Consider the following 288,358-nt stretch of genomic DNA (forward strand, 5'->3'; position numbering starts at 1 on the left):
CGTTTAGCGTGGTGGAAGATGTTGGCTTTAGGAGGCTAATGATGCACCTAGAGCCACGGTATGCTATGCCTAGCCGGCGCTATTTTTCTGACGTGGCCTTACCTGAACTCCAGAGTGTTGTCGCCAGTCAAATTAAAAAGCTCCTTGCCGGCGCGTGTCACATTAGCTTCACCACGGACATTTGGACATCAAGCGTGAGTCCTGTAAGCATGAGCCTCACTGCCCAGTGGATAGATGAAGATTTCACCCTTAAAAAGCTGTCCTACACTCACAGGAATGCTCCGGTTCTCACACAGCAGCTGCAATTGCGTCCGCATTTGAAAGTATGTTTGGGAAATGGAAAATAGAAAGAGAATGAGTGCATGTCGTGCTACGTGACAATGCCCGTAACATGGCTAAAGCTATGATGGAGTTTGGTGTGACAAGTCTACCGTGCATGGCTCACTCACTGCAACTGGTGGTGAATGACGGTGTCCTGTCTCAGCGCAGCGTGGCGGATGTTGTGGCCGTGGGAAGGAGAATAATTGGACATTTCAAACACTCCCAGCTGGCATACAGTCGACTGGCGGATGTACAGAAAGAGCTCGGAATGTCGGTAAAACTACTTCAACAAGATATCGCTACCGGATGGAATTCGACATTTTATATGATGCGAAGCTTGGTCGAGCAGAAAAGGGCACTAAGTGCTTATGCCGCTGATTTCGAGCTTCCTGCAACTTTGACGGCAAATCAGTGGGGAATTATAGAAAATATGATCACACTTCTCGCCCCCTTTGAGCAGCTGACCAGAGATATAAGTTCTGCAGAGGCTTCTGCTGCTGATGTGATCCCCGCGGTTGTGGCACTGACACGACTGCTTGGCCGGCCGAGTGACACGGACAGAGGAGTGCAGACTACCAAAACTACCCTGCTGGAAGCCGTCAATCATCGCTTCAACGGTGTGCATTGTGAGGCAGTTTATTCTGTTGCAACCATGCTTGATGCCCGCTACAAAGACCGGTACTTTGACGAGGAAAAAAAGAGGAGTGCTCGCGACCTGTTACTCAAAGTTTTGGATGACATGAGCGGCAGTGCAGATGCCAGCACAGAGGATCCCCCAGAGAAGAGGACCCGAACAGGATCACTGCTGGATATGCAGACGAAATTCTGGAGGAGAATGTCATGTTTGAGGAGCAAGACAAGACCGCGTCAGCGTCACAGGTAAGCATAAAACATGCACAAATGTAGGTTATTATTTAAAAAAAAAAATTTCACTTTTGGACCGAAAGCATCCTAATTAATGATGCGACTTTCGCTATTATTATTCTGCAATATCATAACATAGATAATCGCCTATTTATTATCATAATTCGCTATGTGTACGGTAGTAATAATAAACGTGCAACTAATAAATCATTTGATTTCTGGAAAAAAACGTTAGAGCTCTGTTAATGCCTAAAGCATAAAGTAAAAAAAAAAAAATATATCCGTAAGTAATATTTTGGTATTCTGTTACTTCATAGGTCATCTCATACCTGGCCGAACCCACAATTCCCAGGAACCACAGTCCATTGGAGTACTGGAAGTGCAACCAGGCCCGTTTCCCTGCCCTCGCTCTTGCTGCACGCAAGTACCTGTGTGCGCCTTGCACAAGCGTTGACAGTGAACGGCTTTTTAGCGTTGCCTCTGATGTGATGGATGAAAAGAGAAATCGAATGGACGGTGAAAAGGCAGAGATGCTAATTTTTCTTAAGAAAAACCTACCTCTGGTATTAAAAAAATAGCTGAACAGAAGCCTACCGGTCAGCCGAAGTTGTCACCCTAGTTAGTTGGACTGAAAAGGTTTGCACCACTCAAGTTCAAGTAAAGGATAAGATGTCCTTGTATTTTTATTTTATTTTTTGTGGCCCACAAGATAATATGTGGAGCTTGGTTTTAAGTTTGATTATAAGTGGGTCCTCAGGACTGAAGTGGAGGTCTGGACTACAGCTGCTTGTTTTGTGCACTTGAAGTGTTTTCTGTAAGTTTCAGTACAATGTCATGTTAACCACTATGTTGGGGGAGCATTTGGTAGACCTGTTCCAGTAGGAAAAGATGTATATTTGAACATTTATTTGTATTTATTTTACTCTTAGGGACTGAAGTTTCAAAGTCTAAACTTAAAAATAAAATGTTGCACTGGCATATCATTTATTCTCCAAGTGAAATAATTGACCTGTTTTTCAGGTGTGAATGTCTGTCTGCATTTGTAAAATAATACATTTATGGTAAAATCAGTACAGAAGAGATACATGGATTTCTCTTCAGTAAAATTAAAGTTTAAATATATCAGGCGAAACATTTGTATATATATATCGGTATCGGCATCGGCCAAAATTATTTTGAAAATATCTGCATATCGAATATCGGCCAAAATCCAATATCGTGCATCCCTAAACACTGTTTCACACACTAATATGTGCGTTGCACACACGTGTAAGCGCGTATGTGCATGCATGCGTTCATATTTGCTCATGTAACGTTAGCGTTATGTGTATGGGTGCGTGTGCATGCAAGTGCATGGACATATCTCTCTCTCTCTGTCTCTCTCTCTCTGTGTGTGTGTGTGTGTGTATATGTGTAAAGGTGTGTGTGTGTGTATGCGAATGCGAATGTTTGCGTGTATGTGTATGTATGTTTGTGTAAGTGCATGCATGTGTGCATATGTTTATGTGTGTTTGTGTGTGCTACTGCTAATGTGTGCATGTGTAACGTTATATCAGTGTGTGTGTGTGTATCTGTTTGTGTGTATCTGTGTGCATGTGTATCTGTTTGTGTATGTGTGCATGTGTGTATCTTATACAGTCTATGATGTGTATGCAAATGTGTGTGTGTACGCGCTTGCGTGACTTTGTGCATGCATGCATTTGTCTATATCTTTATATTTGCGTGTGTGTGTAGGTGCATGTATGTGTGTGTGATTGTGTGTATGCAAATGTAAGTAACTGCAGGCTTTATTTTTATTATTTTATTGTATTATTATTATAGTTATTTATTTATTACATTATTATATATTTATATATTATTTTTACAAATTTTCTCTTACTAATAAATTGCTTCATAATGAAAAGTATTTTTATGTACATATATAGTGAGTTTGTAACACATGTTGCTTTTTTTCAGTGTGGCTTACTCCAGTTATCTATGAAGAAAGCAAATGGGCCATCTACATCGAACACAACACCATCTCAGAGGGGCCGTGGTCGCAGCTGTAGCTGTACAATAAGTACATGGGGGGACTTGACACCTCCAACAAGATGCTCAGAACAAAGTCGGTGCCCCATAAAACAAGTCATATGTGACCATTTTCCAGCACTTCCTGGACATTGCAGTGACCAACAGCTTCATTTTACACAAAGAGCTGTGTGCCATCCACCATGATAAGCTCATGACACGGCAAAACTTTCAGGAGCTGCTAGCTGCTCCGCTCACAGATGTTCCCCTGGATGGCCGGCTGAGAGAGAGATGCAATCATCTGCCTGTTCCTGTGAGTGATACTCAAGACCTTTCACAGAGTTGCATACGATGCAAAAGGAGCACCCCATGGAAGTGCCAGGAATGTGATGTGGGACTATGCTTGCAATTAGACTGGAACTGCTTCAGAGAGCACCACATTTAAATGACTGGATTGAAGGATCCAAAAACGCCTGGAGAACTGGAGTACAACAAATGGCTCCTGAGTGAAAACTGTGCAATCCAGTGTCTCAAAAAGACTTGTATATATGTATTATAGTTTATCAAGATTGAGGCATTAGATTCTTTCGATCATGAGTTTTCAGATTTTTTCTAAATAAAAACCAGTAAAATTTCTTCCCGTTTTAAATTTTTTTGTCTATTTAAATTCTATTTACTAACTCATTACACAAAATAATGTACACTAACTGTAATTTCCTGAAATCCTATAATTTTCTGAAAAAAAATTACACCTTACACTTGAAGATACCACATTATGTTCTAATTTTATACTCAAAAAAACAAAATGAGTGAAAACGGACAATTTTAGCTTTGGATTCTAAAGGGTTAATGAGAGAAAAACTATTTTGCCCAAACTTAGTGTTAGTATTCTTGATAAAAAATGTAATAGTAAACTTATAAAGTTATTGTTACATTACACTGTTTACACATCCCCTCGATGTAAATTTTTCTGGAATAATTTTTTGACTGTATTCACTGGAAGAAAGCGTGGTTACTCCCTGAGAAATATTGTATGTCCAATAAAATAAGAGAGGTACACTTTAAGATTCTTCATAATGTTTACCCAACTAACTCACAAATTTCCTCTTTTGTTGATATCTCTGACCTTTGTGTGTTCTGTAAAGTTGAGAAAGAAACTTCGTTTCATTTATTCTACCACTGTAATCAGGTTAAGCCTCTTTGGCAGAGCTTGGGTCTTTATCTTTCTCATTTTGTCAAATGTGATTTAAACTTTTCATTGAAGGATATATTCCTCTATTTTTCTGGGAGTGTCTGTGCTATTGATAGTGTTGTTAATTTCTTTGTGTTGCATTGTAAATTTTTTATTCACAAAAACAAATTTCTCAAGACTTTGCCTAGACTTGAGGCCTTTATTGCTGAAATTTCCCTTGTTGTTAAATCTCTTAAACTCATTGATAATAGTAAGAACAAGAAGTTTCTTAAGTACTATGTACATTTTTTTCCTATTTGAGGAGGCTGTTGTCTTCTTTTTTTATTATTATTATTAATGTTTTCATTGCAGTGCTGTATGTTGTATTTCTTTGTTAAAGGAATATCAGTAAAAAAAAAAAAAAAATATTTTATTTAAATGATCATTACTTTTTTTTGGCTCATTGTTTATAAGTTGCAGACATAAATCAACGAACCTTACTTACAAAATAAAATATATTCAGCTGATCTTGTCTAAATATACATATGTTTTTAATAAACCTTTCCACTTTAACATTTATGATGATAATTTGTAAAAGATTATGATAATTTAGTAATTTTATTAGGATTGAGTAAGTGTTGAGATCTATAAGTTCTTGAAACAAAAAATCATGCTTGATTAGATTTACTTTTTATTAGGCCTACTTTATTTGTTTGATATTATGTATAAAAAATAATGCATGTTTTTAATCTATAGGACAGTTTTCCTGAATTGCTAAAATACATTTCTTGGAACCATCACCCACTTTCTCAAAAATTTAAATACAAAACCAAATCTTCAAACTACATTCAGAGACCATCTGACGCTTTTCAAAATAAAGAAATTTACTCAAAACCATTTTATCTGTGCTCAAAATCAAACAATGCTTTCAGATCATACACAGCTCAATATCATAAACACTGCAGAGCATTCATTAGATCATTCAGTCCAAATATATAAATCTAATATGAAAACCTTCTGGATCAAAAAGTAAAAAATAAAATAATAGACTACATTTATTTTGAGTGTTTTTTATGGACTGTGGGAACATTGTACATTGGGCAATAAAATTAACAATAAAAACTAGTTAAAATGATTATACTGGTCAAGACTATTGAATGTCTGTAGCCTATAGACTATAGGTAGTATTTCTGCTCTTTGAAAGTAAAACACATAGCCCCACAAGCACAGGATTCAGGAAAGTTGTTTTTGGGGTCATAGACGCCGATTAATGTTTTTCTCCGTGGGTGCTCAAGGGCACACGTCATTTAAAAAATAAAAAAAAATAGACTAGGCTATTCAAAAAATATTGCATTTCAGACCTTAGGCTAATGGACAGCGGCCGATACAAACAAACACAACAGCGTCACTTCTCAAAAATACAAACAGGATTGGAGATGAAAAGTTTAACTGACACGTAACCGCTAATGCGTTCAGCTTCTTGGGAAATTAATGTTTTGTAAATATTGATTAAAAAACTATTGCGAAAGGACAGCGTTTCCATTAACCGATTGTTGCGACTAAAATAATGAGTTTCTGGGAATGTCTACCTCATTTATGTTTCGAGGTTTCTTTTGATAGTGGCATGGCTTTTCTTTGAGGTTTCCAATCCATTATTCATATAGGCTAAAAAAATATTTTTTTATTTTATGTATTTAACAAAGAACTCGTATTCTGTCCAAAAGTAGGCTACTTTTGTGTCCATTAGTTTTTCCTCTTTTAAACCGTATATAGGCCTATACTTGAGCAGAAAAATGTTCCCATTTAAACCCTGTTATGAACTTTAAGGAGTCTAGGGAATGTACCGTAACATTTACATATTAACGTACTGCTGGGTATGAAATGAGGTGGAAGAACATGACAGACAAAACTTTGAAAGAGAAAAAATACTGGACGTTTATTCACAAAAAGCCAAAGCCACTAGATCCAGTAAAATAACAATAATAATGTGCGCTATGCACAAGGTGAAAATGTAAACAAACAAACAATAAAATGGGAAAAGAATGAAAGCGGCGCCAAAGGAAAGAACAAAATATAAGAAAACAATCCTTAATCTAAACCTAATCTAACCAAAGCAAAATGTAGAAAATAAACCGAAATCTTCAGTGCATCCGGCACCTTAACTAAACTGTCTAACAAAAACAGAAATACAATGTGTGGCGCTCACTTCTTACCTAGTGTGTCTATACAATATGTACAGTGTATATCGCGATATACTGACCTGCGTTCTCTTCCCTCTGTACTACCAGCTGTTACTCAAGGTCTCATAGCGAACGAATAACATAGACAACACATCAAGATCAAAGCACATAGCTTATTATCTGAGAGGGCACTTGTGGTGGATGTCGATATATCAATATTAATAGGTTTGGCTTTTTTATAACAAATCTGTCCATTTTAGTCTGATTAATGATTAGTGATTACGAAAAGCAGTAAATGATTACATACTCGCACGGCATTGTATAGTGGGGGATGGGACGTTTTCAGAAACGCTGTGATTGGTGGATAGGATATGGAACATGCATGCGACTGGTTATGTCACTGTCACTGACAACAACATAACCAACCACAGTGTGGCAGACGCTTCATAGCGCCAACTGCAATGTTTAATTTTAAATAAATGTAGCCTACTGGCAGTCTGGCACTGGTATCGGCGCCTATGTTTGGGGTACAATATTAAGGCTATATGTATTGCCTATCATGTCCATTTATAGCCTTTACACATCAGCTTGTATACTTGTATGGTTAAAAAGCTGCAAATTTCAAGACGCTGACGTCACGTCAGGTCGTCACGTGGATCAGCCGTTTGAAAGTTCAAGACGTTCGGATAGACGTTCAATCGGTCGGTCGGTCGTTCGGATGTTTGATTTTGGCACGGAGTACCCGCCATAAATGAGGCCTCAATCCTGACGTCATGTGCCTCTTACGTGAACGAGAGCCAGGCAGACCGTATTACACGCTCCCGTGTTAGTGCGGGCAGAATGGTAATGTCGCCGCTGTCTCCACTTTATTAAAACAACCGATTATTATTTACCGTTTCTACTAACTCGTATAAGACATGGACATGCTGTAGAATTATCAGAACAAAAGAGCCCCGGAGAAGGACCGTTTTAAAGGGTACTCCAAGCAAGGGAGTTCAGGAGGATTAACGTTACGCAAAGTACCGCTGCTGGAGACTTACATAAAACGAATGGGTCATCTTCACCTCGGTCATGAATCTGCTTCATTCGACAGAGATCAAGAAACTTATCATCAGCAATGAAGTAGATGTGTGAAAATCAGCTATCGACTTTTTTTTTCGACGGTCGCTCACTTACCAGCTTCGTGTTTCGAGACTCGTAACGTTATGTGATTTCAAAACAAACCCTAACGAACTGATTAGTTTCTATTTTGAAGACATTTAAACATTTCTCTCTCTCTATCCTTTTTCGAGAAAAAAAATGATAATATCGCTAGATGTGTTATGTGGGCCTCTTGTTTTGTCAGAGGTTAGACAGGTTTTTTTTCGCTTTACCGGGAAATGTACCGTCAAGTCATTTTGATGATTTGGTGGGCCTAGCCGTGGTGAATGAGAAATGAATAGTGTAGGTTATATAAACATTTAGCCTTTGGTCTCATTGTTACAGATTTCTGCCAATATTCCGATCGTGTTACGTTAAATGTGTTTTTATTTTGAAGTAACTAAAAATAGGACTATAATTGGTTATTTGTAACCTGTATTCTTCCAAAACTTTAAACTAGAGCCCTACACGTTGCACTTTTGAGCGCTTTCGTAAAAAACATTTGCATTTTATGCGGTGTAGCAGACAATGGACGCAGGGATTCAAAACCACGAAGAACATTATGTGCACGACCTCACCAGCCCGACCGCAACGGGATTGTGTGCGGAAATGCTCGGGGTTGCGGACGAAGCTTGTCTGGCTGGAGACTTTGAGCTGGCCGCGGATATCTATACTTCTCAGCTCGCCGAGCTCGAGCACACCGACCGTGGCCTCTGCCTGCGGAAAGCTGACGCGCTAGCCCGTGGGGGACGCATATCCGATGCGCTGGACTCGTATTGCATCGCTGCAAACCTCCAGGCACTGAGACCTGATGAACTGCAAATTTTAGTTGAAGTTATAGCGCATACGATCCGTACTAAAGAACAGAGTGACAGTAAGACAATAAGCGTGGGCTCTACCTCAAATAGCATTTTTTTTGACAGTGACGAGATGGACAAAGAGCAGAACTTTGACTTGTTTTCATGCCGCCTTTGCAAGAGCTTATTGATGGAACCGATGTCTTTGGTGTGTGGACACACTTTCTGTAAGCGCTGTCTGGAAGATGACCTGGCAAAAGAGTGCAGAAGCTGCAGTTTAAAAACCAACAATTCACCCAGGCAGTTTACTATGGACGGACTCAGAGTAAATGTCATTATCAGTGGCTTGATTGGAAAATGGTTCAATTCGGAAAGCAGAGCGAGACGATACTGGTCGGAAGGGGAATGTCTTTGGAAAAAAATGGACTTAACCAACGCAATACTGAAGTTCAACACGGCGATTGAACTAGGTAAGAGACTATTACATTCACGGCCTTTTTATAAAGAACTGACCTACTTTCCGAGACTGACAGAACAGCCACAGGGGGCGACGCTGTGCATCTCATTCTCAGTGATGACACTGTTTTGTAAACGTGACCAATATAATTCACATAAACCAGTTGAATTTGGTTTGAATTGACCATATGCACGGAGCGCTATTTTTAGAACTTGCGGATAAAGAGAAGCCAGCTCGTAATCTTCCGGTGAAGCTCATTTTGTGCTATATATAGGAAGTGACTCCTCTCCTTATTCTTATATCAGAAACAGAAACAAAATAATTGCAACCTCATAAATAATGATAGCGGAATTAACATAAAGTTTCATGTTATTAAAGAACATATAATTTTAAATGCAGAGTCTGGTAATCCTAAGAAGGTACCGAGACACATAACTGTACATTTAAATGCTGACAAATAAACACTATCGTAATTGTTCAGGCAATTAGGTTAATCTCTTAAACAACATCGTAATGGTATTCTCGATAATAATAAAAAATAGTAAAAACCTTCATAGCCATGAACACATTTTTAAAGTCGTAAAATTGTAAAGCCTTGATTATTTCTCAGTTTTTAAAGGTTAAATTTTCTTTCATGAAGACGTGCCAAAAACGTGCCTCTTACCTAAAAATAAAGACTTTTTTTGAGATCAAAATGAAATTACCGTTATAACCTCGAGATGGCAGTAGATGATCCAATGATTTATATATTCTCAGTGAGAGGATCACTCATTGGCTGCAGCTGCCATTTCAACTCTAATTTTTTCACGTCTTTTTTTATGAAATAAATATTATAACAAATTTAGTACTTTATTGCACTGAAGTATAGCAAGTGCAGGAAGTCACAAAGTCACTTGTCATTTAAAAAAAAAATAAGACAACAGCATATAATGCTGAATTATTTAAAAAACAGTATAGTTAAATACAAATTAAAAAAGCTGGTATAACAATTAAATAATGCATTCAATATTTTGAAATGTTTAGATTCAATTTAATAACAAATTTGTTTAAGTTTTATCCAACAAAGACTTGTTGCTTCTGTAGTTTTTGACATCAGCTCGTCAGATGATTCATTCCGTTGCCACTGTAAATCATAGCAATGACTCGTGTCATGATTTAACAGATTTCCTTGCGTAAATTTAAATTTAACATTCACATTTGTCATTCCTGCGAATGGGTGGATGTTTGGTCCTCTCAGACAAACAAAACATTGCTCCAAATTGTGAGTGTATTATGTAGAGGAACTGAGCAAAGGTTGCTCCCCTTACTGCATAGTACAGTTGACTGGAAATTACTGAGGTGGCTCATCTAAAACCAGGAAGAAATCGTGCGTATGGTCAAATGGGGTTCATTGAGCTGTCAGGTTGATGGATAATATGTACATCAATGTTTAGTCACAGCTGTTAACAAACAACATCCATTGTCTTTGGATTTGTTACATGTTATTAACCCAACCCAAAAGTCTTCTGAACATGCAGTGCTCTCTCTCTACACAGTTAGGCACAATAATGATTAATACTAAATTAATGCAGATCATTTGTATGAACTTTAATGAACTTTGTTTAATTTTGTTTAGGTGGCTGTTAGACTCTTGTTTTAGGTCTTATCTGGGCTTATCAAAAGTAGATCAATGCATTGGCCCTGCTTATAATTTGAAGTGTGAAAAATATATGCTGTCTCCAAATTCATAGGCTATTACATTTCAAAGAATAATAGTCAAATTTTGTAATGGTTATTTTTCTGAAATGAGACGTCCTTGATAATGTATGCGACTGATATATAGGCTATGACCTGCAAATGCACAGCCTTCAAGACATAAATGAGACAGTGCCTTAATGAACCTACTGAATAGCAGAGACACTTTTAAAGGATGCATGCTTTATCCAACAGCTTAGCCAGACATTGATAAGATTTTCTATATACATGAAAATATTTTTCCATATACATACAGAATTTTAAATGGAATTGTTGATGTCCTAGTTCAGAAGTACCCATTCCTGTTCTTGAAAATCTACCTTTCTGCGAAAATTGAAACTGCTAATAAAGATTTTGATATTCTTTATGTGTAAATTAAAGTATAGTACCAGTCAAAACTATTGACTGGTAGTGTATGTAGAACACTGTATATACATAAATGTTTGTGTGTGTGTGTATATATATATATATATATATATACACACACTGTAAAAAATTTACTTTGGTTGCCAGTAATACTGTAAAATTTCCATTAACTACAATTGTACTGTAAAAAACAGCACACTGCCTTATATACATGTATATATGCTGTACATTTTTTTACAGCTGTAACTAAAATTAAAGTCAAAATAATGTTTATGAATGCAAGTGAAATTACAAGAGCAACAATGAACTTACATGTACTGCTATACATTTTACAGTAAATTAGAGCATTTGATGTGGAATTCAATTCACTATTTGTTTGCTGTAAGTTAAAGCATTTTTGTCAAATAAAACTCACAATAACAGGTTCATTAACATAAAAAAATTATTGTAATGGCTATTTAACATAACCAGATTCCAAAATTTATTTAGTGAAACAATAAAAAAAAAAAAGGAGATTGCACATTAAATGCAAGGCTTTAGCCTTGGTTTATTTATATAACAAATTTATTGTGCAATAATGGCTATTTAAAGGGATAGTTCACCCAAATAGCAAAATTATGTAATTAATAACTCACCCTCATGTTGTTCCAAACCAGTAAGACCTCCATTTATCTTCGGAACACAGTTTAAGATATTTTAGATTTAGTCCGAGAGCTTTCTGTCCCTCCATTAAAACTGTGTGTTCAGTATACTGTCCATGTCCAGAAAGGTAAAAAAAACATCATCAAAGTAGTCCATGTGACATCAGAGGGTCAGTTAGAATTTGTTGAAGCATTGAAAATACATTTTGGTCCAAAAATAGCAAAAACTACGACTTTATTCATCATGGTCATCTCTTCCGTGTCTGTTGTGAGAGAGTTCAAAACAAAGCAGTCTGTCATATCCGGTTCGCGATTGAATAACTGTAGATCCATCACTGAGTACACTGACTGAACTGCTGTGAAGAGAGAACTGAAGATGAACACTGAGCCGAGCCAGATAACGAACAAAAGATTGATTCATTCTCGAGTCAAGAACCGGTTGCATCAGTTTTCGGATCACCAGTACTTCTTTCGGACAGCTCGATTCAATAAACCAGTTGAAGAACTCCCACCGGTTCTTTTGCGCTCGACTTCATTTGCGATGATTGCCCTTGATTCAAGCCTTCGGTTTACCTGGGCTCATAACATTAGCACAGAATCAGTTCAGAATCAATCACCAAAAGAATCAGTTCGGTTCAGATGCTCTGTGTGTCAGTCTGCTTCACACTGAATCGCACATGCACAGTATCATCAGCTCCTCGGTTCTCGAATCGGACGCGCCTGACAGAAATGGTTCTTGTCTCGAGAACGAGTCAATCTTTTGTTCGTTATCTGGCTCGACTCGGTGTTCATCTTCAGTTCTCTCTTCACAGCAGTTCAGTCAGTGTACTGTTTGAGTAAATGAATTACTCCGGGATATTGGTTTGTTTGAACTCAGAGGGAGTGTCAGCCACTTTAAAAAAGTTAACAGCTTAAGTCATTTGTGGATTAATGCGTATTGGAGACTCGAACCGTTTCAAACGATTCAGTTCGATTTGGTGAACTGGTTCAAAAAGATCTGGTTACATCGAATGATTCGTTTGCGAACCGGATATCACAAACTGCTTTGTTTTGAACTCTCTCACAACAGACACGGAAGAGAGGACAATGATGAATAAAGTCGTAGTTTTTGCTATTTTTGGACCAAAATTTATTTTTGACCCTCTGATGTCACATGAACTACTTTGATGATGTACAGTCGTGGCCAAAAGTTTTGAGAATTACATAAATATTGGAAATTGGAAAAGTTGCTGCTTAAGTTTTTATAATAGCAATTTGCATATACTCCAGAATGTTATGAAGAGTGATCAGATGAATTGCATAGTAGTGTTGGGCGATATGGTCATTTTTCAAATCGTCATATCGTCAGCCCGTGAGATCGACGATACACAATATTATCGAGCATGGGTGGAGCAAGAGAGAGACTCTTTGTTCTTGTCATAGCATAACTATTTGGTGTTTTAAACCGCGCAGGTGCGCGCGAGAGAGCCTATGGAGTCACCAATAATCAAAAAAAAAATTACTTTCAAACATACTGACTGATTTAACTAACGTTAAATATAAAAATACTGTATTTAAAACAGCTAGTTCATACATAGTCGAAAGCAACTGTCATATCGCACGTCCGCATCTGCGCAGGGAAGTTATCAGTCTAAATGTTCTGCAAAATCAGTCAACGGTGAAAATCAATAGCAGATTTCATTTAAAGTCGAACAGTTAAACACTAATATTGGGCATAAACGAACATTTAAATATAAAGTATTAAAAACAGGTAAGTTGATATATTTGTAGTAAAGTTGAATTGAACTGATGCATCAGTCATACAGCGCTCCGGACCGCGTGCCTCATGACGAGTCTGACGCACCGTCACAGAAACAAGAGATGCATTCTAACATAACTGTGGCATTAAACTCAGTTAGTGAGGGCTCGTTTAATATATTGCACATACAGTATATAGGCCGTTTAGATTACTTGTTAAAGTGCAATGAAATACCTTATATCTGCAGACGATGTATGTCTGTTTGTGGATGAGACTTTGTAATGGCCAAAACTATGTATTTTGCATGCATCACATTATAGTGCGGTGTGCATGGAAATAATAACAAGGCGGCAGATTGAACTTATTATCCATAGTGGTTCTCACGTAGTCCTTCTACGTCATCACCAACCACATAGTGTGTTTTATAAGTTAAGTGATCAGTCTTTAAGAAAAGGATTACGTGAGAACCATGCACTATGGATGATAAATTCGCTCTGCCGCCTTGTTAATTATTTTGTCTTTACTTTATTTGTGACACCAAGAAAGAGTTAATTTCTCATGTATGAGAAGAGCGCGTTGCCGTATACCAGCCATTATGTGTGGGACACCAACTCAACGTTTTCTATCTCTTTCATTTCATGGATTTAACGAATTATCCGAGTGTTACAACTTCACCTACTAGATGCTCTAATCCTCCTGCACGTACGAGGTGTGTGTGTGAAATGCGGGCAGTGAAATTAAGTGAAATAGCTGGGCAGTTTAAAAGCCGAATTATAATAAGCAGCCTAATAAAAATAAAAATAATAGTTATTATTATTATAATCTAATACATTAATAGGAAAATGAGCCTAATATCATCTTGATTATCGACAGAGAATTCTGCTTATGTCGATATTTCTGACGATCGTCGATACACGATACTATCGTCTATCGGCACAACCCTATTGCATAGTCCTTCTTTGCCATGAAAATTAACTTAATCCCAAAAAAAACCTTTCCACTGCATTTCATTGCTGTCATTAAAGGACCTTCTGAGATCATTTCAGTAATCGTCTTGTTAACTCAGGTGAGAATGTTGACGAGCACAAGGCTGGAGATCATTATGTCAGGCTGATTGTGTTAGAATGGCAGACTTGACATGTTAAAAGGAGGGTGATGCTTGAAATCATTGTTCTTCCATTGTTAACCATGGTGACCTGCAAAGAAACGCGTGCAGCCATCATTGTGTTGCATAAAAATGGCTTCACAGGCAAGGATATTGTGGCTACTAAGATTGCACCTAAATCAACAATTTATAGGATCATCAAGAACTTAAAGGAAAGAGGTTCAATTCTTGTAAAGAAGGCTTCAGGGCGTCCAAGAAAGTCTGGCAAGCGCCAGGATCATATCCTAAAGAGGATTCAGCTGCGGGATCGGAGTGCCACCAGTGCAGAGCTTGCTCAGGAATGGCAGCAGGCAGGTGTGAGCGCATCTGCACGCACAGTGAGGCGAAGACTTTTGGAAGATGACCTGGTGTCAAGAAGGGCAGCAAAGAAGCCACTTCTCTCCAAAAAAAACATCAGGGACAGATTGATCTTCTGCAGAAAGTATAGTGAATGGACTGCTGAGGACTGGGGCAAAGTCAAATTCTACGATGAAGCCCCTTTCCGATTGTTTGGGGCATCTGGAAAAAGGCTTGTCCGGAGAAGAAAAGGTGAGCGCTACCATCAGTCCTGTGTCATGCCAACAGTAAAGCATCCTGACACCATTCATGTGTGGTGTTGCTTCTTATCCAAGGGAGTGGGCTCACTCACAATTCTGCCCAAAAACACAGCCATGAATAAAGAATGGTACCAAAACACCCTCCAACAGCAACTTCTTCCAACAATCCAACAACAGTTTGATGAAGAACAATGCATTTTCCAGCACGATGGAGCACCGTGCCATAAGGCAAAAGTGATAACTAAGTGGCTCGGGGACCAGAATGTTGAAATTTTGGGTCCATGGCCTGGAAACTCCCCAGATCTTAATCCCATTGAGAACTTGTGATCAATCCTCAAGAGGCGGGTGGACAAACAAAAAACCCACTAATTCTGACAAACTGATTATGAAAGAATGGGTTGCCATCAGTCAGGATTTGGCCCAGAAGTTGATTGAGAGCATGCCCAGTCGAATTGCAGAGGTCCTGAAAAAGAAGGGCCAACATTGCAAATACTGACTCTTTGCATAAATGTCATGTAATTGTCGATAAAAGCCTTTGAAAGGTATGAAGTGCTTGTAATTATATTTCAGTACATCACAGAAACAACTGAAACTAAGATCTAAAAGCAGTTTAGCAGCAAACTTTTTGAAAACTAATATTTATGTAATTCTCAAAACTTTTGGCCACGACTGTACACAGTTTCAATGGAGGGACTGAGAGCTCTCGGACCAAATCTAAAATATCTTAAACTGTGTTCTGAAGATGAACGGAGGTCTTACGGGTTTGGAACGACATGAGGGTAAGTTATAAATGACGTAATTTTGGTATTTGGGTGAACTATCCCTTTAACATAACCATAAATGTATTTGAAGAAACAAGGATATTGCACATTAAATGTAAGCCTTGGAAAAAACCTCGGAGAATAGCAGCACTTAAATATTAAGTATGCATTGCACACATTGCTTAAGTGATTGTTCTAAAGTCATAAACTAAAGAAATGGTCTGAACTGTGCCTACCTTAAAGGCAAGAATATGAACTTGGAAATCGGGTCAGTCTCTGGTATCAATTTTATTGGAATACTTTAAATGACAAACCATTCAAAGTCCATTAGTTTACGCAACAGTGTGCATACATGTGGGTTCATTCCATGCATTTTCTTGTCTCGCTTTCCAGCAGTAACTTTTGATCCAGATTCCGGGTTGATGCCCACAAGTCCTCTGTGGGAAAAAAACACACACACCATCTAATTATCCAAAACATTATAAACTTAAATATAAAATACAAAATTACTCTGACAATTCAAATTACATTTAAATTCAATAAAGAGTTAGGGTCATTTAATTTTATCAGAAATTAATGTAAAAATATTTTGCGTTCCTTGTTTACAATAAACAAAATGTATAGATTATATTATAATTCAGATTTAAAATCGCATTTCTAAAAAATTTGGCTATAGAACATGTAAATGTAAAATGCAATAAAATCAAGAATCTGTTATGTCAATAATCTTTCTTAACTGAAAAAAAAAGTACAAAGAAAATATTTCCAATAATTTCACTGACCAACTTATTTGTATTTAATAAATAAACAAGTTTAGATATTGATGGCTGCAACATGCTCCAAAAAAAAGTTGGGACAACATGGGACATTATAGAATTATTATTCTTTTTAATTATCTTTCATTGTTATTTTAGTCATTATAATAATTTCTTTTATTTTCTATATGGTTTTTGCATTGTTTGTAGCATTTGAATTATTTGCATATTTATAATAGATCATTTGCTACAGTTGTGCTATACTTAACTGCTATACTCTTGGCATTCTACTCTTGCTAATTGAATCCAGGTGATTATTCTTAAATAGTCTACAACGAAAAAAGAGTGAATGTTTGTTGGAATGGAAGTACTGAAGAAAAGCAACTTGAAGCATCTGCTTGTGCTTGTCTAGTTTTTAATCCAGATGCACCTTGCACTTTTTAGTAACATGCAGTGAATAAAATAATTCTCTATTCAGTATGTGGTTAGCAATTTTTTGTTATCATTTGAAAACTTTTCCATAAAATATCTAATTTAGATAAACTATCCTAAATTGAAAACCTAAAAAAAAAAAAGTTCAAGTAACAAATACTGAGTAAGATTTTATGCTCTGAAATACCTCTGAATAAATTCCAGCGTGCATGCAGCGTCATCCTGATAAGCAAGATTTAAGTTGTAATAGGTTGCAAACAATCCTGCCAAGCCCTCAACAAATGCCTCTGAAAATGGGCCCAGGACAACTTCCCTCTCGACGGACAACATCCACTTGCTTGGGGTCATGGATTCACCTATAAAAAATAAAATAAGAATATGGCAGGGCAGGGCATAGATTAATAAGTGTTGTTTAGCTCATGTTAAAGGGATAGTCTGAAAAGAATTAAATGAAGTGAAAATTACCATGATTTACTCATGCTATCCTAGGAGTAAATTACTTTTTCCTTTCAGACAAATACAATCGGAGTTACATAAAAAAAAAAATGTCCTATCTCTTCTCTTGCCCAATGTCATGGATGTTTTGAAATTCTTCAACAATGCCTTGAATGGTAGACTCAGGCAATAGCAATTTAGCTTGCAGTTTCAGATAGAAGAGGGTTCAGTTTTTCAGAAAAAGCGATTCATCCACAACTTCAGAAAGATTTTGATCTGCAGCTTCTGATCTCTCACTCTCAGACACATCTGAAACTGGGGTTTCCATGGTCATAGCAGGATCTATCACAACATTTTATGTGTCCGTGATACATGTGATGCAAATGTAGATCTCACCTTTAATGTCCTGTTGCAACCAAATGGGCACCGGATCTCCAGACCTGACTGAATTTGGCTCTTTAAATGAGACAAAAGCTGTGTTAGGGTCCCACATTGAACTTCACAAATGTCTACATGGCATTTAAATGTTTTATCACACATCTGTACCTGATGCTCTTTAGCAGCAGACTGGTGATGTTCCCTGTGATTTCTGTATATGTGGGACTTCAATGAAGAAAACTTAGTGAAAATATGTGGGCAATCAGGTACAGCACATCTAAAACCTGATTTAGGCACATTTCTATGCAATTTCACATGCTGCACAAAACTCAGGATTGTACCGCTCTCATTATTACAAAAGTGACAGATAAATATTTTTTAACTTTAAAAAATATAAACTTCACAAGCTAACAAATGCACGGCAATAAAGCATGTGCACTGCAAGCTAACGTGAATGGCTTGGCAGTCAAGTTAAACACTATTTAACTGCATAAAACCAACACAATCAAGTTAAAAGCTTAAAACGTTTAAAAGCTTACGTCTACTACCAAAAACAATGTAAAAGAATTTTATACCAAGCAGTTATCAAAAATTTTATAGTAAAATAACAGCCAGGCCACACTTTAATGGTGAAGAAAATATTGACAGCTGAGCTAATCGTTAATCTGTGACGACTCATCAAGCAAATTCATCATAAAATTGGACAAATAATGTAGATTATCCATTTTGCAACATGGATGTAAAAGGATTCCATATTGTAGATGTAACACACCTCGACTCGCTTTCATTAGAGATCCTCCTCCTCCTCCGGTAACCGTAGAGCACGAGGTGAGCGCGAAAATTGAGTGCTGGTGCTGATGATGCAAGCGCGTGGAAAGTCCCAGCTTCTTTTTTTTTGGTGTACTGTTTATTGGCGGTTGGCAACCTAGCTTATTGGTGCATTATCGCCACCAACTGGAATGGAATATGGATCAAGTTGTTTGCTTTTATAATTGATACAAATTTAAATAAACCTAAAAACCAAACAATGGAAAGTCCCAACTCCCAAGATGTCCACTGAAGATGACGAAAACTTCTGCAGCTGTTTTTTCTTTTTTTAAAAAAAGCATTTACTGCAGAAGTCATAGGAGCATGCAATAACGGTGATCTACTTTAAAAAAACACACAGTATCTTATTGGACCTCTAAAATTCACAGCAATTATGTATGCTCCCACATGGCAAAATACAGTGTGATGTGACGCTAGTTTTACTCAAATCAAATGGTCAAATGCTCATGAGGTGACTGTCAGAGCATTTCTGGAGATGTTGTTCATGTGTTCACGTCCTTATTTAGTGAAACAGCAGGCGATGAAATCACCGCGAGCGTCACGCGTTTCAGTGTGTGTGATAAAAAGGAAGACTCACTTCTGCTCCATTCATTAACAGAGACACGCAGAACATGCAGGATTCATATTTAAACCGATATTAGTCCATATTGTGGTTTGATGTTAGTGCAATGACCTATTTTTGATTAATTCATTCATTTGACAATTTTAGTGATGATGACCTAAAAATGTCACCTCACTTTTTACAAACTGCAGTTTTGACAAACTGGTTTATGACCCTCAGCAGCCAAAAGTTCTAAAAGTTTGACAGTATCTTGTTCGCATATTTCTTTATCTTTTAACAGTGAAAATAGGTGTACGCACAGGAGAATTTTCACAGAGCACAATTACCCCAGCTGCTCTTAATGATTCAAAAACTGGTGTTCACAGAGTCTGTAATCAGACTTTGGAGTGACTTGAACTGGTTCGCAATTTTTAACCAGCCCCAAGTCAAATTTAGATAAAGCCCAAAGTGTTTTAGGGAATTCTTTGAGCACTGGGTGAGTCTCTAGTTCCTCTCCTGAGAGAAAGGTTGTTGTCATTGTGTCATCAATCACACAGACTGTGCATACAGCTTTAACAGCAGGCCCATGCAAACACATTTGGTATGCAGGCAGTGTTGGATTGTATTCAACATTTTCCTCTGCTGTCTCCACCCAATTCACATAAAAAAATACATATTTTTACAAATAAACCAATGTCTTCCCTATGGTCATTGTTCTTTTTGGACAATGAAACATGTGAAAGAGAATCAAACAACATTTGCTGTTCATTTCTCAAATCAACAGAAACAGCGCATCTATTTTATGTCTCAATCTACCATTTCAGGTCTGTTGTTTCTATACATGAAACCATTTTTGTTCTAAAATTTAATCTTTTCCCAATGATATATGTGCTGAGCAATGTAAATTAGAGAATGGCATAATTCAGAATTAGGTAAAACTGTCTTTTTCAGCCTTGACAAACTTTTCACATAATTCATCTTTCCGTTTACACTGGTAAATATACAACTGCGATTGTTGGATTCTGGCTAAAGTTTGAATTTGGCACTGGGCCACTTCCCAGTTTCACATGAAATCTCTTTCTTACAAATTTTGAAGGCAGTTTTCTGACAGTAGTAAACAATGCTTAAAGTTCATGCCATTCTAATCTTTACATCTCAATGGTACAGTGAAATTTTCTCTGACCGTATAACCAGATGCAGTAGTAGACCAAATTAAATTTCCACTTAATTTTGGAATTGGATCTATTTCATCCATTCTAATTACTGAGTTGCCAGCCCTTTCAACTCCATTAACCTATAATCTTTGTGGCATTTGTTTATAAGCTAATTTATGTGCTAATTTAAGTTCTTGTCTAGAGAAGATTTATGATTTTCTAATCTTCCAATGTGATCATGTATTAAAGCAAGCATTTTTCTTCATTGCTAAGAGCGGAAATATGAGCAAGCATATTTTCTTCGTTGCAGTGAGCAGAAACATGAGCAAGCATACTTTCTTCATTGCAGTGAGCTTTAGAGAAAATGTGTGTGTTTTCAGACTTATCTGTTTGTGCTGCGTGGCCTTGGTGGACTTTGCTCCCGACTCCCCCCTTGTTCTCCAGCTTCTGCTGTGAAAGTCTCTGTTGTCAGTCTGCCTCAGCTTTCTCTGGTCCAGCCGCCGTTTGGTGTATCAAATGTCCACAGTGAAATTTTTCAATGTCAGCAACATCAGCAAACATCAGTCTGAGACAGTCTTTGTCCTCTGCTCTTCTGTGTGATTTTGGTGGTGTTCACTCTGACTGGAAAGTGAGTCTTGATCCACTGCTTGATGATATGCTTCGTTGTGTCTCTTTAAAGTCTTTCTCGTTCCGTGGTTGAGAGTCCATCACAGTTCTATTCAGCCCAGCCACTTGAATCATGGGGAAAGCTCTGACATGCTCTCCTTTTCCCTCCAGTTTCTTCTTGTTCAGGCTGTCCGGCTGCAATGTCACTCTCTCATGAGCTTTAGATCTGGTGCTGACTCCGGTCATGGAGTATTTCATCATTCCGATGACATTGCTGGTTGCAGAGCAGACGGTTTGGAAGATGATGATGCTGTCGAAGTTGTCCTTGTCTTTCGTCGGGCGGTAAGGACTGTGGTGCAGATGCAGTTTCTCTGTAGGATGGAGGCAGCTGTGGTGGTTGAATCTGGTGCTGCTGTGGCATTTGTCGATAGGGGTGAAGCCAGGAGTCCACATAGTCCACTTTGGCACACCGCAGTTCTCTAAGGGGATAAAGAGAAGAATTCTGAACAGTATGATCTGTTCTTTTGTCAGCATTTTCTACAGAACTATAATTTTTCAGTTCTTTCCTAATTGGCATTGAAATTTATTTCTCAGTGTTCTGCTGCTACACGCCTGTGCTTTAAAGGGATACTCCACCGTGTTTTCATATTAAACTATGTTTTTCCCTTACCTAAGACGAGTTGATACATACCTCTCTCGTCTCAGTGCATGCACTCAATCGCTTTGGCGCGCGGTGACACTTTGAAAGCACTTAGCTGAGCCCATTCATTCAATATGGGCCAAGCAGAGAAGCTACCAAACACCTCCACGTTTTCCATATTTAAATACAGTTACTCGCGTAGTGTAACTCGACCTAGGACGGTAACACAAAACAAAACGTTGCGCTTTTCTAAGCGTGTAAAATGGATAACTATATTGTGTGGCGGAATACCATGGCAAGTGCTTGTAAGCACTTTGTCTTGGCGCAGTAATATCTTCACTAGAGGGAGCGGGGGCCGGTGAGAGGATTTTTCACGAGTGAAGATATTACATATATATTACTTTTTATATTCTCTTAATTTGTTTTCACATTTTTCCAAGCTCTCTTTTTTCTTAAGGGCTGTTATGCTAAAGGTACCTTTTCTCTTTTGGAAAACCATAATTCTCAACCCAGGGTATGACTTCCATAATTATTTCCCATATTTCTTTTTCATATCAATGTAAATTGGACTGTCCAAATCATCAAGATCGATCTTAGATTTGACATTTCCAGACCCCACCCTGCAATCCTCAAATTTACCTGGAACGCGTCCTCTTTACCTCACACTTGGTCGTCACCACTGTGTGGCTTCGCACTTACTCGCACAAAGTCTTATCACCCCAGTCCTGCTTACTTGCAGGCCCGTTTCCCGTACCCGCGAAAAATCAGCCTCGCGTACCTGCGAAACTATCCTGTTTCACGTACCTGTGAAAAAACTGTTTCACGTACAGGCAAACGTACGCGTACCTGTGAAAACTTGTTGCACGTGTATCTGTGAAACCATGCATTAGCTCCACATACCCGTGAAAAAAACCGTTCACGTACCTGCGACCTGTGGGGTGGCTTGGACTTGCAACATAAGGTCTAGGAATATCAAACCGCAGTTTACCAAATTAGAAACCCAATTTTGTAATTTTTAAGGTTATTGGAATTTCAAAATCAGTCTCACCGTTTGTAGCACGTGTTTTCTAATTCGTTGAGAAACCAGCAGTGAAGGTCCACAAGCACTCAGACGTCAGTCCCCCCTTCCCTGAAACCTTTTGGGATTTAGGGCTAAACCCTTTGTGGGTTTAGGATCATCAGCAAACTAACGTCTTCAGGTCCCGGACGATCAACAGTGGAATCCCATCCTCGTCGCCAAGTTTGTTGTGGAATTTCTAATTCAATAGCAATTTGTAGAGACTGAGAATGAAAAACCAAACAGAGTTTTGTCTTTGTATTGCTTTAATTCTCTGCAGAGAATGATCTGGTTTACACACAGCTTCCGAGTCTGTATGCAAAGAGATAACACACAGACTTACAGCCCACTTTTTATAGAATGTAAAAAGATACATTGAAGGACAGACTTGGACCTTTGAGCCAATCATGTTGCTCAGTGCACATCACATCATAACACATGCACATCTCATCGTAGATGCCTGGTTACTCTCAAAAACTGCCCATCCCTGGTACACAGTTTCCCCTTAAATGTTGTCATTCAACCTAAAGCAGTTGCGTGCACAAGTTACATAAAATAACTCAATGTCCCTATGGACTATATATACTACCTTATTCATTGTATGTTAACAAAGATACTTAAATGAGATTAATGCAATCAATGCCAAATTAACAAAACTAAAAATTTCCATAAAAGTACTACTGTAGGCTAGGCTATATGCGTGCCAACTCGTTTCATTTATTCCATAATATATATTATAAATATGCTTAACTGGCTGAAATCAGGGAAACTTTCAAGTGGGACATCTTATGATAAATTGTTAGTCAGGAGGAGAGGGGCCAAGAGAGAGTGAGGATTTGGAGGCAACAGAGACGAAGGGAATAGAGAAAGAAAATGAGCGAAGAAAAAATCTTGAGGAAATCTCTCTTTCGCTGCAGTATGAGCGACTTTTGTGCAGCACTTGAAAAGTTACAGATGCATCTTCTTTTATTTTATTTTATGTTTGAGCCTATGCTCTTTGCAACTTAATTATGTTGTGGATCGTGTGTAGGCTAATTTAATTTTCGCACTTAAAGTTTCAGATTGATCCTCGTTTTTATTTATTTTATCTATTTCGGAGCTTATTCTCTTTAATGATGTGGATCGTTTGTAACTTCATTGCAATTTGATTCAATGTACTGTCGTTCTAATTTGAACATAACCATTGTGTTATAGTGGTTCTCAACCTTTTTTTCCACCGGGCGCACTGTGGTCCAAGTGCAAGTCTCGCGGGCCGCATGCATATCATTTACATATTACGTCACCAATACAAACCAACCTGATTTATAATATTATAGCATAAATATTATGATATCTAATCGATTACATTCATTTACATAAATAAATAATTATACTCCCCATATAAATAAAACACCTGATGCTGTCGGGAGCTAGATTCAGCTCGAAAGGAGTAACAGCACAATGAAGTTGCAATTGTAAAGCCTGTGTTATACTTTCCGCATGAGCAATCCAGACGCGGACACGGCCAGCGCGGACGCGGACTTCTTCCATTTATTCTCCCGAAAGTGCACGCTGATGGTCCGCTCTGCAACAAACATGTGAACAAACAGTTGCCCAGAATTACTGCACATCTGATTGTCTTTACATTCTTTTATTGACTGATTGCACAGGTTCGAGTAGCAATGGGCTTCTTCACACTGCCTCCACATGTGCAATTGTGCTTTTGAAGCCTACTGACCACGCGCACCTGTCCGCGCGGTCATAAAAAAATGGGAGGCACGCGTTCGTCCTCTCAGAGCATCCGCACACACTCTCCCATGATGATGTTTACGTCACGCCTACCTAGTGGTCCATAACTGTCTCCCCGCGGACGCGGAAAGTTTAACATGGGCTTTAGATGCAGTCTGTAAGACGCGCACGGGAGCATGACTTGACGCGACATTGCAGAAAATGTGCGTTCACAAATGTAGCCTATGTTGATCCAAATATGGAAAGCACTTTCGAATTTAATAATATTAGAGATGTTTTGCCACATTTCTTCAATTAAGGATGATTGCTACGTAGTATATGGTGTTTCTATTTGCCTGTACTTCTTCAAGTAAGTTGCGGGGCAAACCAAAAATCCAACACTATCCTTCACTACTGATACTCTGACTTTTTCAATGTGTTCATTCGCTGGCATTTTCCACATTTTGTTTTTTTCTCCCTTAAAAACAAATTTGTCCATTCTGATGCTCAATTTTACCGAACTAATGGCTGTTGATGACTATTTGAATTGAAATCTGCCAAAGTAAGCGTGTTCATTAAATGCTGTGAGTAGGTCTGCTCATGTCTGAAAATAATATATGAAACACAAAATAATTTAACGTAAAAAACATTAATTGTTAAACTGAAAAAAAAAAAAAACATTGTGTTCAGAATGTTGGGCCGTATTTGAATTCGTGACGGGCCGCGGGTTGAGATGATTCTGCTGCTAGCTCCATGGTCATTTAATAGGCCTAGCCTATTAATGTTGTCTATTAAGCAATGTTTACGCGGCTGCAATGTTTCTTTTTTGTGCTTTCTGTTACTGAGCCTGTGTCTGTCACTCGTCCTCTTAAAAGTGGAAGCTTGTGCGTAGCTTTGTTGCATTATATTGAAACTTTGTTGATGTTTTTATTGTCATGCGTGTTCTGGTTATTTGCGCATGATTAAACATGACTCTTTATATGGCGATAAAAGAAAGCTTTGATGCGTTTTTTTTTAAGTGGGGATTGGGGGTGCGCCAACCCGGTTGGGACATAGAAGGGGGTGCGCAGGAAAAAAAGTTTGGGAAACGCTGTTGTAAATCATTCCTAGTGCCACATGTCAGAAGCAAGATAACCAACCAACCAAATCTTTCACAGAACAGCTTTCAACATTAACACCACTAGAACAATTATTGACAATTTCAATTCGGAGAAGAGATCAATCAAGTAAGAGAGTAATCAAGATGCAATGCCGGCCAGCACATGTAAACCCATGAGAGTAATAAACAAGATCCTTGGATTGACTCCCCCCCCACCTAGCAGAACCAGACTGAAATTCTTAAGGGGACCTCTTAACCTCTGGTCCCCACAGAACATCTTTTGTCCGAGAATGGCACAGGAACTTGTCTTTTCTAGATATAAATGCACCAAAATGAACTCAAAAGGACTTATAAATGAATATCAGTCCATCGCTTAACTCCATATTCATTTATATGTAACCTACACATTTGACTATCATGTTTATAATCACTTATTGTGTATGAAAGAATGTCATACGATGAGAAGAAACAACACCTAGTCTAGTCAAACTTTCTTCTGTTCTATTACTTTATATTCTTTTCTTTTCCGTTTGAGAGTTTCGTGTTCTGAGTTAAGTTTTGTAATGCTGTGTCTCCGAGTCTGACCTCGAGTGCCCATTCAACTTCAACTATGCATCGTCAGCCAATGCCCAACCACGGGCTTCCCAAGACGTCACTTCAGCGACTACTGAACTTCCAGCCAATCAGCAACGTCGGGAAACCCCCTTTCAATGACAACAAAGTAGTGTTGCACGGTGCACCGATACTTCAAAAGTATCGCGTTTCTCAGAAATTAAAAACGTCACGATTCCTAAATTTATTAGTATCGATACTTCAAAGAATGACTGCGTTCCAGATTTGTAAGAGACTTATTTCATGTTGGTGTGTGCAATACATGCTTCCAGTGCCTCCCTATGGACGGCTGTGTATTTTTCTCCTCACGAACGCAGCAAAAAAGCACTACAGCGAGATGGCTGCATTAGTGGCTTTACTAAACTGATTTGGCTTTACTAAAATGTGTGCATAATCGCTTTAAATAGTTTCAATAATTTGTTCAGATGAACAAAGCACGAGGTTTTCTTGCATAATTAACATTTTAATTAACATTTTATTGTTTACTCCATGTAGTTCTGAGAGCATGAGTTGCATATTTGGATTTTTTCAGATTCATCAAGGTAAGTGGACAAAGGTCTCTCTCACACCCTCTCTTTCTCTCTCTCTCTCACACACACACTATAATTTGCTGTTATACTCCATGTAACTCAATATACAAGCCAGAAACAGCCTTTTTTTGCACAGGCCTATCTAAAGGGTTAATGGTCCCACCTAGTGATCAACTGTAAAAATAACAAATTTTACCTCTTCCCAAAAGGGAAAACCACAAACAATCAAGAATGCATGATTATATGGTGTCATGGCTTTGCAATCAAAAAATGTCGTTATAATGGAAGTCAATGGGGCAAAAACAGCCACGAACAGTAAATGGAAAAAACTAAAGTTTTGCTGCACAAAAACTAAAAATGCATCAAAGCCAATGTTGCTACTAACCTTTGACATGCCCAAGACTGTGATAAAAAGTAAAAAAAAAAAAAAAATCCAGCCACAATTACTTTTATATTGAAAATAAGTCATTTTGTGCCCCCCCCCCCAAAATCAGTGACATCATTTATGAACTTGGCAATTAAAGAGTTAAAATCTTGGATTTTAAAAAAATATTTGGTAGTTTTGATCAGGACTGAAGTTGATTAACAGAATTATGCAAAAAGATAAATAAAATAAAAAATAAATCTGATATATTTTTACAGCAGTTTATGTTATATGATATATGTTTTCATCCCGAACATAACGAAAGGGTAGTGAATGTGAACAATGCACAAGGGTTAAGTGATTGATGGTTGTTCATGTCTATGCAATTTCACGTATTGCTGTAAACTTGGGATTTCACATTTTCATTCTCTAAAGGCGGGCGGATGTCCACGCACACGGCACGAGTGAGTTTATCTGAAAATCGTACGGACGAGATGATATACGACACGATTTTACAACCTGCGAATTCCAGAAGCAATCGCACGAAGTTGATAGACGCATTCGACTTGAAGCACCGCTGCATGCACAGAAGGATCACTGTATGACATTAACGTAACGCGAGAGCGATAAGAGAGCACACATATCCAATGCTTTCGAATCGCTCTCGCGGTACTTTGATGTCATACAGGTGATCATTCTGTGCAGCGCTGCTTCAAGTCGAACACGCCTAATATAACTGCTCTCACTCTCTCATAACTACATATAAAATATTGATACGAGCCGTGACTGTTTCCTACACGTACAGGTTATTTTTCAGCAATCAGAAACCGGGACGTTTGGTCACCCTGTGTGTGTGTGTTCTTGTATATGGTTTGTAAATATCTGAAATAGGTATTACAATGTAAACATGGTTTGTGAGGAAAATTCCTGTGCCCTCGTAAACCAAATGGCTTAAAAAATACTATACGGTGTTTAATAGAAATTTTAAACATGCATTTTCCGTGATGGATAGAGGAAGTGTATGGGGATATACAGTATAGAATACCGTTATGTCTATGGAGAGTCCCTGTAAACTACATATGCGTGTGTGAGTGAGAGAGAGAACTAAAAAGGCATTGGAACACGTTGCTAGAAACATCATACAGCGCTCGCTGTTCCTGTCAGACTTCAGCGAGTTTATCCTCCTGGTCAATAGTCCACATTCGCCGTGGCGCTGCAGTCTTCGTCTTTCTTCTTCTGTGGTTTTCCTAGTTCGTGATTGGTCAACTTCAGATAAATCAACAAATCGGCTCGTTCAACCGCGCACACATCACGAATTCAAACCGATAGCTCACAAACTTTTTAGACATGTTTAAAAATGATCGGGAGGTCGGGAAGTGCTCGTAAGCCACTCTGCTCGGCTCGTAATTCATCGCAAATGATACGAGCCGCCACCATACGAGCATACGCGATTTCCACACGATTGAAAAGAATCGCATGCGAACTTGTACGACAGCAAAAATCGCACCGTGTACGCCCGCCTTTAAACTCATTCTTCCCTTACGTTCTATCTTCCTGCAACTTGTGTGAATGTGTGAGTGCGTGTGCTTATGTGTTAGATTAGCTTATGTGTCTTAGATTTATCTAATAAAGCCTTATTCATATTGAAAAGAGAAGTATCTTGTGTTTTGTGCTTACAAGTTAATGTCTTAAACTGCCGATATTGCTAATTAATAGTGTTTTCACTATAGTTTGGATATTAATATCCAGTGCAGATTTGATGTTAAATGGCTCGTTCAGTGAATCGCAGGGCGTCTCAGTGATCAGCCGTGAAAAAGTGATTCCGTTCAAATTCCCTTTAAAATCTTAAATGATTCCCTTTGAGCTAAATTGACCTGTTTCCCTTACATTTATTTATTGCAATTTATGGTCCTATTGCTTGTAATTATTTTCTTATTCTTATTTCATCACTGATTGTTTATCTCCAGTGAGCTTGAGTTGTTTTTTTTTTATCATTATTTCCTTGAGTTTGACAATGGTGACAAGAATTATGAAAATTCTATGGTATCAAAGATTTTAATATCATAAAATCCTTATTAAAAAAAAAAAAACTATCGTAATATATCGTTATGGTGATATTTATAAAATTACTCATATTGTGATACAAGATTATGGTCATATCGCCCATCTCTAGTTGGGCAGAGGAGAAAAAGCAACTAATGCAGACATAGATCCAGTACCAGTGCACTCACAGAGACCGCATAAAAAAATCTGAAAACTGAGTTTGTTTCATAGTGAGCATCACTGCTATATTTGTGAATTAGAGTGTTGGCAGAAATATCTTCGGGTCTCTCACATGGTTGTATGTAGGCGTTTTGTGGGCTGCGTGTTTTCTTATCTCACAATATGTTGTTCAGGCAGTTTGACAGTAAACACATATGTTGCCTGCTTGTTCAATGCTGACACAGTCTCTGACTTCAGAAACATAGTTGAGTCATCTCAAATCCTGTTAATGCTGAGAAACATTTCTCTCAGTTATTTTCTCACTGCTCTTAATGGTTGGCTGATATGAGAATTTAACTGTTTGGACTCAGTCCTTACCAGACTAAATAAGCTCTTTTGCACTACAATAATTATATCTGCACTGTTATACTTCACTAGTTTGCACTCTCTGCCATGTGCTGCTTTACTTATCTTTCTTTTTTACATTAGCTATTTGTATAGTTGTACTTTATATTTGATTATTTTATTATCTTTATTTGATGTTCTACTGTTAGTGTTATCTGTACGCTCCAAGGGTCTGAGAGTTATTCAATTTAAATTCTCTATATGTATGTACTGTACATGTGAAAGAATTGACAATAAAGCAGACTTTAGTAGCCTATATAAAACAATCATAAAATTGCCATTAGGAAACAATTATCGATTACAAATGATTGATTATTGTCCAGCAGTGTATTTGATTTCTTAAAGCAAATTAAAAGTAATAAAAAAGAAGAGAATTAAAAAATATATATATAATATTAGGGGTCGAACGGTACGCAAAAATCAAGGTTCGGTACGTACCTCGGTTTTAAAGTCACGGTTCGGTTAATTTTCAGGACAGTAAGGGAAAGAAATGCAAACATTAAACTGCAGGTTGTTTATTACTATAAACTTTTTTTTTAACAATTTGTTTATACTTTTTAAAAAAATACTTTTTAATAAAATATATATAAAATAAAAAAGAATAAGAAATAAAATACTGCTGCAAAGTTCTCCACTAAATAAAATACTCTCAGTCTCAAACCAATATCATATAATAAAATATAATGAAAAATATAAATAAATAACTATGATTACAGTGTTTACCAATCCCAGCTTGTAGGCCTGCTCATATTTAAAAAAAAAAAAAAAAAAATTATATATATATATCTTTTCCAAAGTGTAAAATGCAGCATCAACAGTTTCAGTTTTTAGACCTGCTCAGATTTCGTTATTGCGTTGGACCGATCGGAATTAAGAGCAAAGGTCTGTTTAAATGCCGACGAGAGCTGCGTTTGAATTACAATCGTTTTTTACCTAGTTGTAGTGATGTTCACACTCGCGTAATGCATTTTGAAAAGATTAGGCCGGTGACACACTGGCATATTGCACCTGTCAAACATAGTCTATTTTGCCGTCAATACTGTTGACGGTGTCCTTTATCAGTAGGCTTTATATTTATGCTCAACATGAAGTATAGATATTGTTGTCGTGAAGACAAGATCCTGGTCTGTCGGCGGCCTCCCTCTATGTCACCTACAAAAGGAGCAGCAGCGCGCCAGCGGCGCGTCAGGCACGATTCTGGTGTGTAAAATCACAGAAAACGCGAAGCAGCCGTCACGCAACTGACACGCAGCAGAAACGCAGGCTCATGCCACGCAGCCAGTGTGTCACCGGCCTTAGAATCAGCTGCAGGGCGGGATATATATATATATATATATATATATATAATGTGATAATACATAGGCTACATACATAAAATGATTGTATTTGATATTTTTGTCACTTCTGAAATTATGGCTATGCCCCTGGTGTGACAAAATGTTAGCTTATACAGAATACTTTTAAAGCTCTTTTTTGAAATCTTGGCTTACATACATTTTTATGTATGCCATGTCATGTCATGCCATAGCACCATTAAGCTGGCATCTAACAATGGGAATAGGAGATGTGGCAAAAAACAATTATCATAGATAATTATCATGATAAATGTCAAATCTTTATTTCTTTCAAGTTTAAAGCCAGATTTTGCTCCAAAGTGAAAGTTGTAGAAACTAGACCATTAATTTTCCATAACAAAATAAATATCGAAGTAGAAAAAAATATTTTTTAGTATCTGCATGTTCTAATGATGTTGTTTCAAATCAAGAAACATGTTTGGGTTGCCTGATAATATTAATAATATATAATTTTTTTGTCTCTTAGAAATGGACATTTGATAGTAGCTTGAGTTAGGATGCAGAGGTACATTCTTATTATAAAAATCTGTAAAATGTATTAAAATTGTAGCAACCTCAGTTTTATATGGTTTTATTTATTTTTAAATTAAGCATCAGTCTCCCATAGTAACACACATACAGTACATACTATAATTATATACCATTACTCCTTTAAAAAATTAAGTGTGAATCTCAATCAAATTTCTTCCACAGTACCATGGTGCAGTGAGTGTTACTACAGTAAATCCATGGTAAACAATGGTGATGTGTAGACTGAAAAGCCTTCTGACTGTTTCTTCTGTTTGGATTTAAACTACTTTAAATCATGGAGTCATTGTGTTGTCACTGAATTCAAACACTTTACACTGGATCTCATGGTGAGCATGATTTCACCAAGTACAATGTGTTCCTGGATCAACATCCTTGTTGATCCTGGATAAACATTCCAATCAACCAATCAGAATTGAGATGTAACTTTTCAGGAAATATCTGTTTTAGGCTTAAAATCAGAGTCAGGTGATTCTACACCCTTGTTGAGCAGCTATCATTTCTCACTGATTTTAGGAATAGATTATGGGTAGGGTTAGGTTTAGGGGTAGGTATTGGGTTAAGTTTATATTTTTGGACCATAATGTTGATCCAGGATCATCAAAAGATGGGAACATGTCTTACTTGGAAAATCCTAGAAACCAGATCTCACAGCGATGCTTGGTAGGGGTGTAATTCACTCGTTTTCTCGATGCATCGATTACAAACCCTGACGATGTATATGCATCGATCTTGAAACATGATTTTTAAATCGCCAATCTTGGACCGTAATCGATTTAAAATGCTAAGAATCGAATGAATCGCGATTTTCTATAGCGATTCAGTGCTTTCAAAATATATACACATTAAATGACTACACGCACAAATTAATGAGACCTTGAACAGTGTTCGTGCCTCGCATCTATCCTTCACGTGTGCCATTATTAACGCCCGAGACTGTCACAGGATTGCGCTTGTGCTCCGTTCATTTCTGACGCAGCTGATGTGTGATCTCTTCTCAGGACTTGTGGCCAGTTATACGTGGCCAGTAATCGTTACCTTAGAAGTCGAAAGCTGCATATTTATTGCATGGGCAGACCAGAAATGTCTCTAAATCCTTCCACTTTAATGATAAACTGATGAACCGACTGTACGAAGGAAACTGTTAAAATAACCACAGCATTAACAACGACCTTGAAATAAGAGCGCAAGGTTTATCTGATAATCAGATGCATGAAAGCAGTGTTTGTTGCTTTAGCAAACAGATATCTGGCGTGTTTTCTCTCAGAAACATCATTCAATGATGGAGAGGAAAAGTTACTATAGCTACTATAGCATTTTATTTTGTGAAAATGAGATAAAAATGTTTTCACACTGAAAGAGAAGTGACCTCGCTCTCATAGACTTGGCAGGCTCTATCTGCACCTAAACTGAATAAAAGCAGAATGAACTGATGAAACGTAAAAAAAACACAATAAATGATTTTCACAGCCCTGGTGTGACAAAATGTTATCTTATACATAATACTTTTAAAGCTCTTTTTTTAAATCTTGGCTTACATACATTTTTACGTATGCCATGTCATGTCATGCCATAGCACCATTAACCCTAAATCAGGCAACGTGACCCACGAGTCACATAGTTTTTATTGTCTTTTTTGGGGCATAAGAATTTTTTTTTTATTAAATCCTTTTATCATTTATCAATGCCTGGTCTGTCTCAAGTATGCTGGTCACATGTTTTGCTTCAAGTTTTCAGTGGTATATTAGTCAGCCTGATCTAAATCCAACATGGCTGCCAGTGGTGGAGAACATTCAGATTTTGAGGTAGTTAATTATATATTAAACTTTTCTTTTGGAAAAAAAAAATATATTACTGCTAACATTAATTCTGAACATCGTCTTAGGGTGCTGAAGAAAAAAAATTAGTCATATGTTGTTATTTAGCACGTTTTGAAATGTATGTGACTCCTGAGTCACGTTGCCTGTTTAGGGTATAAAAAAAGAGAGTATTGAGTATATTGAGAATATACGTAACATTACACTAAATTTAAATGGTTGTAATTTAAGATTGTTTTGGAATATAGACATAAGTTTGGTCTTGTTTTTAAAAAAGAAAAAGAAAAAGTAACTTCAAAAAATGATTACATTTACTGTAAATCAAATGTACTCTTATATTTTATATAAAATATATATTTTACAAAATATTTTTTACTCTAAAATTACTATCAAATCAAAGTCATATGTCTAACCAATTTGTGTTCTAAATTTTAATTTGATATCACAAAATGTAACTTCCCATGAGATTTTTAGGCGTTGTACCAAAAATAGCCACTGGGTGTTTTTTATGCATTCTCCTGTATCAAATTTATACATTTCAGTCTCAAAATAAAAAAAAACAGTTGGCAGATAGGACCGTAAGACTTAGAACTTTCTGATGATATGTGTTTTGTCAAGATTAGAAAAGTTTTTTTTTTTATAAAGTAGTTCAAATAAATTGTGTAATACAAAACCTGACACCAACCACTAGGTGAGGAGCTTGGTAAAAGAAATTAACCCCATAACTGTCTCTGTCCCACCTGTGGGATGCTTGGCACTCTTTTTTGTTGTTGTTTTTTCTCTGTTGTCTTTTACTAAATCTTTTAGTAATCATCATAAATCTCATATCATTTGAAAGCTTAGAAGCCCAAGATTCATCCTGTGAAAACCATTTTGGAATCGGACATTGCTTTACCATGGAAATGGTACTTTAAAATCTAATGGCGGTCACCTCCCCCAAGGGTCAAGTGTCATAAAACAGTATGCATTACGGTCTTCTAGAACCAAAACTTTTTATAATCTTGGCAACAAACATATCATTGGAAAGGTCTGAGTCTCATTTCATATTTCATATTTGGTGGTTATTTTGAGATAGAAGTGAAATTCACAGAGAAATCTAGAGAAAAAATCACTAACCCTCTCAAGACAGGCCTTGCTGATTTGCATCAGTTAAAAACTAAAAACCTTACTACTCCAGATACATATTTTATGTATCTGGAGCACTAAAAACTTTACTAAAGGTTACTAAAGTTACTAAGTTACTAAAACTTAATTTGAGCCTGAGAGGGTTAAGCAAAATTCAAAATAGTTTTGATGACTCCCAGTGGATGTGTGTGGTATGACGCCTTAAATAAAATCTCACATGAACCTCAATTTTTTTCATATCAACTTCAAATTTGTAACATAACTTATTTAGACACAAGGCTTTAATTTTATACAAATTTTAGAGTAAAACCTGTTATGTAAAATATTTATAATAAATAAAATATAATAAAATTAATAAAGCGCATATTATTTACAGTACATTTAAACTTCTATAACTTGATGATACTTCAATTTCTTGAAGAAATTCCTCTTTTACCAAAATCTGCTAATTTTCTTCTTTAAAAAGAGAACAACCTTAGGTTTATAAAGTGTTCATAAATTACAGCAATTTAAGTTTGGATAGTGCACTTTAATGCCTATTAAAAAAATGGGGGGTAACAGAGTACCATTTTTATGGTAAAGCAAGGTCCGATTTCAAAATTGTTTTCACAGGCTGAATCTTGAGTTCGTAAGCTTTTGAATGATATATAATTTGTCAACATTACATCAGGTAAAGTATAGGATATAATTGTTTTAAGCATGCAGTGGCAAGTAGGCCAGCAAGAGACAGATTAATGACTTGGTCCTTTTATTAAATATTAAAAAGTTAAATATATCATATATATATATATATATATTTATATATATATATATATATATATATATATATATATATATATATATCATATATGTTTAGTGACAAGTACACATTTCAATTGCCAACACTTAGTGTCAGATACCTTAAAGGGATAGTTCACCCAAAAATTTTAATTCTATCATCGTTTACTCACCCTCAAGTTGTTCCAAACCTGTATGAGTTTCTTTGTTCTGTTGAACACAAAGGAAGATATTTGGAAGAATGACAGAATCAAACAGATCTCGGTCCCCATTGACTTCCATAGTAGGAAAAAATATGGTAGTCAATGGGGACTGAGATCTGTTTGGTTACAAACATTCTTCCAAATATCTTCCTTTGTGTTCAACAGAACAAAGAAACTCATACAGGTTTGGAACAACTTGAGGGTGAGTAAACAATGATATAATTTTCATTTTTGGGTGAACTAGCCCTTTAAAGACATTGCTATTGCTACATTGCTATGCCATTGCTACACTTTCTATGCTATGACTACTCCACAGACTTCTTGCAGCTCTACAATAAAATACAATTGTACCCATATTAAATAGTTTTAAAATCTGAATCAATCCGTGGCGGTCAGTGTTGATATTGTGGCGGGCCGCCACAAATTAATGAATGTATGGGAAACCCTGATCCTGTGAATGCACTTAAAGGGTTTAGAATCGAATCGTTATAATCGAATTGAATAGGATTTAATAAATTTAATTTGAGTAAAAGCATCTGTTCTGGTAAGCTCGCGCCACGTGGCAGTTTGAACTTTGATCCGAGCGGATAAATGGTGCGACAAACGAGATCAAACGAGTTGCGCTGTTTTGTTCTGCTTTTGGCGCACAAACATTATATCAAACATTTATCAAACTCTTTATAACGTTTTCATTATCAAATTATCGCCCAGTCTTAGATTTACAGGATTTAAAGCAAAAACAGAATGGTCTGTCTTTAGCTTTGTTAAAGGGTACATAACATACACTGTTTCACCTAATCTCATGTTAATTTTGAGTACCTATAGAGTAGTACTGCATCCTTCATATATCCAAAAAGTCTCTAGTTTTATCATATTTATAAATGAAAATACAGTTTTCCGATTCTTTCCAGAAAGAGCCAAGCTCCTGGAGGCGTGCCATGAGTGGAGCTATAATATAGATTTTTAGTTTCGTGCTGATTTCCAACAAAATACAGAAATCTGATGCAATTGTACTTACATGAATGGGGTCTTTTATCACAGGGACGGCTCCATGTTTTAATAGCAAACGATGTGCAAATCCAGCGTCGACTTGGGCCTTGTTTATAAAACATTCGTCACTCAAATGACCAGAACACACAAACGCACTTGATACACTCCGTTGCTGCCCCGGAAAAACAAACTGCATCCACTGTTCATGTAATGCTGGGTTCTTGGGGAAGCTGAACAATGTTTAGAACGAGAATCCATCTCTTTAACACTGTGAACAACTCTGAATACACGAAACACCATTGTGCCCCTCCCCCCCTTTTAAATTATGCTATATAAAAAGATATCTACCTGAAACAAAAACAGCAGAAAGTCTGAATGACTCGCAGTTTCACTCTGTGACAGCAGGTAGGTAGGGCTTATGGAACAGCAGCAATATAGCATTTCCTTGGTTACTGCTGTAAACAAAGCAGCACTGCATTTCTAAATACTACTTGTTAGATTATATCATGATCTTTGTCAGATATTACTGTGAGTTTGCCTCTTTGCAATCCCTCCTCCCTTCTTGCTCGCTCCTTTCCACAGATGTTTCCTATTATTGTTGGAGTGTGCAATCCCTCCTCCCATCTAGGTTCTCTCTCTACTCTTTAGTTTTATGTCTCTTTACATCAATGTATACGGGTATGATACATAGAGTTGAATAGGTGAAGAATGGTGGGGGACCTTTGTGGGCCCAGGTTACTGGGTTTAGTTTTTTCTTTACTGATAGTTGAAGTGTTCAGTGCCAATATTTTTCCTTATATATCCAGTATTTGCTGACTATATACTTACCTCAGCTAACTTGTTGTTTTGGCTCATACTCAACACATATGTAATCCATATCTCATTGGAAAAACTAAAGCACAACCCATTGCAATGCAACTTTATAATGTGTGAATTAGGGGTGTGCACGGATAGTCGAACATTCGAATATTCGTTCTGCTCTAATTATTCGATAAATAAAAATGATATTCGAATTTCGCAAAAAAAAAAAAGTTCACAATAAAACCTAATTTGGTCACTTTCTGTGATTCTCCACGTCATATTTGAAGATGTTTAATTAATACAAAAAAGAAGATATAAAAAAAAATAATTAATGAATGAATAAGGGGCCGTCCACATATTGTGCCTAAAAACGTGCCTTTCTCCTTCTTTCCAAAGCGCTCGGGCAGAAGCGCTCCTGAGGCGTTTGCCAATGACGCGCTCTCTCCATGAAGACGCAGAAATTTCAGCAAAGGATAAATGGATTTGCAGGCACAAAAAAATCGCTTTCAGTAGCTCTGCTATTAAATTTATTTCAAAATGGCAATCCATATACAGCTATGATCAGCTGTTCCTTCATCTTGGCTGAGCTTTCAACGTTGTTACGGGAAAGGATGAAGCTGAATGTTTAGTTCTTGTCACATGACCTGCGGTGCGCTTGCGGCTCTCTGAAAAGTTGATGTTTTTAACTCGATGCGGTGCGGACGCGCCTGGAAAAAACGGCCGCGTCGCACCGCATACCGCGCGCCTACATTGGAAATAACGAACTTAACATGCAAAAGATGCGATATGTGAATGGCCCCTGAGAACTGCGGTCTTCTACAGTACTTCAAATGTGCCTTTGAGAATCACAGAAAGTGACCGAATTCAAGAACATTGACTCAAGCAACGAATAAACACCGCTAACTTGTAGAATGCAGTGAAAACTCCTCTTCTCGCGTCTGCCCTAGACCCTCGGCACAAACATCTCAGGTTTCTCGTTGAAAACATGAGAGAAGTAAGAAAAAAAAAACTTTTTTGAACATTATCAGAACAATTTCTTTGATGCGAGTGGTGCGTCACCAACGATGAAGAGGATGCAATGCCCACTCATCAGAAAAGGTTGAGCCAGTTCTTCAGCGATGATTACAGAGAGTCCAGCCGAGACAAGTGGGAACAGTTCTTGCTTGAGCCATGTATTCCACCAGATGAGGATCCCATTCAGTGGTGAAACGAAAACACGAAGCGCTTCACAAAACTTATTCGCTTATTTGTGAGTCCCACCAACGTCTGTGCCGTCAGAGCGCGTTTTCTCCGCGGTCTGCCTTATTGTTAACAGACTAAGGAGCCGACTTTCCCCCGATCATGTTTACATGCCCGTATTTCTTAACAAGAATTGCTGCAGGCTGCTTTACGTTTTCTCTTGGTTCGCTTTTTTTTAAATTTTTTTTTTGCTTTTAATCTGTACTTTTGTTTGTTTGCACGCATTGTTAAAGGTTTTCAGCTACAAAACACGATGTGTAATGTTCAAGCTTATTGTGTGTAAGCTTGTTCAAAATGACGGAAACAATAAATGTTGCTGAAAAATAACGTCTGTCTCATTAAACTTAATTTAAATAAACGAATATTCGAATATTCGTTTTTTGTGAGCTCAAATATTCGAATGTGATATTTGCGGAAAACGCCCATCCCTAGTGGGAATGTAATAATAAACTTGGAAGAAGTTAGTGAGCAGACTAAAAGGCTTAATGTTCATTTACTTCTTTCCATGGGCCATGCTGAGAATGGTCAGATGGCATCGGAACATAAAGACAAAGAAATGTGTTAATTTAACACTGCTTTATATAAAGGTAAGAGGAGAAGAAAATGCCATTGCCATCGAAAGTTTTCTCAAGACAATGTCAGTTCTCATCAGTGATACATTCATATAACCCATCACCCCCAATTCAATGTTTTCTTCCTATATTTTGGGCATCGTGAACAGTGAGCTGCTCTGCCTGTGCAGTATTTTCTCCTCTTTTCGAGATTAACTGGAATAGTGATAAAGATCTACCAGTTGATCATGATTAACAGGTTGGCAACGACTGGTATAGCACAAATAATTTTTTTAAATTTTTTTTTTTTATTAATTTATTTATTATTTTACTTGTTTCTTGCCATGGTGCAAAATTATTAACAAACAAACATCTTGCTGTTAAAACATGAAATATAATAATTCTGTCTGACTCTGTTTACTACTAAAGTTGTGAAGTTTCACAACGATATATTATTAAATAAGTATATGAACATAAGCACTGACAATGTGGCTAATGTGGCCTATGAAGGGGAAGTAGATTAAGTTGTGAATAAGGCATATGTTGCTTTACAGGTACTGCTACCTAGGCCTAGTAATATAGCTGTTATATTTTATTCATCTGCCAGAAGTTTGTGATTCACAGATGCTACGAATTTTAAATTAAATTTTTTCTACATAAAACAAATCAGCCTAAATATTAGGGGGGCTCCAATCAGGATTTTTGATGCCGATCGCCGATCACATTAAGCAATATCTGCCGATAGCGATCTTTTCAAAAAGCCTTCTTTTAAAATTTATAACTATTTAAAGTGATAATCCAATCTTTTTTTTTTTCACATTTATTCAGGGCCTGAATTTCATAAAAAAAAAACCGGAGGGAATTCCCCTTCTGGTGCTTTTCCATTACCAGTACCAGCTCGACTCGTCTCGGCCCGGCTTGCTTTTCGCTCCATTTTCCATTGCAGATAGAGATACCTCCACAATAGTACCTGCCTGGTCATCATAGCGATGGCGCAGGAAACTGCCGTGAAGTAATCTTCTACGTGACACACACCTGCTACCCACACACACAGGACAATGGAGGAAAACGAGAGTATGCTGTTTTTGATCCTCGGGATGTGGCTGTTTCTCACAGCAAGAAGACAAACATTGTTTCAGGCTGAGGGCAGCAAAACGAAACACTGCTGAAAAGAACAGGAGAGTTTACTCCATCTGGCGCGTGCAATGATGATGCAGTGAATAGTGATGATTCTCTCTGACCAATCAGCAGTCTGCTTTTCACGCAGTTTTCACGTCACATTTTAGTATTGCCTCAGCTCGCTCAGAACCTCACTGGAGGTGGTACGAAAAAAAGTACCTTGAAGCAGGTACAGGTACAACTTTTACACAGTGGATAACCAAACAGTCGAATCGAGCTGGTACTGTGTAGTGGAAAACTATGGGGAAGTCGTGGCCTAATGGTTAGAGAGTCGGACTCCCAATCGAAAGGTGGTGAGTTCGAGTCCCGGGCTGGCAGGAATTGTGGGTGGGGGGAGTGCATGTACAGTTCTCTCTCCACCTTCAATACCATGACTTAGGTGCCCTTGAGCAAGGCATCGAACCCCCAACTGCTCCCCGGGCGCCGCAGCATAAATGGCTGCCCACTGCTCCGGGTGTGTGCTCACAGTGTGTGTGTGTGTGTGTTCACTTGCAATTGCAATTTATTATTATTATTTTTTTACACAGTACAGTAATGCAATCTTTCACAGACATGTTTAAACACAATTAATATAAGCAACACATTATTCAATGCCTTTTACTTTTGCATTTACTTCTAACCGAGTAATGTGAACCTGCCATTGTGTGTGCATGAGCGTACAAACTCCAGGAAAGCGCACGAGCACTGAATGGCTAAACACTGGCAAGAATTAAAAAGAAATGCAATTTATAAACTTCAGTGACGATGTGACACTGACTCGACTGTACAAGCTACCAATCCAGTTTCAACTCTGCAGCGTGCAGCTCGCTTATAGACAGATGCAAAATGTGGTGATTTGCAGCCATTCGCTTATTTTGACAGAGTGAGAGAGAGCGTGCGCACGCGGTGATTCACTCACACTGTTTGTACCTCAACATTGGCATTATAATTAATTCACCTGCACCGGACTGAGACAGTTCTGCTGCATGTCATGCCAAACCTCTCACGTCATTGTGATCAATAGCAGATCAATCGGAGCAGATAAATCGAACCCTACTAAATATATTTGGTTACTTTATATTTTATGGTGTTCTGGTTACAGTGTAATTGTAGTTAATTACTCAGTACTTAAACTGTAGGTAGGGTTTGGTTTAGGGTAATTGTATGTAATCATGCATAATAAGTAGGGCAGTAGCCAGGGCTGCAACAAACAATTATTTTGATAGTCAATTAATCTAACGATTATTACAATGATTAATTTACTAATCGTCGATTATCTCACTGATTAATCAATAGAATTTGATCGATTATTCAGCTCTTGCAATTAGTTAAAATACTGTTTTACATAACAAATAAATTAAAGAGAGTCTAATCACTTCAGCTTTTGGAAATAATATTATGTAATTACAATTATTATACAATTAATTTATACAAATAAATATATTTGACACAAAATGAGATGACAGAGAAACCTTCTTATTTACCATTTAATTACTATATGAAAATTAACTGAAGGACACAACATTCTACCTAAGAAACAAAATAAAGTTAAGTGATTAGATGTTTTATTTTTGGATAAACCATTTTATTCACAATATACACCACTCAAACATTTTTGAACAGTAACATTGTTTTTAAAGAAGTATCTTCTGCTCATCAAGCCTGCATGTATTTGATCCAAAGTACAGCAAAAACAGTAACATTTTGAAAGATTTTTTTTACTATTAAAAACAACTGTTTTTTTTTTTATTTGAATGTATTTTAAAATGTAATATTCAAGGCTGAATTTTTAGCATCATTACTCATGATCCTTCAGACATCATTCTATTATACTGATTTTCTGCTCCAAAAAACATAATTATTATCATTATTATTGATAGGGCTGTGACGGTGGCTGATGTTTACCACCGCGGTAGTCATGGACCAACAACCGCCGGTGGCGCGGTGTTTGAAAAAAAAAAAAAAAACATTATATATATATATATATATATATATATATATATATATATATATATATATATATATATATATATATATATATATATATAGCTGATATATATATATATATATAAATGTATAAATATATTGGTGTCAAAATTTGCTCGTTAACGAAGGCGATAATTTTTTTCCAGTTTAACGTATTCAAATCATTTTACGTAGGGGCGGGGATGGCCACCCACTCACAACTGCTGCTTCTGTCACTTTTTCTCAAGACAAGAAGTAAATTTATTCAGTCACAGAATGACTAAACAGGAGACGTTTCAGACACGCGCTCCACTTCACTTTATTATCAGGTGCAAGTTAAGCGAGCGTGGACGGTCCTGTGCTCAAAGGCGGCGCATAAACTATGTGCAAGCAGTGTCGTGGTCAGTTAATTCATGGAATTACCAAAAAAGGTGATTAAAGCTGACTTAAACTGGACATGCATGTAATATATTTTATATATATTATATACAGAATATATTTATATGTATGCACGTCTAGAAATCAGCCCATCTCACTCATCTAACACATCCTATTTAACTCGTCAGTTAGTGTTTATTTGAGCACTTCTGTCAGTGAACGCCGCCTGCAAAACACTAAAATAAATATCAAAAAAATAATTCAGTTAAGCAAGAAAGTAGCTTAAATAAGAAAAGTTAAATACCCCCTATCTAACGGACGCGAGCGACGCAGCGCGACAAAATACTCATTATAATCAGTGATGCTACACTGGATGCAGCACAACACAATATGATAAATCCCCGTCCGGTCTGTGATGTAGGCTACTGACACAGAGTTCATATGTCCTGTATAGACACTAGACAGACTAAACCTGTCGCAACGCGGTTGTGTTGTGTCCGGTTTACTTTTCCGCCACCAAGCAAGCTCAATAACTTAGGCCGGCGACACACTGGATGCGTGGCGCAAGCGTCTCAGCAGCGTGGCGTGTCCGTTTTTAATTCGGCTCCCATGTTAACAGGTTAGAGCTTGCAGACTGCCTGCGTGAGACGCGCGCGGAAAACGTGTGCATGCTAGAAATAGAACCGACGCCTATCTTTCACGGTACACGCGTGCGTGTTGGAAGCGTTTCCAGGCAAAATATAATAGGAAAATATGTTTATATGTCATTTTGTACACAAATACATATTAATTCATGACATTTTGATGTTTGAAAGTCTATAGGTTGACATAAATTCAGATATAAATGTAATTAAAAAAATAAATAAATAATTATCGATTTTCAAATATTGCACCTGTCAAACATAGTATATTTTGCCGTCAAAACTGTTGACGGTGTCCTTTATCAGTAGGCGTAGTTGTAGGTCTGTAAAAAAAAGTTTATATTGTTGTCATGAAGACAAGATCCTGGTCTGTCGGCGGCCTCCCTCTATGTCACCTACAGCAGCAGCAGCGCGCCGCGTCAGGCACGCTTCTGGTGTGTAAAGACACAGAAAACGCCACGCTCCTGGGACGCAGCAGACATGCCACGCTCACGCCACGCAGCCAGTGTGTCACCGGCCTAACTCTTCATCTGAACGCGCTCTCTTTGAAATAGGAATCGTTGCCATATTTCTTGTTATCATCGTTTATTCATCGCTGTCTCGTTTGTATTTGGCCAGTTTGGAGAAAGCCTCACCAAACCTGACCAGCCAGCGTTTGCGATCACGAGAACTTGTGCAAACGCCGATGGGTGACATGAATGCAGATGACTCCAGATCGGTGATGCGGTATTTGCTTTCCCAACAAGATCCATCGCCCAACACTAAATTAATTTGCTGAATGCATAAACTGTATTTTCCTGTGCTCAAATCTGCATATCTAAAGGAATGTTTGAGGTAATTTGTTAATTACCATAGACATAGAATTTGCAACTATTACAGTTATTACACTTATATACAAAACGTTGTATTATGCTTGCTATAGAGTTTGTGACGTCGCGTGCACTACCGCCGGTGGCAGTAGACAACCGCGGTAGCAACCGATCACCGCGGTGACGCGGTTGTTACGGCAACCGTCACAGCCCTAATTATTGAAACAGCTGAATATAATTTTTTTTCAGGTGTCTTTGATGAATAGTTCAGTTCAGAAGATCAGCATTTATCTGAAATATAAATCTTTTGTAACATTATAAATGTCTTTGTCAATTTAAAGCACCCTTGCTAAATATAAGTATTAATTTTTACAATAACCCCCCCCCCACCCCAATGAAAAAAAAATACAAATAAAAAACGATATTGACTCCAAGCTTTTGAATGGTATTGCATATAATGTTACAAAAGCTTTTTATTTCAGATAAATTCTGATCTTTGGATCTTTACATTCATCAAAGAACCCTGAAAAAAAAATGTACTCAACTATTTTGAATATTGATAATAATAATAATAATAATAATAATAATAATAATAATAAATGTTACTTGAGCAGCAAATCATCATATTAGATTTTCTGAAGATTATGTGACACTGGAGAAAATGCAGCTTTGATCACAATAATAAATTACATTTTAAAATTCAAATAGACAGCAGTTAGTTTAGATCATAAAAATATTGCACAATATTACCGCTTTTGCTGTATTTTGGATCAATAAATGCAGGCTTGGTGAGCAGAAGAGACTTCTTTAAGAAAAGAAAACATTAAAAATCTTAACGTCACCATTCAAAAACTTTTGACTGTAGAGTAATCTCTCTTAAAATACTTTACTGGGTTATGATATTCAAAGCAGTCCTGAGCTAGATAAAGCTTTGATCTCTGCAAACCAAACTATCACATTAATCAAATATTTAATAATAATGTTTAATACCGTAAAGCTGCTTCATTTAAGTTATTGCATAAAAATTACTATAGACGTGACGTGAATGCTTTACTGAGCTCGTGCAAACATCTACATCGGTGTAATATGATGCATTTTTAACTGATACTTTCACACTGCTGTGATTGTTTTTTTTTTTGTTGTTGTTTATTTCGTTATTGAGAGGAAAGCGCGCGTTAATATATTTTCATATCCAAACGCCATTCAGTTCGGCTCGTGTGCGTTTCTCTCACAGTAAAAGGTTTCTCTGAACAGTGCTAAGCGGAGCACTGTATCTCTTCTTCTCTTGAATTTTATAATGTCGACTAATCGTTTTAGCCATAGCTGAGGTTTGCGGAGCCCCAGGGCAGGTTTTACCAGTGGTCCCTGTTTGAAATGGTTTAATTTGTATGTTTCTTCTATTTATTTATTTGTGCCGTTTACACAATGTTTTAGTTTATTCAAGTTTGTGTCCAGGTACAGAAACTGAGTAATTAAATGTAAAATAGAACTGCATAATCTTCACTGTAAAAATGAAATATACTATCAAACCAAAATTTATTCAGACACCTTCAATATTTCCAACATTATCACAGTTTATTTGCTATAGTTTAGAAAATGGTAATAAAATATGACAAGAACTCAGTTAAACTGTATCAGAACAAATTCATCTTGATAATGTCAGATAACTTTTATAGAAATGTATGTAATGGATTACAATCAATCAAAACTTCAGACAGATGAAAGTATGGCAATATTTACACATCTATCAATACTTTGTTGACTAATTACCAAGCAATGCTTAATTTTGTCCAGTCTGTGGTGTGAAAAGGTAGCATTAGCAATTCGGGAAGAAAACACATAAGCAAAACATGGTCAGGTCAAAGTATCTGAATTTTTTTTTTTAAGTCAATTTTAGAGCCCGACCGATATGGATTTTTAGGGGCCGATGCCGATGCCGATGCCGATATTAACTCGAAAAGAGCCGATTTATAAGCCGATATTTTGATTTTAAAAATAATCTGGATATTAGACCCATTTCCTATAAACTGCACTTACACAACATTCAGTAGCAAATATATCTGCCTGTTCTATGTATGTGGGCTGTATAAACCATTTTCCAGAATGGACTATGTAAAAAAAAAAAAAGCCTTAGATTACAGTCTCAATAACTAAACAATTGCACATCAAACGTATATATTTTTTAATGATCAAAAAACAGTCTGGTTTTAAACATTTAACACTTTTACTTTCTTCCAGTTGAAGCTGGTTTTAACAGTCTGTGTGTGTACTGTAAATAAATTATAATACTAAAGTTAAAGTATTTGCAGAAGTAGTCCCACACTTTGCTGCTACAGCATTCACCTTTTTCAGCCATCTGTAGGCAGAAAGAGAGACAGAGAAAGAATAAGCATGTGTATTAATAATACCACCATGTATCATTACTCATGTCATCATTAGAATTATAATAATAATAAACTGGGATCTCCTACATAGGCAAAAATGAGAAATATATATATTTTTTTTATTTGTCAAGTAATCGGTATTACCTACTTATATTTAACAATATTATTTCAACATTTTCCTGTTATGTCTGTAAAGCTGCTTTGAAACAATATGTAAAAAAAAAAAAAAAGCGCTTGTTCAGCTCATTTATTTACATGTCCCCTCTGGTTTAATCATTTCTGACGCACCTACTGTAGTTACTGTAACTACACTATATTTGCTCTCACAGAACATCGCCTTGCCTACTATTACCGGAAGATTACGGAATCAATTCGAAGTTGTATGGTAAACGTTAGTGTCATGAACACACCGCTGTCAATTTTGAGAAGAACCACCTTCAAACAAGTTAATAGCAAGCATTTAAGGGGCCTGCTAAAAAGGAAGCTATTAGCGTTAGAGTAACGTAACCAGCCTGAATTCACCAAATTGTTCTCTGGACCTGAGGGTAGCCTCTTCTTCCTTGCTTCTCTCTTAATTCTCATCAGCAGGACTAGCGCTATCGCTCGCTTCTTACAACGGAACAGATACATGTTTGCTGCTGACCGAAAGGAGGAGGAACAGACTATGAAAGAGCTCCCGCTAAACGTTTTTAAAACCCCGCCTACGCCATCGCAGCGCAAATCGCGTTGTATCTGAAGGGCAACGCTGAACCCAGCGGCAAGCGCCGTGCATACCGCGTCCTGTGTGAAAGGCCCAATTACGCGGTCATTATGTGGGAAACACACCGCAATAGAATAAGAATAAGTTAAACGCTAACGTTATAGTTTGACCTCCTATTAACGTTCGCGCTCTTCCACTGATAAACATGGTATTAGCTTTGTGGCTAATCTAATATAGCAATGCATTAGCGGCTGTAAGTGATGTTACAGAATATTTAGAAGTGATAATGATAGGACCGTTAGCTAGAACTACCACACAGTTTTTATATACAGGGTATGAACTAAATCTACAATCATTTCACATGACGAACGACAGACTCACCGTCAAAACAGTAAGTTACATCTCCGTGGCTTGGCTAATCGCTTTCTTCTGTAGTGGACTTCTGGCGCTGTTGTTCACTCTGAAGCTGCAGAGCTCCCTCTGGTGGGCACACTATGCAACACTCATAACATGAGTGAAGCATGAGACTCTGTTTCTCATGTTTCATCGGCCGTTATAAATGCAGATGCCGATTTAAATGCAATTAGCTTATATCGGCCGATAATATCGGCCGGGCTCTAGTCAATTTCACTAGAAGTCCACTGTATGAAGAATTTTTGGGTATAATATGTCACAGTTTGCTTTATTTTGCTATACTCATTTTCATAAATTATAGTGTCCTGCACCTACTAGTAAAAAAATAATAAAAAATTATATCTGGTGTCTGAATAATTGTTGGTTTGACTGTGCATTAATTCTTGTTAAAACTACAAAGTAATTTAGTCAAGAGCAGTGAGTGATTTACTTTGATTTTCTTGGATTAACATAACAATAGCTAGTACCTAAATTAGGCATGGTCACTTTAAGAGTCAATGAATGGATCCAATATAATACACATTCCATTTTTTTCTCAACTGTTTACTTTCACTTAAGACATAACCAACAGTTTTTTCGTACATACTTTCTAAGATGAATATTTTGACATATGTTGTATGTATTTGTCAGTACAAGAGCAAAGCAAGTTCAAGCATTTTAAGACCCCTCTCTCTGCGTGAGCCCTGAACACCAGAACACTGCGGGTGCTGAATTGGGCTCTTTCACATCCTTTTCTGTTTGTTTAAACTGCGATTTGTATTTGTTCGTTCAGGTACAGGAGGAACTTCGAGGAGAGCTTTGCAAAGGAGAGCTCTGTTCAGTGTTGCTGTCTGTGAGAAATGCGGTTCTCTGTGTGTGCACCGAACACAGTGCGCGAGTAACCAGCTACTCTGTTGAGCTTTTCTGCATCTTGTGTTTGGATGGTTTTAAACTCTTTTGAATGTTTAAATTGGCAATGTTTGAAAACACATGAAAATGATAAGCTGTGGGCCCCTATAATCGTCACCACCTTTCACCCTACTAGCGATGGCCCTAATAATGACACTTTAAAATATTCTTATCAGTCTCACATAAACAAATAAGGGCTGTCACAGTTTCATAATTCAATTGAAGTAATCAATTACAAAAAAAAGAAAAAACCTCAGTTTAATTTTGCCTGTGTCAAGTAGCCAGCAAAATACTGGAAGTGGCACATTACATTGACAAGAAAACATGAAGCCCATTATTAGACCATTTTCAAAGGCTGCATGACATATTAAACTGGAGCATCATTTCTTGGGGAATATGATGATTTTCCGTGGGTCTACCATCAACGAAGTGGAAAGAGCAAACGTGCATACATTTCGGTGGTTTCTTTAAGTTTAAGGCTTTTAGATTTAACCAAAGCCAACGAGCTCTCCCTTCACAGCGTGGATTATGATCAAAACAAATGTCTTGCAGGTATTTTTTACGCTTGCACCAGCTATTATGACACCCCCTAACCAACCTGTAAAAGCTACAGAGTGACCACGAAACTACTGAATCACAATACAACTACCATTAGCGGAAATGCTTTACCGGTAATTTGACACCTAGTTCTAAAATTATTGAAAAATAAGGTGGATAAGGCCCGCGTATACTGGTGCATTCAAATCCTCCTGGGAAGTTTGTACTTACAAGTTGGCAAGTCGTAATTATGACGACAGGTGCGTTCAAGTCAGTTTAGTCGACACAAGATGGCGGTGTACCTTCTTTTAATAAATTACAAGAAAATACAACAGGGTTTGTAAATTCTGCTTATATAAAATGAAGAGCAAAGAATTTGCACCAGGTGTGTTTTGTGTTTTACATTTTTTTTTTATAATTTATGAAGCCACTATAATCAGTATCGCATAAACTAGGGATGGGCGTTTTCCGCAAATATCACATTCGAATATTTGAGCTCACAAAAAATGAATATTTGTTTATTTAAATTAAGTTTACTGAGACAGACGTTATTTTTCAGCAACATTTATTGTTTCATAAATTTGGACAAGCTTACACACAATAAGCTTGAACATTACACATCGTGTTTTGTAGCTGAAAACATTTAACAATGCGTGCAAACAAACCAAAGTACAGATTAAAAGCAAAAAAAAAAAAGTGAAAAAAGAAAAAACGTAAGCAGCCTGCAGCAATTAGGCTATTGTAGAACATAGCCTACACTTAACTTTGAAACTTTTAAACTGTTAGCAAATCTTTTTTGCTTTTTTATTCCTATTGTTTTACATGTTCTTGTTAAGAAATACGGGCATGTAAACATGATCAGGGGAAAGTCGGCTTCTTAGTCTGTTAACAATAAGGCCGGCTGCAGAGAAAAAGCGCTCTGACGGCACAGACATTGGCGGGACTCACAAATAATGGTGTGCAAAGCGAATAAGTTTTGTGAAGCGCTTCGTGTTTTCGTTTCACCACTGAATGGGATCCTCATCTGGTGAAATACATGGCTCCAGCAAGAACTGTTCCCACTCGTCTTGGCTGGACTCTCTGTAAATCATCGCTGAAGAGCTGGCTCAGCCTTTTCCGATGATTGGGCATTGCATCCTCTTCATCGTTGGTGGCGGCGGCTGCATCCGCACCACTCGCATCAAGGAAAATGTTCTGATAATGTTCAAAAAAAGTTTTTTTTTCTTACTTCTCTTGTGTTTTCATCGAGAAACCTGAGATGTTTGTGCCAAAGGTCTAGGGCAGGCGCGAGAAGAGGAGTTTTCACTGCATTCTCCAAGTTAGCTGTGTTTATTCGTTGCTTGAGAGATGCCGCAACAATGTTCTTGAAATCAGTCACTTTCTGTGACTCTCCACGGCATATTTGAAGTACCGTAGAAGACTGCAGTTCTTGGGGGCCATTCACATATCGCGTCTTTTGCGCGCTCAAGTTCGTTATTTCCAATGTAGACGCGCGGTATGCGCGCTCATAATGGAAGTGACGCGGTCGCGATGCGCACGTGGTGCGACGCGCCCGTTTTTTCCAGCCGCGTCCGCACCGCATTGAGATAGTTTGCTGAAATTTCCGCGTCTTCATGGAGAGAGCGCGTCATTGTTGCTTAGCAACGGCAGACACCTGAGGAGCGCTTCTGCCCGAGCGCTTTGGAAAGAAGGAGAAAGCGGCGCGCCTAGCGTTTTACACGCATATTTAGGCATATGTGAATGGCCCCTTATTCATTCATTAATTATTTTTTGCTTGCATACATCTTCAAATATGCCGTGGAGAATCACAGAAAGTGACCAAATTAGGTTTTATTGTGAACTTTTTTTTTTTTTTTTGTGAAATTCGAATATCATTTTTATTTATTGAATAATTAGAGCAGAACGAATATTCGAATGTTCGACTATCCATGCACACCCCTAGCATAAACGTATTAATTGTTATATTGCAATCCTGTCTGTCAATTTCAACAAAAAAATGACAGACAACAACAGACGTTCAATCCATTGACCCATCGATTCTATCATGTTTCTTATTGACACGCACGAGTTTTCAGAGGCAGCCAAGCTCAACACCTAGTACCACTTCTGTCTCCTCATTCACCTCGTGCATGCGCTGTTGCATGCGCACCGTCTGCGTAATCTCAAAAAAATGCCTGCATGGGGACGTGGTGTGTGGCTGCCCCAGAGCTCTTTTGATGACGAAAATAACATAATGTGGACGGTGCGTGGATATAAGTGTAATTAAAGCTGCAAGCAGCGATGAACGGGCCCTCGCACCTGGGCTCACCGCAAACAAATGGCTTTAGTAAAAGAAGTGAATGGCGAGAAATATGCATTTGAAGTTGTAAATATAAGGGAAATATGTCATTTATATCTGCCAATCTTCCTGCATGATGTTTCCGATTGCCAACAGGTGGCGCTATGATTATAACTGAATACTGGCCTTTAGATGTCTTCAGACTATGACTCTTTCCAAATATCTGAAGTTTGGAGAAGATTGGATATTTTATGCATAAGTTACAACAACCTCTATTCCCATGGCGGTACATCAAATTTTGTCATGGTGCCACGGACACGCCCTTTAACAAAAACTCAAGATCTCCACAATTTAACATTGCAAAGAACTTTAGATTAGGCTGACCAAAATAAAATGTTGTTGTCATTAAATTTCTAGCAGTAGTTTTGTACAATGTAAAACATGTCACTTCCTGTTGCCAGCAGGTGGCACTATATAGCAACTTCATTTTTCATGGCGAAACATCGAAATTTGTCAGGCCGCCATGGACACGCTCTTTAACAAAACCTCAAGATCTTCGCAATTTAACATCGCAAAGGTCTTTAGATTACACTGACTAACTTTGGTGTTTATCTGAATAAATCTCTAGGAGGAGTTTGTTAAAGTACAACCCCTGAAAATGGCAAAAACGACACCAATTTTGCAGAGAAAATTCAAAATAACCAACTTCCTGTTGGGATTCGGATTTCCTACCAAGAGACTTTTTTGTAGATATTGGTGTGTTACATGTGTGTACTGATTGTCGTACATGTACGTGAAACGGAGCTTGAGGCGCGCTATGTTGAAAGTGTATAGGGGGCGCTATCGAGCCATTTTGCCACACCCAATGGAATATTGGCCTTCAGCTGTGTTTAGGCCAGGACTCTTATCAAACATGTGAAGTTTGGGGAAGATCAGACATTTTATGCCTGAGTTACAAATTTTATTCCCATGGCGAGACATCAAACTTTGTCACGACGCCAAGGACACGCCCTTTATCGAAAACTCAAGATATTCACAATTCACTATCTCAAAGGCCTTTAGATTAGACTGACCAAAATAAAATGTTAATTTTATTAAATTTCTAGAAGTAGTTCATTGTAGCGTAAAGCATTCACTTCCTGTTGCCAGCAGGTGACGCTATGACTATAACTAAATTTGGGAATGTTGATCTGTTCAGGTCAGGAGTCTTATCAAACATGTGAAGTTTGGTGCAGATTGGACATTGTATGTCTGAGTTATAGCAATTTCCTTTATCATGGCGAATCATCGAAATTCGCCAGGCCGCCACGGACACGCCCTTAAACGAAAACTCAAGATCTTCGCAATTTAACATCGCAAAGGCCTTTAGATTACACTGACAAACCCTTCCTCGAATCTTGCCCCTGGAGGGTCTAATGCGCTGCAGAGTTTAGCTCCAACCCTGATTAAAGTCACCTTCCTGTGATTTTCAAATGATCCCAAAGACATTGTTGGGCATTAATTAGAATGCTCAGGTGTGTTTGATTAGGGTTAGAGCTAAACTGTGGATCTCAAGGGACATCTTCTATCACCGTTGCAATCGTGTCTCGCACAAGAGAGCCGCATGTTTAGAAAGCCATGTAAAATTAATTAATTTTAATTTTAAAAACATTTTTTTTCCCTTCCCACTGCATCTCATGTTTTTAAATGAAAAAAAAAAAAGTATTCTGTGTGATTGGCTTTCTGCCCTTTTTATTTAACTATGTATGCATACATGGTGCTGTTTTGTCTGTAGTTGTTTAAGCAACTTAATTAATTATAACTGGTTTATAAACATTATTTTAAATATTATGCACTTTTTTTTCCCAGTCATGTTTTCTTATGCTTTGTATAAACGTGCATTAGAAATATTTTGCTCGATGTGGCCTCAGGAGAGAAGCAAAAAGCTTTTCTTCACCCTAACTAAAATCATGCATTTTAAATTAGAATATAATTCATAATAATATTTAATTTTAAAATGCAAATTCAGTTTTTCAGCCATTTTGACAGCTCTACTCTGTACACTCTTAAGAAAAATGGTTCTAAACTGTACCGGAAATGCTATATAGGACCTTAATAATGTTATAAATAACCTTTTTAATGTGTGTGTATATATATATATATATATATATATATATATATATATATATATATATATATATATATATATATATAGTACAGACCAAAAGTTTGGACACACCTTCTCATTCAAAGAGTTTTCTTTATTTTCATGACTATGAAAATTGTAGATTCACACTGAAGGCATCAAAACTATGAATTAACACATGTGGAATTATATATGGAATTATATACATAACAAAAAAGTGTGAAACGACTGAAAATGTCATATTCTAGGTTCTTCAAAGTAGCCACCTTTTGCTTTGATTACTGCTTTGCACACTCTTGGCATTCTCTTGATGAGCTTCAAGAGGTAGTCACCTGAAATGGTCTTCCAACAGTCTTGAAGGAGTTCCCCGAGAGATGCTTAGCACTTGTTGGCCCTTTTGCCTTCTGTCTGCGGTCCAGCTCACCCCTAAACCATCTCGATTGGGTTCAGGTCCGGTGACTGTGGAGGCCAGGTCATCTGGCGCAGCACCCCATCACTCTCCTTCTTGGTCAAATAGCCCTTGATGCCTTCAGTGTGACTCTACAATTTTCATAGTCATGAAAATAAAGAAAACTCTTTGAATGAGAAGGTGTGTCCAAACTTTTGGTCTGTACTGTATATACAACCCGAATTCCGGAAAAGTTGGGACGTTTTTTAAATTTTAATAAAATGAAAACTAAAGGAATTTCAAATCACATGAGCCAATATTTTATTCACAATAGAACATAGATAACGTAGCAAATGTTTAAACTGAGAAATTTTACACTTTTATCCACTTAATTAGCTCATTTAAAATTTAATGCCTGCTACAGGTCTCAAAAAAGTTGGCACGGGGGCAACAAATGGCTAAAAAAGCAAGCAGTTTTGAAAAGATTCAGCTGGGAGAACATCTAGTGATTAATTAAGTTAATTGATATCAGGTCTGTAACATGATTAGCTATAAAAGCTTTGTCTTAGCGAAGCAGAGTCTCTCAGAAGTAAAGATGGGCAGAGGCTCTCCAATCTGTGAAAGACTGCGTAAAAAAATTGTGGAAAACTTTAAAAACAATGTTCCTCAACGTCAAATTGCAAAGGCTTTGCAAATCTCATCATCTACAGTGCATAACATCATCAAAAGATTCAGAGAAACTGGAGAAATCTCTGTGCGTAAGGGACAAGGCCGGAGACCTTTATTGGATGCCTGTGGTCTTCGGGCTCTCAGACGACACTGCATCACTCATCGGCATGATTGTGTCAATGACATTAATAAATGGGCCCAGGAATACTTTCAGAAACCACTGTCGGTAAACACAATCCGCCGTGCCATCAGCAGATGCCAACTAAAGCTCTATCATGCAAAAAGGAAGCCATATGTGAACATGGTCCAGAAGCGCCGTCGTGTCCTGTGGGCCAAGGCTCATTTAAAATGGACTATTTCAAAGTGGAATAGTGTTTTATGGTGAGACGAGTCCAAATTTGACATTCTTGTTGGAAATCACGGACGCCGTGTCCTCCGGGCTAAAGAGGAGGGAGACCTTCCAGCATGTTATCAGCGTTCAGTTCAAAAGCCAGCATCTCTGATAGTATGGGGGTGCATAAGTGCATACGGTATGGGCAGCTTGCATGTTTTGGAAGGCTCTGTGAATGCTGAAAGGTATATAAAGGTTTTAGAGCAACATATGCTTCCCTCCAAACAACGTCTATTTCAGGGAAGGCCTTGTTTATTTCAGAAGGACAATGCAAAACCACATACTGCAGCTATAACAACAGCATGGCTTTGTCGTAGAAGAGTCCGGGTGCTAACCTGGCCTGCCTGCAGTCCAGATCTTTCACCTATAGAGAACATTTGGCGCATCATTAAACGAAAAATACGTCAAAGATGACCACGAACTCTTTAGCAGCTGGAAATCTATATAAGGCAAGAATGGGACCAAATTCCAACAGCAAAACTCCAGCAACTCATAGCCTCAATGCCCAGACGTCTTCAAACTGTTTTGAAAAGAAAAGGAGATGCTACACCATGGTAAACATGCCCCGTCCCAACTATTTTGAGACCTGTAGCAGAAATCAAAATTGAAATGAGCTCATTTTGTGCATAAAATTGTAAACTTTCTCAGTTTAAACATTTGCTATGTTATCTATGTTCTATTGTGAATAAAATATTGGCTCATGTGATTTGAAAGTCTTTTAGTTTTCATTTTATTAATATTTTAAAAACGTCCCAACTTTTCCGGAATTCGGGTTGTATATTAGTCCTCTATCTGCCTGGTATTACAATATCCTGCAGTGTCTGTTAGGGTTTTACCTAAAAACAACAATGTGTCAGTTCTCCACTTTTATTTTTTTATGACGTGAATTTGTACCAAAAATGACAGTGCTTTAACAACAGTTATTTGCAAAATAAATTGATAAATGACTGTTCACATCAAATACCTATAGCTAGGTTAGACCACACTGGCCGATACCGATTAATTAACCGATAGTTTTTACAATGGATGCTGAATAAAAACTAAAATAGTGCTTTATTTACAAAAAAAGAACGAAAAAACAGTACTGCTTGAAGTGTACTAATGAAGTGCTTTGACAGTTACAGATTTGAAAACAAAAGGGCAAAATAAAGAACCCTAAACACTGACACAGAGAATCATTTCAGCATTAAAAGGGTTCTTCAGGATGCTATGGTTCTAAATAGAACTGGTTCTACATGTAAAGAACCTTTAAATAACCATTTTTTTTGATTATAGGCAATTAAAGGCTCATTATAATGATTTAAATGGTTTATTAATAAACATGTAATTAGTTGATTAATGCTTCAAAATAACCTTAGTCAAGGGCAGCCCTATTAATTACACACAATTTATCACTAGTAGATGATTGGAAGTTTGACTTCTAATTGTTAGTTTGATAGGTAAAGTCAAGAATAGCTGGCTAAGTCAAAATATTTCTTTACAGTCTGTAACCTTTAGATCAATTAAGAAAAACAAGTCATGCTCTTTATTAAATATAGTTGGAGTGAAAAAGTATTCCTACGGTTTCATCACCACTCTTGTGTAAAAAATTGGTACCCATCTAGATAAGTCACATCATATTTTTTTTAACTGTTTTGTAAGGAAAAAAAATTGTCTCAAGTCAATAGTTTCTTATTTTAGTATCATTTTATTTATTCAGACCCTATTGCTTTAGCTAGAATCAAGAAGTATGAACGTTCAGGACCTTGTAGCTCTCTAGTTATTGTTTATGCCATGGAGTAGGGCTGCATGATAAATCGCATACAATTGTCATGCACATCTCGTCAGTAAAGCCAGTTCTCTGATTAATGCTAAATCTCAATTTTTGTGTAATAAATGCCATTCCATCTGAAAGCACGTGATTGGTATTTACTACTAATCACAGAACTGGCTTTACTGATGAGATGCACATGACAATCAAACTCGATTTATTGTGCAGCCCTACCATGGAGTGTAATACAATATATAATATTAGTCTACTAACATGTTTAAGTAACATCTAGCTTACAACCTCCTTAAAATTATGTAGTTAAATTTCTGTTCTGTTTGTTTTTGGTAAAAGCCCTTCTCTTCCTCACAGAGTCCTGTGAATGTCGTCTACTGGCTAGGCGGGCAGAGCTGTTTATGGAAATGAAAAATTTTGGTCAAGCCATCAAGGATGGGGACGCCATGTGCCGACTCCGTCCCCTGTGGCCAAAGGTAGGAATCTGTGACGAAACCCACATAAACAAACCATGGTTCTCTTACGAGAGTTCTCTCGTACTGCGTCTTAGCTAAGACGCTATGGGAAAAGTCTCTTTTCACGAAATACTGAAGCAAACAATTATCCTTAATTTTGAATTTTTGTAAAGCGCATTTGCAGCAGTACACAGCCATAGGCGAGACGGCTCGCTCGCTCATTGGCTGCTCTGCGGCAAGTGCACAGCCTATCGAGCACAGGCTGATGCAATATCAGACCAATATTGCTTCGCGCCCTTCATGCCACTTCCCGCCGAAACGGGTGTGGCCCAACCCTATAAAAGGAGCTCGAAAAGGCTGACTCACCTGATTTTTCATCTCTTCAGCGAAGCTGAAGTGTGTTCTTTATGCGTGTGTGTGTGTTCGCCCTGCGACACACACTCGTAAAAGAGCTTGCGTCTTTTTTAAGATGCCTTCCTGCGGCTCGTCAGCGAGGGAGACCGGTACGTCATCTGTGTCTCCTGCCTGGGTGAAGATCATGCAGCGCTCGCGCTCGCTGACGGCGGATGCCCTCACTTCGAGCTGTTGCCATGGTGACTCTGAGGACTCGCTTGGCCTTTTCTCTGAGCCTGCATTCTCCGCTGCGCTGAGGCGCCACACTCTGCTAGCTTCGGGCAGTGAGGGCTGGGCGAGCTACGAGAAACGAGCTGACATCGAGAAGGAGCCAAGGCGAGTGCTCACGCTGGCCGCGACGAGTCTCGGCCTCGAGTGGTCTGCACTAGCGCCCCCCTCTCATTCCCAGCTGGATGGTAGTTTCCTTTCGGATGAGCGTACTTCTCAAAGCCCGCCTCATTTCTTCCTGAGCTCCACGAAGAGGTGGCAAAGGCTTGGAACGCTCCATATTCAGCGCGAACTCGTTTGTCTGTCTCACTAGCATTCTCCACACTGGATGATGCTAAAAACAGAAACTACCAGTCACTTCCGCCGGTGGAACAGGCAATAGCGACGCACCTTTGTCCGCCCTCTGCTGGACGGCGGACGAAAGCGGTGTTGCCATCTAAAGCCTGCTGCATGACGTCACCTCTGCTCGCGCGAATCTTCTGCTGCTGAGCGGGCTGCGTCTGCACTGCACGCGATGGCTGCTTCATCGAAGCGCCGGTGTACGAGTTCCGCTGTGGCCGAGCTCTCACCCAAGCGCGCCGCTGTTTCAGTTCCAGGAATTGTGACTGTCTCAGCGTTTTCTGCAACGCGCAAGCCTGCAAAGTTGCCCGCTTGCCTTCACCCCCGTTCTCGCTCTACCGGCCGTCGCCCCGCGGGGACCGCGGCAGAGGATTACGGTGAGGCCGGGAGCCCCGAAGCCATCCTAGGAAAGCGCCGGTGTACGAGTCGCCACGGCCGAACTCTCACCTAAGCGCGCCGCTGTTTCAGTTCCAGGGATTGTGACTGTTTCAGCGTCTTTTGCAATGCGCAAGCCTGTACGGTTGCCCGCTTGCCTGCACACAAAAACTGTTATCACGGCTACCCAGTTATTTCCCGAAAGAGGTGTAATTTCTGGTGTCCCGGCCACTGCCGATGGTGCTATAAATGTAGTGACGATGCCCACTGCTCAGTGCCCATCTCCACATATAAGCACAGCCCTTCACACAGGGCTCGCGCCCATGAAAGCGACTCAAGTGCCCATCTCCACATGTAAGCACAGCCCTGCACACAGGGCTCGCGCCTATAAGATGGACTCAGATCGGTCACGCGCTCCACATAGTAACCGTGCCTACTCCTCAGTGCCCACAAACACTATGTCACACACGGCGCGTGGTTTTCTGTAAAAACGAAACCCGTGCACGTACGCTCTGCCCAGGCAGACAGCGAGTCGAAAGCAGTAAATGTGCACACTTGCAGCCCACAGTTACTCGCAGACATCACGAGTCCCACGGGACCCGCTCAGCCCTCCCTCAATCGGTTAAGCGCCGGGACGGGGTCGAGGAGGAGCGATCTGCCCGCTGTGATCAGCGCGCTCCCCGCCTCAAATGCCACAGGCGTAACGCCCATGTTACAGCACACCGAAGCGCCGCCGTTGCTCAGTCAACAGAGCGCGCTTCGCATCTAGCCCTTAGCCATTCATGCAGATGCATGTTCAGCGCTTCCAGGGGTTTCGGATTGGGTGCTAGGCATTATAAGGAGAGGCTACTCGCTACAGTTTTTTCAACGCCCTCCGCGCTTTTTAGCGCGCGTTGAAACCACGGTCAAAACAGAAGTAGCACGCATACTTCGGGCTGAAATATCAAAACTGTTGAGCAGAGGGGCTGTAGAGCCTGTGTCTCAAGCTCAAAGCGAGGGACTGTACAGCAGATACTTTCTAGTGCCCAAGAGAGACGGGGGTCTCAGGCCCATACTGGATCTAAGACAGCTGAACAAGGCATTGGTGAAACGCAGTTTCAGAATGCTTGCGACCAGGAAGCTCCTCGCGCATATTCGCAGAGGAGACTGGTTCATGTCAATAGATTTGAAGGACGCGTATTTTCAAATACAGATGGCGTCAAGTCACAGGCGATATTTGAGATTCGCCTTCGAGGGCCAGGCATACCAGTTTGCAGTCTTGCCGTTCGGCTTGTCCGTAGCTCCTCGTATGTTTACGAGATGCATGGACGCAGCGCTCGCTCCTCTCAGACTCAGAGGCATGCGAGTGCTGAACTATTTGGACGACTGGCTGATTCTGGCTCAATCACGAGTGGAGCTCGTGGAGCACAGGGCCGTTTTACTCCATCACCTCGAGAAACTCGGTCTCAGTGTCAACTGGACGAAGAGTCGCTGAACCCCAGTCAGACGATTCTGTTTTGGGTTTGGCTCTGGACTCACGTTCCATGACGGCGCGGCTGTCACCACAGCGCGCGTTGGGCATTCAGCGCGCGGCGAGTTCTCTCCGCTGCGACGCGACCGTTTCGCTCAGAGAATGTCAGAGGATGCTGGGTCTCATGGCCTCAGCATCTCCGGTTCTGCAGTTGGGCCTGCTCCGCATGCGCCCCCTGCAGTTCTGGCTGAAAGCGCGGGTACCTGGTCGACTGCGTCGCAAGCTCAATCAGGGCTGTGTTACAGCCCTGAAACCCTGGACAGCGAACGACTGGTACCAATCAGGTGTAAGCCTGGGGACTTCCTCGAAAGTGAAGATGGTGTCGACGGACGCCTCCACTTCGGGATGGGGAGCGCTGCTCGAGGGCAGACCGTCCTTTGGCCTGTGGTCAGAACGGGAAAGGCTCCAACATATCAACTGTCTGGAAATGCTGGCAGTGGAGAACGCGCTGACGCGCTTTTGTCCCCGAATCAAGGCACCACGTCTTAGTCCGTTCGGACGACATGTCTGTGGTGTCCTACAGATATCGCCAGGGCGGTCTCGGGTCCCGAAACCTGTGCAGGTTGGCAGAACGCCTCCTGGTTCGGGCTCAGCGCAACTTGCGCTCGCTGAGGGCAGTTCATGTGCCTGGGAAGAATCTACAGAAGCCTACAGAATCTGGGTCCAGACAGGCTGTCCAGAAGCAACATTCACACGGGCAAATGGTCTCTACACCCGCAAACAGTCCGGCTGTTGTGGGAGAGATTTGGCAGGGCGGAAGTGGACCTCTTCGCGTCCCACAAAAACGCTCACTGCCCCGCGTTCTTTTCCAAGGACGAAAGCGCGCTGTCACAGAGATGGCCGTGCTGCTCGCTTTATGCTTTCCCTCCCGTCTCCCTCCTTCAGCAGGTGATAGAACGGGTGAGAGAAACGAGATGTTCAATACTGCTTGTAGCACCTTTTTGGAAGAACCAACCATGGTTCCCAGATTTGATGCAGTTAGCAGACATCGCCCTGTGGCCAGTGCCGTTGAGGAGGGACCTCCTCTCGCAGGCCAGGGGCTTGATTTGGCACCCTCAACCGGAGTTGTGGTCCCTCCATGTGTGGGCGCTCAACGGTTACCCGCTGATCTCTCAGTGGGAGTGCTAAATACCATCACTCAGGCTAGAGCTCCGTCGACACGACGGCTGTATGCCTTGAAGTGGTCGGTGTTCTCCAGCTGGTGCACGGCTCGGGGATGTTCACCCCTTAGTTGTGAGGTGACGGAGGTTCTCTCCTTCCTACAGGAGCTGTTGGATAAGGGCAGAGCCCCATCCATGCTCAAAGTTTGTGGCGGCCATCGCAGCGTTTTCTGAAACAGCGCTCGGTCAGTCAATAGGAAGGAACGATTTGGTCATCCGCTTCCTTAGAGGAGCTAGGAGGCTGAATCCTCCAGGACCTCCGTCAGTCCCTATATGGGACCTCTCGGCGGTTTTGAAGGCCATGAAGGGTCCCCCTTCTGAGCCTATCCAATCGATTAGCCTCCAGCATCTGTCGTTCAAGACAGTATTCTTGTTGGCTCTCGCTTCAGTGAAGCGTGTGGGTGACCTGCACGCGATCTTGGTGAGCCTGTCGTGCTTGGAGTTTGAGCCTAATGACTCAAGGGTCATACTCAAACCTAGGCACGGTTATGTGCCGAAGTGCCTCAACACGCCATTTCGGGCTCAGGTTATTGCCCTGTCTGCCCTGTCGGTGTCAGGAGAGGATGGAGACTCGAGTCTTCTTTGCCCTGTTAGGGTTTTAAGAGCTTATGTGTCTCGCTCCGCTGTCTTTCGACAGACTGAGCAGCTGTTTGTCTCGTTCAGTGGACGTTCCAAGGGAATGGCTGTTTCGAGACAGACTCTATCCAGATGGATAGTTGGCGCCATAGCGTTAGCTTACGCTTCCAGGGGCCTTCAGTGCCCACTGGGCGTCAGAGCACACTCCACAAGGGGCGTCGCCTCGTCGTGGGCGTGGTCTACTGGGATCTCCTTGCAGGATATATGTATGGCGGCAGGTTGGGCCTCGCCGTCTGCATTTATCAGGTTCTATAACCTGGAGGTTCCCGCCTTGCAAGGCTGCTGTCGGTATAGCCGAATCAGGGCCCTGATGGGAATTCTGAGTTCGTGAGCATTATGCGCTGCCGACTGTTATATGGGCAGTATTGCGTAAGACCCGCATTGCCACATTGGTCAGGCCTTGCCTCGACTGTGTGATGTTATATTGCCACATCTACGGGTGCTGCTAGATATGGGATGGAGGGCTCCCCCCCTTTCCTGTCCTGGACTCTCTGTGAGTCCCTCGGGTGACTGTGCACTGTAAATCCTGGGCGTTGCTTCAGGTTTATTGGTGTGTGATCCCTGCGCGCACGGCGTTTTACATGGGGTTCCCGTAGCATCTTAGCTAAGACGCAGTATGAGAGAACTCTCGTAAGAGAACGTACTCGGTTACTAATGTAACCTCGGTTCTCTCTAGAAGAGGGAACGAGTACTGCGTTCTCTGCCGTGCGTACGATTCACTCTGGTTCGCTTCGGCGATGAAATAAATCAGGTGAGTCAGCCTTTTCGAGCTCCTTTTATAGGGTTGGGCCACACCCGTTTCGGCGGGAAGTGGCATGAAGGGCGCGAAGCGTCCTTATTGGTCTGATATTGCATCAGCCTGCGCTCGATAGGCTGTGCACTTGCCGCAGAGCAGCCAATGAGCGAGCGAGCCGTCTCGCCTATGGCTGTGTACTGCTGCAAATGCGCTTTTAAAAATTCAAAATTAAGGATAATTTTTTGCTTCAGTATTTCGTGAAAAGAGACTTTTCCCGTAGCGTCTTAGCTAAGACGCAGTACTCGTTCCCTCTTCTAGAGAGAACCGAGGTTACGTTAGTAACCGAGTACGTTTTAAAGTCCCCATGAAATAAATTATTTTTTTTTGTATTAATATATTAGACTTAAGGTTATATATAAGCAAGTGTGCTCCAAAACAATGACACAGTTCACATTTAGAAGATATAAGCATTAAAAACTTCCAATTCAAAACCAACAATATGGGTCAACGATTTTGATGACATACCCTGCACTTCAGCATCTAGTCAAACATTCTGTCCAATCAAATGCTCTCTAGAATCTGAGGTGTTCCACCCCCTACATTACGAATAGACTGTAAATAAACTGCTGATAGGTCAATTGTTCACATAATAATTATCATAGTGCACAATGGACCAACGGACTGCACCAACGGGAGGCAGTCGCATTTCTTCCCTCTCCTCCCTGCCTTCCCTACTTCACCTGCTCTCTCGTCTAATCTAATACTTCAGAGAGACTCTCTCTGCACTGCTCTCCTAAACTGAAATTATGGATTTGATCAACTGGTCTCTCAACGCAATTGACACCATCTTCTCGACGAGAAGCTTGGGTTCGGGGGAATCTGACTGCCCTGCTGGAACTACACGATGGACACGTAGGGCTGTGATGGTATATATATATATATATATATATATATATATATATTAGTGTCAAAACTTGCTCGTTAACCAAGGCTATATTTTTTTTCCAGTTTAACGTATTCAAATTATTTTACGTAGGGGCGGGGATGGCCACCCACTCACAACTGCTGCTTCTGTCACTTTTTCTCATGACAAGAAGTGAATTTATTCAGTCGCAGACTCGCAGAATGACTGAACAGGAAACGTTTCAGACACGCGCTCCACTTCACATTATTATCAGGTGCAAGTTAAGTGAGCGCGGACGGTCCTGTGCTCAAAGGCGGTGCGCGCTTCTTGAGGGCTTGATCGTGCCTCACCGGGGCTGCCTCAGGGCCAATGGCCAGATTTTTTTGGCCCGACGAAAACCTTGGGCCAAAGCGGGCCAGCTGGGGCTAGAGGAGGGGTTATGAACAAAGGCGGAGTTTCTCCGCGTCTAGAGAGCTCGGCGCTGCAGATCATTTCAGAGAGATAACAGCTTTAACACCGGTATTAAAGACTTTTTAAAATAAGTTGACCTCAAAACTCACTCTTAGTTAGCAGCAAGTGTTTGAAATAACTTGATCCGATGTGGATTATAATCACTAAACAAGGCAGAAATATTTATAAGCGATGTAAAAGACTATGCACGCTAAAAATTAACATTACCATAGTAAACATGGTAAATATGACCGCTTGGATAAATTAGACGTCAGCTTCTTATTCTCTATCACAATTGTGTATTTATTAACTAACATTTTATCTGTTGTCTCATTTCGTGAGTTTAGCTCCACGTTGCATATCATCAAAATATAATAATGATTTTTGTTCGGGAGCTTTTATAAAAATAGAGAGCATCTGCGCTGCGGATCATTTCAGAAAGATAACATGCTTTAACACCAGCATTAAACACTTTTTTAAATAAGTCAAGCTCAAAACTCACTTTCAGTCAGCAGCGAGTGTTTGAAATAACTTGATCCAATGTGGATTATAATCACGTAAACAAGGCAGAAATATTTATAAGCGATACAAATAACTATGCACGCTAAACATGTTACCATAGTAAACATGGTAAATATGACCGCTTGGAGAAATCAGACGTCAGCTTCTTATTCTCTATCACAATCGTGTATTTATTTAGTAACTTATATTATCTGTCACAAGCCTCGTCTCGAGAGTTTAGCTCACGTTGCCTATCATAAAAAAATATAATAATGTTTTTTGTTCGGGAGCTTTTATAAAAATAGAGATATTATCATTCATTCTAAATGTGACGTATAGGCTACTGTGGCAACAAATAAACAGAAACAGACTTCGACTTAATAAGCAGGCTATTTTCATAAGCGTTAAAAATAAATAAAATAGAAATAAGTGTATTTATGTGTGATTAATTTTGAGTCCTGATAAATTAAATCAATATGATCAATGTATCACATATTCTATAGTTAAAACATCGATGCTTTTGAATTTGAATATATAACAAAGCATGCAAACAAACGGCCTCTTATATTATGGTCGTTTTTTGATCGCGCATGTTCCAGTGACGACTTAGTTTTCAGATAACTTCTCTTTGTTGGTGAAATGATGAGGTAGCATGACGTTGTTCCTGAGAGGCATGTAAAGGGCATGTTTTAGTGACGCGCAGCGGAGCTTCAGGCTCCACTGTGGAAACCCTGCACTATTCTGGCCTCGGTGCTACTGGTCCGAGGCTATTAGCCCCGCCCGGCCCGCTTTGAGCCCTGGCTCGCACTGGCCCGACAGTGGAAATGCGGCTATACATAATTACAAAAGGCCAAAACATTTTCTGAGGCTTAAGAAGGTAACACGATGCATTAAGAGCTGGAGGGTGTAAACTTTTTGAATTGGATGATCAGGGTAAATTTAACTTATTTTGTCTTCTGGGAAACATGTATGTATTTATGTAGCTTCTGAAGTGCAGCACTAAATGAAAAACATGATCTATAATCAAAATAACAAAAATGTACACATCACCCTGTTCAAAAGTTATAGGGCATTGAAATAATTAAAGGGTATTGGCCTAAATCGAGCACTAAAATATACAATGTTCATTATAACGGCACAAATCAAGCACGTACAAATGCCACAGTTTTGGAATGATTTAAACTACAGTACATGGGGTGGAGAGTGACGTAACTGTTCCTAAAAAAAAAAAAATACTCCTAATTTATAATATATTATATTTAATAGTCTTATTTTTCTAAGATGATTGGTGACAACCAAAGAAATCTGAGACTGCTGTTTAATTCTATTAACAAAGTGTTGAATTGTAATAGTTTTTCGCATGTTACTGCTTCAACTCAACTTTGTAATAATTTTTTTTTTAACTTTTTTGATACCAAGATTGTTAATATACACAAGGGTATATGTGCTTCTACTTAATTTTCGTCGTCTTCTGTTAATGTTTCTTATTCTGGTACTCTTCTGCACACTTGATTCTTACTCTCTTCAAAAGGAGGTTTCTCAAATGAAGCTAGCCACTTCATTAATTGATCCCATACCTACTAGTCTGTTTCAGTCACGTTTTGTTTCCTTCTGTCCAGTTGTTTTGAGTATTATAAATGACTCTGTGTACTGCGGTTGTTCCACCAGGTTTAAAAATTGCTGCAGTTACCCCAGTAATAAAGAAGACAAATCGTGATTATGAAAACCTTAATAATTTTCGTCTCATATCCAATCTTCCTTTTCTTGTTAAAATTTTGGAGCGAGTGGTTGCTTCTCAGTTAATTTCTCATTTAATTGAAAACAATATTTTTGAACCTTTGCAATCTGGCTTCCACTAATTCTATAGGACTGAAACAGCACTGGTCAAGGTTACTAATGATTTGTTAATTGCTTCAGATTCTGGTTATCTTTAAATTTTGATCTTTCTTGATCTCAGTGCTCTCAGATCTTTAGACACTGTAGATAATTTAGTTTTAATTACTCAGCTAGAAACTGTTTTTGGGGTCTTTGATACTGCACTTAATTGGTCATACCTCTCTGATCGTAAGCAATTTGTTTCTATGGGTGGATTTAGGTCAAAAACTGGTGTTGTGCAATCTGGAGGCCCTCAGGGATAAATTTTGGGCCCCTTGCTTTTTAACATCTATATTTTTCCACTTGATCAGCTTTTGAGATCTCTTTTCTTTTAGATTTCCACATGCATTTCTAGGATAAAAGAATGGATGTCACAAAATTTTCTTTGGTTATTTGGCTCATTGGTTCACCCCACCAATTACGTAAAGCTGGGTTGGTTACTTTGCACATTGATGGTTCAATTATGGAGTTTAAAACAAAACTAAACAATTAAGGGGTGATTTTCGATTCAAATAAATTTTTTGATCCATGTGTTCAAAAGACTGTTAAAACATTTTTAATCTTAGAAATATTGCCAGACTACATCCAATGCTCTCTTTTCCTGTTGCTGAGAGGTTGATAAACACTTTTGTGTTTACCAGGATTGATTATTGTAATGCCTTGTTGGTGGGGGCGTCAAAAGCTACCCTAAACAAATTGCAGGTAGTGCAAAATTAGGCTGCTAGAATCCTTACTAGAACTAGGATAAAAGAACATATTACTCCGATCTTAAAATGTCTTTACATTGACTCCCTGTTAGTTTTTGGGTTGATTGTAAAATTTTGATGCTTAAAAGGCTTTGCATGGGTTGGCACCTTCATTTTTTCTGAGCTTTTAATTTCTTATACCACAACACGTGACCTTCGCTCATCTGAAACTGGCCTTTTAAATGTTCCATTAACCCGTTTAAGATTGATGGGCGATAGGGCTTTTTCTTCATTAGCTCCATAAGGGGAAATCGTGGCCTAGTGGTAAGAGAGTTTGACTCCTAACACTAGAGTTGTGGGTTCGAGTCTCGGGCTGGCAGTACCACGACTGAGGTGCCCTTGAGCAAGGCACCGAACCCCCAACTGCTCCCCGGGCGCCGCAGCATAAATGGCTGCCCTCTGCTCTGTGTGTGTGCACTTTGAATGGGTTAAATGCAGAGCACGAATTCTGAATATTGGTCACCATACTTGGCTGTATGTCACTTCACTAAAAGTGTGGAATACTTTACCGATTGAGATAAGGCAAGCTAAAACTCTTAGCATTTTTAAATCTTGCCTTAACTCATTTTTTTTAGGGTAGCTTTTAATTAAACATTTGTATTATTTATAAAAATATGTTTTTTTTGTTGTTTTGATTTGTATTTCTTTTCATATTTTTGCTTGTATTATTTTATACAGTGTTTATTTTGTTTTTGTTCAGCACTTTGAGCAGGGTTTGAAAACGGAAAAAAAATTAAATCGGTTCACTCCGAGCAGAATCGATATTTTAACGTTTCTGTTCTGTGTTCCTCTGATATTATTACCATTCCGAAACCAGTTCGGGTGGAAGAAATACCGGTTAATAACGTTATTTTTAAAAAACAATATTATTTGCCTAATAATAATAATATAATAATAATAATAAAGTATAGCGTTTTCTTTACTCAAAAAGAAAAGGAAAAAATAGAGATCTAACGCTTAGTCACAGCCAATAGGCTACAGCATCATCATCTATAGATTTTGGACAAATGTAAGCTACTTAAAAAAATAATAATAATATTTTATCAACACTTTAAAGACAAAGTATTTTTAAGATATTTAAAAATGTTTGCTGCATTGTTAAAAGAAAAGAAAAAACATTATAAGATTGCGTTTTGAGAGTAAAAAAAAATAAAAAAGTCTCGGCTCACGTCGCATTTTATTAGCCCTATTACTTCCGAAATAATGAAGGCTAAAATGCCTGTAGTCTAAAGCAAAATGTTTAAAAACATTATAAAAACAGTTATTAGTTTAGGCTATAAAAACGTCAATCCAAAAACAAATTAATCTAAGGTGAAGCTGATGCCTACCGCGCTCTTTTGGCACGAATCCAAATGTTTCCATGTTCCCGACGTATCTGGATGCTAAAATTGTATTTAATATAAAGAATTTAGAATAATGGTAAATGTATAATAGGTAACGCTGTATATGCATCTGTATATGCATCTAAATTAACAGTATTTAGAAAAGAACAAGAATTAAAAATATAAGAAGCTATAGCAATATTAACGACAAACTAAAACTAATTAATTTAGGCTAAAACGAAACTGAAACCAGCGGGTCTCTCATTCAACACAAAATCAAAGTTTCCGTATTCGCAATGTATTTGAATGACGAATGATTATACAAAATAGCCTAGTGTTTATTATAGCCTAATGTTTGTAAACATTTTGTGTCTGCATTATGTCTATTTCTGAATGTAATAATTTTTCTCTCTCTCTAAAAAACGTATAGGCTATACAAGTTTTCTCTCTCTCTCTCTCTCTCTCTCTCTCTCTCTCTCTATATATATATATATATATATATATATATATATATATATAGTTATGCGTAGCGTATTTTAACCATGCAGCAAACCTTTTTAAATATTTTGATAATTTACTGAAAATACATAAATTACTTTTTAAACCGTTTAACTGATTATTAATCGGTCAAAATTAGCTGATACAGTTTGCTGCATTCATGCGCACTCTGAAACCGGTGACTGTGAACGAATCAGCAGAGCTTGTACGAGCTTTTGTCATCGTTGAATCTTTCTCAGACGTTTCTAAATGTCGAAATTGGTTAGGGCATCTATCTGTGCATGATGATGTCCAATGACTCCGGCGAGCGGAGCTTAAAAGGTCTACATTTAAAGGCGCTATAGAAAATAAAGTTTATTTTTATTATTATTAGTAGTATTATTATTACTGCATTGTGGCTGAATTCATTTTGTTCAAACATTGCTCTTTTATGGTTGTACCAGTTCATGTGTTTTTGTACTTTTTATTTTATTTTGAAGTTTTAACACATTCATTACCGTGTGGTTTTATTCTGCATCATGGCTGATTAGTAGATATCAACCCCACAACTGTTCCCCGAAAATAGGTCCTTTTAAGCTACTTCCACATGAAGCCAAAGCATACCCTATCGTCTCTGCGACTACACAAAACCGACGCAAAACGATGTAGTATACATGCCAGACCAGTATGTGGTGCTGTAATTCTGCCACAGAGATACACCTAAAATGGAGAAGATGGAACTATCCCTGCATCTCAATGTTCCTACTTATACTACGGCCTTAAAGTATGTACTCTTTTGGTGAAGGAAAAAGTACACACTTTTGAGTGTGTAGTAGAAGAGTAAGCAAGCTTTGGGACACACTATCATGTCACAATTGCGTCTTTAAAAGACCACTCTGTCGCACCTGTTACACGCACCCTGTCACTGTAAACTGGCCTGTAAATCATCTTGTCACAGTTAACATCCTCCACATTTCATTTCATTTAGCTTCCTACCATACTGGAAAGAAAAGTAGCTCATTGATTTGCCAGGCGTGGGTCTTTAATGCTGAGAAATGATGTATTTAAAAGTTAACGGCCAAATGGATGTTTATAAAAGCTCACTTTGCTGTTGCAGATGAAATATAACATGGATAAAAAAAAAAATATATATTTTTTTTTACCAGGTTAAATGTTGATTATTAGTTACTCAAACCCCTTTCTGTAATCCTCTCTACCTAAACGTTGATTATGCACATCCGCCACGTTTGTAGTTTTTCTAACACATTTTATTTGTTTTTGTAGTTCTGGACCTAATCCTTTGCCAAAGCACAATTGCTTGTGGGCAAGTTTAGCCATTAGAGTGTGCAGGGATCCAGACTTCAAAAATCGACCTAAAATAGTAGAGCATCCGGTGACTTTTGGCGTACTTTTTCAACATACTATGCGTTGGGACACACTTATTCTAATCTCGCATACTATTTAGGATGGACAGTATGAACATTGAGATCTGTGTTAATGTTAGTGAATACAAATACAATCGTTCAGTGTTTGTTCCTGTTTTGGTTTCTTTTACGTGACATAGTAGTGTCTGACTAGGGGCAAGACGTGTGCTGATGACGTCATCGTTTCAGAAAATATACGGATTCGCTGTCCAAATGAAAACGCATGGGTGGTGTTTTCAGATTTATCCACTCTGGGACCCGGTTAAAAAAAATATCAGTTTCACTCTCTCAAAATGCTGGATCCGTGTGGACGAAACGCCTATATGATAAAAAATTTATGTTTATACAGCGAAACGAGTCTCCATGTGGACGGGACCTTAGACCCTCAAGAATTTAAGTATGACTCTTTTTAAGACCATTTTTGCCTTTACCAGTCATGTCCAATATTTCTTTGTACGTTAACATAGAAAATTCCAATAAAATTTGGTCACAAACAGCCAAAGACTACCCATTGCATATTGTTTTTCATAAAGCTATGGGGTGGTGGTGGCGCCTTGCTTGGGTCTTCTTTGCTGCTTCCAGCTAAATTTTAAATATTGCTTTTGTGTGATTAATAAACTAGTTTTACCTTTCTAGTCAGTTTTAATTTAATGATAGCTGGGCTTTAGTTACTTTTACCTACTTTTATTTTCTCTTTCCAGGCTCACTACATTAAGGCTGCAGCGTTCAGGAGCACTGGCCGCAATGAAGAGGCTCTGCAAGAGTATTTCTGCTGTTTGGCTCTTAAATCTGACTGGATTGCCGTAAAACTGGAGGCCCAAAAGGTATGTTAATATTTGTTTATTTGCAAATGTCAGTCTTTGTGTCGTAAATCCGTTGTGTGATTGTTTCCCTTCTAATTTTGATGTTAATTTTAAATCTTAAACCGTGAGGGTGAGTTGCACCAACAAGGATTAATTTAAGCAAAGTTTAGAGTTAATCAAGGATTTGTTTATCTGGGTTTTATTTTAAATTGAATTGTGTTGTACCACATCATTTTTTACCAGATCAACAAATAAGGGATTAGAATTCTAACCTGCGATTAATATCTCCATCTACGATTAATTTTCTCTGCCATGATGGTCTCGCCATTGCAATCAAACAGCAGCCATGGTAATATTCATTCATTATCCTTCTTGCTGATTACCAAACTCTTTCTGACATAAGTTGCTCGTCAATAAAGGAAATAAACTTGTAAAATATCTGCCATTTTAATAAACTAGAGAGACCATTATTCAAATGGTTGATCAAGCAAGCAACGTATACATTTAGGCAGTGCATAAGGATTTCATAATCCTGGAAATATATTTATAGTATCAATAAATGGAGTATATCTTATGACAAAAACAACAAGATAAGAGAACGCAAATGGCATGATTCGTGAACCTCCGCTCGTGACCGTGGCGCTGTTATGAGCACATCATAGTTAACATGAACTTATGTCTGGTCTTAGTCCGTGGCAGAGGACCGACACAGTCTAAAATCGTCCGCTCAAACAGCTCATCAGCAATGGGAATGGGGCAAAGAGGTGCTGGAGAAATTGACTGATTTGGCTTGCTCACAATCTGGCAGGTATGGCATGGCAATATTTCACTGATTTCATCTGATTTTAAACCAGGCCAAAAAAAGTCCAGTAAAATGCGGTTGTATGTTTGTAATGCCCAAATGACCCGAAAACTGATTGTGAGTTAACAGCAACACATAAGAGCGAAATTTAATGGGCACGACTGTCTGATAAACTGCATCAGCTTCACATTCAGAAACCGCTGGTGTTCTTTTTCGTATAAGCATCCCAAAAATAAGCAATAGGCTAGGGCTGGACGATTATGGCCTAAAATCAAAACCTTAATTAATTGTTTTGATTAATTGAACATTTTACCTCGGTTACGATTAATGAACAATTATTTTGTTTCTGTTTTGTTGTTTTGCCCTCATAGTTCACTGACAAGGTTTGTACTGTAAATTTGAATGACTATTGAAGGTGAGATATTTTTTCCTATTGAAAGAGCAATCTGACATCATAGCTCACTATCAGCAGTTATCTTATCTATGTTCGTAACATTTCTTACAGATTATTGCTCAGTGTAAGAGATAAATAAAGATCAGATAAAGATAAATTAGCACAGTACCAATACGAGTGATTGTTAATAGCCTAGTTCCTTCAAAAGTAGAAAAATATGCTATAATAATTTTTGAGATTCTAAGCTACTTTAGTGATAAATCACAGGACAGCGCTGACAACTAGTTTCTTCGTTCCTCTGTGCCCGTGTTCTTCAGAACTACTGTTTATATGAGTGTTCGTGCCACAATACAGCTGTGCGAACTAGGGCTGTCAAAATGGCTGAAAAACTAAATTTGAATTTGCAATTAAATATTATCCAAATTCGAATTATATTCGAATTTAAAATGCATAATTTTAGTTAGGGTGAAGAAAAGCTTTTGGGTTATCTTCTGAGGCCACAAGAGGGCGCATTGGGCAAAATATTACTAATGCACGTTTATTCAAAGCATAAGAAAATATGACTGTGAAAAAAAGTGCATAATATTTAAAATAATGTTTATAAACCAATTATAATTAAGTAGCTTAAAGAACTATAAACAAAACAGTACCATGTGTGCATGCATTTAATTCAAAGGGGTGAAAGCCAATAACACAGAGTACATTTTTCATTTAAACATGAGATGCAGTAGGATGGGAAAAACCCACCATAAAGTCTCAAGATATGTTTTTGAAAAAAAACCTACATTAATTTTACATTGCTTTCTAAACAAGCGGCTCTATTGTGTGAGACGCGAGTGCAAGGGTAATAGAAGACGACCCTCTCTAGAAAATGCTTGAAATATGTGTTCTGTGTGAACGGCTTGGTTTCAGTTTTGATGTAAACAAGATCTTCTCCACATTCTCTTTTTCCGCAATATTTTGATTGAACATCGCAGCAGCGCTGCATCTAGTTGCTTCAACTGTATAGGTTAACAAAAACATTCCAATGCAATGACACTTTTATATTGTCATCGCATCTCGTGCACCACTGATAAAGGCCAAAGTATAATTTGACCATCCGCGCACCGTCCGCATTATGTAATTTTCGCCATCAAGAGGGCTCGCGGACAGCCGCGCATCCATCCACGCATCTCAAAAAGTGCCTGCACGTGGACGGGATGCGCAGCTGTCAACAGCACATGCACGAGGTGAATAATGACAGAAGTGGTACTGCTCGTCGAGCTCGTCCGCCTTCTGAAAGCTGTGTGGATGAAGCTGTGTGAGACGGAACAGAACACGGAATGTGAAAGTATACCCGAGGCGGGCCTTAAAGCTGCCTACTTAACGGACACCTACATTTTTGCATTCGAATGTGGATTTTTTACATTTTTTATTCTACGAATATTCGAAACTCTATTTTTTTTTTGACAGCCCTAGCGCGAACATGGTAGCTCGATATAATAATACACATCCAATCATCTAATCGCTTCAATGTCCAAACCATAAAACAAATACAACTGACAAAGTTTAGTGAAGATGCAAGGCTCACCGCTCGTGCGCCATCACTATGTGTTGAACCGGCGTTCACCTCCGTGTTTTTCTTTTATGCCACTTACTGGACGGGGCAGAGTCATGTGGCTACACACGTGCTAGTATGCTTTTAAAGGGTTAGTTCACCCAATTTGCTAAATTATGTCATTATTAACTTACCCTCATGTTTTTCCAAACCCGTAAGACCTCCGTTTATTTTTGGAACACAGTTTAAGATATTTTAGATTTAGTCAGAGAGCTCTTAGTCCATTGAAGCTGTGTGTACAGTAAACTGTCCATGTCCAGAAAGGTAAGAAAAACATCATCAAAGTAGTCCATGTGACATCAGAGGGTCAGTTAGAATTTTTTGAAGCATCGAAAATACATTATCTTCTCTTCCGTGTCTTCCGTTCTGTCTTATCTTTTTAAAATAAGTTCACCAAATCGAACTGAATCGTTTTAACGGTTCGCGTCTCCAATACGCATTAATCCGCAAATGACTTAAGCTGTTAACTTTTTTTAATGTGGCTGACACTTCCTCTGAGTTCAAACAAACCAATATCCCAGAGTAATTCATTTACTCAAACAGTACACTGACTGAACTGCTGTGACGAGAGAACTGAAGATGAACACCGAGCCGAGCCAGATAATGACTCGTTCAACGAGACAAGAAGCGTTTCTGTCAGACGTGTCCGATTCGAGAACCGAGGAGCTGATGATACTGCGCATCTGTGATTGAGCGTGAAGCAAACCGACACACAGAGCGTCTGAACCGAACTGATTCTTTTGGTGATTGATTCTGAACTGATTCTGTGCTAATGCTATGAGCCCAGGTAAACCGAAGGCTTGCAGTCATCGCCACTGACGCCATTACGTTGAGCGCAAAAGAACCGGTGAACCGTTTTCTTCAACCGGTTTATTGAATCGAACTGTCAGAAAGAACTACTGATCCGAAAAACCAATGCAACCGGTTCTTGACTCATGAACGAGTCATTATCTGGCTCGGCTCGGTGTTCATCTCTCTCTTCACAGCAGTTCAGTCAGTGTACTGTTTGAGTACATGAATTACTCCGGGATATTGGTTTGTTTTAACTCAGAGGGAGTGTCAGCCACATTAAACAACTTAACAGCTTAAGTCATTTGTGGATTAATGCGTATTGGAGACGCGAACCGTTTAAAACGATTCAGTTCGATTTGGTGAACTGTTTCAAAAAGATCTGGTTACATCGAATGATTCGTTCGCGAACCGGATATGACAAACTGCTTTGTTTTGAACTGTCTTACAACAGACACGGAAGAGAAGACAATGCTGAATAAAGTCGTAGTTTTTGCTATTTTTGGACCAAAATGTATTTTCGATGCTTCAAAAAATTCTAACTGACCCTCTGATGTCACATGGACTACTTTGATGATGTTTTTTTTTTACCTTTCTGGACATGGACAGTAGACCGTACACACAGTTTCAATGGAGGGACTGAGAGCTCTCGGACTAAATCTAAAATATCTTAAACTGTGTTCTGAAGATAAATGGTGGTCTTACTGGTTTGGAACGACATGAGGGTGAGTTATTAATGACATAATTTTCATTTTTGGGTGAACTATCCCTTTAAGGGGGAAGTATTAACAGGATTAAAAAAACGAAATAACCGACATGGGAAAATTATGTCGGTTAGAGGTTCTGAATTTCGGTTTCGATTACTTTTCGATTAATCGTCCAGCCCTACAATAGGCTGTTTAAACCATCTTCCTTTTTCACAATGGTAGCTCTGCAGAGCGCCAGTGAATTGTCATGTTTTCACGCGTTCACTTAAGTGACCCTATCAATAGTTGAAGACCGATCAATTTCAATACCAGGTACAGTGGACAGCGACTCAGGGTGCTTACATTTTATTTCCAGATGAAGCTCCTGGCAAGCGTTAGCGCTGTCAGGGGAAGCCAGAAAGCTGTCTGAAAGTTCAACCACATCACTATATTTATGTGACTGCACACACGTAATCAAACACATGCAGGAACTACAGAAGTTAGGTTCGAAACCAAGTCTACAACATTTCATGGTTCAGAAAGTATTATATTACATTATATTTCCACCTGCAAGGTTATTACCAAGAATCAAATCAACTCCTTAAATAGGCAGTTGCGATAGAACAGTGCCAGACTGAATGTTTATATATTGTAAAGGAACTCTGTGACTATTTCTAATTTTATTCCTTGAACCAGCACATTGGAACCACAGTACTAATCCCTAGTAAACAGTAAAAAAATAAATAAATTAATAAAAAATTCATAAAAAACAAACGGATCATATCCAGAATTAATTCTTTGCTTATCAAAATCAACTGGTGGACTTGTAACACGAACAAATCCCACACTCTTCAACATCTGACGTTTCGGGGATTGTTTTTTTTTTTCAAAACTGCTTCGGGAACAAGGTCATATGCCCTATGAGCTGAGGCCTTCAAAAATCATAATCTAAACTCTCTTCGATGGTCAAAGCTGCACAAACTTCTTGAGCTTTACCAGTCAGTCTGCACTGCAGCAAGAATTACCAAATCTCTCTTGGCCAATGCAGAGTGACAGCTTTATGCGCAAATGCACTGAAGTACAACTCAATCTCCATTTTCCTAAAAGAAGGGACTAAACTAATCGGTCTACTGATAACAAAAACTCACCCTTACTAGGGGGATATGATCGGGTGAAACAACAGGAGGGACACTGGGTACAGACGCTGTAGGGGTTTGTGATCCACCGTGGGAAATGAGAGGCACATCAGCGATCACTAGCCCACACTTCATCATCACCACTGCTGTTTAATGCTATACAGTAAAGATTTATTTCTGTTTTGTTTTCTTTCTCGTACACCAAATGCAACAAGATGGTTGACTTATTTACATCCCGGACTTGCAAGTTTACTATGTGCTACCAAGACTCTCACAATTTGCTAGCACAGTGCGCTTTAATCTTAATTTTTATTTGTAATAAACTCCTCTCCAAGACCTCACGACACACCCGCTGTTGTTTTGTTTTTTCTAATCAACCACATAATTGTAGGTGCATGTTATTTCATTTCAACCACCTCACCTGTAAATGTAAAATTTAAACAAATTTAAATCGGAGTTTAAAGTTATGGAGCAACAGGATTTAGTTAATCTATCTTAAATATAAATTAAATCCAGGATCAAGATGAGGGTTTAAATGTAAACCTGCTTATTTAAAAAAAAAGGTTTAAAGTTTGGTTCTGCAGAATTGCAAGATAAACTTTGATTTAATATAGATTTAAGATTAATCCTTATTGGAACAACCCACCCTTAGTTTAATTAATTTATGACATGGTCAGGGTTACTTTTGCACAACTTTTGCTGTCTATCTACAGATCCTGAGTCACATGATCTCTTCAGTCTTTGTGACTGATGGTCTTTCCACGTCCATGCAGCCCCTTCCAGGTGGACTCTCATCTCATTTCAAACCTTCATTCCTCCTCAGCTCTCTTCACTCTGCTCCCCTTAGAGATCAAGCCGAAGAAGGCTGCTCCAAGGTTACTGTGTTTAGATACAACTGATTAAACAATCACACAGATTTGCTACAATGGAGATATTATCACACTGAATAATTTTGATTTGCAAAGCAATTTTAGATTCATAGCATAGGATCATAGCACTATCAAAGTTTTTTTATTTTATTTTAATAAAAAAAAAATACAATTTTGTTTATGTGTCTTAGGAACCAACACTCAGTTGCAGCAAGTTCAAAGATGGGAACTCTTCTATTTTACCAAGATCTGAAAATGTGAACTCTGGCATCTCTTCACCTTTTGTTCAACCAGTCCTAAAAAGGAAATGGACAGAAGATACTAAGGGCTTTGAGCCACCAAACAAACAGCTTAAAGAAGGTATAAAAGTCTTGGTTTAAAACCATGATTTATTCATTTGGAAAAAGATAGATATTAACTAAGATGTCTGGCTGGTTGTACAAACTTTCTCACTCTCTCTCGGATTTATTTATTTACTTGCTTTGTTCCCAGATAATGTATCTTCATGTAAAAGTCTCCCTACTTTTTCTGGGGAGAGGCAAGTTCCATCACAGCTCTTGGACAGTGCAGACTTTGAATGCTCTCTCTGCATGAGGTAATGATACATTTTCTCTCTAAAAATAACACTTAACTTGGCAAATATTTAAGTCCTCCTCAATAATGTATTTCAGACTGTTTTATGAACCTGTCACCACACCCTGTGGACACACGTTCTGCCTCAAGTGTTTAGAACGCTGCTTGGACCACTGCCCTAACTGTCCTCTGTGCAAGGAGAACCTCTCTGAGGTAAATGTAAATACAATTGCAAAACAGTCTACACACAGATATGGACCAACAGCAGGCCTGTATGTTTTTGCCTTATGTATGGATAAATTTATCATTTGACTTTGCAGTTTATGAGAACACAAGCAAAACCGTTTAATTAGATGATTTTAGTCACTGAGGAGATACTTGCTTTCTTATCCATTATTTCTCATCTTTCTGTTCTGCAGTATTTGGCCACTAGATCATACAACAAAACTCTTATAATGGAAGAGTTATTGCAGCGCTACTTTTGTGATGAGCTAGCAGAAAGGCGTAAAGTACATGAAGAAGAGATGAAAGAATTGTCAAAGTAAGTGGACTTTGAATATAATGGTTTTCCTAACCCTTTTCTGGTCTTTAATGCACCATGTCTATACATACCTAGATTTTGATCACTTCTCAAAGGCTGGTATCTTTGTTATACCCTAAACAGTTAATGATTTATTTGCCATCTGTATAGTAAATGTTCCCTGTTTTTGTTGTCAGGACATTAGTATTGTCTCTTGTTCATGTGTACAAATTGCATTTTTTTATTCTTCTCGTTTAAGCTTGAACCAGGAAGTGCCCATCTTTGTTTGCACCATGGCATTTCCTACCATTCCGTGCCCACTGCATGTTTTTGAGCCTCGATACAGGCTTATGATTCGCAGATCTATGGAAACTGGAACGAAACAGTTTGGCATGTGCATTGCTGATGAACTGAAAGGGTAAGAGGCACTGAATCAATTTAAAGTGTGGGTCTACACTGATTTACTTAGGGTGCTTTCACACTAGCACTTTTGGTGCGCACATGGGTTTGATTGATGTCAGAGTTCAGTTCGTTTGAATGATGTGAACGCTGTCTTCCGTACTCGGATGCGCAGCTGCGAATCGTACCCAAGTCTGCTTAAAAACGGTGGTCTGGGGTACGCTTCATTTGAACTCTGGTACGATTCGCTGCTTATGTGAACGCAATCGTACCAAATCGCGGAAGTGAACCGCTTTTAATGACAAATTATTTGATGAAAATGTGTGTTTGTGTGTGTGTTTCACTCACTTTCCTGATGAGCGTGACTGATGCGCTGCAAGCAGAGAGCTGTACATCTCATTTATTTTCGCCTTCAATGTTCTTTAGAGCATTTTCAGTACATCCGTAAGACAGACGCGAGTGTCGTTATGTACCGAAGCTTTATAAACAAAACGAACCGTTCAAAAACATAATGCATAAAAGTGCAGAGAGTAATGTTATGCATTTGTCGCCTTCTCCTGTGCTGTCGTTACCAAGCAACGGGGTAAACAGCTGCTGGCTTGATGACGCAAGCGAACCGCGGTTCGGACTCAAATATTATGATATGAACACAGTCCAGCGGGGGCAGGGGGAGGGGGGAGCAACTGAACCCTGGATCGGACCAGGCAAGTGATCCAAGTGTGAAAGCATCCTTAATAAGGAAATCTGTTTGGTATTGCAATTCAAAAGGTTAATACATCAAGTAACCCTGAAGATACTCAAAAGGTTTCAGAAAAGCACCTTGTTATGGGATGAAATTAGATTCAAAATGATTAATAGATGCACACAAAAATATCAATTTACTACATCAATTTCATACATGTATCTTATGAACCCCAAACAAATGCCTTTCAATTTGATTCGGGATTAAATGATTGTGCAGCGATTTTGTACATATACAGACATGTTTGCAAATAAAAATGTTCCGTTCTGTTTTTTTTAATTTTTTTTATTATTATTGTTTGGCCCTATACTCTTCTTTCTACTCTCTCATTTGACTCGAATCCAAATGCTTCCATTTCACAATTTTGGCTACTTGAATTTGAATGCTACAGACTATTATTTATTAAGCCTATTTAAACCAGGCTTTGTACTTAACCCCCACCCCCCCTCCCCCCAAAAAAAATAAAAAAAAATAAAAATCATCTTCTTCACATGAAAAAATTGTCCTCTTCATGTGCTTGACCCGAGCTCAGGCTGAACGGCACGGATTGTACTATGGGCTGTTTTAATTAACCAATATATCTAGATTCTATAGTGTATCTATATGTTTGGTTTAATGTTGTAAGCCTATATAATAATAATAATAATAATAATAATAATAATAATAATAATAGCCTACAAGGAAGGAATAACTGACAACGTGCCGTTGAATTAAAGAAAAAAAAAAAGAAAAAAAAAACCCATGGTAGGCTATTGTCATGAAGTTCTTGTTTGACCAAATTAATATAAGCTTTTCTGTGTCTTAGGACAAGTTAAGTTAAAACCAGTTCAATATATATTTTTTTATTGTATTTCTACGGGCAGAGGAGAAAAGCCAAACCAAAAAGAAACAAGGAAAACAATGTAACATTCATAAAACTGTACACAAAGGAATGCGCATGTGAGTGGGGCTGTAGTGCCAGTGGTCACTGTTTTTCTTTAGCTCAGCTGCACGTGGATCGCGAGCTGTGTGTGTGGATTGGGCAAGGCTTAAAGGGCGGAACGAAAGTTTCAAAATTCAAATGAATCAAATAGAATCAACTCAGAAGAGATGTGGATGAATGCACACACGTCGCCTGATCCACAAATGCACATTTGAATCTCTACATGCACAAATTATGATTTAATACAAACTATAACATTTGTATATGTCTCTATTTGAACAAAATGCTGCACATTAATGTAATTCTTAACTCTGCAGACACCGTCAGAAAAGCATTTGTTTCAGTGTAGTGACGCACATTCGCAAATTTTTAAATCGGGCCTAAAAAAAAAATTTGTTTGGTTCCGGTTTCCGACCGACCCTGTCAATTTATGTGCGACCCAAATTTATTTTATGAGACTGGGGAAGGAACGGTCTTTCACACATCGTTAATTAAATTACAGTTTCCTTTAAATGCTGTTTTACACTTAAGTAATCCGTTAAAAACCATTAAGTATTGCATCAAAACCCTTTAACTGTCAATTCCTAAAGTGAGCTATAACTTAAGGTTTGGAAATCGTAACATTAAGAGAAACACGGGGGGAGGGGGGAGTCAACAATATATCGCGGAACAGAGAGAGCACTGACAACATGCTGACAGACAGGACATTAACATTACCAGCTTACTTTTAATATGAAACAAAGTCTCATTTGGTTATTTCACCTTTCAAATGTGGTCATTTTTTAAAGAAATGTAAACAATAAATACCGTTTTGTGGCTCTTGAATGTGTCGAACAGATCGCTGTAAGTTAGATCATCAGTTAAAACTAACTGATCGTCTCTTGCTTCTAGTTAATTTATAGCATCAAAATCAAATAAACCACATAAATGAACATAACAAAGAATGTTGTTTGACTACAAAATGATGTCTGTACACTCCGTTTTTCAAGTTCAAATCCTCCATGTTAATCTACTATGAGATCGCCTGTCAAACTCCCGCGAAGGCTTTTTGTGTGTGTGTGTGTGCGTTTTGCGTGTCTATGGCAACAACAGACTTTAAACAGGAATACAGAATCGTAAAAGTACCGTAAAAGTAGTCGTAAAAGTACCGGTACACACATTTAAAATGTTAAAACACACAGCGCGTGTGTGTGTGTAAAACTGCCACTGGAGAAAAAAAAAAAAAAAAATAAAAAAATAAATCCCTACCGACCAATGACCTCAACTGACAACCAACCGGAACCAAACTTTTTTTTTTTTAGGCCTCGTGTACACGTTGATGAATTGCACTGGGCCTTGTTCGTTAGTAGTTGTGTTTGTGTGGGACGTGAAATGCTTTTAACTGCAAAAATGAAGTCTCAAAATCCAAATGAACTGAACAAGATCGACCTGAACTAGACGTCAATTAATGCACGCGTCACCCGATCCACATATGCATGGATTCCTTTTTGCATGAGCAATTTATGATATATTAATGCAGAATAGAACATTTTTATAAAGACATCTGTATGTGGTTCATAAGATACATGTATAAAATGTATGCAGTACATGGATAATTTTGCGTGCATCTACAGTATTAATCATTTTGAGTCTAATTTCATGCAGCCTGTGCAATTGACATTTGCACAAAAACATATTGCGATATTGATTTTATTTGAATATATTTTGCAGCCATGCATATTACCCAAAAAAGATTTGAGGCTGTAATTATTGCTAAAGGTGCTTCAGCTAGGTGCATAAAGGCCCCAATGTATAGTGAAATAGATGTCTATGGCGTGGAATTTTTTTAGGTAAACCTACCTTGCCTGGTCAAACCATTCAGTAACATAAACCCATTTGCATTTTAGCATCCTCAGTGTATTGACATTATGTTGACTGAGTTTGGTGGCATTTGGGGAGGAGTATGTAAAAAGTTAAGAGTAGCCGACTTTCTGTTGAGCAGAGCATATGACATACAGTACGAAAAGTGTTCAGCTCAATGATATCTATATGTGTACTGGGTTTAGTGCATATACTTTTCACTGCTTTGGGTCCTAATTAGAAAGAAGTGTTAATGAAGTGCATAAAATCTTGACATGGAATTAAATGGCTGTGGTTTGTGATTGACAGGTTTGCAGACCATGGCTGCATGCTGGAGGTGAGGGATGTCAAGTTTTTTCCTGATGGGCGCTCTGTAGTGGACACCATAGGCATTGCGCGCTTCAAAGTGCTCAGTCATGGCCAGAGAGATGGATACCACACAGCCAATATTGAATATTTGGAGGATGAGATGGTAAATGTATATTTTTGCATTCAATTGTAGTATGAATGCAAGAGTGCATATCCGTCTTCCACATTGACCATATATGTGCATGTGTGTTCAGGTTGAAGGAGACGAGTTGACGGAGCTCCTGAAGCTGCATGACTCTGTGTATGATCAGGCCTTGGGTTGGTTCACCTCCCTTAAAGATGATATGAAGAACCAAATCATCAGCCACTTTGGACAGCTTCCTGTCAAAGACTCTGATCCACAGGTGAATGTTTAGGCCAAATCATTCTCACATTTGTTCTAAATTATTGTTCATAGTAATCTTGCCTCCAACCAGTCTGCATCATATCACACCAGTATTTAAAATTTTTGTAGTTTGGCTTTATATGCAGGTTCATGTTGCAATTTTAAAATAGCAATCTAATACTTTCAGTCCTAATGTTTGATTGTGTTCTTTTTTCTCAGGGTAATCCCAATGGCCCTGCATGGTGTTGGTGGCTGTTGGCTGTGTTGCCACTGGAAAACAAAGCCCAGCTGACCATCCTTGCCATGAACTCTCTTAAGGATCGGCTGGTCGCCATCCGAAGGGTCCTCATTTTTGTAACTCGCAAACGGCCTCGATGATAGATGTGTTCTTGGTCTAAATATGTTTATCAAAATTAACCTATAGCTCGGGAATGCTGATTCAGGCTGGGGTCACTGAGGTTTTCTTCAACTGGCTATCTTGGTCCGTCATTGCGGCACGCAGCCTTCACCAATTAGTCACCTGGGACTTTGTTCAATAAAAATATTTTTATTCTTAATATGTTAATTTAGGCTCATCAGTTAGCATTGGTGATTTAAGTTGTAGTCATTGCTATGAGAGAGATCATTATTGATGCCCTACATTTGGAAGTTCTCATTTAGTTCAGTTGCAGTCAAATCGTTTACCAGTTTAACAATAGCAAACATGAAGACAGTGGGAACTTTGTTTTTTCTTAAGCACCTTCGGTCCAATGTGTGGATGGGTGGCTTATGGCTATATAACAGTCTTTATAGACAATAGGAGGCCTTTGAACGTTCAAACGGCTTTTTTTTTCCTTTTCTTTTTTTTTTCTTTTTTCCTCATTCTTGTCTCTGTGATGTGCATGTCTTGTGTAAGTCCATTATCAACCTTTTATTGTGCAAATTACTACTTAAATGCTGTATTTTTATTTTTATTGTGTACATTTGTAAATCAATATGAAATAAAACATTTATATTTTAAAATAAAATATTTTGTTCTTTGCCTTTATGTGCCTTTTCAAAGCCATTGAATTGAATTACTCAGAACTCTGGGACAGTCATTACAATGTTTGCAAATGGCAGTTACTTTACATGTTATGATGTTAAAAATAGATGTCCCTATTATTTATGCTTTAAGAGATTGCATAAATATTAAATAAAATGTTAAGAATTTAAAACATATTCGATTTGTTTTATCACAATGTTTTACATTTATTTACATTCATGTGACCTCAATTTCACTATCCTTCCTGATAGTCTGTGGAACTGATCAAGAAGAATGAAATGGGTGTGACTTATAAGGACTCTATACCCCGACTGCCATATACTGCTGCGTTCCACTTCACTTGTAAACATACACTCATGAACTTCTCTAAGAACTTCTCCTCTGGTGAATCCTGAACATAATGACTGAAGGAGTGAGTTGACTTTTGTCACAGCAAAGCACACTTAACACCACCCTACACAACTCTAGTGTATATGAATTAATTTGATATTTAAACATATAATACTAATAGCTACTTAAGGGATGGATTTTACAATCCACCCCTGTTGCATTATATTTAATATAGGGAAGTGTAAATCTGCAGTGTATAAACTAAGCTATCTGGCTAATTGGTATCTGGGTGCTATGCTAGTATGTAAACTAACTACAACAGAAAAATAATGTTCATAATAAAATAGTTCAAACAACATATACTTTAACATGATTTTGTAGGAATTGTAGGACCAACCTGAGTAAGGTTTTCTTAAAAAAGTAACAGTTTAGATAGTCTTTTTAAAATGACTTTTTGTGCTTTCACATTCAAGTCTATCAACCAATAAAAATACCATGCTAACATTAATAATAATAATAATAAAAACGCTAAAATACTAGTCAAGGTTTAATAGTAAATTCTCAGTGACCACATAGTTGTCATGTATAGGTGTGGCAAAGTAATAATCAAAAATGCTTAGGTCTTCTCCCAACACTCATGTGCACTTAATGTGTCAATAGAGCAGGGGTTCCTAAATAGGGGTCGCAAAACCATGAGGAGGGGTCGCAAGATGACTTCAAGAAATCACATAATTTTTTAAAGGATTAGAAATAGCATATTCTACCCATAAAAAATAATAACAATAATAAAAAAATAATATATATAAATATATATAAAATAATATGTATGTTGAAATGTAAGTAATGAGCATAGATTGTATATATATATATATATATATATATATATTATGTGTCAGACTGTAAGTAATGAGCATAGACTGTATACACTGTATATATATTATTGTTAGACTGTTGTGTTCCTTTGTGTTGTGATGCTATAAGTGCATGTGCACCGTTGTGCAAAACATTTTTATACTTTAACCAGTTCATAGGTTATTTAGTTATTTTTGGGCTTGTGGGCAGAAACGTTTGTGAGCCCCTGTTCTAGAGCCAAGTGTCCACCATGTGCATATGTCCATTATGTCCAGAATACCATAGGGTGTCCCATTCATCATTTTAGATTTCAGAAGGGTGTGACTACTGCTAAACGCACTCTAAAATAAATATTTCTGTATAACCTAAAGTTTTTTCAAAGATAACTTATTCGCCGAGTCTCATTTCGAAAGCTGCGCCCTCCGTAGGTTGCATTTGCTCGGCGCATATAAGGTTGTCTCAAAAATGAAATCATTACAACTGACTGGTTTTCCTTGTGAAGCATGAATTATTGTTATTTCCATCTTACTTTGGAATATATATGAAATTAAACTGCCTCAATGATGTATGTACATTACCTGTAACATTATTTCAAGAACAGAAAACTATTTGTTTTCCATCCGATTTCGAGGGAGGACCCAATTTATACGACACCGACTTCCTGTGTTTAGCTCTAGAAAGTATGATTCACTTTAGTGAATCACTGAATTGGTTCGTTCATGTGACGTTTCAATGAAACGGTTCACAAAACGGACCACATTTTGACCCAAGCTAGTGAGCGCCTACAGCATTTTACTTTCAATTTGTTGGTAAGATTGTGTCCAAAACTGTGTTGTTTATTTTCCCCGACACCATTGTTATCAACTGTGAGCAGTAATGAATCCATTACTATTAATAAAATACAAATGAATAAAATCAACAAAATCAGTAATGTTGAATATGAACATTATTATTTTTTAATTATTACCAATATAAACAAAATGGTTCCCACGTCGAAGCTGAACTACACAACAAAGTAATGTAAGCTAGTTTACAGTAGAGTCATTTAAACAAGATTTGCGATCGGTTCAACCGAGTCCTAAAAAAGAACGAACTAAAACGATTCACTGGCGAATCGGACATCTCTGCAGGACACAGGGAGCCACTGCTTCAATCCACTCCAACTCAAAATGAAATAATAGCGTGTTTCCTGCACTAGAGAAATGTTGCTATAGTAAACAAAACGGACTCATGTAGTTACGGGTGACGGTTTACAGCGGAGTGAAGAGTCCTGTTACAACAAACATTATTTATTCAAATGAAAGATGGCGAACGACTCTCCAGCGAAAAGTCTAGTAGACATAGACCTTTCTTCACTACGGGTAAGTAGCCTGTACCGACTACATTAGCTTGTTTTTATAATGTTTTGTAGTAACGTTAGATGGAGATGATTTCACAATCTTCGAACGTATTGTATCATATATATATATATATATATATATATATATATATATATATGTGTGTGTGTGTGTGTGTGTGTGTGTGTGTGTGTGTGTGTGGAATGGCCATCGTTTAAGAGTTTTGATCTTCCTTTGTTTTAATTCCACTAGCATGCGTGTTAAATACACAGCCAGGAGAGCTTTATTCATAAATCTAGTGTTTCACAACATAGTTTCGCTGTTTTTACTCTTACCTTTTGTTTCTCTCTAGGACCCAGCCGGGATTTTTGAGCTGGTCGAAGTGGTTGGAAATGGCACATATGGTCAAGTGTACAAGGTTGGTTTTTAAAATCTAACTTTAAATTCATAGTTTTAAAAGGTGTTATATTGAAAATGGATGCTAAAATGTGTTCTTCATAAGGTCTCGTTTAAGAGTCAAGCCACCTTTATTTATACAGCGCTTTTAATACGGATTGTGACAAAGCAACTGAACAGCATTAAGTAGGAAAATAGTGTGTCAATAAAGCAAAAAGGCAGTTCGTCATTGAATTCAGTGATGTCATTGTCCAGCTCAGTTCAGTTTAAATAGTATCTGTGCAATCAAGTCAACAATATTGCTGGAAATAAAGTGTCCCCAACTAAGCAAGCCAGAGGCGACAGCGGCAAGGAACCAAAACTCCATTGGTGACAGAATGGAGAAAAAAACCTTGGGAGAAACCAGGTTCAGTCAGGGGGCCAGTTCTCCTCTGGCCAGACGAAACCAGCAGTTCAATTCCATGCTGCAGCAAAGTCAAATTGTGCAGAAGAATCTGGTTCCTGTTGTCTTGTCCTTGACGTCATGAACTCATGAATTAACATCTTTGCATTTGACATTGAGAGCATAGGTCATAATTTACATATTTTTTGAGACATAAAAATGCAATTTTATAAATGCTAGAAATGTGGCTTTAAAAAGAAAGATTGCTATCAAATAGCACACCTAGGTTCCTAACTGATGACAAAGAATTGACAGAGCAGCATTCAAGTCTTAGACCATGTTCTAGGTTATTACATGCAGAGTCCTATAATTAACAACTCTGTTTTTTCAGAATTTGCAGGAAGAAATTAATCCTCATCTAGGTTTTTATATCGACTTTGCCTTGTATTTTTTTTAATTGGTATGTTTCTCTGGGCCAAGGGTAACATGTAAAGCGTGAAAAGTAATGGCCCTAGTACTGAGCCTTGAGGTACTCCATACTGCACTTGTGATTAGGGCTGGGCAAAATGGCTGAAAATTGTACACGATATAAGTGTTTCATATCAGTCGATATTGATAATTATTTATATTTTTATGACCCATTTAAAATAAGGACCAGGAGAAAAATATATTACATTTAAATATTTTTATTTTAAACTTAAAGGATTAGTTCACCTCAAAATGAAAATGTCCTAATCATTTACTCACCCCCAATGCCATTCAAGATATCCATGTCTTTCTTTCTTCAGTGGAAATTAAGTTTTTTGAGGAAACAATAGCAACCAACTGAGTTAAAGTCCATTATATGAAGAAAAAATCCTGAAATATTTATCTCAAAAAACTTAATTGAAGAAAGAAAGATATGGAAATTTTGGATGGCATTGGGGGTGAGTAAATGATTAGGAAATTTTTGTTTTGGGGTGAACTAATCTTTTAGTCTAATCTCCTCTGATTCATAGGTGTGATTGGCAAAGGACAAAAAAGCAGGAACATATGAGGCGCACCTATCATGACACGGCGACAGCTGATTATCCCGGTAGTTAGGTCATCGCACAAGATTTGATTCAACACAGAAAACATTTCATCACTGGATAGGTTTTGTTAGTTTATTTAAAGTGTGGTTTATGTCATCTGAATGTGCGGAACACTTTTCAGAGAAGATAAGGCAACGTTATTTTATTACAATTCACACCCAGCGGTAATTCAGTGGAAAAAAAATCTCAGAATGCTTCACATGAAACTTCGGTCTTCCAACCTATCATCGTGTCAATTCTCAGTTGATTTTGATGGTAATATCAATTTTGATTAATATGTGTGAGGGAGGGAGGGAGAGCAGAGTTTTAAGACTGTGAGAGCGAGCGCGTGGCCGGAGGAGGGTCTCTCTCTCTCTCTCTCTCTCTCTCACTCTCTCTCTTTCTATCTCTCCCCCTCTCCTCGTTCTCTCAGTAACATGTGCGGGCACCTGTCAGAGTTGGCGCAGCAGTCAGTCATCTTATCTACATCACTCACCGATCAAATAAGACTTTCCACTTATCACTCCACGCCGGTTCTGTTAAGCCGCGTTTCCACTGCAGGAACTTTCCCCAGGAACTAGGGACTTTGGGCTGGTACTCGGTGTGTTTCCACTGCAGGAACGAAATAAAGTTCCGGGTAAAAAAATACCCCTCAGAAAGTCCCTGCTGGCGAGATAGTACTTTTTCAAAGTTCCAGAACTTTCGGGGGTGGGACTTGGGCGCTAAACATGCTGATTGGCTGAGTTCACGCAGAATTGTGAGCTCAACCACCATTTATTCTGATAATTATCAAAATATTACTGTTATTGTGTCATGAAATGTAATTTTAAAAGTATTTCAGGCGAGAATGTAATGTAAAAATCAAATCTGTGGTTTATTTATAAAGACCGCGCCTATTTAAAAATGTTTCGCAGATTTCGGAGACGTGAGCTCCACGCAATCAGCGGGAGCTCATTGCTCATGTATCCGCCGAGAGCAGCCTCACCTCGGCTAGACCTTCTGATATGTGCCGCTGGCTCTGATCTCTCTTTACAGGTTAAACATAAAGTATAATTCGTTTTGGGTAAATATAACAGGTAATCTTTGGTCTGTATTCAATTTATCTATATGTTAAAACATACTGATAAACTAATGTTAAATATAAAAATACTGTATTTAAAACAGCTACGTTCATATATATAGTCGGACAAAACTGTCATATCGTGCGTCCTGTGACAATTTGCCGCATCTGTGTGCGGAAGTTATCAGTCTAAATGTTCTGCATAATCAGTCAACGGTGAAAATCAATATTAGATTTTATTTAAAGTCCAACAGTTAAACACTAATATTGGGCATAAACGAACAAGTTAAATATAAAGTATTTAAAACAGGTAAGTTCATATATTTGGAGTAAAGTTGAATTGAACTGATGCATCAGTCATATAGCGCTCCGGAACGCGCGTCTCATGACGAGCTCGACGCACCGCAACAGAAACAAGAATGAGATGCATTCTAACATAACTGTGGCATTAAGCTCAGTGAGGGCTCGTTTAAAATAGGCCGCTCAGATTACTTGTTAAAGTGCAATGAAACACCTTATATCTGCAGACAATGTACGTCTGTTTGTGGATGGTGACTTAGTAACGGCCAAAACTGTATTTTGCATGCATCACATTATAGTGCGGTGTGCATGAAAATAATAACAAGGCTGCAGAGAAAACTTATCATCCATAGTGGTTCTCACGTAGTCCTTCTACGTCATCACCACATAGTGAGTGATAAGTCTAATAGAAGGTCTACGTGAGAACCACTATGGATGATAAGTTCGCTCTGCCGCCTTGTTAATATTTTGTCTTTACTTTATTTGTAACACCAAGAAAGAGTTAATCTGTCATGTATGAGAAGAGCGTGTTGTCATGTAGCAGCCATTAAATGTGTGGGACACCAACTCCTTGTTTTCTATCTCTTTCATTTCATGGATTTAACGAGTTATCAGAGTCAAGGCGGACAGTTTCAGTGACTACATGCTCTAATTCTCCTGCGCTCGCACGCGCTGTGTGTGTGAAATGCGATGCTGAAATGAAATAGCTGGGCAGTTTTATTTTAATAAGCAGCCTTATAAAAATAAAAGTTATTATTATTATAATCTAATACATTAATAGGAAAATGAGCCTAATATCGTCTTGATTATCGACAGAGAAATCTGCTTATGTCGATATCTCTGACTATCGTCGATACACGATACTATCGTCTATCGGCACAACCCTAATGTACAGCGTTTCCATTGCTCATATTTTGATGTGTACTGCTTACACAAATGTAGCAAATACAGTCTTTATAAGCTTTCCATTGAAAAACAGCGATCTGTCGTCGATGCTTGAGGCTTAGATCTTTATAATGATACATAGTTTGTCAAGATTAAATTTGTCCCGTTCCATTTAATCTATTCGTAAACACTGACACGTGCGAGTTTAGAGGCTTTCAGGAAGAGGGCGTTCTGGTGCTGGCTAACAGGTTAAAATTAAAATAAAAAAAGGCAAATTTATATAATATTTCATTTAATTTTAATGACTTTATATACACGTTTCCCTGAACTCAGTGCATTTCTGCAGCTATTATTATGTTTAAATGAAAACGAAAGGATCCCATTTCGTTTTATTGTAAATATACAGCGAGGAAAATTTCAGTAGCTAAGGCGAGCTGACTGTTTACAGAATTACCGGATTTGTGACGTCGCAGACATCACACTCCCGAGTCGAATGCACGACGTCTGAACCACTGAGAATGCAAGTCCAAAATCAGCGTACTTTGTATTGAGAAACGCGTGCAGACCTACGTCACCAGACATTTGCCGAAGTTGTTCTGAGATTTTGGATGTGCTAAGAAATGTAGATAAATCTGGAAGATTACTTACAAAGCAGTCTTTTGTGGTAAAAGTGATGGTTATACCATAGGGGTGGGCGATATCTCGATATTTAAAATATATCGAGATATTTTTTAAACACGATATGGATTTTGACATATCGTATATATATCAATATATTGTTTATATTTAATTCTGATTCCGCCACTTTGCTTGTTTGCCTTCTCTGCACTTAAGCTCGCTCGCCCCCCCGGCTCCTTGATTTTGTTCCCCCTCCCCTCGCGTGTTGTCTCATTGAACATGGCATCGTCCGCAACTAGACCGGAGGCTACAGAACTAGTACTAAAAAAGAACAACTGGCTCCATTATATAGAGATACCTCGGTTTTAAGGCGTCGGGCGAACAGCAGGCAGATGTCTACTGTAGGGCCCTATGATTTCCAAGATGCAGAAAACGCGGACGGAATCGCGGAATCCAGTCATAAAAATGCAATTTACAGTTTAAAGTGGAATGTCACAGAATTTGTCAAATTTTGAATGAATTAATCAAAAGTAGGTCATTGCACTCACATCAAATCGCGATATGGACCAATATCTAAATATTAAGCTGGAAAAGTCTATTTAAATATGAATCATGCATGTTCTGCGTGTCTGTGTTAATGAATGGCGCAGAAGCGCGGCATCGTCTATTACACACACGGTAGCGCACGTGATTTCAGTGTCTTTCCTCTCACTAAATGAAGATTTGAACACATGAAGAACATCTCCAGAACTGCACTGAGAGTCACTTCACGAACATCTGACCAATTGATTTGAGTAAAACTAGCGTCATATCACATCATAGTATCACATACACAGAACTGTAAAGGTAAACCCGTCAAAATAAAAGTATTTGCCAGAAATCTATTACTAGCCTACTGTTCAGCAGAATGTACATACAGTAGCTTACTACTACTACTATTAAAATGAAACCAGCATAATTTAAGGAATAATCACACAACATTTCTTCCATGTTTTATTTTTAATAGTAAATCCCCTTTGTTTAACAAAAAATAAAGTTTGCTTAATTTTCAATAATTAAAAGATAAATTAAATGAATGTTTTATGCCTTCATTTGTTAACCAGAAAAATGTAAATACACAGAATTTCAGAGGGGAAAAAACATTTTACATAAGGCTATTTTAAGAAAACAAATTAACAAATTAAGTTGTTTTTATGCATTTAAATAATTACACATGCTAAAACACAGAATTAGGTAACAATAAAACATATGGTGAAGAAAAAAAAGAACATTTCATAGGGCCCTAAACATGTAATATTTGGCATATTTGTTTTTGCAGTAGTCTTGGGGGGTTATTTTTCCTGTAAAGATATCGAGATATATCGCATATCAAGATATAGCAAAATATATCGAGATATATTTTTTGCTTCATATCGCCCAGGCCTATTCTACCATACTTGTAACAAGGAGTAGAATTTACAGTTTTGGCTATATGAAGTTTAAAATGGTGAACAGTGGTGGAGATTTGTGTTTATTGAACAATGTTTTTGCTGGTTTCCACATCAGTGGCATTTGTTCTGATTAGGGATGTGCATTTTAAGCAAAAGTATTCAAAAATCGCATAAACACACAGCCATAAAAAGAGAGAGATTTGCCAAAATAAAAGCCTGCTGATTTTAAGTTTGAATATGATGAAAACGCTTTTATTTATTTATTTTTAGACGCTTTTATCCAAAGCGAATTAAAATTGGGGATTACATAAAGCGATTCTTCTTAAATAGGCGAACAAACAAATTTAGTAGTAAATATTAGCATTTTATTTTTAAGTTTACTAATGCCTTTTATTTTTAATAATATTATCACACACTATTATTTAGTTTATTTACTATTTTGTAATAAAAAAAAAAACGAAATAAATATAGTGCAATAATATCATAACTATTATTAATTCATTTTTTATAGTTATATTTAATGGGTCACGCTATATGCAGTGTGAGGACCAAACCAAATCTCCAGGTTCTCTTATGAGAACCAGGCTGAAAAAATTATGTGCACATCCTGTTTATAACTAACCTATTTCATATTTTCATAAAAAAAAAAAAAAAATGCAGAGAACACCTGTTGGGGGTATTTGTGGTTGTTGGTGTTCCGATACTCCATGGGGTCGATGTGGATGGGCGGGCATGTGTCCTGGCAGTACTGATTTATGTGAGTGGAGCGGCAACAATTTTCAGTCTGTGCTCCGAGCATTTAATATTCACTCCACTCCAGCTAGTTCACAATTTCCTGCTCCACTCCGTGTTCACTGATACCAGAAACACATCTCCGCATTCGCTTCTGTGGCTTAAGTATTTCAGTATGTTTGAAATGTTATGTTCATAACGTAACCTATATTAAAAGAAAAAAATAAATAATATAACAGGAGAATTTCAAAGTGGCTTAGGCTATTGTCCAACTTTTTTTTTCCTACTGCATGCCAAACTAATAACATGGTTGTCAGCATTAAAATTTGTTTGAATGCATAATTGCGAAAGCGATTGTGTGTGAATGTGCTGTACCTGTTTACATCATACTTTAACACGAAAATATTAAGTAAAAGGAACAGACAAACTCCTTGAGAGCTAGCCTATAACTTTCCTCTCGGCTATTGTGTCATTATAACCTCCTGATTTGAGAGATCCATCTGTATGAAGCTATAGCTAAATATGTTTAACGTGAATTCTTGTTAAATATGCAGTTTAGGGATGTTCATTTCGGTTATTTTTCCTAACCAACAACTTACGCTTGTTAACCGATTATTTACTGTTAACTGACAACATTATTTTCAATTATAATTGAATTCGATTAGAAATTATAAATGTCTGTGACACATGAAAAACATTTGTTTCCCAGGGATTTATTTTACATGCACAAAAAGTAGCGAAAATGAATGAAAAATCATTGTTCATTTTTGTGCTGAGCGAAAGTATCCTATTTTTTAGGCATATTTTACTCACAAAGATTTGTTTTTGTTGTGAATGTACACAAATAAAGGCAAGCCGTTTACAATACCGATTATCTTTAGGACTTAAAGGAGTAGTTGCATCCACTGTTAAAAGAAAAAAATCAAGTGAAAGCTTTGCTGCTTTGACAATGCAGCCTGTTCATTATAATATTAAAATACAGTCAGTCATATGAAAAAAAACACTGCTCAGTTTAAAGATGTAATAAAATCTGTGCTGCTAAGTGTTATCACCACACCGCCATGATGTTATGCAAAACATTTTGTTTTACGTGGATATTGGAACATGAGTGAAGTAATAAACAATAATTTGGCTTTCAAATACATCACAAATAAAGAAACATTTGATTTTGTGTCGAATGAGAGAACCAACGTTGGTTTAAATTTCATTTTAGCCTAAATGAATTCATTTTGGCTTGTTTATGTTGGTATAATTTCTTATAGGCTAATTTTATTCTTTTTTAAATAGGCTACTGTTAATTGAAAGGATTTGTTGTGGAGTGAGGGGAACTAAAATAGCATAGCTATGTTTACAGTGTTTATTATACAATGTTTGTAAACACATCGCATCGGCATTAGGTCTATTTCTGAATGAAATAATAAAATGCAAATTATTAATAGGCTATGTGACGTATGTTTTTTTCTTTTTCTCTTTCTAAAAAAACAAAGACATTTATACATGTAGCCTATTTTTTACAATGCAGCAAACCTTTTTAAATATTTGTATAAATTACTGAAAATAAATAAACCGTCAGTTAACGGTTAACCAGTTAAAATAAACATCCCTATTGCAGTTATATTACGGGCCGTTGGCATGGATTGTACTCATGATGGAGCGGTGGTGGAGCGCTCTTAGAGCCAGTGAAAACCTCGATGCTCCGACTATTAAAAAAAGCTCCTCGCTCCAGTCAAAATCACACCGCTCCATTCCACGCTCCACTTTTGGGGATTTACATCAAGTACATCATCTTCAATGACAGTCCGCAACCCAACAGATGCTAGTGTCCAGACTGTATCAACATCAGTCACCTGTATAAAACCAAATTAAAAACTAAATTAACAGGGAAATGTGGATGATCAGTTTTCAGTGTTATCTGTCCTGCCTACACTGACATGCCATTGGGTTAGTTCACCCAAACTTGAAATTTACTCACATATGACTTTTGCTTATTTACAGAACACAAATAAAGACATTTTCAGTGAGATCCAATAAATGTCTATCTTTCAACTGAATGTCTATTTAACCAAAATAATTAGTTGATCATATAGCAATCATGTTTCTTCCGAAGACTTGAGTTGCTTTTCCACTGTCAGACTCATGAACGAGTCATTATCTGGCTCGGCTCTGTGTTCATCTTCAGTTCTCTCTTCACAGCAGTTCAGTCAGTGTACTGTTTGAGTACATGAATTACTCCGGGATATTGGTTTGTTTGAACTCAGAGGGAGTGTTAGCCACTTTAAAAAAGTTAACAGCTTAAATCATTTGTGGATTAATGCGTATTGGAGACACAAACCGTTTAAAATGGTTAAGTTCGATTTGGTGAACTGGTTCAAAAAGATCCGGTTACATCGAATGATTTGTTCAAGAAACCGGATATGACAAACTGCTTTGTTTTGAACTCTCTCACAACAGACATGGAAGAGAAGTTTTTGCTATTTTTGGACGAAAATGTATTTTTGATGCTTCAATATTCTAACTGACCCTCTGATGTCACATGGACTACTTTGATGATGTTTTTCTTACCTTTCTGGACATGGACAGTGTACCGTACACAGTTTCAATGGAGGGAATGAGAGCTCTGACTAAATCTAAAATATCTTAAACTGTGTTCCAAAGATAAGTGGAGGTCTTACTGGTTTGGAACGACATGAGGGTGAGTTATCAATGACATAATTTTCATTTTTGGGTAAACCAACCCTTTAAAGAGAGTGTAGGTTGCTTCTGGTGTTTGGATTTGTACTTCGGTCACAAATAACAATGATTTTCACAAAAAGAATAATTAATTATCAATTTATGATTTGTTATTATTATGGTTTGGTGAAAATAATAATATGGGCTGCAAGAAAATAATAAAAAAAAAAAAAAAAAAAAAAAAGAGTATGGCTGCTGTGAGTGCAGGCATGTTTCAACCCAGTAGCATGACAACACACCGTTCCTCGTGGCCAAAAAACAGACTGAGAGTATAACTACAGGTGCATCTCAATAAATTAGAATGTCAGTAATTCAACTCAAATTGTGAAACTTGTGTATTAAATAATTTCAATGCACACAGTCTGTGAACGAAACGAAAATCTCAACAAATTAGAATATGAAAATTCAGCTTTAATCACAGGAATAAATTACATTTTAAAATACATTCAAATAGAAAGCAGTCATTTTAAATAGTAGAAATATTTAAAAGTTACTGTTTTTGCTGTACCTTTGATCAAATAAATGCAGGCATGGTGAGCAGAAGAGAATTATTAAAACAACAACAAAAACAATATAGCTGCAAGCAGCGATTACTGGGGTTCAAGTACTATAAGACCTTTGGGGTGGGCTCGGCCAACCTGGATGTATGGCTGACAGTTAAACACATCCAAAATGGGAATAGGCTCAGACATATACCACATACTCTGAAATTAAAAACTACTATATTAATAATCTATAAGCATATTCACACACACACACACACACACATACATACATAGACGCACATGCAGACGTATTTTGTTACAAATATAAATATTTGAACTAAGTGATAGGTGACACAAAACTTATAGCAAGTCTTATTTTTAAGAGTTTAGCTGTCATTTTCAGGTTTCACTTTAATCATAATATGGCAAAATTTTAGTAATTGTTATATCTGTATGAACAAAATGGAACACTTTGACTCAATGAGATTTAAAGGTCCTGTTTTTCGCGCTTTTTTGAAGCTTTGATTGTGTTTACAGTGTGCAATATAACGTGTTCATGTTTCGCGTGTAAAAAACACAGTATTTTTCACACAATTCACCAATCTGTATACCACTGTTTTCACTGTCACAAAAACGGGCTGATGACTTCCTTGTTCTATAAAGTCCCTCCTTCAGAAATACTTTACGAGTTCTGATTGTGCCAGCGGTTCCTGTGTTGTGATTCGACACCAGCTTAGAGCAGGCTGACCTCCTGGTAACGCGATTGGACTAGTTTTGAGAAGCAAGTGGGCAGGAGCATGTGCTGGCTTATTTGTATTTTTTGTATTTTTATATCCTTTTATTATGTGTTTTATGTTCTGTCGCTGTCATTCTGTTGTACTGCGGAGCTTTTGTCACGAAAACAAATTCCTCGTATGTGTAAACATACCTGGCAATAAAGCTCATTCTGATTCTGATTCTGATTCTGGAGATGTACTTATAATCACATGAGCGTTTTTACTGACGAGATGTGCATGAAAATAGTGTTCATTTTTTTGCACAGCCCTAACATGTAGTTAACAAAGCTAAAGAGCGTTGCCCTTTGTGTAATAAGTTACAGAAACTGTTAAATGCACCAACTTAATAAAATAGACTTACCGGTTGTGGTCCATAAACAACGCCTTCTCCAGACAAAGAGGGAACTGCTCCATCTTTCAAGAATAATCTTTTTGCGAATCCGGCATTAAACTGATTGAGATTGAGGAAGTTGTCCTCAGCAAGCTGTCCTCAGCAAAATGTGCTGCACATAGTTTTACATGTGGATTATAATTTTCAGGAACCGAGTTAAACATAAATTGTAACCATTAATCTCCAAGTACAGCGTCCCTGGGAAGCCCAAACAAAGATGATTGGACTCCGAGATGAAAATAACAGCGTTTCAACGACATGGCAAACACAAACGCAGCTCTTCCTTCTTCTCCATCAGAGCGCAACAAGACCACGCCCCCCTTTTTGTGAATTCATGTGGGCGGAGGTTAGTCAAAAAACTGTTTTAGTGACATCATTACTGCAGGAACTAAGAGGGCTGTAGTCCAAACGGGTCGTTTTTTGTAGGTGAATTCTGTTCAATAAAATATCTCGCTTGGCATTGAACTTTGAGCTTTAGAATTTTACAGATATTATTTATACTCTAACAACAACATTACACACTAACTAAAGTTTAAAATATGAGATCACGAAGAAGGGGACCTTTAAAATGTTATAACAGTGATTTTATAATGTTTTGGCATGAATCCATGAAACATTTTAACAGTACAGTTTAAAGGGATAGTTCACCAAAATTATGCCATTAATAACTTACCCTCATGTTGTTCCAAACCCCGTAAGACCTCTGTTTATCTTTGGAACACAGTTTAAGATATTTTAGATTTAGTCTGAGAGCTCTCAGTCCCTCCATTGAAGCTTTGATGATGTTTTTCTAGTCAAGTAAAGTCTGCTTTATTGTCAATTCTTCCATATGTACAGTACATGCATGGGTCAAAGACGAAAAAGTGTTTAAGCATAAAAAAGGTGTAATACTGCTTCAAACTGTTGTAGTTTTTCCCCCCAAAAAATGCAAAATGTTTTCTGTTTTATTTTTGCAATTTTGTTTTTCTGAGCAAAAAATAAATATCATACATTTTCCCCTGATTTACAGAAGACACCCAGTAAAATGTCATTCAGTGTAACAATCTTGTCAGGCATATTTACAACAAAAATCTATTTATGACATATTAAAAGACTAATTACTTTCACCCCAAATACTAATGTGTTGTTATTTTAAATTTTTAACATTTGCCACTATCCTAGGTTTTGCCCATTTGTCAGTAAGATTTTTTTACTAATTTAAAACACAATAAAATTTAGTATGCTCCATTATTCTTTTAGATATTTTAATATGTACATGTCAGAATAAGTATGTTGTTTAAATTTTTGCATACTATTGTGTTACACTGAATGACAATTATTTCAACCAAATTTTGACATTTTATTCTCCAAAAACGTATTTGAAACCTTAAAAGTAGACATTTTACTTACATTTAATGTGCTTTCTATGGACACAAAATCACTTTTGGACATTTCTTTTGATGCGGACATCTTAATGTCTTTGACCCACATACAGGTTCTTTGTTCAGTGGTGCCTGGGGCAGAAGAGGGGAGGGGGGCCAAGTTCGGCAGGGAGTTCAGCTTCCTGACAGCCTGATGGATGAAGCTGTCCTTCAGTCTGCTGGTCCTGGCCTGGAGACTCTGCAGTCTCCTCCCTTATGGCAGCAGACTGAAGAAGCTGTGTGACGGATGAGTGGGATCACCTGCGATGCAGAGGGCTTTTCGAGTGAGGCGGGTTCCGTAAATGTCCTGGAGGGAGGGGAGAGAGACACCAATGATATTCTCAGCTGCTCTCACTATGCGTTGCAGAGTCTTTCGGCAGGATGCAGGCGCTATACCACACAGTGATGCTGCTCGACAGGATGCTCTCGATGGTGCCTCTGTAGAAGGTGTACATGATGGGGGGTGGGGCTCTGGCTCTCCTCAGTTTGTGGAGGAAGTAGAGACGCTGTTGTGATTTCTTGACCAGTGCTGCGGTGTTTTCAGTCCAGGAGAGTTTCTCTGTGATGTGCATACCCAGGAACATGGTGCTGCTCACTCTCTCCGCATTTGCACCGTTGATGGTCAGAGGAACGTGCTGAGTGTGCGCTCTCCTAAAAGTCAACAACAATCTCCTTCGTCTTCTCCACGTTCAGAGAGAGATTGTTGTCACTGCACCACCCGGCCAGGTGGCTCACCTCGCTCCTGTAGTTTGTCTCATCTTTGTTGCTAATGAGACCCACCACAGTCGTGTCATCTGCAAACTTAATAAAGAGGTTGGAGTTGTGTGATGGTGTGCAGTCATGGGTAAGTAGAGTGAAGAGGAGGGGGCTCAGCACACATCCTTGGGGGGCCTCAGTGTTCAGTGTGATGGTGCTGGATGTGTTGCTGCCGACCCGTACTGCCTGAGGTCTTCCAGTCAGAAAGTCCAACAGCCAGTTGCACAGCGAAGTGTTGAGCCCCAGGTGGACCAGTTTGTAAATGAGCTGTTGAGGGATGATTGTGTTGAATGCTGAACTGAAGTCTATGAACAGCATTCTGACATATGAGTCATTTTTGTCCAGATGCGTGAGTGCTGAGTGGATGGCAGTGGCGATGGCATCATCGGTCGACCGATTGGACCGATATGCAAACTGGAAGGGGTCCAGGGAGGGGGGGAGGGCAGACTTGATGTGGTGCATGACTAGCCGTTCGAAGCACTTCATGAGGATGGGGGTAAGTGCAACAGGATGGTAGTCATTGAAGCAGGATGGAGATGGCTTCTTCGGAACTGGAATGATGGTGGTCGTTTTGAAATGTGGGAACAACAGCCTGACTCAGTGAGATGTTGAAAATGTCTGTGAAGACATCAGTGAGTTCTGCTGCACAGTCTCTCAGTACAGGCCCAGGGATGTTGTCAGGACCCCGGAGCTTTGCGTGCAATGATCCTGCTGAAGGATCTCCTCACGCTGTCTGGGGTCAGCGTCATCACCTGGTCGCAGGGAGGAGGTGGAGTCTTCTGTGCATTGGTGCTGTTTTGTTGCTCAAAGCGAGCGAAGAAGGTGTTGAGCTCGTTCAGCATGTTGTTGTCACAGGTCCGAGGTGGAGGCTTGTAGTCCGTAATGGTCTGTATCCCCTGCCACAGGTTCCTAGTGTCTCTGCTGTCGCTGAATTGATGAGCTATCCTCCTGGATTGCTGTCTCTTAGCCTCTCTGATGCCACGTGACAGGTTGGCCCTGGCTGTTCTCAGGCCCACCTCATCTCCAGCTCTAAAGGCACCGTTCCGTGTCTTAGAAGTCTGTAGACCTCCCCTGTCATCCACGGCTTCTGATTGGCCCGGACAGTGATGGTTTTTGTGACCGTTACATCATCAATAAACTTGTTTTAGTATTGATAGTATTGTAGGCAGTGACAGTCTCTGAGTACTCCTGGAGGTCAGTGATGTTATTGCATGTGGCAGCCTTCTTAAACATATCCCAGTCAGTTGTGTTGAAGCAGTCTTGAAGAACCTCTGATGATCCTTCTGGCCACACTTTAATCTGTTTGTGAACTGGTTTGGCGACTTTAATGAGTGGTCTGTATGCAGGCATTAGCATGACAGTGATGTGGTCTGAAGCTCCGAGGTGGGGGAGGGGGAGGGCTTTGTAAGCTCCTCTCTGTGTGGTGTAAACAAAGTCCAAAATGTTATTACCTCGTGTTGGAAAGTTAACGTGTTGGTGTATTTTTGGAAACACACTCTTTAAGTCAGCATGGTTGAAATCCCCAGCTATAATGAGAAAAGCATCTAAAAAGTTATTAATGACATAATTTTGCTATTTCAGCCCATTAGTGGTCTTCGGCTGCCATATAGTGGTTATAAATGGCAATTTCTCATACAACACACTGTTTTTAACCTTTATAACTATTAGAGTGTTATTTCTTGTCCGATCTCTCTTAAAGGGTTAATTACATAGTGCACCCAAAGGCCTATTAATACAAACAGAAAGCCCACAAATTATAAATAATGCATAATTTCATTCTAAAGAAGCATGCAAAATTTAAAGGGTCCGTTCACCCAAAAATGAAAATTATCTAATTAATGACTCACCCTTATGTCGTACCAAACACGAAAGACTTCCGTTCATCTTCAGAACACAGTTTAAGATATTTTAGATTTAGTCCGAGAGCTTGCGAACAAATCATTCGATTCAACCGGTTCTTCTTGAACCAGTTCACCAAATCAAACTGAATCATTTGAAAAGGTTCGCTTTTCCAATAATTATTAATCCACAAATGAGTTAAGCTTTGAACTTTTTTAACATGGCTGACACTCCCTCTGAGTCCGAATAAACCAATATCCCGGAGTAATTTATTTACTCATGTAAGGTTCATGCACTCGGCCCAAGGAAGGTATCCGGTGCTGAATGAAGGTTTCCTGCGTGTTCGGTCTTTCAACACGTAGAGTTAATTATTTTAAGTTAAACTCAAATCTGACTCTATTTTATTATTTAATCTGACTCCATTTTAATGACTTCGAATTTAGTTTGAAAGGCAAATTGGTTGTTTGCCTGTCTCTAATTATTATTATTCTGAGATTTGTTTATTCTATTTATTCTCTCATATTATTGTACTCGTTCATTCGGGTACTCATTTCACTCAAAGATATTGCTTTGGCCTTAGCGTATCTTATGGTCACATGCTCGTCAGTATTGGTTATTAGACAAAGGTAATTGGCTGATACTTTAGACGGCCGCTCCTATGCTTGCTCATTCTAATAGTACTTTTAATTAGCCCCCATAGATTTGCAGAGTCGTGGCCAAAAGTTTTGAGAATTACATAAATATTAGTTTTCAAAAAGTTTGCTGCTAAACTGCTTGTAGATCTTTGTTTCAGTTGTTTCTGTGATGTACTGAAATATAATTACAAGCACTTCATACTAGGGCTGCACGATATTGGGAAAAAATGACATTGCGATATTTTATTTTTCTGCGATATATTGCGATATTTTTTCTTACAAACAAAAATGGGGTGAGCACACTTACATTCTCATTTTAAATGATTTAAACATCGACACCATCGCGTCAATTGATTAATATGCGGGAGGGAGAGAGAGCAAGACAGCGCTCCTGTTGTTTGAAGACGGCTCGCTCTCTCTCTGTCTCTCTCGCGCGCGCTCTCTCTCTGTCTCTCTCGCGCGCGCTCTCTCTCTGTCTCTCTCGCGCGCGCTCTCTCTCTCTCTGTCTCTCTCGCGCACGCTCTCTCTCTGTCTCTCTCTCTGTGTCTCTCTCGCGCGCTCTCTCTCTCTGCCCTGTTAAACTTGCATGTGTTTTTCAGTCCTGTCAATGAAAAAACTTTCACTCTATGATGGTTAAGCTGTGCAATTAATCTGCGAATCACATTCGTCAAGGGCCGGGGAGCAGCTGGCCCGTACAGTTAATGAATAACAGATCAACTACGACAGCCTACATCTCACATCCTGCGATGTGACTATCGTGGATTCGTACATCGCGATATCGATGCTTAAACGACACATCGTGCAGCCCTACTTCATACGTTTCAAAGGCTTTTATCGACAATTACATGACATTTATGCAAAGAGTCAGTATTTGCAGTGTTGGCCCTTCTTTTTCAGGACCTCTGCAATTCGACTGGGCATGCTCTCAATCAACTTCTGGGCCAAATCCTGACTGATAGCAACCCATTCTTTCATAATCCCTTCTTGGAGTTTGTCAGAATTAGTGGGTTTTTGTTTGTCCACCCGCCTCTTGAGGATTGACCACAAGTTCTCAATGGGATTAAGATCTGGGGAGTTTCCAGGCCATGGACCCAAAATTTCAACATTCCGGTCCCCGAGCCACTTAGTTATCACTTTTGCCTTATGGCACGGTGCTCCATCGTGCTGGAAAATGCATTGTTCTTCACCAAACTGTTGTTGGATTGTTGGAAGAAGTTGCTGCTGGAGGGTGTTTTGGTACCATTCTTTATTCATGGCTGTGTTTTTGGGCAGAATTGTGAGTGAGCCCACTCCCTTGGATGAGAAGCAACCCCACACATTAATGGTGTCAGGATGCTTTACTGTTGGCATGACACAGGACTGATGGTAGCGCTCACCTTTTCTTCTCCGGACAAGCCTTTTTTCCAGATACCCCAAACAATCGGAAAGGGGCTTCATCGGAGAATATAAATTTGCCCCAGTCCTCAGCAGTCCATTCACTATACTTTCTGCAGAAGATCAATCTGTCCCTGATGTTTTTTTGAAGAGAAGTGGCTTCTTTGCTGCCCTTCTTGACACCAGGCCATCTTCCAAAAGTCTTGGCCTCACTGTGTGTGCAGATGTGCTCACACCTGCCTGCTGCTATTCCTGAGCAAGCTCTGCACTGGTGGCACTCCGATCCTGCAGCTGAATCCTCTTTAGGAGACGATCCTGGCACTTGCTGGACTTTCTTGGATGCCCTGAAGCCTTCTTTACAAGAATTGAACCTCTTTCCTTGAAGTTCTTGATGATCCTATAAATTGTTGATTTAGGTGCAATCTTAGGAGCCATAATATCCTTGCCTGTGAAGCCATTTTTTTTGCAACGCAATGATGGCTGCCCACGTTTCTTTGCAGGTCACCATGGTTAACAATGGAAGAACAATGATTTCAAGCATCACCCTCCTTTTAACATGTCAAGTCTGCCATTCTAACCCAATCAGCCTGACATAATGATCTCCAGCCTTGTGCTCATCAACATTCTCACCTGAATTAACAAGACGATTACTGAAATGATCTCAGCAGGTCCTTTAATGACAGAAATGAAATGCAGTGGAAAGGTTTTTTTGGGATTAAGTTAATTTTCATGGCAAAGAAGGACTATGCAATTCATCTGATCACTCTTCATAACATTCTGGAGTATATGCAAATATATAAATATAAAAACTTAAGCAGCAACTTTTCCAATTTCCAATATTTATGTAATTCTCAAAACCTTTGGCCACGACTGTACACACTTGAATAAAGCAACATTATTTCTAGTTAGAGGTCACGACCACTACTATAGGTATAAGTCGACCAATATTACTTTCCCTGATAGTAGTTTTGGTATGGTCATGCCATGGATTCCCATGTACACTGCTAGAGTAATATTACAATAAACAGAGGTTAGGCTCACCCTATTTAGGTTGGTGAAAAAACATCCAGTTGACCTAAACGGAAATTCCCTATAAGCCCTTACAATCCAAGTACACTTGAACTAATACCAAGTGTTTGCCGGATCTCTAAAGATACAGTTAGTGTGCCCTATGCTCAACTGAATTTTAGTCCATTACTAATCTGATGCAGGAAATGCGGTAACAAGGATACAGCATAATCTACTAGAGCCAATAATTACAGAGTAAAACAGAATAGAATCAAATTTATTAACAGTCAGGAAAATGTATTACATAGCCAATTCATAGATATCAAATCAATACAAGACATCAAATTCTCGGAGAGTCACGTGACGTGCTCATGAACCTAGTCGCACTTGAATAGAGTTCCATACGTTTGGCCCCTTTTTGCTGATTTTTTCGTTTTATTTTAAGCTTTTTTCATTAACAACACTATTCCTAATGTCTGTCAATCGGAAACAGCAGGAGATGTCTCCGTCGGCTTCTCCGATTAAGAAGAAATCTAAACCACCGACGGATGATATGGTGGATAAGATGGCGAATACTGATGCACACTTTGAGGACATTCTAAGATCTGAGTTGACAGCGATGCGGAACGAGTTCGCTTCTCACATGTCAGTTGTTCAATCGCTATGCTCCAAAATGGATCTTCTTACAGGGGAGATGAGAGAACAAAAGAAAGTTGTCGCGGATCACGATAGGCGAGTAGCAGCGCTCGAGCAACAGGTTGTTGATTTACAGGATCGCAATAGGCGCTGCAATCTGCGTCTGGTTGGAATGCCTGAAGGGTCCGAAAAGGACGACCCTATTGGCTTTTTGAAGAGATCGCTACCGGCGTGGCTCCCGTCTCTGGCAGGAAAAGAGATTGAAGTGGAACGAGCGCATCGTGTGTACACCAGGCTCTCCTCAGATCGCGCTAAACCATGGGTTTTCATCTTTAAATTGTTGCGGTACACGGACAGGGAGCTCATTTTGCGGGCAGCCAGACTTCACGCCCCGGTGAAAACATCCGACGGTGCAACGCTGTTTTTCACCGTCCACCGCCAAAAGAAGTGCATTTGCGCCAATAAGAAAGGAAATGAGAGAAGCAGGCATCCAGAATTTTCTTCTCTATCCTGCAACGCTGAAGGTCATTCTCAATCAGGGTGAACCTAAATTGCTATACTCTCCAGAAGAAGAAAGAGTGTTTTTCAGATCCCATTCATCCATCAACTCTCACTGATCTTCAGCTGGGCGCTTGCTATCTAATCGGAGAAGAGATGCTCTCAGGTTACTCTGATAACTCTAATATTTACTTCTGAAATTATAGTTACTAGATAGTTTCATTGAGTATACAGTATCGCTTACTGATTATGGCGGTATAATATTTATGTTTTAGTTGTATTCTTTCTCTCTTGGTTTAATTAATTAATTTATTATTATTTATTTTTATTTTATTTTTTTATTTTTTTTTGTTTATTTATTTATTTTTATTTTTTTTAATTATTTTTTTTCAACAGAGATACTATTTAGTCAAAATGTGACTTTGGGGCCAATGTTGGTGCTTCTGTAATGTGCAGGTTTTTGTTGACGCCACGGATCATATTAAGGGGTGCTGGCAGATCAAGGTTTGTTCTTGGTTTGGTCTGCCATAGTTCATGGAAATGTGTTAAAATATTTTTTAAAACTGGCGGGAAGGGTGGGGATGGGGGGTGGTTTGATGGTAGACTCAACTGGTTTCGTTTTCAAATTTGTATTTTGACTTATTATGCAGTAATGGTGTTTGATACCTATGACTGACCTTAATATTCTAAGTTGTAATATTAATGGCCTAAATGGCCCACACAAACGCACAGGTTTTCTGGATTTTTTGCGAAGGAGAAAGATTGATATAGTGTTAGTTCAAGAATCCCATTTGAAAGAGGAGGATGTACACAGGTGTAATAATAAGTTTTATGAAGTGGTATCTCATTCATCTTCGGGTGCTAAAACCAAGGGTGTTCTAATATTGGTGCGGAGGACTTTAAATATTACTATTTTAGATAAAGGTTGTGATACAGACAGTAGAATAACACATATAAAAACAATAGTGGAGAATAGGAATATTGTATTTATTTCAGTTTATGCCCCTTGTACTCCTGAACCTACTTTTTTCTCTGTTTTGTCTTCCTATCTTTTAAAATTTTCAGATTTTGAAATTGTATTAGGTGCAGACATGAATTCTGTAATGTCGCATATCCTAGATAGATCTGGACCAAAGGATTCACATTATCAAGCCTTGTGTTCTGACAAACTTAGGCAATGTGTAACCTCGTCTTCATTGGTGGATAGTTGGTGTTTACTAAATCCTTCTGCTAAGTCTTTCACTTTCTTTTCTGCTACTCATAAATCCTATTCGCGAATTGACTATATTTTAATTTCTACTTCTTTATCTTCAGCTGTTTGTGATGCCGATATATGTTCCTTATCTTTGTCTGATCATGATGGAAATTTGTGCAGATTATCTTTGATCCCTCGACCGTCTCGTGCGGCTAGATGGCAATTTAACCCTAAATTGTTACAAGATGAGAACTTTTGTAGTCAATTCAGAAATAATTTTGCTGAGTTTATTGAAATTAACCAAGGCTCAGTGGATGATCTGCGAACACTTTGGAATGCAGTTAAAGGATTTATAAGGAATAACTCAATTTCTTATGCCTCTTTCCTTCAGAGAATCCGACATAAAAAGATAGTGGAATTGGAATCACAGCTCCAGAACCTGACTTGAGACAATCAGCGTTGTTTCTCAGACAATACACTCAGCAAAATCATGGCGGTTAGATCCGAGCTCAATTCATTACTGAGATCCAGGGCAGAATTCCTGATTCAAAGATGCAGGCAGAATTATTATTTTCAAGGAAGTTGAAGGATCTTTTCTGTCAAACCTTGATTTACCTAGGCTGTCAGATTCAGATTCTGATTACCTGGCTGAACCGATTACCCTTCAAGAGCTGGAGTCAGCAATTCGATCTATGAACAAGGGGAAATCCCCAGGTTTAGATGGTATTCCTGTCGAATTGTATATTACTTTTTGGTCGGATTTAGGCCCCCTCATGTTAGATATGATAAATATTTCAGTTACTCAAGGTTCATTTCACCCATCTATTAATATAGCTGTGATTTCTCTCTTGTTAAAAAAAGATAAGGATCCGACTTCATGTTCTAGTTACCGGCCACTCTCTTTGATAGGGACTGATGTTAAATTATATGCTAAGGTACTATCTCGTCGTCTAGAGAAATATATGAACAGGCTAGTTCACCATGACCAAACAGGGTTCATTAAATCTCGCTCCGCTTTAGATAATTTACGCAGGTTATATCATATTATTTATTCAACTAATAGTTCGTCCTCCCCTTGTGCAGTATTATCTCTAGATGCAGTGAAAGCTTTCGACCTGCTAGAATGGAACTATTTATGGGTGGTTGTACAGCATCTCGGTCTAGGATCGAGTTTCATAAACATGATAAAAGTTCTGTACGCCAATCCAGCAGCCTCTGTTCTCACAGGTTCTGTCTGCTCTAACCCATTCTTTATACATCGAGGTACTCGTCAGGGTTGCCCGCTTTCTCCTCTGTTATTTGCCTTATCTTTGGAACCCTTAGCTCAAGCGGTCCGACTATCTGAAATTATTTCTCCCATAAGTATAAGGAATACTCATAATCATATTTCTTTATTCGCTGATGATATCTTATTGTTTCTGGAGAAGCTGTCACATTCTATTCCCCATGTATTGGATTTATTTGACCATTTTGGATTTCTCTCTGGATTTAAAATTAATTGGAGTAAGTCATGTCTACTTCCCCTCAATTCTAAATCTGATCCCATTTCCCTTTCTTTATCTATTCAAGTAGTTCAAAACTTTAAGTACCTGGGGATATATATTTTTCCTTCCCTGCAAGAAATTATTTAAAAAAACTATAGTAGTATTCTAGGCAAAATATCCTCAGATTTAGAAAATTGGTCTCGTCTTCCTACTTCTCTTCAGGCTCGTATATCGGTGATTAAAATGAATGTTCTCCCACGTATTAATTTCTTCTCTTCTATGATTCCTCTAGCTCCACCAGTTGGTTACTGGAACAAACTTGATGCATGTGTTTCACGGTATATATGGGATGGGAAACGTCCTCGTATTAAACTGACTACTTTACAACGAAGTAGATTACATGGAGGTCTTTCTTTCCCTAATTTTAGATTGTATGCCCAAGCCTTTTCCCTCCGCCCTTTATCAGTTTGGTTTGACCCTGATGCTTCTGTATCTTGGAAAGCAATTGAGGAATCTATTGTGTATCCATATAAATTGAGGCATCTAGTTTTCTCGGGGGTTCCGCTTAGGCAGTGTAAATCTAGGTTTGGTCCCATTGTAACCCATCTCCTTTCTACATGGAGGGATGTTGAAAGACGTTTACAACTAGTTGAAATTTGGCATAAGCATACGCCAATTTTTCACAATAATAATCTGTTGTCAGGCAACACTCCATTCCATTGTCCGCAATGGACTCATCACAAAGTAAATACTCTGGGAGATATTTATGATGATAGTGGTTTACAATCCTTCCAGAATCTCAAAACTCAATATAATCTGCCAGGCACTTCCTTTTTTATGTATTTGCGCATTAGATAGGCCCTACGGGCATATGGGGTGCCCTGGAACTCTCAACTGTCTATTCACCCTTTGCGCAAACTAATCCTTCCCTCTGAGGAATCTCCCTCCTCTGCTTCAGTCATCTATCTTTTTCTTCTTGAGCATTCTTACAAACCTTTATCTATTACAACTGTTTGGGCTAAGGATCTTAATGAGGATGTGCATGTTTTATTTTCAGATCAGATATGGAGAATGTTTAAACTGTCTTCTAAAAACCCAAACCACCGATTCATTGGAAATTGCTGCATAGGGTTTACTTGACTCCAATGAAACGTTATCATATGAAGCTGTCGTCTTCTCCTAAGTGTACTCTCTGCAAGGATCTTCGCAAGGTACTTCGCAAGGATCTTTAGGCACATTTTTGCATTTTTTTTGGGAGTGCCCCTCTCTCTCTCTTTTTTGGATTCAGCTCTCACAGGACCTTTCTTATTTGTTGGGTACTGAGATATGTTTGTCTCTACGTCATTTTTTCATGAATGACTTTTGGGACCTCACCTTATCTAATCAACAAAGATGTTTACTGTTAGCTGCTCTCACTGCAGCAAAAAAGTTGCTAGTCAATCGTTGGAATCCTCCTCACACAATGGACAGAAGAACCTGGGCAGTTTATTTGTTAGATATAATCTCAATGGAACTCTCAACTTGTCGTATACATGGATCTAATGTGAAAACTGTTAATGTATGGCATTCATCTTTTAATGTCGTTTCATCTTTTCTAAAATCTTTGTAAATATTATTTTATTGTATTTTATGTATTAATATTACTTAATTTATTTTTATTATTGTTTATTTTACTTTATGTATTTATTTATTATTTTTCTTCTCTACTCTTTAGTCTACCAGGGGGTGGGATGGGTTGGGATGGGTTCTACATTTGCTCAGTTGCTTTTTGTCTTCTGCTGTTGTTCACAAAAGAAAATTCAATAAAAAGTTGTTAACAAAAAAGACCTCAAATTCTCAAAGATGAATCTAAAAGATGCATACCTGACTTTTAGAAAAATACACAGTATGAAGCGTGTGGACACACTTTATGCTATGGGCTCATTTCAGCTACAGAAGGCCCTGATCCTTTTGCTGCAATCATTTAAATACCTCAGACCAAGACAAACATCCCCCGAGATGGAGACAGGAATTAACAATTGGAATTTGCATTAACTCAGGTCACAAAGGGAACAGAAGGTAATCTACATGGAGGACCCTGGACAAGGGCACTCCCATCACTGTAATCAAGATATCTCTTGACTCTTAGGATCTATATTATCTTATAATATACTTTTGTAAGATTGAGACAATTGTACCAGTTGCACTGAGACATTTCAAATGATACCAGACATGACTGTTATTTCACTTGCATTGACATTTTTATTTAATCATTTTGAGCAGATTGTGTAGAAGGAGATAAAAGTATCTCAGGTTCTTTCATCCTTACACTCAAACTTACACTCAAACTGTACACTGACTGAACTGCTGTGAAGAGAGAACTGAAGATGACACCGAGCCGAGTCAGATAACAAATGAAAGATTGACTCGTTCTCGAGTCAAGAACCGGATGCATCGGTTTTCGGATCACTAGTACACTGAACCGAGAACAGTTTCTGTCGGACGCGTCCGATGCGAGAACCGAGTAGCTAATGTTATGAGCCCAGGTAAACCGTAGGCTTGAATGAAGGCCAATCATCGCCAATGACGTCATTACGTTGAGCACAAAAGATCTGGTGAACCGTTTTTTTTTTTTCAACCGGTTTATTGAATCGAACTGTCTGAAAGAACCAGTTTGCGGAAAAAATAACCAAACTTCCCATCACTATTGGTGATCCGAAAACCGATGCAACCGGTTCTTGACTCAAGAACGAGTCAATATTTTGTTCGTTATCTGGCTCGGCTCGGTGTTCATCTTCAGTTCTCTCTTCACAGCAGTCCAGTCAGTGTACTGTTTGAGTAAATGAATTACTCCGGGATATTGGTTTATTTTAACTCGAAGGGATTGTCAGCCACGTTAAGAAAAGTTAACAGCTTGAGTCATTTGTGGATGAATGCTTAAAGTTTTGTTGTTATTATGTCTGTATCCAAAAAAAGTAGACCCTTTACAGATTCGATTGATGTATTGATCTTATCTGTACGATTAAAACTGAAAGTGTAATTTAAGTTCTTTTCGAAGTTATCAGGAGAAAATGACCCATAACACGTATACGCATTAATCGACTCCAGAGGGTTAAGCTTATAAAAATGTGTACCAAGTTTGGTGAAGATATCTCATTCCGTTCAAGAGTTATAGCTAAAATAACATTTGGTTTACGTTAGCATAGATGCTTTTTGGCGTACTGTTTCTAGTAAGAATCAAAATTTCAACTTTTTTTCGATAATTATTGTTATTGAGTGTCCAGAGAATATTTCTGCAGTGGTTTGGTTCTAATCGGCTGAAAAACCTAGGACTAGTTCGCAAAAGTAGGTTTTGGATATACTTCAATTTTGCGAGAAATCGTACTGTTCAAAAAGCTTTGACTGGTACTGTAGGCTGATGATTCTTATAGATTGAAACAAATGTGCTTTAGCCAGTATAAAGAGTATGAAAAGTTGCTGCAGAAAAAAAGAACAATATTCCTAAACGTTTCTTTATCAGATAAAATGAAAATGCTATCAAAACTTTTTCTGAAGACAGTCTAATCCCTTCAGAGATACATTCATAAAAAACAAACGTGCCGTTATGATTTTGAAGCGTGCAGGGCTCATGTTTATTCAACAAAAGTCAAACGTCACAAATAAATCAATGAATGGGATCAAATCAATACACTGGTAATGTATCGAAATATCTGAAATGTTTTTAAGTCATATCACTGTTATTGAAAAAAAAAAAAATAGCACAATGTTATATTTATATTGAATTATTGTCTAGCTCTATTTTCCCATATGTGAGGCTGCTGACTAATTATTTGTTTTCATCCACAGGGTCGACATGTCAAAACAGGACAGCTGGCAGCAATCAAAGTCATGGATGTCACAGAGGTAAAAAAAGCACACTATATTTATTAAAATTTCATTATATTGCCCTATGTTACTGATTTTTGCAACTCTGAAAGTGGTTGGTATCAAAGTCTGGCTGTAGGAAACTGGGTCTAGATTAACACAAAGACAGGCTCTACTGATCTGAAAGATACAGGAATAGATCCACTGGGAACCATGCAGTCTGTAGCCAAAATTGCACAAAATAACCTCAATCTAATCCTAGTCTTGGCACTCCTACTATCCATATTTCATATGTCTCTCTGTAACACAACTGTTTCAAATTATCATGGAGAGATCCATGAACTGAGCTGCATTTCAATTGCCAGGGTCCATGTTCAGTGTTCAATTTTCCCTAAGCATATTTTACTTCACTTGACAAAATGCATTCATTTGGTACACCCAGCAGTAGGGCTGCACAATTATTCGAATTTCTTATCGCAAATACAATTTTGGATGCCACAATTACGTAATTGTTCAAAGTGGCAATTAATCGTTCAAAGTCCACTTATGTTATTCTGCATGCTTAAGATGCATTTGTTTTCTTTCTACATGTTATCTTAGGGGTTTTTCAGTTGTTTTAGTCTTAGTATAACATTACATTCCTATCTTTTTTTTGAAATATATTTTAAAGAAACAATCCGATTTATATTTGACATTTGAGGCTTAATACTATAGAAAAGTACTAAAAGTTTTTCAGTTAGTGTTTTTAGCTTATTTCCTATAAAAATATGCATGTAGTTGTATCAAACAATGGTATAAAAATCATTCAATGTAAATTGTGTTCATCGTAATTAATAATCGTAATTACAATTCCAAGGGAATAATCGAAAATTAGGATTTTTGTCATAATCGTGCAGCTTTACCCAGTGGTGTCATCACTTCAGTAGTGTATTTTGTAATAGTGTTAAATTTGTCAGCCATTTTTAATGTAGTCTTAGTCTTTTAAATTCTAAAGTCTTAGTTGTGGTGTCACATGTACTTTTTAGGTATTATCATATTTAGTCACCCTTGTCCTGTTTTTGTTTTTTCAAGTTTTAAATCGACTAAATTAGAGCTGAAACGATTCCTCGAGTAACTCGATTACAAAAAATGATAGAGGCAAATTCCTCTGCCCCGAAGCCTCTTTTAATTTATTTTACATTTCACGTCAGGTTCTTTCACAATGATTTTTATGTGACACATGTTTACGTCACCCACAAAGCAGAAGGCGTCCGAAATGGCATACTGCAAGGAGTCAGCAGTGTTTTGATTTGAGGGCGCGGGCGAACGTAAAGAGAACCATGTGGCGTGTGTCCATTGCAAGATAGAGCTGGCATACCACAACTATGGCCCTACGATTTCTGTGATGCAGAAAACGCAGACGGAATCACGGAATCTAGTCATAAAAACGGATTTTTACAGTTTAACGAGGAATGGCACAGAATTTGCCAAATTTTGAATGAATTAATCAAAAATAGGTCATTGCACTTACATCAAACCACAATATGGACTAATATCTGTAAATATTAAGCTGGAACAGTCTATTTAAATATGAATCCTGCATGTTCTGCGTGTCTGTGTTAATGAATGGAGCAGAGGCGCGTCTTCCTTTATCACACACACTGAAGCGCGCGTGACGCTCGCGGTGATTTCAGCGTCTGCTGTCTCACTAAATAAGGACGTGAACACATGAACAACATCTCCAGAACTGCTCTGACATTCACTTCATGAGCATTTGACCATTTGATTTGAGTAAAACTAGCGTCACATCACATACACAGAACTGTAAAGGTACGTCAACCCATCAAAATAAAAGTCCGGTATTTGCCAGAGATGTATTACTATTGTTTAGCAGAATGTACATAGCCTACTACTAAAAAAAATTAAAACATTATTTTTTTAAGGTTTAATCGCACAACATTTTTTCCATGTTTTATTTTTAATAGTAAATCCCCCTTGTTTACCAAAAAGTTAGGTTTGCTTAATTGTCAATAATTAAAAGATAAATTAAATTAATGTTTTATGTGTTTAATGTTTAATGTGCATCTCAGAACATGCTTAATTTAAAACCTCAACTGAATGGCACTTAAAAGCACTTAATTCATCTGTCAACTTTATTGTCATTGTTCACAGTACAAGTACAGACAGAGAAACAATGGGTAATAATTAAATGTTTATTTTTGATGTATGCATTGCATTCTATGCATTTAAAAAGTAAAAATAATTTTTTCTAAAAAAGGTAACTTTAGTTGTTCATTTTAAGAGACCCTTATTTTCTCTTGCATAATTAATATTGCACTTTAAGCAAAAACACATTTTATCCGATTACTCGATTAATCGATGGCATTTTGATGGAAATACTCGATTACTAAAATGATCGATAGCTACAGCCCTAGACTAAATGCATGAGCATTTTATTCTAGTATTCAAAACTTTGTCGCATTTTCTTCATGCTGTATAATAGTTAAACTGATAAATATTTTATAGTAAGTATAATATATATACAGTGACCAAGATGGCGGCGCAAACACATCGCGAGGCTCAGCGTCTCTCCACTTTTTGCAATTTTGCAGTATTATTCCTGCTCATCTCGGGTCTGTTCGTACTGAACAGCTTTGCTTTAACATCATACACCCTACAGGAGCTTTTGGATATCGGTGAGGACTTTTCCAACAGTTTTATCACCAATCTTCGACTCATCCCTCAGATCGCTAGAACACCCGAGGCTATGCACTCTACCTGGCCGGGCGGAAGTGCTCGCAGGCGGCGTCAAGATTGTAAACAAAGGTGGGGGAAGCGCGGAGGTCTAAAGCCCCGTTCACACCAAGAACGATAACTATAAAGATAACGATATTAGCGTCCACACCAGCAAATGATATCGTCTGTTTATTCTGAGCGCATGTGTGTCTGCTGCTTTAAATCCTCGAGCTCTTATAGCAGAATGGATTCTGATTGGATGTCAATGTTTATATCGTTCATCAGCTGGAAAAAAATCGTTCTGAAAATGATTCCAATGATACCGTTTCTCTATGCCTTTAACGTTATAGTTGTAGTGTGGACTCTGCTATTCTTTAATATTGAGAATGATTTTTAGAACTATATCTTTATCATTATCTTAAAAGTTATCGTGCTTGGTGTGAACGGGCCTTAAGAGTCAAGCTAAAGCTAACACCGCTCCGGCTCTCTTTACCCAGCATTTTCCTCGCTAATGTGCGGTCACTGGTGAACAAAATGGATGAGTTACGACTCCGCATCACCCACAGTAAGAGACATTTGGACTGCAATGTCATGGTTTTCACAGAAACATGGCTACACAGCGACGTACCCAATAATGCTATTGAGCTAGCCGGATGCTACACGTTCCGGGCAGATTGAACGGCAGATGACTCCGGCAAGACAAGAGGTGGTGGATTGTGCATTTGTCAACAAAGCTTGTTGTATGAACACTGGGAGTTCACTTCCACCATAATAACCGCAGTCTATATTCCACCAGATGCTAATGCCAAGCTTGCTTTGAACGAACTTCATGCAGCCATTAGTAAACAACAGACTGCTCACCCGGAGGCTGCTTTTATTGTCGCGGGTGATTTTAATCACTGCAAATTAAAGACAGTGCTCCCCAAATTTCACCAGCATGTTTCCTGCCACACCAGAGGAGACAAAACTTTGGATCATGTGTACACAAACATTAATGGAGCTTACATCGCGACCCCCCTCCCCCACCTCGGACAGTCTGATCACCTTTCTTTGTTTCTCACCCCTAAGTATTCACCCCTCATCAACCGTGTGAAGCCATCAGTGAGGACCATCAAAGTGTGGCCAACTGGAGCAGACTCTTTACTTCAAGACAGGTTTCAACACACTGACTGGAGTATGTTTGCTTCTCAGCCTGCCTGTGGCTTTCACATTGATATCTACACCTCCTCTGTACTGGATCACATCAACACCACCATTGGACAGTGTTACAACAGAAAAACAAATAACAACATACCCTAATCAGAAGCCATGGATGAACATGAAGGTGCGACTTCTGCTGAAAGCCCGCAACACTGCCTTCAGGTCAGATGACGCTCAGGCCTACAGTAAATCCAGGGCTAACCTGAAAAGGGGCATCAAAAAGGCCAAGTACTGCTACAAGCTGAAGGTAGAGGAACACTTTTCCAACTCTGACCCCCGACGCATGTGGCAGGGCATCCAGATCATCAGTGACTACAAGTCAAGCAACTCCACTCCAATGGTCACAGACGTCTCCTTCCTTAACAAGCTATTACTTTTATGCTCGCTTCAACAGCGACAGCAAGGAGACGGCCACCAAAATTACACACTCAGCAGACCACCAAACCCTCAAACTCACCTCCACAGATGTCCACACTGCATTGAGCCGGATCAACGCACGCAAGGCTGGCCCGGATGGCATTCCTGGATGTGTGCTTAGGGCATGTGCAGAGCAGCTTGCAGGGGTCTTCACAGACATTTTCAACCTGTCCCTCACCCAAGCAACTGTGCCAACATGTTTTAAGTCCACATCCATTGTGCCAGTACTGAAACACTCCTCCCCAATATGCCTGAATGACTATCGCCACATAGCACTCACACCCATCATTATGAAGTGCTTCGAGCGACTGGTCCTAGCACACCTCAAAGACTGCCTTCCACCCACACTGAACCCACACCAATTTGCCTACCGTAGGAATAGGAGCACAGAGGATGCAGTATGCACAGTGCTGCACTCTGCACTCACTCTGGATTATGGACTTTCTGACCAACAGGCCTCAGCATGTTCGGTCAGGCCACACCCACTCCACCACCATCTAACTTAACACTGGCGTACCACAGGGCTGTGTGCTGAGCCCATTCCTTTACTCCCTTTACACCCACGACTGCAAGCCTATGCATGGATCCAACTCCATCATTAAGTTTGCAGACGACACCACGGTGATTGGCCTCATCACAGACAACGATGAGACTGCCTACAGGGAAGAGGTACAGCAGCTGGCCACATGGTGCGCTGACAATAACCTGCTCCTTAACACCAATAAGACTAAGGAGCTCATTGTGGACTTCAGGAAGAAGAAAGGAAGCATGCATGACCCCATCCACATTAACGGGATGGTTGTTGAACGTGTCTCCAGCTTCAAGTTCCTGGGAACCACCATCTCGGAGGAACTGTCCTGGGCCACAAACACCTCCATCCTGGTCAAGAAGGCTCACCAGCACCTTTTCTTCCTCAGGACACTGAAGAAGAACCAGCTGTCTTCATCCATCCTGGTGAACTTCTACCGGTGTGCGATTGAGAGCATCCTGACCAGTTGCATCACAGTCTGGTATGGGAACTGCTCAGTGGCTGACCGCAAGGCACTGCAGAGGGTGGTGAAAACTGCCCAACGCATCACAGGGACACCACTTCCTGCTCTTGAGGACATCCAGAGGAAACGCTGCTCGCAGCATTCTCAAGGACTCCTCTCACCCTGACCATGGACTGTTTAACCTCCTGCCCTCCGGGAGGCGCTTCAGGAGCCTCCGGACAAGGACCACAAGACTCAGGAACAGCTTTTTCCCTAAAGCTGTCTCCTTGCTGAACTCTGCCCTCTGACACCCCTCACACCCCCACCCCCCACACCACACACACAGACTCCTCCCCCTCTTCAACACTACATCTGACTTATTTATTTACAACAAGCAGTTGTACAAAAACCAGTAACTTGTTATGACTTGCACTACTGTATGTTCATCCAGGAACACTGAATAATCCATTTGCACACTGAAATATTTTCTATGCACTTTACTGTCCATTGCAATAGTGTAATTATGTTCATATGTTTATAGTTCTGCCTATAGTGTACATACACTTTTACATAATCCACCTGTATAGTATGTTCATAGCACACCTTTCTGTATATCATGCTAATAGTATTTAAAATCTGTAAATTATGTTCATAATACTTATCTGTATAGTTATTATACATATTGTAGACCTTGTATATTCTGTACTTACTGCTTATTGCACTTCTGGTTAGATGCTAACTGCATTTCGTTGCCTTGTACCTTACATGTGCAGTGACAAAGTTGACTCTAATCTAATCTAATTATATATATATTTTGCTCAAAATTATAATCAAAAAGATTGTCATTTAAAAAAAAAAACTATATTGCACTTTCACCAATAAGCACAAATTAATAGAATGTGGACTCATACATATAGTTTTTGTCAACTAGTGGTCTGATTTATTATAGATTATTTAATTTATAAATTAATATCAAAGACTTAGATATGCACTCATAAAAAACTGGTACAAAAAACAAAACAAAAAATGAACCGTTAAATTCCTAATAGTAATTCTGGTTATTTTTCAAATTTCAATTTCAATAATGTTTCTGAGTAATTGCATTCATTCAGCATCTATAATAATGCCTAGAGATTTATGATATCTTGGACAGTTTGGCCATGGCGAGGTGACAAATTTATGGCAAGAAATGAGAAACGGGAGGTGTCTAATACAGAGCAAAAAAAACAACAGGATTCACATATCGTCAGAATGAATGAACAGCACTCTCTTCCACCCTCAATACCAGAGGTGTCATGAAACGAAGTACAAATACTTTGTTACCTTACTTAAGTAGAAATTTTGGGTATCTATACTTTACTTGAGTAATTATTTTTCAGCCGACTTTTTCTACTCCTTACATTTTCACGCAAGTATCTGTACTTTCTACTCCTTACATTTTAAAAATAGGTTCGTTACTGCCATTTCATATCGGCTTGTTTTTATTCCGGCTTGTCATCATTAAAAAAAAAAGGCACCGAACCGAATAAGGACGCAGATTTCGGTGCCACTTAAGTGCCTGAGCGATCGATTGAAATGTTTGTCCTGGTTCTCCGAAATGTACACAAGAAGCACGGGTGTCGCTAGGCTTTTTTTAGTGGAGCTATAGCTTTTAGGTCCATAAACTGTACACATGACAATGCCAGACCACATACTCCATCAATTACAACATCATGGCTGTGTAGGACAAAACATCATGGCTGTGTATCAGGACAAAAACACCATCCCCCAAAAATGCAGAATACTTTACCAAAAAGGCAGTCCTTTGTTAGGGAAGGGGAGAAAAACCATGCACAGTGCCAGTCCCCTTATGCAGGCCAGCTGAATATAACCAGGGACTGAGAAATGCGAGTCGACTTAATACACAGACTCACTTTCCCATTTGAAATTCCAGCCACCAAACTGTGCCCAGACCTGGTTCTCTGGCCCAACTCCAATAGGATCATTATAACAGTCGAACTGACATCCCTTGGGAAGAGACCATTAACAAGGCTTTGAAAGGAAGAAGCCAACTTGGTCAGCTGAGTCAGAGAGGCAGACTGGACAGTGAAAGTTCTTTATACAGTGAAAGAAGTGGGCTGCAGGGGCTTTATGGCTAGTTCCACTATAAGTCTACTGAAGGAATTGGGCATCAGAGGACAGTTCCAGCGGAGGATAATCAGGGAACTGGCCACTGTCGCTGAAAGCAGCAGCCAATGGCTGTAGCTGAAGTGGATGGACACCGTATGGGCTGCCAAATGACCATGTAACAAGGTGACACACCCAGGCCTGATCAGCCTGTTGTGGGCCTACCTTGGCTTAGGGTGTCTTGTGATAAAGGGCTGAAACACCCAATGAGGCTGAGGTCCACAATTGATGATGTGTTGCATTGGGGGAAACACAATACAAAGGTCATTGGCAAAATCACCTAAACAAAAGGAATCTTTCACCAAGGCTACAACATGAAAGATAAGTACATATCATGTACAGCATAACGTATCAAAACTTCAAGGAGTGTCACCTAATGACTCAGTGAAAATGCAGTGAAAAATTGTACCGTCTTCATCTATACATCTTACCATACTTGTCCTTCTTAATGTTGCCCAGTCATACATAATGCAACTGTAAATTCATGACTAATTATTAGGTACTGAGGCAAGAACCACGGACATGGATTAGGCCATGATCCTGGATTCTTGATGAACCAAATTCAGAGCATAATAATTGTTGAGCCTCGCTTTGTTCTGCTCACAGCAAAGGAGAAAATATTCTATGGTGGGGCTAAGTGGTGCTGAATATTAAGATCATAACACCTAGTCCTATTATGCAAACAATGGGACCCAACAAGCTGAATGTCCAAATTGCAGTTTCAGTGCAGCTTCAAAAAAAATAAAAATAAAAATAAATAAATAAATAAATAATATATATATATATTTTCAAACTGACATCGGCTCAAAGCACTTTTGGGTCAATGACAGTGTAACAAGATAACATTTTCTAGCTTACTAAACAATCACAAAATAGATTGTTTAGTAAGCTAGAAAATGTTATCTTGTTACACTGTCATTGACCCAAAAGTGCTTTGAGCCGATGTCAGTTTGAAAATTATAATCAGCACCTTACATTATTTTGGCTTAACTGTAACATGTTAGTTGCCCATGTTATGGTCCTAAAAATAAAATCAAGTCCAAAGCTCAGTGTGGGAAGTGGTAATAAAAGTTAATTTATTATTTTAATATATACATTTTTTATTATATCGCATTTAGATGTGCTGTGTTCTTTGTCATATCAGGCATAAAAAATAGCAGCAAGCATAGCGGAAGTGAGTCTTCGGTACCCCTGAATTGCACATGAATCAAAACAAGTGTTTGCCTCCTTTGACTGCATGTCTGAAAGAATTAGCAGCAACTCTCTTTGATGTTTTATGGTCCATCAAATTTGTATGTGTCTTTCTGTTGATGTGTTTGGTTTAGGATGAGGAAGAGGAGATTAAACTTGAGATTAACATGCTGAAGAAATACTCCCACCACAGAAACATTGCCACATACTATGGTGCTTTTATCAATAAGAGTCCTCCTGGACATGATGACCAGCTATGGGTGGGTATCTAAACATCTATCATGTTTTTCACTGCCTCATGGTCTAAATAAAGTGCTTTTCCTTGATTTACTGTAGCACTGAAAAAGCAACTAGATAAAAAAAAAAGTTTGTCAGGAGTCAGGACCGAAAAGCCTGACCAGAAAGTTTGAAGCAGTTTTAAAAGCTTGAAGATTGAAGGGTTTAAGGCCATGCATTCTTTCAGACAGATAGCTGTCTGGTTTGCTAGGAGTTTGCTGCAGTTTATAGGATGATATTGAAATACTATAAGCCAATCTGGATAAAAAGAGCCCACACCCATGATTCACCAATGTTTTTATGTTGGGAGATGGCAGGCTCATTTTCCTATAAGGATGCTAAATTTGTATAGAAGCAGCAGCATTTGAGATGATAATAATAATAATATGTTTAAATACAACATAAGCATTATAACGTTTTAAGGGCTTTTTGTGTTGTTGTTTTGCCCCCTTTGATTTTTCTGTATGTTTCTTTGTCTATGCAGTTGGTCATGGAGTTTTGTGGTGCTGGCTCTATAACAGACCTTGTTAAGAACACCAAAGGCAACAGTTTGAAAGAAGACTGGATTGCATACATCTCCAGAGAGATTCTGAGAGTGAGTGACTGCAAAAGCTCTCTATTTACACTCTCTCAGGACTTTTATTTTTATAGAAATATCTCCAGTCTCTTGAATCTATTTCATATTTCTGTTGACTGAATTCTTTTATTCAAAGTTTGTCCTCAAGGGTGTAAATCTGTGTAATTTCCATAACCTTTACATCTCAGGTTTAATGTAGAGTTATTTTTTCTTTTCAGGGTCTGGCCCATTTGCATGCCCACCATGTCATCCATCGTGACATCAAGGGTCAGAATGTGCTGTTAACAGAGAATGCAGAGGTGAAACTGGGTGAGTTACATTGTCTTTTATTTTCCTAAAATAAATAAATGAAATACTTTTTACTTGCATTACATTTACTTTACATCAAAAACTGGTATAATTTTAGAAATTGTATAAAAAAAAAAAAAATCCGTAAACTAGATTTCTCAATTAATCCCCTTTCATACTGCACGTCGGACCCGGCAAATTGCAGGAACATTTCCGGGTCGCCTTCTGTGTGAAAGCAAACATGTCCCGGGATTGATTCCGGCATTGAAACTAGGTCGGGGACCTAGTACCATTGCCGGGTTCAATCCCGGGACGAGCCCTGTGTGAACAAAAGCCAGATCTAATGCCGTGTCATAGTGATGACGCACGTTATCGCGCAACTCTTTTACCGGCTGTTATGAAGGAAGATCAACATTCGCAAAAAAAAAAAAATGTGCAAACTGTAATGAAGCAGAGATCAGTTAGTTCCTCACTTTCCGCACTGACACAGAGATCGTTCGCTTGCTTCAGTGAAAGTATAACGTGCCTAATGTTTTCGACTCGTACATTACACGTCACGCCCTGAAGTCACGTGTCTTTACCGGAACTTTACGGGTTGTGTGTGAAAGCATGCACATATCCCAGGTAATCATTGGCATTGTGAAAGTGCAAAATCTAGTGACCCGGGAACAATTGCCGGAACACTTTACCCGTGTATTTGCCGGAATCGCAGTGTGAAAGGGGCTTTAATGACACCTTTACCTCTGATGAGCAGCATCAACTGATTTGGGTCAAATTAGAGCCTTTATTTTTCAGGGTTTGCAAGCACAGCTACATATGTCAGTCTTTAGTTTTCTTGTATCAGGGATGTGTTTTTCCATATTTTCCCACCGCTGAGGGATGACCTATGTGATACGTGTAGATCCAAGTTTTTTTTTTTTTTTCTTTTTTTGTAGTGGATGGTTGCATGGTGGTTTTACTGCATGATGATTGAAATCACGAAAATGGCCTTAAGCTATTACCTAAATAAATTGTGAAAAGAAACATCATGAGAGCGCTGTACGAGCCTGCAGCTCCATCTGCAGGACAGTTTCTAAGCACTCAAATGATTCAAGGGCACTTCAGCCATGTGTACTGTGGATGGAAGAGCGCTGTTCATTTACTTCCAGGGAACTAGACTGCGACCAAAATGTTCCTTTTGAAATGCCATTGCGACCCACATTTTTATGGGGTAGCAAATGTATCACTAATTATTTTTGTACCTATTTATGTTATGCTATGATTTAATATGAGCATTTATTAAAACAGAAATGTCTATTTTAAGAATACGTTTTATAACGTGCTCCGAGCGTTCAACACATCAAGTTGGCTTGCCAATTTAAACATTGAAAAGAGTGTAAAGCATTCAAACACAAGATACGGTAAAGCTGAACTGAGTAGCTGGTTAGTCGCGCGCTGTGTTCGATGCGCACGAGAGAGCTGCGTCTCCCGTACAGCAACACTGAACCGAGCTCTCCTTCAGGACGTTCGTGTCCTCCTGCACCTGAATGAACAAATACAAAATCGCAGTTTAATCAAACAGAAAAAGATGAGAAAGAGCTCAATTCTGCACCGCGGTGTTCTGGTGTTCAGGGCGCACGCAGAGACGCATGTCAAAATCTTTTTGCTTTTGTACCGACAACAAATACATACAAAATATGTCAAAATACCTATCTTGGAAAGTGTGTGCGAAAAAGTCTGTGGTTATGTCTTAAGTGAAAGTAAAGAGTTAAGAAAGAAATCGGATTTGTATCATTAATAATAGATGCATTGTCTCTTAAAGTGACCGCGCCTCATTTACTAGCTCTGCTGTCAGTGTCTTTAATGTATCAAAATGGAAGTAAATCACTCACTGCTCTTGACTGAATTATTTTGTAGTTTTAACAAGAATTTATCCACAGTCAATCCAAAAATCAGATATTATATTATATTGATTATATTGTTTTACTAGTGGGTGCAGGACACTAGTTCATTTATGTAAGTGAGTATAGCAAAATACAGTGATCTGTCAAATATTATACCCAAAAAGTCTTCATACTGTAGACTACCAGTGAAATTTATTTAAAAAATAAAATTAATTAGGGACCTGACTAGGGCTGTGACGGTGGCTTATTTTCTACCACCTCTGTAGTCATGGACCAACAACCGCCGGTGGCGCGGTGTTTGGAAAAAAAAAAAAACAAATGTGTATATATATATATATATATATATATATATATATATATATGTCAAAATTTGCTCGTTAACCAAGGCGATAATTTTTTTCCAGTTTAACGTATTCAAATTATTTTACGTAGGGGCGGGGATGGCCACCCACTCACATCTGCTGCTTCTATCACTTTTTCTCATGACAAGAAGTGAATTTATTCAGTCGCAGACTCGCAGAATGACTGAACTGGTTTACTTTTCCGCCACCAAACAAGCTCAGTTACTCCTCATCTGCTTGTGCTCTCTTTGAAATAGGAATCGTTGCCATATTTCTTGTTACCATCTTTTATTTATCGCTGTCTCGTTTGTATTTGGCCAGTTTGGAGAAAGCCTCACCAAACCTGACCAGCCAGCATTTGCGATCACGAGAACTTGTGCAAACGCTGATGGGTGACATGAATGCAGATGACTCCAGATCAGTGAGGTGGTATTTGCTTTCCCAACAAGATCCATCGCCCAACACTAAATTAATTTGCTGAATGTATAAACTGTATTTTCCTGCGCTCAAATCTGCCAATCTAAAGAAAACGCTGTGTTTGAGGTAATTTGTTAATTACCATAGACTTAGCATTTGCAACTATTACAGTTATTAGACTTATAAACAAAACTTTGTATTATGTTTGTGGCGTCACGTGCACTACCGGCGGTGGCAGTAGACAACCGCGGTAGCAACCGACCACCGCGGTGACGCAGTTGTCACGGCAACCGTCACAGCCCTAAACCTGACCATGTTTTGCTTAAGTGTTTCTTTCTTTAATTGCTAATGCAACCTTTTCACACCACAGACTGAACCAAATTAAGCATTGCTTGCTTGGTAACTGTTCAACAAAGTATTGATGGTTGTGTTAATATTGTCATACTGACAGTTGTCTGAAGTTTTGGTTGATTCCATTACATATCTTTCTATCAAAGTTGTCTGACATTATAAAGATTTTGTTCTGACACAGTTTAACCCTGAGTTCTTGTCATATTTTATTACCAATTTCTAAACTACAGCAAATAAACTGTGATAATGTGAGAAATGTTGAAGGTGTCTGAATACATTTTGGTTTGACTATGTATTTTATTTTACAGTGAAGACTATGCAGTGATTAGTAATTTTAAATTAACAAAAACAAACTTAAAAAAACTTAAACATTGTATAAATAGCACAAATAAATAGAATGAACATACAGTACAAATTAAACAATTTCAAACAGGGCCCACTGTAAAACCTGCACCAGGGCCCCTCTAACCCCAGCTACGGCCCTGGGTTAAGGTACCAATGCACTGTGTGTACTGTAAGAAATAGAACAAGAAGGTATGTGGTTTAAAAGTTGGCAAGTAAAATAAAAAGCACATCTGTATGCAATACAGTTTCATTATTGTTCATTATTATCTAGAGTAGTTTACTATAAATCATTTGTGCGACCAAATCATGTTTTGCGCCAGTAACTGAAAAAGTAGCGCAAGTGCCACCAGTGGAAAAAGTTAGTGTAGTTCCCTGACTTCCTCCACATACAGCTCCTGCTGGCACTGAGACTCGAACCTACAACCTTCGGGTTAAAAGTCCAATTCTCATTGGCCCCATCGGATAAGGATTGACAACTAACAGCCAACCTGAAAGCCGGCATAATCCTTATTTTAGACATGAAATATGAAGCTCTGCCAGAAGCAAGCCGGCAGCTTATGCAACATTCCTGGTTCTGCGCTACCGGGATGACTACGACCCGAATGTTGAAGAGACCGAAGATGACCGAGAAAGAAACGGTCAGCCTCGGTAGGAAAGCGCAGTCAATGCACCCCGTGAGAGAGGAGGGAGAACAAAATGAGCAGGAAGCCGACGTCGAGCCGCAGCCCGAAATCCGATTTTCTTTTTTTTCAGCCTATGCATGGTGGTATTTTTATTCGTTATGTTAATAAAATGTCTGTATTTAATATCAGTAAGGTGTTTTTTTTTTTTTCTTCATTCATGCAATTGAATATATAATGCGTATAATGCACATGCATTTATAAGCTATTCTAAAGCAAGGAAGCAAGGAAAAGATGATACAACCCGCCCCCCCCACGATGATACCGGTATTACTGGTATTGTCACACGTCGATTAACCAGTAGAAAATTTTCCCCACCGGCATGTAATGATTACATGCTTTCAAGGTTGGAAGTTCAACAAAGCAGTCGATATACTACTGTGATTGTAGTTTAATAAAAATGTCATTCATATCAATTCATGCATCAACTAATTCCATCGTAACATAGGCCTGGCCTAATAGAAATTAACATTCTTTTTAATCTATCTAATATTGTGTTGGTCATACTATACAATTGTTTTTTTAGCTTGTCTTTGTTGAATAATACGGAACATAAAGAGCTTAAAAAATTATTGCACATTAAATTGCAATTGCAATATTGGAAAATCAAATTACAATTAGATTATTTTCAGTCAGCCCTATTGTTGTCATGGTTATTAAATGCTGACAATATGTATTTTTACAATATAAGTTACATCTGTTCTAAAATATATATTTTAAATAATGAATGCTTGGGACGTGGTCAGATTTTCCTTCTTTTTTGTCTCTACCTGATCACATGCCTGTTGTATGTAATTGAAAAATTGTTAAAAGCTATAATATTATTACTTGCCATTTCATTTCTGCTTTAATCACATTATTGTATCCTATTTTACAGTTGACTTTGGTGTGAGCGCTCAGTTGGACAGGACAGTTGGCAGGAGAAACACTTTCATTGGCACTCCTTATTGGATGGCACCAGAGGTCATTGCCTGTGATGAGAACCCAGAAGCGACATATGACTATAGAGTAAGAGCCTATCTTTTTTTTTTTTTACAAACATCTTTAAATTTTGTGTATGTATATTTAACATGCATTTAATTTTCTAATCACTGTTTTATCTGTATTGCATTTATATGAACTTTTAATGGTCTAGGAACAGTATAAACATTACCACAACAAAATAGAGGTAGATCGAGAATAATAGGCTTTCTTACAATCAGCCCCATAAAATGTAACACTATCCTCAAATAATGATCTGCAATCATAGATATGGTTAAAGGGATAGTTCACTTTGAAATTTAATTTTGGTATGTTTTAGCTTACCTCAAGGGCATCCAAGATGTAGGTGTCTTTGTTTCCGCAGTAGTTTAAATTTAGATATTTTTAGGTCAAACCGTTCTTTGTCTGTCAGTCATATAATGTAGGTCTATGGTCACAACCTCAAAGAGCATGCACAGAGAAGTCCAAATTAAACAATTCCCCATCGGAAGTACACATTGATGGCCTTTGACATGAAACGAGCGGTTTGTTTGAGAAAACGAACAGTATTTATATAATTTTTACCTCTTGTACACAACCACATCCAAGTGATCTGAGGGCGCGTGCTTCATGGTATGTGACGTGTGCGCGCGTTCTGGCTTAGTCTGCACAAGCGCCGGAAAGCACCGGAAGTGATCTCTCGCGCGTGTACATCACTCGTTGTTAACACAGAGATTTCGGAAGTGTTACCTTTCACTGTGAAGATCTAAACATATTAAGAAGTACAAGAAATCGCAATGGAAGACGATTTCGATATATCAACAGACAATGTTGAATTTTTTTCTCACCCATATTTATTTGAACCAGAATACACAGATCAATAACTCAGAGCAATGGAGGAAGCATCCGCTGCATCTTCAAGCCTCAGAGAGACAGAGATCTCTTCAAACTTACTGATCTCTGCTTAATTATAGTTTGCACATTTTTTTGTCACGAACGTTGATCTTCCTTCAAAACAGCTGGTAAAAGAGTCGCGCGATAATGTGCGTCATCACTACGACACTGCATTAGATCTGGCTTTTGTTCACACAGCGCTCATTCCGGGACTGAACCCGGCAATGTTACTAGGTCCCCGACCTGGGTTCAATGCTGGAATCAATCCCGGGACGTGTTTGCTTTCACACAGAAGTTGACCCGGCAATGTTCCGGCAATTTGCCGGGTCCGACGTGCAGTGTGAAAAGGGCTTGACAGTATCCCATCACTCACCTGCCTGACTGAAGATCCTGAGTTCTCTGTGCTGTTGAGCCGCAGGTTTGCACTTTGATGAGAGCTTCTCCAAATACCGCTGTTTTGCACTTTGTGTTTAGTTTGCACCGGCCCCCCCTGAAATTCGATTGGCCACCCCAGGTGCCCCCCCTATAAGATGTCTTGTGATTGGTTAATTTTATGGTCAATCAGTCTATTGAGAGTGAGGAGTTGTCGTCATAGCACAGAGCCCCTCCCCTCGATATCACAGTCTCCGCCATGTGGGCAGGACACCGGCAGCAAAACATGGTTGTCTACGTGTGTTGTTAACTCGATAGTAGAGGAGGTTCTCGCAATTCTGCACCGTTTTACCATGCATGGAAGTTACTGCTGCGTTAAAAACTGCTCCAGTACCTCACACTATACATATGGAACACATAGGAAAATTGGAATACAGTTTTTTTAGGTTACACCAAGCGCAAAACAGCGGTATTCGGAGAAGCTCTCATGCATCCAAAATATCGACCCATAGGAGCTCCCTGTAGCGGAATGGCACAGAGACCTGGACCATTTACCTCCATGCACATATATGGACATTGTGAATTATCTTGTTTTTGGTGTAAGTTACTACACAATGCAGGAGTTTAAAAGCCACAAGTCTTTGGAAAGTTACGAGGCTTTCTGCTGTGGCTGGGTGTAGGACACTACAAGCCTCCAGGTGGTGAAAACAGCATTGTACTGGCCAAAGTAAGTTTATTCACATGCGTTTTAGCGTGTTGTAATTACACATTTCATTTAGCAGACACTTCTTGACCAAAATGACAAAGTAACTTAAATAACTGCCACTGTTTCGTAAACACTAGATTGTAACTAGATGTTCAATGTACACAAACGTTTCCAACATGTTTTGATGTAGGCTAAAGCTGTGTATGTTTAGTTATAATTTGATTCTAGCCCAATGACACATATTGTACCAGGTTTTAGTGTTGGGGGCTGCAAAGTGGACAAACCAGTTCTGGGTTAGCTAGGGTAGTTAAATGCATGATTGCAAGATGTAAATGTCCTGGTTAGATTAAAGCCATTAACAGCGTGAATGCAAGGTGATTTACATCGTAAACAAGATAATTCACTATGTGCATGGAGGTAAATGGTCCAGGTCTCTGTGCCGCTGATATTTTGGATGCCTGAGAGCTTCTCCAAATACAGCTGTTTTGCGCTTGGTGTGAGCTTGTTCCTGTAAGGTCCCCTTTCTTTTGCCTTATCTTTTTGCATTGCTTTACTTCCTTTCCTTTCTCGTATTCGTAGATCCGTCTCTGTTTTGCCGACATAATAAATGCACAAAAATGAAAGAGCTTTGAAATGTTTAGTCGCGCCTCTGTGAAGTTCTGAAGGCATTGCCCCTGGCAACCGATAGGTTGTCCTACCATCATGGCCGACCAGCTCAGACCCCTCCCAAATCAACCCAAATCGGCACGTGACTCCTCACTCTCAATAGACTCTACTGAAGTTCGCGATTCAAAGAAGTGCAGCGTCGTCAGAGAAACAACGCTCGTCGCGGACTTGGACTTTTACTTTATCAAGTGTGGGAAGTCGAGACACTAGTGATGGGAAGTTTGGATCATTATATATAGACTCTGACTTTTAAGTCGCGTTCAGCAAAATGAACGACTATTTTTTCGAGTCATTTCGTTCATTTTAGCAAAATGTAATTAACGTGTTACGTGTTACTTCCCCAACACATCTAACGTTAGTACTTATTCAAACGTTAACTCCCCTCACCTCTTGTCTGACAAGTTTTGGGGTTCAAATCATTCCTCACGTGACATCCATGCGCTATTTCTGACATTTCTGTCACTGTGTTTTTGTTACTGTTTCTTCAGGATCTGTGGTGTGTTATTATTTTATAAATAAATAAAACCTTGTTATAAATAAAATATTGATTAATTTGTCTTTTTAACTGTCTATCAGTAACTAAACACTAGGCTATATAATAATATAATAATCCAAGTATTTATAGCCTAGTAAAATGTTTAATCCAATTTTGAGTTTGCTGGTATAATAATTGCTTTTCCTAAGCAGACTTGACAAATTGGTCTAATATATGTATAAGATGCATGCTCAAAAAGGATATAATGAATAATACAATTTTTAATCCTAAACAAGTACCACTACAGTTCTATAGTCTAATCTGAAGGGTGAACTCAAGACATACCGTATTTTCCGGACTATAAGGCTGGTCCTGCGACTTATAGTCAGGTGCGACTTATTTATCAAAATTCATTTGACATGAACCGAGAGAAATTAACCAAGAGAAAACATTACCATCTACAGCCACGAGAGGGCGCTCTATACTGCTCAGTGCTCCTGTAGCCTTTACTGAGCAACATTGAGCGCCCTCTCGCAGCTGTAGACAGTAAAGTTTTCTCTTGGTTCTAAATAAATGCAATTTATAGTCCAGTGCGACTTATAGTCCGAAAAATATGGTAAATATTACAACAAGGTAATTTTTGAAGATTAGAATCCACTGTAATAAAAACAAAAACAAAAAAAAACAATCAAAGATATGTCGCCGTCACAGAGACGACTCGTTCTTCCCTAGTCACATTAAAGATTCGTTCAAGAACGACACATCACAAGACACCAAACAAAGAGCTATTAGGTAACCTTTATGTATGTTTTAATATTTAAACTTTATGTAACGTTTAATAAAACACAATAAAAGTAAAATACGCTGCATGGGTGCTATCAAACAGTAAACAGTCATGGTGATTTGTATATTTTGTTTCAGTTTATTTTGTGACATTGACCACATAGCAAGATTGCACCAAATGACAATATGCACAGAATGTTCCATAATAATAATTGTCTGGTGACACGTTACTTGATAATGCATGAGAGTAAGTCAGTTAGATAGTCAGTTAAATTGTCAGGCCTAGCTTAGTCATTTACACGTGAAATGACATGGATGCATTCTGTGCATTTCATTCACAATTTGAAATGTATTTTTTTTTTTTGAGATTGAGATTAACAGACACACATAAGTGTTTCTTTTGAAGGCAGGGAAGAGAGCAGTGCCAAGCCATGAAAAGAAGTAAAGATATAGGCAGTTTCCTTAAAAAAAAAAAAAAATTATCAAATTTAACTTAATGGATATATACAGGGATGACAAAAAACTAAATTAATCAAAAATGTGCTTTATTACTGCATTTGTTTACAAGTAACGTTATTCAAGTTAAAAAAAATATAAAATCAATAGGATTTACATAATATACTGTAGAATATAGCTTTTTTTTTTTTTTTTTTTTTTGTCACTGGCGGCCACCCCATTTGGAGGCATTGCCCCAGCATGAAATGAAAATGCTCTAGACACGCCCCTGACGCTCAGTACAAGGCAACCGTGCCATGTATAAATATGCCCTTAAAGGGATCCCTGGGTATTAAAGGTCCCGTTTTTCGCGCTTTTTTGAAGCTTTGATTGTGTTTACAGTGTGCAATATAACATATGTTCATGTTTCGCATGTAAAAAAACACCGTATTTTTCACACAATTCACCTATCTGTATACCGCTGTTTTCACTGTCATAAAAACGGGCCGATGATTTCCTTGTTCTATAAAGTCCCTCCTTCAGAAAAATGTAACGAGTTCTGATTGGGCCAGCGGTTCCTGTGTTGTGATTCGACAGCAGCTGAGCGCGCGCTGCCCTCCTGGAAACGCGATTGGGCTAGTTTTGAGAAGCAAGTGGGCAGGAGCATGTGCTGGAGATGTACTTATAATCACAGGAGCTTTTTACTGAAGAGATGCGCATGAAAACCGCATTCGTTTTTTTTTTGCACAGCCCTAACATCTAGTTAACAAAGCTAAACAGCGTTGCCCTTTGTGTAATAAGTTACAGAAACTGTTAAACGCACCAACTTAAATAATAAAATACACTTACCGGTTGTGGTCCATAAACAACGCCTTCTCCAGACAAACAGGGAACTGCTCCATCTTTCAAGAATAATCTTTGTGCGAATCCGGCATTGAACTGATTGAGATTGAGGAAGTTGTCCTCAGCAAGCTGTCCTCAGCAAAATGTGCTGGACATAGTTTTACATGTGGATTATAATTTTCGGGAACCGGGTTAAACATAAATTGTAACCATTAATCTCCAAGTACAGCGTCCCTGTGAAGGCCAAACAAAGATGATTGGACTCCGAGATGAAAATAACAGCGTTTCAACGACATGGCGACAAACACAAACGCAGCTCTTTCTCCTCCTCCGTCGGAGCGCAACAAGACCACGCCCCCCTTTTTGTGAATGCATGTGGGCAGAGATTAGTCAAAAAACTGAACGTCTAGTGACGTCATTACTGCAGGAAGTAGAGGGATGGAGTCCAAACGGGTCATTTTTTGTAGGCGAATTCTGTTAAATAAAATATCTCGCTTGGCATTGAACTTTGAGCTTTAGAATTTTACAGATATTATTTATACTCTTACAACAACATTACACACTAACTAAAGTTTAAAACATGGGATCACGAAGAAAGGGTCCTTTAAGACTTGTATAGCTTAATATAATGTAAATGATGTCCTGCCACTTCCTGTTGCTGTTTTTACCAGAATATATAATACTGGAAATAAAATACTCATATGATGACTACAGCTACTGAAGGAGCTTACAGGTGGTGATGGTTATAAGTCTAGGCCTAAACCAAATGACTGAGAAACTCCTCCAGTTGTCGCAGCATCATGATTAGCGTTGGCATGTTTACATTCTAACAGGATGGCATAGTGTTTCTTGTCTCAGACGTTTGTAAGCTGTTTCAGTAGCTGTGGTCCACTAAAAACCTCGAAAGCACCAGGGCTAAAGTGGAGGGAAAAAAAGCGGGCCTTTAGGTAGTTTTATTCGTCCACATGCATCTTCCCATCCTTTTCTCCTCTTCTTATCGCTAGGAAATCAGTGAAGTCTTATATTGCTTCTCTTGTTGCCCTCCAACTGAAAATTACAACCCAAAGCCACACAATGTGGTATCATATCAGTATTTTATTTTCTTGAGTTGTGTATTCTGAGTTATGTCGTGGTAAAAAGTGCAAGTAGTTCACAGAGTGCAACCATTTGACATCAACACAGGATGTACTGTGTGTGCACATAAAATAATGACGCCCCCCATTGTGTAAAAACGATGTAAATTTTTTTTTTTAAATAACATACATCTTTCATGAGTTTTCTGTTACATATTTCAATAAGTGACATAATTTGTTATATGAAGCTATACATGTCTTAATACCCGGGCATCCTTTAAAGGGATAGTTCACCCAAATAGCAAAATTATGTCATTAATAACTTATCCTCTTGTTGTTCCAAACCCGTAAGACCTCCGTTTATATTTGGAACACAGTTTAAAATATTTTAGATTAGGGCTGTAGCTATCAAATATTTTAGTAATCGAGTATTCTACCAAAAATTCCATCGATCAATCGAGTAATCGGATAAAATGTGTTTTTGCTTAAGGTGCAATATTAATTATGCAAGAGAAAATATATATGACGTTCTATAATGTTCTATATTATAGATCAGTATTATTACCCATTGTTTCTCTGTCTGTACTTGTACTGTGAACAATAACAATATAAGTGCCATTCTGTTGGGGTTTTAAAGCATTTTCTGAGATGCATATTAAACATTAAACACATAAAACATTAATTTAATTTACCTTTTAATTATTGAAAATTAACTTAACTTTTTGGTAAACAAAGGGGATTACTATTAAAAATAAAACATGGAAGAAATTTTGTGTGATTAAACCTTAAAAAAATAAATAATGTTTGATTTTATTTTTTTAGTAGTAGGCTATGTACATTCTGCTGAACAATAGTCTTTAACCGGACTTTTATTTTGACGGGTTGACGTACCTTTCCAGTTCTGTGTATGTGATGTGACGCTAGTTTTACTCAAATCAAGCGGTCAAATGCTCATGAAGTGACTGTTAGAGCAGTTCTGGAGATGTTGTTCATGTGTTCACGTCCTTATTTAGTGAGACAGCAGACGCTGAAATCACCAGAGCATCACGTGCGCTTCAGTGTGTGTGATAAAGGAACTCGCGCTTCTGCTCCATTCATTAACAGAGACACGCAGAACATACAGGATTCATATTTAAATAGACTGTTCCGGCTTAATATTTACAGATATTAGTCTATGTCGTGATTTGGTGTAAGTGCAATGACCTATTTTTGATTAATTTATTCAAAATTTGGCAAATTCCGTGCCATTTCGCGTTAAACTGTAAAAATCAGTTTTTATGACTGGATTCCGCGATTCCGTCTGCGTTTTCTGCATCGCGGAAATCATAGGGCTCTAGTTGTGGTATGCCAGCTCTATCTTGCAATGGACACACGCCACGACGTTCTCTTTACGTTTGCCCGCGCCCTCAAATCAAAACACTGCTGACTCCTTACAGTATGCGATTTCGGACGCAGCGCTTCTGTCTCCTTCTGCTTTGTGGGTGACGTAAATGCGTTGTCACATTAAAAATAATCATTGCGAAAGAACCTGACGTGAGATTTAAAATAAATAAAGAGGCTTTGAGGCAGAGGAATTTGCCTCAATCTTTTTTATAATTGAGTTACTTGAGGAATCGTTTCAGCCCTATTTTAGATTTAGTCTGAGAGCTTTCAGTCCCTCAATTGAAGCTGTGTGAATGGTATACTGTCCATGTCCAGAAAGCTAAGAAAAACATCATCAAAGTAGGCCATGTGACATCAGAGGATCAGTTAGAATTTTTTGAAGCATCGAAAAATACATTTTGGTCCAAAAATAGCAAAAACTATGACTTTATTCAGCATTGTTTTCTCTTCCGTGTCTGTTGTGAGAGAGATTTCAAAACACAACAGTGTATGATATCCGGTTTGCGAACTAATCATTCGATGTAACCGGATCTTTTTGAACCAGTTCACCAAATCGAACTGAAACGTTTTAAACGGTTCGTGTCTCCAATACGCATTAATCCACAAATGACTTAAGCTGTTAACTTTTTTAATGTGGCTGACACTCCCTCTGAGTTCAAACAAACCAATATCCCGGAGTAATTCATGTACTCAAACAGTACACTGACTGAACTGCTGTGGAGAGAGAAATGAAAATGAACACCAAGCCGAGCCAGATAACGAACAATAGCAACCGGTTGAATCGGTCTTCGGATCACTAGTACTTCTTTCGGACAGTTCGATTCAATAAAACGGTTGAAGAAAACGGTTCACCGGTTCTTTTGTGCTCGATGTAATGGCGTCATTGGCGATGATTGCCCTTGATTCAAGCCTTCGGTTTACCCGCGCTTATAACACTAGCACAGAATCAGTTCAGAATCAATCACCAAAAGAATCAGTTCGGTTCAGACGCTCTGTGTGTCAGTCTGCTTCACGCTGAATCACACATGCGCAGTATCATCAGCTCCTCGGTTCTCGAATCGGACGCGTCTGACAGAAATGGTTCTTGAGTCATGAACGAGTCATTATCTGGCTCGGCTCTGTGTTCATCTTTTGTTCTCTCGTCACAGCAGTTCAGTCAGTGTACTGTTTGAGTACATGAATTACTCTGGTATATTGGTTTGTTTGAACTCAGAGGGAGTGTCAGCCACATTAAAAAAGTTAACAGCTTAAGTCATTTGTGGATTAATGTGTATTGAAAACACGAACCGTTTAAAACGATTCAGTTCGATTTGGTGAACTGGTTCAAAATGATCCGGTTACATTGAATGATTCGTTCGCGAACCAGATATCATACACTGTTGTGTTTTGAACTCTCTCTCACAACACACACGGAAGAGAAGACGATGCTGAATAAAGTCATAGTTTTTGCTATTTTTGGACCAAAATGTATTTTAGATGCTTCAAAAAATTCTAACTGACCCTCTGATGTCACATGGACTACTTTGATGATGTTTTTCTTACCTTTCTGGACATGGACAGTATACCGTTCACACAGCTTCAATGGAGGGACAGAAAGCTCTCGGACTAAATCTAAAATATCTTAAACTGTGTTCCAAAGATAAACGGAGGTCTTACGGGTTTGGAACAACATGAGGGTAAGTTATTAATGACATAATTTTGGGTGAACTAACCCTTTAAGCCTTTTTCAGACTGTCAGTCCAAATACGATTTTTGTGCATGAATCCGATCATATTTAGCCAGTGTGAAAGCCAGCTTTTACAAATACATCCCAAGCTACATTCATGTGGTTTGAATGCCTACACAAATCATATATCTGTAATCAAATGAAATTTAACTTCCAAAAAAGTGCTGCACAACAGAGGTTTACTGTTCAGATCAAAACATGGAGGAAAAATTGATTGTTTCTTAAAATATGTAATTTAACAATTATCACTTTGAGAAGTGCATTCTACTGTACACTAGTAGTAATATAGAGTGTGTGTATGTGATATGATGATTTTCTCGAATTAAATGGTGAAATCCTGATTAAGCAGCTTTGGAGATGAAGTTCATGTCCTCATATAGTGAGGCAGCAGACGTGGAAAACACCACGAGCGCCAAGTGTGGTTCACTATGTGTGTAGTAAATAAAACTCATTATTCACTCAGCTCAGACACACAGACCATGCAAACTGGATATTTAAATAGCAGTCTTTTGCACTTTAATATTCATAATAATTCTATGTATAAACCCTAGTGGCTGCTGCAATATTTAAATCTTTCTCACTTTCTCTCCCTTTCTCTCTTTCTCCAGAGTGACCTGTGGTCATGTGGTATCACTGCTATAGAAATGGGTGAAGGAGCTCCCCGTAAGTATCCACATGTTTCCTAGTCTTCTCAGTCATTGACTTAGTCGTTGAATTCAAGTGCAAATTACAAATTAATCACTAAGGCATCAGTTGACTAATAGCATAAGTAGTATTACATATAGTATAATGTTGTAATTTAAAGGTCATATATTTTACACCTTTCTGCAGTTTTTAGGTTTTGATGTCTGAATGTATATTTGATGTAATGAATGTATATTTATATGTATTTCTTATATATATATATCTTATATCTTATCTTAATATATCTCAGTATATTTTTACAGCTCCACTCTCAGGAGCTCTGCTAAGAATGGGTTGATTTTGGCATGTCTAATTAATATTCCTGAGCCTTCATGGGCTTCATGGGAAAACTTCATTTTCTGAGTTACGCACGGCCAGGCCAACCACAGGTAGCTAGGGTCATGTATGCTGTAGCTTGCTGTGGCTTGGTGATGCTCAAAAGTAAGGTAAATAGAAACACTGGTAATGATGGTCACTGCTAAAGGAAGTGTTGTCCGGCCTAACATGTTTGAGCCGAACTCAGACCTCGAATCGGCGACGACAGAAGACAACTCAGACCTCGAATCGGCGACGACAGAAGACAACCAACCACCTCCTCAAATGCACCTACAACAGGATGTTCCAGCAATCGGTGATATAGTGAGCGGTAAAGGTGACATAAGATTAAACTGCTCTTGACGTCCAGGCATCGCAGGTTAATGCAACTCGTATTGCTTTCTGCAAGCCGACCGTGACCTGTTCCTTTGTCTGTTGATATAGCTGAGGAATCGTTTTTTTCGGTAAAAAGGCGACGAGATGGTATAGAATACTTAGGCTCAATTATGTGCATCATATATCGAAAGCCATCATTGTCTACCATGCTGTAAGGGCGTAAGTCTTTTGCAATGCAATAGGCTATGGATTGCGTTATTTTCTTTGCCCGTTCAGAGTTCGGTGGGAGTTTAGAGCATTGAAAAAGAGTGCGTTGGTTGACGGGCAAATTAGTTACAGGTTGTTGTTCGTCCGCGTCTTTAATTTTAATCTCTGGGTGATGGCGTACCATGTGATTTCTCACGTTTGTCGTGTTTCCAAAATACTTAACTTTTGCTTTGCAAAGCCGGCATATAGCATGAGTCCTATCAAGTTCCGTCTTTCCCTCGAGGTTATAAAAGCCGAAATGCGCCCAAATTATCGCCTTCAGTGAGGATGGAGCAGGTTGAATAATTCTTTCTGTGAGGTTTGCCATTGTTTGCGCCGAATGACTTTTGCTGCAATTCTTCTTTTGTTATGACAAGCGTGTGCAGGCGTCAGTGTGAATTCGACGCAGCGCCATGTATAGGAATGCTGAGCTAAACTCATTTCAGGACAATATTAACACGGCAAAAAAAAAACATATATATATATATATATATATATATATATATATATATATATATATGAATCGTTTTTTGGAATTCTATGAATCGATTCTGAATCGGCAAAGCTTGAATCGCGATTCAAACGTGAATCGATTTTTTTGCACACCCCTAATGGTAATTCAAAGTTGTTGTTTTTTTCTCAAACACCGAATGCAGTAAGCTACGTAACTATTGCTTTTCTACTGATACAGTAAGTTGACGTGAGCATCACGTTAGTGTTGCATACATTTACAAACTATCATTTCAGATCATGCTGGCTCCATAATGTAACTTAAAATGTGTGAGAAGTTTTTTTACAGATTGCGGATTTGAGGTTGGACCCAACAATTTAGGCACTGCAGCATCTTTGATGAGTAGTTTCTTCGAAAAAACTAGCATTGAACTGTGTCTGATTGACGAAGCACTACCTGCCCAAACGCTCCAGCTCTGCCTCAAGTCACCCGAGGACTGTGCCGACTCAGCATCAGATCAAGCCTGCCACTCCTACCTCAGAAGTGAGGTACCCCTTCTACCTCTACCCCCTAAGGAGCAGCATCAGCAAGCTCGCCCCGTTAAGCGTGCTAAACCGCTGAGACGTCAGAGCCCCCAGCCAAGGATTGTGCTGGACCCGACGCCCTCCAAATCTTCCTGGTCATTGGGGAAGAAAGAGGAAGGGGCAAAGTCCCGCCACGTCCTAGTCCAATTGGACAGCATGACAGGGGTGTCCTACATAAATCACCAAGGCGGCCTTTCGTCCAGCCACCTCTGCATCTGCACCTCTCCTCTTGGAATGGGCATTACCCAGGCTGCGATCGCTCAAGGCAACGCATATACCTGGCAGGACAAATCTGGGAGCAGACATGCTATCTCGAAATAATGTCCCCTAGGATGAGTGGATGCTCCATCCCCAGACGGTTCTCAAAATCTGGGAGATTTTTGGGAAGGTAGAGGTCAACGCCTTCGCCTCAGAAAGCAACTCTCATTGCCCAACCTATTTTTCGAAGGACACCAATGCGCTGGCTCACAACTGGCCCAGCCTCCTTCATTTTGCTTTTCCCCCAATCGCTCTGATCCCTCAGGTCATCAGACAAGTCAGGAAAGACCAGCACAGAGTCCTCCTGGTTGGCCCCACTCTGTAGGAGCCAAGTTTGGTCCTCAGAGCTATTCAGGCTTTCTACAAAAGCCCCATGGCCGATCCCCCTGAGGTGGGACCGCCTCTCTCAGGAGAACAGGACAATCTGGCATACACAGCTACACACTATTGCTCAGGCGAGAGCCCCGTCTACAAGACGCCTCTATGCCCAGAAATGGTCAGCCTTCGTTGACTGAAACGAAGCAAAGACCCTGTGGAGTGTGACGTATCTCCAATACTGACATCTCTCCAAGAGCGTCTAGACAAGGGTCTCACCCCCTCCACGCTCAAGGTGTACCTAGCAGCCATCACAGCATTTTATGCTCCTATAGCTGGCCAATCAGTGGGTCGAAACAACCTCATTGCGTGCTTCCTAAAAGGGTTCTAGGTGGTTGAACCCCCCCGTCCTCTCAATGTTCCCACTTGGGACCTTCACACAGTCTTCTGAGCACTCAAAGCACCTCCCTTTGAGCCGCTGCGGTCAGTTGACTTTCGGCCCCTAACGCTTAAAACCGCTCTGCTTCTTGCTCTAGCATCGGTCAAGCATGTTGGCAATCTGCAGGCCCTCTCGGTGAGCCCTGCATGTCTTGAGTTTGGGCCCAATGACTCGAAGGTCATTTTAAAACCCAGGCATGGCTTTTTTCAGATTTGGTGGCTTTGGTAGTCTTCGCTCTCAAAGCAGTGCCTCTCAGTTGTATGACCTGATGTTCTCTGGCGATTTGCCTGCTTATATAGCCATTCGCTCCACCCATTTTGGCAGGCTTTGGCGCGCTGCATCGCCACAGGCTCGCGCAGCTTTGTAGCACTGTCATTCATTTAACAAAGTTTTAAAGATTAAACCAATGGTAGTGCAGTTGCACTGCGTTATTGAAAAAATGCTTCAGTATCGAGGAAAAGAGCTTTTCTCCATACGCAGTACTCGTTCCATATCTCAGGGAACCGAGGTTACATTCGTAACTGAGTACGTTTCCTGACATCCATCAACTGAACAGCTTTTTCTCAACATGTTTCCATGTTGTTGTTGTTGCTCAGCAATAGCATGGACATGATGTTGTCTGGTGGGATGGTGGGAATTGCTCAGGTGGTGACTGAAGGCGTTGACTGAGTAGATCTGAAGTCTAGGCTTTGGTATCGATTGGGTTTTATCCGATATGGTGCCATTTTCGATACTTTTAAAACGGTACCGGTGCCTAAATGGTGCCTGAACCAATACTTCTATATAAATAAATAAATAAATAAATGAAAAAAGCCTAAAAAGGATAACATTAAAGAACATTAAAAAGATTTAAAATAAATCCATAGCATTCACACACTCCTTGGATGCTCTCATTTCCCAAGCTTCCCTTACTCTAAGCCTAATAAATGTATTTCACGATCTGGGTCATTATTTAATACAAAACCACACATAATGTTTCTACTGTATCTCTGTCAATCACTCTGATATTTATTTAAAATGAGTGCTGTCTGTCACTGTCTTTAATCAGTCCTGTGAATGACTGTATGGTCATTCTTTATAAAGTAGCAACAATGTCGTTTGTAAAGTCTTAGGCACATTAGTATTTTCACCCCAAAAAAGGGTTTTATTTATATATTTTGCTGTAGTATGTCAGTAGGAAATATCAGTAAAAATTTCCAAACATTCATTTTGCCATTAATTTTAATAATAATCTAGTGAGATTGTTGAATGCACAAGCAATCTGACAAAAGACTGCCTAAGACTAAGACTTTTGCACAGTAGTGTATGTATGAAGTATGTATAATTAGATCGAGTATATTTAAATAAGTGTAATTAAAGTAAGTGTTCATATATGTTAAGGGCTAGATTGTCGCAGGAGGAAACAGCTGTAGTGTGATGAGCGGTGAACAGAGAGAAAAATTTGGAATGGATGAGAAACCGATTGCTCCCCCGTTACCTTTTGTAAACTGTATTTATGACAAAGAACTGCACAGATACAGATATTTTAACAATCTATCAATAAACACACACCGTGTGTCCTCTGTTTGTGTTTGAGTCTGCTCGCACTGCTCCGCCGCGGTCTGCGGATTGATGAGCGCACTGAAAGATGGGGAGGAGATGGGTCTGCCGCCTTTTTATATGAAATTTAAGGGGACTGACTCTGAGGCGATCGCGAATTTGGGTACAGTTTATGGAGCTAAATGCTATAGCCCCGCTAAAAAAGCCTAGCGACGCCCATGCTTCTTGTGTACATTTTGGAGAACCAGGACAAATATTTCTATAGATCGCTCAGGCATTTAAGAGGCACCAAAATCTGTGTTCTTATTCGGTTCGGTGCATACCGTATCCATAGGTAAAAGTTGCCATATTGGCACCGGGGTTTCGGTACCCAACCCTACTAAAGTCACATTTTCTAGGAAGTCACAATGGCTCATGAAAAGTCATATCTACTTTATGCAGGCTGTGTGCATTTGACAGTGGATTGACTGTTTTGAAACTTATATGGTTGTTACCCCCAGACCTCAGTTATCATGAAGAAGCCATGAAATTTCAGTTTTGACTATATGGGTCCTTTAACACTATGACAATATATACTGTGACAATGGTATAAAGGGTCTATTACTAGAGATTTTTCTATATTACATTATTACTTATGTAAATGTATCTGCATAGCACAGTACTACTAAAGTTAAAAAGAAATATGCATGAATGAGAAAATAAAGAGCAGACATTATTGGTGTTAAGTGCAGTAAGCTGTTGAAAAGAACTCACCTATGAAGTGATTGCACGATTAGCTGCCTCTCTCAATTAGACAGCAAGCAATTGAGAATTCAGTTCGCTTTCACATCTTAATGTTTAAATGGTCAGATACACACACAATTATGTCAAAATGCCCAACATGTAGAGTATTCATGTAAACATAGTCTGTCAACTTTAAAGAGTAAGTTCACCCAATAATCAAAATTCTGTAATTAATAACTCACCCTCATGACGTTCCAAACCAGTGAGACCTCAGTTTAAGATATTTTAGATTTAGTCCGAGAGCTCTCAGTCCCTCCATTGAAACTGTGTGTACGGTCTACTGTCCATGTCCAGAAAGGTAAGAAAGACATCATCAAAGTAGTCCATGTGACATCAGAGGGTCAGCTAGAATTTTTTGAAGCATCGAAAATACATTTTGGTCCAAAAATAGCAAAAACCACGACTTTATTCAGCATTGTCTTCTCTTCCGTGTCTGTTGTGAGAGAGTTCAAAACACAACAGTGTATGATATCCGGTTCGCGAACGAATCATTCGATGTAACCGGATCTTTTTGAACCAGTTCACCAAATCGAACTGAATCGTTTTAAACGGTTCGCTTCTCCAATACGCATTAATCCGCGAATGACTTAAGCTTCTTTTTTTAATGTGGCTAACACTTCCTCTGAGTTAAAACAAACCAGTATCCCAGAGTAATTCATTTACTCAAACAGTACACTGACTGAACTGCTGTGAAGAGAGAACTGAAGATGAACACCGAGCCGAGCCAGATAATGACCGAAACATTGACTCGTGGGCAATTTTGATTTTTGGGTGAACTAACGCTTTAAGCTTGAAGTTTGTTTGTGTCTTTTTGATTTCGATTCTTTATTTGAATTTTTATTCTATTGTATTTGTCCTATTGTTTGTAATGTACTTTGTAGTTCTTATTTTAAAAAATAAAATAAATATTTAAAATATATTATTGAAAAAAAAAAAAAACTTAACAGTAGACAAACACTCCATAAATCAGTTTTGAAAGTTGCTATAAAAAATTATATGATCTAGGACCTTTAGAAGCGCATGCCATTGTAAAGACTAAGTCTATTCTTCACAGTCTTGTTTGCACCCTTGTTATATTTAACGTGGTGTCTAACCTGACCAAGGAATAGAAGCACCATAAGAGCAGCATGAAAGTATCCCATATGCCTCCAGTGGTTTAATCTGTTTTCTGAACCTTTTTTGTCATATGCATAAACTATATGGGTTCACTCTGTTGCAGGTGTGATTATCATCCATCTCTTTATCAGCTATTCATTTTCAGTGAGACTAGCAGCAAAATGTAGATCAGCCACAGATACAGTTTTGTATGTGAGGATGGCCTATGACCTATCCTGTTTTATTTTTTTTATTTATATATATTTTTTAAATAAATGGATGTAATCTATCTAGTGATCTTAATTTTACAAAGAAAAATAAAGTATATTGTAACATTTTTATTAAATGTGTCTGTTACAATTACCTTTTTTGTGTCCTGAATGCACTGGTTCAAGTTTTTTGTGTCTCCCCAAGTCTGGCTGATGGGCAAATTTTTGTTATCTTTTCCCCTGTCTCTTTCTGCAGCATTGTGTGACATGCATCCAATGCGCGCCCTTTTCCTCATTCCCAGAAATCCTCCTCCACGACTCAAATCAAAGAAGTGGTGAGTCTATGTCCTGAGATTTCCTATACATATTGGGCTTAAAAAAAATATATATATATATATATATATAATTTCCTCAGTCACACTCGTAACAGAAGAGCCACATTGGTGATGTCAGATATTACAAAGATTTTTCTGTGACAAAAACCTCTTTTGTAGTCCTTCTCTTTTATAACCATGAAGCCCAATCTTTTTTTTTTTTTTTTTGCAATATTTTCTTGATGAAATGTGAGTGAGCGGATGAATGTGAATCGGACAGTGTTTTATAACACTGATTGTTGTACATCAGGGGTGTCTAACTCCATTTCTGGAGGGCCGGAGCCCTGCAGAGTTTAGAGTCAACCCTAATCAAACGCACCTTATCCAACTAATCAAGGATTTCAGGCTTATTTGAAAATTACATGGTATGTCTGTTGGAGAAGGGTTGGAAAAAAACTCTATAGGGTTCCAGCCATCCAGGAATTGAGTTTGACACCTTTGTTTTACATAAAGCTGCTGGTCTAAAAATGAAATATCTGGTGAATGGCGCTAAAACAATAATTCTCTATCTAATTTGAAAGTAGTCTACCCCCTATACTATACCCTACCCTTAACCTAGCTGATAGCATTAACAAAAACAAACTCTAGAAAAGTCATTGAGCTCTTTTATCAAGATTAATGTTTCACAGGAAGTTTATTACGTCAGCCGTATATGTTAAGCTAATGAGATGCCAACATCAAAATGTGTTCATGCATTATGGTAAAAGTGTTTTGACGTTTTGACATTGTATTGCGCAAGGAACCACGTAAAATTTTACCTTATTTTTTTTTATAAATCCCTTTAATCTTTTGGTTGTTTCTGTAACCGGTAACTTTTGGTTGTCCAAATTAAAGGGCACGATCACTGAATTTCATTCAGCTCTGTTTTGTTTCAGTGTTGGCAGTTATAAGTAAATGAATAATGTGCATAATTTGTCTTTGTTACCTCCACCCAGATATTCCTGTTTATTTCTCAACAAACTGCAGATTGTATTTCTGTATTTTTGTATCTCTGCACACAGTCTGATCGAGCCCAGTGCATTATGGGTGTTGAAGTTTTCACAGCCTTTTTGAATAATAATAATAATAATAATAATAATTTAAATTAAAAAAGCCCTTTTACTGCTTAGACAGCTTAATTAAAAACCCAATTATTCATGAATTACCCCTTTAATAGACCAGTCTCTGCTTTTCTCTGTAATCTTCTATTCCCATTTTCCATAGGTCCAAGAAGTTCTTCAGCTTCATTGAAACCTGCCTGGTGAAGAATTACAACCATCGCCCCTCTACCGAGCAACTGTTGAAACATCCTTTCATTAGAGACCAACCTAATGAGAGACATGTCCGCATCCAGCTCAAAGACCACATTGACCGCACTCGTAAAAAGAGAGGAGAGAGAGGTTAGACATGTTCAGAGTGTACTTTAAGATTTTTTGATAAATGTCAACACTTGTTGTAGCTTTATTTTTCATTAATTTAGCCAGTGCGTTGAATAAATACCTGGGGTTATGTTTGTTTTCTTCTAAAAGAGAAGAAAAGTAATCGGATCTAGAAGTTTTTAATGATTTTCTGTAGGATAGGTTACTTTCCCGCCAAGCAATACGAAATACCTCTAGTTTTGTTTTCCTCCAGCTCCGCTCCATTTTTCGGGCTGCTCTCTTTAGGGTGCGAGTATGCTCATTATACCATGGTGTCATACTGCTTTCCTTAACCTTCCTTAAGCGTAAAGGAGCAACTGTATTTAAAATGCTAGAAAAGAGAGAGTCCATAGTTTCTGTTACATCATCAAGTTGTTCTGAGGTTTTGGATATGCTAAGGAATTTGGCTACATCAGGAAGATAACTTAAAAAGCAGTCTTTTGTGGTAGAAGTGATGGTTCTTCCATACTTGTAACAAGAAGTAGAATTTACAATTTTGGCTATATGAAGTTTGCACAAAACTAAATAATGATCTGAGATATCATCACTTGGCTGCATAATTTCAACACTATCAACATCAATTCCATGTGACAGTATTAAATCTAGAGTATGATTTCGACAATGAGTAGGTCCTGAAACGTGTTGTCTAACCCCAATAGAGTTCAGAATGTCTATAAATGCTGATCCCAATGCATCTTTTTCTTTATCAACACGGATAAATCACCAACTATTAAAACTTTATCTGCAGCCAGAACTAACTCGGATGTAAAATCACCAAACTCTTTAAAAAAGTCTGTATGGTGCCCTGGTGGCCTGTATACAGTAGCCAGTACAAACACAACAGGGGATTTATCATTGACATTTGTTTCTCTGGATAATGTTATATGAAGCACCATTACTTCAAACGAGTTATACTTGAAGCCTGCCCTCTGAGAAATCCTGAAAACGTTGTTATAAATTGAAGCAACACCTCCCCCTTTGCCTTTTAGATGCGGCTCATGTTTATAACAGTAATCTTGGGGGGTGGACTCATTTAAAATAATGTAATCATCAGGTTTTAGCCAGGTTTCTGTCATACAGAGAACATCTAGATTAAGATCACTGATCATATTATTTACAAAAAGTGTTTTCGTAGAAAGGGATCTGATATTTAATAAGCCAAGCTTTATCATTTGTTTATGCGAATTGCATCTGTTTTTTATTAATTGAACCTCAATTAAATTGTTAATCTTAACTTGGTTTAGACGTTTTTGTATTTTCTAGTTCGGGGAACAGACACAGTCTCTATAGTGTGATATCTAGGTGAAAGAGTCTCTATGTGCTGAGAATTAGCTGACCTCTGTGACGTGAGACACCTAGCAGACGGTTGGTTTAGCCAGTCTGTCTGCTTTCTGACCTGGGCCCCAGTTAGTCAAGTATAAACACTAAGACTATTTGCCATATTTCTAGAGAGAAAAGTGGTGCCACCCCAGGAGGGATGAAGACCATAGTAAAGACTCTTTAGTAAAATGATAACTCGTTTAACGTTTAAATCATATTGCTCTCTATTTTATAAAACATAAAAACATCCTGTTGTAGTGAGACATTTAGATGCTGTGAACGAAGCTTCATTATCTTTCACTTGATTATACATTTAGTCAGGAATTATAGTTTGGAAAGAATCTAACTTGTAATAAATGTGTACAAGTTATGTGAAAACTAATACAAGTAGATTAATAAAAAAAAAAAGACTTACTCATGTTTATGATTTTTGCTGGATCAGGCCGCTGTATTTATTTATTTTTCTCTGAGGTAAATCAAAGCTTATATTAATATATATATGTGCGTGTATATATATATATATATATATATATATATATATATATATATATATATATATATATATATATATATATATATATAAACTGTAATGTTATTACCTTAATGCTGGAAAGACCTTTATTTTATTTTATTATAATTTTTTTGTTAATACTAGCTGATCATGCATCTAACCATCCACTCGGCGTTAAAGGGGTAGTTCACCCAAAAATCTAAATTATGTCATTAATAACTCACCCTCATGTCGTTCCAAACCAGTAAGAACTCCATTTATCTTCGGAACACAGTTTAAGATATTTTAGATTTAGTCAGAGAGCTCTCAGTCCCTCCATTGAAACTGTGTGTACGGTCTACTGTCTATGTCCAGAAAGGTAAGAAAAACATCATCAAAGTAGTCCATGTGACATCAGAGGGTCAGTTAGAATATTTTGAAGCATCGAAAATACATTTTGGTCCAAAAATAGCAAAAACTACGACTTTATTCAGCATTGTCTTCTCTTCCGTGTCTGTTGTGAGAGAGTTCAAAACAAAGCAGTTCGTGATATCCGGTTCGCAAACGAATCATTCGATGTAACCGGATCTTTTTGAACCAGTTCACCAAATCGAACTGAATCGTTTTAAACGGTTCGTGTCTCCAATATGCATTAATCCACAAATGACTTAAGCTGTTAACTTTTTTAATGTGGCTGACACTCCCTCTGAGTTCAAACAAACCAATATCCCGGAGTAATTCATGTACTCAAACAGTACACTGACTGAACTGCTGTGAAGAGAGAACTGAAGATGAACACAGAGCTGAGCCAGATAATGACAGCCTACTGATAATGTAGTAGCACTGTAAGATTAAATTTGTTTGAAAGCATTATTGCTAAAGCGATTGCGTGTGAATGTGCTGTATCTGTTTAAATCATGCTTTAACCCGAAAATAATCAGTAAAAGAAACCGACAAACTCCTTAGCCTTTAACATCCCGCTTGACTCTTGCAGTCATTATAACCTGATCAAGCCATAGCTAAATATGTTTAACATGAATTCTTGCTGAATATGCAGTTAAATTACGGGCTGTTGGCATGGATTGTACTCATGATGGAGGCTCTTGAAGCGAGTGAAAACCACGATGCTCAGACTCTTAATATCCTCTCATCGCTCCAGTCAGAATCACTCTGCTCCGCTCATAGTCTGCTCGGCAGCATGTCTCTGTCTCAGACGCGCAGGGAGGGTTGAGCCCTGAGTGGAGCGTTGGTGAAGGTTAAAAAGAAAATTGATTTTCATTCAAACAAACTGATGTAAATTACAAATTCAAGTTAATCGATAAAATCGATTTATCACCCAGCCCTACTTGCTTTCATTTAAATGCAGGTGTGTAAAATATGTGCAAGATTTGCACTGTGCGTGTGATGCTGGATGTGCAGCATTTATTCTTATTTGTTTTATCTTCATTACAGATCTTGTTTGGTTTTATTTTGGATAATTGCATGTAAAAAATTATTTACGTTGTAATGCATATCCAAAATGTGAATTAATATTCATATTTAACTGTTTGTGCAAAAATTATTAATGCGCATTAATGACAGGGCGCATTAATATTCAACATTCAACAGTCTGTGAATGTTGCATTTATCTCGTCGGAGAGAGCCAGCTCTGTGAATTTCATCTTGCAGCTGACAAGAAAAAATTTGTTTATTAATAAATAATTAAAATGTCTAATTTTTCACAATTATTAGGCTACTTCTGCATGTGCTTTGTGGCAAACTTAATGCATGTGCTTGAGCGCAGAATATGTTTAGACTTCATTATGTAAATGTAATATAAACCTCTGATTAGTTGAATATAACAAATGAACGACTAGAACTAGAAAAATCTAACCTTCGGGGCAGACCATTTTTTAGTCTATAACCAAAACAACAGTCCTATATAAACCTGTTTAGCAAGTTTGAAAGCCTCATAAGACACTGTCCATATGAAATACATTTATCTCGACTCCAAGCCATACATAACTACCCCGAAAACCCCAACCCCCTCCAGCTGAACTGAATTCAATCTGTTTTTTGGCTGAAAGAGCGATGTGTTTTCATGTTACTGGGCTGAAACATGCTTGCACTCAGCAGCACTACTCTTTACAACTTACAACTTATTGACCATGATACCAACATCTAGCAAGGAAAACATGAATTCTAACTGACGGAAGATGTATTTCATTGAGCTAATGCTGTTAGAGAGAGAGAGAGAGAGAGAGAGACTAGTCTACGGCTTTTTACAGCTCATTATATTGAAGTACAAATCCAAACACCAGAAACGTTATGCATTTTATGAATAATGAAATGTTATGAAAAGTATGCATTTTATTTATTCACATGCTGTATGGTTGAAATGATATTTTTGTTCACAACTTTAAGTTCCATTGTTTAAAAAAAAAATGCGTTTCATAAACCTTCAGTTGTTGTGCTCAAAAATCCAATGCCATTTGTAATTTCACAGTATTTTCACCTTCTAAATCACTAAAGTCACAATTCTGTAATGGTCAAATTTACTCAGGCCGATGGTATTTTTTAATAACATTTTATTTATTTATTTATTTATTTTTGAATAATTTTAGCCTACATTAATGAACTTGTGTTAACAATATAATTAGAACTAACAATATAATTTGATTATTTTAAATGATCAACTCCTGTATAAAATGGGACAGCAACCTTTATATCAAACATTTTTAAATCGTCCACAGCTGAGCAACGCAGAGGTGGATCTGCGCCAGAGTCATTTTCAGATGCAATGAAAAAAAAAAACCTGGATAGCCTAGATTAGGCCCATGCAGACATGCTCTGCTCTGAAGTATATAATAATTATAATTACTGTTAACCCAGAGTAACACATTTTAACGGATTAATCGCCTATTTTCATTTGCTGCATGTTTTCTTTATTTATTTATTGTTTTTTAAACACGCTGTAAGATTAATAAGGGAATTAAGATCAATATAACTCAAAGGGGATTGAATTACAGTGAACAAGAACCAAATTAGTATGCAAATTATTCAGAATTAATATTTAACACTTTATCAACTATTCGTCCACCGATAAGTTGAGGTTATGGTCAATTCTGGACAAAATATTATCCCGTGGCCTACGGTAATAATATCATGAAATTATGATAACTGATTATGAGCAAGGTAACCAAATCTACAGTTTAAGGCAGTAACTTGTAAGCACACAGCACAAGACACTGGTATGTAAAATCAAACAAGCTTTATTGAACTACTCTAATACACACAAACTAAACTAATGAAAACACACAAACATTCATTCAAACAGTTACAGAGAAAAGTGATGTTATTAACGGAGGGTGAATGGAGTCCCAAGTGTATAGCGTTAGACACTATTTCTTGACCTCAACCTGAGAGAATCAATCTACTAGCACTTTAATCTTAGTTCGTTTTCTTAATAAGATTTGCACAAGTTCAGCCAGTATTAGGAGATATTGTGTACTTTGCGTTTGGATGCTCCTTGTGGCTTTGGATGCGTTTCCTTCTGTAACGAAGTTGCATCGCTATCTGTACCTTTGCGTCACCTGGTGGTAGTTTCGCGAATGATTTTAACATGCGACTGACTTGCAGTTAACGACGCGGCCCGCGGTGGTAATACCCATTTAGGTTGTCCACCTACTGATATACTGATATTAATATATATATATATATATATATATATATATATATATATATTAGTCTGGCGAGTAAACTAAAGTACTTACTAGCCAATGGCAATTCAATTGCCAAGGTGTCCGTAGAGGGTTGCAACCTAACCAGTAGTCATTATTAGGGCATGAGCACAAAAATGACACAAACGGAAATGTGTTCTTTATGACTAGAGGAACCTTCCCCTCAAATTTTAATGAAGGTAAAAGCAACTTTGTCCGAACGATGGCATGTATTTTTCGTGAGGTTTCGAGACTGACCTACTTTCCATTGTAACTTGAAACAAGGAATTTACCAGTGTGGTTCAATAAAATAATAGTGTCTGATTCTGATATTTAAACAGACAGTGCTTCTAATGCTAAAGGTTTTTTATTCAGTTTAGTTTTTTATCTTTTTTATTAATCTTCTACATCCATGCACCACTTTTATTATGCAATAACAAGTTACTTTTTATGTCTATCTTAATACATGGTTATATTTAAAAAAGGAGCTTTACACACAACCTTATCAGAGGTAATGATAATGACCTGTATTGGTATACATTTATGTAATCTTGATTTGGGTGTGTACAGTGGTTATACATTTAAAAGGGTTGTAAATCTAGTTCAAGTAAATATTAGCACGCCATAGTCAACTTTTATCAGGTAATTTCACAACAACAAAAATGTGGCTAGTAAAAATTTTGTGTGGCTAGTAACTTTGGAAAACCACTAGCCGCATTGATAAGTGAGCCAAAAAGGTAATGTCAAGCCCTGCTTGCGTGTGTAAAAAAAAAACCTTGTGCCATGGACAGTGGCAGCAGATTGGGGGGCTGATGAGAAGACAATGGAGTGTGTTGAAAGAGGTCCAGCATGTAAGGACTATAGCCAGAGATATTGTCAAAATCATTAAATATTGTCATTGTTAAGAGTATTTGTCATTTCCAATTAATGGCCTGTTATTTTCAGGCTATTATTATTAGGCTACTTTTATTATTAAATTAATATTAAAGTTAATTTGCTTCGCAACAATTTCATAGTTAATGTGTGTGTTGTCAGGTGCCAAAAGTGCCGTCAGTTTTTATTTTCACTATCATGGTGAAAGACATTCACTGGCACAAGTTTGACTTGCACATAGTTTGCATGTAACTTGTATGATATTCACTGGCTCTCCTTCACGGTTTAAAACAGAAGTAGCATATTTCCAATATTGCGTTGCACCCGCACTACAACCCGAATAGTCAGATCACTCAGATGTGTCGTGGATACGCTCTTGACTCTTTCCTGTAACAACGCGCTGAAAAACTGCAAGTAAACCTAAATAATTCACAACTTATTTATTACTGTAATATTCTCTTTTAGGGCTGGGCGATATATCTAACGATATGATCATGTGCATCTAGTCAGTAAATCTGGTTTCAACGATATGATCATGTGCATCTAGTCAGTAAATCTGGTTCCGTGATTACCGCTAAATCGCCATCACCTGCTTTCAAATCGAGTTGCATTTAATAGACAGAGCCATAGATCACTGAAAAGCTACGCAATATCATGTTCATTATTGCCTTCGATGAATACGCAATATGAACGTGATATTGCATTGCTTGCAGTGTTCATTTTGGCATGCATTTTTGATTTAGTCTTTGTCTTGAGTTGAAAATGCTTAATAGTCTGTCACATTTTAGTCATTTGAGTCTTTCATAGTTTTAGTCTAGTTTTAGTCGACGAAAAGTCATTGCATTTTTGTCAACTTTTAGTCAATAGTTTTAGCCACACTGTAGTTACCAAGATTTATATGTAGTTTTCAAATGAGAATAATCATTAATTCTTCTTTCTTTAGACCAAATCAATTAAGCTTATGAGAAGTTTGAATCAAGGACTGAATTTGGAAAATCTTGAATAAAGTATGACAAGTTTCATTTTTGGGTGAACTATCCCTTTAACAGAAGTGAAAAAGGAGCAACTTATAAAAATATTATATAGTGGAGCGTGCGCGAGAGAGAACACTTCTATCAGCGTGATTCCGCCTATCCGGCCTTCACTAACTTTAATTTAATCGACAACGAATTGTGACTCTCGGGAAAAAATGGGACATCTGGATACCTTATCCCTACCCCTTCGGGTGCTGAGGCCATTATTTCATTACTTTGCGTTTTATTAGTCTACCCATCCACTGCACTGCATCCACTATACTGAGACTAGATATGCGAACGGCCCTTATCTGATCGCAATCCAATGACGGGGATGCACATTTTTAAGGGCAATAGCCTGTAGGATGCAATTTGAATGTCCGGTAGTCCTCAAATAACATTATAGTCCAGTCTTGTCTAGTTAATGAAGACACTGCATAAATTTCGTCATAATTTCGTCATCAGATGTTATTTTTAGCTCGTCAATGTCTCATTTTAGTCACAGAAAAAAATTTCGTTAACGAATATGTTTTGTCTTCGTTGACGAAATTAATACTGGTTGCTTGTCAGTGATATAAGGCTCTGTCTATTAAATGCCGCTCGATTTGAAAGCAGGTGATGGCGATTTAGCAGTAATCACAAAACCAGATTTACTGACTAGATGCGCATGATCATATTGTTAGATATATCGTCCAGCCCTATTCTCTTTATAATATTGTTTATGAAATTCCCAATTATAGTTATTAATGTTGTGCATTTGTTTCATGCTGCGTGTTAGGGCTGTGCGATATTGGGAAAATATATAATTGCGTTTTTTTTTTTTTTTTTTTACAGATATTGCGATTTAATTTGCAATTTTAAATTTGCCAAGTAAAGTGGTGGGCCGTTATCGGCGTTAACGTGAGACTCTTATCGGGCGATAAAAAAAAATATCGCCGTTAATCTATTCTCAAAGTTGGGTTGGGAGCTGGGTCTATACTAAGCAAGCTATGATGACTTTCACCTTGATATTTTATATAACCGACTGGCTAAGGCCAGCCTAAAAAGATGCTCAGGACAGTTGACGGGCCACTGCTGCGCATCGTCACGAAAGCTTATCTTTTTCACGTGTTTTTAAGCCTTACCGCTTGTCGATTTAAACATTAAAGCATCCAAAATCAAGATGCGGAAAAGCTGAACAGAGTAGCTGGTTACTCGCGTGCTGTGTTCGGTTCGCACGAGAGAGATCGAGAGCCGCGTATCACGGACAGTGACACTGAACCGAGCTCTCTTCTGCGAAGTTCTCCTCGAAGTCCCTCCTGCACCTGAACGAACACATACAAATCGCAGTTTGAACAAACAAAAAGATGTGAAAGAGCCCAATTCAGTACTCGCGGTGTTCTGGTGTTCAGGGCTCACGCAGAGAAAGGCGTCTCAAAACACTTGAACATCGAATTTGCTTATTTTTGCTCTTGTGCCGCCAAATACATACAAAATATGTCAAAATATCCACCTTGGAGATTATACTCGGAAAAAACTGTCAGTTATTTCTTAAATGAAAGTAAACAGTTGAGGGAAAAAATGGGATGTGTATTATATTGGATGCGTTCATCGTCTCTTAAAGTGACCGCGCCTAATTTAGCTACTGGCTGCTGTAATGTTAATCCTAGAAAATGAAAATGAAAATCACTCACTGAATAAATGTAGGTTTGATTGTATATTTCATTTTTACATTGAAGACTATCCAGTGCTATTTTACGTTTAATTGTTTGGTTTCTGTACCTTGCAACCTACAAACTTGAAAAAAAATGTAACATTTTGTAAATAGCACAAATAAATAAAAATAAATGAACATACACTTTAAACAATTTCAAACAGGGCCCACTGGTACAACCTTCACTGGCTCCCCGCTGACCCCAGCTACGGCCCTGCTCACGCCTGTTTCACACATTCTCCGTCTGCAGTGCGTATGCAGTCCGTGTGCGTTACATATGTGGTACAGCACGGCCTCGATGTGGTTTCACACAGGATGCGTTTGCAGTCCGCTACTCGGTACGTAAACGATCGCTGCACTGCTGCAGACGCAACGCTCCTGGAACGCAACTGGAATCCTTTAACATGGGTGCGTAAAAAAATATGCAACGCATACACACTGCAGACGGAGTATGTGTGAAACAGGCGTAAGGTTGTTTGCACCTTGTGCAATGTGGAATTAGTTTAAAGCTTTTTCAAGCACTTTGTGATGCATTTTCGAAACAGGAGAGGAGCCCCTTCTTAAAATGTGGACCTGAGCAGCTGCTGAATACATAGTATTATAGAATAATTATGTTATAGGGAACATGCTTAAAGTCGCTGCCGAAACGAGGCTTTGTTGTTGTAGAGTGCCGGACGAGCAGACAATTATTATTTTTGAAACCAGTGCAGCACGGGAAAAAAAGCTGTAATGTTACATACCAGCCTCCTAGAGTTCTGCAGCTCAAGACGCAGTAGTCCAGCGCGTTGGCTACACATTTCCACATTGTAAAATTTAAATAAAACAACATATCTATCGCAAATGTAAACACCTCCATCAACGCAACATCATTCCCGTATTGCCAAAGAGCTGCATGGACACACAAATCAGATCTGAACAGTTGTGATATACAGTGTGGACATCATTTTAGATCAGATTCCAATCGGATACAAAGATAATCGTATTTGCACTAACAGTGTGAATGTAGCCGTAGTTAACTACGTCAACATTTAAGCCATAGTTGACGCTTCATTAACACGTGCTGTAACTGAACCTCTCTCAACCACAAACGCCGCCTTTAATCAATTTTTTGCTCTCTTCTCTTTAACTTTTGACAGAACACGAAATGTGTTTAACCTATGCGACCGGTTAGTACAGACCAAAACTCGACCATTTTTTTAGCAGCAATAATCAGCCAAATTTGCGAGTCCATTCAGTCGCATTGTTTATGTTCAGTGCCTCCAACATGGCCGACTTCCGGATTGATGACGTGTCCGTGAAAACCCTCTATTGGGAATAGAGAACATGCAATAAGATATGCTCTTCATTGTGACACAGCTCTTGTAAATTATCTTTTTTGTTCGTTGTCTGTCTTTTCAAAGATTAAGTTACATAAAATTTTTCTTTAGTTTTAATTTGCCTAACTATGGACCTGACCCTGTAGAAGCCATAATCCCACTCTGTGTCTCTCCTGCTTTCCAGGTTTTTTTTTTATTTTTTATGGTGGGTGTTTACACAGTTGGCTAGAGCAGAGCTGATTGGGGATAACGGATGTACCCTCACTCTATTGGTTAGTAAGACTGTCACTCAAGACTGACAGTCATGCATATGGAACAGAGTAATATCACGTCCACATCACAGGGTTTTGCGATTAGCAAATCACAACGTCTCAAATCGCAGTTTTGATTCGATTTCGATTAATTGCACAGCCCTGCTGCGTGTGCTGAAGCTAAAGAGTTGAATGAACTGGTAAACTGAAGTGCTGCCAGCTTATTCAACACAGGGAAATGCATTATCTATTCAGACATGTATACAACATAAATATAATATTACAACTTATATTACAAGACCAAATGCACACGTGAACTCAAACTAAGTTACATGCTAATCAGAATGTGTAACTTCTGTTGTGGTTGCGTTTTTGGCTCTTCTCGCAACAACGCGTGGAATCACGGAAACCAAACCATAAGAATTCATAACGTTTTATTATAATAGTGTTCTCATTACAATGTTAATATGAGAAAAATCTGATTTATACGCATAAAATAAACACAATATTACAACGTACAATTGCACAAAGACTGAATGCACAAGCGAACTTAGCTGTGCTAGTCGTGTGGATGCGCTTTTCCCTTAACCCTCTGGAGTCAAAGGGTATTTTTGGGGCCTGGAGAAGTTTTGAAGTTTTCATATGGATTACTTTATCACAGAATATTTGTTTTCGGCGACACTTGTTTAGTTTAAAAGTAGACATGTCAAGCTTTTCTATAGATATCTCTCTCATGTCTTTTTCGTTGAGTATTCACGGAGTTACAGTTCATTTTAATGACGTGTTTGTAAATGAAGATCAGCGCAGACAAAGGCTGCAGACAGCACACCTTGTTTGTTATCTTTATTTTATAAGTGCACAAAGTTTTGTTGTTATGTCTGTATCCAAAAAAGTAGACCCTTTACATATTCGATTGATGAATTGCTCTTATCTGTACGATTAAAACTGAAAGTGTAATTTAAGTTCTTTTCGGGAGAAATCAGGAGAAAATGACTCATAACGCGTATACGTTAATCCAATCCAATGGTATTTCAAGCAATTAAAAACCATCATGGTGAACAATGTGCATCGGAAGTGTCACTGCAGGAAATAATGCATTATTTATCTGTTTTAAGATATCGGCCAAATTCTCTTATCAGTTTCGATAACGATACCAGAAAAAATAACATATCAGCTGATACCGATATGGTGGCCGGTATATCGTGCATCCCTAATATATATATAAATATATCTATCCATCTATCTATCTATCTATCTATCTATCTATATATATATATATATATATATATATATATATATATATATATATATATATAGGGCTGTGCGATTAATCGAAATCGAATCGAAATCGCGATTTGAGACGTTGCGATTTGCTTAAGTGACCTTGAGTGACCGTCTTACCAATAGAGTGAGCGAACCACCATTCTCCCCAATCAGCACTGCTCTAACCAACTGTGTAAACGCCCACATCTGGCAGTATGGATGAGGCTTGATGCACGCCCGCAACCTTCATCAGCTCGTGCCTGGCTCCGCATTTAAAACGAATGTAAATTCAGTCTAACTGCTTGCTAATTTCACTTGCATTAAATGAAACATTCATCACATTTTCCAGTTGTTCTTAAAATCCCAAATACAGTGTAACATGTAATACTTAAATTATTGACTAAAGAAATAGTTCTTTATTTATATAAAAAAATAAATATTTCCAGTGAAATTCAGTAACTAAGTTAATTCTGTAAAATTAGTTATACCATTATAATCTTGACAGCTGAAAAAAATAAAAAAATAAATTTTATATATATATATATATATATATATATATATATATATATATATATATATATATATAAAGTACAGACCAAAAGTTTGGACACACCTTCTCATTCAAAGAGTTTTCTTTATTGGTCTACAAGTTGGGATTGGTAATGCTGCACTGTAATCACAGTTATTTATTTATATTTTTCATTATATTTTATTATATGATATTGGTTTGAGACTGAGAGTATTTTATTTAGTGGAGAACTTTGCAGCAGTATTTTATTTCTTATTCTTTTTTTTATTTTATATATATTTTATTAAAAAGTATTTTAAAAAAAGTGTAAACAAATTGTTAAAAAAAGTTTATAGTAATAAACAACCTGCAGTTTACAGTCTGGCGAGTAAAAAAAAAATTACTATCCAATGGCAATTCAATTGTCAAGGTGTCTGTAGAGGGTTGTTCTTTCTGTTGCTCATATCTCCATGCCTGTATGCATCTTTGGATCAGACTGCGTAAACCTTGTTGCTTAGCATTAGTTGTAAAACACATGGCAATAGCAATTCCACTGTATATAATGTAGTACAAATACATAATAAAAGTCGCCAACTCCCCATGTAATTGTTATCTGATTTTGTAGTGTTTTATTTCACACTGTAAAGCGGAGTTCACAAAGAATGTTGCAGGACTTTTTTTGTTTTGTTTTGTTTTGTTTTTTTTAAAGCAAATTTTAAAATGTTATGATTACGATTAATTTTTCTCTCCTTTCAGATGAGACAGAATATGAGTACAGTGGAAGTGAAGAAGAGGGAGAAGAGGCACAAGAACAGGAAGGAGAGGCCAGGTATCAGAAAATATTTTTTTAAGTAACAATTACTTAGCTTCAGATGTATCTTGAAACTTTCAGCGTATTCCTGGGTGGTTTGTTTTAAGTCTTATTGATGTGTCCCCTCACCCTCAGTTCTATAGTGAATGTGCCTGGTGAATCTACTCTGCGACGTGACTTCATTCGGCTGCAGCAGGAGAATAAAGAGCGTTCAGAGGCACTGAGAAGACAACAGATCCTCCAGGAACAGCAACTCAGAGAACAAGAGGAATATAAACGCCAGTTATTGGCTGAGAGACAAAAACGCATTGAACAGCAGAAGGAGCAAAGAAAACGACTTGAGGAGGTTGGTCTCCAATATAAATATTGCGACTTTTGTGTTAATCTTGTGTATACTGTTCTACATGAATGTGTGTGTGAGTCATTTTGGAGAAAATGGAAGTGCAGGCGGTTGTGGTGGCAACATATAACAATACTTTTACTTTATTTATGCTCATTCAACGCTTTGTTTATTTTAGTATGTCTTTACTGGTTAATGTTGATTGAGGAAACATCACTTAAGTTTAAATGTATGATGATTGATCATAATGCAAAGCAATCACATTACATGTATATGACATTTTTAGCGGCATTCAGTGTGGGATTTGACTGATTGATACGTAAATTAGGAAGTTTCAGATTGCTTATACAGTTTTTTGATTGTATCCTGGGGGTTTGTTAGATTACTAGAGTAATAAGTTGACATCCAACATCAAGTTGTCACACATCCCTGTTGTAAACATTAAGTTGCAACGCCCAAAGTAATTGAACTGTCCCCAGTAAAAATAAGAATAACATGCACAGATTCAGTATTTTCTTTTGGACAACAATCAGTGTAAAAATATGGGGAAAAAAGACACTCATTTTCTCACAGCAACAACGACGGGAGCGTGAGATGAGACGGCAGCAGGAGCGGGAGCAGAGACGCAGGGAACAGGAGGACAAGAGACACAAAGAGGAAATGGAACTTAGACGTAAAGAGGAAGAAGACCACAGGAGGGCTGAGGAGGAAAAGAGGAGGATTGACCTTGAACAGGTGACTTTATTAGATAACTTGTTTAAAATGACATAGAACTTAAGCTAAACACTTGTTTTACGGTTTGTTTTACAGGAGTTTATCCACAGGCAGCTCGAGGAGGAGCAAAGACATCTTGAAATCCTTCAGCAACAGCTGCAGCAGGAGCAGGCCAAACTACTGGTATTAAATCAGTTTTTCAGTTGTTTCATTGTTTCAGTTCTTCAGGGGGCATGCTCAGGGTAGTGCTGGTTAATGCATGATGATAAAAATAGAGAAATGGCCTTAAGCAATTAACCAAATAAACTGTGAAAAAGTTATATTTTCTAATACATCTTTAGAAACCGTACAATTCCGAGAGCACTGTACTAGCTGCGCCATCTGCAGGACAGATAAAAGGGTTCAAATGGTTCAAATCACCAAATGCGAATATAATCAATGCTGAAACATGTTACTCACCTGGTAACTTTATGAATGGTGGTGAGAATTTGGGATTGCTTAGTACTATCAGAAAATCGGTAATGGTTGTGATTTAATTATATAAATGTAGGCTATAGTTTGACGCGTTACACGCACACAGAGCTTGACATACCCGCCCTGAGTGAGCTGTCTGCCATTGTGTCGACTCCGGTGCAGGGGAAGACATCGCCGATTAAGTGATTGAGGTGTTTTGCTGTTGAAAGTAATAATGAACATAGCAGTCATTATTTACTCCCAACATAAAGATGCAAAGGATGAACATTGCTTTCAGTTTGAAACATTAACATTGCTTTCAGTTGGCTCGTCTCGGGCAAACTTATTTTTATTATTAATGCATTTATATTTTTGAAATACATAAAACAATTTATTTGATTTGGTTGCATTTGTTTGTCAGATTTACAGATTGTTTTAACACCTCTAGTACTTAGTTTCATGAAATCATAGCTTAGTAAAAGCATCTGGTTACAAAGCAGTTGTAGAGTTTTTGACATCAATTTAGCACAAATTTGGCTATAATTCCTAACATCAGTTCTCACAGCAAGTAGGGATGTTCATTCCGGTTATTTTTCCTAACCGTCTACTGACGCTTGTTAACCAATTATTAACCGTTAACTGACAATATTATTTTAAATTAGAATTGAATAAGAAAAATAGAAAGTGTGTGACCCATTAAAAATACTAACATTTCCCGGGGATTCATTTTACATGTTCAAAAAGCAGCAAACAACAGAACATGAGGATTCACATGTGCTGTGTCCGAAACCGCTCCCTATCCACTATATAGGGCACTTTATCGGGTGTCAGCCATTTTGTAGTGCTGTCTGAATTCTGAGTGAAGGACTTCATTCCCTATGTTCGTCGACTACTTTTTACCCACAATTCATTCTGATTTCGAGTATACATCCGATGTACACTCACTGATGCACTATTTCCCACAATCCAATGCAGAGTAGCATCGAGCTGGAAGCGAGAGCGAGCGATTTTGAATGAGAGATGACGTTTACATCTTTATTATTTCTGCTTTAACGTTTATTTCATACATTATATTAAAATGTTATGTAGGCAATAACTCAGTTTAATATTTGACTAATTTACTGAGGTGGCATCTTTGTTAACTTAGAAAAATTATGATAATTTGGTGGATAATTTAAAAATGTTTGTCAATCACAGTAGCATATTCATTCTGATGTAAAATTAACTGCCGCCTGAGGGCACTCTACCACCCTCTTACCTGAGCTCAAAATGCTGCCTGATCGAGTGTCAAGATGCTAAAAATAAATACATAATTATGAACATGTTTTTGTTTATTTTTGTTCTCACTATTTTAATAGCATTTAATGATTATGAACATAAAAGCATTACAAAAAAATTTATTATATACCATCGATGAAACCACAAAGCTGACACGGAGGTATGTATAATTGCAATATAAAGTAATTTTGAGTATTATTGCTATTAGTATTATTTTCTAAAATAAGGTACATGTAATATAAAAGTACATATGACATATACATATGTTTTTGCAACCGCTCCAAGTCTCACATGCAGTGAATACGTCACCGTTCCGAATCCATTCACTTATTTGTTCACTCCTTCCTGATAATAGAGAACTCAACTGCCATACACTATATAGGGATTAGTGAACGAGTGAGCGATTTCAGACACAGCAATGGTCTTCATATCACATCACACACCTGCAATGCTTCTGCGAGCGGAGAAAACATAATAAAGCTAGGCTATATATAGCGAATGAATAGGCCTATACAAGAATTATATTTTTACTTGAATAATTAATTACGAAAAACTCAAGTGATTTATGGTGCCGCATTCCCGCACAAAGTTTTGCAGGGAACCTGTTCATTATCATAATAAAATAGTTAGTATTAGTAATAATCACACTGCTCAGTTTAAATATGTAATAAAATCTGTGCTGTTAAGTGTTCATACCCCCATGATGTTATGCAAAACATTTTGCTTTGTATGGATATTGGAACGCGTAGGGCTGAAACGATTAGATGACATTTAACAAATATTTTTGTTGTCGAGTAGTTGTTTGATTTAATTTAACCTAATTTAGAGCCTGCAATAATGCGGTTTGACCAGTGTGGCCATGTAGGGCAAGACTGCAATTCAGCCCTCCTCGATGCAATTCAAGAGAAGAAGAGATCATAGACTAGATACAGTGCTCAGTGCTGCTTCAGAGAAACGCACCCGAGCCGAATAAACAACAATGTCAATGTCACCTTTATTTATATAGCTCTTTAAACAAAATACATTGCGTCAAAGCAACTGAACAACATTCATTAGGAAAACAGTGTCAATAATGCAAAAATGAGAGTTAAAGGCAGTTCATCATTGGATTCAGTTATGTCATCTCTGTTCAGTTAAATAGTGTCTGTGCATTTATTTGCAATCAAGTCAACGATATCGCTGTAGATGAAGTGTCCCCAACTAAGCAAGCCAGAGGCGACAGCGGCAAGGAACCGAAACTCCATCGGTGACAGAATGGAGAAAAAAACCTTGGGAGAAACCAGGCTCAGTTGGGGGGCCAGTTCTCCTCTGACCAGACGAAACCAGTAGTTCAATTCCAGGCTGCAGCAAAGTCAGATTGTGCAGAAGAATCATCTGTTTCCTGTGGTCTTGTCCTGGTGCTCCTCTGAGACAAGGTCTTTACAGGGGATCTGTATCTGGGGCTCTAGTTGTCCTGGTCTCCGCTGTCTTTCAGGGATGTAGAGGTCCTTTCTAGGTGCTGATCCACCATCTGGTCTGGATACGTACTGGATCCGGGTGACTGCAGTGACCCTCTGATCTGGACACAGACTGGATCTGGTGGCCACGGTGACCTCGGAACAAGAGAGAAACAGACAAATATTAGCGTAGATGCCATTCTTCTAATGATGTAGCAAGTACATAGGTTGTTATGGGAAGTGTTTCCGGTTCCGGTTTACCTAATTAATGTAGCCTAAAAATCCTTTAACGGATTTGGATAATAAAAGAATATTAGTATGTTATGTGTATGCCAGGTTAAAGAGATGGGTCTTTAATCTAGATTTAAACTGCAAGAGTGTGTCTGCCTCCCGAACAATGTTAGGTAGGTTATTCCAGAGTTTGGGCGCCAAATAGGAAAAGGATCTGCCGCCTGCAGTTGATTTTGATATTCTAGGTATTATCAAATTGCCTGAGTTTTGAGAACGTAGCGGACGTAGAGGATTATAATTTAAAAGGAGCTCATTCAAATACTGAGGTGCTAAACCATTCAGGGCTTTATAAGTAATAAGCAATATTTTAAAATCTATGCGATGCTTGATAGGGAGCCAGTGCAGTGTTGACAGGACCGGGCTAATATGGTCATACTTCCTGGTTCTAGTAAGAACTCTTGCTGCTGCATTTTGGACTAGCTGTAGTTTGTTTACTAAGCGTGCAGAACAACCACCCAATAAAGCATTACAATAATCTAACCTTGAGGTCATAAATGCATGGATTAACATTTCTGCATTTGACATTGAGAGCATAGGCCGTAATTTAGATATATTTTTGAGATGGAAAAATGCAGTTTTACAAATGCTAGAAACGTGGCTTTCTAAGGAAAGATTGCGATCAAGTAGCACACCTAGGTTCCTAACTGATGATGAAGAATTGACAGAGCAACCATCAAGTCTTAGACAGTGTTCCAGGTTATTACAAGCAGAGTTTTTAGGTCCTATAATTAACACCTCTGTTTTTTCAGAATTTAGCAGTAAGAAATTACTCGTCATCCAGTTTTTTATATCGACTATGCAATCCATTAGTTTTTCAAATTGGTGTATTTCACCGGGCTGCGAAGAAATATAGAGCTGAGTATCATCAGCATAACAGTGAAAGCTAACACCATGTTTCCTGATGATATCTCCCAAGGGTAACATATAAAGCGTGAAGAGTAGCGGCCCTAGTACTGAGCCTTGAGGTACTCCATACTGCACTTGTGATCGATAGGATACATCTTCATTCACTGCTACGAACTGATGGCGGTCATATAAGTACGATTTAAACCATGCTAATGCACTTCCACTGATGCCAACAAAGTATTCAAGTCTATGCAAAAGAATGTTGTGGTCAACTGTGTCAAACGCAGCACTAAGATCCAATAAAACTAATAGAGAGATACACCCACGATCAGATGATAAGAGCAGATCATTTGTAACTCTAAGAAGAGCAGTCTCAGTACTATGATACGGTCTAAATCCTGACTGGAAATCCTCACATATACCATTTTTCTCTAAGAAGGAATATAATTGTGTGGATACCACCTTTTCTAGTATCTTGGACAGAAAAGGGAGATTTGAGATTGGTCCATAATTAACTAGTTCTTTGGGGTCAAGTTGTGGTTTTTTGATGAGAGGCTTAATAACAGCCAGTTTGAAGGTTTTGGGGACATGTCCTAATGACAATGAGGAATTAATAATAGTCAGAAGAGGATCTATGACCTCTGGAAGCACCTCTTTCAGGAGCTTAGATGGTATAGGGTCTAACATACATGTTGTTGGTTTAGATGATTTAACAAGTTTATACAATTCTTCCTCTCCTATAGTAGAGAATGAGTGGAACTGTTCCTCAGGGGATCTATAGTGCACTGTCTGATGTGATACTGTAGCTGACGGCTGAATGGTTGCAATTTTATCTCTAATAGTATTGATTTTAGAAGTAAAGTAGTTCATAAAGTCATTACTGCTGTGGTGTTGGGAAATGTCAACACTTGTTGAGGCTTTATTTTTCGTTAATTTAGCCACTGTATTGAATAAATACCTGGGGTTATGTTTGTTTTCTTCTAAAAGAGAAGAAAAGTAATCGGATCTAGCAGTTTTTAATGCTTTTCTGTAGGATATGTTACTTTCCCGCCAAGCAATACGAAATACCTCTAGTTTTGTTTTCCTCCAGCTGCGCTCTATTTTTCGGGCTGCTCTCTTTAGGGTGCGAGTATGCTCATTATACCATGGTGTCAAACTGTTTTCCTTAACCTTCCTTAAGCGTAAAGGAGCAACTTTATTTAAAGTGCTAGAAAAGAGAGAGTCCATAGTTTCTGTTACATCATCAAGTTGTTCTGAGGTTTTGGATATGTTAAGGAATTTGGATACATCAGGAAGATAACTTAAAAAGCAGTCTTTTGTGGTAGAAGTGATGGTTCTTCCATACTTGTAACAAGAAGTAGAATTTACAATTTTGGCTATATGAATTTTGCAAAGAACTAAATAATGATCTGAGATATCATCACTTGGCTGAATAATTTCAACACCATCAACATCAATTCCATGTGACAGTATTAAATCTAGAGTATGATTTCGACAATGAGTAGGTCCTGAAATGTGTTGTCTCACACCAATAGAGTTCAGAATGTCTATAAATGCTGATCCCAATGCATCGTTTTCATTATCAACATGGATATTAAAATCACCAACTATTAAAACTTTATCTGCAGCCAGAACTAACTCGGATGTAAAATCACCAAACTCTTTAATAAAGTCTGTATGGTGCCCTGGTGGCCTGTATACAGTAGCCAGTACAAACATAACAGGGGATTTATCATTAACATCTGTTTCTCTGGATAATGTTATATGAAGCACCATTACTTCAAACCAGTTATACTTCAAGCCTGCCCTCTGAGAAATCCTGAAAACGTTGTTATAAATTGAAGCAACACCTCCCCCTTTGCCTTTTAGACATGGCTCATGTCTATAACAGTAATATTGGGGGGTGAACTCATTTAAAATAATTTAATCATCAGGTTTTAGCCAGGTTTCTGTCAAACAGAGCACATCTAGATTATGATCCGTGATCATATTATTTACAAAGTGTTTTCGTAGAAAGGGATCTGATATTCAATAACCCAAGCTTTATCAATTGTTTATCTGTATTGCATCTTTTTTTTATTTGTTGAACCTCAATTAAATTGTTAATCTTAACTTGGTTTGGATGTTTTTTGTATTTTCTAGTTCGGGGAACAGACACAGTCTCTATAGTGTGATATCTAGGTGAAAGAGTCTTTATGTGCTGAGAATTAGCTGACCTCTGTGACGTTTGTCTGAAACAGTGTCGCGCAGCGCAGCATAACGTTCATTCCGAACGCTGAGTAATTAAATACACCGGTATGTGCAGTATATTCCAAATTAACATCGTAACGAAAATATACACCGGTTTTCGGTATGAACCGGTTTACCGCCCAGCACTAAGTTGAAGTATAAACGCAAGCTTTTTACTCATGTCAAAGTACTGGTTTCAAAACTACTTAAAGTATAAAAGTAAAAGTAATGCAAGGAAAAAAATTCCGTTACGAACAAAAGCTTAGGCCGCGCCACAGGGGCCTATTTTGCACTACCCAACCTTCTCAAAAAAAACATTTTCCTAAGGGCTATAGGCCATAATGACTATAATGTTATATTAAAATGTTTATGTTGAAAAATTTGGGATGCACTAGGCTACCTGTTTCAGTCGCATATATGTCCACTGAAAATGATTGCACTTTAGTACAATGCAAATACATTAAAGAACTAGAGATATGATGACTAGTTGCCTATAAGTATTGTAATGGTGCAAAAAGTCAAACTTCAGAGGCATGTCATTAATAACCTTTAATGGAATGTAAATGTACATCCAAGCTTAGCTGCAGGAATCTGCGAGGGCAATGGTCAAGAACATTGGTGTACCCAGGGTAGGCTTAGTAACAATTACCCTTGTATGGTTGTCTATTTACAGTAAACATTAGTGCTGTCAAAATGAATGATTAATCTAAGTGTTTAATAAAAAAAATAAAAATGAAAAATAACTCCTAATCCTGATACCTTCTTGATTGATAGCTTCCTGTATTCGCTACATACGTCTGCTATGTTCAGTGTTCGGGGGATAACAAGTTACAAAGTTGGAATAGGCTACTTATCACAACATTGTCAATCACAAATACAAATTTATTCAAACGTCTCGCTACCGAACTACCTACAGTAGCTTAATTTGTGGAGGAAGAAGAGAAAGCACCCATTTGGTAAATGAGCCAGTGAGAAATAATAACTTTTAAGTAGGGTCCGGTGCCATTTCGATACTTTTAAAATGGTACCGGTGCCTGAACCGATACTTAAAAAAAAAAAAAAAAAAAAAAAAAAAAAAAAAAAACTATGGATAACATTAAAGAACATTACAAATATTTTAAATAAATCCATAGCTTTCACCTTGGATGCTCTTTTTCCCAAGTTGTGCTTCCCTTACTCTAAGGCTAATAAATGTATTTCACAATCTGGGTCATTATTGAATACAAAACCACACATAATGTTTCTACTCTTTCTCTGTCAATCTCTCTGATATTTAGTTAAAATGAGTGCTGTCTGTCACTGTCTTTAATCAGTTCTATGAATTACTGTATGCTCATTCTTTATAAAGTAGCAACAATGTCGTTTGTAAAGTACAGTACTATGCAAAAGTCTTAGGCACATTAGTATTTTTACCCCAAAAAAGGGTTTTAAGCCAGATATTTATATCTTTTGCTGTAGTGTGTTTGCCATTAGTTTTAATAATAATCTAGTGCGATTTTAAAATGCACAAGCAGTCTGACAACGGCAAAATACATTATAGGAAATGTAAACTGATATTTTCTACTGACAAACTTCAGCAAAATATATAAATAACTGGCCGAACACCATTCTTTTGGGTGAAAATACTTACACTACTGTGCAAATGTCTTAGTCACGTATGTATAAAGTATGTGTGATTTAAATTAAGTATATTTAGATAAACACAATTGAAGTATGCATTCGTTCATATGTTAGTGTTAAGGGCTAGATTGTCGCTGGAGGAAACAGCTGTGGTGTGATGAGCGGTGAACAGCGAAAACTTTACAGTAGATGGGAAACCGACTGCTCCCTTGCAACCTTTTGTAAACTGTATTTATGACAAAGAACTGCACAGATACAGAAATTCTAACAATCTATCGATAAACACACACCTTGTGTCCTCTGTTTCTGTTTGAGTCCGCTCGCGCTGCTCCGCTCGCGGTCTGCAGATTGAAGAGCGTGCTGAAAGATGGAGAGGAGACGGGTCTGACTCTGGTTTCATATAAAATTTAAGGGGACTGACTCTGAGGCGATCGCAAATTTGTGTACAGTTTATGGAGCTCAAAGCTATAGCTCCGCTAAAAAAAGCCTAGCGACGCCCGTGCTTCTTGTGTACATTTCAGAGAACCAGGACAAACATTTCAATCGATCGCTCAGGCATTTAAGAGGCGCCGAAATGAGGCACCGAAATCTGCATTCGGTTATTCGGTTAATCTTATTCGGTTTGGTGCATATACCAGTTCCATACCCAACCCTACTTTTAAGAAATATATTTTTTGATAAACGAACCCAACACTGGCTATGTCCTTGCAGGAGTGTGATGTGATTTGTGTCATGTGCAGGTGTGAAGGATCGCGTACAAACCAATAGGGTGTCGGAATGGAATATGTTTATACTTCTCATCCAACCACATTTTTGAATGGGTTGTCCCTATTCTCTTAATGAATGATGGGCTTACCATTCAATAGACCAATCAGACTGCCATCTCCCATTCCCTTTAAGAGCAAGATGCGATCGTGCCATGGCGGATTGCTATTTACATGGCACAGTTTATTGGCATAAAAGCTGAACCTCTCTCAAGCAAAGAAACTGATCTGCTCGTGCGCGAGCATGCGAGCAGATCATCTACGGGACAAGCAGGAATCCACCAAAGCTTCCCGAGGTGAAGGCGGCGTGGGATAAAGTAGAATTTCATTCATAATTATAAGTAGTAATAGGCTGAATTGCAAATAGGTAGCCTAATTCTACACGCAATGGCTATCCATCATTACATTTTTATATTTATGTAGCCTACACAATAATATTCTTTTACACTGTAATCCTTTTGTTTTTAATATTTGGCATGTTTGTGTGATGCGCATCCCTGTGTGTAATAAGCAAAGTCAACGTGCACTGTGGACCCGCCCAGAGACGCATTTTCTACCAACGCGCTCTTTAAATAACAACAAAAAAAAAAATTGCGCCATTGTCTTTAGACTTTAGACCAGGTTTGAGTTGGTCTATGGCGCAGTCTATTTTCAGCTCTTTGAAATAGTAATGCGCCAGCATTGCCCCTGAACACACCTCTTTTTTTTAGAACAGCATGCCCATGGGCGCACAAATGGGCGCGAATGCATTGCTAATTAAATGACGTGGCCCTATGTGTGGTTTTCTATTAAACAATGACCCAGATCATGAAATACATTTATTAGCACAACTTGGGAAATGAGTGCATCCAAGGAGTGTGTGAAAGCTATGGATTTATTTAAAATATTTTGTAATGTTATGCATAGTTTTTTTGTGGATCTTTTTTTTTTTCTGGCACAGTTTAGGCACCGTTACAGTTTTAAAAGTATCGAAATGGCACCGGTATCGTAAAATACCCAATCAATACCCAACCCTAGTGATGATTTGGGGTGCAATAACATCTGCTGGTGTTGGTCTTTTGTGTTTTTTGGAAACCAAAGTCACTGCACCCGTTTACCAAGACATTTTGGAGCACTTCATGCTTCCTTCTGCTGACCAGCTTTTTGTAGATGCTGATTTCATTTTCCAGCAGGAATTGGCACCTGTCCACACTGCCAAAAGCACCAAAAGTTGGTTAAATGACAATGGTGTTGGTGTGCTTGACTGGCCAGCAAACTCACCAGATCTGAACCCCATAAAGAATCTATGTGGTATTGTCAAGAGGAAAATGAGAAACCAGAGACCAAAAAATGCAGATGAGCTGAAGGCCAATGAAGGCCACTGGGCTTCCATACCACCTCAGCAATGCCACAAACTGATCACCTCCATGCCACGCCGAATTGAGGCAGTAATTAAAGCAAAAGGAGCCCCTACCAAGTAGTGAGTACATGTACAGTAAATTAACATACTTTCCAGAAGGCCAACAATTCACAAAAAATGTTTTATTTATTTATTATTAGGGGCCAAGCAACGAAGGTGCGTAGGCATCTATTGTTTTCACTGGCGTTATTCTTCTTCCGCCGCAAGTCTGAACGTTAACCATAACAAATTTGAAGTCTTTATCTCTCTCTCTCTCTCTATCTTCAACTCTCTAGCACCACCACTTGCCCAAAGTATCAGTGTTTCTATGTGTATAACTTTTGAACCGTAAGCCAGAAAATTTAAAGGTCCCATTCTTCGTGATCCCATGTTTTAAACTTTAGTTAGTGTGTAATGTTGTTGTTAGAGTATAAATAATATCTGTAAAATTCTAAAGCTCAAAGTTCAATGCCAAGCAAGATATTTTATTTAACAGAATTCGCCTACAAAAAACGACCCGTTTGGACTACATTCCTCTAGTTCCTGCAGTAATGACGTCACTAAAACAGTTTTTTGACTAACCTCCGCGCACATGAATACACAAAAAAGGGGGTGTGGTCTTGTTGCGCTCCGACGGAGAAGAGGAAGAGTTGCGTTTGTGTTTGTCACCATGTCATCAAAACCCTGTTATTTTCATCTCGGAGTCCAATCACCTTTGTTTGGGCTTCTCAGGGACGCTGTACTTGGAGATTAATGGTTACAATTTATGTTTAACTAGGTCCTCGAAAATTATAATCCACATGTAAAACTATGTGCAGCACATTTTGCTGAGGACATCGAGCTTCCTCAATCTCAATCAGTTTAAAGCCGGATTCGCACAAAGATTATTCTTGAAAGATGGAGCAGTTCCCTCTTTGTCTGGAGAAGGCGTTGTTTATGGACCACAACCGGTAAGTGTATTGTATTATTTAAGTTGGTGCGTTTAACAGTTTCTGTAACTTATTACACAAAGGGCAACGCTGTTTAGCTTTGTTAACTAAATGTTAGGGCTAGGTGTGGGCGATATCTCGATATTTAAAATATATCGATATATTTTTTAAACACAATATGGATTTTGACATATCGTATATATCGATATATTGTTTATATTTGATTCTGATTCCGCCACTTTGCTTGTTTACCTTCTCTGTGCTGTGCTCGCCCCCGCTCGTTCGCCCCCGCCTCCTTGCTTTTGTTCCCCCTCCCCTCGCGTGCTGTCTCAGTGAACATGGCGGCGTCCTCAACCAGCCCGGAGGCTACAGAACTAGTATCAAAAAAGACAACTGGCTCAATTATATGGAGATACTTCGGTTTTAAGGCATCGGATGAACAGCAAGCAGATTTCTACTGTAGGGCCCTATGATTTCCGCGACGCAGAAAACACGGACGGAATCGCGGAATCCAGTCATTAAAAATGGAATTTACAGTTTAACGCAGAATGTCACAGAATTTGTCAAAATTTGAATGAATTAATCAAAAGTAGGTCATTGCACTCAAATCAAATCGCGATATGGACTAATATCTGTAAATATTAAGTCGGAAAAGTCTACTTAAATATGAATCAAAATCACTCTCACGGACCTTTTCCTGGACTGTGCCCAGCTGGTGGAATGACCTCCCAATCTCAATTCGTACAGCCGAGTCTTTACTCATTTTCAAGAAACATCTAAAGACTCATCTTTTTCGCCTGCACTTAACCAACTAACACTAGCACTTTTCCTTTACTTGTCTTTTCATTTTATTTAAAAAAAAAAAAAAAAAAAACCTGCCTATGCGTTCTATACTAGACTAACTGAGACTTGTCATGGCACTTGTATACTGTTGTTGTTCTCTTGTTGACCTGACTGCTTCTTTTGTTCTCATTTGTAAGTCGCTTTGGATAAAAGTGTCTGCTAAATGATTAAATGTAAATGTAAATGAATCCTGCATGTTCTGCGTGTCTGTGTTAATGAATGGCGCAGAAGCTCTTCTTCGTTTTATTACACACACGGAAGCGCGCGTGACGCTCCAGTGATTTCAGCGTCTTTCCTCTCATTAAATAAAGACGTGAACACATGAGGAACATCTCCAGAACTGCACTGAGAGTCACTAGGCTAGAAGATATACTGTGTATAGCCAATAGTAAATACATTTGTTGTGTTTTGATATCTTGAAAAAACCTTGGCAGCTTGGTCTGAATTTTTAAATACTCCTTCAAGGGATTCGTGCAATTTACACCCAACTTCAACATTATACTAATACACTGAGGTGATAAATCTGGAATGGTCTTGCCATGGTAAGTTATTAAATCAGTGACAAATATTGAAAATGGGGAGAGGCTCATAAAAGTTTGTGTGATTTAGATCAGACTTCAGTCTGAATACATGGGTGGGTCTTCGTCATAGTGCCACCAGCTTGGCAGCTGGCTGTCATAATGTCACTTACAACAGTCATGACACATACTTTCACATTCACATACATTAATGAAATTTGGTAGGCACGTGCAACATCACACCTACAAAAAGTCTTTTAGAGCTATACCATGAACCCAACAGGAAGTTAGTCATTTAGAATTTTTCTCAGCAAATTTTTTGCAGTTTTAATTTTTTTTTATATATATCAAACATAAAAATTTGACACCTGTATATATATATATATATATATATATATATATATATATATATATATATATATATATATATATATATATATATATATATATATATACAGGTGTCATACTTTGACAAACTGTTCCCGTAGATTTAACAGTACATTTAGTTAGTCTAATCTAAAGGCATTTGCAATGCTATATTGTGAAGCTTTTGAGTTAACAGCATGTCTGTTGTGGTCTGACAAATTTGTATGTTTCGACATAAAAAAGGAATCTGCCCCAAACTTCACAAGTTTGATGAGAGTCCTGGCTCAAAGACGTTAATGCATTCCACCCATTCATTCTCCAAATGGCTTATCCTCCATAGGGTTATGGGAGGCCTGAACACATCTACTCATGATGTACTCCCCCAGCATTCACTAATGCTGCTAAGTAGCAAATTTTTGTTATTATTATTTTTTATTTTGCGTATGTTCATTCACAAGGGGCTTTTCTGCAGTCAATGCATTGCCTTTTTATAGAATATTGAAATGAAGGAATTAGAATATGTTGAAGGCAGGTTATAGTGTTTGAATTATTTATTATTTGGATTATTATACATAGATTTTGCTCTAATAGAGCTTCCTCTGTTGTATCATTCCCACTTACCGGTTTCATCTCAGTCGAGCAGGAAGTCAAATATTAGCATGATGTCATGAGGACCATATCCTGACTGCCTAGATGGCAAGCAACCATTGAAACAATGTTATGTTGATGGGTTAACATTACTATTACATAAACACTACAAAGTGATGTTGGGTTAATATTACTTTTGGACCCACAAGTAATGTTAAAAGAAGATTAAGCTTTCAACAGAAAATCAATAAAAATGTTCTGAAATTAAGAAAACGAATTGATGTCGGTTCAACATTGCTTTTGTACCCTCAATTAATGATGAAACATTGGTAAGATTTCAACAACAACAAAAAGGTTAAATCAACATTACACAATGGCTGATTCTACATCACTGCTGTTGAATCAATATTGAAATAAACAAAAAATGTCATTGGTAATATAATTTGATCAATGTTTGTTGGAACATTGTAAGTAAAACTGAAATGTCAACATAATGTTGACATCTTATGTACCAAGTTAATGTGAATGTGAACCCTGAATCAACAACAAAACTAACAAATATTGCTACAAGTGTGACTGCATCATATAATAATTAGGGGTGCGTGGTTTCACATTGAGCAGCTGTTACTACACAGAGCCGTTGTTAACTGAGAAGATGCGCAAATAAACGCTGAAAATGAACGTGGATTTGCGCAGCTTCTCAGTTAACAATGGCTCTGTGTAGTAACAGCTGCTCTATGTGAAATCACGCACCTGATGGAATTTACCGCTGATTAGAGAACCAGCTTTACTGACTAGATGTGCATAACGATCGGCCGATCGTGATCGGAGCACCCCTAATAATAATTGATGTTAATAATGTTCATCGTCTGGCTGACAACGTCTTGTATTAATTTTTTCTGAAAAATCCTGTCATACGCGCACAAACTGACAGTCACCACTTATAAGCTACTACTAAATATTGTAGAAACGTAATATTCTGTAAAGTTGCTTTGTAATGATTTGTATTGTAAAAAGCGCTATACAAATAAACTTGAATTTAATTGAATGTTGAAACAACATTAATATTGTTGACCATTTCGAAGTTTGGGGAAAACCTTTTCAAACATAAATGACACCTTTCCAGCAGTTGAGTCAATTTATTTTATTTGACAGTTTAACACAATGACAAAAAGAAAAAGAGAAAAATGCTTGGAGAGAGCGAGAGAGAGAGTGGGGCAAAAAGGACAAAAGCATTGGATCCTTTAGAAATTACATTATTTTCAGAAGTCTGATGTCGTTACAACAAGTGATCCAATGGTTCAAGTTTTCAAAAGATGGCTTGCATCAGTCTACTTCCTCTTTTCATTTATGTTCTCTGACATCTGAAAAAGAAAGTATGAATTTACTTAAAAGCTAGTCAATTCAGTTGTCATCGGCACATTCAAGAATGTTAATGACTGTTTCTTTATCCTCTTAACTGCTACCCCCCCATTTTTTAACATATACGTGAAAGTTAACTAACGCGTGTTGCAATAAAAGACTTCAGCATTAATTTGAACACATGATATGTTAAATATAAATCTTTTTACCCGTGTAATAAGCAAGTTATTCCGGCTTCTTGTCGGGGTCCTGATCACCCTGTCTGGGTTTATTCTGAGATAACAACCAGCTGGATCTACAATGTCCCTTAAATTTAATTAATTTTTTTTTAAAATTAAATTGTTATAATTAATGTACGCTATGTAATGCAGACCAAAAGTTGGACTCTCTTTAAAGAAAACAATCAGCATGTTATTGTATTGTTGTTATTGTAAAATAATTTCAAAATATGAAAGTATCAAAGTTATAAAAATTACATTTTTCTTTAAAGAAAATGCACTTCTAAAATTTGTATTTTATTTAATATAAAATTTATATTTTTAATAACAGATATTTTACACAAAAACTGCTATAAAATGTAAGACTTATCTCTAAATAATTTATATTTCAAATTTGAAATAAAACAAAATTGAGGTTCTTGTGAGATTTTATTTAGACCATTAAATAACACCCAAACTCCATTTTCATTTTATATGCGTTTTCCTGTCACAAATATCCACCTTTCTATGTCAATATTACTTCTATCACAGATCATTTTGAGACTCAATACACCACCCACTTAGGGGGAGGAGACCACCAAAAGTATTATTTTCATGGTAACGCAAGGATTCATTTTGAGGTTTTAAGCTTTCAAATTATATATAACTTAGAGTGATTACTAACATTTTTGATGGAGTAAAAAGGCAATAAATTGTATAATGGCTAAAACTTAACATGGTAAAGCAGCAAATCTACCTACATAAGATTTAGTCTTATGTAGTCCTTACTCTTTTAAAATATCACAAAATAGCCATGTCTGTCACATTTCTGAATAATTATGAATGATTGATTACATGTTTAAGCAAGGTGCTCTGCAAGCATTGACTCATAGATCAATACATGGGCTATGTGTAAACTATGATATTCTTATGTTCATGTCATGAAGAATGTTCATGCACTTCAAGAAATCTGTTAAATATTGTTGAAACTTTAATCAGAAATGTCCTAATAATTATTACTAAAGCAAGATGTATTCACTTTTTAAGATAGATGCACCATTGTTGAAGCCTAGAGAAGTTATGCATGTCAAGTGGTTAAACAAACAAGAATTCTTGTAGGATGCACCTTTGTTTTCTTTCTAATATGGAAGCATGATTTAGATTACTGTGAAGTGCACACACACAACCAGAATGGGTGTTTATCAATCAGTGTGCATTTTCAGTGTGCAACTACACATATTGTTATTATTATTATTTTATATAAATATACTTGAAGACCCACCCCTATACCAAGCCCCTAGTCGATTAGAGGAAATCGGCCAAAGCAGTTGAAAATGCCCATCATGGTTTGACATGCCCTGCTGATTGTGAGACATCCACTAGTGTTCTGCAGAGATACATGCCTGCATGATCTTGTGGTAATCAACCACAAATCACTATTAATTCTTTACCCATGTGTGCTGACAACTTTTAAAAAAAAATTAATGCTGATCCAACATACTTTAAACACTGAAATATCAATCTCAACTAAAATGATGGTTTGGATCAAAACTCAACATTGTATCAATGGCACAATGCTATCTGTGTGTTGCCTTGGTAGCTGCTGATCCTGTTTTTTGTTGTTGTTGTTTTCTCATACTGTTTTCTGTCCCTCTCACAGGCTGATGAGAGGTATCGTAAGAATCTTCAGGTCACCTCTCATTCTGCTCCACCCAAGCAGTCTACTTTGCCACAAGGATCTGAACTATACTCCAATGGAAATTCCACTGAGTGCTCAGGCATGCACAGACCTATGGAACCACAAGTAACTTGAGATAACTCAGTCCTGTTTTTCCTATTTCTCCTCCCATCTCTGTCTCTCTGTATCTGTTTAATGATTCTAAGAAAGATATTACATTTTTTTAAACCTAAACGTGTAATTGTTGAATATTAAGGGGTACCATTTTAATACCTCTGTCTTTGTTCAATTACTTTGTGTGTTTGTTTTATATAGCACGTCTTTTTCTTAGGCGTAAACACATCAGCATGGTTAGGGGTGGGAGTCTTTAGACGCCTCAAAATTTTATCCAGTTATGATTCTGGATTCAATTTGATTCGATTCTATTGTTGATCTGCAATTTGAATCCAAAAAGTGAAACTGCCCTTGCCTGACTGCTAGTTGATCAAACCAGTTGTTAAGACAGTCTTAGCATAGTGGCTATGTTTATACAACTGGCCCATGTTCTGATATTGGGTGTTAGCTTACCTATTTTGTCACTGGGTGAGGTGGTCTGTTGGATTATTTATTAAATATAACAAATAATTGCGTGTCTGATTGGTCTAGCTGCTACAGTGTGTAATTGGCAGTAAGAAGAGTATGACTCTAGTCTAGCACACACAAGAGACACTGCACATAAAAAAATAAATTAAAAAAAAGCTCAGATACATTTAAAGAGAAAATCACAAAGCTTCGGAGAATCTTTTTTTTTTTTTTTCCCACCCTTAGTTATGCTTACTGTATCACCTGATGCCGTGTTCCAGACAAGGTCAAAGAGGGAACATCCATGTTGAAATGTCCCAATTCAAACCTCATTGAGTTTGAGTCAATCACATGTCACGTAAATATAATGACCATGTGGTCTCGCCAAAAACAGATTTTTTTATTTATTTTTTTACATAAAATAAATTGATGAATAAGTTAAAGTTGATGAAAAGTTACAATTAAGGTATCATTTTATAATCTTAATGTCTAATGTTTTTAAGTTTGACATAAGGTTGTTATGTCCACACGTTAGTTGGAAGCAGTGATGTCAGATGGCGCATCTTGCTGAGGTTAAAGTTTATCAATCTACCCAGAGTGCACAGGTTGGATATCTGACTTTAAAGGGGTCATCAGATGCTACAGAAGTAGCCAACCAAAATGACTACTACCGTCATAGGGCCACCGCATTAACTGCAAGTTAGTCGTGTCTTAGAGTCATTAATAAAACTACCGTTTGCAAACTGACTGGAATTATATTTTGTTTTGTGAACAGAGATCAAATAACGAAACAAAAATAACTTTATAATATAACATCATCAAATACTTCATAACACACATACATTAAATCATTAGAAAATTAATCTAAAATTTATTTTTAGAAAGTTAATTTCAAAACGTGAGATAGTCATATAGGCTGCAGCCTAATGCATAAAAAAAACACAGACTCTTACTACGTTATCGTTATTAAACAGTAATTTTGAAAACCATTATAACTATATAATTTCCTTATGTTGTATTAAGGAGCTTTCATTTCTATCTACATGCTAATGAAAGTTTTTGAACGAAAAATTCTGACCTTGGCCGTTGGTCCACTGTACAATCATACTTATCGATGTCTACAAGGCTACACGTTCATGAGACTTTATTCACATCACAATTTACTTTGATACAACAACAAAGATTATAATTGTGAGAAATCAAGAATAATGGGCTAAAACTGTGACATGGAAAAACTAGAAATCGTACAAAAAGTAGGATATTAACTTGGAATGTTTAGATTAGATTTAAGGATGTGTGCATTATGCCTTTAAAAAATAGAACAATTGAAGGGGTGGCTTATTGTTGCGTGTTATAGGCTACACCTTGTTCTAGCACATATTTTGGCATTATAGTTACATTGTCACAAATTATAAAAGGCTTGAAACTTACATTAATAATTAACTTATTTATTTCAGCAAGTGACACATTTATTCCTTATCTGGCCTTTTTTAACACATTTCCCATATACAGAGCCCACAACATGAAAATTATGTCCATGAATTAAGACATTTATCACTTTTTATCATTTCTTTCTATTAATTAAAATGTGGTTTAATAATAATTAATCCATTTAAAATACATAAATAAATAATATGGTTTCATATACAGAGTTGGGTCAAGGAGGAGATTGGGTCAATCCATAAAATGTAATAATATTAACAAAATAATAATAATAATAATAATACAATTTAAAATGAATAAATTAGTCAACACAATACAACAACAATAGAAAACAACCCCTGATTCACAATATTTGTTTCCAAACACCGAAATCAGGTGTTTCAGAGGAAAAAACAGTTTTAAGAATGTCATCTCTCAGTTTATGGACCGTTCTGAAAGCAGAATTTATGCAAACCTATAAAGTGCTTTAAAAACTTTAACAAATTTTAATAGGGCTGCCTCCATGTTAAGAGTTTTTAGTTACTACTAGACATTCATTTAGGTCATTATTCAACTAATCACACTTTAATATTAAATTAACTGTCTAATCTATAATGAGCCATAATATATTCCGCGCTCAAGCACATGCATTAAGTTTGCCACAAAACACAGGCAGAAGTAACATTATAATTGTGAAAAAGGAGACATTTGATTATTTATTAATAAACTAATGTTTCTTGTCAGCTGCAAGATAACATTCATAGTGCTGACTATCTCCACATGGACATGCCTTTAGAGAGAAATGCAACCATCAGAGATAACACAATCAGTGAGTATTTGCTTATGATTTGAGTTAGACATTTCAAGCTTTGTTGATATACATATTTTTTATGTATGTGAGGCAACCCAATTTTACATTTTCATTATCAGCAAAAATTTAAGTGATCTTGAGGGCACCTCACTGTAATGCATGTGCATTAATAATTTTCCGCACAAACACTTGAATATGAATGGTAATAGAGCATGTTTATTTTAGGTTACAGTATGGGATACGCATTAAAAATAAATATTCAAGACTACAACAGAGACTGATACAGTTATGACCTGTAAATTGAAAGGAATCTAACGTGATCTAATTGCCGATGCTGCTCCAAATCTTTGATCATTAGTTGTTCAAATCTAAAATATGGTATAATACTGTGAAGCTTAGAGTAAAGACTGTTAATATAAAATATTTTTACTATAGTGTGTTCTTTCATTTTTCCCGACTGCAGCCTTCAAATGTACCACATCGGCGAGGCACAGTTGACGGCTATTTGCAAAAATGTGCTTTGCTGCGTTTGTATGATAACTTGTGGTTAAGGTGCCACTCAGCGGTCAAAAGCTGCAAATGCACTTTGCAGACACTAAGGTAAAAAGCACACTCTGGTTGGCCCCCATATTGTACATGCACTTTTACAAGGTGTTTGAACTAAAATGTGTGTTGGCAGTGCATGTATATAATCACCCTATAATGATAAAAATTCACCCTGTTTTTTTTTTGATCTCAATTCATTTTCCCTTTCTCAAATCAAGCCAATCTCAGATGCCTGTCTGTGTGATGTCACACATACACCAGCTTCACCAAAGAATATAAGGATTTTTTTAATTAATCTTTGCAAATCGTCTTTCCTAATAATGTGCTAATTAGCGAGTTTCATGATGAATGCGGCTAAAGTAAACAGTCTCTCAGAGAGCAACTCGGAAGAGAGTGGCGGGGTCAGCAGAGCTCATTTGCATTTAATGGAAAATTTTATGAAATGGCTTGCTCTGAAAAGAGCTGTTTTTGACAGTGTACAAGGGTGTTGTTTTAAACTACCATTGAGAAATTTTAACTAAACTATGTTACTACTTTTCAGACCCTTAAGAATCATATCAACTTGTGGAAAATGGGCATCCGATGACACCTTTAAGTGGTGTTCCAGATGTTATTTCAGAGTAGGAAGTGGGAAAAATCTGATTTTCGAGTTGTCTGGAACACAGCATAAGACTCATGACAAAACAAGTCATGATGTGAAAAAAACATGTGAATGTGAAAAAAAAAAAAAACCTGCTCAAAGATTCTGGGTGACATAACCCTGCTGTCATCTGTGAATTAATAGTCTCTCTTATATTTCACAGTCTGCATCATCCTTATCATTGGTCTTTGTTTACTCATTGATAGCTAAGCATGTCTACCCTCCATGTCACACTTTCCTGTTGTTTTCTCCCCCTCCTTGAAAGGTCCAGTGGTCTCACTTAGCTGCTCTAAAGAGTAACTCATCTGCACCTCCTGTGTCTCGCTCCCAGTCCTTCAGTGATCCTGTTCCTATTTTCGCACAGCTTCATCTTCGCTCTCAGGGCTCCTCTCACCAGCACCACCCAGTACACCCTTCATACCCTGACCACTCTCAACCTGTTTCTAAATCCAGGGGCCATGAGCCCCCTGAGCAGACCCTTGAAGAAGAGTTGCCCCCGAGGGTAAGAAAAGGGACCAGTGATACATTTTTTAGAAACATCTGTCTGATACTAAGTGGCACTGAGTACATTTGTTTTCACCCATAACTCTGGAATTGTATAGGCTAAAATGTAGTTTTAATACCTTTAAATGTATAGTTCACCCCAAAATGAAAAGTCTGTGATCAGTTACTCTCCTTCATGTCATTCCATACCAATATATATTTTTTTTCCTTTTCAAAAGTGCAGTGAACATATTTTAATGAAACCTGTGACATTTCTGTCCCTCCATTCAAAGTCCATTCAACCAAATCTTTTAAGCTTAAAACAATTTCTAAAGACATCATAGAAGAATGAATATGAATTGAGTGCTTTAATCCAAGTCTGCTAAAAAGACACGATCACTTTGTATGATGAACACATTTTACTCATACTTTTATTCTAATCTATACAGTATAATAATAATGGAAGCTCAAATGTGTTTGCTGCACAAGAGTCACCAAGCTTTATTCTCAAAGGTCACACAAGCAAGTTTTAGTGTTTAAAAATGTGGAAACCACTGATTTCATCACACCATCTCCTGACTGCATTATTATTTGTAAAATAAGGGCTTTATGGAGAGGGTGTATTCATGGTTATAAGTATACCATTTTACATTTTATATTTAATTAATTTAGGGAAATTAACAAGTGTCTCTGCCCTCAAGGGACTATTTGGCCAACCAGCTTATTCCTGCTTGATAAGCAAAATTTCTAACAATATCCAACCCTACTTATGAAGATCCGTATACTGTACTATATGTTTCATTTTGACATTTCCAACCTTTAACCTTTTAACAGTCACTCACATTTTTGAACATAGACTTGAAAGTGCATGATCCAAACCTAAATTTGTATAATACATGACTGAAAACATTTTGTAACATGATTTTGATGTACAATTTTCATGGTAATGCAATGTTTACATTTAAAATGGTTTTCAAAGAATGAATTTTGAGATTTTAAGTTTTCAAGTGATAAATAATTTCTGATGATTTCTAAAGTGTGATAGAGAAAAAAAGCAACAGTCCTGTTATGATGTAGGTTTTAGAGGTGCACTCTTGCCATAAATTAATCTATTACTTTTACTACATAATTTTTAACAAAAAAGATTGGTAAAATATCTATTTAGAAGTCTTAGACCTTTTCAACGATATATAGCTTGTCGTGATTAGATTAGGATTTAATTGTAATATAGTGACGTAAAAGTAGGTGGCCCACAGAGGGGCCAGGTGACAGTTAACAGGTTAAATTAAGTTGACTGTAAGTAATAAACAGTATTGAGCATTTAGTAGTTGAGTATTGTGCATTTATATTTAGAGCTATTTTTTAATAGTTGTTTAATGATTTTAATGGAACTGGAATTGGAACCGGAACCATTAGGTGTAACCAGAAAATTTATAACGATTCCCAACCCCAGTACTTATCCCTATACGTAGAATACGCAATAATTGATGGATGGCCATCTATGCCCATGGATAATACATCAGCAATCTGGCGCAGAGAAATGAAAATGCCCCTACCAAGTACTGAGTACATGGACAGTAAATTAACATAGTTTCCAGAAGGCCAACAATTCACTAAATGTGCTTTTTTTATTTTTTTTATTGGTATTGTTGAGATAGTGAATTGGTGGGTTTTCATTAAATGTGAGCCAAAATCATCACAATTAAAAGTATAGCTACTTCAGTCTGTGTGCATTGAATTTATTTAATACATGAGTTCCACAATTTGAGTTAAATTACTGAAATAAATTAACTATTTCACGACATTCAAATTTATTGAGAAGCACCTGCGCGTGTGTGTGTGTGTGTGTGTGTGTGTGTGTGTGTGTGTGTGTGTGTGTGTGTGTGTCTGTGCGTGCATATATATACCCTATTTTCCGCACTATAAGGCGCACCGGATTATAAGGCGCACCTTCAATGAATGGCCTATTTTAGAACTGTTTTCATATATAGGGCGCACCGGATTATAAGGCGCATAGAATAGAAGATACTGCAGTCAAACGTTTGACTGGGTTTGCGTTATGCATCCACTAGATGGAGCATAACGCTAAAGGGAATGTCAACATTTTGACAGAGCGCCTTGATCCATATATAAAGCGCTCCGGATTAAGTCGTTTTTTGACAAAATTGAAGGCTTTTAAGTGCGCCTTATAGTGCGGAAAATACGGTATATATATACTGTATATATATATATATATGTGTGTGTGTGTGTGTGTGTTTTTTTTTTTTTTTTTTTTTTTTTGATGGTTACGAATTACAGCTTAGGAAAAATACAAAATCAGTATCTTAAAAAATGTTGAGCTTGATTAGTTTGATTAATTTTTTGTATAAATAATGGATGCCTCTTGGACAGTGTTGGGAACGTTACTTTAAAAAAGTAATTAGTTATAGTTACTCACTACTTGTTCCAAAAAGTAACTGAGTTAGTAACTGAATTACTCTATAATAGAAGTAACTCGTTACCAGGGAAAGTAACTATTTGCATTACTGTAAAAAAAAAAAAAAAAAAAGTTGCTATATGTCAAAGTATTTTTTTTTTTTAGCAGTTTTCACAAGTAAGTTGAAATAAGTAGAACAGACAGGTGTTCGTACATAACTTTCGAGATTTATTGCACGTCAACAGACAGCAAGAGTTTTATCCTGCACTCTTTGTAAGAAAAGTGTTTTTGGCCACTAGCTTTGTAGATGCGTGTGTCACACATTACATGCACGTTCTTGCCTTTGACTACAATGAATTTGAAGTAGTGCTTATATCTCCACCTTGAAAATGCCAACTTTTCATCGGATTGCTCCTGACTCGCCATTTCTCCTGCTGCTGCGAATCTCTGTGTAGCTGTTGCGTGTGTGTGACTGTGTTTGGCGCCGCTGGCGCGTGTGTGTAAAAACACTGGCTCTGATTGGCCACCATGAAACACATGACTCTGCCTTAGCCAATCATAATCGCTTATCTCGTTATAAACCCTCCTGCTCACTCGCTGTGTGAGCCAGGGGTGCGTTCGGATTGCATATTAAATCAATGCATAGTAACGCACCGCATTAAGTAACGGAATTGTAACGACGGGAAAAGTAATTAGTAAGATTACCCCGTTACTGAAAAAATAACGTCGTTACGTAACGCCGTTCTTTTAAACGCCGTTATTCCAAACACTGCTCTTGGACTAGTTTAGAACATGCAACCACAGTTATGAGAAAGACTACTGACTTGGCAATGGTCCAGAATACAATCATCAACAACCTCCACAAGGAGGCTAAGCCACAGAAAGTCACTGCTGAAAGGGCTGGCTGTTCACAGAATGATTCTCAAAATATATTCATTGAAAGTTGACTGGAAGGAAAAAGTTTGGTAGGAAAAGGTGCACAAGCAACAGGGACGACCACAGCCTTGGGAGGATTGTCAGGAAAAGCCAATTCAAGAACTTTGGAGAGCTTCACAAGGAGGTGACAAAATCCATAGTCAGTGCTTCAAGAACCACCACACGCAGATGTCTTCAGGAAAAGGACTACATCTGTCACATTCCTAGAACCAAACCACTCGTGAACCAGTAAAAAAATGTCAGAAGCATTTCACCTGGGGTAATGAGAAAGAGAACTGGACCATTGCTCAGTGGTCCAAAGTGCTGTGTTTCAGATGAAAGTAAATTTAGCATTTCTTCTGGAGTCTGGAGAAAGTCTGGAGATGCACAGAATCCAAAGTCCAGTGTGAAGTGTCCAAAGTCAGTGGTGATTTAAGGTGCCGTGACGTCTGCTGGTGTTGGTCCATTATGTTTTATCAAGTCGAAAGTCAATGCAGCCATCTACCATGAGATTTTGGAGCACTTTATGCTTCCATCTGCTGACCAGCTTTATGGAGATACTGATTTCATTTTGCATCAGGACTTTAGCACCTGCCCACAGTGCCAAAACCACTTCCAAGTGGTTTGCTGACCATATTACTGTGCTTGATTAGCCAGTCAACTCACCTGACCTGAACCTCTCAGAAAATCTATTGGGTATTGTGAAGAGGAAGATAAGTAACATCTGACAAACAACACAGAAGAGCTGAAGGACGCTAGCAAAGCATCATGGGATTCAGTGACGCCTCAGCAGTGCTGATCGCCTCCATGCCACGCTGCAATGAAGCAATAATTAATGCAGAAGGAGACCCATACGATTACTGAGTGCATAATTGAACCTGCTTTTGGAGATCTTGAACATTTCTGTTTTGTAAATCTTTTTTTTTTTTTTTTTTTTTTTGATTGATCTTTGAGAAAATAATTCTCATTTGTTGAGATACTGAATTTTTAATTTTCCTAAGTTGTAAGTCATAACCATAACCATCAGAATTAAAACAAAAAACGCTTGAAATATTTCAGTTTGTGTGCAATTAATCTAGAATATAAGAAAGTTTGCTTTTTTGAATTAAATTACAAAAAAGGTATTTTTAAAATTACTTTTTTTAAATAAAACTTTTCCATGATATTAAATTTTTTTAGTTGCACCTTTGGTTGGTATCAGTGATACTCACCTTCAGTCATAAAAACAAATATAAAAAATATACTGTATGTTGTTTCTACTTTAATTTGAAGATTGAAAGTGAAATTATTAATTTAATGTAAATTAATGTAAAAGTATATTTAAAAACTTTAAGGTGGGAATAATCTTGATTTCAGTAAAATGTGCAATTATTATAATTATTATTTTTCAGATCAGTTGATAGCACAAGTAGAAACCAAATATAGTTTTAGAATTTTAAACAAGAATACACCGTAAAAACCTGATTTAGTTTTACCATAAAATTTTCTTGCCATTAAAATAGCCACAGAATCTGGCATGGTGTTAACAAATAACATTTTCTCCACCTTTTAAAACGGCTTGATCTCTGATTGTGCTACTTTTTTTTTTTTTTGCTATAAAATCAAATGTAACATAATATGTATTTAATATTGACAAGATCCTCTTCTTACTTTACTGCAAGGTGCCAGTAAGAACAACTTCTAGATCTCCTGTGTTATCCCGTCGAGATTCTCCACTACAAACTGGGATGCATAACAACCAAACTGGACAGAGGAATGCTGGAATGTGTGTTCTTTAACATAATTTATACATATAATATTCACCTCTGACTCTGTACATGTAAAAGTTTATATTTCTCAGGAAAATGTCAGTAATTTTGTCTTTTGACCTCTCTTCCCAGTAGTAACATGGAGCCACGGCTGCTGTGGGAGCGGGTTGAACAGCTCTCATCTAGACCAGGTAGTGGGAGTTCGTCTGGCTCCAGTAACTCCAGTTCTCAAACTGGATCACAAGCCAGCACAGGGGAGATGTTCAGGGCTCGTTGTGAGTATTATTATTATTATTATTATTAATAACACACTGAAATTCAAACTAATACAAAACTCTTTAGAAGGGTGTCCAAATATGTTCCTGAAGTACCACTGTGAAATGATTATGTATAACACTTTTGAAATCTTGTACTATATTACACTATTAGAGTTGCTGAGATTAACTAATCATGAAAATAAATATTATATTTTTGTAAAATATAAAATAATTAATGGCATTATATTTTGAACTACTGCCGGTGCATCAAAGGTTGCAGCTCTGAGCATTGAATCCGATCACAGTCATGTCTCTTGAGCACATGAATGCAGTTGTCTCACCACTGCAACTCAGTTTTTGCAGTCTCACAAATGCATTGATCATAACTAACACAGTGCAAACACAATGTAAATTAAAGCTGCAAGCAGCGATGAACGGGCCCTCGCACCCGGGCTCACCGGCAGCGAGTGGCTTTAGTAAAAAGGTGAACGGTGAGAAATATGCATTTAAAGTCATAAATATAAGTGAAATATATCAAAGTATATTCCATAAATGTCAACCTTCCTGTTGCCAGCAGGTGGCGCTATCATTATAATGGAATATTGGCCTTCAGATATGTTCAGGCCAGGACTCTTATCGAACATGTGAAGTTTGGGGAAGATTGAACATTTTATGCCTGAGTTACAACAACTTCTCTTGCTGTGGCGAGACATCAAACTTTGTCATGGCGCCATGGACACGCTCTTTAACATAAACTCAAGATCTACACAATTTAACATTGCACATGCCTTTAGATTAGACTGACCACAAAAAATACATTGTCAAAATATTTCTAGGAGAAGTTTGTTGCAGCGTAAATTGTCACTTCCTTTTGCCAGCAGGTGGCGCTATGACTATAACTGAATATGGGCATGTAGATCAGTTAAGGGCAGAAGTCTTATCTAACATGTGAAGTTTGGGGGAAGATTGGACATTGTATGTCTGAGTTACAGCAACTTCCTTTTTCATGGCGAAACATCGAAATTTGTCAGGCAGCCATGGACACACCCTTTTGCGAAACCTCAAGATCTTCGCAATTTAACATCGCAAAGGCCTTTCGATTACACTGACCAAGTTTGCTGTTGATCTGAATAAATCTCTAGGAGTAGTTCGTTAAAGTACAACCCCTCAAAATGGCAAAAACAACACCAATTTTGCAGAGAAAATTCAAAATAACCGACTTCCTGTTGGGAGTCGAATTTCGTACCAAGATACTTTTTTGTAGGTATTGGTGTGTTACATGTGAATACCAATTTTTGTACATGTAAATGAAACGTAGCTCGAGGTGCACTCTGTTGAAAGTGTATAGGTGGCGCTATCAAGCCATTTTGCCACACCCGATGAAATATTGGCCTTCAGATGTGTTCAGGCCAGGACTCTTATGACACATGTGAAGTTTGGGGAAGATCGGACATTTTATGCCTGAGTTATAACATCTTTTATTCCCATGGCGAGACATCGAACTTCGTCACGGCGCCATGGACACACCTTTTAACGAAAACTCAAGATCTTCACAACTGAACATCGCACAGGCCTTTAGATTAGACTGACCACAAAAAAGACATTGATGTCATAAAATTTCTAGGAGTAGTTCATCGCAGTGTAAAATATGTCACTTCCTGTTGCCAATTGGTGGTGCTATGACTATAACTGAATATGGGCATGTCAATCTGTTCAGGTCCGGAGTCTTATCAAACATGTGAAGTTTGGGGCATATTGGACATTGTATGTCTGAGTTATAGCAACTTCATTTTCATGGCGAATCATCAAAATTCGCCAGGCTGCCACGGACACGCCCTTCGACGAAAACTCAAGATCTTCGCAATTTAACATCGCAAAGTCTTTAGATTAGGTGTACCAAATTTGGTGTTGATCTGAATAAATCTCTAGGAGGAGTTCGTTAAAATACAACGCATGGAAATGACAAAAATTTCACAAAATTTGCTCATAATATTAAAAATAACCGACTTCCTGTTAGGTTTATAATTTTGCTCCAAGAGTCTTTTTTGTAGGTATTGGTGTGTTACATGCCTGTACCAATTTTCGTGCATGTACGTGAAACATAGCTGGAAGGCTGTTGATTTTTTTAGTATAGGTGGCGCTGTTGAGCCATTTTGCCACACCCTCTTCTGAATCCTATATCAGACGAAAAATTTTCACCAGGTTTGACGCGTGTGCAAAGTTTCATGACTTTTTGATCATGTTTAAGCCCTTAAAAATGCAATTCATTTTGGAAAAGCAGAAGAATAATAATAAGAAACAGAGCAGATACAATAGGGTCCTCACACCATCGGTGCTCGGGCCCTAATAAGAGGTTCATCGTGCAGTGTAGACAGTCATAGATAGATATGTGGCTACTCTTTGTACAATTTCTGGGTCAGAGCCTTTTTATTTGTGAACAATAATATCCCCTGAATGACATGGGAATAAAAAAGTAGAAATACTAGTAATAATACACAATATACCTTCCCAAAATTAACTACACTTTGAACACTAACAAAATATATGTGCATGATGTGCTGTGCTGTGCTGTCTTGTGCTGATGTATTCGTCTCTTATTATGTAATAATGCGGAAGTTGAAAGTGAGTCATTTTGACAGCTTAGGTCCAATAAAAGCAGTTTCTTTTTAAGTTTTTTTTTAAGTTCTGAACAGGTCAGTATGTTTTTACATGACCTCTTAAATGTTACAGATGCAGTGTGTAGATTTTAGCGGCATCTAGCGGTAATGTCGCAAATTGCAATAAACGGATTTGCACCTCCCCTGTCCCCTTGAGATACTACGGTTATCGACACAGGACAAAGATGTCATTATCTGAGACAGCAGAGAGTAGCCAGTGAAGCGTTTAGGTTTCTTTACAAAGATAAATTAGGAAATAAGGGGTGACCCTGAATAGTCGATAAATCGATGCTTTGATTCGGGGAGCCTGATTCGACTACCAATCTAATGGTTGAATATTCGCGGGGTGTTATTAATTATTCCATTTTGACTATATGGGGGAGCTCAAATGTCTGATTTCACATCGAACTACCGGTTTTCTCCCTATAAGTTACAGCCTATTATGATAAATTATCAAATTAATATTTTAAAGTGTGTAAATAAATCCAACCACCCCTATAGATTTATGTTTCACTTTCCATAATACGTGACCGACAGTGGAGCATCTTGGCGGCAGGGATTTAAAACTTTACCAAGACTCAAACTGAGGTAGGGTACAAGTGTTTACAAAACTTTTCAGCCGGTGTATGTATATTGTGGATATATTATTTACCTGATATAAGATGCATTTGGTTTTGAGTCAAGCGCTTCATTGTAGTACTAAGGTGATATCTCTTCAGCGCACAGCGTGAGCAGGTCAAACTAGTACAATGCAGAATATTAGTAACTATGACTGGGACTGTTATGATATAGATACTATTATGAGAAGACTATTATGCTAAAATGCTATGAATTTTTAGAGTTTAGCTGCCGTGATGCTGCACATTGTTTTGTGAAAGATGCGTCCACAAAAGGAGTTCATTCAGAGCACCGCAGATATGTTCATGTGCATTCGGGCCCTTTGTGCAAATACCCTGTAAGTCTTAATATAAACGTTGTTGTGTAAATAACGAAGCGTATTCTGTATGAAATTATGAGTTGAATCCCATTGATTAAAAACTTGCTATCAAATGCGTCACTCTACTGGTCATCTTCAGTGTGCGCAGCTTAAAACAGAAATGCAGAACTGCTAACGTTTTAGGCTAACGTTATAATTATAAAACAATAATAAAAAATAAAATTGTAAATTATGGTTTCTAGCTATCTGTTAATCAAAAAATAAAACATTATTACCCCGTTATCTGCAAGGTGTTCGTTACACATTTTCCCTGTGTGTTAACATCAGTAATTATGTAAGTCGAATGTCTGACTTGACTCTTGTTAATGAATTTTGTCCCACCCAAAACGTATGATTCGAGTATCAGTCGAATATCGGCAAGATTCAAAAATTCCAATTCGACTATGAAAATCCTTAGTCGGGGACAACCCTAGAAATTATACATAAGTATTTGGTAAACTGATATGTTACGATGCAAAAGGCATTTAACCTGTGAATGATCAAGCTACCCATTTGTCTGCACAGTAACAGTACCAACAAAGAAGTTACACTCCATTTATGCAAATTCTGAAAGTTACCATTATTACCTCCCTACTGGTCTCTGTGTTCCTTGGTTTGTTCTTGTGTTTGGGTGGAGCATCTGGTATCTGCTCCGTAGAGGAGGGGGTAATGTCACGGTGTCTGGTCTGTGTTTCCCCGGGTATCCACTAGTGGTCTCACTTCCCCATAGGCACCTCACCGCAGGCACTTCATTTCCCACAAAGCCTTGTCCCTTCATCATCGTAATTGCACACCTGTTAATTGCACTCAGGTGCCTTCACTTTCATTGTCATTATCCTGTCTATTTAAACCTGTCTGTTTTCTCTCTGTGTCATGGAGTCCTTAATTTCCGTCACCCAGTTTCCTCGCGTTCCTTGTGTTTTCTAGTTTCTTATTTCCTGTTAGTTTTGTTCAAGGCTGATTTGATGGTTTTGACCCCCTGCTTGTTTTGGATTTTGATTTTTGGATTACCCAATAAACACTGCTCTTGGACCTCTCGTCTCCAGTGTCCGATTGTAACAGTTTGGCACGGTATCAATTGTTTCTATGCAGAACGTGAAGGACACAACACACACGTCTCGCGGAAGTTCTGTAGAATGAGTGAGTGAGTGAGTGAAGTGACATGCAGCCAAGTATGGTGACCCATACTCAGAATTTGTGCTCTGCATTTAACCAATCCGAAGTGCGCACACACAGAGCAGTGAACACACACACACACACTGTGAACACACACCCGGAGCAGTGGGCAGCCATTTATGCTGCGGCGCCCGGGGAGCAGTTGGGGGTTCGGTGCCTTGCTCAAGGGCACCTAAGTCGTGGTATTGAAGGTGGAGAGAGAACTGTACATGCACTCCCCCCACCCACAATTCCTGCCGGCCCGGGACTCGAACTCACAACCTTTCGATTGGGAGTCCGACTCTCTAACCATTAGGCCATGACTTCCCCTTCCCCTTCCCCTTCCCCTTCCCCAGAATTCAACCAATCCAATAACAACTTCGACATTCCTGAAGTGTTTCCACTTTTGTGTCCCATAGTCATGCCCAAAAATAAGGGCACCCTTGGTAAATATGATCAAAGAAGGCTGTGAAAATTAATCTGCATTGTTAATCCTTTTGATCTTTCATTTTAAAAATTCACAAAAATCTAAACATTCATTGGATAATAAGAATTTAAAATGGGGGGAAATATCATTATGAAATAAATGTTTTCTCTAATACACATTGGCCACAATTAAGGACACCCTTTTATTGAATATTTTTTTTTAAACCTACATTTGCCAGTTTAACAGTTCAAAATGTTCTCCTATAATGCCTGATGAGGTTAGAGAACACCTGACAAGAGATCAGAGACCATTTCTTAATCCAGAATTTTCATCTCATTTTCTATAGGGTGCAGGTCAGGGAACTGAAATGGCCATATGGAAGCATATGGGTAGCATTAAGTCACAGCTGAATCCTCTTTAGGAGACGATCCTGGCGCTTGCTGGACTTTCTTGGACGCCATGAAGCCTTCTTTACAAGAATTGAACCTTTTTCCTTGAAGTTCTTGATGATCCTATAAATTGTTGATTTAGGTGCAATCTTAGTAGCCACAATATCCTTGCCTGTGAAGCCATTTTTATGCAACGCAATGATGGCTGCACGCGTTTCTTTGCAGGTCACCATGGTTAACAATGGAAGAACAATGATTTCAAGCATCACCCTCCTTTTAACATGCCAAGTCTGCCATTCTAACCCAATCAGCCTGACATAATGATCTCCAGCCTTGTGCTCGTCAACATTCTCACCTGAGTTAACAAGACGATTACTGAAATGATCTCAGCAGGTCCTTTAATGACAGCAATAAAATGCAGTGGAAAGGTTTTTTTGGGATTAAGTTAATTTTCATGGCAAAGAAGGACTATGCAATTCATCTGATCACTCTTCATAACATTCTGGAGTATATGCAAATTGCTATTATAAAAACTTAAGCAGCAACTTATTTCCAATATTTATGTAATTCTCAAAACTTTTGGCCACGACTGTAGACAAATGTCCTCTTCCAGGCAGTTTCGTAACATTTTCTGTTGATTGGAAATTCTTAATTATTGCCCTGATGGTGGGAATGGGAATTTTCACTGCTGTAGCTCTTTTCTTATAGCCACTTCACTAATTTGTGAAGCTCCATTATCTTTTACTGCACATCAGAAATGTATTCTTTGGTTTTTCTCATTGTGATGGATGATTAAGGGAATTTGGGCTTTGGTTTCCCATATGTTTCTGTGAAACAGGAAGCAATGGCTGGATAATTTCATGTTCATAATCACCCTGGAGTACTCAAAATTGTCAATATGAATGGAAATATACTTCAGAGTTATTTGTGTCCTTAATTGTGGCCAATGTGTATTAGAGAAAAACATTTATTTCATAATGATATTTACCCGCATTTTAAATGTTTATTATCCAATGAAGGTTTAGATTTTTGTGCATTTTTTTTAATAAAAGATCAAAAGGATTAACAATGCAGATTAATTTTCACAGCCGCCTTTGATCATATTTACCAAGGGTGCCCTTATTTTTGGGCATGACTGTATGCATCAGACATTGGCCAACAGTCCGTGGGTGTGACGTCTGAGACTGAGACTACTGGGATTGAACCATGTAGGCCCTTTGGAAATGAACCAGAATGTAAAATCATACTGAGGTATCTTTAATACTTCTTGAGTTTCAGGCACGCAAACTTATTAAAAATTATATATATGGCAAAAAGACCGGTGTGAGCTATGCAATTGTTTTGATAGAGGGAAACATGATACATTTCTAGTCTCAACATTATTTGTTCTCCAGACATTTCTCTTTAAAAGAAAAAAGAATCGGGTGTATGCAAAGTGACTTTTTTTTTTTTTTTTTTAAACCACTGACTCCTGGAGCCATATTGAGACCCCTTCAGTATATCTCTGGAACTGAACCATATATGGCCTTAAAAATGAAGATACCAAAAGAAAAGTTTGTTAAAACCCAAAATCTAAAAGTGTATTAAGATATCTTTAATACTTCTTGAGTAACAGACATCCAAACTTTGAAGAAAAATGTAAAAGTATTTAAAAGTCCTATTTTTGAAGGGTCACAAATGGCATAATATGCAACAAAAGATTGCATTAGGGCACTAAAGTCAACTAATTTTATCAATAGACCAACCAATCTATGTGTGAAAATATCACAACGCTGCCATCTTTCTGAAGTCATTTTTACCTCCCCTTAATTTGGCTCTGTATCGCAGATGAAAATTGCCGTTTTGACCCACCTCAACAAAATATTGGAATTTATTTCTGGAATTTAGTTTGTCATTGACTGAACCAAATAAAATGACATTTTTTTATAAGACACATCTCTGTCATGAGCTTTTTTAACAAGCAGTGGGGATCAAACTGACTTTGGCAAAAAGTGATCTGGACATGTCCCACTCGTCTACCTGAAAATAACTCTTGTGCACTATCACTCTCTGCAGCCTCTTCAAAGTCTGAGGGCTCACCAATGCAGCTGCCAGAGATTGCTGGGAATAAGTCTGAAAAGAAGAAAGAGTTTGTAAGACCAACTAGACATGCTGTAAGTAATTGTTGTCCTTTAGTGCAGATATGACAAAAAGGCCTCATATTTAGTCAGATTTCTATTGTTTCTAATGACAGTTTCTATTGAACTGAATGATAGATGCATTCACACTGAACATTTTTATTCTGGGTGTAGATCTCTTTTTCTTTACTCCTTTTGCATTACTTGAGGTTTTTATGGATTTTTTTAGGAATTTTATGGATTGTCCATAGTGTTCTTCAACATGATCATCTTCCCCATTAATCAGTCATTTCCTCTGACAATTTAAACTAGGTTGACGTGATGGGTTGGATGACAATTTTGCTTTGTCCGCACATATTGTATTGTGATATTTTATTTTACTGCACTTGGATCTTTTTGAATAGCTGTACATTTTCTGTTTACACCATTCCTTATAATTTTAATACAAGTTTAATTTAAAGCTTTTTTTTTTGCGATACATATGTCAAGTTGCTGTGCAGAGATGTTGATTTGCTGCCTTTTTTTTCTTACTTTTTTACTGTTACAGTGATGCATCTTTATGCCTTATCAACATTCCTGAATTGCAACCATATTGCATTAAGTTATTGACTTGCTGAGTACTCTACAAATTATTATTGTAATAGATACAACTTTTCAGTGTGAAAGAGAAGAATCAATTTAGGAGTGTTGTTGACAAAGACCCTTACATGTAGACTTTTCCCACATCTCCAGGATCTCACTGCTCTGGCCAAGGAGCTGCGTGCAGTGGAGGATGTGCGACCTCGTCATAAGGTGACAGATTACTCCTCATCGAGTGAAGATTTAGATTCAGATGTAGATGATGACGTGGTGGAGCTGGAGCAGGGTGATGTATCCTCTTCAGGAGCAGAGGAATCAAGGACATGGCATGTGACACAGTCCAATTAATTAAAACACTACTCAGCAAACCATATAGAACACCAAAAATATTTTAAGGATGATTTTTTTTCTCCCTCTCCAGCTCATCAAAATTGAATAATGAAAAGGAGTCAGTGAAAACCATGCTTGTTCATGATGAATCAAAGAGTGATCCAGCCGCCACCACACCTAGCAAAGATCTAACTTTAATCGTTAGACAGGTATTGTAAAAATAATTTTTCTTAATTCATCTCAATTTCATTTCACATATTATATCATATCATATATTTTGCCATCATGTGTTCCAAGGTGTTTTTTTTTCCTTTCCAGTCCTTTCTGTACTGATTTAATTTATTTATTGGCACAAGACAAACGAGTCAAATACAGTGTTTAAGCTGATAACTTCTGCAGAATTCAGCATTCCTTCCCTCAGGGCCTTGTTCTCTTTTTTTGCAAAAGTTCATACTGAACTGTCCCTGTTCTTGGTTCCAGAGCATAGCTGAGAAAAAAAAGTTGCGTCCCATTCCTGAGTCCATTATGGGTCCAGGTTTGAGCTCATCACACAGTCAAAGTCACCTGGAGGGAAGCTGCTATGCAGGCCGCATTCACCTGTTGCCTGATCTCATCCAGCAGAGCCATAACTCCACATCATCCTCCCCCTCATCCAGTCATGGCAGCCCATCCATATCCCCCCAGATCCCCATGGACATGTTGATAGTCAGTGAGGTATGTCCCCTGCCCGCTGCACTGAATTCTGCTTCTAACAAAACCATTATTTTTTTGAGGCCATAGTGGCACGTAAAGGCCTCTTCGCACCAAACGCAAGAAATCACAAGCCGTTGGTCAATTCATATCAAGAGCAAAATGAATATCAGCTTTTCATTCAGCAGATATGGTGCACAACAGACCTTTTATCTGTGAATGTCTCTAGCGATTTAAAAAAAAAATCTTATTTCAGCTCATAAATCTAATTTTTAATCTGAGAGAATCTGTAAATGTCGAGCGACAAACTTTGAGTTTAAGAAACGCTCTTCAAGAGTCTACGGGTGACGTCACTGACACTACGTCCATGTTTTTATACAGTCTGTGATAAATGTTGACAAGATCAGTTGTTTTAAGTTTAAAAATAGTCTGGTGTGAACGAGTCTGATGTATGGCTGGGCAATAAAACAATTGCAATATAATTTATTTGATAAAATGATAACAAGAGTTTGATAAATGTTTGATATAATGTTTATGCAACAAACGCGGAATGAAATGTATTTCTCATGCTACGAAGTAAGGGATAACGTCCCGCTATATACAATTAATGGAAAAGGTGCAGGCATATGGAGAAAAGTTTTCTGAAAAGTTCATGGCGGCTTGAGTTGTTCAGTTTAATCCCACCTACCAACCAATCAGAAATTTGAATGTTTCTGCTTAAATTACATGATCCCGCTTTAAGCACGTTCGTTACTAGGCAACATGGATGCGCACACACACAAAGCAGAGACTATAGAAATACAAAGACAGTTCACACCTATACTTATGAATGGGAGAAACCACCACGCGCAATATGGCAGAATAATCCCTTCTAAATGAAAGAGCCAATTTCTGATTGGTAAAGTCATTGCATCACTGCAGCGGCTGTTAGAAGCTCCGGTTCCCATAGAAACCTGAGGCTAGAACAGCTAATGCATATGCAAAGTCATAAGCACATTATGACTGCACATGCACATTGGCTGGTCTAGCCTGAATAAATACCGTATTATGATACCGTACCACTTTTTTTCATAGTTTGGCTGGTCCTGCGACTGATAGTCAGGAGCGACTTATTTATCAAAATTAATTTGACATGAACCAAGAGAAATGAACTAAGAGACATGAACCAAGAGAAAACATTACCGTCTCCAGCCGCGTGAGGGCGCTCTATGCTGCTCAGTGCTCCTGTAGTCTACACTGAAAACATAGAGAGCCCTCTTGCGGCTGTAGACGGTAATGTTTTCTCTCGGTTCTAAATAAATGCGACTTATAGTCCAGTGTGACTTATATATTTTCAGAATCAGAATCAGAATCAGAATGAGCTTTATTGCCAGGTATGTTCACACATACGAGGAATTTGTTTTCGTGACAGAGCTCCGCAGTGCAACATAACAGCGACAGAACAAAAAAACACAATAAGGAATAAAAAATACAAATAGGTGGGTAAGGATTGACAATATACAAATTGACAATGTATGGCAGGTATATTAAAAAGAGCATTTATGTATGTACATGTATATTATGTGGAAAAATTGTAACTGTACGCTAAGTATGTGTGTTTGGATAAATAAGTGTATGTCTATATAAATATAAATATAAGTAGTATAGTGTGTTCCATGTATGTACATGTATATTATGTGCAAAAGATTTACGTGTACGCTAAGTATGTGTGTTGGATAAAAAGTGTAGTGTATATAAATATAAATAGTGTAGTGTGTCCCACAGTTATTATCAGCTGTTCATAAGATGGATTGCCTGAGGGAAGAAACTGTTCCTGTGTCTGGTCGTTCTGGTGCTCAGTGCTCTGTAGCGTCGACCAGATGGCAACAGTTCAAAGAGGGAGTGTGCTGGATGTGAGGGGTCCAGAGTGATTTTAACAGCCCTTTTTCTCACTCTGGATAAGTACAGTTCTTGAATAGATGGGAGGGTTGTACCGATAATTCGCTCAGCAGTCCGGACTACCCTCTGTAGTCTTCTGAGGTCCGATTTAGAAGCTGAGCTGAACCAGACAGTTACTGAAGTGCAGAGGATGGATTCGATGATGGTGGAGTAGAACTGTTTCAGCAGATCCTGTGGCAGGTTAAACTTCCTCAGCTGGCGAAGGAAGTACAACCTCTGCTGGGCCTTTTTCACAATGGAGTCAATGTGAATGTCCCACTTCAGGTCCTGAGAGATAGTGGTGCCCAGGAACCTGAATGACTCCACTGCAGTCACAGTGCTGTTCATGATGGTGAGTGGGGGGAGTGCAGGGGGGTTTCTCCTGAAGTCCACGATCATCTCCACTGTTTTGAGCGTGTTAAGCTCCAGGTTGTTGAGACTGCACCAGACAGCCAGCTCTTTAACCTCCTGTCTGTAAGCAGACTCGTCACCGTCCTGAATGAGGCCGATGAGTGTGGTGTCATCTGCAAACTTCATGAGCTTGACAGAGGGGTCCTTAGATGTGCAGTCATTAGTGTACAGGGAGAAGAGCAGTGGGGAGAGAACACAGCCCTGGGGAGCTCCGGTGCTGATTGTACGGGTGCTGGATGTGTATTTTCCCAGCCTCACTAGCTGCTGCCTGTCTGTCAGGAAGCTGTTGATCCACTGACAGACGGAGGTGGGCACGGAGAGCTGAGTTAGTTTGGGCAGGAGGAGGTTTGGGATGATCGTGTTGAAGGCAGAGCTGAAGTCCACAAACAGGATCCTCACATAGGTCCCCGGTCTGTCTAGGTGTTGCAGAACATAATGCAGTCCGATGTTTACTGCATCGTCCACAGACCTGTTTGCTCTGTAGGCAAACTGAAGAGGATCCAGCAAGGGTCCAGTGATGTCCTTCAGGTGGGCCAGCACCAGTTTTTCAAATGACTTCATGACTACAGACGTTAGAGCCACAGGCCTGTAGTCATTTAGTCCTGTAATTTTGGATTTCTTTGGGATGGGGATGATGGTGGAGCGTTTGAAGCATGAAGGGACTTCGCACAGCTCCAGCGATCTGTTGAAGATCTTTGTGAAGATGGGGGCCAGCTGGTCAGCACAGGATTTCAGACAGGCTGGTGTAACACAATCTGGGCCTGGTGCTTTTTTCCTTTTCTGCTTCCTGAAGACCTGGCGCACCGCATCCTCGCTGATCTGTATTGCAGGTGTGGGGGAGAGGGGGGATGCAGGAGGTGTGAATGGTGAGAGCGCTTGATTGGAGAGGTGTTCAGGGTGGGTTGCAGGAGTTGTGAGTGGTGTGAACAGTTGTTTGGAGAGGCATTCAGGGTTGGTTGCAGGAGTTGTGAATGGTGAGAGCGGTTGATTGGAGAGGTGATCAGGATGGGTTGCAGGAGCTGTTAATGGTGTGAACGGTTGTGTGGAGAGGCATTCAGGGTTGGTTGCAGGAGCTGTGAATGGTGTGAACGTTTGTTTGGAGAGGCATTCAGGGTTGGTTGCAGGAGTTGTTATTGGTGTGAACGGTTGTGTGGTGAGGTGTTCAGGGCAGGTGATGGGTGTTCTTTCAAACCTGCAGTAAAACTCGTTCAGATCGTCTGCCAGTCGTTGATTTTCCACAGTGCTGGGGGGTGGTGTCTTGTAATTGGTGATCTTCTTTAGGCTTTTCCACACTGATGCGGAGTCGTTCGAAGTGAACTGAGTCCTTATTTTTTCAGAATAATTCCTCTTTGCCACTTTGATCTCCTTTTCCAGTGTGTATTTAGCCTGTTTATACAAGACATTGTCCCCCTTCACGTAAGCATCTTCTTTGGCCTGACGGAGCTGTCTGAGTTTTGCAGTGAACCACGGTTTGTCATTGTTGTAATTTAGTTGAGTCTTGGTAGGAATACACATATCCTCACAGAAACTGATATATGATGTTACCGTCTCTGTGAGTTCGTCCAGATCGGTGGCAGCAGCTTCAAAAACACTCCAATCAGTGAGGTCAAAACAAGATTGTAAATCCTGCTCTGCTTCATTAGTCCATCTTTTTACAGTCCTTAATACAGGTTTAGCTGATTTTAGTTTCTGCCTGTAGGTCGGTATAAGATGAACCAGAAGGTGATCAGAATGTCCCAAAGCTGCTCGTGGAACAGAGTGAAATGCATCCTTTATTGTTGTGTAACAGTGATCCAATATATTACTGTCTCTTGTGGGACAAGTAACATGCTGTCTGTATTTTGGCAGTTCACGGGAGAGATTGGCTTTATTAAAGTCCCCAAGAATGATTAAAACAGAGTCCGGGTGTTGTTGTTCTGTCTCTGTGATCTGCTCAGCGAGTTTCTGTAAAGCTGAGCTCACGTGCGCTTGAGGAGGGATGTAAACACTCACCAGAATGAACGAATGAAACTCCCGCGGCGAATAGAACGGCTTGCAGTTAATGAAGAGCGTTTCGAGATTTGAGCAGCACGTCTTCTTTAACACAGTTACATCTGTACACCACCGTTCATTGATGTAAAAGCATGTCCCGCCGCCGCGCGATTTCCCCGTTGATTCTGCGTCGCGATCCGCTCTAAACAGCTGAAAGTCCGGCAGATGGAGCGCGCTGTCCGGTATGGTGTCATTCAGCCAAGTTTCCGTGAAACACAGAGCAGCAGAGTGGGAGAAATCTTTATTTGTCCGAGAGAGCAGAAGCAGTTCGTCCGTTTTGTTGGGTAGAGAGCGGAGATTTGCCAGATGGATGCTAGGCAACGGCGTTCGAAATCCGCGTTTTCTGAGTCTCACGAGCGCTCCCGCTCGCTTTCCCCGTCTGCGCGTCCTCTTGAAGCGTGTGATCAGCGCAGCCGCTCCGCCGACAAGAATGTCCAGCAAAACATCAGAATAGTCGAAAACCGGTGAAATATCGGGAGATGTGTGTTGCCGAATATCCAGCAATTCGTCCCTGGTGAAACTGATTGCAGGAATATAACTAAAGACAGGACAAACTAACAAAAACACAAAAACAACTGCAGAGCACGTCACGGAGGCAGCCATCCTGTATCGGCGCCACTCAGATTTACAATAGTAAATTTCCTCATCATGACGTATTTTGGACTGATGCGACTTATTTTTTTTAATGCTATTTGAGCATAAGAAACAACATTCATTGGGCAGTTAATTTCAGATTTTGTTGCTGATTTGAAATATGCATTTTATTTGTGAGTTTATAGGGTAGTTTTTGAGATTTCAGGATTCCCCCAACTCTCAAACTGCTTTGCAACCAGAATCTTAAACTTAGCTTTGGATACCTGGAAGTAGAGATGTAATTGGGCCTTAAAAGTTAGGCCCGACAGATTACGGCCCGAGCCCGACAGGTACATTTTGATTGAGAGCTTTTTAAAAGCCTGAACCCGTTTACAGCCCGACATTATTCAAATGTGGGCATGCACACAGCTATTTTGCCTTTTGTCAAGAATGAGTAATTCATACACATTTTAACAATTTATTCATGACTAATGTTGGCTCTAGGCCAGCTCTAACATCTCAGCACTCTAAATAGGCCTAAGCATAGGCACATTTAGCCTATAAATAGGCCAACGCACCAATAAAAACGAGTCTTTCTTAACAAATTAAATTGAGATAAATTTAAAATTAAGATGAGTATTTGGCAAAAAAGAAATTAAGATAAAAGCTCTGCCGAATTTCGCCTTCGCCACTAGCAGCTGAAATTTAATTAAAAAAAAGAATGCCAACATTAGCCTATATACTCTGTCTACATTTTGCATTTAAGACTCAATTAATATTTAGTCATAATTTGAAAAACCTTTACTCACCAAGATAACACACCAAGATAACACACCTCAGACTTTGCTTTAGTTGATGGTGCAACCAAAACGTAATCACCAGAGGCAAGCCTCCATTTCACCTACTCGGCATACATTTTTGCATCTTTCTCACGCTAATGGAAACACATCACATGACCGCTCATTTACTTCACAAACCAGAGCGCAAGCCCGAACCCGGCCCGAGCCCATGTAAAATGATATAAATTAAGCCCGAACCCCACAGGCAAAGATCTTCAGCTCTACCTGGAACTAAGGAAAGTACTAGAGATGTTATAACAATTGGAAAATCTGATAAAAAAAAAAAACTGACAAATACATCCAAATAAAATAAATTGTTTTATATATTTATAAATACAAATGTATAAAAAATAAATATGACCCAAAACAAGCTGGACAGCAGTGATCAATCTACATACTGTACACATACAAATTGCAGAACTTGCCCTGAGCATGTGTGTCAAGCTGTGTGTAGCTATTTTCTGTCCTGTTTCTCTCTCTTGTAAAACCAACACGGAAGTGACTAAAACTCCAATTCATCGACAGGCCGTTGGAGACTGGCTCCAAAATAGAGTCAGTCCCATAGACTCCCCATGTTAAAATGCCCAACTTTTTTTTTTACAGCCTGGTACAAAAAGTGGTTTCAGTCTATAAAGCGGCTTATTCTGATATTGTCCTTTCAGGACATGCCCACCACCAAACCCCCCATTTATCTAATTTAATTCACAAAGGAATTCCAGAAAGGATATAAGTAATATGAGTTGGCATTTCCCGTATGTCACCATTCCATATAATTTAAGCCCTGCAGTAGGGGTGGGCGATATAACCTCAAAATTATATCACGTTATTTCAAAAATATTTGAGATGAGGATATAAAAAAAAAAAACATGGAACAATGTATTATTGGCGATTGCAGCTGGCAGGCAGCAGCATTTTTTTTTTTTTTTTTCAATGAGCTACTGTCATTGATATCAGACTACCTAATTGTTATAAGGTGGCAGCAGGAGCTGTGTGTTCGACTTGAAGCAGACCGATCGGTGTACAGGGCTATAGCTGGGTTTTGCGGGGCTCCAGCGCAGATTGTACTGCTTGGCCCTGTTTGAAATTGTTGTGTGTGCTAGGGAACATATGTCCTTCATACGTCATCGCGTCTCTATAGCATTGCTGTGACACTTTTTTTTTTAACATGGAAAAATGTATACCAGCATTATCATGGATGTATGATATGGCACAACCCTACCCTGCAGTACCCCAAATGCCCACTGAAGTATTGTATAATATTATATAGTATGTAAAAAGTTATTTTCTCACTAATCTAGATCTGGTTTGGTCTTAAAAAATCTAATTTAATTTTTTAAGGTCAAGAACAACAAACAAATGCATGTGGATCTCAATATTTCTTTATATATAATTAATTTTATATTTCTTTATATATAACTTAATATTTCTCTATACTCTTTACGTTCTGAACTGTTGTCATACTTTATTTCATCTTTGACCTAACTTTTATGCCATCTGTACTTTCCATTTAGTTACCAGTATATCTTGTTTGGTTTTGAATTTACATAAATTACATCATTAAATTACATCGTTACATTAAAATTCAGGTTAAGTTTATATATTAGGGACTTGATTTTAGCTTATTTTGTGAGTTGCCAGTTTCAACGTGTTATTTGAGAAGCTCAGACGCATCACTTTAAATTGTTCTACCCTGTTTTTTGTCTTATTTTTGTCTTATTTCAGACACAGTCTGCCAGCAACACACTTCAAAAACACAATTCTTCTTCCTCTTTTACCCCATTTATTGACCCACGTCTTCTACAGATTTCCCCTTCCAGTGGCAGTTCCCTCAATAACATGGGTAAGTCATTCTGAAGTCATGGGCAAGTATTTCTTCAAGACCTGAGACTTGTAATGTGACATTATTTATTGTGGCAACAATATGTGTCTTTAAATATAAATTTAGCGATATTGAATATTCTGGGGTATGCAAAAAAAAAAAAAAAAAAAAAAATATATATATATATATATACACACACACACACACACACACACACACACACACACACACACACACACGCCCAGGACATGTGAGTTTTGAATAACTAATTGAGTAGATAATTGGTGACTCGAGCTACAAATTATTTCAAACTGTTTCTGTCCTATTTGGTGTATCGGTTCATCCAGTTAGCTAAAAAGAACTGGTTCAAAAATCAGACATCACTACTCGAGTCTCACGTGGAGCAGAAATGAGAAAGGAGAGGCACAGTTTGCTGTTAAATGATGAAGTGTTGTGTGACCAAAACCCTGTCTTGCCCTATGATGTCCACTATGGATTATTCAGTTTCTCTATTATTTTACATATGCAATTGTAACATAGACCTACTGTATCTGAAAAAAAACATGTTTACTGTTTTTCACTTGTATCTTTGTTCTTATTTTTTAATAACAAAGATAAAATGACAAAAATAACTATTGTGATGTATATTGTTGTATAAGACTTATAATATCTTATTTAATGAAATTAGTATATAAAACTACTTTGTCATATCACCTAATACTAATCATATGTATTTATCATTTGTAGCCAGCGTTTTATCTTTTTTTTTAATGTATTTTTTAATTCATAATACATATACCGTATTTTTCGCACTATAAGGCGCACTTAAAAGCCTTTAATTTTCTAAAAAAATGACAATGCGCCTTATAATCCGGAGCGCTTTATATATGGATCAAGGCGCTCTGTCAAAATGTTGACATTCCCTTTAGCACAGCTCCATCTAGTGGATGCATAACGCAAACCCAGTCAAACGTTTGACTGCAGTATCTTCTATTCTATGCGCCTTATAATCCGGTGCGCCCTATATATGAAAACAGTTCTAAAATAGGCCATTCATTGAAGGTGCGCCTTATAATCCGGTGCGCCTTATAGTGCGAAAAATACGGTATGTTTAAATTCTTGATTCATTAATTTTAGCTAAATTTAAATCACAAGCTGATTGTATGATTGTGTTTTCTCAGCAGGCTTTAGTAATGAAGGACGTCTGCAGGACCCATGCCGCAAGGGCTCTGTGGTGAATGTAAACCCTGTAAACACTCGCCCACAGAGTGACACACCAGAAATCCGCAAATACAAAAAGAGGTTCAACTCTGAGATTCTGTGTGCTGCACTTTGGGGTATGTATCACACAATAATAGCCCACTGAAAGTAGGAAATGTGGTTACAGAAAATAAACACCTTATTATTAATTTTTTATCACTCTCTCTTTCTCTTATTTCCTTGTGTAGGAGTAAATCTATTGGTAGGAACTGAAAGTGGCCTCATGCTTCTTGATCGTAGTGGGCAGGGGAAAGTTTATCCACTCATTAACAGACGTCGTTTTCAACAAATGGATGTTCTTGAAGGCCTTAATATTCTAGTGACAATATCAGGTTAAAGAATATATGACTGACTTGTCAGAGCATGTTTAATTTCTTGCTCTTTCTTTTAGCGAATATTTTAATTCTCTGTTTGTAATTTTAACCCTTTTACAGGAAAGAAGAACAAACTGCGAGTTTATTATCTGTCATGGCTTAGGAACAAAATTCTGCATAATGACCCTGAGGTGGAAAAAAAACAGGGTTGGACTACAGTGGGGGAGCTGGAAGGATGTGTGCACTACAAAGTCGGTAAGTTTCCAGCTGTCAGGCATGGTTCGTACAACAGAAATCTGTAAAATACAATTATTAATTTTTTTTTTTTTTTTTTGGTCACTTTCTAGTTAAATATGAAAGAATCAAGTTCTTGGTTATTGCCTTGAAAAATTTAGTGGAAGTGTATGCTTGGGCGCCAAAGCCATACCACAAGTTTATGGCCTTTAAGGTGAGTGCAATACCCAACATACTCAAGTCACACCATTTTCCCACCTAATTCAATGTATACTTCTCTTCACACTGAAGGTGTAAAAACAATTAATAACAGCAATACACCACTGACACAAAAGGACACAAGGACAAAACCTTAATTTCTGAATTGAATCAACATTAAACTGTATTAAGCTGAATAACAATACTATTGTCTTTTTAGAACTGCTTTACAAATGAATTTATTTTTATAACTGACAACATTGCACCAATTGACACTGCTGTCATTTCAAAATTGAAGAATTTTACAACTCTAACTCTGAAGTTGCTTTCAACAAATAATTTGTATTGTACAGTGAAACCAAAATTCACACCTTTATCATTTAACACATTATTGGAGTATATTCACTATTAGTTTAGAAAATGATAATAAAATATTACAAGAACTCAGAGTTAAACTGTGTCAGAACAAATTCATCTTGATCATGTCAGATAACACTTAAGCAAAACATGGTCAGGTTAAAGTGTCTGAATAATTTTTGGTCCCAGATTTGTATCAATATTACAGGTAGTCCACTGTATGAAGAATTTTGGGGTATAATATCAAAGTTACTTTATTTTGCTATCCTCACTTGCATAAATAAACTATAGTGTCCTGCACTCACTAGTAAAAAAAAAAGTAAATACAAAAATATGTCTGATGTCTGAATAATTTTTGGTTTTAATGTATAAAGTGCTATAGAAATAAAGCTGACTTGACATTGAATTGCAGGTTGTAGTAATAAAAAATGTAAAGTTTTTTTTTAAATCATTGTGCTTGCTTCTTAACTGACATTACTATCTTGTCTTGCAGTCATTTGGAGACCTGGTCCACAAGCCTCTCTTAGTTGATCTGACTGTGGAAGAGGGTCAAAGATTAAAGGTCATTTATGGCTCCAGCTCTGGTTTTCATGCTGTAGATGTGGATTCAGGGGCAGTTTATGACATCTACCTTCCCACACATGTAAGCTCTTTTAGGACTTTGACTACTGAATTTAGGGCTGGACAATATATTGAATTATTTGATCATATGCATCTAGTCATTAAAGCCGGTTCTGTGATTAGCGGTAAATCCCCATCACATGCTTTCAAAATGGAGCGGCAGTTAATACACAGAGCTGTAGTTCACTGATAAGCTATGCTATATTGAGTTTATTATCAAAGGCGATTCATTTTCAATAATGAACTCGATATAGCATAGCTTATCCGTGAACAATGGCTCTGCGTATTAGCTGCCGAATCACAGAACCGGCTTTAATGACGAGATGCACATGATCATATCATTCGATATTTTGTCCAGCCCTAAATGAATTAAATTTTGTCTGATGTTCTTTTTTATTCCAGCTTTTATCATTGTGATCTGTACAATTTTAAACAAGTTGAAGGATAGATCATACTTGCGGTAATCATTTTAATCAAATACTTTACACTTTTTCTTTTTCTCAGATTCAAACGAATATTCAGACCCACGCCATCATCATCCTCCCAAACACAGAAGGCGTTGAGCTATTGGTGTGCTATGAGGATGAAGGCGTGTATGTAAACACTTATGGAAGGATCACAAAAGATGTGGTGCTGCAGTGGGGTGAGATGCCCACCTCTGTGGGTAAGTTGAATTTTTGTGGAGGGTTTATATTCCACTTCAGATTACAGAATACATGTTCTTTGTTTTCCCTAGAGGAAAACAAGAGTCCAGTGGTGGATAAAGTACATTTGCTTGAGTACAGCTACCCTAATGAAATATCAAATAGTAACTTTACACACCATCAGTCAAATGGGAGACTTGCTCTATCTGAAACATTAAACCAATGAGATGTGATGGCGTACAGATTCCTGTTCAGTTCACAGTTTCTGACATAATCTAAAGTCTTGTTTACACTGCAGGTCTCAATGTCAAATTTTGATTTGTTGCATATATCCAATTTTTTTGGGCTGTCCGTTTACACGTTCTTTCAGTTGTGACCCTATCTGATTCATGTGTTTACACTCGCCATATCATCTGAAACAACGCATGTGCAATGTTTCAGATGATATGGCGAGTGTAAACACATTTACCGACTGGCTCAATGTGCTTCCTCCTGAGAATAATGTGACCTTTGCTGACAAAACGAGTCACAATGAGCAAAAAAATTAATTTAATAAAATAAGATAACCAAACCCATTTAAAGTAGATAGAGCGAGGTCCTCCGTCTTTTCTTATTATTAATTATTATATTAATAATCACACAAGACAGATATTATTTTATTTTATCTTTGCTATTATAAATAAGAAAAGATGCACAAACAAATAACATAGAAACAGCAATGCATTACCTTTATCATTTTATATCTAAACTAAAGCATTCATGTATGAAAAACAAATAATCAAATATAAAAATAACTTTGTTCATTACAAATGAATTTATTATTAATACTACAAAAGCAGTTCAATGAAGTGAACTTTTCTTTTATTGTTAGATTAACATTGATATATGATACAGATGTCCTATACTGTAATGTACTGTACTATGTTACACATCAGATGTTTTTCCCCAACAGTTCCCCAAGTGTTCACTTTAGACAGAAGAGTGAGTGTGTGTGTGTGTGTGTGTGTGTGTGTGTGTGTGTGTGTGTGTGTGTGTGTGTGTGTGTGTGTGTGTGTGTGTGAACCTGCCTCAGCGCGTCTCTCTACAAACGTGTGTTTAGTTGAACAGTGATTTTACCCCCTCGTTGCTAAGCTATTTTATTAATAAAAGTTGCAGGGCAGAGTTCACAACAAGTTTGTGTCCTCCTAAATGTTTGTATGTGTGCGCAGAGTGATCTCCGATTTCACAGTTCCAGTTTCTCAGACCACATGTAAAATCATATTAATTATTACAAAAAATATTAAAATGAATACTTATGGATGACAGGTGATTACAATAATATTTCAGCTTATTACCCCCAATATTAATAGTTTCCCCTTTGGGATAAATAGTTAATAGTCTCATATTAACAATATTTCATTAACACTGTTATTTATTATCCCTTTTAGTGTATTATTCATGAGTCAAAAACCGACAAGATTTTCTTTTTTCAAAAGGGAAATACTGACATGGATGTTTACAGAGCAGAGGTCACCTTTTAAAATTTAATTAGAGAGATGGACTTTTATTTTGTCATTATTATTATGTTGTGCTGTATTATTGGTTACGGTGTTATTTTGGTTTCAGAAGGCAGCAATAAATAACACTTTATCTAAAGATTTTTCATGTGACTTTATACACTAATAATTTTGTGAAATAAATCGATGCATAATAATTGTCATAATTGTAAAACCGTGATTATTTCTCAGACAATAATCGTACCAACAAAATCTATAATTGTTGCATCCCTAGTCAGAAGCCCCGTTATATGCACACACTTCGAATGACAGTCAGCACAAGAAACGTGTCCCGAGAAAAGGTAATGTAAAATGGTAAAAGGTAAAATGTACAAAGATAATTTTAGATGTCTTATTACTAACTGGAGCATTTTTTCAAGTGTTTATTTATATATATTATTTATATGCAAATTTACAGTAATTTTGCCAGCAAGGGTCACATATGATGTCAGAGACCGCAGAAAAGTACCAAATTGTCGCAGTTTTAATGACGTACAGAATGCAATGCCTCACAAAATCTGATCTGCCTGTTTACATGGCAGTTGCATTGGCATTTATCTGATTTATATCTGATTTATTTCCACACATGAATGAGGCCTGAAACCGATCTCGAAATATCCGAATGCATGCTTTTTTCCCCCCTGTTTACACTATCATAGAACAGATCTGATCTGTGTCACATATGAGCAAAAGAAAAACAGAATTGGGTCTGGATTAACTGGAATTGTAAACAAGGCCTAAATGCTTGAGCCTGCTGACAAACAGGAGAAATGGAAGAGTAATGTTTGCGTTTTCAACGTGTCTTGTTTAAATAGCTTGTTTGCATCTCTGTACAGCCTTCAGAAGGATTCCAGCATCAGGAACAAGTGGATGGTTTATTTTTAATAGCTGCCAGGTTGACAGCAGCTCACCACGGTATACAGTCGTGGCCAAAAGTTTTGAGAATTACATAAATATTAGTTTTCAAAAAGTTTAAAAGTTAAAAAGGATTATAAATCAGCCAAAAGATTTTTTTTTTTTTTTTTAATCTAGCATTCGGAATATATTCTGTGATGATAAATTAAGGGTTATGGGTTGGTGTAGATTATAATGATGGAAATATCATTAACCATGCAATGTCCTTACAAACAAACATCTGATGTGTATTTGTTTGTTTCTTTGTTTTCTTTATCTGTTTTTGACTATTTCAGCAATATATCAATTAATTGAACTCTTCTGCATCTTTTTGTAGCTTACATCAGATCAAACCAGATCATGGGCTGGGGGGAGAAAGCTATAGAGATTCGTTCTGTGGAGACTGGTCACCTGGATGGTGTGTTCATGCACAAGAGGGCACAACAGTTGCTGCTAAACTGCTTTTAGATCTTAGTTTCAGTTGTTTCTGTGATGTACTGAAATATAATTACAAGCACTTCATACGTTTCAAAGGCTTTTATCGACAATTACATGACATTTATGCAAAGAGTCAGTATTTGCAGTGTTGACCCTTCTTTTTCAGGACCTCTGCAATTCGACTTGGCATGCTCTCAATCAACTTCTGGGCCAAATCCTGACTGATAGCAACCCATTCTTTCATAATCACTTCTTGGAGTTTGTCAGAATTACTGTGTTTTTGTTTGTTGACCCGCCTCTTGAGGATTGACCACAAGTTCTCAATGGGATCAAGATCTGGGGAGTTTCCAGGCCATGGACCCAAAATTTCAACATTCTGGTCCCCGAGCCACTTAGTTATCACTTTTGCCTTATGGCACGGTGCTCCATCGTGCTGGAAAATGCATTGTTCTTCACCAAACTGTTGTTGGATTGTTGGAAGAAGTTGCTGTTGGAGGGTGTTTTGGTACCATTCTTTATTCATGGCTGTGTTTTTGGGCAGAATTGTGAGTGAGCCCACTCCCTTGGATGAGAAGCAACCCCACACATTAATGGTGTCAGGATGCTTTACTGTTGGCATGACACAGGACTGATGGTAGCGCTCACCTTTTCTTCTCCAGACAAGCCTTTTTCCAGATGCCCCAAACAATCGGAAAGGGGCTTCATCGGAGAATATGACTTTGCCCCAGTCCTCAGCAGTCCATTCACTATACTTTCTGCAGAAGATCAATCTGTCCCTGATGTTTTTTTTTTGGAGAGAAGTGGCTTCTTTGCTGCCCTTCTTGACACCAGGCCATCTTCCAAAAGTCTTCGCCTCACTGTGCGTGCAGATGCGCTCACACCTGCCTGCAAATTGCTAATATAAAAACTTAAGCAGCAACTTTTCCAATTTCCAATATTTATGTAATTCTCAAAACTTTTGGCCATGACTGTACGTGTGTGTGTCTATACTTGTGAGGACCAAATGTCCTCATGTTGTGAAATACTTTGACAACTCAATAGTGTGGACATTTTACTGGTCTTCACAAGTTAAAAAGGATTATAAATCAGCCAAAAGATTTTTTTTTTTTTTTTAATCTAGCATTCGGAATATATTCTGTGATGATAAATTAAGGGTTATGGGTTGGTGTAGATTATAATGATGGAAATATCATTAACCATGCAATGTCCTTACAAACAAACATCTGATGTGTATTTGTTTGTTTCTTTGTTTTCTTTATCTGTTTTTGACTATTTCAGCAATATATCAATTAATTGAACTCTTCTGCATCTTTTTGTAGCTTACATCAGATCAAACCAGATCATGGGCTGGGGGGAGAAAGCTATAGAGATTCGTTCTGTGGAGACTGGTCACCTGGATGGTGTGTTCATGCACAAGAGGGCACAACAGTTGAAGTTTCTCTGTGAAAGAAATGACAAGGTTAGACATTCACACAAAATGTGGGGATAAAAATATGGCATATTTTATGGAACCAAAATTCAGCATCCTACTCACTTTCATGTCATTCCAAACCTTTATGACTTGTCTATTTTACAGTGCAGAAAGATAAGAATGTCTGCCACAGATATTCTTGTTATACCAATGTCACATTAAAATAGCAAGTGTTACGTAATTTTCCTGACAGATACAAATAATGGAAAATTTACAGCTCACTCAAACTTGCAGATAAAGAATATTTGTGGCTCAGCCTTTTTATGCCACAGAGCATTTCATAAAAAAAAAAAAAATATATATATATATATATATATATATATATATATATATATATATATATATATATATATATATATATATATATATATATATAATTATTATTATTAATTTTAGTTTTTCCCCAATCAAATGAATTTCACACTTATTGCCAAACTGATGATGCATCAGTGATGCACTCAGACACTTTTTGAAAGATAACATCTTTGGCCATAAAAAAAAAAAAAAAAAAAAAAATCATTGTCAGTCGAACCAGTGTTTGAAAGAAATGTCATGTAATTGGCTGATTTTTATAAGTAATTATTTAATAGGTGTTCTACAATCTTATTGGTGTTTTCTGCACCCCATATTTAGTGCTTAAAAGATCCCATATCACTAAAGGTGTTTATATTTGTTTATTTTGGGGGTTACACTTTATTTTATGATATTCTTGTTACAGTGTAATTGTTCATTTAAATACTTAATTACTCAGTAATTAATACACTTCTAAAAAAAATCACTTAATAATCACAGTTCCTTCATAACACCAACTCAGTTAAACTTCAGGGATATCAGTAGGTCCAGTTAGGAAGCGTAAATGATTGTGAATCAGTTTCACCTTGCTTTGGTGCAAATCAAAGTGACAACAAGTGCACAAGAGTTAACAGCTAAACAACCCCCAAAAAGGGAATGATTTTGCATGTAGTGACCACAGACAATTAATTGCTTTCTCCTTATCCTTCCTGACAGATTTCTCTAGTTTTGTATTTTATTAGGGTCTGTACATATAGCATGGGGTAGTAGCTGCCACCCAATTAGGTTGCACGGGTAGTCCTGCTTCATACGGGATGACGTGCTGTCGCCATGAGGTTTGGTCTGTCACCCTGCACATTCTCAAGAACATGGAGGTACTGAGGTGGTCATGTAATATCTGACCATGACCCAAGCACTTATTATTATAATAGAATTGTTTTTTTCTATTTTAATATATTATAAAATGTATTATAAAATGTATTAATGTGGTGCAAGGTAGAATTGTCCACATCATTATTCCAGTTTTCAGTACCACATGATTTTTCAGAAATTATTACAATTTGATTTGATGCTCAAGAAACATTTCTGATTATCATGAGCTAAAAACAGTTATGCTGCTTCATATTTTATATGGAAATGGTGATGCATTTTATTTATCAGGATTCTTTGATAAATACGAAGTTGAAATGGAATAAAAGTTGAAATAGATAAATAGAAATTGCATTTATCAAATATATTCAATTCAATTCAAGTTTATTTGTATAGCGCTTTTTACAATACAAATCGTTACAAAGCAACTTTACAGAAAATTGTTTCTACAATATTTAGTAATAGCTTATAAGTGGTGACTGTCAGTTTGTGCACATATGACAGGATTTGTAGAAAAATTTATACAAGACGTAGTCAGCCAGATGATGAACATTATTAATATTAATAATAATTTATAATTATTATATGATGCAGTCACACTTGTAGCAATATTTGTTAGTTCTGTTGTTGATTCAGGGTTAGCATCATCTGAGGTCCTCCGATGGTCAGCATCATCTCTTCTCAGGTGTTCTGGAACCAGACTGGAGCTTGTGTAAATCTTAGTTACCACGGGATGTAAATCCCGTAGTTTAACCCAAGCTAAAGAATAAGAATGAAACTACACTCACAATTTAAGATACATTATTCAAATGCTTGGTGAAAGAGATGCGTTTTTAATCTAGATTTAAACAGAGAGAGTGTGTCTGAACCCCAAACATTATCAGGAAGGCTATTCCAGAGTTTGGGAGCCAAATGTGAAAAAGCTCTACCTCCTTTAGTGGACTTTGCTATCCTAGGAACTACCAAAAGTCCAGCGTTTTGTGACCTTAGGGAGCGTGATGGATGGTAGCGTGGTAGAAGACTAGTTAGGTATGCAGGAGCTAAACCATTTAGGGCCTTATAGGTAAGTAATGATAATTTGTAACTGATATGGAACTTAATAGGTAGCCATTGCAGAGACTGTAACATTGGGGTAATATGATCATATTTTCTTGACCTGGTAAGGACTCTAGCTGCTGCAGAATAGAGAAAAAAAACCTTGGGAGAAACCAGGCTCAGTTGGGGGGCCAGTTCTCCTCTGACCAGACGAAACCAGTAGTTCAATTCCAGGCTGCAGCAAAGTCAGATTGTGCAGAAAAATCATCTGTTTCCTGTGGTCTTGTCCTGGTGGTCGTCTGAGACAAGGTCTTTACAGGGGATCTGTATCTGGGGCTCTAGTTGTCCTGGTCTCCGCTGTCTTTCAGGGCAGTAGAGGTCCTTTCTAGGTGCTGATCCACCATCTGGTCTGGATACGTACTGGATCCGGGTGACTGCAGTGACCCTCTGATCTGGATACAGACTGGATCTGGTGGCTACGGTGACCTCGGAATAAGAGAGAAACAGACAAATATTAGCGTAGATGCCATTCTTCTAATGATGTAGCAAGTACATAGGGTGTTATGGGAAGTGTTTCCGGTTCCGGTTTACCTAATTAATGCAGCCTAAAAATCCTTTAACGGATCTGGATATTAAAAGCATATTAGTATGTGTAAGCCATGTTAAAGAGATGGGTCTTTAATCTAGATTTAAACTGCAAGAGTGTGTCTGCCTCCTGAACAATGTTAGGTAGGTTATTCCAGAGTTTAGGCGCCAAATAGGAAAAGGATCTGCCGCCCGCAGTTGATTTTGATATTCTAGTTTTGAGAACATAGTGGACGTAGAGGATTATAATGTAAAAGGAGCTCATTCAAATACTGAGGTGCTAAACCATTCAGGGCATAATAAGTAATAAGCAATATTTTAAAATCTATACGATGTTTGATAGGGAGCCAGTGCAGTGTTGACAGGACCGGGCTAATATGGTCATACTTCCTGGTTCTAGTAAGAACTCTTGCTGCTTTTGGACTAGCTGTAGTTTGTTTACTAAGCGTGCAGAACAACCACCCAGTAAAGCATTACAATAATCTAACCTTGAGGTCATAAATGCATGGATTAACATTTCTGCATTTGACATTGAGAGCATAGGCCGTAATTTAGATATATTTTTGAGATGGAAAAATGCAGTTTTACAAATGCTAGAAACGTGGCTTTCTAAGGAAAGATTGCGATCAAATAGCACACCTAGGTTCCTAACAGATGACGAAGAATTGACAGAGCAACCATCAAGTCTTAGACAGTGTTCTAGGTTATTACAAGCAGAGTTTTTAGGTCCTATAATTAACACCTCTGTTTATTTTTTTCAGAATTTAGCAGGAGAGCAGTCTCAGTACTATGATAAGGTCTAAACCCTGACTGGAAATCCTCACATATACCATTTTTCTCTAAGAAGGAATATAATTGTCAGGATATCACCTTTTCTAGTATCTTTGGAAAGAAAAGGGAGATTCGAGATTGGTCCATAATTAACTAGTTCTTTGGGGTCAGGTTGTGGTTTTTTGATGAGAGGCTTAATAACAGCCAGTTTGAAGGTTTTGGGGACATATCCTAATGACAATGAGGAATTAATAATAGTCAGAAGAGGATCTATGACTTCTGGAAGCACCTCTTTTAGGAGCTTAGATGGTATAGGGCAGTGGTTCCCAACCTTTTTCAACTCGCCGCCAACACAACCAAACACAGATGTTTGCGTGGCCCACTGCAAAAAAATTAACTGACCCCACTATTATTAAGTTAATAATTTAGTACTCAGAAGCTAGATTGTTAACTGTTTTGGCAGACACATATATGCTAAATGCATTCAGGATGAGTTTGAAACCTATTTCCAAAAGTAAAACAAATTAGAGCTTTATCAAAAAGTTGTAACGTCTCTAGAACAGACATAAGTCAAAATAATCACTATAGTAAGGTTGTAACAAAATGTATAGACTTATGGCAAAAAAATATATATAAATAAATAAATCCTGTGTCCAGGGACTTTTTTTTTTTTTGCCATGCATTGTTCATAGAGCTCAGTAATTGTAGCAGTGCCTAGATTTGAAATCGATTTGTTATACATTATACATGGTTCACACATACTTCGTTTGCAGTGTGTATACAGTATGTGTGAGCGGTGCAGAAGGAGCAGAGAGTCATTGTAACGCGAAAGCACATTAAAATAATGCACAAGCGCGAATCTCTCTGTTTGCATGCAGATTTCCTTTGCTCTGTCACAAAACCAGACGTGCTTGCTCAGATACACGCTGCTCTCGCCCGGAGAATGTGCGCACTTAAAATGCGTCTCCTCTCACTTAAACTGCGTCCTGTGCACTCACAACTCTCTATGCTCATGTGTTAGATATTAAATATTTTCGCACGTTTTTATCACTAGCCTTTTACCTCATGCAGTGTGAACGCTCTGATTCGTTAACATGGGCTCGGTAAAAAGGCGCATCACAGACATTGTGTGAACCTGGAGTTAGGCATATGGCCAGTCTGTTCTGTTCTCGCGCTAGGTGCGTTGCATTCTGATTGGATCGGATAGCATAGCCACTGCGGGAGGTCAGGGCTGCAGAAAATGGTGCTATAAAGCGATTTAGAAATCGCGCACGCTCAAACCGTTATTTTATGGCGATTTCGATTAATCACACAGCCCTAGAATGATCTGGAAATTAACAAAAAATTACTTGGGCTAGCACTGCTCAGCAAAACGGGAAAACAAGATCCAGGCAGAGCTCACCAGCGGGTAGACAGTCATATATATATATATATATATATGAAATGATGTTATGTCTTAGACATTTTTACATATATTAACAATATTATTATTTATTTTAAAAGTAATTGGCGGCCCACCTGCAATACCACCGCGATTGAAAACCACTGGTATAGGGTCTAACATGTTGTTGGTTTAGATGATTTAACAAGTTAATACAATTCTTCCTCTTCTATAGTAGAGAATGAGTGGAACTGTTCCTCAGGGGGTCTATAGTGCACTGTCTGATGCGATACTGTAGCTGACGGCTGACTGGTTGCAATTTTATCTCTAATAGTTTCGATTTTAGAAGTAAAGTAGTTCATAAAGTCATTACTGCTGTGATGTTGGGAAATGTCAACACTTGTTGAGGCTTTATTTTTCGTTAATTTAGCCACTGTATTGAATAAATACCTGGGGTTATGTTTGTTTTCTTCTAAAAGAGAAGAAAAGTAATCAGATCTAGCAGTTTTTAATGCTTTTCTGTAGGATAGGTTACTTTCCCGTCAAGCAATACGAAATACCTCTAGTTTTGTTTTCCTCCAGTTGCGCTCCATTTTTCGGGCTGCTCTCTTTAGAGTGAGAGTATGCTCATTATACCATGGTGTCAAACTGTTTTCCTTAACCTTCCTTAAGCGTAAAGGAGCAACTGTATTTAAAGTGCTAGAAAAGAGAGAGTCCATAGTTTCTGTTACATCATCAAGTTGTTCTGAGGTTTTGGATATGCTAAGGAATTTGGATACATCAGGAAGATAACTTAAAAAGCAGTCTTTTGTGGTAGAAGTGATGGTTCTTCCATACTTGTAACAATTTACAATTTTGGCTATATGAAGTTTGCACAAAACTAAATCTGATCTGAGATATCATCACTTGGCTGCATAATTTCAACACTATCAACATCAATTCCATGTGACAGTATTATATCTAGAGTATGATTTCGACAATGAGTAGGCCCTGAAACGTGTTGTCTAACCCCAATAGAGTTCAGAATGTCTATAAATGCTGATCCCAATGCATCTTTTTCATTATCAACATGGATATTAAAATCACCAACTATTAAAACTTTATCTGCAGCCAGAACTAACTCGGATGTAAAATAACCAAACTCTTTAATAAAGTCTGTATAGTGCCCTGGTGGCCTGTATACAGTAGCCAGTACAAACATAACAGGGGATTTATCATTAACATTTGTTTCTCTGGATAATGTTATATGAAGCACCATTACTTCAAACGAGTTATACTTGAAGCCTGCCCTCTGAGAAATCCTGAAAACGTTGTTATAAATTGAAGCAACACCTCCCCCTTTGCCTTTTAGACGCGGCTCATGTTTATAACAGTAATCTTGGGGGGTGGACTCATTTAAAATAATGTAATCATCAGGTTTTAGCCAGGTTTCTGTCAAACAGAGCACATCTAGGTTATGATCAATGATCATATTATTTACAAAAAGTGTTTTCGTAGAAAGGGATCTGATATTCAATAAACCAAGCTTTATCATTTGTTTATCCATATTGCATCTGTTTTTTATTTGTTGAACCTCAATTAAATTGTTAATCTTAACTTGGTTTGACGTTTTTTTGTATTTCCTATTTCGGGGAGCAGACACAATCTCTATAGTGTGATATCTAGGTGAAAGAGTCTCTATGTGCTGAGAATTAGCTGACCTCTGTGACGTGAGGAAGCTAGCAGACGGTTGGTTTAGCCAGTCTGTCTGCTTCCTGACCTGGGCCCCAGTTAGTCAAGTATAAACACTAAGACTATTTGCCATATTTCTAGAGAGAAGAGTGGCGCCACCCCAGGAGGGATGAAGACCATCTCTTTTCAACAGGTCAGGTCTGCCCCAAAAGCTCGTCCAATTGTCTATGAAACCTATGTTATTCTGTGGGCACCACTTAGACATCCAGCCATTGAGTGATGACAATCTGCTATGCATTTCGTCACCACGGTAAGCAGGGAGGGGACCAGAGCATATTACAATGTCTGACATCATGCTTGCAAGTTCACACACCTCTTTAATGTTATTTTTAGTGATCTCCGACTGGCGAAGTCGAACATCATTAGCGCCGACATGAATAACAATCTTACTGTATTTACATTTAGCATTAGCCAGCACTTTTAAATTTGCCAAGATGTCAGGCGCTCTGGCTCCTGGTAAACATTTGACTATGGTGGCTGGTGTCTCTATAATCACTTTCCGTACAATAGAATCACCAATAACTAGAGCACTTTCATCAGGTTTCTCAGTGGGTGCATCACTGAGTGGGGAGAACCTGTTTAATGTTTTGATCGGAACAGAAGAGCAGTGTTTTGACCCACGACTATGCTGCCTCACTGTCACCCAGTTGCCCTGCTGCAGGGGCTGTGTTGCCGGAACCGAACAATGTACAGGAATCCCTGAGCTAGACGCATCCAAAGCCTTATCTAGAGCCCTAACATTCTTACTGTCCTCAATTAAAGTTTGGATGCGTGTCTGTAATTCTGAAATCTTCTCTGTCAGCCTAACTATTTCCCTGCATTTATCACATGTGAATCCCTCATCTGCGACAGAGATAGATAAACTGTACTTGTGACGAGGTGCAAATAACAATAGCAGGAGAAGCCATTACTCGCCATGCTTGATGAAATATTCTTACTGCGGTTGTTTGATGAACTTGTGAAAAACTGGAGCGAGAGAGAGGAGAAGAGAAAAGAAAACAGCGATAGGTTCGAATGAAAACGCTAATGACAAGCTAACGAGTGTTAACGCTTTGCAGGTGTACTGCACTCACAGATATAAAATAAAAGTGAACGATAAAAATTAATCTGATAAGATTGATCGATAATATCAGAAATATGGTGTGAATCTAGTTATATTTTATCACTTTAAAAAACAGAGAGTGATAGTAAGATAAAGATTCTAGAGAAAAAAATAAAAACAGCTACACGGAGCTACGATTATTGGCTACAGAAGGCCAACAGGAAGTAGAGAAAACACTGTCCAACAGCGACCATGTCCGTGGTACTTGCTTCAAAACCCAATAAGCAATTGTGAATTTATATTTGCTTTATGCATGACTGGGGAACAATAAGAAAGACTATTATGCTAAGATGTATAGATGAAGACGGTAGAGTTCGTCACTGCAGCCATTAGGTGGGGATCCTTGATGTTTTGATGATGTGTACTTATCTTGCATGAATGTTGCCAGTTAGACACCTTATCTGATGTCCATCAGATCCCAGTTTCTTTGCAAAGTTAGCCTGGGTGAAAGATGCCTTTTGTTGAGGTGATGATGCCAATGAACTTTGTATGGTGTTTCCACCAATCATGGCCTCATTGGGTGTTTTGACCCTTCATCCCAAGACAACCTCAGTCGAGGCAGGCCTACCAGGGGACAGGTAGGGCTGTGACAGTCTTCATGACAATGGTTGTCTACTGCCACCGGCGGTAGTGCACGTGACGTCACCAGTGTTGGGAAGGTTACTTTGGAAATGTAATAGGTTACAGATTACAAGTTACCCTATTTAAAATGTAATAGTAGTGTAACTTTTTAAATTACTTTAATAAAGTAATGTAACTAATTACTTTTGAGTACATTTTGATTACTTTTATAAATTTCTAATGAATGTTAATTTGCAACTGTTAATCATCTTCAACCATTTTACACCATGCAGGTTTAACCTTAACAGTAGTGCTCAATACTGTCAGACTTTCACCATTCTTCATCACCTGAATTAAGATGATCACATTTGAACACATCCACCACACAATCAGACTTTAGTACTGACTTTTACTTAGAGATTGATCTGAAGTTCAAAGCAGATTTAAAATCTAAAGAAACAGTTTATAGATACTGTTTTTGAAACCAAATCTTTGCATAACTACAGGCATCTAACTGCATTTAACAATGGTTTGGGGAAAAATAGTTAATAAAAAAATAAAAGCATATACATCAACTCAAATACGGTTATCTAATAAGCATGTGTCCTATTTTGTGTACTAAACTCCTGAAACATTGGTGTCTTTTTGAAACACTGCTGTCTCTTTGTATATGATATGATGATAGTTTCTCAAAATAAGTAAAAAATGCTCATGAAGTGACTGTTCTAGAGATTAATTTCCATGAGGGGCGGACTGGGAAAAAAATAGGCTGGGAAATCTCACACTCATACACCCACAACCCATTCTGAAACATGGACAACCCTATTTTTTTTTTTGGACCTGACATGAAAAAGATTTAACTCCTTAGGTTGGGGACATGCAACGTAATTAAGAGTTCTCTCCTGAACTGCACCTTCACTTCCATTATCCATCCATCTCTCTCATGACTTTAATACTGAAGATTTTTTTTTTTACTTTTACCATGTTTTGTAAGTGCAATTTTGTTTTTTTTTGTTAAATGAATTACCACTTGTATTTGTTTTTACTACAAATTCCATAGTTAAACCACGGTTAGTGCCATATACCATAGGCTACATTAATTTTCGTATCCACTAGCTCCCCCTAAACCTATGATAAAATATGATGATTTGTCTGCTAACTTACTACTGTAACATTACAAAAGATAATAATGACGTCGTTTATACAGTATTTTGAGTGAGTGTGAGCAATGTGCTGCTGCTGCTGCTTGACTAAGTAAACAAAGACAAAACTACATTAGCATATTTACAGATGAAACTGACCTGCAACTGAAACCCTGAACAGAAGTGTCGCTTCTCTGCTCCAGCTGTGCGCTTACACAGGTCACTCCGGTCTCTCTCTCTCGCATTGAATACTCGGAGTCTGATCCAAACCGTTCGGCGGAGGCGCAGAGAGCGCGCGAGCCCAACCATTGCCAGTCACGACTAACCGATTCATGATTTATTAGAGATTTAATTATCGAATGGCGGATTCGGAAATAATCGCTTTAGTATATTCGGCTTGCAATTATACAATAACAATATTAAAGTAGAAAGCCAAATTGTCTGCCAGGCCACCGGGAATAGTCCCGGTTCTCCCGATGTCCAGTCAGCGCCTGATTTCCACAGACACGCAGAACGTACAGGATTCATATTCAGTCTTTTTGCGGCTTAATATTCACAGACATCAGTCCATATCGGGTTTTGATTCAAGTGTACTGACCTACTTTTGATTTATTCGTCCAAAATGTGGCATATTGCGTCCGCGTTATAGGCTGAATTCCATTTTTATGACTGGATTCTACGAATGTGTTTTCCGCGTCTCGGAGATTATGGGCCATATGTCTTAGTGCAATTTGGGAAAGAAATAAGCTGTATGTGGATGTGTGTAAATATTTAAATGTAATCCTCTTTGTAATCGTTACAATTTTCATAAGTAACTGTAATTTAATTACTCATTTTTTCTTAGTAACTGTAACTGATTACTGTTACATTTATTTTGTAATTAAATTACGTAACGCCGTTACATGTAACTAGTTACTCCCCAACACTGGACGTCACACACTATAACAAGCATAATACAAAGTTTTGGGTTGCACTTTAATTTACAGTACGTGTACTAACATGTACCTATAGTGTACTTGCAGTGTATTTATCTAAGAAAGTTCTGGTAATACAAGGTAACTACATGGGGTAGGGTTAGGTTTAGGGGTAGGTTCAGGGTTAGTACCTAGTTATTACATAGTTATTGTAATTACTATAATAAGTACATAGTATGTACATGAGGAACAGGACTGTAAAATAAAGTGCTACCAAGTTTTGTATACAATTGTAATAACAGTAATAGCAGCAAATAGTTTTACTTAGATTATAAGTCTATGGTAATTCACAATTGCCTCAAATGCCATAAACAACGTTTCATTTAGATTGGCAGGTTTGAGCGCAGGAAATTAAAGTTTATGCATTCAGCAAATTAATTTTGTGTTAGACAATGGACCTTATTGGGAAACCAAATACTACATCGCCGATTCTTGAGCCATCTTCATTCATATCACCTTTCCGCGTTTGTACAAGTGTCTTCAAGTTCCCAGAATGCAAACGCCTGGCCGGACAGGTTTTTTGAGGCTTTCTCTAATCTGGCCAAATACAAACAAGACATATAATCAGGATGTTAACAAGAAATGTGTCAATGAATTCCTATTTCAAAGGGAGTGCGTGCAGATGAGTATTTAATGCTTGGCGACGATAAGGAACAGTGTTCTGTGTTCACACTGAACACGACACTGTCGCATCGCAACAGGTTGACTCTGTCTACACAAGACAATTGAACTCTCAAATAGGACAAGGCCGTTTACTGTCTGGGATTTCTGTCACTGTCTGTCACTCTCTTGGTCTCCATTGCTGCCACCAAGCACTTCAGTACTTGATTGTGGCACCATGTATACCTTCCCTGTGTCAGGCTGGTCTTACTACTCACCAGGATATGTCTGAGGTTTGCTGGGGCTGCACGCAGGTGGCAGGCTCGGTCTTGTCCACACCATACCTGCAATGTTTTGAGGAGGGCAGCACACCATATGTGGCTCTCACGATAAAACTCTCCATGCCTCCATGCTAACTCAAAGTGATTTTACACAGTTCTATACCTTCTCAACTCATCCAGCTGCCTTGTTGGTCTTAGAGACTGCTCTATCGCATCTAGTTGGTTACACTTGACGGAATACCTCTCCCTCTACAATATTGAAATTACCACACAATATCCCAGTGTCTGAGGGCTGCCTTTGCATCAGCAACTGCTGTAACTGGATTCAATTTCCTCCCTGTCACCAATGTTGGAGCAGCATCTTGTACACAGGGATAACGTAATTCTTTAAGCATCATCTCCAGCCTCATTTTGGTGCATTTGTACTCCTCCACAAGGCTTCAAAATTGGAAGAGAGACAGAGCTCCATTGAAGTACATCCCTATGCTACTAAGGCATCTTGGTTGCTCAATCCATTTCATCAATTGTGTACTCACCAGTCTCTCCAGGTCCTTGGCGTGAGATAAAGTGAGCTTGTACATGGAAATAAGCCATGGCAACAAACCAAATTTAACGCACCACAGCTTCAACTTCCCTGGAAGAGTTGTAACATTGATTCTTTTGAGTCCACTGACTGTGTCTTGTCTGAGTTGTTCCATCTGTTTTGAGTCTTTAAGGTATGTGGTGTACCACCGTCCAAGGCTTTTGTTGGGCTTTACCATGACCGTTGGTTTGGGCCCTCCCTATATACAGAACCTTTCATTAGCAAGTCAGCCTTTGACAATGGAGATGCTGCGAGATTTTCTGAGTTTAACCCTCTGGAGTCGATTAACGCGGATACGCGTTTTGAGTCATTTTCTCCTGATAACCCCGAAAAGAACTTAAATTACACTTTTAGTTTTAATCGTACAGATAAGAGCAATACATCAATTGAATCTGTAAAGGGTCTACTTTTTTTGGGATACAGACATAACAACAAAACTTTGTGCACTTATAAAATAAAGATAACAAACAAGGTGTGCTGTCTGCAGCCTTTGTCTGCGCTGATCTTCATTTACAAACACGTCATTAAAATGAACTGTAACTGTGAATACTCAATGAAGAGACATGAGAGAGATATCTATAGAAAGCTTGACATGTCTACTTTTAAACTAAACAAGTGCCGCCGAAAACAGATATTCTGTGATAAAGTAATCCATATGAATACAACGCGATGTCTGTTTTTCATGTCTTCCTTCATTATATCTAATGTGACCACGCCCCCACGCTGAACTCGCTATTCAGATTCAAACTGTAGCGCACGGCTTGAATACGCCCATAATAGAAGAAAACGCAGCGAGACTGTTCTTCAAGTTCTTTTATTTTACTGTTTGCTTCGCGATGAGAGGAATAAGACATAATTCACCCCAAAAAGATGTGATGTGGTTGAGGATTTGAGAAATGGATTTCCTCAGAAGAAAAAGAATGAAGCACTTTATTCAGCAGAGATCATAAACATGAGTAAGTCTCTTTTTATTTATTTATATACTTGTATTAGTTTTCACATATAGTGTAAACATTTTACTAGTTAGACTTTTTCCAAAGACTTTTTCCAAACTATAATTCCTGACTAAATATATAATCAAGTGAAACATTATGAAGTTTCAATAACAATATACAATACTATACCATTCAAAAGCTTGATGTAAATAATATAAATGTAACAAATAAATAACTGTAGGCTAACAAATGTAAAAACAATGCTGTTCTTTCAATTTATTCCCCCTAAAAAACCTAAAAAATATTCTCAGCTCTTTTCAACATTAATAATAATAATAATGATAATAATTACAACAATAAATGTTTTTTTGTAGAAAATAAGATTGTTAAAAGGATTTCTGAAGGATTGTGTGACTGGAGTAATGATGCAAAAAAATTTTTTGAAAGTCAGCTTTGATTGTTCCTGATAAACTGTTTAACTGCTCCCCCAAGTGTATATTAACGTATGTTGTGGGATAATTAAATATATTCTAAATAAACTACAAACATAAAATTATATAGATTTATTTTGTTCTCACATTCTTTCTTGTAACTCTTCCCTCTCAGTGGCACAGATGACTGAGAGGCTCATTAAGTAGCTCATTATGCGGGCCTTTGTCTTCTCAGGTGTAAATCACAATGATATTCATGATAGTTGAAGCCTACTCGCATATAACAAAACAATTTTGTAGTCTTAAACCATTTTAATCAATATATTGTTTTCTGTGAGTGAGTAAACAAGATGATTTTCACATCATTTAGAAAGAAAAATTCTAGGCTACAAGCTCCAGTTCTCAAAAATCCCGGGAACCATTGTTCTTTGTGTTTTATGGCCTTTTTCAAGTGATTTAACATTTTTAGTTTTTCACTAACCACGCATAACATTTTTTTTTCTCAAAAATACAATCATGTACATGCATGCATTTCACATATTATTATAGCCCAGTTTGTGCTGATTACAGTGAGATTAGACTTTACCCATTTAGATATTTATAAGAAACTGAAAAAAGCACAATTGTCAGGGCATGACAAAACTTCTCCAGTCCCCAAAAATACCCTTAGACTCCAGAGGGTTAATCTCCATTTGTGCCCATCTGACATAAGGGTGAATTTTCTTTTTTTGGTGCATTTCATCCCGGGCCCAACTTTTTTTACACCCCTCGGGCCGGGCTTCAAGCTGATTTTCACGTCATGGTTCAGAGGCTTTTCAAGAACACCATCTGTTCCTATATCCCTAACAGCATTGACCCACTCCGGTTCACCGATTGCCCTAATAGGTCTACTGAGGATGCTGTCTGCCACCTCCTACATGCCACTATCAACCACACTGACCGCAATAAAGGGAATTATGTGAGGCTGCTGTTTATACATTATAGCTCAGCCTTCAACACTATAGTCCTCCACAATCTGCTCTCTAAGCTCGAAAACCTCGGACTGAATGCCCCACTCTGTGACTGGGTTCTTGATTTTTCTATCACACAGACCTCAGGTAGTGAGGGTGGGTCAGACTAACTCTAACATCATCAACCTGAGTACAGGAGCCCCACAAGGATGTGTTTTGAGCCCGCTGCTTTAATCCCTCTACACATATGACTGTGTGTCCTCCCACACCTCCACTTCTCCAACAACAATAAGGCTGCCTACCTTGATGAGGTAGAAAGTCTGACATCCTGGTGCCAAACAAACTGTCTCTTTCTGAATGTCAGCAAAACCAAGGAGCTGGTTGTGGACTTCAGGAGGAGGCAACAGTGGATATACACCCCATTCATCATTAACGTGACCCCGGTGGAGAGAGTGAGCATCTTCAAATACCTTCGTCTACACATCTACGAGGACCTGACCTGGACTAATCAGTACACAACTTCACCGCTGTTAAAACATTTGAATCTAAAACATCCAAAAGAATACGAGTTGTGCATGAAGGAATCTACAGACAGCAGCCAAAATACAGCAACTTCAGGTACGGCAGTGAAAGGACAGTCACAGCTAAAAACGTACGCCAACCAGCCGACCATTACTAGCTTTGCTATCCCTACACCAAACAAACAGTGGCCCCTCAGATCACACACGAGCTAAAGCCATTCATGCAGCAATTGGGAAAATGATATGAAAATGACACTGGATTCAATGAGCTACTCCATCTGCTTGAGCCACGTTACAAAATCCCCTCCAGGCGCTTTTTTGCTGAAAAAATCATCCCTGAAATGCACAAATCCATCACTTCCCGGATAAAAGAACACGTTGCCGAAGCACATGCTTTAGCATTTACATGTGACATATGGACTTGTGAGTACACTACACAGTCCGACATCAGTGTTACCTCACATTGGATTGATGCTGATTTTAAGCGCACACATGCTATTCTTCAATGCAAGAAATGGTCAAAGCTTGGGGACTTACCTGTTAACAAGTGTCACCTGGTCTTCAGGGACAATGCTGCAAACATGCGGAAAGCCATGTCCGAGGCAGGGGTTCCAAGTGTTGGCTGTTTTGCACACACGCTCCAGTTGTGCATCCACGACAGTCTTTTATCACAACCAAGTGTCTCTGACCTGATCGCACTGTCCAGGAAAACTGTTGGCCACTTTAGGCACTCTTCTTTAATCCAGGACGTGTCAACACTATGGAATTCGACATATCTGATGTTCAATCGTTTAACAGAACAAAACATGCCATAAACATCTACGTGTCCGAAACACAGGGTATGCAGCATATTCATGCACAGAGGTGGACTCTGATGGAAGATGTTCTCAAGGTGCTCAGACCCTTCGAGGAGTTGACTAGAGAAATAAGCGGAGAAAATGCATGCATATCCACTGTCCTGCCAGCTGTGATGATGTTGAAGCGCTATGTCCACAATGAAACAGACGATCATGGAATCAAGCAGATGAAAACCCGCTTGCAGAAATCTCTGCAGAACAGATTTGAGGGAAGCGAGGAGAATAGCCACTTAGTTGTGGCAACAAGTCTGGATCCCAGATACAAGATGAAATTTTGGGGGAGTGACACAGAACAGTGTCGATCAAAGTTGCTTGTGCAGGAGGCTGTATCCCATTTATCTGAATCCGATCAAGACGCATCTGCTAGGCCTATTACTTCAACTGAACAGCCTGAGGAGGAACACAGCCCGACAGTTCCCACTAAATGTTCATGAATTTAGAGTGGTTGGGACGATCTGTACCGTAGCAATACAGAGCCAGTCACATCGGGTGCTGACGTGGAGATAAGCGTTTTTTTCGGTGAGCCTTTGATTCCTCTTAGAGAAGATCCCTAGACTGTACTATCTGAAACGCCTGAGAAAATTCAAGGTTACCCCTGGAATCCTGAAAACTTTCTATATCAGGACTATAGAAAGTGCATTTCATTGTGGTATGGCAACAGTTCAGTCCAGGATCATAAAGCTGAGTGCATCTCCAGAACTGATATCTCCTCTCTGAAACACATCTACACCAGAAGATGTAAATCTAGGGCTGTTAAGATCCTCAAAGAGCTCTGCTGTGACAGCTCTTTCATGTCCTCAATAATCGATCAATATTAAATCATAACACACTCTGAACTTAACTCTGGAGTATCTGAACAACCGATTTAACTTCATAAGCTTCAGTAAACATGCAAAAATAAAACAATAAATCTCATATAGGCTAGTTAACTAAAATCAAATGACTCTGTTAGCTTAGATAATTTAGAATTTTTATCTTGTCTCGTTGAGATATGTAGTTGAGTATCATCAGCATAACGGGAAACTAATCCCGTTTTTTTTCTAATAATATTATTAAGGGGCAACATATATATATTGAAAATAGCAGAGGACCTAGGACAGATCCTTGTGGCACTCCATATTTTACTGGTGATAAATGAGATGATTTCCCATTTAAATAAAGTGGTAACGACCGGAAAGATAGGATCTAAACCATCTTAAAGCCTGCCGTTGAATACCTGTATAGTTTTGTAATTGATCTATGATTATGTCATGATCTATGGTGTTGAACACAGCACTAAGATCATGTAAAACTAGCAATACGATGTAGCCTTGGTCTGACCTAAGAAGCAAGTCATTTGTAATTTTAACAAGAGCATTTTCTGTGCTATGATGGGGCCTGGAGGCCGACTGAAATTCTTCATAGAGATTTTTTTATTTTATTTTTTGCATGGAGCAGCACAATTGAGCAGATAACTTTTTCTAAAATGTTAGAAATAAATGAAAGGTTTGAAATGGGTCTGTAATTTGCCAGTTCACTAGAATCTAGTTGTGGTTTAACCCCTTACCAGTCACCCCCCATTTTTGGCATGGAGACAGAAATGACATACCCAAGATAAAACGTTATCTGCTCATGATTCTTTCTGAGTAGATACATAATCAACATATGTTCACAAAGCTGACACTTCAAAGTTTACTGTTCAAGAATCAGAATTACTCAGACTCTTATGATAATAGAGATATATAAACTCAAACATAAAAAAAAATTAAATATTAAAAACAATTTTTAAATGTATTAAAAAAATTGTTGATGTAGGATATGAGAGAACGACGAGTTAATAATATTGAGAAGTGGTTCTTCTGCTAAATATAACAACTCTTTCAGTATTGTAGTGGATACAAGATCCAATAAACTTGTTGGTTTAGATGCAGTGATAAGTTTATTTAGCTCTTCCTGTGCTAAAGTTGTAAAGCACTGCAGTTTATCTTTTGGTGCGATGGATTAAACCAAAGTATTAGACACTGTAGAATCTACATTTGTTATTGTATTTCTGATCTTATCTATTTTATCAGTGAAGAAATTCTTAAAGTCATTACTATTTAACTGTGAGAGAATATTTAGACCTGGTGGCATCTGGTTATCTAGCCATTGTGCTAAATAAAAACCTTGGATTGTTTTGGTTATGTTCTTGTTTTGGTTATAAGTTTGTGGATAGGCCCGGTCCTGGCAGTTTTTAGAGCCTCTCTATACCTGGACATACTGTCTTTCCACACAATACTAAAAACTTCCAAGTTAGTTTTTCTCCATTTGCGGTCAAGGTTTAGGGTTAGGTCAGTAAACGCAAGTCCTAATGCATCATTAGTATTATCAATGTGAACGTTAAAATCTCAGACAATTAGAGCTTTATCAACAGTAACCAATAGGTTTGAGAGGAATCTTTTTCGGAAATCTGTATTCGGCCCTGGTGGTCTACACACAGTAGCCAGAGCAAGAGATATAATAGATTTATTTAGCATATTTGACAGTGTAACATTAAGAAGTATTTCGAATGATTTAAAACTGTATCCAGTTTTCTGGGAAACATTGAGAAAGGTCACTATATTTTGTTGCAACACCTCCCCCATGACCAGTCTGATAGGGCTCATGCTTATAACGGTAGTTTGGTGGAGTAGACATATTTAGACTAGTATAATCATTTGATTTTAGCCAGGTTTCAGTCAAGCAGAGTACATTAAAACTATTATTTGTGATAATCTCATTTACAATAACTGCTTAGGGTGTGAGTGATCTAATGTTTATGAGCCAAACTTGAAATTTTTTTTTTCATTTATTTAATTTTTTATGATTTAATCACGACCAATTTTTTTTCCAAATCCTACATTAAATTTTTATTTTGACCTCACTATTCAGGGGAACAGACACAGTCTTAATAGATTAGACAGCGCAAGTACTTCTATCATTTAAGTGGGTAGAACAAAAGCCATCATAGCAGTTATTTGAGAATTGGCTTGAGCAATCTCGGGCCAGGGCCGGGCTAGGGCCTAAATTTGAGGCCTGTGCAGGGTTCTAATTAATCCCTTTAACCTGTTAACCTGCACCCCGACGCAGGCATCCTAAACTCCCCATGTTCGCACATGTCAATAGTTACGAATAGATTACATGAAATGGGACAAATTTAATATTGACAAACTATATATCACTATGAAGATCTAAGCCTCAAGCATCGACGACAGGTCACTATTTTTCAATGGACAGCTTATCAAGACTGTATTTGCTACATTTGTGTAAGCAGTACACATCTAAACTCAAAATGAAGAATGAAAACGCAGTACATACCAGATTCATTGTATTAACGAGTCATAATCACACACATAAACCACAGCTGTAAATCCCCAGTTTAGTTAGGAAGTTAAGGGTCCACTAAACGACATCTCATGGAGCAAGTTTAGTCCAACGAAGCAATAACCTTGTAATATGCATGATAATTCCTTTATTTACATTTCAGTTCTTCAGCCACAGAACTTTGTTTGTGTCCGTTCTGGAATAACTCACGGTCAGAAACTGCATCTTGGTGGTAAAAAACAGCATGGTTTTGTAGCGTACACTGTCACAAACAGAATGAGACGATCCACAAAAAAAGTGAAAGATTGTTTATTTGTTTATTTATGTGAGTGTGTTTTATGTTGAATGTGAATGTATCTGCATAATTACCATCTGTTTGAGTGCAATCAGCTCACTATTACTGTGTAATCACAGCTATCAATGTGAACGCGTCTATATGAATAGAGAGTGGTTTATTGACTTTATGGCACATTTGTATTGTTACCATCTCTATAACTTGCCATCAGAACGTATTTTCATTGTAATTCATTGTAAATGCTGCATTTCTGGCAATCTCAGGATTTTCTGTAATTGGCATACAAAGTTAAATCTTTTTTATTTTATTTAATTTTCTTAATCAAATTATTCTTTTATTTTTCTAGTGCTCAAATAAATCACATATGAATTCTTAGTTTCTGTCTAGTGTTTTATAATTGTATAATTTTATAATTTTGTATATTTGGGGGGTGGGGGGTGAAGGCATAGTCTCAGAAAAATATTTCCTCCAGATTTGAAATAGAAACTCATGTGACATGTGACTTTCAATCCGTTAATGTTCTAGATTTTACATTACATTACATTTAAATTTACATTTCTTCATTTAGCAGATGCTTTTATCCAAAGCGACTTACAGATGAGGACAGTGGAAGCAATCAAAAACAACAAAAAGAGCAATGATATATAAGTGCTATAACAAGACTCCGTTAGGTTAACACAGTACACGTAGCATGGGATTTTAAATAATAAAAAAACAAATATTAAAAATAAATAAATAAATAAAGAAAACATATAGAATAAAAAAAGAATAGAGCAAGCTAGTGTTAGAGATCTTTTCACATACACACACACACACACACACACATACAATTGCATAATAAATGAAAAGAAAATAGAATCCAAAAAGATTAGAAAGGTAGTTAGATTTTTTTTTAAAGAATAGAATTAGAATAGTGAGTGTTAAAGTTAGAGGGTCAAATAAAGATGGAAGAGATGTGTTTTAAGCCGATTCTTGAAGATGGCTAAGGACTCAGCTGCTCGGATTGAGTTGGGGAGGTCATTCCACCAGGAGGGAACATTTAATTTAAAAGTCCGTAAAAGTGACTTTGTGCTTCTTTGGGATGGCACAATCAAGCGACGTTCACTTGCAGAACGCAGGCTTCTAGAGGGCACATAAGTCTGAACTGAAGTAACAAATTTAGGTAAATGGGTGTAGAGCCAGTGGTAGTTTTTTAGGCAAACATTAATGCCTTGAATTTTATGCGAGCAGCTGTTGGAAGCCAGTGCAAATTGATAAACAGAGGTGTGACGTGTATTCTTTTTGGCTCATTAAAAATTAATCTTGCTGCCGCATTCTGAATTAATTGTAAAGGTTTGATAGAATTTACCTCCCTGAAATGACTTTTTGCAGGTTGGGATGTCTGGTGACCATTTCTTCACACTACACAAATACGCCACAGCAGTTGGCGAAAAAGAGTGTCTTATGTGTTATGTATTAAGTCGACTAACGTATTTACTTGGAACAAAAACTGATTTGGCTTTATTAAAGTGTGTGCATGAGCGTATTAAATAAATAGTCTAAATAAGTTGTTCAGATGAACAAAGCACAAGGTTTTCTTGCATATTTAAACATTTTAATTGTTTGGTCAGACAGTTCATATATAATATATTCACATTAATAAATCTGAGATTAAACGTGGATTTATGTTCTCTATTCTAAATATGAAAACAGGCATATGTGCACAGTACCTGTAACTGCGCTTTGTCTCTGCTGATTGCTGATCGAGTTTTACATGCTTTGCCGACTTACCCAGTATACTCTCGTTCATTTCATTCACGAACGAGATATGTATCAGTTGATTCAACTCCTTTACGAACGAGAAGATCATATTCGTTCACTACATTTAACAAATCACATGCTCCGTCACATCTTGAGTAACTCTTTTGACAAGTTGATAGTTCATAGAGCTGTTCACGAGCTGTGCATGCACTGCTAATAATGTCGCGCTCGCGCTCTGTCTAAAATATTCATTTACGAACGAACCATCACTAGTGCAATTCCCTATAGCCTATATTAAATATTTCTAATATATATTTTCATATTTTATTAGGTTCTTTCATAAGGTTACAATACGAAGGTCTAGGTAGCAATGTAACTTCTGTGATGTCCCCGATGGGCGGGACGGGTCAAGAAATTTTACTTTATTTGCGGGGCGGGTTTGGGGCGGACCAAATAATTTCAGAAAAGCGGGACCCACGGGCTGGAATAAAAGCCGACCCGCGCATCACTACCGTCTACAGCCGCAAGAGGGCGCTCTGTGTTTTCAGGGAGAGGATACAGGAGCACTGAGCAGCATAGAGTGCACTCTCGTGGCTGTAGACGGTAATGTTTTCTCTTGGTTCATTTCTCTTGGTTCATTTCTCTTGCTTCATGTCAAATTAATTTTGATAAATAATATGCACCTGACTATGAGTCACAGGACCAGCCAAACTATGAAAGGAGGTGTGACTTATAGTCCGGAAAATACGGTGTGTTTGAGTGGTGTCATTGTTTCCACAAAAATGTTCAGCAAAAACTTAAAATGTTAAACTTGAAATAAAATGTTAAAAAGTAGTTTTTAACATTGTTAACAATAAATAGTAAATGTTTCTTGAGCAGCAAATCATCATATTAGAATGATATCTTAAAGATCATGTGAAACTGAAACTTCTCATAGTAAACAACAGATTTATAAACGATTCTAATGACGAATGTTGCATTCCCAAATGCAAGTTAAAGCAACTCGAACACTGCAGTGAATCCAGACTGAAAACACAGTACTGTTACAGCAGACAAACAGGTTCTGGTCATATAATTAGAATATCATCAGAAAGTGTATTTATTTCACAAATTCCATTCAGAAAGTGAAACTTGTATATTATATTCATTCATTACACACAGACTGATATATTTTAAAATGTTTATTTCTTTTAATTTTGATGATTATAACTGACAACTAAGGAAAATCCCAAATTCAGTATCACAGAAAATTAGAATATACTTAAGAGCAATACAATGAAATACAATGATTTTTAGAAATCTTGGCCAACTGAAAAGTATGAGCATGTACAGCACTCAATACTTAGTTGGGGCTCCTTTTGCCTGGATTACTGCAGCAATGCGGCGTGGCATGGAGTCGATCAGTCTGTGGCACTGCTCAGGTATTTTGAGAGCACAGGTTGCTCTGAAAGTGGCCTTCGGCTCTTCTGCATTCTTGGGTCTGGCATATCGCATCTTCCTCTTCACAAGGATTTTCTATGGGGTTAAGCACTGGTGAGTTTGCTGGCCCATTAAGAACAGGGATACCATGGTCCTTAAACCAGGGACTGGTCGCTTTGGCACTGTTTGCTGGTGCCAAGTCCTGTTGGAAAATGAAATCTGCATCTCCGTAAAGTTGGTCAGCAGCAGGAAGCATGAAGTGCTCTAAAACTTCCTGGTATATGGCTGCGTTGACCTTGAACCTCAGAAAACACAGTGGACCAACACCAGCAGATGACATGGCTCCCCAAACCATCACTGACTGTGGAATCTTTACACTGGACCTCAAGCAACATGGATTGTGTGTCTCCTCTCTTCCTCCAGACTCTGGGCCCCTGATTTCCAAAGGAAAAGCAAAATTTACTTTCATCAGAGAACATAACTTTGGACCACTCAGCAGCAGTCCAGTCCTTTTTGTCTTTAGTATCATGTCTATACCCATGTCTTGCATACGTCTGTTCGTAGTGGTTCTTGAAGCACTGAAGCTGTCTGTTGTTCAAGAGTGGGTTGACACAAGGAATGCGACAGCTGAAACCCATGTCTTGCATACGTCTGTGCATAGTGGTTCTTGAAGCACTGACTCCAGGTGCAGTCCACTCTTTGTGAATTTTTGAATGTGTTTTGTTTCACAATCCACTCCAGGGTGTGGTTATCCCTATTGCTTGTACACTTTTTTTTTTCTACCACATCTTTCGCCTCTCTATTAATGTGCTTGGACACAGAGCTCTGTGAACAGCCAGCCTCTTTTGCAATGATCTTTTGTGTCTTGCCCTCCTTGTGTTTTGCCCTCCTTGTGCAAGGTGTCAATGGTCATCTTTTGGACAACTGTCAAGTCAGCAGTCTTCCCCATGATTGTGTAGCTTATAGAACTAGACTGAGAGAAAATGTAAAGGCCTTTGCAGGTGTTTTGAGTTAAATAGCTGATTAGTGTGGCACCAGGTGTCTTCAATATTGAACCTTTTTACAATTTTCTTATAGGGCTGAAACGACAATACAAAATTGTTGACAGATATTTTTGTTGAGTAGTCATTTGATTTAATTTGACCTAAGAAATAGTTTTTTATAATTTCAAGAGAATGAATAATGAAATAAACAACAACATAAAAATCACAGCAGTGTGAAAGCAGCAGTTAAAAATGCATCTTATTACACCGATGTGGATGTTTGCACGAGCTCAGTAAAGCATTCACGTCACGTCTATAGTATTTTATGCAATACCTTAAATCAAGCAACTTTACGGTATTAAACATTATTATTAAATATTTGAATAAAGTGATAGTTTGGTTTGCAGAGATTACTCTACCAGTCAAAAGTTTTTGAATGGTAACATTTTTAAGTCTCTTCTGCTCACCAAGCCTGCATTTATATATATCCAAAATACAGCAAAAGCAGTAATATTGTGCAATATTTTTAGGATTTAAAATAACTGCTTTCTATTTGAATATATTTTCAAATGTAATTTATTCTTGTGATCAAAGCTGAATTTTCTCTAGTCTTCAGTGTCACATGATGCTTCAGAAATAATTCTAATATGCTGATTTGCTGCTCAAGAAACATTTATTATTATTATTATTATTATTATTATTATCAATATCAATATTTAAAACTGTTGAGTACTTTTTTTTCAGGATTCCTTGATGAATATAAAGATCCAGAGATCAGAATTTATCTGAAATAAAAAGCTTTTGTAACATTATACGCTATACCATTCAAAAGCTTGGAGTCAATATAATTTTTTATTTGTATTTTTTTATTGGGGTGGGGGGTTATTGTAGAAATTAATACTTATATTTAGCAAGGATGCTTTATATTTACAAAAGAAATTTATAATGTTAAAAAAGATTTCTATTTCATATAAAAGCTGATCTTCTGAACTTTCTATTCATCAAAGAAACCTGAAAAAAATTATATTCAGCTGTTTTCAACATAATATAATAATAAATGTTTTTCTGGAGCAGCAAATCGGTATATTAGAATAATTTCTGAAGGGCCATGGAGTAATGATTCAAACAATTCAGCCTTGAAATCACAGGAATAAATTACATTTTAAAATATATTCAAATAAACAAACTGTTATTTTTAATAGTAAAAAATCGTTAAAAATTTTGCTGTACTATGGAGCAAATACATGCAGGCTTGATGAGCTGAATATAATTATTTTAAAAACAATGTTACTGTTCAAAAAATGTTTGACTGGTAGTGTATATTGTGAATAAAATTGTTTATCCAAAAATAGAACATCTAATCACTTACCTTTATTTTGTTTCTTATCCATATTATATACTTATGCAAAATGGGGTGTCATTCCGTTAATTTTCATATAGTAATTAAATGGTAAATGAGAAGGTTTCTCTGTCATCTAATTTTGTGTGTCAAATATATTTATTTGTATAAATTAATTGTATAATAATTGTTTGTATAATATTATTGTTGTATAATATTATTTCCCCAAGCTGAAGTGAAAAGACTATATTTTAATTATTTGTTATGTATAACAGCATTTAAACTAATTGCAAGAGCTGAATAATCAATCAAATTCTATTGATTAATCAGTTAAATAATAGTCGATTAATCATTCTAATAATCGTTAGATTAATCGACTAACAAAATAATTGTTTGTTGCAGCCCTATATTCTAATTTTCTGAGATATTGAATTTGGGATTTTCCCTAGTTGTCAGTTATAATCATAAAAATGAAAAGAAATAAACTTTTATCAAAATCAAAATATATCAGTCTGTGTGTAATGAATGAATATAATCTACAAGTTTCACTTTTTGAATGGAATTGGCGAAATAAATCAAATTTTTGATGATATTCTAATTATATGACCAGCACCTGTATCATACTATAGATTATATTTATATTATTACATCACAACCATTTGTAAATTTTATAATGATACTAAGCAATCTCAAATCTCACCACCATACATAAAGTTACCGGACAAGTAACATATTTCAGCGCTGATTATACTTTCATTTGGTGCTTTGAACCATTTGAATCCTTTTATTTGTCCTGCAGGTGGTGCCGCAAGCTCATACAGAGCTCTCAGGACCATTCCGTCCATGATGTATTGGACAATATAACTTTTCACAGTTTATTTTGTTCATTGCTGAGGCCATTTTGCGATTTCGATTTCATTACCCTTATGCCCCAACCCAATTTTTTTTTATTACTGATTTGCATGATTTCATGTGGGTCTTGATTTTAGGCTGGAATTCCAGATTAATCTGTAAGAATCACATCCCTGATATAAATATTTTCAACTTTAATATTTTGTTCATCAACATCCAATGTGTGGTTTAAGTGTTCCCTTAATTTAAGTATTATATCACACAACATTTACTAATAAATAACATTTACTTTGGCGTTAGGATTAGGTTAGTTTCATGTAATTATACATAATATACTGTTATTTCTAATGTTAGTACATGTAATGTAGAACAAATATCATAAAATAAAGTATTAAAACCTTTTGTCATGCAATTTTTAAAACAAATGGACTTTCGTTGTATATACACACAGAGACATTTTTTTCTGTCCTCTATTGTGAAGAAGAAATGCATACAGGTTTGGAATGAGGTGATAAATTATATGATTATATGATTTTTAAATTATATAGCCATGTCATCTTAACATCTGCAGTCCCTTTGTTTCTTTAGGTGTTCTTCGCCTCTGTGCGCTCTGGAGGGGTGAGCCAAGTTTATTTCATGACTCTTGGACGGAGCAACCTACTCAACTGGTGATGAGGATACCTTCCTTTAATGAAAGTACCAACAGACTGTCTCTCTGAACCTGTGGACTCAGCATGACAAATGTTAACCTTATATTTAATTTTTATTCAAGGGTATTGTGCTGTCCTAGACCATTGTGGGGAAAACCATGAGAGAATCTTGAGTATGTAAACATAAAAGACATTCTGAAAGGGATTAGGAGCTTATATGGAAGTGTATTATGCCATTTGTTACATCCCCAGCTCTACTATTGGTGATCTGCTGTATCTAATTTTCTATTGTATATTATTTGTATTTTTTTGTGTGTGTTTGAATCACATACTTTTGAACATTTATTATTATTCAGTGCTTTGTTTGTTCAGTCTTTGTTACATCAAGAAACTCAAGGGCTGAGAATTAATACTCTAGTGTATGTAAGTGTATTTCCATTGATTAACCACCTGTGATGATATCCCCTCTGTTGTCATTTTTTTTCTTTCTGTGAAATTGTCAGTTCCCCAAAGACCTGGGTCACACAGTATCATTGTGCTAGTGCCGATTAAAATAGGGATGCAGTTTCTTTTTCTTTCTTGTCTTTCTTACGGTTCATGAGTATCTTTGTTATTTTATAGGTATTGCACTTGATAAATAAATTCCAAAGTATATTCCCATTGATTTGCAGAATGGATTATTTGAGTGAAGAAATATTTGTGAAGGCACAGAAATGTTAAACTTTTATTCTGTTATACTGTTAACCACCTCCAGAGTGAACAATTCATTTCATATATTATCCACTTACGTTAGAGTCATAAAGGTTTGGTTCATATTAGTACTGTCAATCGATTAAAATTTTTTTTTTCCAAAATCTAAATTAATTGTCTAAATGAATGCAATTTTTGTCTATAAGCAATGCTATATTAGAATTTATTTTCAAAAGACCATACATCTTTGCAGTAGCAGATTTAGCTTGTATGGTACCCTGGGTGAACCACCCCTTCTGCCTAAATGAAATACATTTTTCATACACTCTGCTATTTTATATAAATGTATATATTTAAATTATTACAAACTAATAAACTAAAAAAAAATACTATAAATCCCTAAAAAATGCACATCTGTACAATAAATAGGGATGGGCAAAATAATCGATTTTTCGATTTATTGTTTTTTTTTTTAAATGACGATGATTCGATATCGATTCTTAAAATCCATGAATCGATCTTGTCCGGTATTTATTTCAGCACACATTTTAAACAATATCTGACTAACATGAATCTTATCATTACTCTTCTCCACTAGATGTCACACTTATTTACCTTTGCGTGATGTAACAATGGAAAGCATTTTATTCAGTGCTTATCATGGTGGAGATACTTTTGATGAGAACCAAGAAAAAAGCCATACGAATGCTCAGGTGAAATGCTATAGGAATACTATAAATCTGCAGAAGCATTTGAAATCACACATAAGGCGCCATGATTTCCGCAACCAATACATGAATAGTGGATGGCGTGGCGCACATACTAAAGCGCGGATATCACTCGCAGTGTTTTCAGCTTCTACCGTCTCACTATGTTGATATGAATACACTGATATTATCTCTAGATGCTCTGAGATTCACTTCATTAGTATTTTACCGTTTCATTTGAGAAGACTTACCATCACATTACATACACAGTAACTGCAAGTTCCTCATGGGAACCCGTCAAAATAAAAGTAATGTTAATTAGATTATCCCCCGGTTTCACAGACAAGGCTTAAGCCTAGTCCTAGACTAAAATGCAAGTCTGAGTTGTTTCAAATGAAAGAAACTTGTACTGATTGATCTTAAAATATATCAGTGCCTTCGTTTTGTCTCAAGATGCACACCAGTAATGTTTTTTCTAAGGCATGTTTATAAAAATTACTTAAATGTCCTAATTGAACTATGGCCTAATCCTGGTTTAGGCTAAGCCCTGTCTATGAAACCAGGCCTATATATCTACAGAGGCGTAGCAATAGACAGGGGGCCCACATTTTGAGGGGGCCCCCGACAGCTGACCATTTGAACAATAGGAAATATCATTATTAATATAACATGGAGCAATATATCTGAATCCCCACTAGGGGGCCCCTTCTGGCAACATGCAGGATGTGCTTGCTCTTTTCTCGTGATGCGTCTATTTCAAACTGGCACAGCGCTTACTTGTGCTTTTGCTAATTTAAACATGAAGAGGATTTATTCTTCTCGCAGCCAGAAGCAGAAAAAAAGCAAGAAGAGGAAAAATGGTAACATGCCAGCGATAAATGATGGCGATAAAATTGACTTGAGGATAATTATATTAATGTTTTTGTTGTTATTTCACATTACCACTAAAATATCTTAAATCTGACGGACATAATGACTGTTTACAATCATTGGACAGACCTACATTTTTTTTTCTGCCCACGGTAGTTACTGCATCATCAGAGAGAATCACTGTAGCAGAATTATACAGTCTATGAGCAGAATACATGTCGAACTCCTTCTTAATGTTCTCAATAATAATAATATAGGTTGAGCTGCGCTAATCAACCAACTAGTTTAAAATGTTATCGGTTTTGTTTTTACTTGCCCAACCGAACAAATAGTCTGATAAAAACATGTGACAAAAAAAGTAAATAACCACAAGTGAAGTATCGAAACGCGAAAATGATTCTTCTCATTTTATTAGCCTAAATTCATTGGAAATGGCGACCGATAATGGATAGTGTATTTTCACTGTTAAGGCTCACTGTTTTGTCTCTGTGAGACTTAAAGGTGCATGGTGTATTTTTACCGGCATCTAGTGGTGAGTTTCCCACTCAACGGCTCAGTCCCCCACTCACCCCTCCCTTTAGAGAAGGTACGGTGGCCGACATGGGTAAAGATGTCGTCGGTAAAGACAGCAGAGAGCAATGAGATTTCTTTACAAAGGTAAATCAAGGAATTATATTTACTTAATTATTCAATAAATCAATGTTATTGCGTATGGAATGCCGAAGCTGCCAATTTTAAAAAATAAATAAATACATAAATATACAAATAAATGTAAATAAGAATAAATAAATACATAAATATATAAATAAATATACATAGAAAAGCAAAAAAACGAAAATAAATTATTTATACATTTATTTCCATATTTATGTATATATTTATTTTTTCCATATTTATTTATTTATTCTTTTATTTATTTATACATTTATTCATTTCTACATTTATTTATTTCTACATTTATTTATTTACACAATAGGCGTCACTGTGGCCTCAACCCTTCGCCTTCGCTTACTCTGAGCTCGATTGCTATGTCTGAGGTAAACCACGCCCTCCTCATTACCCTACGCAGGAAGAAATGTAGGAAGAAATAAATTAATAAATAAATAAATGTATAAATAAATAAATGTAAAAATAAATGTATAAATAAAAGAATAAATAAATATGGAAAAAATAAATATATACATAAATATGGAAATAAATGTATAAATAATTATTTATGTTCGTTTTTTTGCTTTTCTATGTATATTTATATATTTATTCTTATTTACATTTATTTGTATATTTATTTATGTATTTATTTATTTTTAAAATTGGCAGCTTTGGCATTCCATAATTGCGAATGTTGATGTACTTGTTCATTGTTGTATCAGTGTTTCATTTGCAAAAACAACAAAGTGAGGCTCTCTGTAGAGCTGTTTGTCCGTTTAGGGCTACTGTACAAACATGGTAGCCACTTCCATGTTAGGGAACCTGGGTGTATATAGATAGAAATAGCTCAATCTAAGGTAATAAAAACATAACGGTTCATTAAGAAAAATCTTTATACACCTCTTGAAACATAGTTATATATTATATTGCATTTCTGTAAATAGATCGTTGTAAATATTACACATAGCACCTTTAAAAACAAATGAGCGTATATCATATATTTCGATATAGATCATATATTTAATCAATTTCACATGAAGAGTGTGTGATTTTTTTTTCTCTCCAAAAATGACCGTGATTACAAAAGTTTTTTTTTTTTTTTACAATATATATAATATAGTTCAATAAACTAAAAGTTAATTAAGAGATCCATATTGCCCGTGTTTGCACTATTTCGACAACATAAATAATTCCAAACAAAGCCACACAGCCACTGATCTATAATAAAGATCATTGCCAAAGGGCTATTTTGCGTTTCTGATCAACATGATGGTGTTTCGTTCCTGAATGAATAAAACATTTAAATGATTCAGTTAAATCGCAATGACTTAATAACAGTGACTTGCTGCCGCCTACTGATATTTTTAATTTAATATTTAAAGTATCTTTTTATTATTTAAATTATTTCAAATATCAGTATTCAAAGTTTTATGTTTAATATATTAAAACATTATTTATGCATTTGAAAAAAAAGGTCTTCATCTGATTACCAGAATAAATGAAAAGAACATTTGATAGGGCCCTATTATTGTTCAAAAAGGGACCCTATGCAAAAAAAAAATATATAATAATAACATAATAGGTATAAAATACAGGCCTGTGGTTCTTAAATATTTTTTATTAATTTGCCATTTGTAAACTTTTGTTTACTGTAAATTTTTTAGAAATATCAATAGGATTTGTATTAAAACTATATTCATTAAATGTAATAAAAAATCGAGAATCGAATCGAGAGCTCGAGAATCTAAATCGAATCGAATCAGGGCATCTGAATTGATACCCAGCACTTACAGTAAAGTCATTAATAAAGTGAGTGAAACGTAAAAAAATAAAAAACCTTATTACAAAAATCGCTTTACTGTCTGGTTATGTAAGGTACTGTAGTTGGACAAAGAATTGTTGTTGCCTTATGTTTAATAACATTGCAAGCCGTTGCCCTATGTTTAATAACATTGCAAGCCGCATAACATAAGTGAAATAAGCCTATTTTAGCAAGATGAGTGATGGCTGCATAGATTCCTTTTTTTTTTAAGGTGATGTAAAATAGTGTAAATAAGTTTAAAATTATGAATTGCTCCATTTAGATCCACTCATGCTGCTTCATAGTTCTTTTCACAGCGTTTTTATAGTGTTGCATTACAACCAATCACACTATTCTGTCGAGCTTATGAATGCAATGGCCAATCAGAGGCATTGGTTCAGAGACTTGCTTGATTTGGCGGGGGTCGCTGTTAGACAGTGTTTTCTCTGCTTCCTGTTGGCCTTGCTGGAGCTGATCGTAGCTCCGTGTAGCTGTTTTTTTTCTCTAGAATCTTTATCTTACTATCACTCTCTGTTTTTTAAAGTGATAAAATATAACTTAATTCACACCATATTTCTGATATTATCTATGAATCTTATCAGATTAATTTTGTTCATTCACTTTCATTTTATATCTGTGAGTGCTGTACACCTGCATTGCGTTAGCACTCGTTAGCTTGTCATTAGTGTTTTCATTCGAACCTATCGCTGTTTTCTTTTCTCCTCTCCTCTCTCTCGCTCCAGTTTTTCACAAGTTCATCAAACAACTGTGGTAAGAATATTTCATCAAGCACGGTGAGTAATGGCTTCTCCTGATACTGTTATTTGCACTTCTTGCCACATGTACAGTTTATCTATCTTTGTCGCAGATGAGGGATTCACATGTGATAAATGCAGGGAAATAGTTAGGCTGACAGAGAAGATTTCAGAATAAGAGACACGCATCCAAACTTTAATTGAGGACAGTAAGAATGTTAGGGCTCTAGATACGGCTTTGGATGCGTCTAGCTCAGGGATTCCTGTACATTGTTCGGTTCCGGCAACAGAGCCCCAGCAGCAGGGCAACTGGGTGACAGTGAGGCAGCATAGTCGCGGGTCAAAACACCGCTCTTCTGTTCCGATCAAAACATTAAACAGGTTCTCCCCACTCAGTGATGCACCCACTGAGAAACCTGATTAAAGTGCTCTAGTTATTGGCGATTCTTTTGTATGGAACGTGAATATAGAGACACCAGCCACCAAAGTCCACCATAGTCCACCAAATGTTTACCGGGAGCCAGAGCGCCTGACATCTTGGCACATTTAAAAGTGCTGGCTAATGCTAAACGTAAATACAGTAAGATTGTTATTCATGCAGGCGCTAATGATTTTCGACTTCGCCAGTCGGAGATCACAAAAAATAACATTAAAGAGGTGTGTGACCTTAGAAGCATGATGTCAGACACTGTAATATGCTCTGGTCCCCTCCCTGCTTACCATGGTGACGAGATGCATAGCAGATTGTCATCACTCTATGGCTGGATGTCTAAGTTGTGCCCGCAGAATAACATAGGTTTCATAGACAATTGGACAAGCTTTTGGGGCAGACCTGACCTGTTGAAAAGAGATGGTCTTCATCCCTCCTGGGGTGGCACCGCTCTTCTCTCTAGAAATATGGCAAATAGTCTTAGTGTTAATACTTGACTAACTGGGGCCCAGGTCAGGAAACAGACAGAGTGGCTAAACCGACCATCTGCTAGCTGCCTCACGTCACAGAGGACAGCTAATTCTCAGCACATAGAGACTCTTTCACCTAGATATCACACTATAGAGAATGTGTCTGTTCCCCAAACTAGAATATCTAGATATCAGATCCCTTTCTACGAAAACACTTTTTGTAAATAATATGATCACTGATCATAATCTAGATGTGCTCTGTTTGACAGAAACCTGGCTAAAACCTGATGATTACATTATTTTAAATGAGTCCACCCCCCAAGATTACTGTTATAAACATGATCTGCGTCTAAAAGGCAAAGGGGGAGGTGTTGCTTCAATTTATAACAACGTTTTCAGGATTTCTCAGAGGGCAGGCTTCAAGTATAACTCGTTTGAAGTAATGGTGCTTCATATAACATTATCCAGAGAAACAAATGTTAATGATAAATCCCCTGTGATGTTTGTACTGGCTACTGTATACAGGCAACCAAGGCACCATACAGACTTTATTAAAGAGTTTGGTGATTTTTGTAAGATTAATAAGGGAATTAAGATCAATATAACTCAAAGGTACTTTACTTCTAAAATCGATACCATTAGAGATAAAATTGTAACCAGTCAGCTGTCAGCTACAGTATCGCATCAGACAGTGCACTATAGACCCCCCGAGGAACAGTTCCACTCATTCTCTGCTATAGGAGAGGAAGAATTGTATAAACTTGTTAAATCACCTAAACCAACAACATGTATGTTAGACCCTATACCATCTAAGCTCCTAAAAGAGGTGCTTCCAGAAGTCATACAGTAGATCCTCTTCTGACTATTATTAATTCCTCATTGTCATTAGGATATGTCCCCAAAACCTTCAAACTGGCTGTTATTAAGCCTCTCATCAAAAAACCACAACTTGACCCCAAAGAACTAGTTAATTATATACATATCTCAAATCTCCCTTTTCTGTCCAAGATACTAAAAAAGTTGGTATCCTCACAATTATATTCCTTTTTAGAAAAAAATGGTATAGGTGAGGATATCCAGTCAGGATTTAGACCGTATCATAGTACTGAGAGTGCTCTCCTTGGAGTTACAAATTACCTGCTCTTATCATCTGATCGTGGTTGTATCTCTCTATTAGTTCTATTGGATCTTAGTGCTGCGTTTGACACAATTGACCACAACATTCTTTTGCATAGACTTGAACACTTTGTTGGCATTACTGGAAGTGTATTAGCATGGTTTAAATCGTACTTATATGACCGCCATCAATTCGTAGCAGTGAATGAAGAGGTATCATATCGATCACAAGTGCAGTATGGAGTACCTCAAGGCTCAGTACTAGGGCCACTACTCTTCACGCTCTATATGTTACCCTTGGGAGATTTCATCAGGAGACATGGTGTTAGCTTTCAGTGTTATGCTTATGATGCTCAGCTCTATATTTCTGCGCGGCCCGGTGAAACACACCAATTTGAAAAACTAATGGAATGCATAGTCGATATAGAAAACTGGATGACGAGTAATTTCTTACTGCTAAATTCTGAAAAAAACAGAGGTGCTAATTATAGGACCTAAAAACTCTGCATGTAATAACCTAGAACACTGTCTAAGACTTGATGGCTGCTCTGTCAATTCTTCGTCATCAGTTAGGAACCTAGGTGTGTTATTTGATCGCAATCTTTCCTTAGAAAGCCACGTTTCTAGCATTTGTAAAACTGCATTTTTACATCTCAAAAATATATCTAAATTACGGCCTATGCTCTCAATGTCAAATGCAGAAATGTTAATCCATGAATTTATGACCTTAGTTAGATTATTGTAATGCTTTATTGGGTGGTGGTTCTGCACGCTTATGCCACGTTTCCTCTGAAATTACCCGGAACATTTGTACCAGGAACCCCCCCCGAGCTGTTGCTTTCTGCGTTTCCACCGAGGTGTAAAGTACCGGGAAGATTAGGCAAATAGACTGGTGACTGAATAGGTCTGCGTGTTTCTCAATGCAAAGTACGCTGATTTTGGACGTGCATCCTTGGTAGTTCAGACTTTGTGCATTCGACTCGGGAGTGTGATGTCCGCGACGACGCAAATCCGGTAAATCAGCAAACAGCAGCGTACTTGATAACTTCAGTCAGCTCGCCTTGACTACTGCAATTTTCCTCTCTGTATATTTACAATAAAATGAAATGGGATATCAAATACCACTGCCTCCTTTCGTTTTCATTTAAACATAATAACAGCTGCAAAAATGTACTTAGTTCAGGGATATATGTATATACAGTCATTACATTGAAACAAAATATTACATAAATTTGCCTTTTTTATTTTCATTTTAACATACAGATAAATTGAATACAGACCAAAGATAACCTGTTAGATTTACCCCAAACTAATTATATGTTATGTTTAACCACTAAAGAGACATCAGAGCTAGCAGTACACACCAGAAGGTCTAGCCGAGGTGAGACTGCTTTCGGCGGATACATGAGGACTGAGCTCCTGCTGATCGCATGGAGCTCACGTCTCCGAGATCGGCGAAACACATTTTCAAATAGGCGCTGTCTTTATAAATAAACCACAAATTTGAGCTTTAAACAACTACATTCTCGCCTGAAATAGTTTTAAAATAATATTTCATGACCAGAGATGTATAAAGTACTAGAGACCCAGACATGAGTAAAAGTACAAGTGCTCTATCAAAAAAATTACTTGAGTAGAAGTTGAAGTGCTCTTTAAGCACCACACTTAAGTAGAAGTACTAAAGTATTCAACATTTTTTGTACTTAAGTATTGCAAGTAGTCTATTTGAAAATTTACTACTCAAGTACTGAAAGTAAAAGTACAAGTATTGTGTTATGTAGTTATTAAAGAAAGTAGTCAAAAGTTTGAACATATTGTTTTTACTATTTCAAATGATTAACCTAAAGGACAATCACAATTCCTTTGACTGTAACTTTTTGTAAACAAAAAACAGATTAAAGGGTTAGTTCGCCCAATTTGCTAAATTATGTCATTAATAACTTACCCTCATGTTGTTTCAAACCCGTAAGACCTCAGTTTATTTTTGGAACACAGTTTAAGATATTTTAGATTTAGTCCGAGAGCTCTCAGTCCCTCCATTGAAGCTGTGTGTACGGTAACGGTATACTGTCCATGTCCAGAAAGGTAAGAAAAACATTTTCAAAGTAGTCCATGTGACATCAGAGGGTCAGTTAGAATTTTTTGAAGCATCGAAAATACATTTTGGTCCAAAAATAGCAAAAACTACGACTTTATTCAGCATTGTCTTCTCTTCGGTGTCTGTTGTAAGACAGTTTAAAACGAAGCAGTTTGTGATATCCAGTTCGCAAACGAATCATTCGGTGTAACCGGATCTTTTTGAAACAGTTCACCAAATCGAACTGAATCGTTTTAAACGGTTCGCGTCTCCCATACGCATTAATCCACAAATGACTTAAGCTGTTAGCTTGTTTAATGTGGCTGACACTCCCTCTGAGTTAAAACAAACCAATATCTCGGAGTAATTCATTTACTCAAACAGTACACTGACTGAACTGATGTGAAGAGAGAACTGAAGATGAACACCGAGCCAAGCCAGATAACGAACAACAGACTGACTCGTTCACGAGTCAAGAACACTGATCTATATATATATATATAACTTATATTATAGATCAGTGGTCAAGAACCGTTTCTGTCAGATGTGTCCGATTCGAGAACCGAGGAGCTGATGATACTGCGCATGTGTGATTCAGCGTGAAAGTAAACCGACACACAGAGCGTCTGAACGGAACTAATTCTTTTGGTGATTGATTCTGAACTGATTCTGTGCTAATGTTATGAGCGCGGGTAAACCAAAGGCTTGCGGTCAACGCCAATGACGCCATTATGTCGAGCGCAAAAGAACCGGTGAACTGTTTTCTTCAACTGGTTTATTGAATCGAACTGTCAGAAAGAACTACTGGTGATTCGAAAACCGATGCAACCGGTTCTTGACTCGTGAACGAGTCATTATCTGGCTCGGCTCGGTCTTCATCTCTCTCTTCACAGCAGTTCAGTCAGCACGCGCAGCCTTCTTAATCGCTTGATTCGCTCAATGATGTGCCAGCTTCATCAAACCTGCCATCTACAGTTCTGTTTGTAATGGAATGATTCGTAACATTTTTATAATTGTAACGAGTAACGATGCAGCACATAAAAAAAATATCGGAGTAAAAGTATTAAACTCATCGAAAATATGTACTGAAGTAAAAGTGGAAGTAGGAGAAAAAATAATACTCTAGTAAAGTACAGATACCGCCTTTTAGTACTTAAGTACAGTAGTGAAGTAGTTCTACTTCGTTACTATACATCTCTGTTCATGACACAATAACAGTACTATTTTGAAAATGATCCGAATAAATGGTGGTTGAACCCAACCAATGCTGCGTGAACTCAACCAATCAGGATGTTTAGTGCCCAAGTCCTGCCCCTGAAAGTTCCGGAACTTTGAAAAAGTACTATCTCGCCAGCAGGGACTTTCTGAGGGGCATTTTTTTTACCAGGAACTTTATTTAGTTCCTGGTTCCTGCAGTGGAAACACACCGAGTACCAGGCCAAAGTCCCTAGTTCCTGGGTAAAGTTCCTGCGGTGGAAACGTGGCATTAGTAAACAAACTACAGCTAGTCTAAAAGGCAGCAGCAAGAGTTCTTACTAGAACCAGGAAGTATGACCACATTATCCTGGTCCTGTCAACACTGCACTGGCTCTCTATCAAACATCGTATCGATTTTAAAATATTGCTTATTTCTTATAAAGCCCTGAATGGTTTAGCACCTCAGTATTTGAGTGAGCTCCTTTTACATTATAATCCTCTACGTCCACTACGTTATCAAACTCAGGCAATTTGATAATACCTAGAATATCAAAATCAACTGCGGGTGGCAGATCCTTTTCCTATTTGGCGCCTAAACTCTGGAATAACCTACCTAACATTGTTCGGGAGGCAGACACACACTTGCAGTTTAAATCTAGATTAAAGACCCATCTCTTTAACCTGGTTTACACATAAAATACTAATATGCTTTTAATATCCAAATCCGTTAAAGGATTTTTAGGCTGCATTAATTAGGTAAACCGGAACCGGGAACACTTCCCATACCACCCGATGTACTTGCTACAGTACCTCATTAGAAGAATGACATCTATGCTAATATTAGTCTGTTTCTCTCTTATTCCTAGGTCACCGTAGCCACCAGATCCAGTCTGTATCCAGATCAGAGGGTCACTGCAGTCACCCGGATCCAGTACATATCCAGACCAGATGGTGGATCAGCACCTAGAAAGGACCTCTACATCCCTGAAAGACAGCGGAGACCAGGACAACTAGAGCCCCAGATACAGATCCCCTGTAAAGACCTTGTCTCAGATGACCACCAGGACAAGACCACAGGAAACAGATGATTCTTCTGCACAATCTGACTTTGCTGCAGCCTGGAATTGAACTGCTGGTTTCATCTGGTCAGAGGAGAACTCGCCCTGCAACTGAGCCTGGTTTCTCCGAAGGTTTTTTTCTCCATTCTGTCACCGATGGAGTTTCGTTTCCTTGCCACTGTCGCCCGTGGCTTGCTTAGTTGGGGTCACTTCATCTACAGAGATATCGTTGACTTGATTGCAAATAAATGCACAGACACTATTTTCCTAAACTATACACTGTTTTCCTAATGAATGTTGTTCAGTTGCTTTGACGCAATGTATTTAGTTTAAAGCGCTATATAAATAAAGGTGACTTGATTTGACTTGATTGGGCTTCTTCTTTTCTTTTCTTTTTTTTTTTGGTTGTTTTTAAATTACGTGAAAAATCAATGCCGAGTTGGATCGACTGATATCCTGGGCAGTGCGTTTTGTAGCCATCAATGTGAGGTACAGTACAGACCAAAAGTTTGGACACACCTTCTCATTCAAAGAGTTTTCTTTATTTTCATGACTATGAAAATTGTAGATTCACACTGAAGGCATCAAAACTATGAATTAACACATGTGGAATTATATATGGAATTATATACATAACAAAAAAGTGTGAAAAAACTGAAAATATGTCATATTCTAGGTTCTTCAAAGTAGCCACCTTTTGCTTTGATTACTGCTTTGCACACTCTTGGCATTCTCTTGATGAGCTTCAAGAGGTAGTAACCTGAAATGGTCTTCCAACAGTCTTGAAGGAGTTCCCCGAGAGATGCTTAGCACTTGTTGGCCCTTTTGCCTTCTGTCTGTGGTCCAGATCTCGATTGGGTTTCAGGTCCGGTGACTGTGGAGGCCAGGTCATCTGGCGCAGCACCCCATCACTCTCCTTCTTGGTCAAATAGCCCTTGATTCCTTCATTGTGACTCTACAATTTTCATAGTCATGAAAATAAAGAAAACTCTTTGAATGAGAAGGTGTGTCCAAACTTTTGGTCTGTACTGTATGTCATTAATAGTGGACACAGGTGTGTAGCGAGTCTCCTCGACGCGGGCATACACACATACCAGTGGGCTTCCGCTGGGCTTAGTATTGCTAATTATTCAGAATTAATATTTAACACTTTATCAACTATTTGTCCACCGATAAGTTGAGGTTAGGGTATTTTATCAATTCTGGACAAAATATTATCCCGTGGCCTACGGTAATAATATCATGAAATTATGATTACGGATTATGAGCAAGGTAACAGAATCTACAGTTTAAGGCAGTAACTTGTAAGCACACAGCACAAGACACTGGTATGTATAATCAAACAAGGCTTTATTGAACTACTCTAATACACACAAACTAAACTAACGAAAACACACAAACATTCATTCAAACAGCGACAGAGAAAAGTGATGTTATTAACGGAGGGTGAATGGAGTCCCAAGTGTCTAGCATTAGACACTATTTCTTGACCGCAACCTGAGAGAATCAATCTACTAGCACTTTAATCTTAGTTCGTTTTCTTAATAAGATTTGCACCAGTTTCAGCCAGAATTAGGAGATATTGTGTACTTGCATTTGAATGATCCTGTGGGCGTGTTGCTGGAATCTCTGGCACTGATTGGCTGGCAGTCGGTCGATGACGCGTTCTCAGAGACAGCACTCGATGGTGAGTGGTTGGATGGCTTTGCCGGGTGGCGCTTCGTTCGCAAGACTTCCTGGATTGCGGGTTGCTATGCAACGGAGTTTTCTCTAAGTCTGGAGTGACTCTTTCTTTGACGAAGTTCAGCAAAGAATCTTACGGAAGAGTTGATGAGTTTTGAGTGAGCTCTTGGTGGTTTGAAGAGTGCATGCTGGACGATGGAAAGGTCAGCACAAACCATAGGAAAGAGCCCAAGTCACTGCAAGCAGGGCAAAAAGCAAAGGCATAAAGCAAAGGCAAAAAGCTTGTCATTGGGTTACAAGCATGTCCATCTGACCCGTCCTTCTTAGTGCGACAGCCAAACAGATATTGTCTGGGGCGGGGCCTACGCCCCGTTCTCTAGTTCTTGCATGTAATTAGCGTAATGTCAACGTGATCGCATGTGTTCAAACTTCTGAGAGTTTAGTTTAAAGGCTTTAATAAGCAAACTTAATAGTTTAAATATGGTGCATCCTACACACATCTACTTCATATCAAAATTCTAGAAATCATTTACCCATCAAGTAGGTACCAAAATACATATACTTCCCATAGTTGAGGTGGAAGTAAATAAGGATCTAGCCGTGATAAGTGCTTAATACACAAAATTACTTGAGTAATATAAAGCATGCATAATACAGAGAATGCACATGTATGAGGCAACTTCTGGTGATTAGTTCCTATAACTGAGGTAGAAAACCCTACGAATAGGCTGTAATGAAAGTTAAACACACAGAAATAATTCCACAGGTTATATAGAACATACTGTACATGATACTTAAGAAATGTGTGAGGTAAATACTTGTAATCAATTCAGCTTATTGGAAGCAATTTTGAGACCGTTGTTTGTATTAAACCACAAGTGGGTTAAATTTCAGTCTATTGGTTTTTGGTGATCCTGGGCCAAAGGAATGCCTTAGAACCCTTCATTTTCTGATAAGGCTGGAGATTTTTTCATTGGGGTCACCTCAGGGTTTCTTGGCCATGTGGTCTTAAGTTTGGGGAAAAAAGAGAAATCTTTTCCTTCTGTCCTGGCGTCGCTGGTATGAGATTAGACAGGCATGAGAAGGGAAAGGGGGGTGACATCTCCTTTAGCCATCTTGGCACCATGACTGTGTTTTATGACGCACTAATGGTTCGATGGGGAATCGTTCTGAACTGTGGAATGCGGTGTTGGGTTCTTTTAATGAAATGGACTGTTCAAGGATAATCCTACATTGTCGAATGCACCTCATTTTATACTGCCTCTTGAGCTTGTCAGTATTTGCATGTGATTTGCATACTTCGCAACAATTGGCCAGTCATTGGCCAATCACGTGAGCCCATTGGACTTAAGGAAATGTGGATGAAGAGGAGTTCCCAAAGCAGATGCTCTGCATTTTGTCGAGATAAAGCTCGAAAGGGAACGGAAATCAGTGTATCTCTACTTTTAACATTTACTTTTACCCTCACTCCATGCCAAATCCTTAAATTAATGGTTTTCAGACGATAAACAAGAATGAAAAATATAAGTAGCCATGTAAAACTTACTTATAAACAAGCTTATATAAAAAGACAGTGCCATTAATTACAAACAACATTTATTTTAAACGCCAAATTGATTTTAATCGAAACTAAAACTGTACCAATGTTGGACTCATGCATCTCTCATTCAGTCCAAAGTTTCCATATTTGCCATGTAATATTTGCATGCTAAATATTATGTAAATCATCACATTTGGAATAACAGCAAGTAGACAGGTTATGATACTGCCTTTATATTGCACAACAAACTAATTAAATTAAGCAGAATAATTTTTTATATGTTTGGTTGACTGGTTTATTTTGATAATGAAAAGGCTGCAATGTCAGGTTAGCAATGCCAGGACTGAGATGTTGTGTGAGCATGCGAGGCACTTCTTCTAATACAAATAAGAGTAGGATCAAATGAAACAGATTTTTTGTTTTTGTTTACATTAAAAACCACTGCAAATTCATCTCTTTGAAAAATAAGGAAAACAACAGAATGCTTTGCTTTATTTTCCTGTCTGGTGCATGCGACAAACGTGAACCAAAACACAGCTGATACACCTAATCATAAACGTCAAGTCAACTTTATTTGTATAGCGCAATACTTGTCAAAGCAGCTTTACATAGGCAAACAGGAAAATAGTTTCAATGATGCAAGAAGATGTAATAATTTTGGAATACATCACATCATGTTTTTTTATATGTATTATTTGAATTTTTTTGTGAAAACCTGTATCTCAACTAATTAAATCATGTGGGGTTTTTTAAATGCCTTAACACCTACAGTTTTATTCTGCCATGCGAAACTGAGGAAGAACCATAGACTTAGAGCCATAGTTCTAAGACAACATACTTAACATTTACCATGAGATTAGTAAAATGACATTGAACACTAAGATAAGTGATTGCACTTGACAAACATACAAGGAATTGAATGTCTTTAGCAAAGTTTAAATTGTATTTCAAATTATCTGATAAAGTAGCATTCATGAGCACAGTGCTTTTGTTTACAGATGTTTCTGGGGAAACCGTTATGTGTTAGAAGTTCCCCAAAGCACCTCCTGCTGGCAGAAAACCAATTGGATTTTCAATAAGCCTGTCTGCGGTTTCCCCCTGTCTGCCAGTATAACCCCGTTTTAAATTTATATAATTTATACTTCTGACCTATCTGTTTTGGGAAAATGGTTCTCTCAGAAAAATGTTTTAAAGACTTAGATAGATTATATATATATATATATATATATATATATATATATATATATATATATATAAATTGTTTTTGTAACAACCTGTATCTCAGCTGTAATTAAATCATGTTTTTAAAGTCATTTTACTGTTTGTTACCATAGACATTGCCCTACTCTGCTCATATGGTATTCATTTTTATTTTTAAATTATTTTTTTTGCAGGTGTAACCCGGTTGAAATATGTTCTTTAGTATACGATGTACTAGTTTGAATAAATAATTTCATAGTTTAATAAATAGGTTAAGGTTAAAAAAAAGTTCAAATTCATTGACCAGCAAAGAAATTTTGATTTTGCTCAATGAGAGAAATACATATGGTGTAATGTTCATTTACAGTATACAGCATTTAAAATGTTAAATATTTGTTGGGTAATAATATATGTGAAAATGTTTAAAAGATGCCTGTGAAAATAGTAAGAAAGAGTTACACAAATGTTTTGTGAATTTATTTTATTTCTGAAAGTTTTGTGTATGAGCCAATCACAGGAGAGGTCAAGGGTAAGAAGGAAGTGATGTTTGTTTAATTACATATGTAAGTGAATATATCAAAAACACACATTATTCATTTCTTCAAATATACACAGACGGATCAAAGAATGTAGATAATGGCAGGACAGGGGCTGCCTTCTATGTTACAGAGTTTGAGGTGAAAAAGGCTGGAAGAATAACAAATGGTACATCAATATATACGGGTGAGATGATAGCGATTTTAATGGCACTTGAGTGGGTTTATGAAGTTAGACCTGATAAAGTAATAATATGTACTGATTCAATGGCTGTTCTTAACAGTCTACAATCCTTCGAAACAAATAGAACTGACATTTTAATAGAAATCATGATCAGGTTGCACAGTTTAAAACAAATGAGAATTATAATTCGATTTATGTGGGTACCAGCACACATGGGAATTCAAGGGAATGAGGAAGCAGACAAAGTAGCAAAAGAATCATTAAAAATGGAAGAACCAAATATAAACATATCACTCAGTAGATCAGAAGGTAAACAGTTAATTTTAGAAGCGTGCAATAGGAAATGGCAGACAGATTGGGATACATGTCATAAGGGGCGGTATTTTTATAGGATTCAAAAAACGGCAAAGAAAAGCAAAATAAGTCTTGATTTAAGTAGAAGAGAACAAATTATTTTTACACATTTACGAACAGGACATTCTAATTTAAATTATACTTTACACATTATAGGGAAGCACAACACAGGTTTATGTGAGGTTTGTTTGGTAGATGAAACGGTAGAACATGTTTTTAAGGAATGTAAAGCATATGAAGAAGAAAGGAGGATTCTTAAGGAAGATCTTCAAGCAGTAGGTGGCCGGGAATTCAATATAACTAATATATTAAATGATAGTTCAAATTCAAGGAAACAGATAAATGTAGTCATAAAATGCATCAAGAAGTGTGGGTTATATTATAGGATATAGAAATTAGTTCATTCTTTTCACACTCCATCACAGTAGGTCATAAAACCTATTTACCTGCCATAAAACCAAAAGAAGAAGAAGGAAGTGAGAGACAGACATCCGTGAGACAAACGCGAGTGAGTTTGTGCGGAGGAAAAATACGGTTACTGTTAATGTAAAATGAAAGTGTTCAACACGAACACTTATACAAGACATTAGTGGTGATAGTTCTGTTTGTTTGAGTGATAAACTCAACATTTACGACAGGCATAAGTTTAAGTTAGCCGCTTATTAAGTGGTTAGTGTTTTGCATGGACTTTGCTGATAAGCTAGCGACCAGCGACCTTAATTAGTTAAGCCTGTGTGAAAATATGAGACCGACGATGATCAAAGACTTTCCCGGAGCCGGATAGCGTTGTCGAGTGATGGACTTTGCTGAGATCGTCAACCATGTGAACCTTCTCTTCAACCGTCTTCTCATCATCACGAATCCTCTCGTCCTGTCTTCTGCTGCTGACGCCTTTGATTCTGTGCACGTGAGGTTACATTCACATTGAAGAAAGGTACCACTTGCTTGTTTGGCCTGCATGGTGAAACAGCCTTAAGCTACAACGTACCCAAGCTACATTCAGGCCTGCACCATTGAACATTGAAAGGGTATTTCACATTAAGCTAGGGTTTTTGCCGGCTATTTTATTTTCTTGGGCCCTTATGTGTTTAATGTGAATTTAAATGCATTTGTGATGTGAAAAGTGAGTCTGACCAGACATATTTAATTACTGACCTTCCATTTCTAAGTAAATCTGTTATATATTTTTTAAAAACCTTTGTGGTTACTGACTGAAAAAAAAATGGGTTAAATGTGAAAGTGTTTATAGGAGAAGACTAATTCCAAGACTTTTAATTTCCTTTTAAAGTGTAAATATTACTGCTTAAATTGTGATTTAAAGGGGAATAGTATTTCATTTAATAAGCTAGTAAACACACACACAAAAGTTAGATACTTATACATGTATTAGTCAAACCTCACTTATTTGATTTGAAAGATATTTAAAGAACTCAGGATAGCCACCTCTCATTATAGTTTAGCACGCTAGAGAGGCGCTACATAAAATGGAGGCACCGCTGGGATAATTAGTGTGGGTTTCTTGTTTTTTTTTTTTTTTCATTTTACATTGAAATTAGCATTTTGAAGCTTTAAATTGTGCTAATTGATTAGCTAAGATGGAATGTATGAAAGAGCTTGTATCTGAATTAAAAGGATGGTGCCGTGGCGAGGCATTAGACGAGGCTCATGCAGTCCTGGTGCTCATTCAAGATGATGTAGACACACATACAATAGAAGAGACGATGCAAACTGTGAAGTGTTTGGGACATGTCCGAGTCAAAGGCCGAACTTTCAACAGTCAACTAAACCAATACCTGGTCTTGTGTGAATGTAAGGAAGTAGTAAAAAGCAAAATTGTTCCTGTTGAAGTGTCTCCTGTTGATGGTGGAGGGCGGTGGCATATTATCATAGCAGATGCAGCTACCCCAGCCAGTACACAAGCTGGTATGTCCAAAACACAACAAGCTCCAGGTAAACATGTTGAAGACCTTCGCACATTGTTCCCTGAAGATGAAGCTGCTGCCAAGTCAACCGAGGCCATCCTGCGAGCTGTAATTGATTTACTTGTCAAAACGTCCAAGTCCTCCAGTGAGCATGGAAGCTATTTCCGCCTACAAACATTCTCTGGGTTGTTGCCCACCCCTGCTGGAGAAGAGCAGTTCGACCACTGGTAGGGTCAAGCATGGCTCATGATGGAAGAGTGTGACTGCTCTCACAAAGAAAAGAGGCGGAGATTAATGGAAAGTCTCAGAGGCTCAGCCCTTGACATAGTAAAAGCAGCACGAGCTAGTGATCCTGATGTGGGCCCTGAAGACTGCTTAGAGGCCCTGGAGCATGCTTTTGGTACAGCAGAGTCAGGAGAAGAGTTGTATTTTACATTTCGTTTACTGCAACAACAACCAGGTGAGAAGCTGTCTGACTTCCTCAGACATCTAGAACAGTCATTGAATAGGGTGGTGCAGAGAGATGGACTTCCCCTTGGATGTGCAGATAGAGCAAGACTCAACCAATTGTTACGTGGTGCGATAGCCTCTGATCTGATGTTAGTTAACCTTCGTTTGAGAGAAAGGAGAGCAAAGCCCCCAACCTTTCTCCAGCTGTTAAAGGAGATACGCACCGAAGAGAAATGTGAGGCCTCACAAAAGAAGATTACTCCTGTCATGCAAAGTGGAAATGTAAGGCAGAATGATGATGTGAAACAGATGGAAATTCAGAACTTGAAGTCTGAGATCAAAGAACTTAAAGCCTTGGTTGCCGCTATCGTGACTAAGGCCGCCCATGACACTTCGGTAAGCAGTGAGAATATTTCCTCCAAATGTAGTGTGAAATGAGTGCAGTCCTGACAGTGAGGTGGCAGCTTTGAAAAAAAAAAACAAATGAAGCGCTTGCAACAGAAAGTTACAAATAAAGTAACTGGACCTCATGCAGCCATTGCAGCTGTGAATACCTCCAAACCAGTAGCCAGTTCCCCACAACGATCATTCAGAGTATCAGATGAACACTTCTGTTATCGATGTGGCGAGAATGGGCAAAACCAGGCTAAAGTTATCAAGAGACTTATCCAAGCTCTCAAGCTGTCCAAGAACAACCAGCCATCAAGTGATGCCACCGCTAATGCGGTTAACTGTTCTGTTGAGAAAAGTACAGCTGACATGCCTGAGGGTGTGCCTATTCCTGATGGGTTAGTTGGGCCGGCTAGCCTGTTGCCGCTGAAGGTTAATGGACAACCTTGCACTGTGCACTGTTTTGTGCAAAGTCAAGCTGAATAAACCTGTTGCTCATGAAATCCTGATGATAGATTATTCACCAACAGCTGCTTTACCTGCTGATGTGATTTTTCATCCCATGGTTGTGCCTAGTGGGGCATTGGATGTCAACAGTTTGAGAATATAACAAAAAAATTACTCTTCAAGAGGAACTTCCATACCTGTGGGAACAGTGATTGGATGTGTGTACCACGTTGATTCAGTTGCGACGATCCCCCCTGAGGAGACTGCTTTCTCTGACTTTGATAAGAGCATGATCAACTTTGGAGACTCTCCCATCTCAGAACAATGGAAGAACAGATTATGCAAGAAAGTGGCTCAGAAGTCTCATATATTCTCAATGCACGAGTGGGACGTGGGATTAGCAAGAGGAGTGGAGCACAGAATTCGTCTCTCTGATTCCCGGCCTTTCCTTCAACGATCACGCCGGTTAGCACCTGCAGATATCGAAGATATGAGAAAGCATTTACAAGAACTGCTGCAGGCAGGGATCATAACAGAGTGGCGAAGCCCTTATGGATCCCCTATAGTTGTAGTCAGAGAGAAGACTGGGGCTATTAGGATGTGCATAGATTACTGACTGTTGAATAGCCGCACCATACCCGACCAGTACACAACACCATGCATTGAAGATGCACTGAATGCATTAACAGGGAGTCAGTGGTTTTCTGTACTGGATTTGCGTTTCGGCTACTACCAGATAGCTATGTCCGAAGAAGACAAAGAGAAGACAGCATTCATTTGCCCGCTAGGGTTTTTCCAATTTGAACGAATGCCTCAAGGCATTGCTGGGGCACCAGCCACATTTCAAAGGTTAATGGAAAAGGCTGTCGGTGACATGAACCTCTTACAAGTGCTGGTGTACCTGGACGATGTGATAGTGTTTGGAAAAACTTTTGTGGAACATGAAGAGAGAATTCTCAAGGTCCTAGATCGTCTCGGTGAAGTTGGGCTGAAACTCTCCGTGGACAAGTGCCAGATCTGTCTGCCAAGGGTCAAGTATCTGGGGCATATTGTGTCTGCAGATGGAGTTGCCCCAGATCCAAACAAGATTGAGGCCATCGCTGCATGGCCCATGCCAACAAACCTGAAGACATTACAATCATTCCTAGGATTTTGTGGTTATTATCGCAGATTTATTCAGAACTATTCTGAAATTGTTAGACCATTGACTGAACTCACAAAGGGATATGCTCCAACTCAGAAGAGAAAGAAGTATGCCCAAGATGTGAAGTTTACTTGAAAGAAACGGAGCCATTCGGGAAAAGATGGGACCAATCCTGCACAGATGCGTTTCATCACATAATTCACTGTCTGACACATGCACCTGTCCTGACATTTGTCAATCCACAACAGCCATACATCCTGCATGTGGATGCCAGCTTGAAGGGTCTTGGTGCTGTTCTTTACCAAGAACATCCTGAAGGTCTGAGACCAGTGGCCTTTGCAAGCAGAAAAGTCAGCTCTGCTGAGAGAAATTACCCCATACATCAGCTGGAATTTTTGTCACTCAAGTGGGCAGTAGTCGACAAATTCCATGACTATTTGTATGGGGTAAGATTCAATGTACGTACTGACAATAACCCACTTACGTACGTGCTGACCACAGCCAAGCTCAATGCGGTGGGGCATCGGTGGCTAGCTGCTTTATCGACGTATGAGTTTGATGTTCAGTATTGCCCAGGCCGCCACAACATTGATGCTGACCTGTTGTCAAGGAAAATGCCAGAGGAGGACGACAATGGATGGGTGACTATACCTCAGTCTGGTGTGAAAACCATCTGCCAGAGAATCTGCATCTCCGAGAATGCACGCAGTACGCAAGTCTATGTTGCTCAACTTGGAGCATCTCCCCACTGTGTTCCTGACCTGTATGCTTTTCCTTCACACATGGAGTTAAAGTCTCTGGAACTTATGTCCAAACTGAGTCTCAGGAAGGCACAGGAAGAGGATGAAGCCATTGGACCGGCCATCCAAGCCATCAAGCATGGGCGTTGGCAAGAGGAGGGGACCATGAGTCCTGAGTTGTCCGGATTGAAAAAGGAAGCGGGAAAGCTGGCAATGAAAGATGGATTACTGTACCGGCACAGCAAGAAACCATCCGGAGAGGTAATCATTCAACTCCTCCTGCCGAGAGAGTTCAGGGAGATGGTTATGAAGGCCATGCATGATGACCAGTGGGCACCATGACAGGAAAGAACTCTTGACCTGCTCCGAAGTAGATTTTTTTGGCCTAAGATGTCGGTGCAGGTGGAAGAATACATCAAGAACTGTGGGGAGTGTGTCACTCACAAGACACCCCTATACAGAGAGCTGCTCCGTTGCACCAGATTGTAAGCCATGGGCCTATCTATTTAGTGTGCATGGACTTTCTTTCCATGGAGCCTGACTCGTAAGGCATAAGTAACGTGTTAGTTGTAACAGATCATTTCACTCAGTATGCTCAGGCTTTCCCAACTAAAAGCCAGAAGGCCCATGCTGTAGCAAAGGTCTTAAGTGAGAAATATTTCATCCATTATGGACTTCGGACATTCGGATCAAGGAAGAGATTTTGAGAGCCATTTGATCCGAGAACTGTTGACCTTGATGGGGATACGCAAGTCGCCGACAACGCCGTACCATCCGCAAGGAGATCCGCAGCCAGAAAGGTTTAACCAGATTCTGCTCTCTATGCTAAGTACATTAGGAAGGGAGAAGAAGCGTACGTGGAGTCAACATGTGCCTCACTTGGTCCATGCATACAACAGCACCAAGTGTAATGCCACGGGGTACTCTCCTTACCTTCTGATGTTTGGCAGAGAGGCAAGACTTCCTGTTGACTTGTGTTTCGGAACGTCCCCAGATGGCATAGAAGAGATGTCTCACACTCAATATGTCACAAAGCTGAAGGAAGACTTGAAGCAAGCCTACAAGTTAGCCTCTGATGCTGCAGACAAATGGCACCAGAGAAACAAGAGGTTGTATGATCGGCGAGTTAGCTTTCAGTCCATAGAGATCGGCGACAGAGTACTGCTCCGGAATCTAGGTCTGAGAGGCAAGCAAAACTGGAAAGCAAGTGGAGTCCTGATCCGTATGTTGTCATTGGAAAGATGCCAAACCTACCTGTGTTCAAGATAAAACGGGAGGATGGAAGGTTAGGGACAAAGGCTATACACAGGGACCACCTAATTCCAATTGGACAGCTGGTGAGAATGCCATGCACTGACCAGGATGCTCAACCACCTATGAAACCCAAGACCAGAGCAGACACTCATTAGAGAAGTCAAAGGGACTCAAGGGAAGTGACTCAAGAGTTACAGGAATTTTCTGATTCATCCTCTGACATGGAGTATTATATCCCTCACTGTGTCACTTGGAGAGAGCCTGCCCAAAGGGTGCGAAATACTGCCAGGCCATTTGTTGAAGTAGAAGATGACGCTGAAACAGAACATGAAAATGACCCTGTAGCTGAACATGTTCATGAAATTGATTCAGACCCAGAGGAGGTTGATAGCAACTGCGAACCGGAGTCTGAGGATGAGGAGTGATCCAAAAGTAGCTCCGGAAGAGACAAGTGAAGCTGGATCAGAGTCTGAAGAAGAGGTATCTGAGGTCCAGGAGGACAGAAGGCAGCCCAGCTCTGAGCCTAGACCAAAGAGAACTGTTAAACCAGCTATCAGACTTACCTATGATGAGCCTGGTAAATCCAGAGATGAGCCTTTGACCATAGTACACAGAGGGATAGTCATTAAATAGGAAAACACTATACACATTAGTTATTATGCCCTTAGGACTCCTTTGTTAGTTTATTAGTGTCTGGTGAGGACACACAGACATTTAAAAGGGGGAGGGTGTAACCCGGTTGAAATATGTTCTTTAGTATAAGATGTACTAGTTTGAATAAATAATTTCATAGTTTAATAAATAGGTTAAGGTTAAACATTTTTTTTTTAAATTCATTGACCAGCAAAGAAATGCTGATTTTGCTCAATGAGAGAAATACATATGGTGTAATGTTCATTTACAGTATACAGCATTTAAAATGTTGAATATTTGTTGGGTAATAATATATGTGAAAATGTTTAAAAGATGCCTGTGAAAATAGTAAGAAAGAGTTACACAAATGTTTTGTGAATTTATTTTATTTCTGACAGTTTTGTGTATGAGCCAGTCACAGGAGAGGTCAAGGGTAAGAAGCAAGTGAGAGACAGACGTCAGTGAGACGAACGCGAGTGAGTTTGTGCGGAGGAAAAAGACGGTTACTGTTAATGTAAAATGAAAGTGTTCAACACGAACACTTATACAAGACATTAGTGGTGATAGTTCTGTTTGTTTGAGTGATAAACTCATCAGTTACGACAGACATAAGTTTAAGTTAGCTGCTGATTTAGTGGTTAGTGTTTTGCATGGACTTTGCTGATAAGCTAGCAGCCAGCGACCTTAATTAGTTAAGCCTGTGTGAAAATATGAGACCGACGATCATCAAAGACTTTCCCGGAGCCGGATAGCGTTGTCGAGTGATGGACTTTGCTGAGACCATCAACCGTGTGAACCTTCTCTTCAACCGTCTTCTCATCATCACGAATCCTCTCGTCCTGTCTTCTGCTGCTGACGCCTTTGATTCTTTGCACGTGAGGTTACATTCACATTGAAGAAAGGTACCACTTGTTTGTTTGGCCTGCATGGTGAAACAGCCATTATGTTTAAGGCTACAACGTACCCGAGCTACATTCAGGCCTGCACCATTGAACATTGGAATAGAGCTGTAATCGGGCCTTAAAATTTAGGCCCGACAGGACCCGAGCCCGACAAGTACATTTTGATTGACAGCTTTTTAAACTGCATAAACACATTGCATTACACCAAATAATGTTCTTTTTAGCAGCATCATATGACCCCTTTAAAGACTGTGTACAACTAATATATTATTGCTATATTTGGAAATAATGTAAAATAAGATTTAAAATTATTCAAAAATTTAATTAATGATTTCAGTAAAAGTTTGTGTTTTATTAGACAGTTTTGAATAAATGAACAAGATATTGTATATAAGTATAAGAACTATTGAATTAACTAAAGAGAAGAACTAAAAATAGAACAAACACTTGGAGTCCCCTTTAAAGACTTGAATCTTGACTTAGACTCTACCTCAAAGACTTGAAATGTCCATAAACCTGACAGAAGACAGTGCCCATCTTTATGTAGGCTACAGATTTGTTTTAAGTGTATGTAAAATAGAACAGCTTTTAGGCTATTGATAAGATTTGAGTTTTTAATGTCATTCATATTTTTTTTTATGAAAATGATTGTGTGCGCCTTGAACTTCCACAAAATTATCTTACAAACACATGTGCCATTGTTTCTCCCTTGTGTGAAGGACAACTTGCTGATGTAGAAAATTCACTGAACTAACACTCATGGTGTTCTGTCCAGCCTCACCCAATTTGCACCTTTGCCTCTCCTATCAGCTCCAATGCACTCCCTTTGGCGAAAGTACCATGTCAACTGCCAACTCCACCACGAACCAACGGAGACAAAGCAGTCTACAGGATGTCACAAACAGCACAAACACACAGAGATGTGGTCTTAAAGGAACACTCTGCGTAAAAAAAAAAAGATAAATCATCTGAACACCTCACCTCAACTCAACAGAAATGTGTGTGATTGGTTAAAATGCTAAACACTTTAAAAACACTGTTCTCCATAGAGAATGATACTTGCATGGTTCTCTTTGTGTATGCGAAAGACGAGCCTGCGTGCAGCGTGCGTCGGTCTGGGCATGTCCTCCCGTGTTCTCCGGGGCGAGCGGACTCACGCGAAGTTTTGAAGGTTCAAAGAAAGCAATGTTTCAGAATTCGTCTTCCTCGTGTGGAGAGGCGAATAGGTGAATAAACTTAGTAATGAAAATAAACGAAAAGGAAAGATATAAAAGCTCCCGGAGGAGCCATGGCTGTTCTCTCAGATGAAGTGCTGAGAGGGACGGCGATAGGAGAGCGGACCGAGGCCGCGAAGAAGGACAAGCAGGGTCCGAGAAAAAGGGCAAGAGCGAAGAGAGCAAGGAACTTCCTGGGTCAGCTCTTATGGCTTGAAATGGTTCACGCCTCTGTTAGCGTGAACAACCAATGAATGTCCGCGATCTGAAGCGGGAAAAAGTTCCTTTGTCTCTGTGGAAACACCCACCCTAATAAATTAGGGCTTATCAGATTTCAACAGTGATATTCTAGCAAGTTCGTAATTCCAGATTAATACATTTTTCATTAATTTCCTTTATATAAGTGAGTCCGTCAAAGCATGACGATTAAAAAGATACCAAAAATAACATATATAAATGATCAAAACATGAAGTTACATTCAAATGCAGAATTACACACATTTAAAGTTTGATTAACACACGATAAAACTGCAGATCATACAAACATCTACTGCACAAAAAGCAATAGTTAATACATTTAGAATATATTGAAAAAGTAATAGTTTAGGATACATTGAGAAAAAGTTACCGGTGAACTAGCTTTTTCCTGTCCTGTTTCCCAGTGGGGTCATAAAGTTTTATGGGCTGGTCAGGGGTAGGGTTACAGGATCATGACTCTTATTTGAGAACATTAGAATTAGGATAAACACTTCCAATTAATAAGTTCGCACTTATACTCTTCACATAACAAGGATTAACCATTTATGCAACGCACAAACATACTCAAAATACATATTATTAAGGACTTACATGATGACTGTAAGATAAAACATTTGTGGGTGTGTGCGTGTTGTAAGGAGAGTTCGTTTCTCCTTTGAGGCTGCTCACGTGACTTTGGAATGTCTCATCCTGTGTCGTAAATAATTTAAATCCAGCCAGGCTGGCGACAGGCCAGGCATTTAGTGTAAAAAGGTTTCATTTTATATGCCTGAAATCAAAATCTAAAAGTGTTAGGTTTGCATGGGGAGTCGTGGCCTAATGGTTAGAGAGTCGGACTCCCAATCGAAAGGTTGTGAGTTCGAGTCCCGGGCCGGCAGGAATTGTGGGTGGGGGGAGTGCATGTACAGTTCTCTCTCCACCTTCAATACCACGACTTAGGTGCCCTTGAGCAAGGCATCGAACCCCCAACTGCTCCCCGGGCGCCGCAGCATAAATGGCTGCCCACTGCTCCGGGTGTGTGCTCACAGTGTGTGTGTGTGTTCACTGCTCTGTGTGTGTGCATTTCGGATGGGTTAAATGCAGAGCACAAATTCTGAGTATGGGTCACCATACTTGGCTGAATGTCACTTCACTCACTTCACTCACTCACGCATTGTTTTAGATTCAACGAACCGTGATACATTAGTTCAGAACCCATGAATCGATGACCTGCATATCCTTTACATCCCCCCTTTCCGTCGGATGAAGTCCCTGTGTGGACATCATCGGACGGCAATCATTAGGATGGGCAGATGACAGGTGAATCATGATGGTCGTGTAGCAGGTGGATCATGATGTCAGGTGGTTCATGATGGCAGGTGGTTCCTGGAGCTGAGGATTCAGCTTGATGAGGTTCGGTGGTGTCTTTGACTTGGCACCCCCTTTCCGGGGATTCCATCGGAGATCCTGTATAGGATGAAGGTCCCGCCAAGGGTCAGGGCGGGACCAATGACAGTGGAGATGCACCGGGCAGTTTCGGCAGCAGTCCAGGCTCGGACCGCAGATGACGGGTTCAGAACAGCAGTCGAGACAGTGCTTGGAGGGCTGTGTCGACGGGAGTAATGTCAATGTGTTGGGTGGCACCTTTCAGTACTTGAATCCACATGCTCTGGTCAAGCAGGTTGACATGGGTGGCAGTGTCATGCTGGTCGTGGGTCAGTGCAGCTGTGCGCACAGGAGTGTTGACGAGCCATCTGTCACCTACAATCTCTGCTTTCGTTTCTGTGACTTGTGTACGAGGCTTGGCTTCAGCAGGGCAGCGTGTGTCGCTGACCAGGTGTTGCAACCTGCAGATTCCTTCAGCGTTGTGTCTGAGGAAGGGTTTGCTAAGGCAGAGATAATGAATGTCTTTGGTCAAAGTACACATGTGCCGGTTTGGGGCCAGGTACAGCTGTGTGTCGCTGTCGTGGTAGGCCACCACATCTGGAATGTGTGTCTTGGTGTGGGTGTTGCTTTCCCACAACCTGACACTGACAATGTCTTTAGGTCTGTAGACTTGGCTTGACTCGCTGATGGGTTGGTTCAGGAGCACATTCACTTCTCTTTGTTTGGGGTTGACGTGCAGTAGGATGGTGCTATCCAGAGAGTTGGCCAGGTGTATTTGTAGCAGGTCAGCTGGCGTGGTGATGGCGTGAGGCCAGCACAGTTAGCACAAGGCTTAAGGGTATCATGTATGGTAGGGTTTTACCCATGGTTAGGCTGTCACTGGAGGAGCTATCCTCCCACAGCAGGTCTGTTGTTAATGCTGTAATCAGCTGAGTCTGGGTAAAGTCATTATGGAAGACAGTAAACAGCGGTTTCGTGGAGTTTACGGTCTGGTTCGCTGCATTGACACTGGACATACCAATGTTAAACGTTCTGGCGGCAGCAGCGGCTCTGAGCAAAGCTCCCGGGAACTGTTTGGAGTGGTGGTGGTGTCCACTTAACTCCATTTGTGTAAAAGTCACTTTCTCATGTTGGCTGAACATGTGTTTGACATCGGCCTCAGTGTAAGTGAGGGAGTCCTCTCTCCATCGGACACCTGTCCAGTTGTATTGGGTTACGGTGCTGGGGTAGTGTGCTCTGTCGTCGGTGATCAGGAGTCTCAGTGGTTCTCTCGGTGGCAGCTGTCCTCTCTTTGGCTGACAGCACAGCACAGCAAACCACAGCAGCATCCTGGTACAGATAACAGGGAGAGAGAGAGAGAAAGGAGAGGAAGAAACAAGCGAGGGCTGTCTTTGGTTGGACAGGGCAGTCTCTTTGCTTCGTGGGCGGCGACTGGGTTTAGCTCGCCCTGGCTCATGTTTTGCCACATCTTGCTGCTGGCATGACGCTTGCTTCAGTGTCTTGTCAGTGGCTCTAGTGCTGCGTGGTGCAGCACATGATGCGTCATGGAAATATATTGGCATTTTCCCCCTTTTGCTCCGTGGCATTACAAGCCCTGGCATTGTGATGTCAGACGGTGCACAACCCACAATGTTTTTCTGTGCACGCAGCATGTCCTTTGTATCATGTAGTGGTCTGGGACGTTGGTTGTCAGTGACTATAGATTGGTTGCCAGGGTGGATGGAGGGGTCTGAGAGGTGGTAAAGCAAAGTCATTATGGAGGTTTCAGAAGCCCGCATGTCCGCTATGTTGGTCTTTGTAGACAGTGGAGCCAGCGCAAGCGGTTCTGAGGTAGGCAGTTTAGTTCTCATGCTGTGTGTAATCACTTCAACCCTGAATGTGGGTGGGTGGGTAGGGAGTGACCACAGCCTGTTGTTTAGTGTGCCAGTTTTGGCAAGGGTGTCAGTTTAATCTTTTAAGTCCTTGTCTAGACTTGGTAGCTTCGAGTGTCCTTTTACCTTCTTCCAGTACACAGTCACATTGTGTGTTTTTGTGATGTTATCACATTGCTGGAACAGGTGTTGGTGTTTGACTGGCTTGTTGTTTGCAGTTTTGAAACCATTCTGTTTACATAGCCTAGCATAGTTAGAGTCTGTACAGGCTTTGTTCAAACAGCTGTTGAATTCAGCTGGTGAGTCGGCATAGTCGAACAGACAACTGTTGAAGGTGAACTGTCGGTTATCAAGTGTGAATGCCAGTTTGTGTTGGTTTTCCGGGTGCACAGGAATGGTCCAGAATCCAGAGGCCATATCAAGTGCAGGGAGGATTGTGGCTCCTCTGATTCGGGGCATTTCTTGTTCCAGCTGTGTCTTGTGCTATTGTGACAGCGGCACCTGTTGATTCAGTTTCCTGTAGTTAATGGTGGGTCACCCCTCGCAGTTAGTTTTGAGGGCAGGCCAGATGAGGGCTGAGTAGGTGCTGTTGGATGGATAGATGACACCTTTCTCCAGCATAGATTCGATGATCTCCTGCACTGGTTTGTGTGAGGCCATGGGAATCTTGTACTGTTTGACAGAAGTGGGAGGAGCATCAGGGTGCGTAGGTATGCGCACCGTGTGTAGGTTGGTAAGACCACAGTCTAAAAAGTCTTTGGCACAGGATTCTTTGAGCTTATAAAGAACTTGTCTGAGTCTTTGGCGATCTGTATCGCTCTGAAGTGCATGAGCGTCTTGTAGAATTTGCTGCACTTGAGATTGAAAACCTGGCTCCTCCATCGGTGTGTCATCAGTCAGTTTGGTATTGAGAGGTGTAGCAGCTTCATCAGTCTCAATGACGTTTTGGTTGGAGACTGTGTATACTGCGAGGTGTTGGTCATCTGTCAGATCCATTCTGCACACCTGGTCTTTGCTCACCGACATGACAGATGTGATGGCGACGAATTTGAAGGGTGCAGTGAACAATGTGTTGTTTGCACTCCCTTAGGGTATCAGTGCAGGTGGAATGGGCTCAATGACAGGTAGTACAAGTTCAAAGTCTTTTTGAAGTCTTGAAAAGGTGAGATGAGCTCACCGTAAGGTTTAATCCTGTGTCGATCAGGTCTTCCATGTTCACTCCTTTTCGGCCCACCCCCTTTTCGACAAGGCTGCCCAGGAATGTTGGCATCAGGGCAGGTGTGACGATCGATGGGTGGTTAGGATCTGTCTTGTGTAGCTCGCTGCGAAGGCAGGTAGTCAAAGCAGCATTTTCTGGTACCTTTTGTTTGTGGTACCTGGTGTGAGGACCTGTGCTGTCTCGTTCAGGGTGTGCAGCTGTCAGCTGTGGAGCTTGGGTGATGCTGTCACCTTGTGATGTGACAGTTAGCTCTGTGGTCTGTGGATGACGAGCAGTGTTCTGGGTGCTTGGCTCATACAGATGGCAGTTAGACAGGGTGTTGGTTTCAGTTCTTATGCTTAGACATAAGATGTCTGGTTCATCTTCCTTGTCTTCCTTGCAAGGTTTCATGTAAAGAAGCTCTTTCAGCACCCTCAGGATCTCTGCTGTCTCAGACGTGGCTGCCTTGTGTTTTTCTGATGTGGGCTCAGGATTGAGCTTACCAGTGTCATGTTGAGAGTGGTTCCACTGCCGGCTGTCGGGGCTTTGTGTCCTGGACGGTGGGGATCGGCTCTTTTTGGGTCGCCGGTCCCAGAATCTTTCAGGGCGCTCGCTCTGGTGCTTTGGACGAACACCACCACGATTGTGTTGCCCTCTGCTGGCTTGGAACGGTATTGACTCTCTGTAAAAATGTCTGTGACTGTGGTGTTGTGTCGCCCTGCCCTCTAGGGTTAACTCCAAGCAGCACTCAGAGACAGAGATTTTGGGGTTTTTCACAGTCTTTTCATAAATAGTCTTTTGCTTGGTGCAAGCTTTGTGGGCTAGGTTCCGTAACTCTTGTGTAATCATGTTACGCAGACACGCTGGGACTCTGAGATGAAAACTCCAACTGGCATGTAGGTTTCGGAGGAACAGAGTTTTTAAATTGACATCTTGTTCCATACCTGGTTCGTTGCATGCTCTGAAGTAGGCTTTTCATAGCTGACTACAGAAAGTCTGTGGGTTTTCAAGTCGGCCCTGTTTGAGGTCTATAGCAATAAGGAGCCCATGGTCTGAGTCTGGATCAGAGAATTCAAGAATCAAAGTTTGTAGCAGTTGCTGGTAGTCCGCTTTGACAGTCTCTGGTTGACGATCCAGAAAGCTATGCACATCACGGCTGGGCATGATTTTTAACAGGTACAATGTGTTCACATCTGTCACGTTGGTGACAGTTTGCAAGTGAAAGTCAATGTCTTGTAAATAAGCGTGAACGTCATGTCCTCCTGCAGGATCTGGATTGCATGTAGGGATGTTTCTGGCTAGCTTGTCAAGTTCTCTGTGAGCCGTGCAGGGTTTAGTGGCATGAGTTCTCTGGAAGGGTTCTCCCCCCTCCGTTGTTGACAGGTGTTCTTGTAAGCTGGCTGGTGATTTCTTGAGCCGTGGCCTTACACCCCCTTTTTCAGCTCTGGGTTCTTGGCTGAAAGGGTTGGAGTGGCGGGCCGTGAGAAACTCTGTGGTGTGTGTTTCTCCGATCCAGCCACTCTGTAATCTGTCAGAATGTTTCAGTTCTGTGTGAACAGTGTCAAGTTCATCTTGGAGCTAGTCTCTCTGCAGAGTAAGCTCATTGATTTTAGCTCGGGCCGCTTGCAAGTGTGTTTTGCAGGCCCAGGTTTTAGAGTCTCTTTCTTTTAGTTCAGTCTCTGCTCTTTTTAGGAGAGCGTCACCTTGCTGGAGTTTTTTGTTGAGTTATTTTAGGGCTTTTCTCTCCAGTTGTTCTCTTTGGTCTGTGTCGAGGCGAAGATCTTGCAGGGCATTGTGAAGTCTTTCTACTTCTTTCTGTAGCTCTGGATCCGTGTCGTCCTCTTTCTCGCGGTGGTTTTGGGTCTCGAGGAGGAGCTGATCAATGCGACTCTGGGTTCGGGCCTGGTCCTTCCAGGCCTCCTCCACTTGAAGCTTAAGCGTTGCTGGTTGTTGTCCAAGGTCAATGTTGCTCAGTTCACTGTGCCGTGCCTGGGCGACGAGAATGTGAACTAGGCTTCCGAGGATCCTGGCGAGTTCTTTGTAGTAGTCGCTTTGGGTTGGATCGTGTGCCATCAGTTCATCTAGCTCGGTGTCTAGTTGCTCTGGGTGCTGCAGGTTACTGGCGTCCTTGGGCAGGAAGGGGGTCGTCACTGCTTTCAACCATGTCGAGAGGTGGCCCCCGTGGACTGCTGGACTGGATGGCTGGAACATCCTGACTCCCTGTCAGTGAGAGAAGCACAGCACACACACACACACAAAAAGACCAATGCAAGTTCGTTCTACGGTTAACGAGCTATATTCATATGGCTGGGCCGTTTATGAGAATTTTGGGTCTAACTGATGCAAACAGTCAGACAGTTCAGTAGCCAATTAACTTGGGTCAACGAAGGACCTGAAATGGAGATTTGAAAGGCAGTAGCCTAGCGGGTCGCGTGATGACACCGGCTGCTGGTTGTCGCTCTACTATTTAGCTTCTTTGGTGGCTCTCACAGGTTACTGTCTCTTTGTGAAATGAAAGAAACAATTCACAACAGGGGGATAGAAAAAGATCAAAGTGAAACACAACACTTGAAATTAGATAAAAACAATAGTAACATGATGTGTTAGTGGGAATAAGGAGGCCTAAGCCTACTGCTAGATTTTAAGGTAGGGCCAACAGGTGAGTGGGGCTATCTGAGTAGGAAACCTAGAAAGATGATGTGGCTTGAAGAAGCAATGGGTCAAACACTTAAAATATATCCGGGCGAATATTTAATATTCTGTGGCTTATAATAAGTGGATGGTTTTGTCACATTTGGTTCACCTGGGTGCATTGAAGTCATTCAGGTGGAAGCCAGTGGCTTGGTCAACCTCTCCGGCGTTCACCAAACACTCAACCGCAGTGTCCCTGGCCCTCCGTTACTCTGGCGCTGCGCCCTCTCAAACAGCTTGTGACTTTTAACACAACCGGACAACACCAAGATGTCAACCGCCAGACAGCACTACAAAATTGGGCTGTTCCCTAGAACCCTCTCTTAAAAAGAGAGTGGCCCCGATTTAGGCCCCGGTTTAGGTACTGGTCCCAGAGATTGCGTTGTGTGTGTCGGCTGGACTGATTGACTACCGTTGGAGTGCCAAATTGCTGATGTCTCCGCTGCGTGCTGCACGGACAGAGATAAGAGGAACCGAGTTTCACTCACAGCCAGTGTCGGTAACGCTGGTCGGCTCCCTTGCTCACTGGAGACCTGAGATGACTATCTAATCACCAAGGGAGTTCTACAATCAAATACACAAAGGATGAACCAAAGAAACTTAAAGTTAATTAAGGTTTGGTTTGTTTAACATCAACTGAGTAAATATATATGTAGAAATGAGAGGTAACAGCTTTACCTAATAATGATAAAACAAAAAGGGCTTTACCTAATAATGATAAAACAAAAAGGGAATTATGATAATGATGGTAATTATCAAAAATAACCTAAGCCAAAGGAGAGAAGAAAAAGACAGGAATGAAACACGGGAGAAGTAGTAGCTGGTTTTCACCACAAGGGGCGTACTCCCTCTCTGTGCTTAACCTGGTGAGCAGAAAACTTAATTCAAATTAAAAATTCAAAACTGGTTTAAATTGAAATTTAATATAAGCATGTAAGAAAGAATTAAAATGAAAATCTGAATAATATCCTATAATAACCAATGATAACAGTAAGGTATCATTAATAATTATGAAATTAATCAAAAAGGGGTCAAAGTAGACATATGCAATTCAGAACAGAATTGAAAAAAAGAGAGAACAGAGAGCTGCAAGCTGTGAACTGACTTAACAGGGGACTGCCACTAGATGGCTTACTTCCTTCTAAGTGGGTTAATCAGTGGTTGGCCTGAGACACTTAATTTACACTATTAAACAAATTCTAATTCAAATCACGTTTGAACCAAATTCAAAGTAAATGTAAACAGTCTGAAATTGTCTAACCTGGAATAATATTTGCATGAGCAAGGCTGTAAATGTAAATAATTATTGAGAATTTAGACATCTAATTCAATAAATCACAAGGGAAAGAGATTAGCAATTAGAGCGCATTATCTGAAACGGCCACGAGATGGCGCATACTTGCACTCATGCAAGCTGGAATCAGAAGTTAGGGCATAACTTGAAACTTCTAAACAAAAGACCCCCTCTGGTGTTTAGTAAGCGGAATTACAGCTGACTTCAATGTGATCTAACTCGTCAGCGCTGATTCTCCAAAAGTGCTATATATACTGCACAAGGGCGTACGGCACGATTCTTTTCGCTGCACAAACACACCAATGTGAAACAACAGGAATTTTCCATCTGTTGACTCCCATAAACATTTATCCAAATAGCACTTATGATTTAAATGTTTTAGGTTTACAATCTGGTAGCTAAGCCAATTTTAGACCAGGAGTTTTTGTATCGTTTATTTTTGAATATCACTGTGGTTCACCAGGAATTCAATAACGATATTTAATAAGCAAGGCCTTTTTAACTGAATCAGAGGAACATCGCTCATGTTCAGATTTACATCCCTTACGAAAATTAACCATGGTTTTACTACAAATAAAACCAAAAAAACATGGTTACTATAGTTAAACCATGGTAACCACAAATTAACCATGGTTTTGCTATATTAACCATGGTTTAACCATGGTATTTGTAGTAAATCTGTGGTTAAACAAATGGTAGTCAACACGCCAAAAAACCATGGATTACTACAGTTTTACTATAATAAAACCATGGTTATTTTTCGTAAGGGATGTTGCAACTAATAAAAGATTTCTTCATCTTTTAATTATTCATATTAAAATGTTCTCACTGCAGAGAGATCTTGGTCTTTCTTAACAGGAGACTTTTTAACATTATACTGCAGTTTACTTTCATTAAAATAACAGTGACTATACTGTTAAGTTTCTATAAATACCTAACGTGCTGACTGATCAGCTTTTGCCTCAGTCAGTTAGGAGTGAGTTCGCGTCTTGCGACTTCTCACAAGTACAAATTTCATAGCGCACGTGCAGAAATTATTAATAACCATATACACAGATTGAACTGGATTGCTCACAAAACGAAGTTTGAAATGCGCGCGTTATCTCCACCAAATTATGTAGCTGCACTGGGTTGTACATAATAATTAACTCAAATGATATATAGGGAATTTGAATAATTAATCAGGAATATGATTAATATATATATATATCATATTACAGTTGCATTAAAATTATTGAAGATGAAAAATAGGTCAATTGTATATATTAATAACTCATCACAAGGCACTGTAATTTACTCATTAATCTTTCAATATTCTATTCTTCATATCAATTATTGTGATATCTTTTACTAGAAATTAATGTAAATCAAACGTGGTTCATCCAGCAAACGGCCGTAAGATTTATTTATTAATTCTCAGTAACGCTATCACTTTTTATAATTCCAGGACAAATAGTTTCTGGCCATGAAACCATTCTCCTGTCCTTATAAAATTTAGATTACTTAAAAGTAACAAATAAGCTTTGTAGCTAAGATCGACATTTCATTGACTTCGTAACATGAGCAACTTAGACAGACAATCTGGAGTATATGGAATTTAATAATTGAACTAATAATACATCAACTACGATTTATACAGAGTAAATACGCGTACGACAATATAGACAGTAAACTTTGTACAAGACATAACGGAATCCAAATGAGGGAGAGGGAGAGAGAGAGAGAGAGAGAGAGAGAGAAAGAGAGAGAGAGAGAGAGAGAGAGAATGAGAGAATAGGCATGATCACAGAATCACGCGCTCAGTTATGCAAACTCACAGACAATAACCATTGAAAGGCAACATAGAAATCAAATCATAGACAAACTTTAAGCAGCATTTAAATCTCCATAGAGAATGATACTTGCATGGTTCTCTTTGTGTATGCGAAAGACGAGCGTGCGTGCAGCGTGCGTCGGTCTGGGCGTGTCCTCCCGTGTTCTCCGGGGCGAGCGGACTCGCGCGAAGTTTTGAAGGTTCAAAGAAAGCAATGTTTCAGAATTCGTCTTCCTCGTGTGGAGAGGAGAATAGGTGAATAAACTTAGTAATGAAAATAAACGAAAAGGAAAGAAATAAAAGCTCCCGGAGGAGCCATGGCTGTTCTCTCAGATGAAGTGCTGAGAGGGACGGCGATAGGAGAGCGGACCGAGGCCGCGAAGAAGGACGAGCAGGGTCAGAGAAAAAGGGCAAGAGCGAAGAGAGCAAGGAACTTCCTGGGTCAGCTCTTGTGGCTTGAAATGGTTCACGCCTCTGTTAGCGTGAACAACCAATGAATGTCTGCGATCTGAAGCGGGAAAAAGTTCCTTTGTCTCTGTGGAAACAGCCACCCTAATAAATTAGGGCTTATCAGATTTCAACAGTGATATTCTAGCAAGTTCGTAATTCCAGATTAATACATTTTTCATTAATTTCCTTTATATAAGTGAGTCCGTCAAAGCATGACGATTAAACAGATACCAAAAATAACATATATAAATGATCAAAACATGAAGTTACATTCAAATGCAGAATTACACACATTTAAAGTTTGATTAACACACGATAAAACTGCAGATACTCCAATTTATATGGGGAAACATCTACTGCACAAAAAGCAATAGTTAATACATTTAGAATATATTGAAAAAGTAATAGTTTAGGATACATTGAGAAAAAGGTACCTGTGAACTAGCTTTTTCCTGTCCTGTTTCCCAGTGGGGTCATAAAGTTTTATGGGCTGGTCAGGGGTAGGGTTACAGGATCATGACTCTTATTTGAGAACATTAGAATTAGGATAAACACTTCCAATTAATAAGTTCGCACTTATACTCTTCACATAACAAGGATTAACCATTTATGCAACGCACAAACATACTCAAAATACATATTATTAAGCACTTACATGATGAGTGTAAGATAAAACATTTGTGGGTGTGTGTGTGTGTGCGTGTGTGTGCGTGTGTGTGTGTGTAAGTTGTAAGGAGAGTTCGTTTCTCCTTTGAGGCTGCTCACGTGACTTTGGAATGTCTCATCCTGTGTCGTAAATAATTTAAATCCAGCCAGGCTGGCGCCAGGCATTTAGTGTAAAAAGGTTTCATTTTATATGCCTGAAATCAAAATCTAAAAGTGTTAGGTTTGCATAGTTTTAGATTCAACGAACCGTTATTCATTAGTTCAGAACCCATGAATCGATGACCTGCATATCCGTTACAACACCTAAAATGAAATACGGTGCAACATGAGCAGATCTTAAAGGTGGTGTAGAATTGACACTGAGTGGTTGAACTAGGTACAGTCCAAATTCAAAATATTGGAGAGGGTTTTTTTGATGACACAAACAGGAACGAGCACAGTTGACCATGAAGGAAATTAAATGTGCTATGTTTTCTGCCAACTGGCAAGCCGGGGACAATTGTATATACTGGCAGTGGGCGGGTTTCACAAACCAAAACAAAGTTAGACATTCTGGCCTGGAACACACATTTTCAAAGGAGAATAACTGACTGTAGCATTGTTTTTCAGATAAATAAGCATATTAGCTTAGCATGTTTCTTAAATATCTGCAAAATATTATGGTATTATGCTTTAGTAGAGTTCTAATTTTTGCTAAGTTTGAAAAGTTATTGTGACGGCCCCAGTGGTGGCCGCACAAGAGCGGTAATGTGGATGCGCATACACATACACACGCACACACTTGCACACACGCCAACATGCATACATTTACACGAAGGATATACATTTAAGAATAATCTTTATTTAAACTTATTTTGTCATTCATATTCATTTTAGTATAATGATGGATCATAATAAATCACACAAAACAAACAATATTAATTTATTTATTGTTAGGTTTTCACATGTTTACATTTACAGCACATTTTATATACATTGTTACTGATTTGAAGTGCACACAAATTAGTTACGTTGTATGTTACTTATATTTGTTTCTATTTTGAGTTTAAGTTTACCGTTGTGATGAACTTCAGACATGGTCCGCTGCAGCCGCATCCTGGCGTGACGAAGATTTGAGTCTGGGCAGGAACACAATTTAAGCGTTAATGGTTCCGCCCGAACATACCATTTGCTGGAATTGCCCGGGGGAGGAAGAAACGTTAATGTCATTATCAATTGCTTTATTTAGTTGTACATTTATGATATTTGATTACATTTTGCTTTCCTTATCTTTATCTATTATATATCTTTGTTTGATTTTGATTTATTTAAGGTTATATGTTGAATGTAAAGTTGGTTTGTTTCCCCTCTTAATTTGTAATGGGCCCATCCTTTCCTTTATAAGCTGTTGCTTTGTTCATTTGAACAGGTCAGTTTTAGTTTGTTTGTTTGTTTTTTTGTCTAGCTGTTTTGATCTCATTTTCTGTTTGTTTATTTTGTTGTATGAAAGTTATGAGTTTGTGAAGTTATTTTTTTTTTTCTTGGGTTCAAATAAAGACCCATTTTTTGCGCAAAGATTGTGTTCCTATATTTCAGTCAGTCAAGGACACAAAACTGTGCTTGTTTTTTTTCTGCCCCTCGAGGCTGTGTTTTTTTTCCCCCGTTAATATGAGTCGTACCTCAAAGAAAGGTGGCCCTAAGGCTCCTCCCTTGCAGCAAGAGGAAGAAAGGGGTGAGGAGGCCCAGGACAGGGTAGAAGGAGCTGAAGAAGGCGAGGCAGTTGGAGACAGAGAAGTTTCGGTGACTGAGTTGGCAAATCTGCTTCGAGCACATATGGCCAGGACGGAAGGCCGGGAGACTGTAAGACAGCAGGAGCAGACGGATCAGGAGCGACGGTTTAAGGCTCTCCAGCACCAGTTCGGGCTTTTGCAAATCGAAGTCCAAGCACGCACCTCTCCGAATCTTCCCTTATCTGATGTTGACCGGATGTCCCGGGAAAGGCCTAATGCGGATCCTTTAGATTCTGATGGGAACTCCGTGGCTTCAGTTCATCAGCAAAGTTTTAATCAGGTTGGGAACAATATAGGCCCACCATTATCTCAGATACCTCGATTGGAGAAGCTGAGTGACACTGATGATGTGGAACACTTCCTTGTGACTTTTGAAAGGATTGCTGTTGCTTGTAGGTGGATTAAAACTGATTGGGGTTGGCATTTAATCCCTTTGCTGATGGGTAAAGCAAGAGCAGCTTATGTCATTATGGATGTGAATGAGTCTACTGACTATGACAAAGTGAAGTATGCTATTCTAAAGAAATATGATGTTAACGCTGAAACTTATCGACAAAAGTTCCGTTCCTTATCAGTAGATCCATCGGAAAGTCCCATAGAGCTTTATAACCGGCTCAAAGAACTCTTTGTAAAGTGGGTCCAGCCTAAGAGGAAACAGGAGGAGGAGGTGAGTGAAATCATCATTTTGGAGCAATATCTTAGAATGCTGTCCCCTGAACTCCAGGTGTGGATTCGAGAGCGAGATCCCAGAACCGCAGCAGAAGCAGCGTCTCTGGCGGATGTGTTTGTTGCAGCCAGAGGAATGACCGCCGTTCTCTTGACATGCCACACTTTCAGCAAAGGAAGGTGGAGGGGTCTGGTAAGCCCTACATGGGGAAAACTACTTCAGCCAAACTAAATTTTTCTCCTAAACGACCTCCCATATGTTACCTGTGTGGTCAAGAAGGGCACACTAAACCGAATTGTCCAAAGATCTCAGCTCAGCTTACCCAGTTATGTTTTGTACCAAGGAGGGATGTATCCAAATCCCCAAGCTCTTTGAGAACTACAAATGTGGAGATAAATGGGGAGAAATTGACTGCTTTGATTGACACTGGCAGTGATCAGACTCTGGTAAGAAGAAAGTTCATATCACCCTCTTTGATCAGCAGTCAACAAATTACCTATTTGCTGTGTACATGGAGATGAGAGACTGTTACCTACTGCCAATGTTTGTCAAAATAGAAGAACAGACTTACCTGGTGAAGGTGGGGGTGGCTGATAACTTGTTTTTTTCCTGTGATTCTGGGCCGAGATATACCAGTGCTGCTGGAGTTGTTGCACTCGACTCGACAGTGTAACGTGGTGGTGACCAGAGCAAAGGCTAACCAGTCAGAGGAGATTGAGCACCAACTAAGTACTTTACCTTTCTTCAATGCAGAGATTGAGACTGGGGTGTCGAAGAGGAGAAAGACTAGAAGAGAAAAAAGACAAGAAAAGGTAAAATATGCCGCTCATACAGTGTCTGAAAATATGGCCTGTGACTTACCTGTGAACTTCCAGGTGCCCACCAACATCGTTCAGATGCAGCAGGAAGATGTTACTCTCACAGAGTGCTTTGCTAGAGCTGCAGAGGTTAGAGAGAAGCCTCTAGATGACAGTACAGCCAGATACGTGATAATGAAGGGAATACTCTATCGAGAGATCGGGGTCCAGAAACAACTTGTGGTTCCACAGTGTGTTCGAGAGATGGTGTTACATCTAAGTCACTCAATTCCTTGGGCTGGCCACCTGGGGAAAAACAAGACTACTGCAAGAATCAAAAAGTGTTTTTTCTGGCCTGGTTTGAAAGTAGATGTGGCCCAATTTTGTAAAAGCTGTCCTGTTTGTCAGAAGGTTTCCCTCAGACGTCCGTCAAGAGCACCATTAAAACCACTTCCTATTATTGGTACTCCGTTTGAGAGTCTTGGAATGGATGTCGTTGGTCCAGTGGAGAGGAGTCGCTCAGGGAACCGTTTCATGCTGGTAATAACGGATTACTCCACCAGATACCCAGAGGTATTTCCGTTAAGATCTGTGAAGGCGAAAACTGTGGCTACTTCCTTGGTCCAGTTATTTTCCAGGGTCTGATTTCCAGCAGAAATTCTAACTGATCAGGGTACTAATTTCATGTCTACCTTGTTGAAGCAGGTTTACCAGCTCTTGGGGATTAAGAGCCTGCGTACTACTCCCTATCATCCCCAAACGGATGGATTGACTGAGCGGTTTAACCAGACATTGAAGCAGATGTTAAGGAAGTTTGTCAGTGAGACTGGTCAAGACTGGGATCAGTGGTTGCCCTATCTTCTATTCGCTTATCGGGAAGTCCCTCAAGCTTCCACAGGCTTTTCTCCTTTCGAGCTGTTGTATGGCCGTGATGTCAGGGGCCCATTGGCTCTGCTCCAGGAGATGTGGGAAGGGAGTCCTGAAAAGAAAGAGCCCACCAGTGTGGTCGCCTATGTTCTGCAAATGAGGGAACGGTTACAGAAGATGACTGTTTTGGCTCAGAAGCACTTGGCGGAAGCCAGCGGAAAGCAGAAAACCTGGTATGACCCCCTGGCTCGAGAAGGAGATCTGGAGGTCGGTAATAAGGTACTTGTTATGTTGCCTAGTCGAGAGCGTAAACTGTTAGCAAAATGGCAGGGTCCTTACGAGATCAAGAAACACCTGGGTCCTACGACTTATGAAATCAGTATGCCAGGTCAAGATCGATCTAGTCGGATCTTGCACGTTAACCTGTTGAAAGAGTGGGTTCCTCGTCCTGAAAAGTCACAGTCACTGATGATTCGCTGTATTGAAGAGGAAGAATCCGATGAGCAGTATCTGCCGCAGCCAGTTCCTGGGGACATCGGGTTAGATCATCTAACAGCTTCCCAGCGGTCACAGGTACAAGTTCTCTTCACCTCGAAGGTATTTTCTGAATATCCTGGGTTTACCAACTTGATTGAACATGCTGTAGTACTGAAACCTGATGCTGTCGTGAAACGCCAGAGCTATAGGATACCTGAGAGATTCCAGGTGACCTTGCAGGAAGAGGTAGACCTTATGCTCCGCTTGGGCATTATTGAGCCTTCAAACAGTGAGTGGTGTCACCCCGTAGTCCTCGTGCCAAAGAAGGACGGGAGTATAAGGTTCTGTTATGATTTCCGATATCTGAATTCAGTATCACAGTTTGATTCCTACCCTACTCCTCACATAAGTGACCTAATTGATCGCTTGGGCCAATCCAGATATCTCACAACAATGGATCTTTCTAAAGGCTATTGGCAAATTCCACTGACTCCCTCCTCACGGCTCTTGACTGCAGTCAGAACACCACAGGGCCTTTTTCCATTTTAAGGTGTTACCTTTCGGCCTTCATGGGGCCATGGCAACGTTTCAGAGGTTAATAGATAAAGTATTACGTGGTTTATCCTTTGTTGCTGCATATCTTGACGATATTGTCATTTACAGTAACACCTGGGAGGAACATGTGCAGCATCTAAGAGAAGTCTTGCAGCGTCTTCAGAATGCCGGCCTAACGGTCAACCCCACCAAGTGTGCTATAGCTAAACAAGAGACCGAATACCTGGGCTATGTCATTGGCCAGGGTGTTGTGCGACCGCAGGTGAAGAAAGTTCAAGCCTTGGAGAAGTGTGTGGTGCCCCAAACACGTAAGAACCTGCGATCATTTCTAGGTATGGCTAGATTTTACCATCGCTTTGTTCCTAACTTTTCCAGCAGGGCTGCTCCATTAACGGACATGGTGGGGGCGCGTTGCCTGAACCAATTACATAGGACTGAGGAGAGATCGAAAGCCTTCCGGGACATCCAGGGAGCTTTGACAACTAGTGCTGTGTTACACAATCCTGATTTTAGTCGTCCTTTCATTGTACAGACTGATGCCTCTGAGAGGGGAGTGGGAGCCGTTCTATTGCAAGGACCACCAGAGAGCCGACAGCCAGTGGCTTACATCAGTCGTAAACTGTTTCCGAGAGAAGTACGTTAATCAACGGTGGAAAAGGAGTGTTTAGCCATAAAGTGGGCATTGGATTCCTTACGATACTATCTATTAGGCCGTGAGTTTATCCTGGAGACTGATCATAAAGCATTGCAGTGGTTGGAGAAAATGAAGGATTCTAATGGAAGGATTACAAGATGGTATCTCGCCATGCAGCCCTTCAGATTCAAGATACAACACGTTTCTGGTAAAGTCAATGCTACTGCTGACTACCTCTCCCGCTCTACTGCCGAGATTCTTGAAGGGGGGGGGGATGTGACGGCCCGAGTGGTGGCCGCACAAGAGCGGTAATGTGGATGCGCATACACATACACACGCACACACTTGCACACACGCCAACATGCATACATTTACACGAAGGATATACATTTAAGAATAATCTTTATTTAAACTTATTTTGTCATTCATATTCATTTTAGTATAATGATGGATCATAATAAATCACACAAAACAAACTATTTATTTATTAGGTTTTCACATGTTTACATTTACAGCACATTTTATATACATTGTTACTGATTTGAAGTGCACACAAATTAGTTACGTTGTATGTTACTTATATTTGTTTCTATTTTGAGTTTAAGTTTACCGTTGTGATGAACTTCAGACATGGTCCGCTGCAGCCGCATCCTGGCGTGACGAAGATTTGAGTCTGGGCAGGAACACAATTTAAGCGTTAATGGTTCCGCCCGAACATACCATTTGCTGGAATTGCCCGGGGGAGGAAGAAACGTTAATGTCATTATCAATTGCTTTATTTAGTTGTACATTTATGATATTTGATTACATTTTGCTTTCCTTATCTTTATCTATTATATATCTTTGTTTGATTTTGATTTATTTAAGGTTATATGTTGAATGTAAAGTTGGTTTGTTTCCCCTCGTAATTTGTAATGGGCCCATCCTTTCCTTTATAAGCTGTTGCTTTGTTCATTTGAACAGGTCAGTTTTAGTTTGTTAGTTTTTTTTTTGTCTAGCTGTTTTGATCTCATTTTCTGTTTGTTTATTTTGTTGTATGAAAGTTATGAGTTTGTAAAGTTATTTTTTTTTTTCCCCTTTGGTTCAAATAAAGACCCATTTTTTGCGCAAAGATTTTGTTCCTTGTTCTTGGCTTCTCGGTCCCTCACAGTTATCATAGATCTGTTTTTTTCTTTCTTTGTCATTACAGTGTGTGAAGTGGAAATTGAAGTGGAAAAAGTATGTGTATATATGCTATGGTCGGTAAAAGAAGCTACAGTGCTTCAATATATATATATATTTTGTCATAGCTATTCTGTGCTTGTAGTAAATAAACAAATCACAAATTGTAATTAGGAAAATATAAGAAAAAAATGATAGAATTCAAATAATCCAGCAGTGTATTTTATGTTTTAGCCAATTAAAAGTAAGAAATAATAGAAAAATTTAACTTCAATAAAAAAGTTATTACATTTGACAGTTTTGTCCTCTTCTGAAATGTTATTAAAAGGGAAATTAAACCTATCACTGTATAAGCAGAATAAAAAGCAGAAATGTTTTGACTGATGAACATGAAGACATTAAACACACAATTGCAACAATATATGGTTTATGTATGTTTTTCAAGTCATGTCCAGGTAATGAAGTGTATGAAATGCAGTGCTAATTGAAATAGCATTTATTACAGCAGATAAACTATTCTGCCTTATTCAGTGATAAAACTGGAAAAAAGCTGTTTGTAGTATATAAACAAATGACAAAATTGTCATTAGGAAAATATTAGAAAAATATTATAGAATTCAAATAACTGGTTATTTTTCAGCAGTGTATTTTATTTCTTACCCAATTAAAAGTAAGAAATAAGATACACTTTTCAAGTAAAAAAAAATAAAAAAATAAAAAAAAGTATTATTACATTTGACATTTTTTGTCATCTTCTGAAATGATGGCTACACCCTTTGTTTATGTAACTGTACTTATAACTATTTCTGAGATCTCATAGTCCTTGTGACAACTAGCTTTAACTCCCTCTCTCTCTTTTAGGCCTGGATTCTTGCAATTGTAAATAAGAGCCTCCTTTCTGGGTATGTTCCAGATTTTTGTAAACATGCAATGGTGAAACCTCTGTTGAAAAAGCCTAATCTGTTTTATCTAGAGCTGTAGTCAAGTCCAGCTTTGTCGAGTCCAAGTCAAGTCCAAGTCCAGGACTTGTCGAGACCAGGTCAAGACCGAGTCCAAGTCAAGTCCAAGTCCAAGAGTTTGGAGTCCAAATGAGAGAAAAAAGGGTCCTCTTCAAGACCACATACTTAACTACTGATAATGTATGTGATGTGAGAGACAGCATATCTCCTATTCTAAGAAAATAATTTTACATTATTATTTGTAATGATCAAAAAGCATGTGCAAAGTAACAACCCTGTAGGACAGGGGTCTCCAAAATATATCCTGGATGGCAAATGTCCTGAAAAGTTTTGCTCCAACTGGCCTTAACACACCTATCTGGAATATTCTAGTGTGCCTAGTAAGAGCTTGATTAGCTGGTTCAAGTGTGTATAATTAGTGTTGAAGCTAACAGGGGCGTTACACAAGACCCCGGGCCCTATGCATAGGCAGTCCTGATGGGCCCCCATGCCCCCCACCCATGAAATTATCCAGGTAAAATAAAATATATTTCAGATTCATACTTTTCAAGGGCCCTCTCTTCCTTTGGGGCCCTGGTAATGAGTACTGGTTTTACCCCCAGTCTGACCCTGGGAGCTAAACTATAAAGGACACTGGCCCTCTAGAACAGAGTTTGGAGCTGTAAGGTGAAATAATTTTTATGTACTTTATGTTCATTTTATTTACTTAATAATGCTGCTTTTGCTGACATTATGTCTGTGGTCAAAAATTAAAATGACTGATGCCTTGGCACAGTGCACACACACATGCAAAGCTCGGGATATGACAAATGCGCACAGCAATGCTAGAAGGGATACGTTTGGCTGTACTGGGCATGGGCACATAAATACAGTAAAACTTTTGTCTTACTGTAATAGTGCTTGCATAGACTAGCCGAGCTCTGTCGGAAACAATCGACTACTCGAGCATGCATTAACCATAATGCATACAAAGGGTTTGCAAGTACGACGTGAATTTTTGAATTACAATATTGCGTGGAGCTGTTACTTTCTATGACCTTATCTATGTTGTATGTAAAAATAAAATATGTAATGTAATAATTAGGGTTGTGCCTGAAGCCGAATACCTTATTCGGAATGGCTTGGATAATGGCTTAAAAAACGAATAACGGACAAGGAATAATTCTGCCTGAATACTCAGCTGAAGCTGACACAGTCTGGTGTTAGCTAGATAACAGGTGAGCCAGGAAATCGGTGCAATATTATACAGAGAGCTCTAAAGTCACGAGTGTGAAGTGAATGAATGTAAACTTTATGAGCAAAAAGAGCGCAATTCAAACACCGCATTGTTGTCGCCTCTCTGTGCATCTCTCAGCATCTCTCGTTGCAAGAGTAATTTTACCTATAATAATACATCATACACGTTATAGTATTTGTATATATTTAAAAGGCAATGATTTAAAGGTTAGGCTATGATTTGATACGAATGAATGGAATAAGCACATCACGCTCACCAATCAAACAGCTGCACTGCGCCTCTCAGTCTCTCAAAAACCAAACCAGTTCTCTCTCAAGAGTAGGCTAATAATCAGATTAGATACGGATACATTGTCTACTTGTCCTACATGTTTGAATCTTTACCTTTTGCTGGTTTGCGCGGCACACACACATCTGTTAAGTGAAGTTTACTAAACATTAAGACTCGCTTAAAGAGTTAATGTAATGAAAATGTGCGCATTGAATGGATTCAGTCGTTTGTCATGACATCTCTCTGCTTGCATGATAATTATTATTTTAGAAATTAATAATTATTTTAGTTTAATACGACATACTTGTTCAGTGATAAAAAGTCATAACGGTCTTATCAAGTAACTGTACGATGTTGTATCCGCAGATGTCGTATCTGCAGATACGAAAAATGTTGTAATTGTTACAGATACAAATACTGGCTGTTACATGATCATTTAAATATGTCGTAATTATAAAGTTTTTAAAATTTACATATGTAATTGTTGCATAAGGCTATACATTAATAAGCGTTTATTGATAAAAAAAACTATTTAATGTGACTCGAGTAACTCAAGCATTTTTTTATAAAAAAATCGACTAGTAGAAATCAGTAGTCTTGCAACCTCTATTAGTATTTCACTATTGGAAAGGGTACGTTTAAGGCTATCTAGGTGTAGACGTAAATAAAACACAATCTAACAGATATAAAATTAAATTAGAAACATCTAAACTTTTCAGGTCGCAGCAAGTCCACCGCTGGTCATGCACATCCTTTCCCGGAACAAAATTGAAAGCTAAGCCAAGATGGAGAAACAGATGATCATAGCTGTACAAGGATGGATAGCCATTTTTAAATGAATCTATTAGCAGCGCTACTGCAAGGGATGTTTAGTGCTGGAAATCAATTTATTTTTTGCTGAAACTTCAGCTTCTTCATGGAGAGCAGGTCATGGTTGCCTAGCAAACAGAAGACGCCACTGGAGCGCAAGTGTAGATTGCAGGCTACAGAGTGCTTTGGAAAAAAGGAGAAAGCGGCGCACCTACACTGTAAAAAAATCCAACTTACATTTTGTATTACAAACTTAGTTTTTAAAGTTAATTTAACAATTTAACATTAGAAAAGTTGAGATAACACAGAAATGTAAGTTAAATACAACCCGAATTCCGGAAAAGTTGGGACGTTTTTTAAATTTTAATAAAATGAAAACTAAAAGACTTTCAAATCACATGAGCCAATATTTTATTCACAATAGAACATAGATAACATAGCAAATGTTTAAACTGAGAAAGTTTACAATTTTATGCACAAAATGAGCTCATTTCAATTTTGATTTCTGCTACAGGTCTCAAAATAGTTGGGACGGGGCATGTTTACCATGGTGTAGCATCTCCTTTTCTTTTCAAAACAGTTTGAAGACGTCTGGGCATTGAGGCTATGAGTTGCTGGAGTTTTGCTGTTGGAATTTGGTCCCATTCTTGCCTTATATAGATTTCCAGCTGCTGAAGAGTTCGTGGTCATCTTTGACGTATTTTTCGTTTAATGATGCGCCAAATGTTCTCTATAGGTGAAAGATCTGGACTGCAGGCCAGGTTAGCACCCGGACTCTTCTACGACGAAGCCATGCTGTTGTTATAGCTGCAGTATGTGGTTTTGCATTGTCCTGCTGAAATAAACAAGGCCTTCCCTGAAATAGACGTTGTTTGGAGGGAAGCATATGTTGCTCTAAAACCTTTATATACCTTTCAGCATTCACAGAGCCTTCCAAAACATGCAAGCTGCCCATACCGTATGCACTTATGCACCCCCATACCATCAGAGATGCTGGCTTTTGAACTGAACGCTGATAACATGCTGGAAGGTCTCCCTCCTCTTTAGCCCGGAGGACACGGCGTCCGTGATTTCCAACAAGAATGTCAAATTTGGACTCGTCTGACCATAAAACACTATTCCACTTTGAAATAGTCCATTTTAAATGAGCCTTGGCCCACAGGACACGACGGCGCTTCTGGACCATGTTCACATATGGCTTCCTTTTTGCATGATAGAGCTTTAGTTGGCATCTGCTGATGGCACGGCGGATTGTGTTTACCGACAGTGGATTCTGAAAGTATTCCTGGGCCCATTTAGTAATGTCATTGACACAATCATGCCGATGAGTGATGCAGTGTCATCTGAGAGCCCGAAGACCACGGGCATCCAATAAAGGTCTCCGGCCTTGTCCCTTACGCACAGAGATTTCTCCAGTTTCTCTGAATCTTTTGATGATGTTATGCACTGTAGATGATGAGATTTGCAAAGCCTTTGCAATTTGACGTTGAGGAACATTGTTTTTAAAGTTTTCCACAATTTTTTTTACGCAGTCTTTCACAGATTGGAGAGCCTCTGCCCATCTTTACTTCTGAGAGACTCTGCTTCTCTAAGACAAAGCTTTTATAGCTAATCATGTTACAGACCTGATATCAATTAACTTAATTAATCACTAGATGTTCTCCCAGCTGAATCTTTTCAAAACTGCTTGCTTTTTTAGCCATTTGTTGCCCCCGTGCCAACTTTTTTGAGACCTGTAGCAGGCATTAAATTTTAAATGAGCTAATTAAGTGGATAAAAGTGTAAAATTTCTCAGTTTAAACATTTGCTACGTTATCTATGTTCTATTGTGAATAAAATATTGGCTCATGTGATTTGAAATTCCTTTAGTTTTCATTTTATTAAAATTTAAAAAACGTCCCAACTTTTCCGGTATTCGGGTTGTAGAAATTTAGATCAATTTGTTACACCAAAATAATATTTCAAGTTAGAACAACTAACAACTTTAATTTGGTTATTAGTATTGCCAACAAAGGCTGATGAGCATGCACAGTTCGATCGCTTTTTTATAAACAACGCCATTTTAATTTCTCCTGTTTCATTTTCGAATTTCCTTAAGCGGCCTCTGTTTATTCCCTCATTGTGATCGCTCTGGTAAGTGTAGTTCTATGTGTATCAATTCACGATATGATTTAAATGACGTTTATTCACAATATGCGCTTTTGTACAACATAGGTGGCGGCAAGTTAGTCAGTTAAATTTTCCCGCCTGGTCTTATTGTTGCCTCAGGTACGGTGTACATTTTGACATTTTGTAAATTTTTGACTGAAATACTTCAGGTCTCAGGAAAAACGACGTCAGGTGTCAGATCTCATACAATTAACGGTAGGCATCAGACGAAATGGACTCAGACAAATAAGTCATCAGATGAAACGGACTCGGAAAAAAAAGTCATCAGACGAAACGGACTCGGATAAAAAGTTATCAGACGACATGGACTCAGGTGCAGTATCGCGTTGCCCCGCCCCATGTGATGTCACACGCACGCCGTTCACAGGAAGTAGTATATAATGGTTGATTGATGGCAGAAGGAGGTAAGCAGCGTCTGATATTTTATATTTCAACAGTTTTATTCAAATGTTACACTAATTAAGTTATATAGGGAAGAGAACATGCTTTTCGAGAGTCTTGTGTGCACGTTTAAAAAGTTAGTTAGCCATATTGCAACTAGCAAGCTTTTATTTTGGCCAAGTAGTAAAATTACCCTTACGAAAAATAACCATGGTTTTACTATCAAAAACCATCAAAAAAAAAAAAA

General features: G+C 38.3%; 2 protein-coding genes across 6 annotated transcripts; both read left to right on the top strand.

Moving 5' to 3' along the window:
- Positions 1 to 7,308: 7,308 nt before the first annotated feature.
- lonrf2 (LON peptidase N-terminal domain and ring finger 2) lies at positions 7,309 to 83,538 on the top strand. Of its 3 annotated transcripts, none has more exons than XM_059552385.1 (12): positions 7,309 to 7,386; positions 56,854 to 56,972; positions 70,729 to 70,851; positions 76,948 to 77,109; positions 77,295 to 77,463; positions 77,596 to 77,698; positions 77,775 to 77,889; positions 78,096 to 78,217; positions 78,456 to 78,614; positions 82,408 to 82,570; positions 82,662 to 82,811; positions 83,012 to 83,538. In XM_059552385.1, exons 2-12 carry the CDS (start codon positions 56,898 to 56,900, stop codon positions 83,168 to 83,170), a joined length of 1,500 nt encoding a protein of 499 aa, XP_059408368.1. In that variant the 5' UTR covers positions 7,309 to 7,386; positions 56,854 to 56,897; the 3' UTR covers positions 83,171 to 83,538. The 3 variants fall into 3 exon arrangements, with proteins under 3 accessions (XP_059408368.1, XP_059408366.1, XP_059408367.1); XM_059552383.1 differs by lacking the exon at positions 7,309 to 7,386 and adding an exon at positions 8,169 to 8,950; XM_059552384.1 differs by lacking the exons at positions 7,309 to 7,386; positions 76,948 to 77,109 and adding an exon at positions 8,169 to 8,950.
- Positions 83,539 to 86,100: 2,562 nt separating this feature from the next.
- On the top strand, positions 86,101 to 238,000 carry LOC132142477 (mitogen-activated protein kinase kinase kinase kinase 4-like). Of its 3 annotated transcripts, XM_059552372.1 has the most exons (31): positions 86,101 to 86,359; positions 86,688 to 86,753; positions 112,223 to 112,279; positions 121,035 to 121,160; positions 121,661 to 121,771; positions 121,972 to 122,062; positions 126,936 to 127,066; positions 136,983 to 137,037; positions 143,885 to 143,963; positions 145,206 to 145,381; positions 158,581 to 158,653; positions 158,771 to 158,981; positions 159,549 to 159,710; positions 159,786 to 159,872; positions 176,448 to 176,591; positions 180,711 to 180,947; positions 185,921 to 186,024; positions 186,140 to 186,282; positions 193,924 to 194,021; positions 194,718 to 194,890; positions 194,986 to 195,103; positions 195,375 to 195,608; positions 203,078 to 203,195; positions 204,356 to 204,511; positions 204,623 to 204,766; positions 204,869 to 205,003; positions 205,096 to 205,196; positions 206,031 to 206,180; positions 206,663 to 206,822; positions 210,989 to 211,128; positions 237,279 to 238,000. In XM_059552372.1, exons 1-31 carry the CDS (start codon positions 86,303 to 86,305, stop codon positions 237,360 to 237,362), a joined length of 3,921 nt encoding a protein of 1,306 aa, XP_059408355.1. In that variant the 5' UTR covers positions 86,101 to 86,302; the 3' UTR covers positions 237,363 to 238,000. The 3 variants fall into 3 exon arrangements, with proteins under 3 accessions (XP_059408355.1, XP_059408353.1, XP_059408354.1); XM_059552370.1 differs by lacking the exons at positions 194,986 to 195,103; positions 195,375 to 195,608; positions 203,078 to 203,195; ... (6 more) ...; positions 210,989 to 211,128; positions 237,279 to 238,000 and having other exon boundaries at positions 180,810 to 180,947; positions 194,718 to 194,927; XM_059552371.1 differs by lacking the exons at positions 180,711 to 180,947; positions 194,986 to 195,103; positions 195,375 to 195,608; ... (7 more) ...; positions 210,989 to 211,128; positions 237,279 to 238,000 and having other exon boundaries at positions 194,718 to 194,927.
- The last annotated feature ends 50,358 nt before the right edge of the window (positions 238,001 to 288,358 follow it).

This window comes from Carassius carassius, chromosome 6 (assembly GCF_963082965.1).
Source record: "Carassius carassius chromosome 6, fCarCar2.1, whole genome shotgun sequence".
NCBI lineage: Eukaryota > Metazoa > Chordata > Actinopteri > Cypriniformes > Cyprinidae > Carassius > Carassius carassius.

What these genes read in the sequence shown, in the direction of transcription:
- LOC132142477 (XM_059552372.1), top strand. Translation starts at nt 86,303, where the DNA reads ATGGCGAACGACTCTCCAGCGAAAAGTCTAGTAGACATAGACCTTTCT. An exon ending in AAAGAAAACGACTTGAGGAG is followed by an intron (nt 158,982 to 159,548) that starts GTTGGTCTCCAA and finishes ATTTTCTCACAG; the next exon opens with CAACAACGACGGGAGCGTGA. An exon ending in TAAGACCAACTAGACATGCT is followed by an intron (nt 194,022 to 194,717) that starts GTAAGTAATTGT and finishes CCACATCTCCAG; the next exon opens with GATCTCACTGCTCTGGCCAA.
- lonrf2 (XM_059552383.1), top strand. Translation starts at nt 8,212, where the DNA reads ATGGACGCAGGGATTCAAAACCACGAAGAACATTATGTGCACGACCTC. An exon ending in CAACACGGCGATTGAACTAG is followed by an intron (nt 8,951 to 56,853) that starts GTAAGAGACTAT and finishes TCTTCCTCACAG; the next exon opens with AGTCCTGTGAATGTCGTCTA. An exon ending in GAGATGAAAGAATTGTCAAA is followed by an intron (nt 78,218 to 78,455) that starts GTAAGTGGACTT and finishes TTCTCGTTTAAG; the next exon opens with CTTGAACCAGGAAGTGCCCA.